Source organism: Lissotriton helveticus, chromosome 8 (assembly GCF_964261635.1).
Source record: "Lissotriton helveticus chromosome 8, aLisHel1.1, whole genome shotgun sequence".
Classification (NCBI taxonomy): Eukaryota; Metazoa; Chordata; class Amphibia; order Caudata; family Salamandridae; genus Lissotriton; species Lissotriton helveticus.
In genome coordinates this window covers 129,017,976-129,306,333 of record NC_136069.1, presented here as the reverse complement: position 1 = coordinate 129,306,333, position 288,358 = coordinate 129,017,976, and positions in this window count along the sequence as shown.

Genomic DNA, 288,358 nt, shown 5'->3' with positions numbered 1-288,358 from the left:
GAAATTCACTGAAAAAAACATTGGTGACAGTAACGTTATAGTTAGGCTCCGCTGTCACTTCTACAAAACCAGTGAAATTCCACGGTTATAGTTTATAATTTATGCCCCCACAATGCACTGCCTATGACATCACATATTAGGTCACTCATGACATGGTCAGTGACATCACTCATGACAATACTGATGATATCTCAACTTACATCACTTATGACATCATCCAGTGATAGTTAGTGTTTTCTAAATGTTTATGAGTTTTGAACTTATATACTGAGATACTACAAAAGTACCACATACGCTCAGATATACAACTTTTGTTTTCCTAGAATATCTCGAAAATTACTGAATGGATTTACACTAAATAAGAAAAAGTGTGATCACCGGAACAGAATCTACCTTTCTCCCGAATTTTGTGGAAATCTGTCTAGCAGTTCTTGCTGTAGGAGTGTCTAAATACTCTCAGTAATTAACGAGGGATACACAATTTTTTTACCTCTGCCTTTTTCTCTGCCTCCAAATTTTTTCATGCACAGCTAGAATCACCGACACCCTTTTTAGGGAATATGTTGTGAAGATTTGTCAACCGGCGCAAAAGATATAGGCAAGTCAAAAAACACACAACATTCCCTTGCCTTTCAATAACCCATACCCACCCTAAATCCTAAAAATTCCCTTGCCATCCTAAACCCTAGCAAATCCCTTGCCACTCAAAGACCCATACCCACTCTAAACCCTAAAAAATCCCATTGCCACCCAAAATCCATACCCATGCTAAACCCTTAAAATTATTTTGCCACCCTAACCCCAAACAAATCCCTTGCTACCAAAAAAACCTATACCCACCCTAACCTTAAAAAATACATTACCACCCAAAGCCCATACCCAACCTAAAGCCATAAAAATTCACTTGCCACCCAAAACACCATTCCCACTCAAAAAATACCCTACCATCCAAAAAACCATAACCACCAAAAACCCTACGAAATACCTTACCAACCAAAAACACATTCCTACCCTAAACCCAAAAAAGTCCTTTGCCTCCCAAAAACCCATACAAATGCTAAACCCCCAAAAATTAATTACCACCCAAAAACGCCTGCCCACCCTACACCGTAAAGGTTCCTTTGCCACCCAATACCCATACCCACCCTAAACCCTAAAAAATCCTTTACCACCCAAAAACCCATACCCACCCTAAACCCTAAAAATTCCCTTGCCAACCAAAAACCCATACCCACCTGAACCCTACTGAAGCTCTTATCAAAACCCATTCCCACCCTAAACCCTAAAAAATAACCGGCGACCAAAAATTCCATACCCACCCTAAATATTAAAAACTACCTTGCCACCTATAAATCCCATACCCACCCTAACACCTAAAAAATCCCTTACGATCCAAAAACCCATACCCACCCTAAACCCTAAAGGGTCCCTTGGCACCCAAAACCCATACCCACTCTAAACCCTAAAATATACTGTACCACCCAAAATCTCTAACCCATCCAAACCCCCACTAATTCCCTTGCCACGTAAAACCCCATACCCACCCTATAACCTAAAAAGATCTCTTACCACCCAAAAACCTATACCCACCCAAACCCTAAAAATTCCCATGACCCCAAAACCTCATACCCACCCTAAACCTAAAACAAATCCCTTACCACCCAAAAACCCATACACACCTTAAACACTACAAATTCCCTTGCCACCCAAAACCCACACACACCATAAACCCTTAAAAATACTTTAGCAGCCAAAAACTCATAGCCACCCTAAACCCTAAATGGTCCGTTGGCATCCAAAACCAATGACCACCCTAAACCCTAAAAAGGCCTGTACCTCCCAAATACCCATACCCACCCTATACCCTAAAATTTCCCTTGCTACACAATAACGCATACCCACCCTAAACCCTAAACAATCCCTTACAACGCAAAAATCTATACACACCCTAAAACATGTTTGCCACCTGCAAACGCATTTCAACATTAAAACTCAAAAATCCCTTGCCAATCAAAAACCTACACACACCCTAAAATAAACCATACCACCCGAAAACTCTTACCCACCCAAAACCTTAAAAATTCCCTTGCCAGCCAAAAATCCATACCCACCCTACAACCAAAAAAAATCCCTTACCACCCAAAAACTCATACCCACCCTAAACCCTAACAGTTCCCTTGCCAACCAAAAACCCATACCCAATCTAAAACCTAAAATAATCCCCAACCATCCAAAAACCCATACCCACCCTAACCCATAAAAATTCCCCTGCCACCCAAAATCCCATACCCGCTTTAAACCCTACAAAATACAGTACCATCCAAAAATCCTTACCCACCCTAAACCCTAAAAAATGGAATACCACTCAATAACCTATTCCCACCCAAACCCCTAAAAAATGCCTTACCACCCAAAAACCCATTCCCAACCTAAACCCTAATATCTTTATCTATTTCTATATATATTTGTATTTATATTCACTGAAAAAACAAATTTTACAGGAACAGAGAAATGCAGCAGTTATAGTTAACTGAGCTACCTACAAGTCATGCCCTGCAATGCACTGCTTATGACCTCACATTTTACATCACTCATGCCATGATCAGTGACATCACTGATGACATCTCAAATGACATCACAGATGACATCATCTGGTGACTATGAGTGTTTCTAAAAAGTTTATGAATGTTAACTATATATACACAGGTGTATTGATGAATCAGTGGGTGTATTAGTGCGTGTATGTATGATTTTGTGGGTGCGTGCCTGTATAATAAGTGACATGGTGTCTCAGTGAATGTATGGTGATTGACTTGTGTAAATCTCTGTATTAGTCTGTCAGTTGGTGTCTAAGTGGTTGTATGGGTGTGTGAGTGGGTTTGTGAGTTTCTGTACAGGAGAGTGATTGGTTGTCTGAGTACATGCATAGGTGTCTCAATGTCTTTGTGGGTGGGTGAGGGGGGTGTAACTGCCTGTATGGATGAGTGCATGGGTGAGTCAGTGGCTCTATGGTTAGTGAGTGTGTGTGTAGGGGGCTTTATGGGTAAGTGAGTGTGTGTTTGCCTGTGTTGGTGGGTGAATGGATGTGTCAGTGGTACATGGATATGTAACTGCATATGTGAAAGGCAGAATAGGTAAGTATTGGAGTATATGAGTGACTGTATGTGTGACTGTGTGATTGCAAAAGTGGCCATATGGGTGAGCGTATGCTTGTGTCAGTACCAGTATAGATGAGTGAATATGTGTTAGTATCTGTATGAATAAATGAGTGGATGTGTGTATATCTGTATAGGTGAGTAAATTGCTGTGTGATTGACTTTATAGGTGAGTGAGTAGGTGTGTGAGTAGCTCTATGAGAGATTGTGTGTGAGTGGCTGTGTGGGTGTATGAGTCAATATATAAGTGGCTGTATTAGTGAGTGAGTTGGTGTATGAGTGGCTGTATGGGTAACTTAGTGCATGTGTGTGTCTATAAATCAGTGAGTGGGTGGGTAAGTACTGGTATGGGTGTGTCAATGGTTTTGAGAATGCTAGTGTAGATGTTTGAGTGGGTGTATGAAATGTTATATTGGTGTGTGAGAGGGTACATCTGTGATTCTGTCAATGATGTCATCAGTGATGTCATGTATCTATTTTATTGACTTGTAAAGCACCCGAATTACCCCCGCGCTATGGAGTTGCTACAGTTAGGGGGAAAATTGGAGTAAGGGTTTCAAAAAAAGCTTGTTTTTAAGGAACTTTTGAAATTGCAGGTATTATGGGCTGTTGTGTAGTTCCTAGTACCCCCCAGGACCTGTGCATTTTGGATGACCTAAACTGAGGGCTTGGTGTGCTGACAGACTCTGGACACCCCCACAGGATGAGTCAGCCGTTAGACCAGCTAGCTCTTCGGTGTCACTAGCACCACCCTGTATTCTATAGTGGTGTATGTAGTTTCTGGCAACCACTGTACAATACAACCCTGATTCCTCAGGTATCGTGGAGACAATACGGTATCTTTCGCTCAGTCATGCATGTTTTTTCTTTTCAGAATACACATAGAATAACAATTGGAATGGTTTCAATAATTATTTATTGGTCAAGCGTCAGTCTATTGTGAAACATGCTACCTGCGACAATCAAAAGACAGGACCAGACAAATTAATAGTACCAATATCGCAAAAAGTAGATACATTTCTACCATAGTGCTAATGAAATGAATAAAAGCATATTATATAAAACAATATCATTGGCAAACTCCTACTATGCGTAGCCTACCTATGTGTACGTAACCTAGACATGCAGGTGAATCATGTGCATGTAAATGTCAGGATACATCCTAATGGAGCAAAGAATCCCCCGGGGAAGTGCTAACCCCTAACCTGATGGCTCTGAATGAAGGACCCTGTCCCTGCACCGAGGATGGCACACCGCAAGGGATGTCATATCTCCGCCTGTCAAAGGATCAGCCTGAAGTGCCTCGGTCCAGCCTGGAAGGAATTCTCCGCTCTGTCTCTAAGGGGAGTGAGGGTGTTTTATAATAAAGTGGTAACTCCAGGGTTTCTTCTAGAATTGATATGTTTTTAAAACATTCACTAATCCTTTGTTCATCCTTTTCTAAACAAAAACACTCTTGCACAGCTGGCTGTTGGCCATGGATGAAAAAAGTGATGACCCTTATACAGAATAAATCTACCATGCCTGAGGACAGTTTACATGAGTACAGGGATTAAGATAGAAATACGGAGAGCCTGGTTGTTGATGAGACAGAAGTATATACTAGGGAAAAGGTCACCTGTGTATGATCGTTATGTCGTGTGGACGGGACAGAATGTAAGTGATGGGTATGTACATGATGGGACGAACCTAAATGACATGACAGGGCATTCCCGGAGGTGGGTGGGGAGCTGGTTCCAGTAGAAGGGGCCTACGTAATAGAATGCTTCCCACCCATGCAAGATTTCTTAAAGCGTGAAACAGGGAGCAAGACAGAGTGGTTTGGATGGCGGGTACTGGCTACATTTTCCTGCTAAGTAACTAGGGCCATTTCCATTTAGTGCTTTGTGCACAATACATCAAATCTCAAAACGAATCCGCTGGCGTATTGGTAGCCAGTCGAGACCTTGTATTAGCGGAAGAGAGGCAGTTCTGACAGGAGACAAGATGAGCAGTCTGTTTAGTGATGACTCACTAGCGAAATCAGAAGGGCATTACAGTAATCTAGGTGGCTTATCACTAATGCTTGAAGGAGTGATTTACGGACAGTCAGGGGAAGAAAAGGAAATATCCTGTGTAGGAGGCTTAGCATGTGAAAGCATGAGCCCACGGTAGTTGTGACTTGCACTTTCATTTTGGGTTTCTGGTCTAGATGTATGCCTAAGTTCTTTACCTCGTCCTTAGGGACCGGGGCGACACCCAATTTGGGAGGCAACCACTCTGGGGACCAGAGAAAATAGGTTACTCCAAATAGTATGATCTCTGTTTTCCAGAATTTAGCTGCAGGAAGTTGTTCCTCATCCAGGTAGCAGTAGCGGTCATGCCTTCCACACTGGGTGTTGTCGGAGTTTTTATCAAATGACAGTAAAAGCTGGGTATCATCAGCATATGAGATCAGAGTAAAGCCCAGCTCTCTGAGTAAGTCCGCTAAAGCAGCAACATAAATGTTGAACAAAGTAGGACTAAGGCAGGATCCCTGAGGTACTCCTTTGGTAAGTTCCATGGTCTGTGATGAGAAGGAGACAAGGTTAATAGTCTGGGTACCATGAGTTAGGAAACACAAGATCCACTGAAAGGCGTGTCCTCAGATTCCAATATCTCTAAGTCTATGAAGTAAGATGGTGTTGGATATCGTGTCAAAAGCCACTGACAAATACAGCAGCGCAAGTAGTACTGCTTGTCCGTTGTCAAGGTAATGTATTACATTATCATTAACAGCAATCAAAGCTGACTATGTGCAGAACTTAGGTCTAAACCCAGAATGGAAGGAGTCAAGGCATCCAGTTGCTTCAATTCACTCAGAGAGATGTTTATTAATGTGTTTTTTCAGTAGTTTTCTCAAAAGAGATAGAAGAGAAATCAGGCGGTAGTTGGACAGGTCCTCCCATGGGGTATTAGCTTTCTTCCAGATGGGAATTATTTGAGCGGCCTTCCATTCAAATGGTACTTGGCCCTTACTCAAGGAGAGATTGAGGATTGAGCAGATAGGAGGTGACAGGTGATTATAGAGTAAAGAAGATATTTTGGCTGGAATAATGTCCTGAGGCGAGCCTGATTGGACTGTTTTCAAACGTGTCTCCACAGTATCTGCGGTCAGAGGAGGAAAACTTTCCAGTGAATGGGTATTGGGTATGGATGTGGGGTAGAGAATTGAAGTGTCATTCAAAGGGTTCCTGTTTTTTGTGATTTTATCGTAGATAAACTCTATTGTCTGTACAAAGTGATTAGCAATCTTATCGCAATGCTCTTGCGATGGAGTCACTTCATTGTGACAAGCCTTGGGATTAGTGAAGGATTTAAGAGTATTCCCTATCTGGTTAAGTTGTGACGCAATATGAGCTCTATGTGCATTCTTTCAATTCTTTTGATAACGAGCGAAAGAAATCTTGTACCTTTCTTTGTCATTTGCATCATGTGAGTGACGCCAACATCTTTCCAGCTTTTTACAGAGGGTTTGTCCCTTCCGTACATCTGGCGAGTACCACGCTACATGTGGCCACCTGGCCAAATTAGGGTGTAGTACTGATGAGGGCAGATGATCTATATTTGTTGTTTACTATGGTGTTGTAGCTGGCCAAGCAGTCTTCGACGTTCCCTAATTCCAGGATAACAGTTGCCGGGAATATGTTCATGAAACGTCTGGCGTGATTTTATACCATTGTCTTCAAAGAACATTGGGGAGCCTTGGAAGGGGCAGAAATTACCCTACGTCCTCCTATTTGAAAACCAAGAAGAGAGTGATCAGACCACATGAGTGTACGAGAGACCTCACAACAGATATTAGCAGAGTTGGTCAGGAAAAGATTTAATGTGGCACTGCAAGATGTGTGGGACCCACATTGATTTTTACTAGTGCTAAGGAAGCCAAGTTGGCGAGAATATTGGAGGTATCCAAGTTGGATGTAATCTCGTCATGTACGTTGAAGTCCCCTAATAATAAAAAGTGTTTAGTAGGAATGATTTGGGGGCAAATAGTTCCATTAGTTGCGGGGAAATCATGGAGGGGACCTGGGGGCCGGTATACAAGGGCACCTTTCCAGCAGTAATGTGATTGAAAATTGATTATAAAGACAGAAATTTCTATTTTATCATTGCTACGTTGTTCGAGTGTAGATACCTTAATAGTGTCTTTATGAACAATGGCTATACCTCCACTAACCTTAGACTGCCTATCCAGCCATTGAATACAGTAGCCATCAGGGATCGCCACTGTAAGAGCGGGGGGAGCTACGTTTGAGCAGGTTTACGTCAAACATCCAATATCGAGGTACCCAGAAGAAAGCAAATCCCAAATTTCAATAAAATGCTTGGGCATTGATCTAACATTGGCCAGAAAGCAGTTCCAGTCCAAACTAGTTTTATTGGTAGAGAGGTCTGGGGGGGAGAGAGATTATCTGAGTTAGAATTAGGATTGCTCCTTTCTAGATTGGGTAGCAGTGGACCTGCATTCTTCTGCTTCAGCTCTAGGCTATGGAATTGGCAGTCCCTACAGGCAAAAGGTCCCTCCATGTCTGGAATGCCCCAGATGTACGTTTAGATGTGCCTATTACCTCCAGTAAGTCCCATACAACAGGATAGCTGAGCTCTAATAACAGGCCACGCCCCGTTCTCTACCACTCTGCAAATGCACCTCCTGGTGCATTATTAGTAGGGTAATGATGTCCCCTTGGCTATTGAGGGTCCTTGGGGGCAAACTACCTCTCCTATTACCTCCAGTAAGTCCCATACAGCATGATTGTGGAGACCTGCTGGAAGCCAAGCCCCCTTTCTTCACCACTCTGCAACCATGCCCCCTGGTGCACTACTAGTGGGGGGATGAAGTCCCCTTGGCTCTTGAGGGTCGATAGGGGCCAACTAGCCCTCCTGTTACGTCCATTAAGGCTCCCACAGCTGGATTGCTGTGAGGTGTTCAAAGGCCACACCCCTTTCTACACCACTCTGCAAGCGCATCTCCTGGTGTACTGCCTTAGGAGGGGGCCTGTGCTACCCCTCCTATAATTAGTATTTGCGCCCGGGAACTAGCCTACCTGGGGGTTATTTTAAAGCAAGCACGATTATCGCAAATTCACTGCAACTTTTTTTAATGGTTTTATGCCTTTGCAGGGTCCCAGCGGGACCCCAAGATCATGACTTGGTGGTCAGGGTATTCCTATCCTGCCCCCTTTTCTTTATTTTCACTTTTTGGGGAGGGCTCGGCCTTCAGATGAGTCCCAAGATGGCTGCGAATACTTCCTTGTTGAAGTGTTGGTAGCCAATCAGAGAAGTGCATTTACCTGCATGAGCTCTCTTTGTTCACGAAGGCTCTGTGGCCAGAGATATCACTATAATTTTAAACTTACATTTCTCAAAAACTACTGAACAGATTTACACCAAAGAGGCAAAAGACACTTCCTTCAACCAACATCTAACTCCCTACCAAATTTGGAGTAAGTCTGTTCAGCAGTTTGGGCTGTAGCTGTGGCTAAAGGTTCTTATGGGATTAACATTGCAAACGGAACCTTATTTGGCGGCCCAACTTCTCGGTCCCCACTTCACGGATCACCCTCAAACTTTGCATAACACAGTTTTGGGACAATTTAATGCACATTTGTAAAACAACACCAAAGTTATAGCCAAGTCAAAAAATTATTTTCCTTAGAAACAAGGTCCTAACTATAACTACCTACTGGCAGTTGATAGTTAGTATATAAGAGAAGCCTTTTTTGTTTTGCCAATAACGTTGGCACCGCTTGACGAACATTCAAAACATTTCTAAAAAATTTCCTGCTTTTAGTTCAGCTCTGTGTTGAAAGTCACTGGGTGATCAGTCACGTGGTGGCTGATAAAAAAGGGGGTCGCTAAACACATGTTACCCATGTTAAGTCTATCGGGAATTTTCATTTTTTTAAGACGACTATAGCCCAAACCAATGACCGGAATTACACGAATCACACCAAGTTTAGCAGAAGGCTAGATGTTTCTCCAAAAATCGTGCTTCGTGATTTGGTGTAAATACATTCTGTAGTTGCATATATATTTAAGTTTAAAAACTGTGGGCCAGATTCACAGAACTAACTTAAGACAAAATCCTAAACTTACTACCATTTTGGTATTCACAGAAGGCACTTACTAATTTTGGTATTCACAGAAGACACTTACTCATTTCGGTATTCACAGAAGTTAGGACTCCTAACTTTAGGACTCCTAAATGCCTTCTGTGAATACCGAAAGTCTTAAAATTAAGATTTTCTCAGTTTAGTAGTAGTAAAGTTAGGACTCCTAACTTTGGGACTCCTAAATGCCTTCTGTGAATAACAAAAGTCTTCAAATTAGGATTTTTCTAAATTTAGTGGTAGTAAAGTTAGGACTCCTAACTTTAGGACTCCTAAATGCCTTCTGTGAATAACAAAAGTCTTAAAATTAGGATTTTTCTAAATTTAGTAGTAGTAAAGGTGAGAAAAATCCTAATTTTAAGACTTTCGTTATTCACAGAAGGCATTTAGGAGTCCGAAAATTAGGAGTCCTAACTTTACTACTACTAAATTGAGAAAAATCCTAATTTTAAGACTTTCGGTATTCACACAAGGCATTTAGGAGTTCTAAAGTTAGGAGTCCTAACTTTACTACTACAAACTGGGAAAAATCCTATTTTTAAGACTTTTGGTATTCACAGAAGGCATTTAAGAGTCTGAAAGTTAGGAGTCCTAACTTTACTACTACTAAATTGAGAATAATCCTAACTTTAAGACTTTCGGTATTCACAGAGGGCATTTAGGAGTCCTAAAGTTAGGACTCCTAACTTCTGTGAATACCGAAATGAGTAAGTGCCTTCTGTGAATACCAAAATGAGTAAGTGCCTTCTGTGAATACCAAAATGGTAGTAAGTTTAGGATTTTGTCTTAAGTTAGTTCTGTGAATCGGGCCCATAGATATCTAGTAGCCCAAAAACCTACTGAAATGGTACTACAATTGGATTCGCAGCCAACACGTCAACCTGGACATGTTGACTGTCATCTTGGGACTTGATTGAACTGAGAACCACAAAAAAAAGAAAAGAAGAAAAGGGGGCAGGGAAGAAACACCCCGACACCCTAGATCTCTTGGAGTGGTCCCACTGGACTCATCTGCCTCCTGGGCTCAAAACAGGGCTTTTTTAAAACTTTTCAGCGGGGTCCATGGATCTGACAAAATATATATGTTTTTTTTAATGAAGTACGGGCACTTCATTCATTATCCACCCTGGGTGGTCCAGGTCCTGGGGGCATATTTTTTTATTATAAATAGGGCTCCCGGTTTTATGGTATTTATTTTTTCTACATTTCCGTCTGTATTTATCCATATTTATTTTTTGCTACTTGTGTCTGTATTTATCCATTTCTATTCTGTGTTTTCTGTATAAATGTATCTGCCATAGGTATTTTTCCACATTTATTTGACTGATAAATATACGTTTGCATTTGAATGCCCAAAAGGCTTCAGCAGTATATAGTGCAATAGTGTTATCAGAAAACACTCGCATTGCAGAATAGCATAAATAACTGTATATCTGCACTTAATTAAGCTCAATTTGGAAATGTATTGTTTTTTTCCACCTCCCCTACCTCTCAATCTGTACACCTACTGACCTGGCACTCATGATTGACAGTAGAAAAAAACATTCAAAGAAGACATATTTTCCGTATTTTTCTGTATTTAAAAATAAATACAGAAAGGAAAAAAAATGTTTTCTGTCTGTATTTATCTGTAAAAATCAGTAAAAACGGAAAACTGGGAGCCCTAATTATAAAGGAGGGGGGCACCCAGCCCCCTCCTCTTGGGGCTCAATATTGCCCCATAGATCACCACCTCCCTGAGGCTTTGTTAAAAGAAAAGGAAAGCCGTACAGGCCTCCCCCGCTAACCCGAGGACCACAATCTCCCCAAGTCTTATAGTTTTATAAATGGAGGCTCTTAGACCCCCGTAAGCCCCGGGGACTGCCACCTTCATCTATAAACAAAGCTGCGGACCGATTAGATCCTCTCATCATCCCCGGGACGCCACTGCCCTGGGGCTTTCAATTTACATAATGTGGGAGTGCATGGACCTCTCAAACCCCAGGGGACCCCCTACCTCCCCGGGGCTTTAACCAAAAACAATGTGGGGGGCAATGTGGCCGCCTCGCAGTCCTGGGGACCACCACCTCCCCGGGGCTAAATCACACAATGGCGAAGCATTGCCTCAGAAGACCTTTAAGCAGTCGTGCTGTCTGGGTCTTACTGGAGGTAGTAGGGGGAGTCGTTGGCCCCAAAAGACGTCCTTGTGGGCCAACTACTCCTCTTGTTACCTTCACTAAGTCCCACACTGAGGGATTGCTGAGAGGTCTTCTTGGGCCGCCTCCTTTCTCTACTACTCTGAAAACACACCTCTCCTCGTCGACTACTAGTTGAGGAATGAATTCATCTTGCATGCTGAGGGACCTTGGGGGCCAAGAAGCCCTCCTGGTACTTTCTGTAAGTTTTATACAGCAGGATTCCTGAGAGCTGGTCCCCCCTTCTCCACCACTCTGTAAACTCCATTACTACTTAAAAAACCATAGAAATTCACTTGAAAAAATGAAGATTACAGGGATGTTATAGTTAGGAATTAGCATTTAAAAAACCTTAGAAATTCACTGAAAAAAAACAATGGTTAAAAGGACTTTATAGTTAAGATATGGAATTTTAAAAACTTAGAAATTCACTGAAAAAAACAAAGATTATAGGGATGTTATAGTTAGGCTCAGGTACCACTCGTACAAAACCAGTGGAATTCATCACAGTTAACTATAACTTGCACCCCACAATGCACAGCTTATGGCCTCGCTTATTACACTCATGACATAGTCAGTGCCATCACTGATGACATCATCCACAAAACCACTAACACATCCACTCATACCCCCATAGAACCTTTCATTCACCCCTACAACCATTCACAGACCCATACCAGTACTTACCCACTGATTCATAGATCTACACACTCACACACACACACAGAGTCACCCCCTCACCCATACAGCCACTCTTACACCCACTCACTCACTAATACAGCTACTAATATATGCACTCATACACCCATAAAGACACTCACACACTGAGTCAGTCAGCCATAGAGCTACTAACACACCTACTCACTCACCCATACAGTCAATCAACAGCCACTTACTCACCCATACAGTTATAAACACACCAACGTACTTACTCATACAGATACTAACACATACTCACTCAGCTATAGAGTGACTGACATGAGCCCACACTCACCCACACAGTCCCTCTCAAATCCACTCCCTCACACATTCAATTACTCATATACCCCATCATTGACCTATACTGTCCTTCACATACCCAATTACTCACCCATATACCACTGACACATCCAGTCACCTATGCAGCCACACACTCACTCGCCCGTACCACCCCTCACACACACACACACACACACATACATATATATTTATATTTAAAAAAGCAGGATTGGAGGAGTATGTTAAGGTGGAGGTCGGCTCTGCCTCATCTGACACGCCCCTCGGTCTGGAGCTCCGCATAATAACCGACAAACTTTCCTGGCTTGGAGTGCTTAGAAGGCACATATGCGGCGCCCCCCCAAACCCGGAGTGTCTCTAAGGTAATGGGGAGAGGGAGCAGACATTGCGTTTGCTTAAAGGTTTGCCCAGTGGTGACGAAGGCCGACCTGTGTTTCCCGCAACTAAAGGACCCAGAAAGAGCAACAAAAGCATTATCGTGTGCGAGGATGGGTCACTGTACCTTAATCTGACTTTGTTTGTTCGTAGGTTCCTCATTGCGGGAGTGGTGCACTGTGACCGTGGTTTCCTGGCAGGGAGCACAGCGGTATTCAACAACGGAGGAACTTTCCCTGTCCGCTGTCTGTGAGAACGACTCCCAGCCAATGAAAACACTTGGACTGTATTTTAAACAGCAGCTACGTGGTAAAACTCACCTTGGCACATTCAGCTACTTGATAAATGTGCACTGGTGGAAATAAATCACTTTTGGGAAACCTGAGCATGTGTCAGACCTGTCTTTTTAAAAAAGCAGGATTGGAGGAGTATATATATATATATATATATATGTGACGCTCAAATTTCCTCTCGTTTTTTAGCAGGAAAACAGAACTCAGGAGGTGGCAGATTTTCAACGGTCTTTATTCTTATAACAACAAACGCGTTTCGGCGTTTAGCCTTCGTCAGTGTCTATATATATATATATATATATCTGAGTTTGCATAGTAAGCGCGTTCTTTGCTTGCTAATAACTTTGGCACTGTTTGAAGAATCGTCTCATAACGTTTAAAAAAAGTCAACCTCATCTCCTTCCTATATGTGCATATATTTGAATTCTTATCAACTTCACTTGCAACTGTCATTTGTTTCAGATTTTCCATGTTTTACATATTTTTGCAAAATATATTTGTGACATTGATCATTGGAAAAACACTTCCCTGAATTTATCAACATGGAGTTTTAGTGAAGGATAATATGTATGTTATAAAGTAGATATTTTCGTTTCTGAACCTGCTTTGTGTTATGAAAACATCCACACACATCTGATACTGAGAACACAAACGAAAAAGCTGTGAATTGCATTTGTTCTTCCTGCTGTGTGCTTGCTTTAAGTGGTATATATAGGAAAGTACAAGTGTTTGAAAATAACTGAAGAGTAGAGGGCAAAACTACTCAAGCAATGCCCACTATTTTATTGTAATCTCCAAGGAACTTGTAAATGGAACAGTGTTATCCTAAGTGTTCATAGAGGCAAAATAAAAGATGCATGATCAGATTGCCCTGCTTCAAGGCAGCAGGATGGAGCAGCTGATCCCAGCAAACATCATCATATAAAAGACACACATATGGATTCTTATGCCATGCACAACAGCTGTGGCTGTGAAATAAAGGAATGGCAGAATGTTTTCTAACATAAATTGATGAAGGGTTTTCCATGTTCGGGGAAATACACCTCATCATTAGAAAAATATCACAGGCCATATTATACACTGTGCCCCGGGGGCGCAACGGGCATGTGCACCCGATGTGTGCGCCCCCAGGGCAAAATGGTATTACAGAATGGACCACAGAGGCTTGTGCATCCTCTTCTGTAATATGCGTTATTATGAGAGCGCATCATGCAAATGAGGGAATCAGTTTGCCTTTCTGCTTGAACCATATTATGGACACGGGTGCACTCTAGAGGCAAACATGACTTTAAGGGGCTGTAAAATGTGGCATACTTTCAGTGTGCCTCATAAAGGCAGCCCTCTGGAGGTGTGAACCCAGACATCCATTTGCAGGTGGGTGCAGTCACTCACTGCACCAGCCTGCAAGGAGATCTCTCTCCCCTCTTGAAATTGAAGCAAATATGCCGTCTGCACTGTGAAACACTCAGCAGCTTTAAACAGCTGCTCTATATTTCACCTTAAAGCGCACCCCTGAGGGTATCTCGAGTTTACAGCTGTCCTGGGGACAGCACATTTTTTAATTTTTTTATTTCTGTAATTTTTTATCATAGAAAAAAAATATATTTACATGGAGCATAACATATACATGGGAGGAAAAGAAAGAGAGAGAGGAGAAAGGAAGAAAGAGAGAACGCCCGCGGGGGGTGGGGGGGGCGGGCTGTTCGACTTGTTCATTTTCTGCTTCCAGTCTTATTGACGTTAGTCCAAAACTCGTCGTGCGTGCGCGGTTTGTCCCTTGGTTCCCCGTCCCGGGGTTGCGTTGATTGTCTTTCTCTGTCACGCCCCCCGACCACAAGCGATAGATAGAGTAGATAGACGAGGAGGAATGGCGGCATCGCGCTTCCCTGGTGTGTGTCTTATTTGGAGGTCTGCTGCCTGGCTACTGTTAGTGGGTGGTTGGCCTTGCTGCCTATGGCAGCTTGTGTGATGAGAGGTACTTGTCTAGGGATTCCCACATGTTTGACTGCCTATGTGCTTTGGGTGAGTGTTGCGCTGTGATGGTGTCTGCCTCCCTTAAGAAAGTGACCCAGATGAGCCATGTCTTAGGTGTGGCTTTCCCTGTGTCTTTCCAATTATACAGAACCGTTTTGACTGCTGCTGTCAGCAGAAGATCTGTGAGGTCTCTGTCTTCTTTGGTTGCTATTGAGGGGGATGTGAACCCCAGTGCCAGGCTGTGGAAGTCTAGTTGCAGGGTGGCCCCCGTGATCTCGTTTATCAGTGTTTCTATTGTGTTCCAGAACGTTCTGACTTTGGAACAGTGGAAGAGTAGGTGAGCCAGGTCACCTTTTTCTTTGTTGCAGTTCCAGCAGCGATCACTGTCGCGGATTCCCATAACTGATAGGTGGGCGGGGGTCCAGTATGCCTTGTGTATGAGCCAGAATTTTGTCTGGTTTAGAGTTGTGGTAACCTTTCCCCTGGATGTGGACCTCCATAGTTCCGCCCTTTCCTTCTCGCTCAGTGCTCTGCCCACTAGTGTGCCCCAGTAGGTGTTAACCTTGTCATTCAGTTTTGTGGATTTTGGGCCTAGGGCTTTGTAGAGGTGTGCGACTTGGTGTCCTAATTTGTTGAGGTTGATGGCATATTGAATGAGAGAGGGTGTTAGTCCGTTCAGGTTTGCCCTTCTTATAGCTACCTTAATCTTCAGGAAGTTGTACAGCTCTATGTTTCCTAGATTGTGTTCGGCCTTGAGTGTGTCGAATGTTGCATTTGTGCCTTGTTTCAGTAAGTCGCTAGTCGTTGTGATGCCGTGTTTATACCATGTGTGCATGTTTAAGGTCTTGTCTCTGTATTTTATTGTGGGGTTGTGCCATATGGATTCAAACCGTGTTCTTTTTATGCTTGTGATCATTATCTTGTCTATGCCCAGGAGCGCTTTCCTTGTGCTGTTTAGGATGGCGTTTTCTTTTATTGCTGGGTGACGGGTGGCTGTGAGTAAGGCGATGGGGTTCATACCTTTCAGTAGTTTTCTCTCTAGTGTTAACCACGCCGGAGTGTATTCTGTGCTGGGAGTGAGCCAGTATAATCCCTGTCTTGCTATGCATGCTGTCTGAAATCTTCTGAAGTTAGTTATGTTTAGGCCTCCCAGGTCTTTTGTCAGCCTGAGTTTGTTTAGGCTTATTCTGGGCTTTTTCCCCCTCCACAGAAAGCTGTTCAGCATTTTGTCTAGTCTCTTGTGGAAATCTTCTGTATTTATCAATGGTAGCATGTTCAGCATGTAGTTCACCATAGGTGTGAGCATCATTTTAATCGTCTCTACTCTACCCCACCACGTGGTAAATTTGGGAGACCAGCTCTCCGCTCTCTCCTTTATTTTGTGTAGTACGGCTTGCTCATTGTGTTCTAGTGTTGCTCTGAGGTCTCTTTCGAAGAGGAGGCCCAGGTATTTAATGGGTTTCTGCTGCCAGGTTAGGCCGGATTGGCCTAGTACCGTCTTAGTGGTGTGGATGTTAAAGGGTTTGCACTCCGATTTGTCCCTGTTTAGTTTATATCCCGAGACCTGGGCGTACTTCTCTATCGTGTCCATCAGTGCTTCGATTGATCTCTCTGGGTCCTCTGTAATTATTAGCACATCGTCTGCATATGCCGCTAGCTTGAAGGTTTCTCCCTCTACTGGTATGCCCTTTATGTCTGTGTTGGTTCTGATCATGTTTAGGAGGGGCTCTATAGCTAACAGGAACAGGGCTGGCGATAGTGGGCATCCTTGCCTGGTGCCCCTTCCTAGATGCAGTACTTGTGAAGTCCCTCCATTTAGTACAACTCGTGCTTTGGGGGCACTGTAGAGGGCCAGCACCATCTTCCTATATTGCGGGCCGAACCCGAATTTCAGCATGCACTGGTCTAGGAAGGGCCAGGATATTCTGTCAAACGCGTTCTCGGCGTCCAGGGCTATCATGACCGCTGCATTGGTGCTCTTGGAGGAGTGATTTATTATATGGCATAGCAGTCTTGTGTTATCGTGGGACATTCTGTTCCTGAGGTACCCTACCTGTGAGCAGTGTATGAGCTTGGGTAGGTAGGCGTTCAGCCTGGTGGCTAGAATTTTGGCGCAGATTTTACAGTCTACGTTGATAAGTGATAATGGTCTGAAATTCTTTGCCTCAGTTGTGTCTTTACCCTCTTTCGGTATCACTATTATATTTGCTTCTGCCATAGTCGGAGTCATGCGTCCTTGCTGGACACATTTCGTGTAGACCTCCTTCATTGTGGGTCTTAGAATGTGTAGGTAGTGCTTATAGAAGCCGGCCGTGAAGCCATCTGGTCCTGGTGCCTTGTTGTCCTTGAGGCTCGCTGTGGCTCTCCCTATCTCATCCTCTGTTATGTTCATTTCTAAGGTGTCTCTCTCCTTATCTGATAGCATTGGTGTGGCAAGGCTTGCTAGGAGTTTTTCCCCCCCGTCCCTCTGAAGGGTGTCATCCCTTGTATAGAGTTCCTCGTAGAAGTTTTTGAACACTTCCAGGATCTCTTTGTTTGCAGTCTGGGATTTGTTGTTTTTGTCTTTAATGGCCCCTATTGAATGCTGTTTCTGTTTCCCTTTGAGGTATGATGCCAGGTTTTCCCCCACTTTGTTAGCTGTACATAGGTTGATGCCTTTGTATTTATTAATCCAGGTGCCCGCCCTTTCGCTCAGGATTCTGTTTAGTTCGTACTTGCGTTTGGTTAGGGTTGTGAGGGTGTTCCTATCTTCCAGATTAGCTATGTGGCCCATCTCTAGACTTTTAATTTCTGTTTCCAGTTCAGCGATTTTTTTTTCCTGTCTTTGTTTATCCTCCCTTTTATGCTCATTACTGTCCCTGATGGTGGCCTGTAAAGCATCCCATAACAGGTCTCTGTCTGTCTCGGGGGTGTCATAATCCTCAGGTATTCTTTGATCGCTATTTCGATCTCTGCCCTGGTTGAGGTGTCGCTAAGCAGACTGTCGTCAAAGCGCCATCTGCAGGTCGGCCTCTCATTATGTTTCCCTGATAGGGTGGTGCTTATGTGTGAGTGATCTGAGATACTCCGAGGACCAATTTCCGTGTGGTCTATGAGGTGGGTGTGCGTGTCAGATATGAGGATGTGGTCTATCCTGCTGTAGAAGTTGTGAGGGTTTGAGTAGAAAGTGCACTCTCTGGTGTCTGGGTTTTGGAGACGCCATGGGTCCCTGAGGTTGAGTTTGACGCAGAGGTTTTTCAGGATGTTTCCCTTGTTTGACTTATGGCCCTGTCTGTGTGGGTGCTTGTCAATGGCTGGGTCTAGGACCTGGTTCATATCTCCCGCAACCACTAGGAGTTCTCCTAGCGGGAGGGTGTGTAGCTGCGTTTCTACCTTGTCCCAGAAGTCCCTGTCATCAGTGTTGGGGCCGTATATGTTGGCCACGTGTATCGTTTCTCCCGCTCTACCAAGACTCGTTACCAAAAATATTCCTTCTGTGTTTGCCTGCGTGTTCACTAGTGTTAGTTTTTACTTCTTACTTGTGAAAGTGACCACCCCGTTCTTTTTGTTCTGTGCGGCTGATCCCCATATGTCGCCTATCCAGCTAGTCTTGAGGCGTGCAATATCCTCAGATTCTAGTCTAGTTTCTTGCAGTACGTAGATATCGCCTTTGAGTTTCCTTAGGTACTCTAGTACTTTCCTTCTTTTCACTGGGCTGTTGAGGCCTTTGACGTTTAAGGATACTATCTTGACATCAGTTGAGAGGTTGGTGTGCGCATTGTGTGTCATCTGTGATGTCTCGTGCTTGGCAATCTATGTGGCTTTGGACGCCGCGAGGCCCAGTGGCTGCCCCTCCTTAGTCCCTGGCTGGCTTTTGTGTCGTTTTGCTTATGCCTGTGCTTGTTGCTCCTCGTTGAAGGTGTGGAAGAGTGAAAGATAGAGTGGTGGAGATAGGAAAGAAGAGTGGCCCCATGTGTGTGCTCCCAGCCCCCCTGCCCTTCGTGTACCCCGTCCCCTCCCTCCCCCCTCCCCCCTTACTTGCTGAGTGGGAGTGCGACGACAAAGTTCCTTTTGCTCCACATCCTCCCTGAGGTAGAGTTTGTGTGTTGTCCATGGTAAAGTTCTCATTTGGTTCCGCGCTGTTGAGGTAGATTCTTGCGGGCGTGTAAACGTATCTTGAGGTATTCGTTTCTTCCTTTTTGTCCCCGGTGGTCTTACTCCGACAGGGCTGCAGCATCCGGTGAAGCACTTCTTTTGGCTGCTCCTGGGGGTTTTGTATCCATCTCCTACGTCGGTGGCTTTTGCATGTAGCGTCTCAGGTCTTCCGAGTTCTCAAATGTCATTGTTCTCATTTTGTCTGTGATCCTGAAGCGGGCCGGGCCAGCAAAACTGAAGCTGATGCTTTTTTTGCGCAGTGCATCCCTGAGCGCTAGGAAGCTCTTCCTAGTCTCGACCATTTGTTTCGAATACTCTTGGGTCAGTACTATCTTGCTGCCTTCCCATGACAGGTTTTGATTATTTCTGGCAAAGGCAAAGATGGCCTCGGTGTGGGATGTTCGCAGTGGGTTGCATATTATTGGTCTGGGGCCCCTCCCTGTTGTTGGCTTTCCTGCCGGCACTCTGTACGCCTTCTGCACCTCGAACCTCCTGTCGAAACTCATGCCTGTTAGCTTGGGGATCATGTCTTCAAGCATATTTGCACACGAGCCTGCCTTATCCTCCATTCCTTCTGGCACTCCTAGGATCCTCACATTTCCTCTTCTTGCCCTGTCATCCTGCTCCGCAAGTTGTTTTTGTATGGCTTTTGTTGCTTTTTGACATTCCGCTATTACTTTAGAGTTCTCTGTATTAGTGTCCTCCACGGAGCTGATGCGGCCTTCTACTGCTTCCATTCTCATGTTGGTGCTGTGCAGGTCGGCCCTGATTGCTGCCAGTTCGAGCTGCATGTTGTCTATCTTTAGTTTAGTTTCCTTAGCCACTGCGTTGCCTTCGTTAATCTTCCTGCGGATTGTCTCTAGGGTTGCCGTTTCGCCTTTTGTCTTCAGAGGAGATTCCGGAGTCTCTTTCTTTGCTTTTTTGGGTCCCCTGCTATTTTCCCATCAATGTTGGCCATTGCTCCGATCCCTCTCCTTGACAGGATACTGCCCAGGCACCCTTCTTTTTGAGCGTAGGTAGGGTTGATCGTGGGGGGCGCCCTGGGTGGGTGGTCTCCTGCGTAGGTGCTATACCTACTCGGTTCCCTTACTTGCCTTGTTCGTGTCTTGGCCTTAGGTCCTGCCAGAGTGTGCTATGTCTCGTCCGCAGCCGGGTTCGGCTGCCCTTGCTAAGACTGGCCTAGTTGCACGTGGCTCTGCGGGCTATTGCGGCTCTTGGCTGCTTGACCGCTGCATCACGGGGGGTCCGTTGCTAGTGTGTAGGGGTGGTGTGTGCCTGCAGGCACATGTTCAAGAGTTCGCTTGTCTTGGTCTCCTCCTTTCGGCGTGTCTGCTCCTGCCCGTTCCCCCCTTCCTTCGCTGTCCGGCCTGGCTTGCTTGGCGTGCCTGTGCGGCGCCCCCTTCGCTCTGTCCCTTCTCGCCTCTGGCTTTTGGCTCACCTTCGGGGTCGGCTGCTGTGTTGCTTGGCGCTGAGTGGCTGGGCGCGGAGGTGGCGCTGGGATCTTCCTCTCCGCTGCCTTTGTGCCAGTTCGGCATGCTTGTGCAGCGGCAGCACTTCGCTCTGCCTCCCCCTGCCTTTAGCGTTTCACCTTTAGCTTGTCTGGGGTCCCTTTGGGCGTCCTCCAATTCCGGCGCAGTCAGTTGCTCGCTTTCTCTTTCCCGGTTATGACGCCGCCCATGCACGGGTCTGTTTCGCTTCCTCTTTTCTCTGCACCGTCTTACCTACTTCTCCCACCAAGCTTGGCCTGCTTTTCGGCCTGGGCTATTGGGCACAGAGGTGGTGGAGGGAGCTTCTTTTCTGCGCTTCCTTGGGCGTTTCCTTTGGGCGTTCACCGCATCCGGCGCTCGTTGTTTACACGGCACCTATTTCCGGTGATGGCGGCTCCCATGCAGCGCTGGTTTCGCTTTCGCCAGACTTCTGCTTGCTGCGCCAGTGGAGCTAAGCCAGCTGCTTGTTCCGCTATTTCTCCGTAGCAGGCCGCCCCCGAGTCCTCCAGTGAGCTCTCCGCTCGTGCGCCGACCCTTGCCGCTCCCCTGCTCCCAGTCGCGCTCTTTTCTCTCGGCTTTCTCTCGTCCCTCACGCTTGCGCCTGCTGTTTTTTTTGTGTTGTGGGAGCTTGCTGAGGGGTAGGTACTGCAGTGGTGGCCTTCTGCTCCTCTCTCCTCTCGCCGCCGCTCGGCGTCCGCGGTGGAGTTCCTTTGTTTACTCACTGGTCGCCATTTTGTTTGATCGTCTTGCGGGGCCTCGGGACTTCAGGGTCAAAACTCTTCGTTAGCGCCGTTCCTTTCCTTGCAATTCCTTGATCCGCTTGTGGGCATACTCTTCCCATGCGTGAAACTTGTTCTTTTGGTCAGAACAAACTTGTTTGGCTGGTCGTTTTGGCCTTAGTTCACCTCAGGGCTGCGGAGCGAGTGGACTCAGACAACCGTACACATTGCCGTCCAAGCCACGCCCCTCGACAGCACATTTTTTGTAAAACGGCAAACTATCCCTGTTTTCAACCAGCGCACTTTTTGAAAGATGCGCCATGGCTCAAACAGGGAAAGTGTACCGTATTGATAATATGGCCCCTGATGTTCATTATTAATCAAGCTGCCCTCTGAACATGAGACTATGATACATACAGAAGGAAATAGAAGAATATACAGAGCAATTCATAATGCAGTGTAAAAATATAGGCGCCAGATACTGAAAAGTATAGTTAGTACATGTAGTCTTATGTACTGTGACCTAAATATGAGATGCATAACTCCAGTAGCACGATCTCATGTGCAATCGCCATTGTGTACTCCATTATAACACCACCCCAATATATTACCAGCGCAGACAATGGGAAAATCCTTTCAGGAAACAATTTGAGACATTATATTTTGGCAATCACTCAGGACTTAGCTATTTATTAACTTAAAGCAGAATGAAAACTTTTGTCACTGAGAGTGCAAACATGTTAAATGCACAAACATCGCTAGAGAAGTATCAACCAAAATCATAAATGCTAATCTTCAGGAGAGACTAAATCACCAGCAGGTCAGCCCCTCTCCAACCATCCCTGTGTTTAGCCTCAGTTAGAGGGTTTAGGCCAAAAACAGGTCAGATCCTCTCCAACCATCCCTCTGTCCAGGCTCAGCTGGAGGGTCTGAGCCACCAGCAGTTAAGACCCCATACAATCAGTGCTGTGCCCAGCCTCAGCTGGAGAGTCTGGACTGTCAGCAGGTCAGACCCCCTTAAACCAGCACTCTGCCCAGCCTTGGGGAATCTGGGCCTCTGCCAGGTCCAACCCCCTCCAAATGGCACTGTGCCCAACCTCAGCGGGAGGATCTGGACCACCAGGCGTTTAGACCACCTGCAACCAGTTCTCAGCCCAGCCTCAGCTGGGCAGTCTGGACCATCAGCAGTTCAGAACCCTTCCAACCAGTCCTTTCCCTGTTTTTTGTTCAGAAACACATTTTATTGAGTCAGAAAGAAACAAACACACATAACCAGCCACAAATTACAGCACATAAATTGTCATCATGGTTGTAAATATCAATCCATTTGGAGGCTGGTAATGTGTGGCAGTGAAGTATAACTCCCCTCCGTCCCAACCCCCTTCGCGCAACAGAAGTGATGGTTCAGGCTTGAGTGTGTGAGACAGAGAAGTGAAGCGTACAGTGGACTTCTTCTCCAGTGCAGGATCATAATACTTTATCAATGGGGGTGGGGTCGCACACTACTCACACACCGGCGGTGTCGCCCCTAAGGACTCTGGTCAATGTAGTAAAGTGTTTGCGATGCATCATCTTTCCATCTTCTGCTATCTTCGCTGTCTTCACCATCCCGGTTCATAATACTTTATCAGCTATGTAGCCACCTTGGAGCCTATGTTGTTACCAGTTTCTCAAAGTGACATATTATCTAGGGGTATCTGATGCCGAATCAGGCAGGGGGTAAAGTGGGTGCTCGATGTTTCTCCACTCCACTAGTGTCTCCAAGAACCTGGCCATCTCGGACCCCCTAACCCGCCAGGCTTCACAGAACAGGACTGCACCCTCAAAGTCAACCCACTTCACCAATTCTCGCCTCCACGCTGCCACTCCATTTCCCATGCTACTTTCCAATGTCTATTAATTTCTCTCTTAGCAAGAATGAAGGCCAAGTCCTGAAATGTACTGGTCACTTTCGTTTTAGTTGTGTTTCAGAAATGACTCAGTAGGCAATGGCCCGGCTCGCAGGGGACCACCCTGGCGATCAGCTCTGCCAGGGTGTCAGTAATATAGAACAAGTAGGATCCCAAGTGCGGGCAGGACCAAAACATATGGAGAAACTCTGCTTCCTCCTCTCCACATCTTGTGCATTTAGCTGATGTCATATGGAAAAACCTATTAAGTCTTGCGGGGGTACGGGATGCTCTATGCAATATGTACAAATTAATGAGCTTAAACCTGGATCCCTGTTAATCTTATGGACTCTCTCTCTAAAATGTATGCCCAGTTTTTCTCAACTATGGGATCCCCAAGTCCTCTTCCCAGCATGTGCGTAGTGTAACCACCCGTGGCGAACGCGGAGTAGGCAAAAACTATGCCTCCATGGTGGAGCGGAGTTAGCTGCTCCCTTCCCCCTGCCAAAGTTCTTTAAAAATTATTTTAAAAGGCACTTACCTGTTGTTTGCCACCTTTGCGTTCCCCATCCTGCTCCACTCGTCTTCAATAAAAGACAAAAGCTATGTTGTACGTCTAAAGGGCAACATCGTTTTTTTCTATTATTGAAGATGCGAGGAGCAGGACGGGGAGCGCAAAGACAGGTGAGGCGGCAGACAACAGGTAAGTACCTTTTAAAATAATTTTTGAAGGACTTTGGGAGGTGGGAGGGGGCGTAGCGGAGCGTATTTCCATTGAGTTTTTTTTTAAGATTAGCTTGAGGTAACTAGATATAGAAACAGGCGCACAGCTTATGTGTAGGCTAAAGTAGAAACGTAAATAACAGTGAGTGCTACTAAGCAAGATGGGAAAGGTCACCCCACTTTCCCACACACCCAAAAAGAACTCTGGGTAAAAAAAGATAACAATTTCTTACTGAGCATTCATAATGTTCTAACTAGTTGTATCATAATAACAGTCCCTAAGTCCAATAAATTCTCAAAACAGTTCATCACGTGAAAGATTCTGGCCGAGGTTAGGTCCACTCTTTATAAATAGTGTAGTATAAAGACACCGGGGCTCAGTGTTCAATTCTGTATTGTTCCAAATTTTATTAATGTATCTCCCATCAGATAGATTATTCCTTATTCCCAGCAGCCACACGTGTTTCGTCAGGCATTATTGTCATGCCTCAATGACTTCCTCAGGGCTGCCACCCAAGAAGAAGAAAATAGCAATATAAATGTTCTTACAAGGTAACACACATTTTTTCTTTCAGTTATTGGGTAGAATAAGGGGAAAGATATACACCCTAATAAAAGCAAAGTGATAGTCCCAAAGTGAGAGTATTGGGAAATTGTCACCAAAACTTAACGTGCAACCCACAATGTCTGTGAGGGGACCAAAGAGCCCAGAAACAAATAAAGGAATATATAAAAAATTCACCTATGAAGTTTTTCCTCCTACCATAAAATATTATTGTCCTTGAATCAATCGTAAATGCAAATTCTGAAATAAGAAGAATGCCGCCCTCAGTTCTGTCCTTGCATGGGTCTAATATAAAGGGGTGGAATCCTATATCAAGACATAGGTATGATACTCACTCAACCAATTATCCTCAAGTGGTTTCCTTAGTATCCAGATTAATGTTCATTGATCGGTACTGGCGATCCTAATTTCCAAAATAAAATTTGATTCCAAACCGTCAAATTATTTATGAAATGTAAAGTATGTCATAGAACATATCTGAAATTCAAAACAAGCAAAGAAATGCGACTGTGATAATATCCAAACTTCCCATTTAGGAAACAAAATATATCGCCACCTATCGCACCACTCACCTCCTATTGTCATAAGAGATATCTGTATCAAGATCCACAACGGGGGTAAAAACAATCCTTAACAGGCCATCCCGTTACCAAACTTATATTATTCCAAATCGTCAAAGTTATAGTGAGGTATTGAACATCTCTGAGACCATATCGGAAATTCAAACAGGCAAAGATGCGACTGTAATAATGTCCGAAACATCCATGTAGAGACCTGAATATATCACCACCAATCGCACCACTCACCTCCTGTTGTCATGCAAGGTCCACAAATCCCGTCGTGGGTAATAACAATCCTTACCATTCCATCCCAGGCATTATCCATAAGCAGAAATAGCACGAGTACGTGTTATTCTGCCAAATAAAAAAACGGTCACAAATAAGTACAATGTTTCAGTCACAAAAATAAATCTCCTAAGGGAACACACTACCTAAGCTCACTAACAAGTTGTGCTTACCAGTATCGGGTACGTCTACTCCTATCTCTACGCGGTATCTGGCGTGCACCATGAGCGCCATATTTGCTGAAGAAATACTTTACGCGGGACATGAGAATGGCCGCCATCTTGTAATGGCAAAATGTTCCGTATTTAGTTTAAAGTAGTTGTAATGAAACGCAGTAACATGGTAAATATTTATTTAGATAGACTACCATACCACTTCACCAGTAAGTTACAGTGGTAATCCTAAGTAGCATTAAGACTACCATACGTGGTAGGGTCAATTATTAAAGAAAATTCACGTGAAAGATTCTGGCCGAGGTTAGGTCCACTCTTTATAAATCGTGTAGTATAAAGACACCGGGGCTCAGTGTTCAATTCTGTATTGTTCCAAATTTTATTAATGTATCTCCCATCAGATAGATTATTCCTTATTCTCAGCAGCCACACGTGTTTCGTCAGGCATTATTGTCATGCCTCAATGACTTCCTCAGGGCTGCAACCCAAGAGGAAGAAAATAGCAATATAAATGTTCTTACAAGGTAACACACATTTTTTCTTTCAGTTATCGGGTAGAATAAGGGGGAAGATATACACCCTGATAAAAGCAAAGTGATAGTCCCAAAGTGACGGAGTATTGGGAAATTGTCACCAAAACTTAACGTGCAACCCACAATGTCTGTGAGGGGACCAAAGAGCCCAGAAACAAATAAATGAATAGATATATATTTCACCAATGAAGTTTTTCCTCCTGCCATAAAATATTATGGTCCTTGAATCAAACGTAAACGCAAATTCTTAAATAAAAAGAAAGCCGCCCTCAGTTCTGTCCTTGCATGGGTCTAATATAAAGGGGTGGAATCCTATATCAAGACATAGGTATGATACTCACTCAACCAATAATCCTCAAGTGGTTTCCTTAGTATCCAGAATAATGTTCATTGATCGGTACTGGCGATCCTAATTTCCAAAATAATATTTGATTCCAACCCGTCAAATTATTTATGAAATGTAAAGTATCTCATAGAACATATCTGAAATTCAAAAACAAGCAAAAAAATTTGACTGTGATAATATCCAAACTTCCCTTTTAGGAAACAAAATATATTGCCACCTATCGCACCACTCACCTCCTATTGTCATAAGAGATATCTGTATCAAGATCCACAACCCCCGACGGGGGTAATAACAATCCTTAACATGCCATCCCGTTACCAAACTTATATTATTCCAAATCGTCAGTTATAGTGCAGTATAGAACATCTCTGAGACCATATCTGAAATTCAAACAGGCAAAGATGTGACTGTAATAATGTCCGAAACATCCATGTAGAGACCTGAATATATCACCACCAATCGTACCACTCACCTCCTGTTGTCATGCAAGGTCCACAAATCCCGTTGTGGGTAATAACAATCCTTAACATGCCATCCCAGGCATTATCCATAAACAGAAACAGCACAAGTACGTGTTAATCTGCCAAATAAAAAAACGGTCACGAAAAAGTACAATTTTTCAGTTATAAAAATAAATCTCCTAAGGAAACACACTACCTAAGCTCACTAACGAGTTGTGCTTACCAGTATCGGGTATGTCTACTCCTATCCCTACGCGGTATCTGGCGTGCACCATGAGCGCCATATTTGCTGAAGAAATACTTTACGCGGGACATGAGAATGGCCGCCATCTTGTAATGGCTAAATGTTCCGTATTTAGTTTAAAGTAGTTGTAATGAAACGCAGTAACATGGTAAATATTTATTTAGATAGACTACCATACCACTTCACCAGTAAGTTACAGTGGTAATCCTAAGTAGCATTAAGACTACCATACGTGGTAGGGTCAATTATTAAAGAAAATTCACATTGTCAATAATATGTCTCCTTAAACGTAGCTGAGTAGGTAATAACCGTGTCCAATAAACGAAAAAGAAATATCATAAGAGAATAATAAAACATAATTATATGTTGTACCTAACAAAAAGTAGACACATCTATATCAGCCCCTAAAAACAGATCAAGAGAGTCTCAAACCCGCGTCCTTCCACATCGTAACCCAAATTTAACTGTGTCATGCACCCAATACTACGAGTACTTATCCTCCGTATCTCAATCTATTAACTAAAGGTTAGTCAGTCTATAATGTCAGAAGAACGGATGTATCAGTCCAACTAGATATACCATAAGACTGCAAGCTCATATGCAAACTAATCAGAATATAAACATCGTCTTATGACAAAAAAGTCAAAAAATTCCCATTATAGAACAGAAACGAGTAGACGGCCTCCCTATATTTCAGAGCCCTTCCAATAAAAACAATAGGTAGAGACAATATCTATATACAAGGGGAAGGCAAGGAGAGTAGGAAAGAAGACGAATGCATAAAGTACACTGTAGATTCTGGTTTCATATAAAAATGTTGGTCATGAGTCTTAAAAATAGAAGTCTGTAACAATTCTGAAATGATTCATGTGTTAGAGCCCCTATACAGTATAAATTCAACATATTTCCAATTAGTAATACAAAATTAGCAAATAAACAACATAATTCGCATCAATCTCCCAAGAAGAATTGAAGTTCTGAATCCAAATTCAAACCTTCCTTAACTGCGCGTAAGACCATTATCCATCTCGCCTCTCTGCGTCATAGTTTAAAGATTGTGTTACCTCCTCTGCGGTCCATAGTTACATGTTCTATCCCATGATAGGTAAATCTATGGTTCACAGAATCATTACAATTTCTGATTGCATGAGAAGCAATAGGGTACCTGGTATCTCTGTTTTTTTTTATTTTTATTTTTTTATATATCTTTTTATTAAATGCAAAGAACAAAAAACATAGAAAGAAAAAACAGAAAACAAGGCAATACATTACAGTTGTGTCATATCGGCGCTGGGGGGGATACATATACAAATCAGATGTTAGAAGTAAGCGATGAGATTGGGGAGGGGGGGAGGAGTTCAGGAAGAAGCAAGATATCTAAATTCCCGTGGAGGAAACATCAGGTTGGGAGGATGTCAGGTCAGTATCCAATTCTGAAGGGGGGAGTACAGATGTCACCACGGTATGCGTTCCATTGATTCCAAATTTTCCCCCATTTGCGGGGCGTGCCACGGGAAACATACACTGTCTTTTCCCTAAACATGCACCAGTCCATGTTCTGTTGCCACACCAGAACTGACGGTGGCCTCTGGGCACCCCACAACTGAGCAATGTCTCTCTTAGCAATCATATTACCCAAGGTCACCCATCGAAGCTGCGCCAGGTCATAATCGTTCGGCTCCCAGACATTCAACAGACACCGCCTCGCCTCAGGCATTGATTGCACACCTGTGAACTCACTTATGACTTCATGCACGCGAGTCCAATAGCTCATCACCGCAGGGCATTCCCAAATAATATGGAGAAACGTACCCACCAGACCACAACCACGCCTGCACAGTCCATCCACAGAGAACCCCATTCGCACCAAACGGGGACCAGTCACGTAGACCCTATGAAGAATTTTGAGCTGGACAAACTGGAGGCGCGCCGGGATAGCCACTTCCTTCGGGGAAGAGATCGCAGCCTGCCAGTCCTCGTCGTCGAGTTCCAGACCGTCACTAGTCCACGACTCCCGAAGGTTACTCAGTAGGTCGGTTCTGGCATTGATCAACTTTTTGTATATGAGGGAGATCGTGCCGTCAGGGACATGTCCGTCTAGCACCCGATCTTCAAGCGGGGACACCTCCGGAATATCCGAGCCCAGGGGAAATACAGACAAAACCGCATGTCGGATTTGCACATAACGAAAGGATTCTCTATCATTCAAGTCATACTCAACTTTCAGTTCCTCAAACGTCTTGACTCTACCCTTAAACCACACATCATTCACCCTGCTGATACCGATCACATCCCACTTATCGAAACCCTTCGACTTTCAGAGGGAGCCGAGTCTTTCCGACGCATAAAGCGGGGTAGCACGGGTAGGCTTATCAGCCCAGCCCAGGGCTGCTGTAGCGCAATGCCAGACCTGCACCGCTGTCCTAGTGGGACCCGTGAGAGATCCGCCTGCAGATGTCGCATACAGAGCCCTGTTGTAGTCTTCACCAGGCAGCAGCCATCTATCCATCTCAAACGCCGGGCTCGGCAAAGGACCGTAAATGCAGTGGTTGATGGCCCCCAGCTGAGAGGCCCAATAGTAGCGCCGGATGTCCGGCAGCGCGATACCCCCGTCGTACCACGGGAGCGTCAGTTTCGCAAGAGCAAAACGAGGACGGCCCCCCCCATACCAATTGTCTCTGTAGACTTTCAATCTCCCGGAAGTAGCGGGCGGGCACAATATCAAGTGTATTTTGCAACGCATAAAGGAACCGAGGGAGCGACATCATCTTAAATAACGCCGCCCGTCCCAGAGGAGAGAGAGGGAGCCTGCCCCATGCAGTCACATCGGCATGGAGGCGCTGGAGAGGGGGCAACAAATTGCGTTCATAACGAAGTACAGGGTCCAAGGTGATAAAAATCCCCAAGTACTTGAATCCCTCCCGCACCACCGAAATAGGACATCCACGAGGCAGGAGAGGGGCCTCGCCGCATAGAACATAGATGGAAGACTTCGACCAGTTGATGACCAGACCGGAGTTTTTACGGAAAGAAGTCAAAACGTCAAAAAGGACGATCAACGATTTCCGAGGCGACGTAAGATATAGGATTATATCGTCTGCATATAAGGATATTCGGTCTTCAAACTCTGGAGTCCATCTAATGCCCTTCAAGGACGGTTCCCATCGCAGCCATGCCGCCAATGGCTCCAAAGCAAGGGCAAACAAGAGAGGGGACAAAGGACAGCCCTGGCGCGTTCCCCTACCAAGAACAAAGGAGGCCGAGACACGACCGTTCACCACCACTTGGGCTAAGGGCTCGGTGTAGAGCAATTTCACCCAGTCGATGAAGGTGGGGCTAAAGCCAAATTTAGAAAGAACCACCCATAAATATGGCCACTCCAGCGTATCGAACGCCATGGTGGCGTCCAAAGACGCCAAGATGGCCGGTTCACGCAGAGTCGCCGCTCGCGCGAGGACTCCATGCAGGCGCCGGAGATTAGGTGCCGTGTTACGATGGGGTATGAATCCGGATTGGTCCGGGTGAACCAGATCACCTATGACAGTGACCAAGCGGTTTGCAAGCATTTTGGCCAGAATCTTCGGTTCGGCGTTAATCAATGATATGGGCCTAAAGGAGGCGCAGCGGTCACGTGGCTTGCCATCCTTGTGGATCACCACTATGGAAGCCAATCTTTGGTCAGGAGGGAGGGAGCCTACCTCCAGTGAGGCCAAGAACATCGACCGCAGATACGGTGCTATCACATCCGGACGGAGCTTGTAAAGCTCTATAGGGAGCCCATTAGGACCCGAGGCCTTCCCCGAGCGAACCGAGCGGATGGCCGTAACAACCTCATCAACTGTAGGCGGAGCCTCTAGAAGACCCCTTTCAGGGTCGGACAAACGTGGCAGCGAGATATCTCGCAGGAGCAAGTGGGAGTCCTGTTCAGTTCTATCAGAGACGGGGAAATACACTTCCGGAAATAGTCAGCGAAACATTCAACAATATCAGCAGGGTCGGTGATACTCACGTCATTCACATCAACAATCACAGGGACAACACGACTCGCACGTTCCCACTTATCCAGCCAAGCAAGCAATTTCCCCGCCTTATCCCCCACATCATACAGTCGTCCCTGTTGTTCCCTGCTCATCTCCTTCGCCGCATCAGTCACCAGCGCTCTATACTCAAGTTGTTTGAGACCCAAAAGGTGCAGCCTCTCCGGGGTGACCTCGGATTCCAACTCCCCTTCAAGAACAGTGATGTCATTTTCAACACGGACAACCTCCTCCCGCCTACGTCTCTTGACATTGCCAATCAAAGAGAGGGCCTGTCCCCGAATAACAGTTTTGTACGCTTCCCACAACGTGACAGAGGAGGACACAGAACCCACATTTTCAGCAAAGTATTGGTCAATCGTTTTAATTAGTTCCGCCCTAACCTTGGGGTCGCGGAGATACCAGGAGTGTATCGAGCCACCCTACCCTCCGACCCCAAGTGGGCGTCTACTACCAACCACAGTGGGGAATGATCCGAGATACCCCTAGCTAGATGTTTCACCTCCCGTATGGAGGAGGCCTGGGAGGAGGGCATCAGCACATAATCCAGTCTCGAAAGACTGCCATGGGCACCAGAATGGAAAGTATACTGCAATTGCCCTGGATGAAGCAGGCGCCAGCAGTCAGTGAGCCCCAAAGCCTCCAGGAAATCCCCCAACCAGGATTGTGACTTCGCAATGTCTCGGGGAGGGTAGCGATCACACTTCCCCGACACTACAGAGTTGAAATCCCCACCCACTATAAGCAGACCCTCGGGGACTCCCAAAATCACCCTTCCCAGATCCGCATAAGTGGTAGTGTGGAGACCCGGCGGCACGTAGACGGAGAGGAGGGTAACAACCCTTCCCTCCCAGCGCCCCACAATGGCAGCGTACCGTCCCCTGTCGTCAAGGATGATGTCATCAACAGCAAGAGGGAGGGAGTTCCGAACCAGAATGCCCACCCCCCTGGAGCCAGAAGTGAAACCTGAGTGCGCGACAAGACGATAGCCACGCCTATTCATTGCATGGCACGTATTGCCAAGCAAATGCGTCTCCTGAAGCAAGACCACATCAGGGGACAACCGTCGCAAGAGCTGCAACACCACGCCCCGTTTGATCCTATCCCCCAACCCGTTCACGTTCCAACACAGTACCTTAAGTCCCCTAACCCCCATCCCAGAGATCAACCCCATCCCCACCCCGCACCGGGTGCGACACTGTACAACAGGAGATCATCAATAATACTCCTTGAAGAAAACAATGAAATGGAAACTGTAACCCCCCAATCCCCCAAACACCCCGTACATCATACCCCCACCCCGCACCCCTGCGTAAGACTCAAAAGCCACCCCAACTTGCAGTGTGCCTGTCTCCCTAACATACAACTATTCTACGAAAATTACCCCAGGGGAGGAAGACTCACCCACCCCCCAATAAGACAGCATGATAGCAAGCAATAGTGGCATAGCACCAAACCACAGCCGAAAGTCAACACGATGGACCGGGAGCTGATTCCGCCCCCTATTCCTGCTCCACCGGGCCTCCCTCCGCACCACCGGAGTGTCCAGAGTGTTCAGAACGATCTGATCCCGGGGGCAGCGTGTCCAACCAGTCACTCGCCTCCCCTGGATGATCAAAGAAAAATGTTCGTTCGTTGTACATCACACGTAACCGGGCCGGGAAAAGCATGGCATACTTCATGTCTCTAGTCCTCAGTCTCTTTTTCACCCCCTGTAAGCCAAGTCGCTGTTTCTGAACCTGCTGGGTAAAGTCCGGGTAGAAGCTGACTGCAGTGTTCTCATAAGCCGTTGGACCAGATAGGCGTGACACTTGTAGGATCGCATCCCTGTCCCGAAAGTTAAAGATCCGAGCAATGATGGGACGCAGAGTGGCTCCCTGCTTAGGCGGACCACCCGGGATCCTGTGTGCACCTTCAACAGCAAAAAACTTGCTGAGGCCCTTGGGCGCTAGATGATTCAGGACCAGATCCTCCACCAGCAGGTCCACCGAGGACGCTTCCGAAGTTTCCGGGACACCAACCAGACGGACATTGTTTCGTCTTGCACGGCCATCAAAGTCGTCCAGGCGTCGACTGAGAAAGTCACGGGCGGCTCGCAAGTTACCGACCTCTGCCTGTAAATCGGAGACGTCAGTAACAAGACTAGATGTCTTTAGATCGAGGGATTTGACCTTTTCGTTGGTTTTCGCAAGGTCAGCCCTGATCAAGGTAACATCGATGGCGACCGTATCCAACTTGTGGGCCAGGGCCTCATATTGTTGACCCAGCGTGGCCTTCATCCCGGCAATGGCGCCCATGACGTCCCTCAACGACAGTTCCTCATCCATCGGGGAGTCGTCTCCCACAGTGGCCGGGGACTTAGTCGATCCACCCGGAGAGCCCTTGACGAGGGTATATCTGTCCATGACATTTGATTGCACGGAGTCCCCTCGCGTTGCCGGTCTGGTCTTGCGTTTCTCTCCCTCTGGCTTGGCGGCCATCTTAGTTCGTGCGCCCCGAAGGGTAGTCTGAGACCTAGTAAAAATGGCTAAAGTCGATGCGCCCGCAACAATATAGAAATGAAGATGCAAACCAATCACCAAGTGATAAATGGCAGGGGGCCGAGTCACCAGTCGGTGAAGAGTGGTGAGGTTGAAAGCAGCAAGCCAGGGCGATCGAAACAAAGTCAAGTAGGTCTAAGCGCGAGAAACTAAACTGAAATTAGACAACCGGGCAAAGGAGGCTCGCATGGTCCGTTGTTGTTCAATTACTGTCCGGCTGGCAGAGAAACCGAGCCCGGGGGCAGTACCATGGAGCAGGCCGAAATCGAAGTCCGAAAACGGATAAACGATCAGCAGGGCCATGCCAGTAATAACCCGTCGTCCAAATCAGGATAGGGTTCAGGATAGTCGGTGGAGGTGGCGAAGGTCCGGGAGCCCTAAGCTCACGCGACCATCTTGGGTGCGCGCTAAGCTCCTCCTCGGTATCCCTGTTTTTAAGTGAACGGAAGTGCTCAACCATGCGATCTTTTAATCGTCTTACAGTACTTCCGACATAAATTTTACCATATGTACAAGCAATTATATACACGACAAATCTTGTGTCACAGTTAATAAACGTATTGATTTTAAATACACCTGTATCATTGTACTCACAGGTTTGAATTTTATTGGTAGCCCATCAGCAAGAGCTGCATTTGCCACAATTAAAAAAGCCAGATGGGCGTGTACTCAACCAGTTCCTCTTCTGAGCAGGTTTGGTATAACTTGGACTCACAATATTCGCTATTGTAGTACCCTTCCTGAATGTTAAACTTGGTCTGTCTGTTAAATATGGGGTAATATCACTGTCAGTTTTCAATAAGTGCCAGTATTTGTTGAGAATTGCATAAAGTTTATGACTACCAATACCAAAGTTTGTGACTATTCTGACTGTCTGTAAGCTCTTTGCTGTAACATCTTTCTTCTTGGGTCTAAGAGTCTCTTCTCTTTTAAGTTTGCACGCTCTTTTGTAGGCCTTACCAATAATACTATCTTCATAGCCTCTTTTTTTGAATCTACTGGTCATATCCTGTAGGTTCATATTGAAGTCAAATTCAGTAGAGCAATTCCTCCGAGCTCTTAACATCTCTCCGAAAGGAATTGAATTGATTTGGCTCTTGGGGTGGCAACTGTCAACACGTAACAGTGCATTACAGCTAGTTTCTTTACGAAACATACGACTCCTTGCCTCCTCCTTGTATATAAATATTGTCTCTACCTATTGTTTTTATTGGAAGGGCTCTGAAATATTGGGAGGCCGTCTACTCGTTTCTGTTCTATAATGGGAATTTTTTGACTTTTTTGTCATAAGTTGATGTTTATATTCTGATTAGTTTGCATATGAGCTTGCAGTCTTATGGTATATCTAGTTGGACTGATACGTCAGTTCTTCTGACATTATAGACTGACTAACCTTTAGTTAATAGATTGAGATACGGAAGATTAGTACTCGTAGTATTGGTGGCATGACTCAGTTAAATTTGGGTTACGATGTGGAAGCATGCGGTTATGAAACTCTCTTGATCTGTTTTTAGGGGCTGATATAGATGTGTCTACTTTTTGTTAGGTAGAGCATATAATTATTTTTTATTATTCTTTTATGATATTTCTTTTTCGTTTATTGGACACGGTTATTACGTACTCATCTACGTTTTAGGAGACATATTATTGACAATGTGAATTTTCTGCTATAATTGACCCTACCACGTATGGTGGTCTTAATGCTACTTAGGATTACCACTGTAACTTACTGGTGAAGTGGTATGTTAGTCTATTTAAATAAATATTAACCATGTTACTACATTTCATTACAACTACTTTAAACTAAATACGGAACATTTTGCCATTACAAGATGGCGGCCATTCTCATGTCCCGCATAAAGTATTTCTTCAGCAAATATGGCGCTCATGGTGCACGCCAGATACCGCGTAGGGATAGGAGTAGACATACCCGATACTGGTAAGCACAACTCGTTAGTGAGCTTAGGTAGTGTGTTTCCTTAGGAGATTTATTTTTATAACTGAAAAATTGTACTTTTTCGTGACCGTTTTTTTATTTGGCAGATTAACACGTACTTGTGCTGTTTCTGTTTATGGATAATGCCTGGGATGGCATGTTAAGGATTGTTATTACCCACAACGGGATTTGTGGACCTTGCATGACAACAGGAGGTGAGTGGTACGATTGGTGGTGATATATTCAGGTCTCTACATGGATGTTTCGGACATTATTACAGTCACATCTTTGCCTGTTTGAATTTCAGATATGGTCTCAGAGATGTTCTATACTGCACTATAACTGACGATTTGGAATAATATAAGTTTGGTAACGGGATGGCATGTTAAGGATTGTTATTACCCCCGTCGGGGGTTGTGGATCTTGATACAGATATCTCTTATGACAATAGGAGGTGAGTGGTGCGATAGGTGGCAATATATTTTGTTTCCTAAAAGGGAAGTTTGGATATTATCACAGTCAAATTTTTTTGCTTGTTTTTGAATTTCAGATATGTTCTATGAGATACTTTACATTTCATAAATAATTTGACGGGTTGGAATCAAATATTATTTTGGAAATTAGGATCGCCAGTACCGATCAATGAACATTATTCTGGATACTAAGGAAACCACTTGAGGATTATTGGTTGAGTGAGTATCATACCTATGTCTTGATATAGGATTCCACCCCTTTATATTAGACCCATGCAAGGACAGAACTGAGGGCGGCTTTCTTTTTATTTAAGAATTTGCGTTTACGTTTGATTCAAGGACCATAATATTTTATGGCAGGAGGAAAAACTTCATTGGTGAAATATATATCTATTCATTTATTTGTTTCTGGGCTCTTTGGTCCCCTCACAGACATTGTGGGTTGCACGTTAAGTTTTGGTGACAATTTCCCAATACTCCGTCACTTTGGGACTATCACTTTGCTTTTATCAGGGTGTATATCTTCCCCCTTATTCTACCCGATAACTGAAAGAAAAAATGTGTGTTACCTTGTAAGAACATTTATATTGCTATTTTCTTCCTCTTGGGTTGCAGCCCTGAGGAAGTCATTGAGGCATGACAATAATGCCTGACGAAACACGTGTGGCTGCTGAGAATAAGGAATAATCTATCTGATGGGAGATACATTAATAAAATTTGGAACAATACAGAATTGAACACTGAGCCCCGGTGTCTTTATACTACACGATTTATAAAGAGTGGACCTAACCTCGGCCAGAATCTTTCACGTGATGAACTGTTTTGAGAATTGATTGGACTTACTGACTGTTATTATGATACAACTAGTGAGAACATTATGAGTGCTCAGTAAGAAATTGTTATCTTGTTTTACCCAGAGTTTTTTTTAAACTCCGTGGAAATACGCGTACAGGCACTACGCCTGCTATACCCAACCTTAGTAATTTCCCTGCCAGCTGAACCACACTTGCCTTAACTACACATAAGCCTTAACATGCATATGCATGGTTAAGGCAGGGCATGGTCTGTATGCTGGACTAGGTGGTCAGTAAGAGAAAGGATCGAGAGAGGATTCAGTCTGGTAAGTGGGGTTGGGGCTGTGTTTTGGGGGGTGGTGGTAGTTTGTAGGGCTTGGGGGGTGGGGTTCTTTTTAGGGCAGAGGCCTGGGTTTTAGGGCTCAGGGTAGGGGGCTGGGTAGTTGTCAGGGGTAAGGGTCAGTTTTTAGGGGCTCAGAGTAGGGAGCTGGAGTTGGGGTAATTTTTAGTGCTTGCCGTAATTGTTTAGGGCTCAGGGTCGGTGGAAGGGACAGTTTAGGGCTGCGGGCAGTTTTAGGCCTCAGCGCGATAGTTTACAGGTGTAGGGGACCGTTGTTAGGGCTCGGGGCTCGGGGGCTGGGGTCGGGGGTTTTTTTAGGGCATGGGGTAAATTTTCAGGGCTCAGGGTGGGGCAGGGTAAAAGAGACATTTGTCAGGGCTGAGTGCAGGGGTGTGATCTTTACCACAAAATTGCTTGGTAAAGCCATGCGTGGTAAAGATGTGGTCGTGGTTGAGACTGCATGGTTCTGGCATGCGTTGTTGAGGCATGAGTTGTACCATCAAATAACCCTTCAAATGTGCCAAAAGGCAGACACAGAACACGCATACTAAATAAAAAAGGGTATAAATGTAGATCACAACGCAGTGCATGTGTATCATGATAAACTAGATGCTTGGTGTTGTGGGTTTTTAATTCTGTCAGATAATATGTTTCTATTTTGTCTGAAGCCAGTACTTATATCCAATTTCCTATTAGTGCTATTGTCGTATGTAGCATGGCTTTTCTAGTAATAGATACATATTACAAACAAACCAGTTTTGATTATATACCCACATAGGGGGACTAAATCTTCGGAGTCCATGATTGTCAGGATTAGGGCCTAGAATATTCCGAATGGTAATATTAACAGTGTGTCTGCTAAGTGGCCATATTATTTTAAAACATTATTTTCAGAGTTGCAAGTTGAAATTAATTGCACTAACAATATAGAGAACCAAAAAACTCTTAAAGCTGCAGGACAACATAAAATGGTTAGCGCTGCAAGGCCATCTGCTACTCCCCAATTCAGTATGGGAAGGAAATACAAATGGCAACATTTGCCTGTCTTTCATATGTCTCTGTACCAGAATGACTGCTGGTGTTCCGGAGCAATGCTATGAGGATCTTCTCAGAAGTTCCCCCTCCCCTTGCCATAAAGAATCATTGGGGGGGGGGTATAAAGGTTATCCACTATTTGGGCGGGACAGACACAAGAACTGATTGCTAAGGGGGCATGCCAAAATGCTAGTTCGACTGCAGACCAAATGGCTTTCTTATTTGGCCGTGCATACCAATAGGATATTCTAAAAAACATTAGCCAATGCAATACCCATGAGGCTGATAATATATACGTAGATATTAGGAAAAAAACATGACTAATTTATTGAGAAAAAAGGAATGTGTCATGTAAAATGTTTGAGGTTTTCTACTGTTCACCTTGTTTTATATTATGACAACTGTAATTACCGTAGTGTTCAATATGATACGTAAGATGTATGTATTGAATACTGTTTAATAAATAGCCTTATATTGTAAACCATCAATAACTGTATGTGTTCGGTGCTTCTAGGGTCCAGTATGGTGATCTGTATCTATGTAAAATACTCCTTCTGCAGATGAGAGAAACTCTGACGTTGTCTAGTCCTGACGCTCCTTACCTGAGTCAGCACACCTCATTTTAGTGTGGAGTAAGAGACACCTGCACGTTCTACTTCTCTTCAAAAAGGGTATGGTTCATATACATCATCTTGGGGCTTAGGAGATCTGTCCTGGTGTGTCCCTTTGGTAAGTTTGGGCTCACAACAATGTCATGTCAGCACTCACAGAGATTCACAATGAAGTGCATCCTTGGTGTCTTTGAAATAAAGTGCAGTGAAATGGTTTATTGTTCTTGTGATCTAGTGCAGTGCTGTGGGTTAGTGAATGTGCAAAGAAACAAACCTTAAATATAGGTTGGAGAAAGCAAACACGTAGTAAGTTTGTTCTTGGAGGTGAATTGGTTGGATTCAAGTTGAAGAGGAAGCAGCTACCTGTAGGAAATTCCACTTTTTACATGTTCCTCCAGGATTTTCCTTTTTATAAACCAACACTGCTGACCACTGGGCAATGAGAGGCTACTAACTAACCTTCTACTGCACATGTTTTGTCCATCAATCATATGAAATGGTTGGAAAACAGGAGTTGTCTATTTGACATTTATGCATCTTCATGACAGACAAGGACATTTAAATAAAATAATGTCAAATAGAGTTATCTGGAAGTGCCAGATCGGGACCAGGTCACAGGTTCAAGCGGACCATGATGGAACCCAGGTCGTTTACAGGACTGAGTTTGGCTCCTTGGACCATGTACCTGGTTGTAGTTGGACTGAGATGTGAGGTTGCATCTATTTGCGTTTGTTCCAATGAGGCCGCCGATCAGGAGCTGTGAGGTGCTGCATCTACTTGCGCCATGCTGTACCGGTTCTGATAAGGTGGCTGGACAGGGGCTGCATGATGCTGTGATGCAAGGTCCTGCAGCAAGAGACATCGCGCTGCGTCGGTTCAAATGAGACCATCAATCAGGAGCTGTGAGGTGCTGCGATGCAAGGCCCTATGTCACACTGCGCCGGGTTGCATCGCGCTGTGCTCGTTGAGGGAAACTCCAGTTTAGGCTACAGAAAACAAATGGTTATGACAAAAAAATTACAACTTTCTAAAAGTGGAATTTTAGCATTGTGATTTAAAATCTGACTTTAGCATCAAGGAGGATTTTAAATTACACTTCCTTAGACACCAAACATGCCATTCCTCCCTGCTCCAAAACAAAAGTTATCACTTATTAAATGTATTAAATGTAGTAAGGAAGAGGTAGGCCTCACACCAGTGAAAAAATAATTGAGGAGTTTTCACTACAAGGACATGTAAAACTTAAAAGTACATGCCCAACTTTTTAAATACAATGCATCCTGTGTGACGGTTCAATTTGCCAAGTTGAATTGGCAGTTCAAAACCACACACAGGCTACAATGGCAAGCATAATACATGTTTAGAAATGTTACTTAAGTGGGTGGCACAATAAGTGCTGCAGACTCACTTGCAGCATTTAATGTACAGGCCCTGGGCACATGTACATATTGGTGTGTCAAGTAGCGTTTTACAATAGAATGTAGAAGAAAGCGTGCTTACTAGAAGCACTAGAAGTGCATCCAGCAGTATTAAAGTTGAATCTGACAAAATCAGTACCATGATTTAAAGATGTATATGGAATGGGACTATAAATAACAGTTGAATCAACACAGGACACAGAAGCAAAAGATAAGCACATAGTCATCATGCAGAACAGTGGAAGAGAATACAAGGGTTTCAAGTTTCAACATTGCTGCTTTCCATATATTCCTATCTATGTTGTAATGTGCATAATAAAGTACATGTCCCTTCAAAGAAGAATTAGATCTAAGTCTGTTTCGACAACTTTTTTTGTATAGTAGTTGCCATTGGTGACTGTGTGCTTGTGGAGAGTTGAGTTGATAATGTTGGAGAGTCAGTCCTGGATCTAGACATTTTTGGTACAGCTAGAGATAAATATGACTTTAATCTTTCTTATGTTCACTTTGATGAGACAGTCCTCTGATGAGGAATGTCCTTGCATATTGATACTTTCAGCTAGAGATGCCTATCATTGACATATTGTTGAGCTTTGATTCCGCGAATGCCTCACTGCTGCAGTGTGGCCTCAAACTCACTTTGTAGTCTCTTTTTATAAACAATTTATGATGCTTTAAAAATCACTTCTGTCACTTCTAAGCTCAAAATAACAATTAAGTTGGTCTTTCAGTTGGGTGGCAAATGCTTTCTCTGTTATATTTACGAGGATTGCTTGCCATTGATGCTACCTAGCAATGCATTATTTATTTATTATGCCTTTTTAAATAGCGCATACTTTACCCAGAGGTGTCAGAGCGTTTTACAATAGAACGAAGTACATTACATAAGGAATTCAGAGTAACATGGTAGAAGTGACACTATGCATATCTACTTCAGTTACTTGTGGTGAGAAATTTAAGAAAAGGTGGAGCGATCAGGATTAGACAAATATATATTACATATCTCCAGAGCATTTCGAAGGAGGGTCATAGTAGCTCTCTCGAGTGTCATGGAGCAATCAGGGACATGACATGGGATGGAGGAACGCATGCCTAGTAGGGAGCTTGGAGAGAAGGATTATTGATAGAAGTGTCTTTGAAAAAGAAGTCTTTTAAGGTCTGTTTTGAAAATCCAGAAAGCAAGTTCTAAATTCTACTCGCTTTACCAGACAAAGATTACGCCATAAGTATTTCCCCTTTAAAAGTTGGAGGTTCGAGTAGCATATTTTCAGTAAGGGTGGGTGGAGCTTGTGGAGTAGCACTATGCGGAATTAGGCGGAGGTGCCTAAAAACTCTGTGTAATTCTGCAGAGTTCCACAAGCTGGCGGAGTCGCTCCAATCGCCCACCCCTAAAAAGTGCAGGTGCTGGCCACCTGCACTGAACGTCACAATTTAAGCACTGCATGATTGCACTTACCCTGTAAGGGAGTTTTACATGTTAAAATATGTGCTTTGTTTCATGCTTTGATGTTGATTTTGAAGTAGGGGCAAGTGTCTCGCTCGCCCCATGTGCTCTTCCACTCTTAGATTCCACAGAGGTGTGTGACGTGGTGGAGGTTCTGTGTGTGAGGTTCTAAGATTTCCATGAGAGACTGCTCTAGAAGGGAGTTTAGAAGTTGAAGGCAGCCGTTTTAGAATTGTCACCAGAGTCACCACAGGGTTATTGGTACATGGAATAAATAATCAGCTGTCAGTCTACATTAAGTGGTGACTTTTATCTGCCTTCAAGTGTCTTATATCTAAAGTAACGAGCAGTGGAGGGCGCTGCTCAGCCAAACAGATTAACGACTCAGGTGTGGTGGGTTCAAACCCCACCGGTAACAGATGTCAGTGACTGACTAACTCAGAACCCTTCTCACACTACACTTATGGTGCTCAGTGAATGCCTGCACTGCACTACTTTCAGAACGGTGTGTACTGTAGTGATGATTATGCTGCCAGCTAGCATGCCACTCCTGGGCTGTGTTTATCCCCCTCACTGCCTCGCCTCACTGTACGTGAACTGCTGCAAATGCACATACCATGGTCTAGCCTGCCGGAAGTCTTTATCCTTCCTTCTTTCCTAATACCAGGGCTCGAGTCCGTGTACCACGCGGGTGGACGGCGTCCCCCCACTTATTTTACTGAGGGGACGCCATCCCCCCTGCCAAACAGCTGGACCTCACTCTTTGGCCTCTCTGGGACGAGGAGCTCGGCACCTTTCGTGACATCACTTCCTGTCGTGACGTCACTTCCGGTGACAGCGTCCCCCCATTTATTTTTTTACGACTTGTGCCCTGCCTAATACCGTCATCCACTTTAGCCCTCTGTCCTTCTTTCCGTCGCCCTCCTTTACTACCACAGATGACCCCTCACTCCATCGCTCTCTTCTGTCGCATCCCTAAATTAATTATATGAAAATCCATGAGCAGCAGCAGCGAGCACCACAATGGAGGAAACAAGGGCTAAAATCACACTGAAAAATATTTCAAATTAAATTAATGTTCAGCGAAGCTCTTACCTGTGATGCGACGTGGCAGCGGAGTGATGAGTGTGTGCAGGGAGAGGAGACCCCTTGGCCCCACACCGGGATCCATTGCGGTCTCTGCCCTCTCCTTGATGCTCTCCATTCTCCTTCCTGCTCCTTGAAGCCTCACCCGCTGAGAGTCCATGGTGGCGGACAATGTGTACATGTGTACACTGCGTAGTTCAGAGAGTGATTCTATCTTTATAGATGTCTCTGCAGACCACAGCGTGCAAAAGAGCCTGCAACTCCATCTAATCTGCAGTTGAACGTACAACGTCCGGAACACATTTGGGGCCGGATGTACGACACTTTTTACTGTGTGCAAATGGGTCTGAAACCCATTTGCTCACGCTAAAAAGCATGGGCCCATGTACAAACTGGATTTTGCGACTCTCAAAATACTGTTTTGCGACACGCTATTAGGAAGGGTCGCTCCCTTCCTAATAGCGACCCCAAAGCTATGTACTAAGGTTTTGCGACCGCAGTTGTGGTCGCAAAACACCTGCAAATGATCACCTATTTCAAGTAGGTAGTAATGCATGCGCAAATGGAAAGGGGTCCCCAGGGGACCGTTTCCCCCTTGCAAATACATGCAATAATATTTTTTAAGGGCAGGCAGTGGTCCCAGGGACCACTGCCTGTCCTTAAAAAATTTAACAAAATGTTTTCACTTTTTTTTTTAAATGCATTCTATTTTCCTCCAGCTGGCCACCATCCTTTGGAGTGTCGGTCATTCCCAATGGATTCACAAATTGCGAGAGGCTCATTAATATTCATGAGCCTCTCAATTTGAGACCCCATTGGGAATTGCAAACAGTGTTAAACACACTGTTGTAGATGCCAAATAGTGCCTCAAGAATTGCGAGTCACAAATGCGATGCAATTTGCGAGGCGCTATTTGGTACATTGTACATCTGGCCCCAAATCTTTTCTGGTATCACAGCAGGGCATTTTCTTTAGGGGGGACGTGGTTTTCAGTTTGTGATTGGATCTCATTACTAACCAAGAGCAGAATTAACGGTGAAGTGCAGCCATAGAGACCCTCTGAGTAACGCCCATTACCCAACAACTTAAATTATTTATGGTAGTGTTAAATTCTAACGGTAGACTCCCCTAAGCAGCATAGGTGGAGTTTTTGCTAAACTCCACCCTCCAAGCAGATTACGAAGTGGCAAATCTCTGTGAACTCCGCCGGCAGAGCAAAGTTTACCACCCACCCCTGATTTTCAACATTGAGTGAAGGTCTGGAGCCACCTGATATTTTGAGTGTGTTAGCTAGGTAGCAAGCGGTGGAGAAGTGCATGGCTTTATGGGTGATAAAAGCAGTCTTATATATTGACCTAGCTTCAATGGGAAGCCAGTCTAGTGAAATCAGTATGGGTGTGATATGGTTGCTTCTTTTGGCCCTGTAGATTAAACGTGCCACCGAATCGAGGATGGCTTTTAGAGTAGATAGGGTAGGTTTGGGGAGGCCTGCTAGGGGAGAGTTACAGTAGTCAAGTCTGGAGAGTACTAAAGATTTAACAAGTTTTCAGGTCTTGCTCAGGAATGAAACGCCGGATCCCCCAGAGAGGGTGCAGTTGGAACTGTGCATTTGTGGCCATGGTGTTGATTTGGGATTATAGGTTAAGGTTTTTGTCCAGGATGACACCCAGGGTATTGGCACTGTCAACTATGATAGGTTTGCTATTTAGAATGTTCAGATTATCAATACATGCTTGAACAGAAGGTGGAGAGTTTGAGGTTGAGATAAGAAGGAGTTCAATTTTAGAGAATTCCGATTTAGGTGAAGAGATGTCATTCATTCAAGGATGGAGTCGAGGGTGGTGGCGAGGATTGAAATGCCATCAGTGGAGGACACCTTAAGGAAGAGTTGGGTGTCATCAGCATAGAAGTGATAAAGTATCTCTTTTTTTAGTTGGCCACCTAGTGGGTCCATATAAAGATTAAATAGCGTGGGAGCAAGGATAGAGCCTAGAGGGACGCCTTGATCCACAGCCTTCGGTGTAGAGAGACAGTAAAATTTCTTTAACCTGCAGTAGGTTCATGGTTCACTCACTAATTATTTTTTGCCCATAAGCGAAGGCAGCCTTTACCCTCCTGCTTGAGGCCATATCCCAATCAATGGGACTTATGGCAATCGGGAAATAGTTGGTAAGCAGTGGATTAAGCACTCCCCCATTGACAATTGTGGCTACGAAGTACTGATTGGTAGCTGCCTGATGTCCTGTCCTTTGAGGATATCAATTTAAGAGCATCAATTCCATACCAGAGAAGCTACGCTTCCCCTCCAACAGAATCAGGTAAAGTCAGAAGACTTTACTCACCCTGTGAAAGGCTCAGTTTATTCAGTATCCTATAGAAGTTTAAACTTGCCACAGCCCTAATTCCACAGTGAAATTGTAGAAAAAAGAGAAACTTTAAGGAAAATTTGTATCATCAAATAAAAAAAAATATACAGTTAGAAAAATATTTTTCAAATTTCCTAACTCTAAAAATACAAAATGTGAAATACATATAATTTTTAACTGAAGGGTTTAGAGAACATGCTATAACAAACGTGTATGATCATTTCAGAAGAGCGCTACAATCAATTACTTCACAACTGTATTCCACTAATGTACAGGGTTCTGACAGGCTTTTTTTTTTTGCACAAAAGTCTATCAGAGAAAAATTGAGGTTGAAACATTTATGAGTACGGACTTGATGAGTACTCTTTCACATACTGTTACACACCTTTTTGAGTTGGACCCAAAACGTCCAACTCCCGATTAGTAAAAGTGCAAGAAGGTACAGTTCTTTTAAACTCATTGCATAAGAATGTTCCTTGAAAAAGTCAATTTTATTTTCATGTAGTTATTTGGGGGTCAATTTATAAAGGAACTAGCAGCCCGTCCCAACGTTGTCCAGGTATGAATTGCTGCCGCCCAGTAGAATATTGTTTTGTAGGATTTTGTTTTGATAGCCTTTCTTATCTGTGACAGGCCTGTGAAACGCTCCGGTTCACAGTGCACTGCTGATGCACTTAAGAGTGCGCGTTCAGTAGTGTGTGAACTTGAGTTTCCCTACTTTATTTTTCCTTGTAACATTATATAGCGCGAACTCGACAACATGGCATGAGCACAATTTACATTACAGAAGAACACATTAATTTGTGGTAGGCACGGGGAGACAAAGCGATTTGCCTGGAATCACAGGATGTTGAGCTGATGCCAAGATTCGAATGTAGCTCCCCAGCTCTAAAGTTCGCAATTCTAGAACTTGTGGCGGGAGGTGTGTCTAAAAGTGTATGTCTGTCGGTGCTGGCCATCAATGAGAGAGACCTGTGCATTTTTCAAATTGGTGGTGAAAAAATATGAGTATGTTGCTGGAGATGTGGGCTGCTGTGCCACCAATCTACTTACTGGGGGAGGGTAAACACCCATTATTTCGCAACTTTCTTTCCGCATACCATCACTCCGCATACTTTCATTACGAAAGTACCATGACTCCGCAATGCCATTATAACACATGGCATTACATTTGATATGCTTTTACCATGCATACATTTACACATTTACAACGAAGGGGCATATTAGCGGAGATGAAATTATCTCCCTATCAGCAACACGGTGCTAACACGTACATTTGCATGTTAGCACCCTTTTTCTCTACGCTTCCCCTTGCATCTCTAATGAGATGCAAAGGGGGCGTTCCAGAGAAAAATAATAGGAGAAATGTTGTTAAGCGACATTTCTCCTATTATCAAGGATTTCGCTTACCCTGTTAGTGATAAAAAAAGCAGCGCTAACCGCGGTTAGCACTGCTTTTTTTACACCTGGTATTTTCCTGACTTAGCCATGATATCCTATGGAAGGTGGATATCATGGCTAAGTTTGTGAGCCCCTATCATCAAGCTAACGCCAAACTTCGAGAGATTATCATTGGTTTTCCAGCGATAATCTCTCATTTGGCAGTTAGCGCGAGGATTTTTATCACTTCTGAGATAAACCTTGCTAATAGCAAGTTATCTCTGCGATAATTTCCGGCGATGCTTAGCGTTAAAATATTAGTTGCTCACTCGCGCCACCGGGTTTATGAATTCGGAGATACTGCTGGAAAAATGCTCGCTTGGCTTGAGCGCCGAGATCAGGGCTCCAGATGGGTACCCTCCATGCTTAGACCGGATGGGATCACAGTTAATGACCCGCAAGATATTGCGGAGGCTTTTGCGAACCACTTGGAGAATGTGTATACTGCGGGTCCCTCCTACACGTCAGAAGAATCTAGACAACTCCTGGCGGAGATGCGTCTTCCGCTTATATCTGTGGAAGATAGGGCAGCATTGGACGCTGACATTACAGTGGAAGAACTTACTTCGGCACTATTCGCCGTAAATTACGGCAAAGCTATGGGCCCAGATGGAGTCCCTATCGAATTCCTCAAAGGCATGGCTGGAGAGATTATCCCACATCTAAGAAATATGTTTCTACGAAGTCGAGACGATGGTGTCCTCCCGATGGCTCAGCGGCTGGCCTCTATTGTTGTACTCCTCAAACCGAATAAACCGCCTGATAGTTGCGGATCTTATCGACCTATCTCCTTGATTAGCGCAGAGGCGAAGGTCCTGGCTAAGCTGTTGGCTACTCGACGACTTCTCGTGCTCCCCTCCCTCATCCATGATGATCAATCCGGTTTTCTTCCAGGCCGCAATACAGCTTTGAACCTGCGTAGAGTCAATAATGTCATGAGTCGTCAATCAGTTATCCAACAGGATGCGGCCATTTTATCCCTTGACGCTACAATGGCGTTTGATTCGATCGAATGGCCCTACCTCTTCAAGGTCCTAACCCGATTTGGCTTTGGGCCCCAATTTATCAGCTGGGTACAGCTTTTGTACGCTGACCTCTTTGCCCAGGTTAGGGTCAACGACCACACTTTGCGCCAGTTTCGTCTCCACAGGGGCACCAGATCGGGCTGCCCTCTATCCCCGTTACTCTTCGCTCTTACCCTCGAGCCCCTCGCGCACTGGGTCCGCACAGACGTCTCCATCAGGGGTCTCCAGTGGAAGGATGAAGTGATAGACAAAATCTCCCTTTATGCCGACGACATCTTGATTTATGTGTCCTCTCCTCGGTCTTCCATCAACAGCCTGTTTCATGTCCTCACCAATTTTGGTAAATATTCGGGTTATTCCATTAACTGGACTAAATCCATGCTATATATGTTGCATGGCCCCGCTCCTCGGCTGCCCCGGGGGTTCTCCATCGCGATAGCCACTGATGGCTTTCTATATCTTGGTGTTTATATCACACCTGACCCGAAGGTATTTCATGACCAAAATTTACTAGGCCCCCTACGCAGACTCCGCAGCAAAGTTGCACATTGGCGATCCCTCCCGCTGTCTCTTCCGGGCAGAGCGGCTCTGTTTAAAATTCTAGCTCTTCCGCGCTTTCTCTATGCCCTGCAAAACTGTCCCTTCTTGATCCCAGACTCTTATTTTCGCATGGTGGAGGGAGAGCTTTGTCTTCTACTGTGAGACGGTGGTGCCGCTCGGATTGCCCTGTCTAAGCTTTTTCAAGGCTGGTACGACGGAGGCATTGCCTTGCCCAACCTCCGCCTCTACTATTGGGCGTCACAGTTGGTGGCCGTTAACCACTGGGTACACGGCTCACCCCTTAATCCGGCCTTCCTCCTTGATAGAATCCAAACTGGTCAGGAGGGCTACCTAGGAGCCCTCTACAGCAAGCCCGCCAAACATAGATACGTCGGCCCTATGGCCCACACAATTGCACTGTGGCACAAAGCCAACAAGAGTCTGGGATGGGCTGACACGCTCTCTAAAGCTACCCCCTTGTGGTCGTCACAACGCTTGGGATCCCTCTGCTTCTCCAAGGGATTCGGCAACTGGGACATGATAGGGATTTCTGAGGTGGGGATCTGGTTCACAAAGGTTCTATTCTGTCTTTTAAGGCTCTCCAGGCCAAGTACTCCCTGGCCTCCACTGAATTTTTTCGTTATCTGCAAATTTTTCATGCCATTCGGTCCGCCATTCCAGACCTCTCTTCGATTCCTCCTATTTCTCCCCTAGAAGACAGGTTGTTATCAGACCCGCTCCCTGAGAAGGCTATCTCCTACACTTATCGAAAACTGTGTAATAACCTTCCCAACTCTTTCCCGTCACTGCGAGTCAAATGGGAAGCTGACCTGGGCCCCTTCGATGAGGAAGATTGGCTTACGGCCCTCATGTGCCCTAGACAAGCGGCTATCTGCCATAGGTTTCGCCTGATACAGCTGAAGGTATTGCATAGGGCTTACATGTCCGCTCTTACTTTGGCGAAAATTGGGCGGCGCCCTGACCCCTTGTGTCTGCGAGGCTGTAACTTACCTGGCACCTTCTTTCACATACTGTGGGACTGTCCAAGAATACAGGAGTTCTGGGGCCGCGTTCTTACGAAAATGAGCGACTCTTTGGGAAAACCATTGCCGCAACTGCCGAGACCATGTGTCCTTTCTGTCTGGGGTGCCAACGACCTTAATGTACAAGAACTACAATGGGCAACTCTGGGTTTTTTGCTAGCCAAACGCTCCATTGCAATGAAGTGGGGTTCCCGGGATAGACCCTTAGTGGTGGGTTGGGTGGCTGAAATGGATCGATGCATGATTGCAGAAAAGACGGTATACAAGATACGGGGTTGCCCTAAGGTGTGGGACAGGAAGTGGGGGCACTGGAATGTATACAGAGGCGAACTGTGTGACTCTCCATCTGCTGAATTGATTATGTCACGTGCTGGACCGGTGGGAAGGATTCGGCGTTAATTATTGATGTGTCCTTACTGTGATGTCTCTTCCTATTTGATACTCCTAGTGTGACTATTATTTGACTCTGCTTTTTTCTTATTTTAATTTTTAATTTTTATTTTTCATGTTTCAATTATGTGGTTGCCGTTGATTTTATAATAGAAAAATACTAAACAGTTGATTATACTGCCCTACGATCGCATTCCTGGTCTTATCATCACGCCTTGACCTGTTATTGCCGCCGAGCCTCCGGTATGTCGGCATGCAGGCTGTGTATTATTCAGTTTTTCCGTGGCTATTGTACGCTGCCGGCCCCAGGGTTGTAGGCAATCACCAGCTGTGTATGCCATGCCTTTTGCAATAAAAACTGTTTAAGGAAAACAAAAAATCGTTGCTAAGCATCGTTAGCGATAAATATCGCTAATCGTTGGTAATATGCCCCGAAATTCGTTGTAAATGCATGAATGGTAAAAGCATGTTTTTTAAAAATGTTTGGATAAGGTAAGTATGGGTATAGGGGTATATGTTTTGGGGTACTGTGGTATATGTTTTGGGGTGTTTGGGTATTTTAAGGGTTCAGATATAGTTTTGGGTTATGGGGTACAGGGGTAGTTTTAGGGTTTAGGGATAGGTATGGGTTTTGGGGTACAGGGGTATTTTTAGGGTTCAGGGCTAGGTTTGGGTTTTGGGGTATAGGGGTATTTTTAGCGTTCAGGGGTAGGTTTGGGTTTTGGGGTACAGGGGGGTTTTAAGGGTTCAGGGCTAGGCTTGGGGGTACAGGGGTATTTTTAGGGTTCAGGGCTAGGTTTGGGTTTTGGGGTAAAGGGGTATTTTAGGGTTCAGGGGTAGGTTTGGGTTTTGGGGTACAGGGGTATTTTAGGGTTCAGGGCTAGGTTTGGGTTTTGAGGTACAGGGGTATTTATAGGGTTCAGGGCTAGTTTGGGTTTTGGGGTACAGGGGTATTTTTAGGGTTTAGGGAAAGGTTTGGGTTTTGGGGTACAGGGTATATTTATAGGGTTAAGATGGGTTAGTGCTTAAGGGGGTTGGAGTATTTTAAGGAGTAAGGGTGGGTTATGATTATGAGGTGTAGGGGTATTTAAAGGTAGCAGGGTGGACACCCGGAGCTGGAATGTACAGAACCTGGGAAGAAAAAATAATGAAATATTGGGCACAACGCTCGCTTTTTTTTCCGTAATCCCGCGCCCCGCTCACGCCCACGCCCCCAGCACACGCCCACAGCACACAATATGAGACATGGCATGAAGGGCGGAACGTACCACACGCCCCCAGCGTTTGTCACGCCCCCAATAAACGCCCACAGCACAACGCAGACACGCCCACAAGGGACTACTTTGCTGGCATGGTTCTTTTACCTTTTAAATGTATATGGTGGGCGTCTGCATAGCCTATGTCCTTCTGCTGCATCTGCCCTTTCCAACGCTGTATTGGTTGTAGTGATTGGTGCTGTGGTTCCTGAGATTACCCGCCTCAAAGGTTTGGGCTCTCTCTTTATTATATTAGTATAGATATAGATGTAAGAGTAGGTAGGAGTCCTAATGAAGAATCTGTGTCCTCCAAAATGCCTCTGTGAATAGACCCAAAATTCCCTGCAGGTGACTAATGAAAAGATTGCGTATTTACTATTCCGTCAAGGCATACATACTGACTTTCCAGATAACATTTTAAAATGGTCCTATTTTGCATGTTGCTATTTCTTTAAATATGCTGCTTGCTCGATGCCCTGCCTCCCACCCTATGTGCAGTTCTAGTCTATTAATTCATAGTTGGAAAATTCATGGCCTATCAGAGATCATTCTGCACAGCTGTTTGTTACATTGTAGCAATGAATGGGCAAAGCAAGTGATCGCATTAGTCACAAGGACACTTTCAGACATGTCCCTAATTCTCAATCGGACGTTCTTTTCTGCTTATTCCTCACGCCAAATTAGTTCGTTTTTGTTCGTTTGTTAAGCAATTATTGTCGTGATTTTTCTCTTGGCTTCTTCCCCTCTGTCTTCTGTACACATTTATTTCTCTCTGCAGAACCCACAGTGTGTCTCTATTTTGTCTGGAGGCTCTCTTCAAAGTTCTGCAACTTTGGGGACCTGAGAGGGGGAGCGGCCCTCTGGTGCCTCTTTGTCTTGACAAACATTTGTTTGAAGCTGGCCTCGGAGAGCTTCGAGGCATCGGCATTTGTGTACCAGATAAAAAGCAACAATAAAGAAATAAATTGCCAGGGAAAAAAAAATGTCAACTGCTACAATTCACTGCATATTAGAAATTGGAAACAACGCAATCCGTCACAGAGTATAATTAGTTACAGCAACAGTTTGGCACAGCTTTGAAATTAGTAACCGTGGCAATTTATCATGAGTTAGTAATTAGTAACAGTGACAATTTGTCACATATTAGAAATTAGAAAATGCAACACTTCATCGGGCACTCCAAAAACAGTAGTTGGGGAAAGATGGTGAGAGAACGCAGAGGTCAGGCGCAGTCTGTAAGACAGGCTCCTCATCTTTTCATAATTTATTTAGGCCGCCTCGAATGAAGAGAGCTTTCACTGAAAAAACAACACACGTTATACAGGTTTTTTTTATCGATCATTGGAAGTGCAGGCTGTAATGCACAGAGGACGCTATTTTCAAAGGCAAATTCGATGGGACCGAATTTTACTTTTATATGCATAGCAAGAATCCATAAAAGGGATTCCTAGGGGCATGAATCCATTCCTACTGCATAGTGGGCAGCGGTATGGATCATCCTCACACGTGCCTGGGGTATAGGGAAAGGCATTCCATACAGGACAAATGTCTACCTTGTAGAGAATTGCTTTTTTTGGGCTGTTTTTTTTGTAAGTGCATTTGCACAGAAACTTCTTTTCCCCTGTGTGTAAGAATCCACTATGAAAAATTCCACAGAGAGTAAAAAGGAACCTTCAGGAAAAGTGATATGACCTTCCCAGAATTCCGGGTACAACCCTGAACCTGGCATACGTTTCTCAGTGTACTTATTTATTCTGGCCTCTACCTGAAAGATAGTGAGGCTTAGAGAAAAACACCTATTATATCCTGGTTGGAATCAGCAAGCACTTTAACCTTTTAAAGTGCAGAGATCCAGCCCAACTTTACAACAGTAGGGGTTGCTACCAAACAGGGGTGATGGGGGCCAGAGGGAGGGAATAAAAAAAAAGTTACTTACCTTAATCCCGTCACCCGCCGCCTTTCCTCCTACCTCCTCGCTGCAGGAAGCACACAGCATCCCAGAATCACCTGACCAATCAGCGTTGTGGTTGGTCTAAGCACTATGGTTCGGCGCTCAGACAGGGGCTGGGAGGCTGTACATGTTCTCTACTCAGGCTGTTATGCAACCTGGACGGACAACATAAAAAGTGTACATGATGGTTTGGCTGGCTGGAGACAGCTGGTCAAACAGTCATGTGCACTTAAGTTGACGCGGGGAGCACAACCCCGCCCCGCCCGCCCTCACCTAACCTGCCTTCAACTGCAAACTGAATACAAAAAACTAAATGATAAATCTACACCACACTTTATGGCTAAAAAGGCTCTGTCAGCACCCTAATCTTTCTGATTTTCTGTCCCAGTCCAGCTAGAGACTACTTGTACCAAGGTAGGGCTCCAAGGTAGGCCACGAGGAAAGGCAGCATGCCCTTGTGCAATGCAGACAAGCATTATATGCTCCCTACATGACTGCACATTCCATTTGAAGCCTCTGCTGAGCTGGTGCAATCACAGCATAGTACCAACTAACTCAGAATCCCTTTTCCATGCAAAGCAGGTACTAGAGTGCATTGAATAAAATTGCACCCACCATACACAGGGCTAAACTGGCCATAGCGGGCACCGGGTAATCCCCCGGTGCGCCGCACAGGTGGGGGCCGGTTTTGGGCCCCTTGGGACCGTATTTGTTGCAGGGCCGTTTTCGCAGCATAGCTGCAAAATCGGCCCGTACAAAAATCGTCCGAAAACCGGCCCCAGCAAAGAGCTCGGCGGCACCTCCACCCCCCCCGAGTGGGGAGGTGGGGGGGGCGGCCGAGCACTTTGCCAGGGCCGGTTGTGGTTCCCAGTCCGGCCCTGACCATACATAAAGGCCCAAAAGATGAAACACCAGTCCACTGCCTCACATGCATCGAGCTTGTTCGAGTCACCAGTGTCTGTGTGTCTCTGGTGCTGGCTAGCTAGAGATAAACTGTTTGTTGCAGAGTTGTGCCTAAATATAGGTGGGCCAAGGAAGAGCGTTTTCAACAATCGCACCATACTTGCCGAGTTGAGGTTCTATGTATGAGCCCAAAATGTATAGTGAACTCAGAGATTTTCCAAGCAGGGGGCCCCAAACTCTTTTTGGCCCAGGGCTCTCAAAATTCTTTAGACATGTCTGTATGTGGGGCATAGGACAGCCAGACTTTCCATTGTTGGACACACATTGTGAGGTGAGGTGGCGTGATAAGAAGACATAAGTAAATGTGAACATGACAAGATGGTAGACAGTTGTAGGAGAGAACTCTGGAAAGCAGAAATGAAAAAGTGCCTGAGGTCACCAGGAGTGGAGCACTGACTATCATAACGGAGCTGATGGATGGTCAAAAACTGAACAAGGCTTGTGCAAAAACAGACTGGATTGAAAGGGAAGGGTAAAAACCAAAGTGTGTAATGCTTGTGATTGTTTTAATGTGTAACTATGTAGCACATTTTTGGTTTGTCTCAGTTCCTGTATTTGAGGTAGTATTTTTAAAGGTTCTGGTTCTCCGTACAGCACATAGTTTTGTCTTGTAGGAGGATTATTTTAGGGACCTTTGGGAGTATAATCCATGGGAGGATAGGCTCATCCTCACTTTCTTACTTTTTTGAGGTTTTAATTAATGTTATTAGTGTATTTATGTACAAAATGTATATATATATATGTGTGTGTGTGTGTGTGTGCATGAATACATCTGAATTTGTGAAGCACTAACATATCTAAAACAAGAGAGCACTGTGGAGAGAGAGAAGGATACAATATTGCAGTTTTAGGAGTGGTTATGGGGGTGGATGGTGCTGGTAATGGGCTATATGAAGGGATGGAAAGGAGGAGGGGGCAGGAGGATGTAGATAAGGGGGAGCATCATTGAGGAGATAGAGGTCGAGCAGACGATCAGGGAATACAGATGGTACAATGGCAAGTGGAAGCTCTTCAGTGGCGCAAGTGGTGCAGGATCAGATGTTGTGCTTGTTTCCAAAGAGATCGATGGGCACTTTTCTGAGAAATCAAGTCATAAAGAGATGGGGGGGCGTGGCTAGCGCCTGGAGGAGATGGCGGTGCTGGCGTGATCGCTCTGTCGCGGCTGGGGATTCTCTACGGACTGCGTTTACCTTCAGCCCAACAGACAGCGGATTTCGCTGTCGGAAGACTTCTGCACTATGCTGTAATACCCTGCAGTAGATTTTGAGGCCGTTTGCCTTTATTTACGGACGGCGCTCTCCTGATTGCGTCTGTATGACGGCCGCGGCCGCCATTTTGCGCAGCTTCTCAGCATAACGCTCCACACGGGCGAAGACTCGTCGGATTTACCGGATCACCAGTGGACTTCCGAACTGGCTGACACCCTCTCCCTTTTTCATGGTGGGCATTTTTATTTCTGATACCTGACTTTCTTATCTTCAACAGCATATTGCTTATGCTTTCAGCGCTGCCTTCTCTCACATTTCCTACTAGCGGCCATTTTGTGATCACGAATCTTTCGATCATTTTTTGCCTGCGCTGCCTCAACTAATTACATTTCACCCAATGTTACTACTTCTTCCTTTGTGGCTTTTGCTTCTTTTTTTAGCACCAAAGACTATTTATGGCTTGGCTAAATGGACTATTTGACCGTTTTTCATTCTGGCAGCTATTGTCTTCATGTTTATTTCAAGCATAATATATGAAATTGTGGTCTTTAGGTCTCCATCAAAGGATCTCACCTTGTTGCTGTTTTTTCTTTTTTTTGCCTCAACTCTCAGCAGCCTTTGCTTTTACTACTGACCATGTAATTTCTTTTTTTTTTTGCTCTATATATGATGATCACTCGTTCTGGAAGCTAAAGGGTCCTTCTTTTTCCCTTTTGTATATCAATTACGATGTGCACCTGGTAAAGACTGTCCTTCATATGGGAAGACTCATAACTAGTTGTGCCAACAAATCCTCAAAGCGCACCTTCATCAAAAACTCAAAGCTCTTTTCAGCGCTGGCTCAGTTGGAAGACTCACAGATTCCTCTTGCTCTCATGTCGAAGTCGGCCATGGAACCCCCTACTCAACCACTGTTAAACGACTAAAAAAGGACCCCCCCTCACCATCTGCTTCCGCTCCATCTGCATTTTTTGAGCTGTTATTGGAGGAAATTAGGGCACTCCGCCCTTTTATGGAAGAGACTAATGCTAAACTGCAGGTTCTGACTGACAATTGGACGCAAATGGAAGCAAGAGTCACGTACGTGGAACGCAGTGTTTCTTCTCTTCAGGAGTCCTCCGCCAAGGTTTCCAATATGCACTCTCAGATTTCTTCTCTCCAGAAACAGGTCGAGGACCTTGAGAACAGAAATAGACGGTATAATCTACGCATCTACGGCCTGGTGGAGGGCTGCGAGGGGAGTGATCCCATTGCTTTCTTTCAATCCTTTCTTCCTAAGCTCTTGCATCTTCCAGAGGATACCATGCTCAACATTCAAAGAGCCCACAGGCTTGGTCGTGCCCCCTTGTCTACTTCTACCTCGACAAGACCCAGGGGTGTGATCATGTATTTTTTGCAGGATACTGATCTTCTAAAGGTCCTTTCGGCAGCTAGAGCCTCTCCACGACCTACATGGTCTGGATTATGCTAAAGCCACTGGCAGTCGACGCAAAGCTTTTTTGAATATGAGACCTGAACTTCGTTCCATTGGTGCTCGATATGGACTTTTTCATCCTTGTCTTTTCAGAGTCACATATAACAATAAGACGACAACTTATGAAGATCCTGTGCGTCTCCAGAGCTTTCTGAATTCCTGTCGAGGAGCTAATATGGACACTTCTGGTCCCTCGTCTTCTTTCCCTCCTTGATTCTTCTGCCTAATGTTGTCTTTTTCACTTCTGTATCTCGTGTTACACATTTGAGTCTACTTTCACCTCCAAAGTTTCACATACTTTCTTTAACAGTTTTCTTTTCCAGGTTGATCTTGTTGTTTATAATGTTCATTGTTTACTCTTCCTTTTGTTTGTTGCTTCCGATGAATTGATCTCCTCGTGGTTTTTTAAGTCTTTTCATGTTCTTCTTTTTCCTAACGCTTTCCTCTTGTTTCCACAGATCATATACCATGTTCCGTGTTTCCCCGGTTGGGCGGTTCGCTGGCCCTGACCGTCCTGTCTCCTCTAGTTGGTTCTACCCCCCCCTCCTCATGAGTATGGTTTCCCTTCCTGGTTGTATTCCCTTACCTCCCCTACCTTTAAGTAAGTTTCCTTACTTTATTGACATGCTAATTTCTATCTCTGTTCTTACCTCCTCTTCCCTGTGTCTCTTTCTTATTATTCTATTCTTAAAGGTGTCACTTATTCCTTCCAGTTTTCAATTTCTCTCTTTTCATCCAATTTCTCCTATCTCTTCTCTTTTGTTTCTTTACCATTCCTCTTTCCTTGTTTTTCTCTGTTTTGAGGCTTTCTCTCATTATAGTTGCTGTTTTAATTTAATTTCTTTTTAATGCCAGTATGTATTGTTTCATGGAACGTTAAAGGTCTTAACTCTCCCATTAAGAGACAGGGAATTCTTTTTCACCTTGCCAAATTGAATGTAGATTTTGCCTTCCTGCAAGAGACTCACTTATCTGAAGCAGAGTCTATCAAGCTTAAAAGAGGTTGGGTGGGAGAGGTTTGTTTCGCTCCTGGAGATGGTAAGCGTAATGGTGTTGTTATCCTTATCCGTAAATCGCTTACTTACTCCATTTTGGCTAATGAATCGGATTCTGATGGCAGATGGTTGTATGTCAAGCTTTCCTTGAGAGGTGTTGCACTCTCCCTTCTCAATGTCTATGCCCCTACAGGCGGTGCTCCAACTTTTTGGCATGAGATGGCCACTCGCATCACTGGCTTCATTGACGATAATTTCATTTTGGCAGGGGACTGTAACCAGCCTCTTGATCCGTTCTTGGATCGGAACTCCAAAGTTTCCTTCGTCCCAAATAAACCTCACAAACTCTTTACTCATGCAGTGTCACAGCATAAACTTATTGATGCTTGGCGTCTTTGTAATCCGACGGCTAAAGAGTTTACCTTTTACTCTCCCTCTCACCATTCCCAATCACGCATTGATTATATTTTTGTCTCACATCACCTCGCACAATCTCTTACTCATGCAGAGATTGGCCCCATTCTATTGTCCGATCACGCCCCAGTTTCTATCAATATTGATATTCTTCCCAAAGTCACTGGACCAAAGAGATGGCGTTTCAATAATTCCTTACTTTTAGATCCCAAATTTACCATCTCCTTTACTGAATTTGCTAATGAATACTTTGCCTTTAATGACACCCCTTCTATTCCTACTCACACCATTTGGGATGCTTTCAAGGCCACTGCTAGGGATTTTATTATCCAATTTGTGGCTAAGAAGCGGAAAACCGCACGTAAATTCACTAGTGACCTTCTTCACAAAATTAAGAATTTGGAGCACACCTATTATACCTCTCACTCAAAGGAAAGCTTGACTGCACTTATTGACGCCAAGTTGAAATTTAATAAGAAATCCACAGAAGACGCCTCTCTCTATCTATTGAAGTCTAGTTCGAAATTTTACGGTGGGAAAAACAAGGCAGGGAAAATTCTAGCCAACTATTTGAAAATTAAACACAACAAATTAAATGTTGAATCTGTACTTGATGATAATGCTGTTCCCAGACACAAAGATACCGAAATCCTTGATGAATTCTCCCGCTTCTATTCTACCCTTTATTCCTCTGAAACTCATTCTACTCCTCAATCTCTCTCTGATTTTTTCTCTACCATTCAACAACCAGACCATTTTCCAATTGACTTAACCTCTTTGGAATTGGATATTTCCCAACAAGAATTACTTTCCGCCCTTAATTCTCTCAAAAAAGATATAGCTCCAGGACCGGATGGTTTCACTGTTGAGTTTTATCTTCATTTCTCCAGAATGCTTATGCCCAAATTTCACTCTCTTATTGATTCTTTTGTTACCCTTGGCAGTTCCTCAGGTACCTTTTCTGATGCTCACATTTGTATAATCCCTAAGGAAGGGAAAGATTCTCGATATTGCAAAAACAATAGACCAATTTCCCTTGTCAACATTGATTATAAGATTTTTGCCAAATCCCTTGCAGCTCGATTAGACCCATTCCTACCTGACTTACTTGGCCCTGAGCAATCTGGTTTTGTTAAGGGACGTTTTATTACTGATAATACTAGACTACTTTTTAATGTTTTGTCTAAATCTTCACGCTTTCGAGACTCTCTAGCTGCCATTGCCCTGGACGCAGAGAAGGCATTTGATAGGGTAGAATGGACTTATCTTTTCTATGACCTCAAATGGTTTGGTTTTGGCCCCAAATTTGTGTCCTTAATTTCCTTTCTTTATTCCAATCCCAGAGCAGCGGTTTGTGCAAATGGTCTGGTTTCCTCATTTTTTGAGTTGGGTAGAGGTGTCTGACAAGGTTGTCCCTTATCCCCTTTTCTTTTTAACTTAGCTTTGGAACCCTTTCTCTCCAAACTCAGGCAAAACCCTGACATACACGGCTTTCAGACATCACACTCTCACATTAAACTTGCTGCTTACGCAGACGACATTTTGCTTTTTATCTCCAATCCTAATGTTTCTATTCCTGCCTTCCTTGCTGAAGTTCGGGAGTACTCGCAGATTTCTGGATATAAGTTGAACAATGACAAATGCGAAATTTTGCCCCTTACGAAATATACTTTCCAACCTGATTTTGTTGCTTCTAATTTCACTTGGAATTCCTCTCACATCAAATACTTAGGTTTACATGTCACTCCCTCCATTACAGACACGGTCTCACTCTGTCTCAACAAATGTATCCAGAAACTCTCCGATCTTACCACAAAATGGCATCCATTATATCTCTCATGGTGGGGACGCCTTGACACTATTAAAATGATGTTATCCCCTATTGTTTTATATACGATTTCTAACATTCCTGTTCCTATTTCCATGAAGTTTTTCAAGAAAATCAACACTATTCTTTCCTCTTTTCTCTGGTCAGGCAAAAAATCTCGTAAGTCTCTATTTAGACTCACACGTCCTAAGTCTGAGGGTGGTGTTAACTTCCCTGACTTTCCAACCTATCACAAGGCTTTTCTTTTACGCCAAGCCTCCTTTTGGCTACGAGACCCTGATGAACCTTGTCCTTTATGGGTTACTGTAGAACATCTTTCTCTCTCTCCCTTTACTTTTGCTGAGTTTCTATCTTTTTCCCGTAAACAACAGCTACCATCCATCCCCATACATAAATTCACAGTTAAACTACTCCTAGCCTTTTCCCCGGCCCCTCCCTCCTCTGTAGCCGATTTCTTATCCACTACCATTTGGCATAATAAAAATCTCCTTATCAATAATAAACCTTTCTTTTGGAAATCTTGGAGGCAAAAAGGTTTAATTTGGGTTTCTCAACTTTTTTCTCACTCCACTTTTTTACCCTTCTCAACATTATGCCAATCTTTTGATTTTCCTGTCTCCTTTGCTCGCAAATATCTTATACTTAAGGAAGCGGTCATGTCTGCCTACTCCCAGATCCAGCCCTCTCACGATCATTCTTTGTCTCCCAGTCCCACTTCACAACTTCATTCCTGTTTGGCTGTTTATTCTAAAGCTTCTCTCATTTACGCATTTCTTCGCTCTACTCCTTCTCCTCGTCTCAAATCTAAGGTGGAACAGCAGTGGGAATGCGACTTTGCTACATCTTGGCCTATTTCCCTGTGGGATAGGTTGTAGGTCAAGATCCGCAAATCCTCTAGATCTGCTACTTTAACACAAACATTATTTTTCGTTTATAATAGACTTCTTTTTACACCATATTTGCTCAACAAGAGTTTCTCCTCTACCCCTGATTTATGTTGGTCTTGCTCTACACCCCATGCAACCTTATTACACATGCTCTTCTCCTGCAAAATCGTACACAGTTTCTGGAAACAAATTTAGACCCAAATTAATGATATTTTTCATACTCAAATTCCCTTTTCTTTTACTCATATTTTCTTAGGTAGTCTTTCCCCTTGTTGGGATCATGTTACTTTTGATGTACGAATTATTGATTTACTTATAGCAGTTGCATTCCAACAAATTACTGTTAACTGGAAAAATGTTGCTAATATAACGGTTAAAGCGTGGTGGTACAATGTTTGTCATAACCATGGATTGGATACTGCCTTTGTTTTTCCTCTTCATATGGCAACGGAGCGCACCAATTTGTGGCTCCACATAACGTTGTACCTTGATGCTTGTGCTAAAAATTCATTTCATTTGTCACCTACTCAGCAAGAAGTCTCCAAGCCTCCTTGATTGACCTTATTGTTCCTCAGTATTTCCTTGCTTAACAGATTTCACTACTGTCTTCTTTTTCTTTTTTCCTTCTATTGTATAGCCTCATCCTATCTTAATAACCATTGTACACTTTATTATGTATGCAATGTTTCCCTAGATTGTTTTACTTTTTTCCTGTATCTTTTATGTATATTGTATTGACATCTCTTATTGCTTAATAAACACTTTTTGAACTCAAAAAGTCATCAAGAGATTACTTAGCAATGAGGTGGTGTGTGAACTATAGTTACTTTTCTTTCATACAAAAGTTCAACTCAACACTTAGAACATTTTTAGGAACAAAACATCACACCATTGGATCCTACGGGGAAAATAAGTTTTTTGGTTCGCAGGTAAGTGTACGACCTGCAAAAATAGTTTTGGGGGGTTAGAACTAAGGTTCTACAAGGTTCAGTTTGGCACCCAAATTGCACCTCCAGAGGCACTGGAGCGGCCGGGTGCAGAGTGTAGGGGCCCAATGTTAGCCAATGTGGCTAAGGGGGTCTTCGGTCAGGTACTGCTTACAAGCAGGTCACTTGGCTTTGGGAACAAACCTCCTGGGGTGAGGATCATCTCGACAGGGGCCAACAATCAGCACAGGACTTGCACCACCAGCAGCACAGGGGCGGCAGGTTGCAGAGTGCCAAGGCGACGTCGGTGACCCTATGGATTCCAATGGAGATCTCCGGTTCGGTAAAGTGCTTTAGGTCCTTTGGTGCCTTTTGCCCTAAAACGGTTTAAATTCATTGCTTTTATCTGATATTGATAATTTTGGTGTCTTTTCCTTATAAAATATTTCTTAATTTTTGTTCTAAATTTGTCTTGAAATTATATTTTGGCTTAACTATAAAGCTGATTGGCACGTGTGAAATTAACACATTTCTCTTAAAAATTGCATGCTGCTTATGCCAATGCTACCATGTGTTGAGCAGAGGTTTTCTTAAAACTGTGCTGTGACCTAACCAGAGTGTGTTTATTACATTTGTAGGGTACCCATTACCAAAATAATAGACCACGTTCTGAAAGACACCATACATATATTCGCTAAATATGAGATGATAATATTTGTGCATCTCTTTTTGTTAAAACTAAAAGCTTTTGTTTGGTGGAAATGATATAACTCCATAACTGTAAAACCAGTTGCATAAGATAATGAACACAGAGCAGTAGTTGCTATTTTGTGTTTCTAAGCTGTCTTTTCTGCAGTTCAACCACTGACTGGTAGTGTAATTAAGTATGAAAGCTATATATCACATAAAAAGGGTGCGTGATCACCTTCTGCACCTGTGCATGGGCGAAAATGGCACCTGTTGGAAGTGAAGGTCCCTGTCGTTTACTGCCGCTTCCAAATGCTGGAGGTGTGTGTCCCGACCCCTCGCTTCAACGTTATGCGTTAAGGACACCGTCTGAGATAGCCCTGCTCACCGCCTTAGTAGCTTTGTACGAGCAGCCAGGCTTATCTCCAAGGCATCAGTGTTCAGTATGTGCAACCACGCTCACAGTAACCCCATGATATCATCACAAATAGACTCCACACGAGTATAATTTTTATATAAGCAAATATACGATACAACCATACGATACTAAATCAACATATAAGAATGGGTAGAATTCTATCCGGTGGGTTGGTAGGTTCTAATCCCAACCACCACATCTAACCAACAGTTAAGCTCACTTCTAACCGTCTCCAAAAGGTTCCGCAAGTCGTATTGTTAGAACCACACACTTTGCAAAAAGAAACAATACTGCAATGCCTAATAATATTCTCTTATACTGTGCAACAGAGAAACAATGCCATACATAGTGTCACAGTCATGTACTTGCAATTTTAGGAATAATGCAATGCATATTACCACCAGCATGCCCTGTACCAGGAAGAAACAAAGCAATGCGTCACTATACAATCCTGTACGGTGCAATAAAGAAATAATACACAGTGCCACATTATACTCAGATACTGTGCACTGAAGAAATAATGTAATGCGCAACGTTACAATCAGGTAATATGCAAGGGAGAAATAACATAGTGCATAGCGCACCCAGCATACAGTTTGTCAGGCACAAATGAGGTCAGACATCATACGACAGTTCGATAGTTCGTTAGCAGCAATAATGCAAAGTGTAAGACGTCAGTTTTACGTGCTCCGTTAAGAGTGCCCCTGGTATGGATCACATGATGACACAAAAAGTACTGCTTCCCACTCTAGCCCCAATAGTGCCCCTTCTTGGGTCAGCACGGGCCGGGATATGAGCCGAAGCAATGGCTTACGCAGCTGACTTTAGAGTGAGGCCGAGAAAGTGTCCCTCCGGGCCCACGCCCAACCCCAGGTGTTGATCCACTTTACCTGGGGAGGCGCAAACCCACTCTCCTCCCCGTCGTCAGCGACTTGGGCCTTGATCCAGAACTCCGTCATGGGTTGCGGCAGACTCGTGCCAGCAGCTCAGTTCTTCTGTGGCTGCCAGGCCGGACTGCTGCTGATTGATTCTGAGGGCCCGATGAGATGACCCTCACTCCGGCGGTCTCAGTCCACACCAAGGCCTGCCCTCAGCACTGTGGAGACTTTACTTCAATCCGGTGCACACCCAAACCCGGCACTCCTCACCGGCACCTTCAAGTTGCACTTCGACATGCACACTGCGCGTCCAAGACTCGTCTCTTCTTTGGTGCTCACGACGATCCGGCGCTCTTCACCAACGCTCTGCTTGCACCTCAACACGCACCCTGCTCGTTCGAGCCTCTCCTCTTCTCCCGGTGCAGACGATGTCCAGGCGCTCTTCACCAATGCCCTGACTGCACCACGACACGCACTCTTGTGCGTCTGAGTCTCACCTCTATTCCCGGTGCACACAACGTCCTAGCGCTCCTCACCAACTCCCTGGCTGCACCAAGACACGCACACTGCGTGTCCGAGTCTCGCTTCTTCCTTTGGTGCACACGAGTTCCAGGGTCTCTTCACCAACACCTGGGCTGCACGACGACACACACCCAGCGCGTCCGAGTTTTAGGTTTCCAGGTGCCCAAGATCACATGGCACAACTTGCGAAGGTCTCAGGCTAGACAGAGCACACACACTCATGGCGTATCTGAGAGTCTTCTCTGGAAACTTTTATATTCCTGTGTTTCCAAAACAAGGAGCAAGCTCATCTTGGGCCTGTGGGGTTTCAAGACAGAGCACAAAGCACAGTCTTCTTCAAGCAGGGGGACCCAGCGCCTCCAAGCACAGTTTCAACAGCCTCTTCCTTAGATAGAACAGAAAACTGCAGACCAGCCCCAGATCACAAAGCTAGGATTGGTCTATCCACAGCAGTGTCTTCAGTTGCTCCTTAGCAGAGGTTCCTCTTGACCACAGAATGGGTCCAGGCCTTTTCCGTCTCAATCTATATCTGTTTCATTCCAACGTTCAGGGGCTTAAGCCTTCATAGTTATACCCCTTAACTGAAGTTTGTATGTGCTCAGGGGTCCCTGACCCTCCCTAAATCAGTTCTGGTTGTCTCCCTCCCAGTGTGGGGAACATCCGCGATGCATTCAGAATGCAGCCCTTACAAGGCAAGTCGTTGCATCAACTTGCACTGGATGGCGCTATAACCTAAGGAATGGCAAGATTTATTATTCAAACACCTTCCCTAATGTAGACTGGTGTTGGAATAGTAAATCTTACTATTCCTAAGTCCAACGCCCTCCAGCGCAAGTAGTTGTAAAAACTGCAATGTTACATACCGCAATAATTTTTATCGCGTTGTAACATCATATATTCCCCAGTGTCACCTCTCTCCCTTTGATACTGGGGGTCAGGATCCTTAATCACTCAGCAGGAGATGGGTCAATTGGTTTACAGCACTAGGCCAGGCCTTTTCACCTCCCGGACTTCTCCTCCCCCTACTCTCCAGATGCAGGGCAGCATGGTGCCATCTCAACCCGTCCCTGGGTCAAGATATCTCCCAGTTCCTCTCACCTTTCAGTTCCAGACAGACAATCCACAATCCAAAGACACACAGAAATGCTCAGAGCCAAAACCTCAGCCACTTTCTAAAAGAATAGGTTATAAACACACAGTTACAAAACCACCTTCACAGAAAGATGCATTATGACACTGTGAGTCCACACATACCAAACTTCACCTCTCCTTTATAAACTGACAGGAAATGAGGATAACAAACACAACACCCAACCTCCCCATTCTGTCCTATGGGCAGAATGGCCTTTCAGCAGTGAAAAACGAAATGGAGATTTTTTCACTGTCAGAACATAACACACACAGTTTATGTTCTGCTTTTTACCTACACTGCACCCTGCCCAGGGGTCACCTGGGACCTACCACAGGAGTGCCCCATTTTTATGTAAAAGGGAAAGTCAGGCCTGACAAGTGGTTGCACTTGTCAGGACTACCTGCAAGGTAGCATTCTGCGTTCAGGCCCTACACTGAAGGCCTGAGTTCCCTTCTCCGCGTGCCCTTGCATTACTAGCCCTTGCGCACACAGTGCACATCACTAGGAACTTTTACTAGTATGGCAACATACCAATCATGGCCAACCAATCACCATTACATTTTACATAGGGAACTCCTGTACTTTGACACTGATCATCAGTGGCAAAGTACCCAAAGCATCTAAATTGGCATCTCTAGGTCAGGAAAACGGTATGGGGGAAAAGCAAAAAGTTTAGGGAACTTTAACCAAAAAGGCCAAGTCCTACAGGACCCATAATTACGGCCCTGCCATATTTTTTTTAAATCACTGATAACATGTGTGTTAGTTCAATTAACCCAACTGAGACAACCTAATACTGCAGCTCCCAGAATGTGCTTATTTGTTAAAAGAATACACAGGGCTAAATCATGGAGCAGACTATGTGGAGAGAGGCCTAGGTTGACCTATTTCCTATGAATGTATTAACTGGGTGAACATTTGCACACAAAACAAGCCTTTATAAAATATTGTTTTTATGTTTTTCAAAATTGTTTCATATTGTATCAGCTATCTAATACATGTGTTTCCTTTCCTTACTAGTTTTGATTTTGAAACTTCGTTTACATTTCGGCAGAGACTTGAAGCCTCTCTTGCACTTTATTAATTTAATTTTCAAAATTGTTCCTGAACTTTGAATGGGTTAGGCAGGCCTTGTCTTAGTCCCGAAATGCATAAGGGATGTGTCACATGTTATCTGTTCAAATGCTCTTACATGAGTGAAATGTCTCTACCAAACCCATTAAAGAAAAGTATAGGTGCAAAATTGGTTGATGAAAGGCTTCATTCCATCATAAAGCAGGGTGGTTAGTCGCCTATTTCATTTAGCCAAGTGCAAACACTACTCTTATTATAAAGTCAAAAGGATTTGGATATTCACTGTTTATTTGAGTGTTTTCTCTAGTGCTCAGTCACTTAAGAGCACCTGGACGCAGTATATATAGAACAAAAGATTACATGTAACACTATCAGTAATAACAATAGTAATTAAAATAGGGAACACAACTCAAATGAATATCAGAAGGGTGGGATGAATACTCAATGAAAAAGCTGTCTTCATCTGCATAGAAAAAGAAAGGAACAAATAGTGTATAGTATATAGGGATAGCATTAGAGATATGTACTTCTTAGGAAGGTATATTCTGAAAGGGGAACTTTGTACTTGTTTGGGGAAGGACAGAAGCTTGGAGTTCAGTCTTAGTTTGCTTGATATTGCCATTCAGTCAATCAAAATCACTTTATTTGGTTAATTTAAAACTATAAGAGGACACTACAGAAAATCTGGTAAAAACATTAAAACATACATATTTCTTTGCTTGATAGTGAGTTCCTGAAGAAGTAGCCACACCGGAGAATGAATCATGTTGTGCATCTGATGTTCAGATACTAGGGCATTCCCGGAGTAGTGTATGCTTAGTATGCAGACTTCTTTTACAAGATGAGATTTTGAGCAAGTCAACGAGGTACAATGGAGAGTTAGGATGCAGTGCTTTGTACTTGAGGCAGCCCAGCTTGAACCTACTTCTTACCTTAAGTGGGAGGCATTGGAAAAGGGAAAGGTTGGGTGCAATGGGATCATGCTTTCTTAAGGACAAAAAGAGTCTGCTTGTGGCATGTAATGCGGCTTTCGGGGGGTTTAATCGATAATTGAGGCTGACTGTCCAGACTGCATACCAAAGTCTACAGCAGACTTCCACAATTCTCATTGGTAAAGCCAAATTTTAATATTGCAATAATTCATATTATTGCAACCCTATCACGATAACATTTCCACAAACCATTTTCTGAAAGACAATCTCTTGAGCATTGTAAAGAGGTACTTCTGAATGAGATGCATTTTGAGTTTGTATTAATGCAGTTAACCATTATGTTTCAATTAAAGTTCCACATGCTTTTGTTGTCAATTTAGGACCCCCTGATCGTAAGGGAGCCCTCAAACTACAAACTTGTTCTCGGTAGGCACACCACTTTGATGTACCCTGAAAGGGGAGACCTTCTATTGGTTCCCCTCCTGTAATCTCAAGGGGATATAACCTTTGGACCTTGCAACACAAGCTGTGGCTAGTGATTGGGTGATATAGTTTTTAGATTGCTTCACCTACAGCCAGGCGTTCTATCTATAGGTCAAACCATTTAGATTAAGAATAGAGTTTAAGCCACTACAGGATTAATGCTTGTTTCAGATCTTTTCCGCGCTTTAAGCTGAACAATCATCGGAAGGTGTGCCCCCAGATAATGTGTTGTGAACACTGGCAGCACTCCTATACGGGTTATCCAAAGCCGTTTTTTTGTAGGATGCATGCTGTTCCATGCCCTACTCACATCTGCTGTTCCTTATTTCCATGGTTGTCTTGGAAGAATTCACAGGAATTAAAGCCAGAGAAGCATCCTAAAAAGGCTACCAAGGCTTCCACAGTTGGCGAAGCATTTTGGAGAGAGTGTCTTGCACATGTTCTTAATAGCCTTCAATCCAATTCTTGAATTTTACTAAATCTTCACTTAAAAGCACTAGGATGACAATGAGCTTGAGCTTGGCATGCAAATTGCAGAATGGAAGCAATATTAGGAATAGATTACACAAATTGAAAATGCAGCTTTATTGTACATTTCTGATGCCATGAGGTTGATTTACTCCTCCCATATTAATTGATAGGTTTAAATAAAATGAGTCCTAGGTAAAATTTACTTGGCATAACCTGAAGTGACTGGGCATCTGGAAGTTGTACAAGAATATATGTGGGGCTACTATAGAGGGATATGTGTTCAGTGACATGTCATTGACATCTCACACTTCATAGATCTTTCAAATGAGGTGGAGGGTGTCTGAGTGGAGCTATGCGAGACGTCCAGATTCAGCACGCTACCTTCACGTAGGCTCTTGCAGGCTAGATCTGGCCTGTTTTATCAAGACAGACACACAATTTATTTTGTAATCAAACCAAAAACAAAAATGTTTGTTAAATTATACAGAACTATCTACAGTGCTAAGAAGCGTCCACGAAAATGCACTAAAGAACTAAAAGTAAACATAAACCACAAAACATTTACAAGTTGTGCATTTAAGTTATACAGATTTGCATAGGAAGTGGTTATCTTGAAAATCTGGCATGGATCCAGCCGTGCAATGGCTACTCCGCATTATAGCCACCAGAACAAAAAGGTTGCCCAAACACTAATTTGCTTCAAGTTGCCGATACCTTTTTTATTAGAATGATTGTCTCCTCCCCGGGACAAACATTTCTTCTATAAAAGGTCCAGGGAAGGTCTGATTGCAGGGACAGTATCATCATGCAGAAATTAATATGGAACTGTCCCTTTAAAAGCAAGGGCTTTCTTCTCCTTGGCAAATAAACGTCACAAATTCCAGGCTTTGTGTCCTGTCAGTTTCCAACATGCAACACAGACCTGCCTACCTTGTCGAAAGGCTAACAGTGTCTGTTTTGGTCCCACTCTGATGATTATTGACTGGTAAAGCAGGGATGTTTTCAGCCTCTGATGCTGCAGGGCTTTGTTTTTGTTTGCAGCAGAGCAAGAGGCCTAAAGAGGCGGAGGGAGCGGGGGGAGGCATGTTAAAGCTCCTTTTAACAGCGCACTGTCATATTCTTCAGAGCAGGCCTGTCATGTTTAGTGAAGTCTTTGCCCATAACGCCCCTCCCGCTGGGAGGTTAATTGGTGTTTTCTCAGCCAACTGGAAAAACACTTGATGTCAGAAGAGATGGGAAGTGAGGGGGCGGAAGGAAGAGTAGACGAGGGACTTCGTTTGATTTTTTTTCTTTCTGAGCTTCAATTTCAGCTCTGATCAGACAACATGCTTAATGCAACCGAGAGAGGAAGGGGGGGACCTGGAATGATGTTGGTGCACTGATTCTGTGTCACGCGGAGATGGCGTCTCGAGCCATTGAACGCGGGGACTTGTTGATGCTGTGTCAAGAGGAGTTCAACATGCACGGTAACTAATTCATCCTGTTCCCCAGTAGAGTGGAAGGAACCATGGGGCATATTAGCAAGTGCACTATCACCGCTTTAGCCGGACTTTTTCCTGCTAAGGCGGCGATATTTTTATCGCCCTATTAGCAAGCTGTCACTAACAGCAGTTAGTGACAGCTTGTAGGTGATGCCTACAGGTTTGGGGCCCGCTTTGCATGTCAGCGATATTTATCGCTAATGACATGCAAAGTGGGCGTACCCAACCTGTTAGTGACTGAAAGCAGTCGCTAACACAGCTATCGCCTAATAGCAAGGCAGGCGAAGCGATAAAAAAAATTCACGCTAAGCGCGATTATCTCTAGAACCTAACGCCTGCTCACACCATGACTTAACCAGAATATCCAATAGGAGGTGGATATTCAGGTTAAGTCCCCATCGGCGTTAATACCTGAATATCGCTGGATTTCCAGCGATATTCACGCATTGCGCCGCTATCGCTGGATATTTTATCGCATTAGAGATAAACGTTGCTAATCGCACGTTATCTCTGCGATAATATCCGGCGATAAAAAAAATGTGCTAAGCACATTTAGCGATAATTATATGCCCCCTTGAGTTTTGTTTTGGATGAAAGGGACGCCAGGCAGTCAAGTACTGCACAAATAATCCTTCACGAAATAAAAATATCTTCAAAAACCAGAAACTTCCTTGTATGACAGAATAGGTGCCTTACTGGGCTCTCCGATGCACAGAGGTGCAACCACTGCACGTTACCTTTTTCTCTTTCATTTCCAAATTGATCCTCTCTTTTTGTCACTTTGTGGAATTTTGATGCCTGTTGAGGGGTCAGTTTCTCTATTCACTAGAACTAGGACGGAGGCAGCAGTGCTGCTGTCATGATGCCTCGTCAAACCAAGGTACTCTGGAAGTCACATTTTCGTATTCTTCTGCCAGTTCATACTTAGCATGAATTTGAGTACTTTACATTTTTTTTCTGTTGAACATTGTATCCTGTGTCTTCTTTCATGCACCTTTTCTTCGTTCAATTATGTCTATGAATTATTGTAAGCCGTCAATGGGCTCTGCAAAGACTTTAACACTGAATTGTAACAAATGAAGAGCGTCAGAATAAGAAAAAAGTGAATAGATCCGAACCAGCCCAATTTTTGTTATTTATTTATTTATTTTTAGTATTTACACAGCGCATTATACCCAAAAATGTCAATGCGCTAGCACTGGTGAACAGACAATTGCAATGAGAAGAGCCCTGAGCAGGACCATCACAGGAGGGAGAAAAGACATGTTTTCAGTTCGCAATGTAGATGGGCAAAGTATTACAAAGCTTGGCAGCTGCGGCTGAAAAAGAGCGACCACCCCATCTGGTCTTCTGAAATCTAGGTATTATAATGTTTCTAAGAGAAGCTGACCTCAGCTGTGTCGTAGGGATGTACCAGTGAGAAGCAGTTCTCTGGGGCATCGGCCCCTGAAGATGGAGAGCCCAATGAACCAAACAAAGGGCTGTAAAGATCACTTGCTTCCTGATTGGCAGCCAATGAAAGGAACGGATATCCTCCCTGACTGATTTACATTTGGGTACATCCAAAACCAATCGAGCTGCTGCATTCTGAGTGACCTGAAGGTCATTCAGTGCGGACTTAATAAAGTTTTGATACAGGATATTGCAAAGTCAAGGTGCAATGTAATTAATGTTATGTTATGTTATGTTAAATTAAATGTTATGTTAAATTAAAGCAATAACCACTGCCACTCCAAGTTCAAATGGTAAGAAGGAAAATACCTTTTTCAAAATTTAAATAATGAAGAAGCAAGAATTCACAGTCCTCTTAACCTCAGAGTCTTGTCAAATATGAGGGTATTGTCAAATATCACCCTTAGGTTTCTTGCCGCAACAACAGGAAGAGGTAGGGGGCCACATGTCTTGGGCTAACAAAGTTCTGATCATACGGAAATCCGGTCCCCAAAGATCAAAATCTCTGTTTTTTCAGCATTAAGTTTCAGCCAATTCTTCTTCATCTAGATGTTGATTTCAGTCATACAACATTTGAACTTTTTGCAAACATCAGCATGTCAGCTGCTATGGAAACGATGATTTGGATGTTGTCTGAAAACCAAATGACCTCACCAGCTTGACCAATGAGCCAACTTATATATTTAACAGGATGGAATTAAGAGAAGATCCCTGAGGAACTCTGCAGGGAAGCTGGAATGATTCTGCCCTAAAATTCCCACAGATGACAGAATGGGTCCTGTTAGTAAGAAAGGGCTCAAAAAAGAGTGAACACGATATCTCTCAACCGCGCCTGTCTCAGTTCTAGCACCAAACAGGAAGGAGACACCATATCAAATGCTGCTGGCAGGTCCAACATTACCAGAATGGCTGAACCCTCTTGATCCACTGGGCACCAAATGGAATCTGCAACAGCCAGCAAAGCTGATTCAGTACTATGACCACTCCTGAAAACATTCTGAGAGGGGACTAGAAGGTCCTGGGTGGTAACGAACTTGGCTTATTCCTGGTTGATGTATATTTAAAAAATCGTAGCTGATACAGGTAAGAGAAAAATAGGATGTAGATTTAAGTCCTCAGTATCCCCATTGAGTTTCTTTTTGAGGGGGATAGCTATTGCCTAATTAGGGCTTGAAACAGGTAAAATATGTGAACTTTCAGGGGCTTCAAGAAATACCCGCTTTTCCAAACTTTGTCAGGTTTCAGCTACTTCCCATGATAGCAGAAGGTTGGCAGAGGCAGTGAGTCAATGAATATCTCCAAATGCTAAGAGGGGAAGAAGATTTCAACATACAGCACTAGACTTCAAAAGAGGCCTGTTAGGGCATTTGTTGTGTCTTGGATAGAAAAGGAATATGTGAGGCCCCTCTATTTTGCATATGATGCCACATCACAGGAAGTGACGCCAATTGACCATGGATTCTCTGGTGTCTTTAAAGCAACTTTGCAAAAAGCTACTTACCCAGAGAGGTATCAATAAAATGGTTAACAAAATAAATAGGAATGGGGTGTGATCAGGATGGGTATTGAATGAGATGCATTTCGTCTTGGCTCTGGACACCCGTTGGCCTTCTCAGCTACATTCTGTGCACTGGGGTGTTCCTTCCTCAGCTTTGGCTCCCGGGAGACGTTCATGACCCCCACCTGCAACTGGGTCCGAGTGTGCAGCACAATAGCACTAGCATAATCAGAGGCATTGCAAAGCATTCGGCCCTTACTGATTTGCTCCGCTGGCCTGTCACCTTAGTGAGCGGCAAGTCGGATGTCAGGTTGGCACTGCGCGAGGCGGATTGGCGTTTGGCCTATCATCTGAGGCCATCCTTCGATGGGGTGCGGTGAGGAGTCCTGGACGGCTGGCAGTAACTAGCATCTGGAACAAACCCCGAGGAGGAGCAACCGGGACCCTGACACTGGCGGAGAAGAGTGTTTAGTGGAAGTAGTGAAGGCCCCCCCCAATATGAATCTTGCCCACCGTTGTCATATAGCTCCTGTATATCCTTATATCGTGTTAAGTTAGCGTAGGTACATTTGAGGTTTAAACGCCATTTTTCTTTCTTGCAACTTCTGCACACGACACTTAATTGTTGACTTAGCTTTCAACCTAGTAGTTTGCCGTGGTGTATGTGAGAATAATATGTTATTGCTCTGATATCAGCTTTGCTTAATAAACTATGTCTGCACGAAGAGTGCTGAAGTTTCAGGAACAACACGATATGGAATTGTTATGAGGTCTGATCTCCACGCCTTCATAGTCATAACACAAGTGGAGCCTTTGCCAACTCTGGCTTCAGGCGGGATTGATATTGCTTTGCACGAGGCACATAGAACACACTTGATGCGGTGCACATGCAGAGAGAGCTGGTGTATGCTGATGTGATTCCTTTCATGCTAGGACACTAAGGTATGGGCCCGCCCTAAAACAACCCAAAGAGACCTTCTTAGCTAATAATATAATATATGTGTTAGGGTGGGTGAGATATAAGTGTTGTTAACTCTTATTCATTACAGTATGTTAACATGCTGTCACCATTCGCTTTTTATGTCTTAGTAACTATGCTGGTAATTTTGCTACTGATAATAAGTATACTTGTATTATCTAAGATACTGCGCCTGAGAAGACGGCATTAGTAAATAAACATTTCAAATGCACATGTGTCTTCTTTACTCCATGTTCTGGTTTGTAATGATAACATAACGAAAGAGTGTTCATGAGTCCCACGTACCCTGAGGTACAGTAAGTTCATGTTCTGGTTTGTCTAAACATTGGGAGTTTGATATGTCCAATGAGACACTGTAGCTAGCTCGGTAAGGGGTGAGTTGGGTACTAAGGTGTGTTTTGGGTCACCCTAATTCGCCGAGGTTCCACTCCTCTGTGCACAGTTCTGTGTGAGAACAGAAACCCTGCGACATGGCGCCCAACGGTTTCGGTGGTCTTATATCATGACACTCGAGTAGTATATCATTCAAACCTTAACCCCTTCACATCCGTTTCCGGAAAGCGGGGTGTCGGTGAAACCTACCTATTTTTTGAAATAGGTCTTATTCAAGCTTGATTCTTTCTTAAACGGTTTCTTTGAATTACTACCCAGTTGTGCTACAAAGTATTCTTTGTATTTTCTTGTTTCCAGTGTTGTCATGGCGGCGGTAGCCATTGCGCAGCATAGTCGCGTGGCGGTGCGCAACCATCTTCAGACGTACCAAGTACCGGTAGATGGGATGGCTGTGATTTTCGTGGTGTGTGCAGATCCGGCGTTCCCTTTCGAGTTGTTTTACTCTTGGGTTACGTTTCCGGCTGTGGACGCAACTTCTGGTTTGTTCCACTCCTACACCGCCTCAGCTGTCCCGGCTGAGTATACACCGTACAGGGCATTGGAAATACCTATTGATCATTGGCAGCATCGAGTTTGGTTTGATGGCGCCCTCCCCCACTCTTTGTCCGCTGCGAGGTTAGGTCCACTCTCAATTCCAGGTACAAATTGGCCTGCGTTGTGTGGTTTTACCCCGCACCCGAATCACGGCGCTTGTACCCTGCAGGAAATTCGTAGGCTACATGTTGTTTCCATTTCCGTGATTCGAGCATTAGTGCAATACATCGGTCGCCACCTGCCTGGTGGCCCCCAGGGGGGTGCGGCCGTTCACATGGATCGAGGCGGAATGCGTCTCAATCCAGTGATGGTAAATTCGGTTTTTGGTGCACGATGACTTCCCGTTCTGGCTAGCAGAGAAGTTTGATCAACTGGAGGCGGTTTTTCCGAATTCTACTCCTGCTGATAAGCATAGAATGTTGACGATTACTTTACCGAAGGATTTAACTCCTGAACTTGTTAACTGTGAAAGCTGGGGAAAAACATTTGCGGCCGTTTATACGAGGTGCTTCGGCACCCCGTCTATGAATGCCCTGCCTGACATCATTAAACGTGTTCAGAATGATCACGGTCCAGAGGCGGCGGTTGAATTGGGTATGCGCCTGTGTGGTTCTTTTGAGATTGTAAGTGATCTCATACTCTCCAATGTTAAAGGGGATGCTGTGAACTTTCAGGTGTCGAACGCTTTGGCTGCTCTGCCCGATGCCGATAAACCCCGTCAGTTAGCAAAGATTGTTGTGGCCGCTTATAAGACGATTGGCCGCACAAGTAGAGGTCTGAAATATTTTACAGTAAAGGAGAAAAAACAACCTCAGGGACAATCTGCAGTTGCAGATGTCCAGCCTAAGTCCAAAAAACAGAATTGGCCTAAAAAACAGACACAGGGGAAGCAATATAAGCAGACTCAGGATTCTTTTCCTGCACTACAGACTCCTGCGCCGACAAAGAAAGTTTATGATTTGCGCGATCGCGCGATGATTAAATCACCTGATCGATTTCAGGGTTCTGATCAACGCTCTCCTCGTTCCTTTCAGGAAACATCGGCCCCGAAGACCGGTGGAGGAGGGGGTGGACGTGGACGTGGTGGCCAACAGGGACGTGGTCAGTCCCGCCAAACGGACGGCGCAGTGAAGCAGGAGGATTCTACGCCTAAGAGACCGCAGTTTGCGAAAAAGAAAGTCGCAGCCTTAACAGCGCATCGATATGCCACAGATAGTGAGAACGCGGCTTCGGAATCTGACGTGGGCTCTGACCTTGCTGGACAGCGCGGTGGAGATAACCATAGTCAGAGAGGCGCTGCGTCCACTACTGAGGGTGACAGCGACTGATGTCTACGTTGTGATAGAAACAGCGGATACGAGACTTGCTCCCCCAGAAAGACTTTATGAAATTGTCCTGTTAATTGAAGGTGACATACAGCGTACCGTTAAAGGTGTATTTTGGGAAAATCTGTCTTCTACGTATGATATTTTACTTTCGGAGGCTGACTGGCCCCCACCTTTTGTGCTCGCGGCGCCGCAAGGGGAGGAGGTGATCCTCCCCAGTTTCGCGAACACTGTCTCGAAAGAGCATGCACAGCATTTTGCAGAAGAGTGGGCTCGAGCTCTCGCGCCGGCTCTGTACCGTAACCAATGTGGTTGGGATAAATTGTCGCCTTGCCACGAAATTCCGTTGCGGTCTCAGCCGCAGCCTCAACCTCAATATCCCATTAGGCGTGAAGCAAAATCTTCCGTCGCGGAAATCCTTGAACAATTGGAATATCAGGGAGTTATTGAAACGTGTGTGTCACCGATGAATAATCCCCTTTTTACTGTGAACAAACCTGACGGATCATATCGTTTGGTTTTGGATTACCGGCATTTAAACTCGCATTGCCGTAACTGTGCAGTACAGAATACTCACGGCTCTGCCCTTGTGGATAGTCTCGTGCGTAAGCGTTTCAAGACAACGCTTGACATATCCAACGGTTTTTATGCCCACAGATTGGACAGCTTTAGCTCCCAATGGACCAGTTTTACGAGCGCTGGAGTCCAAAAACAATTCCGGCGTCTTCCAATGGGCTATAAGAATAGTCCTGGTATATTTACCGCTCGCATTGTCTCTATTCTGGAGGCACTCGACCCTGATGCTTTTTCGTATGTGGATGACATATATCTCACAGACGACGATATTTGGGAGCATCTGTGTCGTGTAAATTCTGTTATTTGCAACTTCGCTGACATGGGTTACAAATTTAACTTTGCAAAATCGCACATTGCTGAACACACAGTGTTGTTTTTGGGCTATGAGCTCAACAATGAAGGTAGAGGTTTGGCTCCTCACTTCTTAGAGAAGTGCGCACAATTGCGCGCTCCTACAACACTGAAAAAATTACAATCTTTACTGGGCTTTTTGAATTTCGGAAGGACATACATTCCGGAATATGCCCAGCGTATCGAGCCGTTGTATGCATTAATACAACCTACTTTCTCAAAATCATGCTGGCTGCCTGAGCATTCAGCCATTTTGCAATCCTTGCAGGCTGATCTGCTCGCTTCTAAATACTTACTGACTCGTGATAACCACACCAACCTGGTGATAAGAATAATCCCAGGGGCGGTGGGTTTCACGTACCTGACTTTTAATGAAGGAGACACAGTGCCTATTGCTTACAAGTCACACTTGTACACTTCGGCTGAATTGCGGTTTCCCACTGTGGAGAAAGTTCTAACTGCTTTACAGATGGCGATTCTTAAAGAACGAGCTCTGTCACAGGGGAAGCGCATGTTAGTGGTAACACCCTGTCCTCATTTGGAGGCAGTCACGAAAGCCAGTGTACCAAATTCTAAAGCTTTGCACCCACGGTGGATTCAATGGGCAGCGTCATTGACGTCCACGGATGTCACGTTTATTTTTGACGCCTCTTTACGGTCGCAAGAGTACTTGCAGTATGAGTTCGTTCATCCTGCTCCTCTGGCTATGCGACCTTTGGAGGACTTCCATTGCATCATTTACACTGATGGGTCGGCGCAGGTTGCGCATGGCTCTAAACATGCCTACGTGTCCGCATGCGCTATTGTGGTTGGTGCTATGTTGAACGATGAATTCATTTCCAGGGAGGTACACACGTTGCCCCTGGGCGATTGCACTGCACAATTGGCTGAGCTTCGTGCTCTTTTACTAGCGTTGGAGTACGCAGATCCAAGTGTTACTACTCTGATTGTAAGTGATTCTTACTACTGTGTCCAGTCTTACAATGAAAACTTGTTCTTTTGGATTCAAAATGATTTTCATGATTCCAAGGGTAGCACAATAAAACACAAAATGATCTGGGTTCAAGTGGCAGAGCTTAAGGCTATGTTGCCTCTCGTTTATGTGATTCATACTCTCGGTCATCAGCGCGTAGGAGTTCACGCTGTTGGCAACTCGCTTGCTGATGAAGCAGCGAAATCAGCAGTATCTACATACTTAGTTGCAGCAGGTTACTAGGTCAAAAACCAAGATTGATAGCGACATCTTGGCGGCAGTTGCTGCCTCTGAGAAGGGAAGTAAGCATCCTGCGGGATTCCCTTCGAAGTACAAATACCACTTAAGTCCCGAAAAGGTTCCTTTTGTGACAATTCCTGACGTTGGGGAACGGCTGATTCCCAACTCGGATCGCAGAGCAGACTTGATTACAGCGGCACATGAAGGTGTGGCGTCTGCGCATGCGGGCGTCTCGGCCACTGTAACTCAATTACAACAACATTTCTGGTGGCGGGGACTGTACAAACAGACGCGTGATTATGTCCTTCTTTGTGACATATGCCAGCAGATTAAACCTACAACTGCTACGCGTCCGCCACAGACTCAGTTGTACATTTCTAATAAACCGCTAGGTTGTGTTTATTTAGATCACTGCGGTCCTTTTTCATCTGATACTGCGTATAAGTACATCTTAGTAGCAGTTGACTCATGCACACGCTTTGTGTGGGTATGGCCACATCGCAGCGCTGATTCACGGACTGTCATTAGAGATTTGCGTGTCTTTATAGGGATTTTTGCCTGTGGTACCTTCCATTCGGATCAGGGTCCGGCTTTCGCCTCTAAGGCGTATAAGGATGCCATGACTTCGTTGGGGGTCCAAGTCAAGTTTTCGTCTCCCTACAGACCTGAGGGTAACAGTGTAGTTGAGCGAATGAACCGTGATTTAAAGCAATCTTTGACAGCCCGAGTTATAGGCACTGGCAGAAACTGGCTGGCTCACCTCTATGGCGTGCAGCGTGCTCTTAATAATCTCCCTAGAAGGTCTCTGGGTGGGCGGACCCCATACGAAATGCTCTTTGGCATCAAGATGTTCGTCCCTGACCTTGACGGTCTAGACTGTGTGGTTCGCGCCACTAGCTTTGACGCAGATGAACATTGCACTGTTTTACAGAATCTACAAAAGGCCAGAGACAGTCTTGCAAAGGAACATTTGCCCTCCACGTCGGATGATGCGTTGCAGATCCCGATAGTTGGCTGGCTACCCCAAGTTGGCGAACTGGTTCGAGAGAAGATCGATAACAAGAAAGAATTTGGTCCTTCCTATCGAGCTCCGGTTCCTGTCCTTGGAGTGAAGAGCACAAGAACAGTCATTTTACCACCACTTCCTGGTCGTAAGGAAAACAGGTTTATTTCAATTGACAATGTCAAGGTACACAGAGTGGCCGATTCTTCTTAGCATGACACCGGCTGTTTCCTGTCCTTCCATTGTGAGAAATTCAGTTATGCCCACTGCTTCTAATATTGAACCTGAAGTGGCCATCGAATTACCTGCTGTTTCCAGTCCGTTATTAAATAATTTACCCGGAACTAACATTGATGAGATAGACTATACCTACCCCACTGATTTGTCCATGCCTGACCTGCAAGCTCGTTTAGCCACGGAATCCAGATTTTCATTTGACTCTGCTTCCCTTGCCTCGAAGAAACCCTCTCGAATTGCAGTTTATGCTAGCCTGTTTAAAAAACATTTTTTGATACCCCCTTGGACATACATTTGGCTGGTCCTTTTTTCAGTTTACCTTTTTATGTCAATTGGTTTTGTGTTTTATTTTTTTCGAATTATGAATGGACACTATGTCGAGGAGAGAACTTGCATTACTCATCTGAATGGAACTTTGGCCCCGCTTTCCTCGTCCCATTCTACACACAGATTTAAAAGAGACTTGACTTTGGTTAACATCACAGCATGGCCTGTCCTTGATGGAATCGTGTGGGATGCAGTTCGGTTTCAGATTCATGGCCCAATGGAAGTCGTTAATGTCCCTAATGTACTTAGAGTGAATATGGGGGATGTGGTGAAACAAAACATTCGTTCTGATGACTGGGATGTCAATGCTGTAGAAAGTTTATTTTCTGATTTGCAATACTATGCTGCATTTGATGCTGAGGATTTATATTTAGAATCTGCTAATTATGGTGAATTATTCTGTTACCAACATTATGGCAATCACTTCTTACACAAAACATCATCCAGAAGGGATACTGTTAACTTTACTCAGTGGGAACATTGGCCAGCGCCTCATCAGGGGAGTTCTGAAACATTTCTGTGAAAGTATACTTACTTCACTGACTTTAATCAGTCCAATCCCGAGTCCTTTTATTTTAAGTTTCGAAAAATGCCAATGTCCAAGGTTAGACTTACCGATACTAAATTGTTGTATTCCAAGTCCTTCCTTGATCAATTAGTTACTGGAGGCTATGAGTTATGGAAGGATACGATAGACCTTAAATCAGTTTGGGGTTCAAAGGCCTGGCAGGTACAAGGCACTGAGGCTTTGCACCGTGCATGTCTCATCCCGAATCATATGCTGTTTCTGAATGAAACAATTTCCCAGACCACATGCTTTGGATTGGCTACTTCTAAAAAATTAAACGCTCCTTCTTTCCCGGAGTTGGAGGAATATGATGGTTGGAGTAATTTTACTCAGTTGTCCATTAGAGAATTACAGACTCTACTTCTTAATTCCTCCTTTAACATTTCCAGTGTGAATCCTAAGGGTTGGCTGCTTTGGCACCGTAGTGCTGATTCTTGCCAACATAGATTTTTGAATTTAACTGACGGTTTTAAAACTGTTAGATCTGATCCCCGTTTTGACTTAGGTCATACTGTCACCTCGTATTCTGTAGGCAAATTGTGTCAAAACTGGCTGAAACATTCAACTTTACCTGCGGTTAAGAATCACCTTTCTAAACTAAATGCAGACGTGGACTTGAATGATTTCATTAAAGGCCCGGCTAGTGGCAGGTCGAAAAGGTGGTTATATGGGGTTTACAATGAAATTTGGAAGCTATCACAGATTGAGGCTGCTACACGCCTTAGGGCTATTGATCAAGCAAATCTTGAGAAAGTGCTTGCAGTTGTTGACAATAGCATTAATGTGCTTTCCTCTAGAATTTACACATTGGATAATATTGTGTCGTCAGTCGTCGATATTGTACATGATGAAGTGTCAGTATTATACCATGGTCAAAATCAATTACGATCAATCATGCAGTTTGCATGGACCCTTCAAACACTAAAAATGGGTAAAGTTCCCTGGGGGTACATGAACGTTTCTTCTTTATTTGCACCGTTTACTATGACTGACAAACAACGCTTACTTTCAATGCGTGATGCTTCCTTTTCTATGTTACATATTGAAAGGGTAGAATCTTTACCTTTTTCCGTGGCTGAAGCCACTGCTGCAACGTGGCTTATCCACGGTTTAATAACGCTGCCTTTTGCTTTATATAAGTTTTCAAATTGCGTGAAATATGTACCCATAGGTCGTTATGAACCTTTAGCTAGCGGTTTCCTTCATGAAGTCTGGTCACTCCCATACACATACAGATGTTTTAAGGATGACCAGGAAGTTTATCTGACAGGGGAGGAGTGCACTGAGACGCCAGATCATTCTTTAATGTGTAGACACATACAGTTACACGGTTCATGCAACAAGGACCGACCGAATATGGCTTGCGTTTTACAGGGCACGCCAGTTCCTGCTATCATCCCCACGTTTAAATTATTAGAGAATGGTAGTTATTTAATGCTCAATAATGAAAACTGTTGTGGGTTACTTAAAGGTATAGCTTTCATAGTAACAGTAAGTGAGCGGGTTATTTGCTGCAGAAATGTGCTTTATCCTCCCACACGTGAACATAGGGAGTCTTCCATCTGGCCACAGATACCAACCTTGGGAGCAGAATTCAGCGGCATGGCAAGAATAAGGGCTCTTTTGTCCCAGAAAGAGGTGGCCTTGAGCTCGGCCTGTGAAACTTTCGTGCTTCACATTGCAAACACCCGTACAGAGGTTCAGGCTCTTTTGAATACTGATTTGCCTTTGCATTTCGGAGCGATGGTTCGAACTATCTTTAACGCATCCTCCACAAAAGGCCTTGCACATTTTTTTTAAAGTTGTTAGCAGTGGTCTCGTGACTTCCTTTGAAAAGATTTTTGGAGTCATCCCTGCTTTCTTCCATTCTATTTTTTCATCCTTGTTTGGAGGGTTCCCATTTTTACTTGCATTAGCAGCTGGCGCGCTAGTGGTTTTTTGTCTCTTTAAATATGGATGTCCTTCCTGTGCAAGACCCCGCGCAACAGCTACTGACGCGGTTTCGCAACCGCATGCTTGAATATTATGGCACACTGCCGTTGGCGACATTGAGCACGGCATATGGATTATCTTTTCGATTCTCCTACTTCACCTGTGTCCAGCCTGTATTTCACTGCCTGACCTGTGATTTCCATTGGGCCATTGATTTGTGTCTCTGCGGACCGGTTTCTCATGACGTCGATTTTAATCAGCTGATGAGTCCTATCATTGCTCACGAGTTGGTTTGTTCTGACGAGAGGATTATGGCCTTAGCAGTGGCGCATGGACTAATGGGTCCCTGGGATATATTGTCGGCAGCACAGACTTTCTTGGAACTAAGTTTTCTTGAAAACCCACCGAGCTGTCCTCTGATGGTTATAGAGGATCCGGTGCTGGGAGAACACGTATGTTCCTTTCATCTTTTAAATTGGATGGCTGAACTATTTTCGGATGAGGCCAGTGAATTCCTGTTAGAGGCAGTTGCTGCTTACTTTTCATATACAGTTTTATCATAGACACTGCCTCGGATTGACGCGCTGATTAATAGCATTTCATTGATTTTATTGACTTATTTGTCAAGAAATTTTTATTTTACTTGCCTATTGGCTTGAGCCACGTTATATTTTTGGGCTATTTTTTAGCATTACTTTTTAAAGTTTAGTTTCGATTCATGCTCGTTTACTGTTGAGTTCTGCTCTCATGTGATGGCACTTCTGTTGTGATATTTAGTCCGTTCTCGGATCATGGGGGGGTGTCATATAGCTCCTGTATATCCTTATATCGTGTTAAGTTAGCGTAGGTACATTTGAGGTTTAAACGCCATTTTTCTTTCTTGCAACTTCTGCACACGACACTTAATTGTTGACTTAGCTTTCAACCTAGTAGTTTGCCGTGGTGTATGTGAGAATAATATGTTATTGCTCTGATATCAGCTTTGCTTAATAAACTATGTCTGCACGAAGAGTGCTGAAGTTTCAGGAACAACACGATATGGAATTGTTATGAGGTCTGATCTCCACGCCTTCATAGTCATAACACAAGTGCAGCCTTTGCCAACTCTGGCTTCAGGCGGGATTGGTATTGCTTTGCACGAGGCACATAGAACACACTTGATGCGGTGCACATGCAGAGAGAGCTGATGTATGCTGATGTGATTCCTTTCATGCTAGGACACTAAGGTATGGGCCCGCCCTAAAACAACCCAAAGAGACCTTCTTAGCTAATAATATAATATATGTGTTAGGGTGGGTGAGATATAGGTGTTGTTAACTCTTATTCATTACAGTATGTTAACATGCTGTCACCATTCGCTTTTTATGTCTTAGTAACTATGCTGGTAATTTTGCTACTGATAATAAGTATACTTGTATTATCTAAGATACTGCGCCTGAGAAGACGGCATTAGTAAATAAACATTTCAAATGCACATGTGTCTTCTTTACTCCATGTTCTGGTTTGTAATGATAACATAACGAAAGAGTGTTCATGAGTCCCACGTACCCTGAGGTACAGTAAGTTCATGTTCTGGTTTGTCTAAACATTGGGAGTTTGATATGTCCAATGAGACACTGTAGCTAGCTCGGTAAGGGGTGAGTTGGGTACTAAGGTGTGTTTTGGGTCACCCTAATTCGCCGAGGTTCCACTCCTCTGTGCACAGTTCTGTGTGAGAACAGAAACCCTGCGACACCGTGAATAATCTTCTGATCTTCTGGCACTGGGGGAAAAATGCAGACTGGGGCCTGCTGATGAACACCCCCTACCTCATTTGGAAGCACTGCACATAGCGACGCAGCAGGCACGGCAATTAAAGTCATTGGGGCTCATGGTGCTTCAGGGGATAAGTGGCCTACATTGAGCTCCCCACCAGGGATTGCAAAGGTCTCTCTGCACTTGCCAACAATATAACACACTCACGGGTGGCCATGCATTGAACTTTTGTTGGTTGCCCCAGGGGAGCATGCCAAGGCGCTGGGAGCCTTGAAGCCGTTGGGCTACTGTGTGGACTACATCTAGCAGCAAAGCCTTGGGCCTGTTCAGCGGACTGTGACACTCGCAACACCCACCAAGGGAATTGTCCTGCACTTTGGAAACTCTGATGCTTCTCTGGGATGTCATTCAGGCCACCCCTCCCTGCATTACTGTTGCTCCCCAAAGGACAAATTGAGAGGTGCTCCATGGGCAGTCAGTTGGAGGCCTATCTGTACTAATTGACCTCCTTCCTTGGCCTTGCAGGAGCTGAGGGACCTTCTCCACAGTGGTGCACCCGCCCCCTTATCATTCATTTGTGACTCTGAAACCAGGACTCTGAACCTGTGAGGCTAGCGGCCCACTCACCGATGACTAGTGGGGAGCTTTCAGGGGGCACAAAGAGGAGCCTGCTGCAGGTCGGATTGGGGCCCCTGATCAACGCATCGGTGCCAAAACAGCATGCCACACCTAAAGTCCGCCAAGGAAAACTCATTGACTGCCTTGTGGAACAACCCCATGGCCAGCAGGCCCATCACCAGTGGTGGCTTCTCTGCTAAGATGGAGGAGCGTCACCCCACTGCTCACGAAGCAGTGTAAAAGAGAAAAGAAAATGATAACATCTGAAGTTATCATTTTATTTTTAGTATCATCAGGTTAGGACAGGGCGTTGGCTTGCCTCCCCGGACACCAGGGAGTAGAGTGGTTGCTGCACTCTAAAGTGCGCATGACACTTTGGCCGGCCATCTTGGCTGGACCAAACCGGTATGCACACTCGGCATGTTCTCCCCGCAGGCTGCATTACAGCCTGGGTGGAGAACATGCCCAGGCACCATGTCCCCATCTGAGCACTGATCCATGGTGCTCATACCAATCACAACGCTGCAGCGCAGCATTGTGGTTGGCTCAGGGGAGCCTGGGTGCTTCCTGAAACACTTTTGGAGAAGATACGTTGTGGGAGAGACAGAGGAGAGACTCAGCGATCAGGTAAGTGAATTTATTTTTGTGGAGCACCTCCCCGCCACCCCTGTGCCGTACCGACCGTCACTGCCCATCACACAATTAAAACCCCATCCAATAATTATATGACTGGGTTATCTGAGAGCTGCACTAAATCCTGCAATGTTGGGGTGTAGATGGATAAGAGGGTGAATAGAGTACCATTCTTCTACTGTGGTTAACTATCAAAACGGTTTATCTGCTTTAACCTTCTTATCTACAAATTTATGTTTGTAATCAATAGTGAAACTCTAGCCTTTTTCATTGAGGTGGTTACATAGAAGGAGTGAATGGGAAATAATTTAGAGCGCAGTCCGAATCAGTCTTTAACAAATCGATTCGCAGAGGAGTCATACATCAGGAGTCATACATCAGACCCAGATGTCTTGAGTTCCTCAAACACACTGGCCATTTTGTGGGACAATTTAAACCCTGAATATTATACAAAACAATTTTCAATAATGTTTTTTCATAATTGTGGTGTAAACAGGGATGACGAAGGGATGACAGCCGTAGCCGAGTGGATGATGAACAGTCGCCTGAAACTGAACTCAGACAAGACGGAAGTCCTCATCCTGGGCTCCTCGCCCTCCGCCTGGGACGACTCCTGGTGGCCCCCCGCCCTGGGCAGCGCACCCAAACCAACGGACCACACACGCAACCTGGGCTTCATCCTGGACTCCTCCCTCTCCATGACCAGACAAGTCAACGCCGTCTCCTCGTCGTGCTTCAACATCCTGCGCATGCTACGTAAGATCTTCCGGTGGATCCCCACCGAGACCAGGAAGACGGTCACCCAGGCCCTCGTCACCAGCCGACTGGACTACGGCAACACCCTCTACGCCGGAACCACCGCGAAACTCCAGAAGAGAGTCCAGCGGATCCAGAATGCCTCAGCAAGACTCATCCTCGACATCCCCCGACACTGCCACATCGCCAGACACCTGAGAGACCTGCACTGGCTCCCGGTCAACAAAAGAATCACCTTCCGGCTCCTCACCCACGCACACAAAGCCCTGCACAATCAAGGCCCAAGATACCTCAACAGCCGCCTCAACTTCTACATTCCCACACGCCAGCTCCGATCGACCAGCCACGCCCTCGCCACCGTCCCCCCCCGCATCCAAAGAGCCACCACAGGAGGAAGGTCCTTCTCCTACCTGGCCGCCAAGACTTGGAACTCCCTCCCGACTCATCTCCGCCTGACCCAAGACCACCTCGCATTCAGGAAGCAGCTCAAGACCTGGCTGTTCGAGCAGTAGCGGACCCCCCCTCCCCAAGCGCCTTGAGACCCTCCAGGTGAGTAGTGCGCTATAGAAATGCACTGATTGATTGATTGACAGTGAGAGCAGGTAGCAGGCCCGGTCAAGCACTATCACGATTCAAGTCCATGGGTTCTGTTGTGGTAATACCTCCTATACTCCATTCCCCTTACAACACCAGTATCCACCATAAAGTTAGTATTTCATCCCAAACCAACATTCGGAGAGGCTCTATCAGGATTAGCATCCCAAGCACACTATTGGGGATATACTGAAGAACATGTGATAATTATCTCAAAATTAGCTTAACGCAACTCTTCACATCAGTGGTACCATGCGATAGTCTCACGATAAAGCGTAAAATGTCCGCGATAAAGTCACCGGGACGGCGACAAAAATGTAAACTCCATTGTGAAAAAAGTTGCGATGGGCCCAACCGCGATAAAAAAATCTGCGATAAGCTGCACCAGGCGTGCAATTCACATACGTCAGGTGGAAAAAAACACTATAAAAGTAGAAATAAAACATACAAACAAAAGGCAAACAACAGCGAAGCAAAATGGAGGTTGCTGGAGCAAGTACAGAGGACAGCTAGACCCCCACAAGCCCCCCGGAGGACCAGCCTGGGACCTCGGGGTCAGGGAAGGGCAAGGAAAAGAAGAGTAGGAAGAAGCGGTGCACTCCGCAGGAAAACATGATCCTGATAACAGAGGTGGGAGAACACCATCAACTACTGTTCGTCACCTCCACTGTGTCATTGGCAACAACAAATTGAATATGGAATCCATCGTGGACAAGGTGAATGCAGTCGGAGTGCTGAAGAGGACAATTGAAGAGGTCAAGTGGCGCTGGAATGATGTGAAGCGCTAAACCAAGCAGAAACTCGCAAACAACCGGAAGGCAGCAATGCAGACTGGAGGTGGGAGTCCAGCGCCACAGGAGGAGCTGGATGATATGGAGGAAATGGTGTCCACAGTCATCAGTGGGGTGATGGTGGCAGGAGTTGGGGGACCGGACACTGCTAAACATGACCTGACACAAAAGCACCAGGGTGAGTAACGACCAGGGACTGGGGTTACGGGGGGAGGTGGGCACAATGGCACACATGCACAATTAAGTAGAACATATCTGTGGATAAACAATGCCCCAGACCCCCACCTCCCACCAAGAGACCAATGTACCCAAGTCTGCAGCAGCTGTACTGTATAAGCACAGAATTTAAAGCCACACCGCATGAAAGGGAGAAGGGGCAGTAGGGACAAATTCCCCAAAAATGCAGCACACACACATAACATGCAGAGCACATCAACATTGACAATGAAGTGGTACAAATTGCAATATGTCCACAATAGAACAGAGGACACAACTGGTGCTGCTAGTGTATCGAAACTGGCCAATCACATTTGGCATTGCAGGGAAATGTGAATTGATAATGTACAAGTACAAACACACATCCGTGATACTGTCGAAATGTCCACTGTCCTGCATCAAATAGGCAGCTCCTCCCAAACAATCACAATGTACACGGTCATGTAGTTTGTATGTAAACATGTACAATGCAACAGCATACATGTGAACAGAATGCTAAACTGCATCTCCCGTTCACATTACAGAGGGAAAATGAAAACCTCCTGCAGAGCAGGCCGAACCTCTCTTGTCTGATGATGAAGAGGACCACCACACCTACGACAATGACGCCCTCCAAGAGTTCATGGACAGCCTCCGCACCCTACCTCCAGGAGCAGGGCAGTCCAGTTGCATCAATGAGACCCCACCCCTGTACAGACCACACAGCAGGCAGCACCCACGACCACGGCTGCCTTCCAGGACCCCCACGAAGAACACATGGCCTTCCAATGCCGTGCGTTGGGGTGCCAGGAGCAGCTGGCTGAACAGGTGCGGGTGGGGTTCAACTGCATGGGAGCCAAACTAGATGCCATATGTGGGTGTCTAAGTCCCATCAGGGACCACTCACAGTCCCTAACGGACAGCCACAGTCCGCTCCATGCTCTCCAATGATCCATGGCTGACTTCGCTGGAGTCCTGACTCAGAGACAAGAACAACTCTCCAGTCAGAGTGGCTCTAGCGATGTCACCTGGGAATTGGGACACATGCGGAGGATAATGAAGACCATGGAGCGGACGCAGGTGGAAAGAGTGGCTGCCACGGCTGCACACCAGCGAGAGGTAGCTGGGTTCCTCAATGCCCTAAATTCCCTCCTCATGGAATTGCTGCCACAATGCCTGGCGCTGATGACTGCTGCTGCTACCACTACATCCTCATCTCTGCCCCCTGAAGTGTCAGTGCCACACAATGCAGCAGAGGTTTCACCTCAGGCCCCTGAGGTATCACTGCCACACAGTGCTGGAGACAGAACACCCCCACCCACACGTGAGGCACATGAAACAGCAGAGGACAAAGATGCAGATGAATCTGCCTTCATTGTAAGAAGGACACAGTAGCATTCATCTCCATCATATGGACGGTTTATGCTTGGTTCTGCCCTCTGCACCATCACCTTCCACTGTCCCTGATACACTCTGCAACACTCACCTTGGACCTCAACATGAACTGCCATATTCGGTTTGTTTACCAATGACACAGCATTCAGATTGCGAACAGAACTCTTCCTCTTCTGTTGGACTTGTCTTTCCCTGAAGGACTCTGGCTGGCCCTCCACGGGCCAACAATGTAATGATGGGTTTCCATTGCCTTATACTGCTCCAGCTGCAACACTCCACTTAATGTGCATTAAACATTTATATTCACACAGATGTGTCATGCCTATGATCTTTCAAGTGTAGAAGTATGGATCAATGTAGGGTCAGTGATTCCCCCTTATGTCCATGTTGGTCATATTGAGGAACTTGGGTCACAGTGTGACACATTGCCGATTGCGGTCCAGGTGGCGCCAACACTACAACAGAGACACACTCATTAGTTACTTCCTTGTCCAGCCCAGTACGGAACCACGACCAGAGCCCCGGGGTCATTGTTCACACCCTTATGCTGAACTGGCATACGCCAGGCCAGCCCACTACACCTACGCTCTCAGTGGGGTACAACTCTACGTGTCTCAGGTCTTCCCTGTAGTGATCTGCTGATCACAGGTCTAGTTGTCAGCATGCCACAGCTACTCCCTCACGGCTGGTTTACACCCACACCCCACCCATCCAGCACACGTGTCACAGGACATGTAAACCTGCGAATAAAAAAGGCCCGGCGCAAGTGCTCGATGCCATTTCCACTCTCTATCTGAGTATATCAGTGTGGTAACTATTCATGCATGAGGGCCTAGGGCCCTGCCACTTCACATTCCCCAGTGCCAGAGGTGACACAATGGTGTCCGCACCACGAGACTCAATCAGAGAGGGTCCATGACTTGCGAGTCACAGACTTGGTGGCACAGGATACAAAGCAGCCAAAACAGGTACACCGCCACGCGACGGTGACTCTGGATGCACTGAGGTAGGGGCACCTTAAGTGCTGAGCGTGTGTGCAGCCTGTGATGATGCCCTGTCCTGGCGGTCCAGACGGGTGAGGATTAGTGTGAGCCCTGCTGGAACGCAGTGTAGGCCTGAGCCAGCGGGCAGTGCTGGCCTACCACCATGTGGTGTTGCCTTGCAGGTTACAGAGTTAGTGGCACCTAAAGGGTTGAGCGGGTGTGCAGCCTCTGTTGATGCCATGTGCACTGATATGATCTGTGCCATAGCGAAATCAAGACCCAGAATCAAATGTGTGACCTGGTGGCCCACGGTGCGGGGCTGCATGATGTGGCGGGTGCCATGTTTGCAGGCCCCAGGCTTTGGGCTTGCACCGGCACGTGGTGGGACCTCTTGGAGACACGCCGGTGGCAGAAGGTGAGAAGTGAGGCATGGGTGTGCAGGGGCGGGCAATCACCGCTGGTCGGTGGGTGGTGCTGGGGTCCTTGGAGTGGTGGCAGAGGCTGTTGTGGTCCTCTGGGGTGTCCGAACTGCATGATCAGTTGCTCCATGGCATCTGTTGTTCTTCAGGTTTGACTCTGGGCTGGGCTCCCTTTTGTGGTGCAGGTTGTCGTCCGACTGTACAACAGGTAAGAGCAGGTGTTAAATTCCTGCTGTTAACGCGCCTAATTGCCTGTTTTGGGGACTTGTCGCCAATCTGGCTGGTCGTTAAGAATTTTGTGGAGTGGTTTTGAAGCAGCTTTTTGCACGGGAACGCCTACTTTGCATCTCATTAGCGATAGTTGCTGGGCTCATCTGTGATGATGTTTTTTGCAGATGCTATCGCAGGCAAACTGGTGATATGGGCTGTTAGTACCAGCTTGTGAATGGGGTGATAATTGTATCGCCCTTATGACTGCGATAAAGTGCCGATAACTCGGCAATAAGTCCTTGAGAATATGCCCCTACCTCTCTTACTTTTCCCTCTCCCCCGGAACTACTAACTGGTATTGCCCAAAGGGTTGTGTAAGGGGTACAGCCACAACCGCAACGACGCCACCATCCACCACCCTCCGCACCTGGACCCCGATCAGCACCGAAGACACCATCCGCACCATGAACTCCATCCACTCCGGATCCCCGACTGACCCCTGCCCTCACCACGTCTTCAACAAGGCCGACGCTGTCCTCGCACCCCACCTGCGGGACATCATCAACACCTCCTTCGACTCCGCCACCTTCCCTGAGAGCTGGAAGCACGCCGAACTCAGCGCTCTCCTCAAGAAACCCACAGCAGACCCCACCGACCTCAAGAACTACCGTCCCATCTCGCTCCTCCCGTTCCCGGCCAAAGTCATCGAGAAGACCGTCAACAAACAGCTGGCCGCCTTCCTCGAGACGAATGGATCCCTCGACCCCTCACAGTCCGGCTTCCGAGCGAACCACAGCACCGAGACCGCCCTCATCGCCGCCACCGACGACCTTCGAACTCTGATGGACAACGGAGAAACAGCGGCCCTCATCCTCCTGGACCTCTCCGCGGCTTTCGACACTGTCTGCCACCGCACCCTAGTACAGCGCCTCAGCAACATCGGAATCCAGGAGAAGGCGCTGGAATGGATCACCTCCTTCCTCGACGGAAGAACACAAAGAGTCCGCCTACCACCGTACAAGTCAGAGGCCACCAAAGTCATCTGCGGCGTACCCCAAGGATCCTCGCTGAGCCCAACCCTCTTCAACGTATACATGAGCCCCCTCGCGGCCATCGCACGCCAACACAACCTGAACATCATCTCCTACGCCGACGACACCCAGCTGATCCTCTCCCTGACCAACGACCCCGCCACCGCCAGAGCCAACCTGCACGAAGGGATGAGAGACGTAGCCGAATGGATGACGACCAGCCGCCTGAAACTGAACTCAGACAAGACGGAGGTCCTCATCCTGGGCTCCACGCCCTCCGCCTGGGACGACTCCTGGTGGCCCCCCGCCCTGGGCACCGCACCCAAACCGACGGACCACGCACGCAACCTGGGCTTCATCCTGGACTCCTCCCTCTCCATGACCAGACAAGTCAACGCCGTCTCCTCGTCATGCTTCAACATCCTGCGCATGCTACGTAAGATCTTCCGGTGGATCCCCACCGAGACGAGGAAGACGGTCACCCAAGCCCTCGTCACCAGCCGACTGGACTACGGCAACGCCCTCTACGCCGGAACCACTGCCAAACTCCAGAAGAGACTCCAGCGGATCCAGAACGCCTCGGCGAGACTCATCCTCGACATCCCCCGACGCAGCCACATCTCCGGACACCTGAGAGATCTGCACTGGCTCCCGGTCAACAAGAGAATCACCTTCCGGCTCCTCACCCACGCACACAAAGCCCTACACGACCAAGGCCCGAGCTACCTCAACAACCGGATCAACTTCTACACTCCCAAGCGCCTCCTCAGATCAACCAACCACGCCCTCGCCACCGTCCCCCGCATCCGAAGAGCGACAACAGGAGGAAGATCCTTCTCCCACCTGGCCGCCAAGACCTGGAACTCACTGCCGACCAATCTGCGCCTGACCCAAGACCACCTCTCCTTCAGGAAGAAGCTCAAGACCTGGCTGTTCGAGAAGTAGCGGCACCCCCCCCCTCCCAGCGCCTTGAGACCCTACGGGTGAGTAGTGCGCTATACAAATGACCTGATTGATAGACTGTTGCCATCCCAGCTAGCACATCCTTTTCAGTATCACATTTACATATCACACCACAGGAGAGACATTAACAGTCCTGAGACCCTTCACAATGGAAGAAAGGCACATTTGGTTTAGGTGGAAAAATGTCAAATTCTAAAAGTGCTATTTGTAAAATCGTAATTAAAAATCTGACGTTATCATTAAAGAAGATTTAATATTACAGAGAGAGCCTTGTCACATTGAAAAACTCCTATTTAGAGATTTTCACTGCCAGGACATGTAATATCTAAGTACACATGTCCTACTTTTTAAATACCATGCACCTTGCCATATGAGCTATTAGGGCCTGCTTTAGAGGAGACCTTTTTGAAAACTAAAAGGGAAGGTTTAGGCCTGGCAAGAGGTTTCGTTTGTTAGGTCGAAATGGAATTTTAAAACTGCACTACAGTGCAGGCCTGAGAAGTATTCTACAGTGCTACTTTAGTCCGTGACACAATGAGTGCTGCTGCCCCCAGAAGCATTTAATTCACAGGCTTTGGGTATGTGTTGTACAATTTACTAGAGATGTGTTAGTAAATTAAATGTGCCCAATAGGTGTTAACAATGTTATTATGTTTGGAAGGGAGAGTGCAAGCACTTTACCACTGGTTAGAAGGAGTAAAGTGTGCAGACAAAAACAGATTCAGCAAAAAGAAGGTTGCGAAGGCAAAAATGTTTGCGGGAATGCTATGAAATAGATTGCAATTTTCAACAATGTTCATAATTGATTTGGCAAACAATGTGCATACTATCCCAACAGTCCCTGTAGTAATCCGATTTGCAAGCAAATCCATATCCAGGCTTTCAAAATATCCCTTTCTGTATTACAAGACATTTGTTTGTCTACGCCTCAGTGCAGTGAAAAACAGCGGAGCACTTAAACACATGCTACAATTTATTCCTTTAGTAAAGGTACAAAACCACTTGTATCAATTTGTGTCAATCTCACCTGTCCTCAGCCACTCATCAGGCTATGAAACATTCAGTTCCTACAAAGACACCTCACCGTACTCCACTTCTCCCCTTCCTTACCTCTTATTCCCATGCCAATCAAATCTTTTATTAGGCTAGCACCCTCTGTCAAACTGTTTCAGTTACAGGGAGGATTCATTTATGTCAACTATGCAGCTGTGAGTTTATCAGGGTGACATATAGACCATAATGTGTACAGGGAGACATGTATAGCCCACTGTATCCACAGTGCATATGTGTGGGGCTTGTGGGGACATTTGTATGTGTGTGTGTGAGAATGTATACCCCCTGTGTGTGTTGGAGTGTGCGTGTGTGGGTGGGTGTGTGTGTGTATGTGTGTGTGTGTATTTTTGTGTCAGTGTGGTTCATTTCTGTGAGTGTGCGATTGGCCTGATTAAGAGTTCTCCATTAAATTGCAATCCCTGTGTGAGAAAAGATCATAATTATAAATGGTGCATTTATCACACCTAGTAATTTCTGGATGAAGCAAAGTTCGCTACTTCTGTTAGATTTCATAAGATCACACATGCTGGAATTTAACAGGTGTTAAATGCCCAGTGAATATCAGGATCTATGGATTTTGGTGGAGAAAGATTCTCATTATGCCCCATTCTCAGGTCAAACCACAGAGTTGGTGAGAATGATTGTACCGTTCATACTACTAAATATCAACCCTCTGACTATTGTGGTACTAGAACATCAAGGACAGAATATCCAGGGACAAAACATGAAAAGGTAAGTGCATATGAGGAAGTATAGATGTACTATTCCTAACTCCAAATTTACACACCTCGATGATATATATATTGAGAGCAGGGGCTGTGAAGAGAGAGGGAGCAGAGCCGAGCGCTCCACCGGCCCAGATCCAGTAGGGGATGCCGTCCGAGATGGTAAGCGTGTAACACCCTGCTCGTCCCTCTAGCTCTAGCCTGGGAAGCCTGGACATTTCCCCGGCATGGTACAATCTTCCCCCCACCCTCAAGGCTCGCTCTCCCGCTCCCTGACTCATCACGTACCATATCACGAAGGATCTCTAGACACGGTATGGAAAACTCAAGCAGACCGCTCATAATGGAGTCAGATGCCACGTCCCTCCTGTAAACCACGAGAGGGAGTCACGGATTAGGATTACGATCTAATAGAAAGAGCAGCAGGCCAACATTCCTGCTCCATTTGATCTCCAGACCTCAACCAAGCAATTTTATTGGTAGCAGAAAGTCAGGACAGCAGCTTCTGCATATGTACTGTGCACTGCTCAAATTACTGAATTTGCATTTGCATTTCCATCTTCCGTATGCTTGTTTAAAGTTCTGTTGAGACAAAGAAACTCCTGCATATGGCCTTGAAAACATTTTGATTAGTTTGTAGTGTTTGGGCTGAATAAGGACAACATCTTCTTGCTGGGAGGAATCCGAGAGAATGCTTGGACATATCTACCCGACTTTAGGTAGTACACTATACACAAAGGCTTTATCAGATTTTACGTTAGCCAACTCGGGGGGACAACCTCTACCTCAGCGGTGCAGCATGGGTCTAGCCAGCTTGGGGGGACAAACAAACTCCCTGCCGCCAAACACCCTTATGGGACTCTTGATTCCAGGGTGTACCGTTGCACCAGGCTGCTTATGCATTTGCAGCAGCTGCAGGGGGGGGGGCGTGGCCAATGCGCCCCAAATCTCTGCCTCTACCTCCGCGGTGTGGGTCACCAGCCAACCTGACTCCCTGCCTCTAAACATCCTTGTGGGACTTTTGGTCCAGGGTGCTCTGGTCTACCTTTGCATTTGCCGCAGATGCCACCTGGTGACTGAACTATTAATGGACTCAACTCTGCTCGACCAAGTACTGTGTCTCCAAAGGCTTATTGGGACCTTTTTTTGTTTGTTATTTCTTTGGCAGAGGCACAGGGTTGGTGAGATGGGAAAAGGCAAGGCCACAGAAGGAGCTCCTAGGGCCCTGAAGGGGAAAAAAATCTGAATAAGGAAGGGGATAGTGGTGTAATAGATAGGATAGACTCATTATTATTAGAGTGCACAGGCATTATTTCCTCCAACCCTGGGTTAACTAAACCCAGTGTAATGGCCCTTTCCCATGACTCAGTAAAGCGGGTCCACAAAATGTTTGAGAAGCCACTTTTGAACTCCCAATAGTCTGTGCCAAGGGAGATTGAGGATCCGTTGCACCCTGTCGACCCTAAGAGACTGCTAGTAACTCAAGAGGTACCAGGGATTGAATATAGCAACAGATATTCTATCCTGAGCACTGATGATACTGAAGCCAAGAGATGTGCGACTACAAGGAGGAATTCTAGGAATGTCGAGACCATCACAATGCTCCAGAGTTTGATGGAGGCTATTGAAGAATAAGATACCAGGTCAAAATTCTCCTCACCACTATAGAAAAGCTTGGAGAGGGTAATACTAAAAGCCATACGTGTTGCTGTATGGGTGGGGGAGGAAGGGGGAGATCCAACCCCAGTTGTTGCGATGTTAACGCACCCAGTTTAATGGATTTGCGCCATCCTTCCCTAAACATGGTTGCCCAGCCCCCTCCAGATCTACCAGTGATGCAAAACAGTCTGAGAACAAGTGAGGACAGGATGTCATCACAGCTGTCATGTAGAGGGAGATGGCATGAGACACCCTGGATTGAAAGCAAAGAGCAGTGGAGGTGGATACAGGTGCTTTGTACAAACTCCCTTGGTAGACCCTGGAAGCACAGAGGGGCGACCGAAAAAGGATTAATGCCTTGAGGGAGTGAGGTGCCAGTGCAGCTGTGTTATACCTTTTTCATGTCCCCAAGTTGCATTCCGATGCATGGTGAGTAAGGCGTCTTTGACAAATAAAATCACTCACTGGTTTCCCGAAACCAGACACTGTTATTCAATCATTAGGAGTGATATCTTAAGTGTAGATAGGTTTGTAATAGATGGCTTGCAAGATAAAGTATGGGTCTGTTTTGCAAGTGTTGACCTAGTGGAGGGTCTAATGGCAATTGAAGCCCGTACAATCTCTAATGCAAGCACTACCATCCAACTCAAATGTTTTGACCCGGTCGAAAGTTTGATATCCCAGTGTGCCAATGTAGATAGGGGGGCAGGTGAAGAGACTATTGGAACTAGCAGAGCTTCTTCTGAGTGGAGCCGAAGACACCAAACTGTTTGCATAGAGGGGCAGATAGGGGGGAAGAGAGCCTGTTGATACACTTGTCACAAGCAGAGAAACATCCCCAGGTCAGGGAGGTGCACTGGGGGGGCTTAAAGCAACTGCTCGAAAATGCAGGAATTGTCATTGGCAACTAAATTCTATGATGTGAATAATGATAGAAATATTAATGTTATTTATACTCCATTGGTTGCTGAACAGATGCTGGAAGTTCAGACAAGAATTGCTTCATGAAACGTGACAGGAATAACTAAATTACTGCCTGATGCGGAGTTGGGTGAATTCATTGACACTTTTGATACGTGCCTATTTCAGAAAACATGGTGCTTCACACCTTTTTATAGATGTGGGTGTACAATCTCTTGTGTAGAGGCAATCAAAACTGCAAAGGGTAGGCCGTCTGGGGGGCTGGGCATCTGGATCAAACTGCACTTCGGTGCAGAATTATCATCTTGCCTTGTGATTCTAAAGATATTCTAGCACTTAGGTCGCTGTTCCCTTCTGGCCTATCCCTAAAAATATACAATAGAAATGAAGCTAGAAATTAAGAAATAATACCCATTAACCAACTAGAGCAAATGCTATTGTATCATGTGGGGAAGGATCTTACCTTGGTGGCAGGAAATTTTAATTCAACTTTTGAACCAGTGTCTGCTTCTCCATATGATCTAACCTGCGAGATTGACAATCAATGTGGCATACCATACTTAGAACTCCCCAAAGTAAGATGGAGTCCAAAAGCGTACCAGTTGCTGTCATAAACATAAAAAATGTATCTTAGAGCAACAAACGGTAGATGTCCCTCGGATCATCAAGGTAGATCCAATTTTAACAGGCCGGGCCATTGCAGCAGAATTGATTATTTTCTGGTACATGTTGAGCTCTGGCTTGCTATCAAGGACATGGAAGTGATAGATCGAGTAGATAGAGATCACAACGCCCTTAGTATGACATTATGTCTCAAAACAACTTCACATTAGGGGCAAGAGAAACAGTGAGATAGGAGAACATCCTGCCCACCAACAACCTAAGATCAATAAGGTGGCTCTGGGTAGTAAAGAAACCTTTCGCCCTTGATATTATAAAGTGTACTGTCAATACAGACTATGAACATCTGTCCAAACTCCCCAGAGAGCTGAGAAACGAAGAGCTGACAAATAGCCACAACAAGCTATTGGGTAAAAAAAAGGATGTACTGGGAAAGGATAGATGAATAGGGAAATCTCGCCCAAAGTTTGATTCTTGGTATGATAGTACTTGCAGAGTGGCTAAAGTTGAGCTCCTTGCCTCCATCAAAACTAGATCCCAAGTAGAAAAAGTTAAATCTAAGGCACACCATGGGAAAGAATGTATAAATGTAAAGAGGGAGTGGGAGGATTCGTTATGGATGAAACTGCACGAATCTCTGGTTAACAAGAACACTAAAGCATTTTGGAGAACAGCTGTTTTGTCCTCAAGTGGATACAAACCAATGTTTGATTTTTGCATACAACCAGATGAGTGGGTAACACACTCTAATCATTTGTACTCAATAAAGGTCTAGGGCAGTGAATGATAGTGGTGTTTCACTATATAGTGGTGTCCCTTTTGAGTCCAGCAATTAGCACACTTTATTATATCAATTATATTTCGAACACCTCAATGTTGTATTTTATCAGGTAAAATAATGATCACATTGGACACCTAGGCACTCATCATCAAGCTTCGAATAGTGCAAATGTGTGTGTATGTGGTGTATCAGTGTGTGAGAGAAAGTATACATGTGTGTGAGCATGTGTTGCCCACAGGGAATGTGTGCAGGAGCACATATGGTCTTCAAGAGCGTGTATGAATTGTGTGGATGTGATGTGTGTGGGGCATGTGTGTGGCGTGCATACATATCCCATTGTGTTTGTATGGGTGTGTGACGGGCAGAAAATGTGAATGTGTGTGTGCATGTATAGTTCATTGAGTTCATTTGTGTGAGTCTGTGTGTGTATGTATAGAAGAATATGTGTGTGCGCGTGTGTGTGTGTGGGTGGGTGGTGTGTGAGTGAGTGCACTTTGGTGGCGGTGGAAGTAAATGAGAACGGAAGAAGGACATATATAATTAAACGAACATCAGGGAACATTGAAAAGAAAAGAGGGAAATGAAAAGGATGCGTTAGAGCGTTGAATATAAATGTGTGTACAGAATGGCAACATGGAAGATAGATGAACGAGGCAAAGGCAAACTGATATAACAGAAAAACAAGGAAGCACACAGGAAAAAACAAAGATGGACAGAGATAATACCCAGAAACAGAGAAAAGTAAAACGACTGGGCATTAAAAGAGCAACAAAGTAATTGATAGCAGGGGGCGTGGGGCATTTCCAGGACACAGGCTCGAGATGGAGATAGAGACAGCAATGAAGCACGGACATGAATCCCAGGAATTGAGGGGAAGAGAAAGAGAGATAGGAACAAGTGTGAGACAGAGAGGAGGAGGGAAGCCCACACAATCCAAGACAGAGAGATTTATTACGCCCTCTCTTGCTTGCCTTTTTCATACAGTGAATCACACAAGCATGAAAGCAGATGCATTGAATCTCAAAGGAAATAAAAGAAGTGGAAAATTAACTGCAGACTAAAAAGCTAACAGAAGCCGGAGCATCCTGCTTACCGTCATAGGGCCTTATCAAGCATCCAGATGCATGGCGTGCAGGGGCTGAAATGCAAGATGGAGAGGCCTGTCCCCTGCTCTCCTATTCATCACTAGGTGCCTGTGTCTGCCACTCTTTATTTATCTGCACATTTGTATATTTTATGTGTATATCACATTTGTTCCCTTATGTGGTTCTGATTGAGGCAGTTTGGCAGCACCAGAAATGCGTATAGCAACCTTGACTGTGCAGAACTGACAGATGTGCCCTATAAAAATGCTGTATTTTGATTGTCTTCTTGTTGGTTGATGTTTACTCCATTAGGTAGTACCTCAGACAAGCCTCATTACAGTATCAGCAAACATAGCACTGCACCTTCCTTTAACAGTGGCCTGTGAAGTTTATAGATTTTCTAATAAAGAACTAGAATGTTCACCTAGGTCAAGGAACGAGCTTGCACTGGGAGGGAGACCGCAGGAGCCAACGGAAAGCAAACCCACGTGTGATAGCAGAACACACTTTATGTGGTTTTGCCTGCCATGAGCAAAAACATGTTTCCTGTTTTCCAATGCTGTGTGTTTTCATATTTGGCACTTCAATATTTATGTGTGTGAGTGCTATGTGTATCTGTGCCTCGGACCCACACACAGGGTTGGACTGGCAGTAAGTTCAATTAGGCAGTGCCCAACTACACTGTCTGAAAAGTCATTGTGTGGGCTGGAATTTTGACTATTTAAGGGACTCTTATTTATGGTTTTCTGACCTGATTTTTAGGTTTCATCTGCATTCACTGTAAAGGATAGGTGGCCAGACGTAGGTAGCTAAATACCGGTCGGTAACAGCCGAAAAACGGTGAATTTCCCATTACAGACCGGTATTTAGCCCTTTCCAATGTAGGAGGCTGTAAATAAGGACTCGGTAATTTACTGATTCCTTATTTTAAGGAATCAGTAAAATACTGAGGGGCGTATTACCAAGGGCAAGTATCGCTGCTTTTTCGGTGAATTGTGCCGAGAAAGCAACGATACTGCTAGAGCCCTATTAAGAAGGGCATTTTAAAGCTGGCACAAGCCCACTTTGCATGTCGGCTATAAACATCGCTAATGACATGCAAAGTGGGCGTTCCCACGTCCAACCACATGTAAAATGTGGTTGGAGGTGGGAACACCCTATCACCTAGGCAGGCGTTGGGAGAGGGAGACCTGCGATAAACTCGTTTATCGCAGGTCTCCCAACGCCTGCTCTGACCAGGTGTTAGGGCATTGATAACATGGGGCAGTGGATCATAAAGCTGAATCCACCCCCCCATATTATTAATGCACACATTAGCGCATGAAAATAACGTTTGTTTTCATGCGCTAATGTACCATATCGCCGACTATCGCCGGATTTCAATTCGCATACGTGATGCGCATTGATAATTGCGCGCTAAAACAGCGATGAAATCCGGCGATAGCCGGCGATATGGGGATGTGCGTTGTGCGTTTACTTTTTTTTTGTGTTCAAATCTTTTTTATTGAAAAAACAGAAATGAGAGCGGCAATATATCATCAGTATCCATATGAGCGTATTGGTACAGTGCCGAGACAAAGATGGATCAACACATAGGAAATGATACATGAAGTAAAATAAGAAAATGAAACAATACAATAAACATCGTTCCGGGTCCATAAAAAGGTGATCGCCAGTAACCAAACAATAACAAGTCATCATCTCATTATTCCTTCAGCTCACAGTTCCGTAGAAGCATTTCGATTAGGAATAGCCCAGGTAATACCATGTGATATCTTGTCAGACCTGTAGAGTAAGTCCATAGTTATTTTGCCCATTGTTGCCCATGCGTTGTGCGTTTACTAATGCACTTATTGGTAATATGCCCCTGAATCCTTATTTTAAGGAATCGGTAAATTACCGAATCCTTGAAACCTATGTAGGTAGCACTTAAGTGAGTGCATTTTTGTCTTAAGGATTCGTTATTTACCAAAAACTACAAGTTGGTGGTAAATACCGAATACCTTTAAAAAAGCAATTATTTGCTTTTTTCAAAGTGCCATGTGGCTTGTATGTGTGCCACATGTGCACACATGCATGATTCAGAGGTGCAACAGTGTGTCAATGTGACACCCTCCCACCCTTGAATATGCTCCCGCTATTACCGATTCGGTATTTACCGAATCAGTAATAGTGAATGGCTTCCTATTCAATCCTATGGGCCTCCAGGCCCATAGGAATGAATGGGAAGGTATTCCTTATTACTGAATCAATATTACCAAATCGATAATAAGGAATATTACCGAATCTGTAAATTCTACCGATTTTTACCTACATCATATTTACCGATTCCTAATTACCGAATCGGTAAAATTCGGTATTTAAGAATCAGGCAATTGAAATTACCTACATTGGGCCCAAGATCTCTTCCCATTGAAAAGGCGGAAAGCTTCTAAAGGTGTGCTGAAATGCTTGCTTTTTATTACTTAGTTGTGTAAAGCTCTCCTGAGGCGGAAGCCGGGAGCCACATTCTGATATATTTTAAACTTTGCCATTTTGCACTATTGTGATTTTAAACTTTGTGTGCTTACTGCTGTTTGTTTTCATTGCTGCTCCTGGGTCTTGGGGTCACTTCACACAGCGGTCCCAGCGCTGTTGCGGGGAGGGCCACTACAGCGCCGCCATCACCCTCGAGACGATCGGCCACGCCCCCATAACAAGCCACGCCCCTTCCTCTTCTTCTTCCAATAAGAATGCTCACTACCCGGAAGCGCAGCGGGCGCGCCGGCAGCGCGCCGAAGGCGCGCCTAAGGCAAGCCCGTCTGCGCCCGTCCGCGACCAGACCGCGACGAGCGCGGGCCACTCTGCTCAATGTACCACAAGCCATGGGGCTTCCCCTTCACTATACTCTCGGGAGACTCTGCTTAACCTGAGTGAGTATGCGTATGAAGGACACCTTTCTTTTGCTGACACTGCTTTCCCACTTAATGACTTTGCGATCAGGGGTCTGCTATCGGGCGGACTTCTTAACGTTAGATCACTGCCGAAGCATGCTGCTGAAATCCAACTACTAGTAGAAACCCATCACTTAGATGCCCTTTTTCTAACCGAGACGTGGACCCACCCTGACTGCGAAATTGAACTTGACTGGGCTTGTCCGCAGGATTATAAAATCTTGCATCTACCCAGACCCAAAGGCCGTGGTGGTGGGGTGGGAATTATCTATAGAGCCTCCTGGCACATTAACATCCTAGATATGGACCCGGTTGTTGGGAACGAGGTCCTCGGCCTCTCAATTAATAGCCACATTGGAGCTACCTTCACGGTAATTATCTGTTACCGCCCTCCGGGGGCCTTCAGCTCCCAGCAACAACAATCGCTACTTATTTCTCTCTCCAACATGGCGACTTCCCACAACAAGCTAATCATCTTAGGGGATTTTAACTTATGGCCGAATGGTACTTTAGATACTGGACTGCACAATCTTCTACTCTCTTGTGAGAGCATGGGGCTCCAACAACTAGTCAGGAACCCACTCATAGAGCAGGGCATCGACTTGATCTTATCTTCTCCACCCCTCAGCTAGTACATTTGAATGATATCCTGCCCATGGGCTGGACTGATCATTCTCTCCTTAAATTCTACATCAACTGTAAGGGGGCTAGAATGCCAGCACGCAGCACCACCTCTGAATTAATGTACAGAGACTGGAAAGCTCTGGAAAGGCTGAGAACTACTGGTGCCGTGTTCCAAGTGGATGACAGTTTCTCTCCGAACTGTCCAGTTGAGGACAACTACCAGGCCTTTTGTCTCAGGATATCTACAAATGTTGACTCCCTTGTTCCACGAAAAAAATGCAAGCACAAGGGTAGAGTATCAGCTCCTTGGTTTGATGATTCTTTAAAGGCCCTTAAACTGGCCTGTAAACAGGCTGAGAGGAAATGGAGGCAAGGTTACTTCGATGCTAATAAGCAACTCTGGAAAACCAAACTTTTGGAATATAAAACTGCGATTAAGAAATCTAAATCTGCTTACTTTTGCTCCACAATATGTACAGCCGCCAACAGTTCAAAAAGTATTTTCCAGATTTTGAACAGCCTCACCCACCCTGACTGCGCTAAAAAGTCGATCCCTCCCACACAAGCCCTTTGCGACACTCTTGCGCTGTTTTTCAAAGAAATAATTGAGACTATTATTCGTAACCTGAGCATCTCCCCTACACTGGTCTGCCCCACCGGCCCTGGGGTCGACATCACTGATTATGGATTGGCGAGCCCAGGGTGTCAGCCTATGGACTGCTTGTGGGAGTTCCCCCCTATTACTGATGTGGAATTCGACAGACTGGCTCGCGGGATCTCTTCGGGTACTCCTCTTGACCCCATTCCGCCTAAAATCTGGAAGGCCTCCGGAGAGGAACTCTTTCCAACTCTCTGCAGGATCTGCAATCAATCCCTGTGCAGTGGCTTAGTTCCTGCTCCCTGGAAGCAGGCTCTTATTAGGCCACTGTTGAAGAAACCCTCCTTGAATCCTGAGTGTCTACAGAATTATCGGCCCATCTCCTTGCTACCATTCCCGGCAAAAATTGCCGAGCGCTGGGTGAGCTCTTGTCTCTCCAAACATCTGGAGCAGAATCATTTCCTGGTCGAAATACAATTCGGCTTTCGTCCAGCCCATGGCACCGAAACAGCTTTACTCACTGCCATGGAGTACCTTCGTATGCGTGCAGACAGGGGCCAGGCCGTAGCCTTGATCCTGCTGGACCTGTCTGCCACATTCGATACGGTCAATCACGTGATTCTATTGGAGAGACTAAGGGAAGCCGGGGTGGGCGGCATTGCCCTGCACTGGTTTTACTCCTTCCTGCGGGATAGGAAGCAGGCTGTGTCTCTCCCCCCGTTTCAATCGGCCTTCTCCCCGGTACTCCACGGGGTGCCTCAAGGCTCTTCCATCAGCCCGATTTTATTTAACGTTTACCTTAAACCACTGATTACGTTAATAAAATCCCACCGGCTAAAAGCAATTAACTACGCCGACGACACTCAGCTCATCCTCTCTTGGGAGGGTGAGGAATCGATCCCCTTGGAATCGTTTCATGACTGTCTGCGAGATACGGCTGGTTGGCTACACAATAATTCCCTACAGTTCAACGCCTCCAAAACCGAGGTTCTGTTCTGTGCCGGAAGTCGGATTCCCCGCCCGTTCCCGGCGGAGTTTTGGCCCCCTGAAACCCTGGAAAAACCTCAGCCGGTCACCACTGTTCGCAATCTGGGTGTTATGATGGATAACAAACTCAGTATGGAGGCCCAGGCTGCGAAAACAGTGTCCACCTGCTCGGCCCTCATTCGCTCTCTTCGTAAGATCTTGCCACTTCTTCCCTCACAGGCCCGGGCCTTAATAGTCAAGTATACCATTCTCAGTCGCCTTGACTATTGTAATGCGCTGCTGCTCGAGGCCCCGTCCGTGTTGTTAGACAGACTCCAAAGAGTTCAAACTGCCGCTGCCAAACTGGCCCTTGGCTGGCCTAGGAGATCTTCGGCCACCGCGGCAATGGCCGAGCTTCACTGGCTCCCTATGAAACAGCGAGTGGCCTTCAAATCACTCTGTCTTGTTTTTAAAGCCCTGCATGGAGTCGGGCCCGGCTCCCTGCAATCTATGTTTGACTGGTACATTCCAACCAGAGCCCTCCGATCTACAACGGCCTGTCTTGTCAAAGTACCGAGATTCAAAAAGGTCAGGACCGGAGGGAGATCTTTCAAAGTTGCAGCGGCCAAACTTTGGAATAGCTTGCCTTTGGACATCCGCCAAATAAGGGAACTTCTCCCTTTCAGGAAACGGGTCAAAACTTGGCTGTTTCCTAAATGTTAACTTCTGGCTATTCTATTGCTGTCTCCCAGTACATCTATCTTAGGAGTTATCTCAGCACCAGGATACCTGTAAGGTGATAGCTGCGCTATATAAATGTTTTAAATAAATAATAATAAAAAAGCAGATGCTTTAGCCTCAGAATGTTTGTGGCATTTCCTATTCATGCCTCAGTAGCATTCTTTGCACGTTGCATGTATTATCAGATAGATTTTTTCAACTTAATCTATTTAGTCACTATGATAACATTCTAAATGTTGTAATAAACATTGCACTTTAAAAATAATGGGGCATATTAACAAGCTGAAGTATCGCCGCTTTCTCAGCAGAATTCGCAGAGAAAGCGGCGATACTTCCAGCGCCCTATTAACAAGGGCATTGCAACGCCTGCCTCAAGCCCACTTTGCAGGTCAGCGAGAAACAGCGCTAATGACATGCAAAGTGGACGTTCCCACGTCCAACCACATGTAAAATGTGGTTGGAGGTGGGAACACCCTATCACCAAGGCAGGCGTTGCGTGGAAAAGACCTGCGATAAACTAGTTTATCGCAGGTCTCCCAATGCCTGCTCTGACCAGGCGTTAGGCATTGTTAACATGGGGGTGTGGATCATAAAGCTTAATCCACCCCACCATATTATCAAGGCACACATTAGCGCGTGAAAACAATGCTTGTTTTCACGCGCTAATGTTCACTATCGCCGGCTATCGCAGGATTTACTAACGCCTACGTGTTGCGCGTTGATAATAACGCGCTAACACGGCGAAAAAATCCGGCGATAGCCAGCGATAGTGAAATGTGCGATGTGCGTTTTTTAACGCACATCTTGTTAATATGCCCCAATGTTAATATAAAAGAGCTTTGCTATATTTTACTACTAAACAGGCTGCTCAAAGTGCAGTTACCTAGCAGACAACAGGGTTATAATCGGAATAGTGCAGCAGGTGCAGTGGCATTAGGGCCGAAAGTTGTCATAACTCCACTAAACACCGAGGGGCAGATTTATGTTAACTGGCGCATCCCCAGGGATGCGCCAGTTAATGTGCGCCACAGTGCGCCACAGCTCCGCCACCCATGGTGCGCCGCATTTACAATGCGGCGCACCATGGGCCAAAAACGGCACAGATGCGTGACGCATCTGTGCCGTAAAGGCGGCGCATTGCTGGAGTTGCATCGCAAGCGCGACGCAGCTCCAGCAAGGCTCGGGGGGTGCCCTATCTGACCAATGCTGCATCAAGACCTACGCCTGCTTCAAGCAGGCGCAGGCTTTTGACGCAGCATTGGCCTGAAAGTGACTGAGTGAAATCTTATAGATTTCACTCAGCCACTTTTGCGAGGCGCACCTGCCCCGGAACGCCCACCCTGCGCTGGAACTCCCACAAGCGGCGCAGAGCTTTACAACGTGACACATCTGCCTAGATGCGTCACGTTGTAAATCGTTCGTAGGGATGCGCCACGTTTACGCCGCCTTGCGTGACGCAACAGCGGCGTAAACGTGGCGCAAGGGCCTCATAAATCTGCCCCCAAATATTGCTATATTTTACTACTATATTGGCAGTCACAAGTGCAATTAACTTGTAAGCGCTAGGGTCATAATTTCAATAGTGCAGCAGGTGCATTGATACTGGGGCCAAAAGTTGTCATAACTCCACTAAACACCAAATATTGCTATATTTTACTACTATATAGGCAGTCACAAGTGCAATTAACTTGCAAGCGCTAGGGTCATAATTTCAATAGTGCAGCAGGTGCATTGATACTGGGGCCAAAAGTTGTCAATACTCCACTAAACACCAAATATTGCTATATTTTACTACTAAACAGGCAGTTACAAGTGCAGTTATCTTGTAGGCAACAGGTTCATTATTTGAATGGAGCAGCAGATGCAGTGGCACTGGGCCCAGAAGTTATCAGAACTCCTCTAAACACCTAATATTGCTTTATTTTACAACAAGACAGACAGTCACGAGTTGAGTTATCTAGTATGCGCTAGGTTCATGATTTCAATAATACAGGAGGTGCAGTGGCACCCGGACCAAAAGTTCCAAACACCCCACTAAATACTGATTATTTCTATATTTTACAACTAAACAGGCCATCACAAGTGCAGCTACCTTTCAGACACTAGGGTCATGATTTGAATGGTGCAGCAGGTGTAGTGGCAACGGGCCAAAAAGTTGTCAGAACTCCTTTAAACACCTAATATTGCTATATTTGACTACTAAACAGGGATTCACAATTGCAGTTACCTTGCAGTTAAAATGGGCTTGATTTAAATGGTGCATCAGGTACAGTGGCCTCAGGGCCAAAAGCTATAGGGATCCCACTAAACCCAGATTATTACGAAATATTACTACTAAACTAGTGCATATATCTAGCAGGCAATAGGGCCATGATTTGAATGGTGCAGCCTGTGCAGTAGCTCTAGAACCAAAAGCTCTAGGCAGGCCACTAAACACCTAATTCTGCTATATTTTACTGCTAAACAGGAAGTCACAAGTGCAGTTACCTTGAAGACAAAAGGGCCATGGTTTGAATGGGGCAGCAGGTGCAGTGGCACCAGGTCCAAAAGTTGTCAAAACCCCTCTAAACACCTAATATTGCTATATTTTACTCCTATACCGGCAGACACATTTGCAGTTATCTTCCAGTTAAAAGGGGCTTAATTTGAATGGTGTAGGAGGCACAGTGGCACCGTGGCCACAATCTCTAGGGACCCCCTAAATGCAGAATGGTACTAAATTTTACTACTATACAGTCACATGTACAGTTATCTGGCAAGTACTATGATCATGATTTCAATGGTGCAGCAGGTGCAGTGACACCAGGGCCCAAAGCTCTTGGAACCCCTCTAAACACCACAAATTGCAATGTATTACTACTAAACAGGCAGTCACATATGCAGTTACCTTACAGGCAATATGGTCATGAATTGAATGGTATAGCAGATGCAGTGACACCAGGGCCAAAGTTGTCATAACTCCTCTAAACACCAACTATTGCTAATGTACTACTAAACAGGCAGTCACAAATGCAGTTATCGTGCAGGCCCTAGGGGCATGATTTGAATGGTGCAGCAGGTGCAATGACTCCGGGCCCAAAAGTTATCAGAACTCCTCAAAACACATAATATTGCTATTGCATCAATTAATTCTATTATGTCCCTCTTTCATTTCAGTTTTCAAAATGTTGCTATTACTTATCTGTAGTATACCACTAGTAACAGGTCAATACATTGCCTTTTGGTCCATAAAAAAGTTATAACACTTTAACAGACTTTCTGTAACTTATATAGTACAACTACTCAGCAAGCTACAACTCACAACAAAAAACTGCTTACTATTATTATTAATCACGTGGGCGAAACCTAATGCACTTACCAATGCTTGTTACTGTTGCTTTCCCTTCTATTAAAACACGCTCAAATCCATGCAGTCTTCCATACATCCCAAAGCACATATGCAGTGTCTTTACAGTTCAAAACTGCCCAAATTTACTAATGGGGGCCGCCTTTATTTTGGAGTGCGGGACAACTTTCAGTCCCAGTCCGACTGCCCGCCCACATATGTATCTTTCTACTTGGAGAAAATTACAGAAGACAGCATGTTAGGATATATATCAGCCCAGACTGTGGTTTCTTGCCAATTTGTTTTCCAGGTGAAACATACAGGTGCCTATTCATTCATTTTTCTACCCAATCATGTTTTACCTGATTGATCCTTAACTGTGCGAGGATTGAATAGTGGCTTTAATATTTCTATTAACACAGAACAGTAGGTCATTTTTAATAGCCAAAAAACTTTGGTTCATACCTTCCTGTTCCTGCAATACCTCTCACTTTGTTCTCAAATAAGCAGTTGCTTTTATTTGTTTTTTCATCCTTAGCCGTCTTGATTACTGTGATTCTCTCTAGTTAGGCTCTCCATGCCTGATCCAACTTCTTGAATGCATTAAAAAGTGGCTTTCAGATTGATTTTGAATCTTCCCAGCATATGCACTCCTCTCCCAACCTCGTGTCACTAAATTAGTCACCTACCTTCCAAAGAATGATTTTCATGAACTTATGTTTGGCTGTAATAAATCAGGTTGTTGGTTGACTATGGGGTGAGCCTGGTCAAGCAGCAACCACAATCCTTGTCAGGGTGCGGCATAAACCAACACTATATTTACCGGTGATAAACCCTCTGTTAGCTTGACACAGAACAGTCAGGCTTAACCTAGAGGCAATGTGTAAAGTATACGTGCAACAATTCTGAAGGTTATAGTTAATAAATAACACAAGACGAAAACAACAATAATCCTATCAATAGAACCGGAGATATGCAGGTTTTAATGCTTCAGTGAAAATAGCACCAGAAAGTACAAAGTGCCAACTGTGGTTATCAAGGCACAACAGACATAGACAAAGACAGGTGTTCAGGCCAACCATGATCGAGTGCAGGTTGGCTACAGGGACCCAGTTAGAGGACTCAACAAAGTATCTTAAGTCCTGGTTTGCGGAGTGTTGCAAGGATATGTTACAAAGATGCATTGCTCAGACGAAGCGATATATCGGTTCCAAGATGCAGCGAGACTACGGTGCGAGGTCCTGCCTCATCAGCAAGGATCCTTTTGATGAGAGCTTGCGATATGAAGTTCGGTGTCAAAGATGCATTTCTCAGTAGGGTCGATGCGTCAGTTCCAAGGAGCTGCAATGTGGAGTCCAGCGTAAATGTCAAGGCTGCTATCTACGAAGGAAGCAAGGGCCTGCACTGAGGATGCGTTGCACAGAGGTAGTTTAGATGGGTCAATGGACTAAAATGCGATGTGTGTCTTTGCAGCAGTACCGGTCCACACAGCAGCGGCAATGCGGCGGTTCTGTTAGGGGTTGCACCGCACAGGAGGCTATCCAACTAGCCCTTGAGGTTACTCTGGTGGGTCTGGGTTTAACAGATGCAGGTCCAGTCCTTCTTTCCCAGGCAAGAGGGAATCAGGTCTGCACAGCAGGGTATCAGTCCTTCAAAGTAGCACTTCAGCTGGGTGGCAGGCCTTTCAGCAGCACAGCAGTCCTTTTTTTCTGGCAAAGTATCCACAGGTTCCGAAATGTACTTAAGAGTTGGTGTCTGAGGTCCAGTATTTATACCCATTTGTGCCTTTGAAGTGGAAAGAAGCTGGTAGAGACTTGTCTTTGAATTGCCCATGTGTCCTGCCTTACTTTCCCTGGCTCCAGACTAACTACAGGGGGTATTCAGCCCTTTGTGTGTAAGCTAAACACAGCCTATTCAAACATAAGTGGGGTTCTGCTCCTCCCTTCCATCCTACCAATGATGGCCCATCCAGGCACACCTAAACTCCCTATTGTGTGTGGCTGTTTCGGAGGAATACACAAAGTTGAACTGTCAATGACACCCAGGCACATGGACCAGAAACAGCATGCTGGCACCAATGGAAAATGCCAACTTACTAAAAGTGACATTTTCAAAATTGCAATTTAAAATCCGGCTTTACCATAAGTTGTGATTTTTCATTACAATTTCAAAGAAACCAAAACAGTTTCCATTTGGGAGTTACAGCTTATTAAATGTGATACGGTAACTCCAGTGTTATCCTATGGGAGCGGTAGGCCTTGCTGTAGTGAAAAAAGAATTTAAGAGTTTTTTACTACCAGGACATGCAAACCATAATGGTACATGTCTTACTTTTTAAATACATTGCAGCCTGTCCTCTAGGCTGCCCAGCGCCTATGCTAGGGGTGGCATATGTATTGAAAAGTAAAGTTGCCCCTGGAAAAAGGTTTGTTTTTCAAGATCAAAGTGGCAGTTTAAAAACTGCACATACAGGCTGCAATGACAGAACCAATACATTTTTAAGTGCTACTTAACTGAGTGGCACAAGCAGTGATGCAGGCCCATTAGTAGCATTTAATTTACAGACCTTGGGTACCACTTTGTTAGGGACTTTGGAGTAAATTAAATATGCCAATTGGGTAAAAGTCAATTCTACCATGTTTTAAGGAATGAGCACAAGCATTTTAGCACTAGTTAGCAGTGGTAAAATGTGCAGCGTCCTAAAGCCAGCAAAAACAAAGTCAGCAAACAAGAGGTCTGAGAGCAAAAAGTTAGAGGGGAACCATGCTAAGGATACCTGGTCTAACACTGGCCCACCAGGCATGTCATGAAGCGTCACCTCTTTACTTTGAAAACAAGCCTTTCACTATACCAGCCACCTTCTGAAGTCCTCTTTTGCAAACATGGTTCTTGTTTCACATCACTACCACACATGCCTCTTCTGTACTCACAACTAAGCAATGGAACAACCTGTCATCTCATCGTCTTGCGTTTGATCAGCTGCTCCCATTTCAAAAAGCATTAAAAGCCTGGATTTTTTCAGCTTAATTTCTCTATGTATGCACACAAATCCCCATATAAATAAACAAATAAATATTCATGTGCACTTTGCAGTGAAATCCAAAGTGCTCTCAGTTCCTCTCACCCTAGATATTTTGTTTTGCAACCATCACAAAGGTTTATGGAAAACTTGCAAAGTTTTTCACTGTGCTACTGCAGAGTGAAATTTGTGACTTATAAGATATTTTCGGTACTATGCACAAATAAATCTGTTTTGCATAACTTAGAGAAGACTGTATTTTCTGTGAATGCCAGTGTGCATATAAAAACTCAGCAAAGGATATAGCTGCTGAATTCTACGACAGGAAAAATGATCTGTCTATGCTGTGCAAATGATCTCGTAATGCCCAAACATTTTTGATCATGTGAACTTCAAAATCTTGCACACTTACCAAAGGTCAGAAACTAGGAACTATGGAAAACTTCACAGTCCCAAAAATATCATTGCCTCTTTCTGTTTGTCAGGGAGGGTTTACGATTGGGACGTTCTTGTTGGAATCATCAATCGAACTCCCAATGAAGGGGCTCATTCGGGATGGCGGACGGAAACGGGTACCGTCCGCCATGGTCGCGGCAAAATCACTCCCGACCGCACCGCGGAGAATCCGCGGTTGCAATTAGGATATTCAAGTCAAGAAACTCCGACCGCGGCGGATGGATCACATCAAACACCGTCCGCGGCGGATGGATCACATCAAACACCGTCCGCGGCGGACGGAACACATCAAACACCGTCCGTGGCGGACGGAACCAAAAGAACACCCACTGCCGCAGACGAACATGACCGCGGGAACTGGCCCAACCACCGCCATACCTGCGGAGGGTCCGGCCGCGTGATTAGGATAACTCCGCCATTCCAACGGAACTCACCGCTGTCCTCCACCGCCACGGAAACAATACTTCAGAAAACGGACCATGACTGCGGAAGGACCACACAAACACCATCCATGCCATCAAACCAATTACAAAATGGCAGACGGAAGTAAAGAGAAATCACACCAAACAGAACACCCAACCACCTGAAACACCCACCCCCAGGAACCACACGCCCCAATGACACCCCCAAGCACCGACAAATGCACCAAAATCACCACACCCACAAAACACCTGATTGCCAACATTCATTGGGACACCACCACCACACAGTATAAAAAGAATCCCTCCCACTACCACAGTCCTTTGCATCACAGCATAGCTGCAAGCAAGAGCCACAATACCACGAACAGCAGACACACACAAACACACATACAACCTGCCCACAAACACATCCACCACACAAACCCACACAACACCATCCCTACATACCACACACCTGCACAACCCACCCCACCCCACCAACACCTTGCACATTACACACCATGGCACCAAAGAAAAACCCCAAATTCACAGACAGTGAGTTGAAGGTCATGGTGGATGAAATCATCCGTGTCGAACCACATCTCTTCGGCAACCTAGTCCAGCAAACCACCTTGGCAACCAAAAACCACATGTGGGACAGGATGGTGACCAAAGTCAATGCGTCAGGGACCGTGCCACGCACCAAACACGAGATCCAGAGGTGGTGGCACGACCTCAAGGCAAGGGTGAAAGGCATCAGGGCGAAGAGCCACCTGCGGGCACACGATACTGGCGGCGGCACTCCCCCGGAGCCCATACCATATGCAGAATGGGAGGAGAAGGTGCTGGGCATACTGCACCCTGAGAGCCTGGAAGGAATCGAGGAGGGACAAGAGGCTGGTAAGTACAAACCAATCACCACTATCACACTGCCATGCTCTGCCATGCACAACTGCCAACACACATCTCCCTGGCCCCAATCCATGCATGTGGACCACACAGTCACCCAAATGTGAAGTCCTGGCCTCAAATGCACACACCATGACCAAACACAAATGTTGCCTCCTACCTTCCCAACCTTGCATGTTGTCAAAGCAGCCAGCACTACAACTCCCAACAGGTCCCCATGTCCACAGGGACGGTGGTGGTGGGTGGGGGGTGTGAGAGACCAGCACTACAACTCCCAACAGGCCCCCATGTCCACAGGGAGGGTGGTGGGGGGTAGGGGGTGTGAGAGAGGTTGGTGGGGTGTTTGGGAGAGGTGGGTGGGGTGTGTGAGAGACTAGCACTACAACTCCCAACAGACCCCCATGTCCACAGGGAGGGTGGTGGGGCGTGGGGGGTGTGAGAGAGGTGGGTGGGGTGTTTGCGAGAGGTGGGTGGGGTGTGTGAGAGACCAGCACTACAACTCCCAACAGGCCCCCATGTCCACAGGGAGGGTGGTGGAGAGTGGGGTGTGTGAGAGATGTGTGTGGGGTGTGTGAGAGACCAGCACTACAACTCACAACAGGCCCCCAAGTCCACAGGGAGGGTGGTGGGGGGTGGGGTGTTTGCGAGAGGTGGGTGGGGTGTGTGAGATACTAGCACTACAACTCCCAACAGGCCCCCATGTCCACAGGGAGGGTGGTAGGGGTGGGGGGTGTGAGAGAGGTGGGTGGGGTGTTTGCGAGAGGTGGGTGGGGTGTGTGAGACCAGCACTACAACTCCCAACAGGCCCCCATGTCCACAGGGAGGGTGGTGGGGGGTGGGGGTGTGAGAGAGGTGGGTGGGGTGTGTGAGAGACCAGCACTACAACTCCCAACAGGCCCCCATGTACACAGGGAGGGTGGTGGGGAGTGGGGGGAAGGGTGTGAGAGAGGTGGGTGGGGTGTTTGCGAGAGGTGGGTGGGGTGTGTGAGAGACTAGCACTACAACTCCCAACAGGCCCTAGTCCACAGGGAGGGTGGTGGGGGGTGGAGGGGTGAGAGAGGTGGGTGGGGTGTTTGCGAGAGGTGGGTGGGGTGTGTGAGAGACTAGCACTACAACTCCTAACAGGCTCCCATGTCCACAGGAAGGGTGCTGGGGGGTGGGGGGTGTGAGAGAGGTGGGTGGTGTGTTTGCGAGAGGTGAGTGGGGTGTGTGAGAGACTAGCACTACAACTCCCAACAGGCCCCCATGTCCACAGGGAGGGTGGTGGGGGGTGGGGTGTGTGAGAGAGGTTATTGATGTGTTATGTTGGTACCAAAAACATGTCATGTCAAAAGCATTGATCATGATAATCTTGTCCCTCAGGTGATCGCAACTTGACTGGCGAAAGCAGCAACCGCCAGCACCAGTCGCCCCCCTCACAGCACGGACTCTCTGGGACGAGCCCATTGCCAGCTCAGGCGCAGAGGACGACACGGGGCTAAGCAGACTTCCAGGGCCATCAGGCTCCCATGACATCACTGCCTCCACCACCTCGGCCTGTGTCACCACACCAACAGCTGCCATTTTGAGCTGTGCAGCCACCACCACCACCACCACCACCACCACCACTCCTGCCTGTGCCACCCTGCCTGACCCATCGGCCGATGATGAACCATCAACATCCCAGGCAAGCAGGGAGAGTAGACGTGAGAGGACACAGGTGAGGACACAGCTCACAACCAGGAGTGCAGTTGTCCGGCGAGGTGGGGAAGGACACCCACCCCATCCTGGCACCTAAACCCTGGAAGCCATCGCCAGAGTCAATGCCTCCTATGAGCGGTCGCAGGCACAGTCTGATCGGGCCCACCAAGACTCTCAAGAGAGCAGTAATCTGTTGCGGTCTATTGATACCCGCATAGGCCAAATTGTGGACCTCATGGGCCAGCAAACTGCTCTGTGGAGGGACTGGCTATCGTGCACCACACCACCACCCCCTCACCCAAGTGCCCAGCGGGACCGCTCACCAACACCACCGCCAACCACACCTGAGCCCACGGACAGGGAGGTGGCCCCTGACCAACCTGCCCCCACAGCTGTCTCCACTGTGGCTCCAAGACGGAGTGGCCGTCCGAGTCTGGATCCTGGTGAGAGCAGTGGTGTTGCCCCATCTACCCGCTCTAAGAGGGGGCGCCAATGACTTCACCCTTGTCTGAGCCTGCCATTCACCCTGCAAACTATCCTGTCCCACAATGCCAAGCCTTGCCACACGTCTGTTGGACTAGCTGGACATCACACATTGTGGTGTCCCCACGGTGTTTCATCTGCCATGACCTTCAACTCTCACTCCCCCACCAACACTTCTTTGTAAATATGCACCAACATCAAACCTCAACCTGTAAATAAACATCACGTAAACATTCAATGATGTGTGGCCTCCATGTTTTAATCACATGATTGTTTTAGAATGTAACGTTACCAGGTGCAGGGATCAATGTTGTTGAGAATCATGCGTCTGTGGGAGTGACCTAGGGATAATGAGAGAACAACAAACACAGGTCAGGAAAGAGATTCACACCCATCACAGCACACTGTACTGCAACATCCCACAAACCACACTCATCACCAATTAAGTGGATCACAGGACACACATCAGGGAGCATTGCATGTACACCATCTTCCACACACTTGCAAACAGAACATACCAGAACAGGCATCATAGACACACCACATCCACACTCCACCACCAAAGATACATCACGCATTGCCTGGCTGCACAAGCGGTAGTTACTCACATTCAAGGGAAATAGCGATCAATGAGCTGACGCCTCTGGTCCACACCTACTTCCTCACCACTATCCTCATCAGTCGACATGGGTGGGATGGGAGGCCGAGCAACCTGTTGGTCTTCAGGGTCCATGATCAGTTCAATGTTATTGCGCAAGGCCAGGTTGTGGAGCATGCAGCAGGCAATCACGATTTTGCATACTTTGCTTGGTGAGTATGGCAGGGCCCCTCCGGTTTTATCCAGGCAGCAAAACCTAGACTTCAGCAGTCCAAACGTACGTTCAATCACTCGACGTGTCCTCCCATGGGCATCATTGTAACGCAATTCACCAGGGGTAGTAGGATTCCTGATGGGGCTCAGCAGCCACGGCCGGTTTGGGTACGCAGAGTCGTCTAGGTGGGGGGATGACAGACACAAATTTAATTACCAGGATTTGTGGGAACACCATGCCACACATATAACACAATTGTCCTCACAACACACTGACAACACAATTGTCCTTTCAGCACCCTCACCTACAAGCCACGCACTCTCCGGACGCAGATTAGCCATCAGTTGGGGGACAAGGCTGCTCTGCATGATGTGGGAGTCATGGGCGGAACCGGGAAATCTGGCACACACATGCGAGATGATGTTGTCAGCCAGGCACACCACTTGCACGTTGATCGAATGGTAGTGCTTTCGATTCCTATATACAGCTTCACGTGCCTGGGGTGGTATGAGACTAATATGTGTCCCATCAATGGAACCCACTACGTGTGGTAACTGGGCCAGGGCATAGAAGTCCCCTTTGACTGCTTCCAACTCTGCCGGACGTGGAAAATGGATGTAATCATCCTTTTAAAGCATCATGGCATTCAGAACATCCCTCAGTACCATGCTGATTGTCCCTCCGGCATGACCAACTGTGTACTGGAAAGTACCAGTCGCAAAGAAATGAAGTGCTGCCATCACCTTTGCTGTGGGTATGAAAGCTCCGGGATATGTCCTGCGTGGCTGCAGATGAGGTGACAATTGTGTGACAAGCTCCTGCAATCTCAGTCGGTCAAGCCGGTATTTGCGGATCACCTCCTCGTCAACAATGTCTTCCAGCACAGTGTATGGTCGATGCACATTTAGAGCCCTCCTGTGTGGGTGTAGATGGCAGCAGATGTCAAATGACCAACAACGCATAGCTGTGCAACACTATCACATCTTGACCAACACAATGCTAATAGTACATGTTTCAGACAGTGATAATATGTGTGACCAGACCAATATATAAGGCAATACAGCTGACTACACACACAATGTACAACCACAACGAACATCCGGTGGGCTAACATGTACAATGTAACGTGCACACGTGTTCAAACATCTTGCAAGAACACATGACTGAGGGCCAATATGTGGACAAGCGTCCCCATAGACACACATGTACGTGCACACACAACATGAAATTGGAACACACCCTCCTTGTCTTCATGCACCCATGAACACACCTACAATGCCCCCTCAGCTGACATGCATGGGCACACAACAACAGACACGCATACACAGAATGCATGTGCACACACATCATTGTTACTTGCACACACAAACCACACACTCACAACAGCTAATGAATGTGTGTACACACCCTTGCGGTACTGTGTAGATGTGTAGAAATGAAAACGTGTGTCCCCAAAACCAAAACGTCAATACGTCGCCATGCACATCTGACGCAACTTTGGCACACATCACTAGCCTTTGTTAACCACTGGCAAGGTCAACAGTATGAGCACACATGCAACAAATGGACATGAATGTCGCACATGGACACGGGCCATAGACTTCACATCAATATTCTTCCAGCATTCCGGACATGTCCTGACACACACGTACAACTAAGAAGATTACATGTGTGCGGAGACATGCAGTGTGTGTACATACGCCATCTGGGTACGCCTTCCACCAACACAGAGGATGACCGTTTACACAGCAATTAAGCATGACATATGCTATATGGTCAAGGACCATCCCGGTTACACCCCACAAAAAGCATGTGCGCACTACTGCGACGGTGCATCATTTGAAATCAATCCCTCACTGGCGCCGCTATGGCGGTGCACACATTCCGCGGGGACATTTGATGATGCAATCTGAAATGGCAGTTGAGAAACCCGCTTACAGTGTTATTGCGGCACCCACCGCCAGTACTGGCCGGTCACCCACCGCCAGTCCAGGCCAGTCACCCCCCGCCAGTACTCGGCGGTCACCCACCGCCAGTCCAGGCCAGTCACCCCCCACCAGGACTGGGCGGTCACCCACCACCAGGACTGGGTGGTCACCCACCGCCAGTCCAGGCCAGTCACCCCCCGCCAGGACTGGCTGGTCACCCACTGCCAGGACTGGGCGGTCACCCACCGCCAGTCCAGGCCAGTCACCCCCTGCCAGGACTGGGCGGTCACCCACCACCAGGACTGGCCGCTCACCCACCGCCAGGACTGGTAGTGGGTGACCGCCCAGTCCTGGCAGGGGGTGACTGGCCTGGACTGGCGGTGGGTGACCGCCCAGTCCTGGCGGTGGGTGACTGGCCTGGACTGGTGGTGGGTGACCGCCCAGTCCTGGCGGTGGGTGCCGCAATAACACTGTAAGGGGGTTTATCAACTGCCATTTCAGATTGAATCATCAAATGTATGTGTTGGCCTGCACCGCCCCCGCGGAATGCGTGCACTGCCATAGCGGCGCCAGTGACTGATTGATTTAAAATGATGCACCATCGCGGTAGCGCGCACATGCGGTTGCCGGTGTGTGAACGTGACGGTCCGTGCACATGTAGCCAATGGGAACAGGTTACGCGTTGCGCATAAGCGCATTAAAAAATTGCGGAACACGTGCACCGCCACACCAGTGCGAGTCATTGGCTCTTTTTGAATGATGCATCCAGGGAAAACCAATTGCAGCAGACGTGTGCCACTGATATGAGCTCTGGGCCCTATATATGTGTGAGGATTTTCTGCACACATTCAATGCTTCCAGCCACTGCTGCCTGCGACCGTCACCTCCACCTGCTGCTCCTGAGCTATCCAACAACTGCTGCCTGCGACTGTCACCTCCACCTGCTGCTCCTGAGCTATCCAACAACTGCTGCCTGCGACCGTCACCTCCACCTGCTGCTCCTGAGCTATCCAACAACTGCTGCCTGCGACCGTCACCTCCACCTGCTGCTCCTGAGCTATCCAACAACTGCTGCTGTAGTGCCACAGTCTAGGACCTTGCCATGTCGAGAGTGCAAGAGATCCGGTCTCGTCCCTTTACCGCAGCAGAGCTGGATGTCCTTGTGGACGTGTGCTCAGCCACTATGAACGGCTCTACGGTGCCCCCGGACAGGTGGTAAGTGAAGTGGGTAACATGTTGGTGGGCATGAGGTGGTCACTGACTCATTGCTTCTGCAAGGTTGGCGGTGTGCTGTGGGACCTTCACATGTGTTGTACTGCACATGGCTGCATGAAGATACGTGTTTCTGCAATGTTAATGGATGTCAAACAGTCCACTGACGTTCCCCTCTTGTCTCCCATCCTGGTAGGTGAAGCTGCACCTTCGCAAGGCCGTGTGGAGGACCATAGCACGTGATGTACAGGCAGTGGGGGTGTGCAATAGACAACACACACACTGCCACAAGTGCTGGGATGACATATCCAGGCTGAGCAAGAATGTTGCGGAGATGACACTGGGGGTAATTACAAGAACAGTCCGCCTTGCACGATGCACCATGACTCCTCTAATGCACCGCATAATTGCTGTGACGCATCCTGAGCTGTCCGCCCGGCTGAGAGGGGATCAACAGCAAATTGGCGGTAAGCAGGCTGTAGGTGTCTGTAACTTGTGAGTGCATGCATGTATTCGTGCTCAGACACAGTGTTGACATCCGTGGTGCGTATCTTTTGCATATATTGCATGTTGGTGGCATTAGCGGAGTGAGAGGTAGCACCCATGTCCGCCAGGTGGACATACCAGGTGATTTGTATTTGAGGGTTCCAGGACATGCCGCTGAGGTCTCGTGTCCCATGGCATGACATGTGTGGTGGCCTGCATGCCCTTGCCCTGTTTGTATGATGTACATGTTTCAGAGACACCCACGGATCTATGATGTGAGGATGTGTGGTAGGGGTGGTTCGTGTCCAGGATGGGTGCTACATGTCAATTGACTGTAAGGAACGGTGTGACTTTGTAACCTTCAGTACGTGAGTGTGACACTTAGGTTCACATCTCTTCCCTCTCTCTTCCAGCTTTGGCCGAGGGCACTGACACACAGACGACGGAGATGAGTGGTGGCAATGCATCTGGATCAGAGATGACACACACGCAGACTGACACTGAAGAGGGCAGCCACGGAGAGGGGGACAGCACCGTCCCTGAGGACTTACATGTGAGACACCATCGTCCTCATCCTCAGAAAGTGTTGGTGAGTCAGCACTGTTGTCACAGACAGGGAGTGGACAATCGACACCTTCAGTCGGGACACAGCACACAGGGCCCACACTGCCACCCACTGCAACATGTACTGCTCATGCTCGCCAGAGGAGGGGGAGCAGAGTTGCCTTCGGTGCAGGCACCGCGGAGCCTGACCCTGTGACACAAAGTGCGACAGCTGTGTGTAGGGCAGACCAACATGATCAATGCATTCCAAGACCACGATAGGAAGTTGGGGCAGGTGGTGGCATTCATGGAGGGGATGCATGGCGATGTTGCTGGTCTCCACAGAACAGTTCAGTCATTGGCAAACACTGTGTCTTCAGCCATTGTACAGTCGCATAGACAGGGTGCTACTTCTGTACCACCATCCACACCACTTGATTTTTCAGGGGAGAGTGATTTATCAGACCCAGCCTCTTATTCAGGTTATTTCACTAGGAGCAGCCACATGGAGGGCACAGACACCATCCCCTAGGACTGGGATATCTTTCTCCGAAGACGACGTGAGCTACACTGGAGTTGACACACAGGATCATCAAGGGGTGTTGGGGGAAATAGCTTCACATGCTACACAGGCGTCCCCCACAAAAGGAACTCCCAAGGCAAGGGCACCTCCAAAGAGCAGGGACACTCCCAAGGACAAGGACACTACAAAGGATAGGGCACCTCCAAAAAGCAGGGACACTTCCAATGACAAGGACACTACAAAGGAAAGGGCACCTCCAAAGAGCAGGGACACTCCCAAGGACAAGGACACTACAAAGGAAAGGGCACCACCAAAGAGCAGGGACACTCCCAAGGACAAGGATACTACAAAGGATAGGGCACCTCCAAAGAGCAGGGACACTCCCAAGGACAAGGACACTAGAAAGGAAAGGTCACCTCCAAAGAGCAGGGACACTCCCAAGGACAAAGACACTACAAAGGAAAGGGCACCTCCAAAGAGCAGGGACACTCCCAAGGACAAGGACACTACAAAGGAAAGGGCACCTCCAAAGAGCAGGGACACTCCCAAGGACAAGGACACTACAAAGGAAAGGGCACCTCCAAAGAGCAGGGACACTCCCAAGGGCAAGGTAGCTTCAAAGGAGAGGGACACCACAATGGACAAGTCTGCACTCATGGACAGGGCACCGCCCAGGGATCAGGGACATTCCAGAGACAGGACACCTCCCACGTCCAAGGCACATCCCATGGACAAGGGTTCTCCCATGGACATGAGCTCCATCAAGGACAGGCATATATCACCCCTGGCTGCACTCAGGCTGATGTTTCAGGAACGTACAACACATGTGTCAGCGGTGGAGTCCCCCCATACCTCTACTCCCATCCACGCCCCGCAGAAGCACAGGAAGGAGTACACTGTTGTTGCATTCCACATTACACATGATGCAGAGGGCAGAAGGCAGGCCCACAGCAAATGACAGGCAGGGTCCAGCACGTCCCCAGAGAGCAGACCACCACAAGCACATGATCCACCTTTGATGTCTGATGATGCCACTCCACTTACCAGTCCAGTCATGTCCGGGGTGCCCCAACATTTCACAAAGAAACGGAGGCACACACCAGTGACACCTGACCACCTCAATGTCGCTCCAGCACAGCTTTTCCCAGCTCCCAGGGCCACCCTGCCTCCTGGCCCATACAGCCCTGTGGCTCATCATTTCAGTGGTCCTAGTGGGTCAGCTGCAGTTCACTCTCATGTGTCAGATAGTGGCACTGTGTCTATTGTACGCTGTCATGCATCATGTAGTAGCACTGTGTCAGTTGTGCCCTCTCCTGTTGCAGGCACTGGCACTGTGTGTGTCCGCCACTCTCATGTGTCAGATGCAGGCATGGTATTTGTTGGTCAGTGTACAGGGACATGTCCTGGCAGTGTGTCTGGGTCTATGGCTCATGTGTCAGTCAGTAGATCCATGGCTGTGTATCTCACTCCTGTTGCTGGTGCTGGCAGTGTATCGGGGTCTATGGCTCATGTGTCAGTCAGTAGATCGGTGGCTGTGTCTCACACTCCTGTTGCTGGTGCTGGCAGTGTATCTGGGTCTATGGCTCATGTGTCAGTCAGTAGATCGGTGGCTGTGTCTCACACTCCTGTTTCTGGTGCTGGTGGTGTGTCTGGGTCTATGGCTCATGTGTCAGTCACAACAGCTGTGGCTGTGTCTCAAACTCCTGGTGCTGGTGCTGGCAGTGTGTCTGGGTCTATGGCTCATGTGTCAGTCAGTAGATCGGTGGCTGTGTCTCACACTCCTGTTTCTGGTGCTGGCGGTGTGTCTGGGTCTATGGCTCATGTGTCAGTCAGTAGATCGGTGGCTGTGTCTCACACTCCTGGTGCTGGTGCTGGCGGTGTATCTGGGTCTATGGCTCATGTGTCAGTCACTACAGCTGTGGCTGTGTCTCAAACTCCTGGTGCTGGTGCTGGCGGTGTGTCTGGGTCTATGGCTCATGTGTCAGTCAGTAGATCGGTGGCTGTGTCTCACACTCCTGGTGCTGGTGCTGGCGGTGTATCTGGGTCTATGGCTCATGTGTCAGTCACTACAGCTGTGTGTCAAGCTATCCACGTCGTCCCTTACCTTGCTTGAACAGATGCCCTCCAGGATGACGCAGATGATTCCGCAGAGACGCAAGGGACCAACTTCCCTGATTACTAACTAAAACTTACTGGTTCTAAAATCACAGCAAGAAATTAACTAGAAATTAGGGAGGAGGGCCGGTACTGGACGTTGAAGTGAAGACTCTTGATTCTTGCTGTCGACCTGCGAGGCAACAAGTACAGAAGACTTTACTATTCAGGTCCTATAGTTTCCTCCTATTCTACTCTAGATCTTTTAACTAATCTAGTTAAGGCACTTAAGACTCTATCTGGATGTCTTGACGTTCCCCTACCTGCGATCAGTAAGGAGTTGGCCTTCGTCCAGTATTTCTTTATGGTAGGTGAAGACGATGTCGTCAAGTGTCCTCTAGGATAAGTGGTCAGCTTGTAGGCTTGTATGCTCTAGTTGAATTAGGCTGGAAATGAAAGAGAAGGATTACTTAACATTCTTTAAAAGACTTTCGCAAAACCTTCCTAACAATTCTACCACTTACTTGCAATAAACTTCTTGCTTTCTAGACTTGGGGTTCTTAATAATCTTCCTCTAATTTCGGAAAGATAAGCAAAGATACACAATATCCTATACCTTAACAACAAGAGAAGACTAAATTCGCAATCTAAGAATTGCTCTAAATTAACACTCATGAAATCCTAAACAAAGTTCTTCTTTAGTAAACTGAGATTCAAGTAACAGAATAGTCCAAAGTCTTTTCCTTGCATTTTCTTCTGTGAAGCAAAGTTCCAAAAATTGTTATTGACCTTTCTTGCGAAGGGCGCCTTTTAACCAAAAAATGAAAGTACTTAGCTTTCTGCCTCTTTGTCTTCTAGGGTCATCATCGCTGTTGCAGAGAAAGATTCGCCATTATGAAGAGCAACGAAGATGTCCTGCCGGTATGGAGAATCCTTCCAGGTAAGTCCCAAGTCCAGACGCGACCTTCTTCTAAGGAAGTCTGAAGGCAAAGCGCCTTCCAGAAGGCTGGGTGCGGTTTAAATACTGGGCCGCACCCAGCTCCACCCGGTTACGCACACAGAAAGTGCGCGAGATCGAAGTTTCCCGATCCCTTCAGAAGCGCACCAAAAAGGCGCGTGCGAGGGATGCGAGGAGAACGCCTCTCAGAGCAAAGGTTTGGTTTCCGATAGCGCTCAAAGCAAAGGCTTGGTTTCTGATAGCGCTGGCTCCAAATCCTGAAATAAAACACATGGGAACACAGAAACCTGCACAAAACATTTGAAATATCCACAATAAGTTTACAAGGCATGAAATACTGTACACCTAAACACACTGACTTGAAGCGTGCGGGCGCACGGGACAGGGGTGGGTTTCAAAAAGGGAAGTACTACAGATGCCAAAAGGGGATATGTAGTATTTAAGGAAGGGCAGGTGTGGAATCATGACAGTACTCCCTCCTCAAGATCCCCCCAAGAACGGTGGAAATGGGTTTTGGTTTATCAGGGTGTCTTAAATGAAAGTTCCGAATCAATCTGAGAGCATTTTTAAGATGTTCTAGGGGCTCCCATGATCTTTCCTCAGGACCATAACCCTTCCAGTCGATGAGGTAAAATAACCTTCCCCTAACTCTCTTGGAATCCAAGATTGATCTTACTTCAAATTCTGAGTTGCCTTCAACAATGATAGGAGGTGTAGACTTGGAAATACGAGTTTGAGGATGAAAAGGCTTGATTAGAGAGACATGGAAGACTGGATGTATCAAGTACTTACTAGGGAGGGTCAATCTAACACAAACTGGATTTAGTATTTTTTCAATGGAAAAGGGGCCAATAAATCTTGGATTGAATTTTCTGTTCCCTTTTAATTTCAAATTTTTTGTACTCAACCATACTTTGTCACCTATTTCATAAAGAGGTTGTTCGGATCGATGTTTATCCTTGGCTTCTTTTTGAGATTCTTTCGCTTTGGCCAAGTTGAATTTAGCATCCTCCTGAATGGTGAATATCTGGGACACATAGTCATAAACTGTGGGTACGGAATCATTGATGTTATTGTTGGAGTTTTCAGGAATGCTTTTTGGATGAAAACCGAAATTACAAAAGAATGGGGACATTTTAATAGAAGAATGCTCAGAGTTGTTGTAGGCGAACTCCAAAGGACATAACAGATCGGACCACTCTTCGGAAACATTAGGTAACATACAACGAAAATATTGTTCAATAGTTTGGTTAGTTCTTTCAGTTAAACCATCGGTTTGAGGATGGTAACTAGAGGATAAACGAACCTCCATATGTAACAAAGAACTCAGTTTTTGCCAAACCTTAGAAACAAACTGTGATCACCTATCCGAAATGACAACCGAAGGAATTCCGTGTAATATTATCACATGGATCATGAGCAAATGAGCAAGCTCCAATGCAGTGGGAAGCTTTTTTAAAGGAACAAAATGGGCAATTCGGGTAAACTGGTCTACAACAGTCAAAATTGTATTGAATCCCTTCTTGGTTTCAGGTAGTTCAACAATGAAGTCTAATGATATAGTATGCCATGGTTGAGGAGGAATAGGTAAAGGCATCAACAAACCACTAGGAGCCTGATGAGAGGACTTGTGCTGGATACAGATGCTACAAGTTTCCACAAATTGTTTAATGTCTTTAGACATAGAAGGCCACCAAAACTTCCTCTTGATGAGTTCCATAGTCTTTACAACGCTTGGGTGGGCTGACAGAACCGTATCATGATGAAGGTGAATAATGGATCTTTGAATTTTCTCATTTGGAACAAAGATCAAGTCGTGGACCATCAGCAAACTGTCTTTCTCAAAAAGAAAAGGATGATCTTTTCTCCAAAGCTCCAATGCCTTTTCTTTCAGAGCTTCTTTAATGTCGTTAATGATGTCATAAACAGTTAAACTTCCCTGAAAACAAGAAGTTGGGATTACAGGGTGAACGACCTCAGGTTGATCTGACATCTTTTCTCCTAGTCTGGATAAAGCATCTGCTTTTAAATTTTCCTTTCCTGGGCGATATGTGATTACAAAATTGTAGTCATTGAAAAACATGGACCAACGCAGTTGCCTAGCAGATAAAGCCTTTACAGATCTTAAAGCTTGGAGATTCCTGTGATCAGTATAAATCGTTACAGGATGACGAGCTCCTAATAGGTAATGACGCCATTCTTCAAACACTGCTTTGATTGCTAACAACTCCTTGTCGGCAATTGCATAATTTTGTTCGGCTTCTGATAATTTTCTTGAGAAATAGGCTATAGGGTGCATTTGGCCAGTATCTGAATCTCGTTGTGAAAGAATGCCACCCAATGCAAATTGAGAGGCATCTGCTTCCACAATAAAAGGTAGATTGGGGTCTGGATGACTTAAAATTGGAGCCATGGTAAATAACTTTTTTAGGTTTTGAAACGCTTCATCAGCGGCTGGGGACCCTAAAAACTTGGCTCCTTTTCTCAACAGCTTGGTAATAGGTGTTATAACCTGAGAAAAGTTCTGAATGAACCTGCGGTAAAAATTTGCAAACCCTAGAAAACTTTGGATTTGTTTCACAGAAGTGGGACTTGGCCAGGTTGTTACAGCTTCTACCTTTTTAGGGTCCATTTCTATTCCCTCTGGGCTAATAATATAGCCCAGAAAATCCACTTCGGAAACGTGAAATAGACTCTTTTGCAATTTTACGAAGAGTGAGTTTGAAAGTAGTTTTTGAAGAATGGCGCGAACCTGTTTTACATGTTCTTCCTCAGAATCAGAATATATGAGAATATCATCTATGTAGACTACACAGCAGATGTCAATGAACTCATGTAATACCTCATTTATAAAAAACTGGAAGGCTGCAGGAGCGTTACACAAACCAAATGGCATGACTTGGTATTCAAAGAGACCGAATTTAGTACGGAATGCTGTCTTCCATTCGTCTCCTTTTCTTACTCTAACTAAATGGTACGCTCCGCGTAAGTCCAATTTTGTATACATTTTAGCCTTCTTAATTTGGTCTAATAGTGTAGGGATCAAAGGCAAGGGGTACCGGTTCTTAATGGTTACGTTGTTTAAGGCTCTATAGTCTATGCACGTGCGCAGCTCCCCTCCCTTTTTTGGAATAAAAAAAGAGCTGATGAAACTGGAGACCTAGGGCCCGATGTAGGTAAATCCCATTTACCGATTTTGAAATACCGAATCCTACCGATTCGGTATTCCAAAATCGGTAAATGGGATGTAGGTCCCAACATCTGGATTCGTTACCGAATCCTTAACAATTCCTAAATTACCGATTCGGTAAATACCGAATCGGTAATGCCCATTCATTCCTATGGGCTTTGAAGCCCATAGGAATGATTAGGCATTACCGATTCGGTATTTACCGAATCGGTAAATTAAGAATTCACAAGGGTCCAGGGGGTGTCACTTTGACACCCTCTAGCACCCCCAAAACGGGCATGTGTGCAATGTGGCACACAGACATGCCCTAAGGGCACGTCTGTCTGTCACATGGCACATGTGTACATGCACAGATGTGCATGTACACAGGAATCGGTTTTTTACCATGGATTTGTATTCCATGGTAAAATACCGATTCTGTAGGCCATGTGCTGATGGAACATTGGCTACCTACATTGCATTTTCGGTAGTTCTACCGAATCGTCATCATTACCGAATCGGTAAATATTACCGATCGGGTAACTTTACCGATTCGGAAATGATAACGATTCGGTAAAATTACCGAAAATGTGCCCCTACATCTCGATAGCCCTTTACCGATCGGAAACGGCCGAAAATCGGTATTTTCGTCCGATTCCGATCGGTAAAGGGCTACCTACATCGGGCCCTTAGAGTGCCTTATGAAGCCATTAGCAAGATACTCATCAAGATATTCTCTGAGATGAGCGTTTTCTGCCTCCGTAAGAGCATATATTCGACTGCAAGGTAAGGTAGCTCCAGGCATCAAATCTATTCTACAGTCGAAATCTCTATGTGGTGGAAGGGTGTTGGCCTTCCTTTTGTCAAAAACATCAGACAGGTCATTATATTCTGATGGCACCCCTTCCAGAATTAGTATATTGGGTGATTCCATTCCAAAGTCAAAACCTTGAACCACATCCTTAGATCTCTTAGTAAGGAAACAATGATCTGTGCAAGCAGGAGATTGAAAAGTGATTGTCTTGGTTACCCAATCTATGGATGGGTTATGTTTTACTAACCAAGGGATTCCTAAAATCATTTTGAATTGAGGGGCATCAATAATGTCTAATTGTATTCTCTCCCTATGTATAGGAGAACAATCCATTTCTAATACCTCAGACTGTCTATTTACTGGACCCGAAGTCAATTCTTTGCCATCCACAGCTCTGACGATTTCTGGATGGTCCTTTGACAAAGATCTGAAGCCTAACTGAAGGAAGAAATGAGAGTCTATAAAATTACCGGTAGCACCAGAATCTATGATGGCTTCCACCTGTCTAGAGTAAGAGTCTGGAAGCAGACCTCGAAGTTCTACAAGAATTGAAAAGTGTCTACAACCAATGGGAGGAAGAGTTGAGGCCAAACTAGAGAACAAACTCGATAAACCGACCTCTCCCTTTACCGAGTTTTCTAGTTTTCCGACTTTTCTTGTGTGACTGCTAAATCGGATGATCTAACTTTAAATTTGTTTGGTCGTGTGGGACATTCCTTCACAAAGTGTCCTGTCTTCCCACAATAGAGACATTGATTTAATCGCCGCCTCTTTTCTTTCTCCTCCTTAGACAAGGGACCTCGGATAGAACCTATCTGCATAGGTTCTGCAGTATCAGATTTGGAACTAGGTTCTCGGTTAGGTGCTGATGCGGATCTTTCCTTAAAGAAAACTAGTTTGTGTTCTGACTTCCCTCTTTCTCCCTTTCTTTCGGAAATACGATGATTTAATTTCACCACTAAGTCAATGAAGGCACTTATCTCTTCAGGGGGGTCTAAAATCTGGGTGATCATGTCTTTCAATTCGTCCTTCAATCCCCTATAGAAGATTGAGATTCTTTTGTCATGAGGCCAATCAGCTTCTAACACCAAACGATTGAAGGTAGATATATAATGTAACAAATCAGATGAGCCTTGTTTTAAACCTAACAGCTCATTGTCTGCTGACTGAACAAATAGATGTTTAGCAAACATCTTCTTTAAAGCCCTCTCAAAATCCCTGAAGTTATACAAGATCCGATCATCACTTTCCACTAAGGGGACTGACCAAAGGGCAGCGTCTCCACCCATGTAGGATAACATGAATGCAACTCTGGAAGAATCATCAGGAAAAGCTGTGGTTTTTGCTATAAAGTGTAAATGACATTGTCTGTCACATGGCACATGTGTACATGCACAGATGTGCATGTACACAGGAATCGGTTTTTTACCATGGATTTGTATTCCATGGTAAAATACCGATTCTGTAGGCCATGTGCTGATGGAACATTGGCTACCTACATTGCATTTTCGGTAGTTCTACCGAATCGTCATCATTACCGAATCGGTAAATATTACCGATCGGGTAACTTTACCGATTCGGAAATGATAACGATTCGGTAAAATTACCGAAAATGTGCCCCTACATCTCGATAGCCCTTTACCGATCGGAAACGGCCGAAAATCGGTATTTTCGTCCGATTCCGATCGGTAAAGGGCTACCTACATCGGGCCCTTAGAGTGCCTTATGAAGCCATTAGCAAGATACTCATCAAGATATTCTCTGAGATGAGCGTTTTCTGCCTCCGTAAGAGCATATATTCGACTGCAAGGTAAGGTAGCTCCAGGCATCAAATCTATTCTACAGTCGAAATCTCTATGTGGTGGAAGGGTGTTGGCCTTCCTTTTGTCAAAAACATCAGACAGGTCATTATATTCTGATGGCACCCCTTCCAGAATTAGTATATTGGGTGATTCCATTCCAAAGTCAAAACCTTGAACCACATCCTTAGATCTCTTAGTAAGGAAACAATGATCTGTGCAAGCAGGAGATTGAAAAGTGATTGTCTTGGTTACCCAATCTATGGATGGGTTATGTTTTACTAACCAAGGGATTCCTAAAATCATTTTGAATTGAGGGGCATCAATAATGTCTAATTGTATTCTCTCCCTATGTATAGGAGAACAATCCATTTCTAATACCTCAGACTGTCTATTTACTGGACCCGAAGTCAATTCTTTGCCATCCACAGCTCTGACGATTTCTGGATGGTCCTTTGACAAAGATCTGAAGCCTAACTGAAGGAAGAAATGAGAGTCTATAAAATTACCGGTAGCACCAGAATCTATGATGGCTTCCACCTGTCTAGAGTAAGAGTCTGGAAGCAGACCTCGAAGTTCTACAAGAATTGAAAAGTGTCTACAACCAATGGGAGGAAGAGTTGAGGCCAAACTAGAGAACAAACTCGATAAACCGACCTCTCCCTTTACCGAGTTTTCTAGTTTTCCGACTTTTCTTGTGTGACTGCTAAATCGGATGATCTAACTTTAAATTTGTTTGGTCGTGTGGGACATTCCTTCACAAAGTGTCCTGTCTTCCCACAATAGAGACATTGATTTAATCGCCGCCTCTTTTCTTTCTCCTCCTTAGACAAGGGACCTCGGATAGAACCTATCTGCATAGGTTCTGCAGTATCAGATTTGGAACTAGGTTCTCGGTTAGGTGCTGATGCGGATCTTTCCTTAAAGAAAACTAGTTTGTGTTCTGACTTCCCTCTTTCTCCCTTTCTTTCGGAAATACGATGATTTAATTTCACCACTAAGTCAATGAAGGCACTTATCTCTTCAGGGGGGTCTAAAATCTGGGTGATCATGTCTTTCAATTCGTCCTTCAATCCCCTATAGAAGATTGAGATTCTTTTGTCATGAGGCCAATCAGCTTCTAACACCAAACGATTGAAGGTAGATATATAATGTAACAAATCAGATGAGCCTTGTTTTAAACCTAACAGCTCATTGTCTGCTGACTGAACAAATAGATGTTTAGCAAACATCTTCTTTAAAGCCCTCTCAAAATCCCTGAAGTTATACAAGATCCGATCATCACTTTCCACTAAGGGGACTGACCAAAGGGCAGCGTCTCCACCCATGTAGGATAACATGAATGCAACTCTGGAAGAATCATCAGGAAAAGCTGTGGTTTTTGCTATAAAGTGTAAATGACATTGTTGCAAAAACACTGAGAACTTATTGCAATCCCCATAAAACCTCTCTGGGGGGGCTAAAGGGGTGGGTACCGGAGTCACAACATGGACTTGTGTTGGAGAACTAGAACTGGAGGACCCCTGAAAAGTGGCTGATTTCTGCTGCACCGAGTCCTGGAGAGAGGATAAATCCCTACGTAAAGCAGCGTTATCCTGCCTAATTGCTTCTAACACTGCGGCCAAATCCTGCATAGATACCTGATCCATTGCGTCTGGGCGGAATTATCAACGTGGGCTTTGCCTTCTGTCAAGCTATCCACGTCGTCCCTTACCTTGCTTGAACAGATGCCCTCTAGGATGACGCAGATGATTCCGCAGAGACGCAAGGGACCAACTTCCCTGATTACTAACTAAAACTTACTGGTTCTAAAATCACAGCAAGAAATTAACTAGAAATTAGGGAGGAGGGCCGGTACTGGACGTTGAAGTGAAGACTCTTGATTCTTGCTGTCGACCTGCGAGGCAACAAGTACAGAAGACTTTACTATTCAGGTCCTATAGTTTCCTCCTATTCTACTCTAGATCTTTTAACTAATCTAGTTAAGGCACTTAAGACTCTATCTGGATGTCTTGACGTTCCCCTACCTGCGATCAGTAAGGAGTTGGCCTTCGTCCAGTATTTCTTTATGGTAGGTGAAGACGATGTCGTCAAGTGTCCTCTAGGATAAGTGGTCAGCTTGTAGGCTTGTATGCTCTAGTTGAATTAGGCTGGAAATGAAAGAGAAGGATTACTTAACATTCTTTAAAAGACTTTCGCAAAACCTTCCTAACAATTCTACCACTTACTTGCAATAAACTTCTTGCTTTCTAGACTTGGGGTTCTTAATAATCTTCCTCTAATTTCGGAAAGATAAGCAAAGATACACAATATCCTATACCTTAACAACAAGAGAAGACTAAATTTGCAATCTAAGAATTGCTCTAAATTAACACTCATGAAATCCTAAACAAAGTTCTTCTTTAGTAAACTGAGATTCAAGTAACAGAATAGTCCAAAGTCTTTTCCTTGCATTTTCTTCTGTGAAGCAAAGTTCCAAAAATTGTTATTGACCTTTCTTGCGAAGGGCGCCTTTTAACCAAAAAATGAAAGTACTTAGCTTTCTGCCTCTTTGTCTTCTAGGGTCATCATCGCTGTTGCAGAGAAAGATTCGCCATTATGAAGAGCAACGAAGATGTCCTGCCGGTATGGAGAATCCTTCCAGGTAAGTCCCAAGTCCAGACGCGACCTTCTTCTAAGGAAGTCTGAAGGCAAAGCGCCTTCCAGAAGGCTGGGTGCGGTTTAAATACTGGGCCGCACCCAGCTCCACCCGGTTACGCACACAGAAAGTGCGCGAGATCGAAGTTTCCCGATCCCTTCAGAAGCGCACCAAAAAGGCGCGTGCGAGGGATGCGAGGAGAACACCTCTCAGAGCGAAGGTTTGGTTTCCGATAGCGCTCAAAGCGAAGGCTTGGTTTCTGATAGCGCTGGCTCCAAATCCTGAAATAAAACACATGGGAACACAGAAACCTGCACAAAACATTTGAAATAACCACAATAAGTTTACAAGGCATGAAATACTGTACACCTAAACACACTGACTTGAAGCGTGCGGGCGCACGGGACAGGGGTGGGTTTCAAAAAGGGAAGTACTACAGATGCCAAAAGGGGATATGTAGTATTTAAGGAAGGGCAGGTGTGGAATCATGACACTGTGGCTGTGTCTCAAACTCCTGGTGCTGGTGCTGGCGGTGTGTCTGGGTCTATGGCTCATGTGTCAGTCAGTAGATCGGTGGCTGTGTCTCACACTCCAGTTTCTAGTGCTGGAAGTGTGTCCGAGGCGAGTAGTTCAAGCACTTCACCAGATTCTGTGGTGTGAGGTTTAGTTGCCATCACTCACATGTCATTTTACTTTGTGTGTAGATTGACGAATGTAACCGCCCTGACATTATTATTGTCCTTGTGAGGGGTCGCTTGACACACGTACTTGGGTAGCCAGTGATGTACCTGCTCTGTTGGCCACAATGCCCTGTTGCTGTTCTGATACTGCATTGTGCCCTCTCAAGTGCTCGCTCTGATGTACCTGCTCTGTTGCAAACACTGCCCTGTTGCTGTTGTGATACTGCATTGTGCCCTCTCAAGTGCTGGCTCTGATGTACTTGCTCTGTTGCAAGCACTGCCCTGTTGCTGTTGTGATACTGCATTGTGCCCTCATGTTCTGCCTCTGATGTACCTGCTCTGTTGGCCACAATGCCCTGTTGCTGTTCTGATACTGCATTGTGCCCTCTCAAGTGCTGGCTCTGATGTACCTGCTCTGTTGCAAACACTGCCCTGTTGCTGTTCTGATACTGCATTGTGACCTCTCACATGCTGCCTCTGATGTACCTGTTCAGTGCAATGGACTGTTGATGCACTTAGCCCCTCTCACGTGCTGCCTCTGATGTACCTGTTCAGTGCAATGGACTGTTGATGCACTTAGCCCCTTTCATGTGCTGCCTCTGATGTACCTGTTCAGTGCAATGGGCTGTTGATGCACTTAGCCCCTCTCACGTGCTGCCTCTGATGTACCTGTTTAGTGCAATGGACTGTTGATGCACTTAGCCCCTCTCACGTGTTGCCTCTGATGTACCTGCTATGGTGTAAACACTGCCCTGTTGCTGTTCTGATACTGCCATGTGCCCTCTCAAGTGCTGGCTCAGTTGTACCTGCTCTGTGGCAAACACTGCCCTGTTGCTGTTGTGATACTGCATTGTGCCCTCATGTTCTGCCTCTGATGTACCTGCTCTGTTGCAAACACTGCCCTGTTGCTGTTGTGATACTGCATTGTGCCCTCATGTTCTGCCTCTGATGTACCTGCTCTGTTGTACCCAGTGCCCATGCTCTTGGGTAGTGTACGATTATAGCAATATTATGTTTAATAAAGCAAGTCAATCATGTGTCGTTGTTTGTCGCTGTCATTCCTGGTTGTGTACTTGAATTGTTGATATGTTGGTACGATCGTAAAGGCAGTTTCACAAACATGACACTCCCCCTCCCTACGCCACAGCCCTGGAAGGTATTCCCCTTCCGACGTCAATTGGTGTGTTGGCGTACCTGCGTCGTCGTTGGTGATGGGCCATGACTTGCTGGTGGTGGAGCACGAAGAGTATCGGAAATGCGTGTAGCGCTGGGTCCATAACGGCGATCTGCTTGTGGTGTGTATCTCCGCTGTGGTGAGTCCGCCGTGTTCAGGCAGGTTGTTTTTCCGCAGCGATTTTATATGTGTTTTCCGCCATCGTGATTTGGAGGACGGTCGGAGACGTCATTCCGTACGGCGGTGTCTCTGGATTGGGTGCGGCCGCCGCGGGGTCGGGTGTACTTCCGCGGCGGTGCGTGCTCTTCCGCGGCGTACGGAAATTTGACAGTGTTTCCCATACTAATATGGCGGACGGAGTGTGCGCGGCAGGCGGACAGAAAAAAAGCCTTTTTCCGCCTACTCCAGGACGGAGGTCATCCTTCCGTCCGCCATCGTAATCGACCCCTTAGTTCAGCATTTCAGCATGTAGATTTAAAGCAAAAATATGCTAGCACTCTGTGGGTAGGGAATTGACGGAGAGAAGTTTTTCAGTTGTGAACATTGTCCAACTTTTATTGAATTGAGAGTTTGCAAATATGGGAAGTGTTGTGACTTCAAACTTTGGGAATTTTCGAAACTTCCAGAAGCTGATACAGGTTTTTAAAAATGTAGAAAATATTCCTGCAAAAGTTGGTTAATCATAAAAAAGGACCTGCAAAACATTGTAATGGTAGATTACTCTTGCAGAAAATGATTGCAGTAATATTCTCCTCCAAATTTTTTAATATTTTCTTTATGCAAAACATTTAAAAATTTGCGAACTTTTGGAAAGTCGATGAACTTAGCAAATTTCACAAAGTACAACTTGTTTAATCTTCACAAATCTCTGTGTTTGATATTTAAAGTTCACTCCGACTCCGGTCCCAGGATCACACTCTCCCCGGCAGCTCCGCAGTGCTGTGCATTGCCTGCCAGCCCCTGGGGTTCGATTCCACCCTGTTGCTGGTGTCGGTTGTTCTGCTTTGTGCCTGATTGCGTTTCACTTCGCTGTTTTGCCACTATTCTCTGCCTCTCTGTATTTTGGTTCTTTTCTCAGCTTTTGCCTGCCTCGCTGTGTTGTCATTTTCCTCTGCTTTGATCTGCCTCATGGTGTTGCATTTCTGCCGCATTGCCTTGTCTTATTGTGTTGATTTCCTTTGTCTGTCTCTGTTTTGCCCCGTGAGTCTCTTGCAGTGACCCGCCTCAGTTGCCCTTTTCGCCCCTCTTCCCGCTGTTTTACCACCATTTCCTGCTGCAGTGTCCACCCATGACTCTTCCCCCTGACCTCCCGCCTCTCAGCTACTCCCCCCTCCCCCACATAATGGTGGCCACTGCGCGTCGCCCGGCTGGCTCACCGAAGGCGTGCCTAAGGCAAGCCCATCTCCACCCGTCCGCGTTCTGTGCCAGGACCCCTGGTTCTCTCAGGCCTCACCACTACGACGCAATCACCCTCCATGCACTCACCCCCGGAAGACACGCCGACTGCACAAGATCCTCGCCGAAGAACACCTACGAGCAGTTCTCGCGCGGACTCTGCCGCAAACCCTTTACCATCGACAGAGCTCCCGCAACCTCCGAAGGAATTCCCGATGCACACACCACCGGAACCCTGACTGGCATCCTGCTCAATGTGCGCTCCCTGCACTGACACACTATCGAGATATAGGATCTACTCGACACCCACTCGCGTGACGTCGCCTTCTTCACGGAAACCTGGACCAATGCCCCCTCCGGTCCTGACATCGCCACTGCCATCCCTGACCAATCAATCATTTGTAAAGCGACACTACGTACACGCAAGAGTCTGAAGGCGCTGGGGGGGGGGCGCTACTGATCGAACAGCCAGTTCTTGAGTATCCTCCTGAAGGTCAGCAGGTCTTGGGTCTGTCGTAGGCTCAGTGGGAGGCTGTTCCATGTCTTGACCGTGAGGCAGGAGAAGGATCTCCCACTGGTGGTTGTTCTTCGGATACGCAGGACGGTGGCGAGTGAGAGGTCGGCAGAGTGTAGCTGGCGGTTGGGAATGTAGAAAGAGAGCCGTCTGTTAAGGTAGGCTGGGCCCTGCGGCGTGGAGGCGAGCACGTAGTTTGCGGTGGCAGACTGTGTCGAAGCCGGCAGAGAGGTCTTGGAGGATGAGTGCTGAAGTCTCGCCATTGTCCAGCAGTGTCCTGAAGTCATCGGTGGCGGCGATGAGGGCAGTCTCGGTGCTGTGGTTGCTGTGTAACCCTGACTGGGAAGGGTCCAGGATTCTGTTTTCTTAGAGGTATCGGGTTAGCTGTCTGTTGATGGTTTTCTCGATGACCTTGGCCGGGAAGGGGAGCAGAGAGATGGGCCAGAAATTCTTGAGGTCTTTTGGGTCTGCCTTAGGTTTTTTGAGTAGAGCGTTGATCTTGGTGTATTTCCAGATCTCTGGGATGGTCGCGGTCTCGATGGAGAGATTGATGACGTTGCGCAGGTGGGGTGCGATGGAGCTGCTTGCTATGTTGAAGAAGTGGTGCGGGAATGGGTCTGACGGAGAGCCGGAGTGGATTGTGCGCATGGTCTTGATGGTGTCATTGATGCTCACGCTGACCCAGGCTAGCAGGGGGTCGTGGTCGATGGTGTACGGTCTGTTGTGTTGCTGTCTGTTGGGGCTGTCTAGGTGTTGAAGCTGTTGTGAATGTCTGCTATTTTGCGCTGGAAGAAGGTGGCGAGGAAGTCGCACAGGGCTTGCGATGGCCGTATGTCGTTGGTGTTGGAGCTGGGGTTGGAGAGTTCCTTCACGATGTTGAAGAGCCCCTTGCTATTGTGTGCATTTTTATTGAGGCGGTCTTTGAAGGAGGTCCTCTTGGCCGCCCTGGTGAGGTGGTGGTGGTTGCGGATGGCGTCCTTGTGTGCTGCGTGGCTGTCCGGAGTTTGTTCACTGTGCCATTTCGTCTCTAGTTTCCGGAAGGCTTGCTTGGAGGCTAGGAGTTCTGGGTGCTGGTGTCTCTGTGGGAGGGTTTCTTCAGCGGGGCAAGGGTGTTGGCGCAGTCCTCGAACCAGCGTCTGAGGCTGTGGGCAGCGTCGTTGGTGTTGGAGGGTTTGGTGGGTGGGCTAAGAGCGAGGTTTGCATGTAGTTGATCTTCGGTGATTTTGCTCCAGCAGCGGCGGGGGATCTATTGGCTGCGGTGGTGTTTGGTGGGCTTCTGGAAGGTGAAGTGATGGCTACAAGATCCAAAGAAAGGACCGCCCACACTGCCCAGGAGGAGGACTCGCCATCGTAGACAAGGCCCTACTCCGCCTCTCCACATCCAGCACGAGCAACCCCCACTCCAATACGGAACACCTCCACTCCCAGCTTCAGACAAGCCCCAGGACCACGCTACCCTCATCTACAGACCGCCAGGACCGTGCACTCACAACGGGACTACCATCACCGATCTCGCTGCACCCCACGCCACCACCTCCATGGAATACATGATAGTCTGCGACTTGAACTTCCACCTCGACAACTGCAATGACCCCGGCTTACCTGCTCTCCTCACCAACCTAGGGCTGAAACAGATTGTCAACTGGCCAACACACAGAGCAGCCACACCCTCGACCCCATCTACGTGGGAGGAACCAACATCCGCTTCTGCCACACCACCCTCTGGACCGACCACCACTGTGACCATTTCACCTTCAATGCCACCACCACACCCAAACACTCCATATGCCTGCCACAAAGGAACTGGAGCATGGTAATAGAGGAACCCCAAAACACCACCCTCCTCCAAGACCCCCCCCAGCGCAGCCACTGACACCAACTCCAGAGCCAATCAATTCCACCACTGCATTGATAGCTGCACAGACAAGCTCGCACCCCTGCGCCACCCCACCAAACGAAAGCCACCTGGTTCACCACAGAACTTCAAGAAGCCAGAGGCTCCGGCAGGCACCTAGGGAAAACCTGGCGAAACATGAAAACCACGGAAGCTCACAACGACCACAAGAGCACCCTGAAGGAATACCACCAACTCATAAAAGACACCAAACGGACCTTCATAAGAGACAAGTTCCAGACCAATGCGACCAACGCCCAGGAACTGTTCAACCTCATACATCAGCTAGCAAAATCCACCTGTGAAACCACCGACATCACACTTTCCCAGGAACTCTGCGACAAGCTCAGAACCTACTTCCATCGAAAGATAAAGGCCTGTTACGACAATTTCAACAAATCACCCCCCTTCCCACTACCGCAGATACGCCGACCATCACGTCCTGGGATTCCGCGACCGTCAAACACATCACAGCGACCACGAAGAAAACCTACTCTGGAGCCCCTATTGACCCCTGCTCACTGCACATCTTCCACAGGGCCGCCATCATCATCGCACCCGAATTAGGGCGCATCATCCATGCCTCCCGCAAATCCAGCATCTGCCAAGACATCTGGGAACAAGGGGAAGTAAAACCCCTCCTCAAGAAACCCTCAGCCAACCCAACGGACCTGAAAAACTACCGGCCTATCTTTCTCCTCCCCTTTGCAGCCAAAGTCACCGAAAGACTCGAAAACAACTAGGTGACCACCTTCATAGAAGAGAACTCCATCCTTGACGCCTCCCAGTCAGGATTCCACAGCAACCACAGCACCAAGACCGCCTTCCTTGCCTCCACTGATGACATCCGCATGCTAATCACCAAGGGACACGCCGTGTCCCTCATCCTTCTAGACCCCTCCGCAGCCTTTGACACCATTTCACACCGCACTCTCGCAGCCATCCCGCACAACGCAGGAATTCAAGGAGACACCCTCGACTGGATCCAATCCTTCCTCTCTGAAAGAACCCAGAGGATCCGACTCCCGCCCTTTCTCTCCGAATCCACGGAAATCAACTGCGGAGCGCCTCCGGGATCTTCATTCATCCACACGCTTTTAGACATCTACATGGCCCCCCTTGCACGGGCTCAGCATCGTATCCTACGCCGACGACACACAGCTCATCCTCTCACTCACAAAGAATCCCAAAGACACCAGAATCTGTTTCCAGGAAGGGATGAAGGACTGCTGCCTGAAGCTAAACTCTGAGAAGACAGAGATCCTCATCCTGGGTCCCTGCACCACCGCCTGGGAAAATACCTGGTGGCCCTCAGCGTTTGGGAGCACACCCACCCCTACAGACCACGCTTGGAACCTCAGCATCATCCTCGACTCCTCCTTCTCCATGAACCGCCAGATCTACGCCGTCACCTCCACTGGTTTCAACTGCCCCCGCATCCCCCCAAGACCTTCAAGTGGATCCCCTCCGACAGTAGAAAGACCGTCACCCATGCACTCATCACCAGCAGACTAGACTAGGGCAAAGCCCTCTATGCCAGAATCAACAAACCTCTCCTACACAGACTCCAGACCATCCAGAACGCCGCAGCCAGACTCGTCCTCAAGACATCGCGTCATGAGAACATGACCCATCACCTACGAGGCCTCCACTGCCTCCCCATCGAGAAGAATGTCACCTTCAAACTCCTTACCCACGCCTAGAAATCCCTCCACAACCGCTGACCCAAAAATACCTCAATGAGAGAGTATCCTTCCGTGTACCCAAGAGGAACCTCCGCTCAGCCGACCTCGCCCTGGCAGAGGACCCCTGCATCAGCAGACACAGAACGGGCGAGAGTGCCTTCTCCTACATCGCAGCCAAAACCTGGAACGAGCTCCCTGTGAACTTCAGACACTCCCCGACCCTGCACACGTTCAGGAAGGACCTCAAGCCCTGGCTCTTCAACTGATCCAGAGCTGCCCTCCCCCCGCCAGCACCTTGAGACCCTCACGGGAGAGTAGTGCGCTTTACAAACCCCTAATGGATTGACTGATGACTTACACCCAATTTAAACTATTGTTGGATCAGGTATGGAAATGTATTCAGGAGGTCAGGTTCGCAATTCTTTTCACTCGCATTGTAAAGTGAGTAGGTTACATATTCTACAGCATCTCCATGTTCATAATATTATTCAAAAATTTGGGATGAACTAAAATATACACAAATTGCTCTGAAAAGGTACAAACATTTATCAAGTAAAACAATATATAAGCAGATAAACAATATAAATTATAAATAAGCATCAAGAATATTTAATAAAGTACCTATAACACTAAATATATATCACTGTAAAAGAAATGAAAAGGAAAAAGTCATAATTCTATATCTGTAAATGTATAAAGCTATAAAGTTGTGTTAAGCCTAACCATAGAAAGTTTATGCTATACTAACACTAACTAACAATTCAAACCTAAATAATTATCACATGGTTTCCAAAAATGTTGATAATTCAGAGTATTAGGAATGATACCAGATAACGTCCAATTAGCACCGCTTTTAGTCAAAATTATCTAAGTCCACCACGCATAAACTGATAATAATGAGATATCTGTCCAATTAGTAGTAATTGATTTTAAAGCAGCGGATATTAAGAAATCACAAAGATTGTTGGTCAGGAGAGACATTTTAGTGGAAAGGGAAGAGGATTTACAAATAAATATAGTATATGACAAAGTATCTGTGACATTCAATATATCAGTAATTATCTGCCAAATTTCATCCCAGAACTTCTTCACAATATGACAATCATATAACATATGTCTTAATGAACCTATTTTTAAAGACCAGTTCCAACAAGTAGAAGAATTTAAAAGTTTTGCATCACATAACTTTAAGGGAGTCCATAGACAAATAAAAAGAATAAAGGAATTAGTTTGATATGAAGTTAAAGGCAACCAACCCAAGACAGAATCCAGCCAAATCTTCCTCCATATAGCCTAAGATAATGACAAATCAAATTATTTTTTCCAAAACGTAGAAATAAAATTGATATTACCCTATCAGAATTATTTATTTTTTTACATACCAATGTCACTACATGGGCTTAAGATGCTATTGTTTGGAGATACAATTCGAAATCAGAAGAAGCGATTGAAGGAAAGTCATTCGGGAATGAAACACAAATAGAGTTACATAGCAATTCATATTTTTAAATATCTGACTGTTGCAAATTAAATCTTTGCTGCAGTTCATCATAACTTAAAAAAACATTATTATAGTAAATATATGTTTAAATAAAAAATACATGCACTTATCCATGAAAGCCAAAAATGCATGTGGCAAGTTTATTTTAATGACGGATTATGCCACAATATTAATTTTAATATATGTGAAATAGAGCACTGGAAAATAGAATCCAAATCATGTAATATCAACTTTGTGGATTTTAACATTACTGATTTATTTAACAAACCAGAAGAGTGGGACATTGTTAAGCTGGTAAAGAAAACAGTGACATAAAATTTCGTTCAATTCGAAACATGAAGTAAATCCGGTAAACCAAACCCTTCATTGTTTTTAGACAATTTCATTTTTTTAATAATTTAACAGAGGAGATTTGTTTTTCCATATAAATTTAGAGAAGTAATTGTCAAGGGTCTTATAACATTTAAGAGGGAGTTCAATAGGTATCATTGAAGAAAGATAAAAAAGTTTTGGAGCCATAATCATTTTCATAGCACCTAATCCTCCCCACCAAGGAAAACACAAGGAGGATCATTTTTGAAATGTATCCCTAATATAATCCAAAATAGAATCAAAATTCAATGACAGAGACAATATCTTTATTAATAAGCATATCAGACGAACAATAAATATTGAAGGGAAACAATTCCGTTTGGTTAGTGTTAAGCTATAACCTGAAATATTAGAATACATATCAATTAAACTCAATAATGGAGGGATGGAATATTCTCGATTAGCAATATGTAAGAGAATATCATCAGCATATGCTGATGTTTTATTAGGGACTTTTTTTTTATATATGAAGGCCTTCAATTTCAATGCATTTTCTAATAGCAATTAAAATGGGTTCAACAGCAAGAAGAAAAAAAAGTAAAGGAGATGATGGGCACCCTTGCCAAGTTCCCATAAAGTGGAAAAATGTATGGTAAGTTGACCATTAATAAGATGTTTGGCAGACGTGCTAAAGTACAGAGCTGAAATCATACGAACAAACGATGTACCAATATTGAAAGCAGACAAGGCGCGAAAAAGGTATTGTCGAAGAATTTATCAAAAGCCTTTTCCACATCTAATGCTACAACTCCTGCTGGAAATGGCAGTAATGATCCAGCATCATTTGCATGAAATATTAATCTAGTATTATTTTTCAAATGCCTATTTTTCATGAAGCCTGACTGGTCCACATGTATAATATGAGGAAGTAAAATAGCTAATTTAGTCATAATAATTGTTGTATAACGTTTACAATTTTGATTTATTAAAGAAATAGGGTGATAATTTGTAACCAGAGAAGGGTCTTTATCCGGTTTCCGGAGGACTATGATCAACGCTTCAGAGAACGACCCCAAAGTAGATGCAGTATTACTAAAATAAGAAAACAACTAAAGTTAATGCGAAGAAAGGTGAGGTGAGAATACCTTATCAAATTCCACAGGAATACCATCTGGACCTGAAGATTTGTTTAACTTCAGCGATTTAGTTGCTGAAAGTATTTCATCTAAAGTAATAAGAATATCCAATTTAGTTCTATCTGCTTGTGAAATTTTAGGTAAACCACAACATTAATTTTTTTATCAATATGCAATATATCATTAGGAGGTGGTTTATTATATAAATCAGAATAATATTTCATGAAGTCATTAATTATGTATTTGTGAGATACAGCAATTGAACCATTTGGAGTGTGACTAGCATTAATTAGATATTTATCTTTATTATTACAGAGATAGTTAGCCAGAAGTCTACCAGATCTATTGGCACGAAAAAGATTTTTTGCTTTTTTATTAGAGATTTGTATGCCTGCTCTATTGCTTAAAATAGAGTTCCATTCATAACAAAGTTTCTGCAGCTGTACCTTATATTTGATGTGATTAGAAGTAATATATGGACATTCATATTTAGCTATTTGTTTATCCAAATCTTTAATTATAGTATTACAGGAATTATTTTCATGTGCCATATTGGAAATAGTTTCTCCTCTAATACATGCTCTAAATGCATCCCATCGATTAGTGATAGACGTAGAACCTTCAGGATTGAATTAAAAATACTCATGAATTGCAGACAAAAGCTTTCGCTTATTTTTGTCATTAAGATCAATATTGGTATTCATGCGCCAACAACCTTGACCATGCTGATGGGAGTTGAAGCATAAAAGGCATGATATGAGATCATGGTCAGAAAAATCTATATTCTGAATAGTGGTTTTAAAAATTGAGTATATTAGACTACAACATACTAAAAAATCGAGAATAATGATTATCCAGATTAGAAAAAAAAGTAAACTGTTTGTCTGTAGGGTTATGTAGATGCCAAACATCTACAATTTTGGTAGTTCTAAAGAAGGATTTGAAAGTGAAAAAAGCTTTTGGAGGATGGTATTTGGTTTGGGAGAATTTATCCAGCAATTGATCAGAAATAAGATTAAAATCCCCTCAAATAATCAGAGGAACATTACCCAATTTCAGTGCTTCTGAAATAAATCAGGATCATCATTTGTGAACCCATATACATTAAGTAGGTAAAAAACCTTATTGTCAATGTTAATGTTGGCTATAATGAAACACGACCATCAGGATCAGAACATTTATGCGAAAGATAAACATGTAATTTGTTTGTGCAAAGAATAGAAAATCCATTTTTCCTAATAATATCTGGAAACAAAATAATAGAACCCACCCATGTTTTATTCATGTAAGATAAAACTGTGTCATCTACATGGGAATCTTGAAGAAAAATATATATCTGCTTTGTGCCTAGCTACATAATCTAAACCCTTAGTAAATTTATCAGGGTGCCATAAACCTTTAACATTAAATGAAACAATGTTAATACCGTTAATATTTGACATTATGAGAGAAAAAAAAAGATTGATACATGGATTGATGATTCAGATATAATGAAAAAAGAAATACAGCTCTAAAAAACATTAAAGAGAGGAAAACTGACACAAGAAATAAAGACTAGACCACAGAAAAACAAAAATAGTACTCTTGAATTGCACATATGCATGCCAAGAATGACCTTTCTCTACATGCCCTTATAAAATACTCTAATCTAAAGGCTAGGAAAACAGAAATTCAGATATCATTGAGATTGGATATCTGTGTCATTTGTTTCCATGGAGGACTGTGACTGCTAATCCAAAAAGCAACGAAGATCATCTGGTTTCTGAAAAGACTTAAAGGACCCATCTTTATATGTTTGCATAGTGGATGGATCAAATAAACCATATTTATAACCAGCATTTCTCAGTTTGGATCGAATATCTTAGAACTCCTTGCGAATGTTGCCAGTTTCCTTAGCGAAGTCTTAATGAATACAAATTTTATTCCCATTGACCCTTAAAGAAGGAATGTCTCTGACTGCCTTTCGTATCAAAACTAAATGGTGATGATGCAAGACTTTGAATATCATTTGACGAGGCTTATCCTGTCTTGGATTGCAATGAGAAGGAATTATATGCTCCTTATCAATCTCAAATTTTTCAGGTAACCTTTTACGTGAAAGACCAGGTAATACGTTTATAATCTGCAGTCATTACCTTCCACATCCTCAGGTAAATTAAAAATGTGCAGATTTTATTGCCGATTGCAGTTTTCTAAGTCCATAATACCTTAATAATTGTTACTGTTGTAGCTGCAGTAGGTATAAAATAGGCAATTTTAGATTGAATTTGAATAGCATTGTCAGAAATTTTCATGGAAAGACCAGCCGTATCCTCTCACAAATGTGTAATTTTAGTCACAGTGTTATCTGTATTGGAGTGCACAGCTTGTAATTCCTCCAGTAAAGTGGATAATGAAGGCTCATTAATATCCACTAATTTGGACTTAACTGGTGGAGAAGAAATATTTTTTGTTGCTAAGGTAACATACCTTGAGAATTCTTGCCATCTATATCCAAAAAATAAAAATAACAGAAAAAGCTGGTAACAATATTAACTGAGTAGCAAGGAAGCAGGAATAAACATTCTACCTAAAAAAGGGCAGTGCAGCAGCTAAACCTAACTGTGGGAATAGCCTAGGCCACTGCCCTACCCTTTGCTGGGAGTCACTCCACCCTCACAACAGGAAGATTCAGCAGCTCTAACTCCATAGACACTGGAGAGTAGCTCACCTCAAGTTGCTCCACCCCGCCGACAGGGAAAGGCACAATAAGGGCACAGCCAAAAGTGCTGGATAAAATAATCCTCCTTGTTTCTTCAAAAATGGTAAAACTAGCCTTATTATGCAATTTATTCATTGATTACGGGCACACTCCACTGCAGCACAGCGGGAGCCAGCAATCTGGATTGGCACGTTGACGTGACCCCAATATTCTAAAGCACTTTATGTGTGGCAGAGACTGAACCATCAAGCATCAGCTGGAGATGGCTATGGGTCATTCTCACATTTAAAGTCATAAACTTTTCTCCGCATGCCAGTGCTTTGGTACTGAACTAGCGTGGGACAAAAGGCCTCTGGCTTAGAAATAGCATTTAGGGTCCCTTTGTGGCTGATTACGAACATATAAGAGGAAGGGGTGTGAAAACAGCATCTCTTACCTCCTAACACATTTCAATGGAATGTGCATATTGCAGTCACAGACTTCTGACCTGATGAAGAAATCCTAACTCCCTGCAGTAAAAGGTGTCCCAATCGTGAATTGGAAGCTGTCTCTGTGGAACAGCTACCACCTTGTGAATGTGTGTGTTGGGCAGGAAGGGCTGGAGTGGGGAAGAAGTAGACAAGGCTCTAGGGGACAGTTTCATGCGGTATTCATTCACTAAAAGACAACTTGTATTTTTTTAAAACAACCCCAGTCCCTATAAAAAAAATATATTTTCCCAAAAAAACATTTTATTAGTAGGGTTGCTCTGCCCTTGCATCACGCTATGTGATACACACATGATGCAAGCCCTAAATGCGATTTGGGAAACGACGCGATGTCCCATTGCGTAACTACGCAATGTGACATTGCGTAACCACGCAATGTCCCATTGCGTAGACCTGAGTGGCTTCATAAATCTAGAGTAACACAACACAGTGCAAATCGCTGCGTTGCATTACTTTGCTCCAGGGAGGCATTTCATGGGTGTTGCTTGGGTATTCCCACGCAACATCCATGGATTTTGTCCCATTCCTAGATTTTCCAAAAGTGGTAGACCTGGGAATTTGCCAATAAGCTACGCCTTCTAGGTTGAGGCATAACGAAGAGAAATATCTTATTTCTCCTTTTTACTTTCTCTTTCTATGAGTATTACATTCTGCAGCACACATAGAAAGAGGAAAATGCCTCAGCAGATAGGTTTTGTGCAGGAGGGTGCCCCCTCCAGCACAAAACCAATTCTCCTTACAATGCAGACACCCTTCCAACATGATGCAAGTGTTCCTGTGTTGGCGCTAGGCAACCAAAGCGGCACAGGTGCAAAGGCAGGAATGCACCATGTTCTTTTAAATGCGGCACATTCCTGCCATTTCCCTGTCACACAACGCAGAAAGGTGACATGCTTCCCTGCTCTATATGACTTTTACATAAATATGGCCCTCATTGCGTAGACCGTAACTTGTGTGCAGCCAGAAGTAAATCCACATGCATGAATGCAATGGGGGGAGCAACAGAGGAAACACCCCGAAAATTGGTTGAAATGTGAGAACATGGAAAGAGATCATTTTTTAAACAAACCTATTTATTAAAATGATTCTATATCGTATATACTTCACAGAAAAGATGGTGCATGATCTGCCGAGCTATATCATCGTATCTGGAAAAGCTCTGCTATGTAGAGAAGCATTCTGCTTTCATTTTCCTACATGAGTGGGTTTGATTGCAGTAAAAAAAAATATCTGGCTAAGCTGGGAAAATCTTAGTGTTATGTATAAAAAAACTACTGGATAAAGGCACACTGCAAAACGTTGTGAAATGGGAAGATTGTTGTAATGGGGTAATCAGCAGTCTAGTAGTTGGAGGGTGGAGACGTGGGAGGGACAGGAAAGGGAGGAGTAGAGAACAGGATAGGGGCAGAATAGAGTAGGGACTAATAAGGAAGGGTCACGCTAATAAAGGCTCTGAAACGGTGCTACCAAGTCTGTGTCCGTTATTGCAGGGACGATGTGACAACTGGCAACGAGGATGGGATTCAGTGCTCTGCTTGAATGCACTGATCTCTGAAGCTGGTCACCCTGTCCCTGTGGTGGCGCGTGTCCAGTGTCGTAGTCGCGACGAGCAAGCCCCTCTGAGTGCGTGCCACGGCAGAGTCTAGGCCGACGGCATTGGGTCACTCGGACCCGAGCTCCACGGCCTGGAAGCTGTGTGGAGTGGAGTTTACTAGCGCCGTTGTGCGCTGAAGATTGGGTGCCCACCACAGCTGCGTGTGCTGCCCACGTGAAAGTGCTGACGCCGGGAGCTCACCCCAGCTATACCTGATTGCCTGGAAGTTTGCTGATCGAAGCCGGGAGGCCACCCCGATTTTCCACGTCGTGCCAGGTCCAGCGTGGTGACTGCATGCCCGGTGAGTGCTCGCCTGCATGAGTTGGAGCTGGGAGAATGTGAACTGGAGCCAAATCTCGAAGAGAACGAGATTTCGAGGACGGCGGCCATCTTAGAGTCAGGCTCTTCAACCTATCCCCTGTTAGGGATAGCAGGCGGCCATTTTGAGGTCAGGCAACCGGGGTGTTTCCAACAAACCCAAGCCAATTCAAGCTCCAAATCTGCTGTTCAGTGCTGCACACCTGCCCAGAGATGGCTGGAGTATAGTGGGAAGAAAGAAAACAGTGAATACATGCAGGGAGAGCCCTCTGCCACCAATAAAGTGATTGTTCGTAAGCACAAATTGTTAAGAGAACAGGAGAAAGATGTCGGGATCACCATCAAGAAGAGCCCAAGTCCCAGCTGCGATCAACAGACCAGGCATGATGTGTGTCTCTTTTTTACGTCCTCCTGAACCACTCGCACTTGTGGCTGGAGGAGGAATAGGCCTCAGATGGCAACAATTGCTTGAGGACGTTGAAGATTTTATGCAAGGAGCTTAGGTGACGGAAGAAGATCAGAAATTAATCGCTCTGCTCAACCTTGTAGGAAAGGAGGTTAGTCAACTCATCAAAGAACTGCCTACTGATGATACTGGGTCATACACCAAAGTACGTGACGCCCTGAATAAAAAGTTTCCACACAAAAAAATGTACACTACCAAAGGTACACCTTCAATCTAGTATCGCAGGAGAAGGAAGAACCAATGAGCATGTTCATCACAAGGCTACGACGGCTCGCCCGCTACTGTGAATTCGACAACTTCTCCACTGAAGATGCTCTCAGATTGCGCATCATAGAGGGATGCCAGTCAGAATCCCTCAGAAGTAACTTCTGAAGAAAAGCTACACCTTAGATGAGATCGAAGAAATGACCAGAGTTCATGACCAGGCAGAGGAACATTGCAGGAAGATGGAGGCGAGACGCACTAGGAAACGTGAACAGGCATTCCGAATTCAATCGCGCACCACTCGCGAACACTCTCATGACAGACAGAGGACGTCACGACCCAAAACCCACCACCTGCACACGGGTCGCAGACGTCATAACTCAAGCAGAAGGGACAGGATACGGGAACGGCTGCTCAAATGCTAATGGTGCGGATACGATTTTCCTCACACTGATGCATGTCCCGCACTTGGACAACAATGCCGGAAATGTGGGAGAGACAATCATTTTGAGAATGTCTGTGTAGAATATCGGAAAGACAAACAAAAAGATCCGTCAAGGCCGTCTCGCCCAACACCTGCGCGACATCATGCCAAAGCAGTCCGGGACTGCCGAGGATCGTCCACCGGATCCTCGCGATCGAGCAGAGAGTCTCAAAAATCGCAGTGGTCGAGAAGGTCACCATCACAAGAGTCAAGGTCACCATTACCTGTGTCACAAGACAGTGATGAGTACATCTGCATGGTGGCTGACCTGGACCAACTTAAGAAGTACCCGCGACTGGACATCAGCGTAGGAAATCACGCGACAAAATTTGTGCTCAACAGTGGGCCCTCTCTAAACTACATCCCAGTGACCGAATACCGGAGAATGAAGCCGACTCCTCCATTAAGCCCAGCACACGTAAGAGTGTATACGTGGATGTCTAAAAAGCCACTTCCGTGCCTAGGAAAGTTTGCAACCACTCTCAACCACAAGGACCACACTGTGCCCGCTCATATACATGTGATCGAAGGAACAGAAGCGGACTGTCTCCTCAGTCTCCCCACCGCTGAACGGCTCCGGCTAGTAGAGATTCTCTATTGAGTAAATGATGGCCCAGACATCATCCACAAGTTTCCCAAGTTGTTCACTGGACTCGGGAAGATGGCACGATGTCAAGTACGCTTACACATTAATGAGCAGGTGACTCCTGTCGCTCAGCATCACAGGAGAGTCCTGTTTCACCTCCAGAGAGCCGTGGAGAACGAATTGCAATCGAATTGAGTTGTTACAAGCTGACATCATTGAGAGAACAGATGGACCCACCCCTTGGGTTTCACCAGTAGTGATCGTGCCAAAAAAGAGTACCCCAGACAAAGTGCGCCTTTGCGTCGACATGAGGGTACCAAATACTGCCATTAAGTGGGAGCGTCATCCTGGTCCTCATCTGAGTGATATGATCGCGTCCCTTAACGGAGTCCAAGTCTTCTCCAACGTGGACCTTAATAAAGGATACCACCATCTTGAGCTACATGAAAAGTCAGGTTACATCACTACATTTGCTACGCATCTTGGACTTTTCAGATGTAAGCAGCTCAGTTTCGGAGTTTCCTCTGCCGCGGAGATATTTCAAGAAACCATAAGAAAGACAATTCACCACATTCCAAATGCACTAAATTATAGGGACAATATCTTGGTGTATGGTGCGACAGTGCAAGATCATGACACGGCTCTAGACAGAGTCTGTCACGCCCTCCTAGATGCGAATCTCACTTTGAACAAAGAGAAATGCGAGTTTCACAAGTCCACGTTGAAATTCTTTGGGCATATATTTTCAGGAGCAGGGATGAAACCAGACCCTGAGAAAGTAGCAGCGCTGAATGACACGAAAAGCCCACAGGATGTTGGTGATGTAAGGTCTTTTCTAGGAATGGTGAGCTATTGGGCCCGATAAATAAAAGACTATGCCACAATTAGCTATCCATTGCGTAATCTCACAAAGCAAGGGCACCCATTCCAGTGGACTCCACAATGTGAACAAGCCTTTCAAGAGATCAAAAAAGCAGTTGAATCTGAAGACAACTTAGCCTACTTTAATCCCAAGAGGAAAACAGAAATTAGAGTTGACGCCAGCCCTGTTGGCCTAGGGGCCATTCTTGCAGAGTTTGTTCATGACACTGATCAGAGGCACGTTGTTGCGTATGCCAGCAGGAGTCTGACCGACACGGAAAGGGCATACTCTCAGCCTGAGAAGGAGAGCCTTGCCGTTGTATGGGTTTGCGAACATTTCCACATTTTCGTGTATGGCAAGCATTTCACGTTGGTCACAGATCACCAGGCACTAGTAACCATCTTCGGCAACCCATGAGCCATGATGCCTTCCCGGATAGAACGATGGGGCCTACTTCTTCAGGAGTACACATACACCATCATACACAAACCTGGGAAGTCTGCCAACCCGGCTGACTATATGTCGAGACATCCCAAAATCTCATGTGCATCCGGGTCGTCGCTAGCGCAGGAATATATCCATTTTGTTGTCGACCAAGCCAGACCACCGGCTGTCCCACTGGAAGCCATCTGCGAAGCCACCGCTCAAGATGCCGTCCTGCAACAAGTGAAACTTCGGCTGCAAACAAATACCTGGCGACACTCCAATGATGATGAAAACAGAGATCCGGGTGAAGGGCAAGAACTGAGTGCATTCAAACTTGTAGGAGACGAGCTATCTGTCACAGCGGATGGACTTGTGCTTCGAGATCAAAGGATAGCCATCCCTAAGCAACTCCGCCAAGGTGTAATCAATCTAGCCCATGAAGGACATCGTGGAGTGGTGGCAACTAAAAGAGCGCTCCGAGAGAGAGTGTGGTTCCCGCTATTGGATCAGATGGTCGAACTGACTCTCAAGGACTGCCCTCAATGTCAACTGGTGAGCCAGGGAGAACCCCCAGCTCCCCTTCGAATGTCCACATTACCCACTGGCGTCTGGCAAGATATCGCTCTGGATTTCTTTGGGCCTCTTCAATCGGGGAAATACGTTCTATTCATCATGGATGAATATTCAAGGTTTCCTATTGCACAGTTTAGTTTCGTCCACCAAAGCCGCCTTTACCATCGCTGTCCTGGACGAAGTATTTGCTGCCTGGGGCATACCGAAAAAATTTAAAACAGACAATGGACCACTGTTCAACGGTCAAGAGTTCGGAGAATTTGCTAAACACCTTAACTTTAAGCATCGTAAGATCACCCCTCTGTGGCCGCAAGCTAACGGTTGAACGATTTATGGCCACTCGGAAAAAGACACTTCAATAAGCGGCCCTCGACAAGAAAGATCGGCAAGTCGCCTTGAATGAAGTCTTACGGGCATATCGCACAACTCCACATGCGACCACTGGCAAATGCCCTGCCACTCTCATGCTGGGGCGACCCATACGGACCAGAATACCCACTTTGGAGGACGCTCTACAGTCTCACACGCCTGACTGGGAACATGATGACATTGCTGACACCGATCGCAAGAACAAGGAAAGGATGAAGTCCTATGCCGATGCCCGGAGGAGAGCCAAAGCCCAGTCCATTCAGGAAGGAGACTCGGTGCTAGTCAAACAAGAGCAACAGAGGAAAACGGACTGTCGCTATCGGGCTGAGCCCTTGTTAGTCACTCAACAAAAAGGAACTATGATAACGGCGGAATCTGAAAACAAAAGGATCACACGAAATGTGTCACATTTCCAAAGGTGCACATCCGCAGTCAAAGATGCCCTTGACAAGCCATCAGGAGTCCCAGCTAATGAGACGGCAATCTCCAGTAATCTTCTGCCAAGGCCCGAGAATCAACCTGAGTCTGAAAACGAGAATGTAGAGGCGCATCTCAGACCTCGACGAACCATCCGCAGACCTGTGCAGCTGATTGAAAAACTATTAACATTTCATAATCTAAGTTTGCATTTGTTTAAGAAGAGGGGAGATGTAATCGGTTAATCAGCAGTCTAGTAGTTGGAGGGTGGAGACGTGAGAGGGACAGGAAAGGGAGGAGTAAAGAACAGGATAGGGGCAGAATAGAGTAGGGACTAATAAGGAAGGGTCACACTAATAAAGGCTCTGAAACGGCGCTACTGAGTCCGTGTCCGTTATTGCAGGGACGACATGACAATTGTGAACTTAGCCTGCCAAAAAAGAAAAACAATTTGCACAACCTCGCCTAGAGCGCCTTGAAGACAGATATGTCTTGTCTGTCATGGCCCAGCTTGCCTCGGAAGTGAGGGAGACAGTTTTCGTTGTGTTCACAGTAAGTGCCGAGCATCTTTGTTGAGTCTGCCCCGATGGGGGTGTTGGCGTCCATCGGCACTGTCCATAGCGCCATGAGTGGTGGTGAGCAGGTAGCTAAAACTGTTTGTGGAAGTGATGGGAGCACTTTGAGAGTGCACTGATGACTCGGAAGATGAACAAGCGATGGATGGATGCATGCATGTATGAATTAATCTCAGCCACTGTTAATCACTCGTGGCAGCCCTCTAATCCACCCTTTTTGCCCACCATGCCAGCTCCGTTTGGACCCAGGCATATGCAAATCAAGCTGGACCCTGCTCCAGTCGGAACAGTCCATCCCAAAATGCCAGGCCAGGTACCCACTAAACCGGAACACAAGCAACCCAGGGCCCCATTATCAGCAGTACTCTAGTGAGGGGCCTAGTTGTACACAAACCTCCCCTCCCGAAAACCAAAGCAGCGCTGGGTCTGCCTCAGGCGCTGAGAGGTACAAAACACTGCAAACTTTGCAGCTTAGCAGCAAAAAACTTTCAGACCGTATCGAAATTCTGGGGACTATGGGGCCGATTATGATGGTGGACAGACCTGAGTCCGTTCGCCACCATAGAGTAGGAGGGACCGTCCGCAGGGGCAGCAGCGGTCCCTCCGTGCAAATTAGGATGTGACCGCCACCCTGGCGGTCACATCCTCTATTTTTATCATTGCGGCGGGTGCTGCTTGAAGCAGCACCCGCCGCAATGATAAAAATGTAAGTTGTGCATTTGCATGCACAAAGCGGCAGGCACCACGCGGTGCCTGCCGCTTTGCGCAGGCAAATGCAGGGGGGTACCATAGGTACCCCCCATGTGCACCCCCCACCCCTCTTCACCCCTGGGGGCCCGCAACGGGCCCCCAAACATAAATCCGTATGCCTTTGCACGGCGGAAATGCCGCCGTGTAAAGGCATGTTCCTCCAGACATCCTAATATGACTGGCGGTGTCTGATAGACACCGCCAGCCATGTTAGTGCTTTTCCGCCGCGGACGGGAGGCGACCGCGGCGGAAAAGCTGCAGACTGAAAAACAATCCCCCAGCCATCATAATCTGACGGGGGGTCTTTTTCAGTTCGCTGCGGTTTTCCCGCATCCTCTGGGCCGGCGGTGGCTTCCGCCGGCCCGGAGGATGCGGGAAAACCGCCATCGTAATCGGGCCCTATGTTTGGTGAAATCATGTGGTAAAAAAGGCCGCAAGGCTTGTGCTTAGGATCACAATGTTACTCCCTGCCACGAGGTACATCATATTCTGGTCCATGTTTGCCCCTACTAACCATTGTAATCCATAACTTTAGTCCCAGTAAAAACCCAAGTCCTCAATCTTCCTGTGATTAGGGTCCCATGTCACGGGATGGACAGACATTGGACTGATAGTGTCTCTCACACAGAAGGGTCTCTTAAGGGAAAAGGACTGGCTTCTCTGACCTTGGGGCACCCCACCGCAACCCTTACTCCAAGAGGAGGCTGGTAAGTAAAAATACAAGGCTATCAGTACCAAGCATAATGCGATTTATTGATCTTTCAAGGTCACCCATGAGAAGGACCGAGGTTTCTGACCATTATCCACTCAGATATTATTTGAAAACATTCTGGTCGGTGTGTGGGTAGTGTCTCCGAATCAGGGCTGTATGCTCCTGCAAACAAAATAACAAACAAGTAATGTGCGCACCATAAAATACATTTTAAAAAAAGTGGGCGCCGTGCTCAGCGGACAAATGTACTAAAAGTACTTTCTAATCTAGGGCCAAAGCTTCTGGCTTTTGGAAGTCATGTGTGCTTAACTGCAGGGCAAGGTCGGGATGCAACTGGCCTTAACGCCTTGGCCGCGGTGGTAATTCTGCTGCGGCGCTAGTGGGGAGGGGGGCCGCGTGGCGCCGCCATGCTCGTGACGGAACCACTCCGTCACGAGCCACTGGCGCGCTGTGCTTGTGACGGAGTGGTTCCGTCACGGCCCCACCCGCTCAATAGAACGCGCCACGCAGACGTGGAATTCCATCAGCGTGGGCGCAGCGGCCGCGCCGTGACGGAACCATTCCGTCACCAGCACAGCGCGTCCGTGGCTCGTGACGGAGTGGTTCCGTCACGAGCACGGAAAGCGTTAAATTAATCTCCCCTCTGACCCTCTATGAAAGCAGACGCTGTGCTTATACAAGTTATGTGCGCACCATAAAAAAAATCTTGAAATCAGAGCTGTTTGCTCCTGCATACAAAATAACAAACAAGTTATGTGTGCACGGTAAAATAACTTTTTTAGAAAGTGGGCGCCGTGCTCATGTGGCATATGCACTGCAAGCAATTCCTAATACATACATCTTATGTGTGCACCATAAAATAAATTTCAAAAAAAGCAGGCGCTTTGCTCATACAATTTATGTGCATGTCATGGAATGAAAACTGGGCGGAAGCAGCCAAGGGCCAAAAGCATAAAAGCAATAAAGGTAAAAAGTTCTTAGAAAGGGGAGATAACAAAGGCAAGCGTAAGTGTAGTTTACAGGTGCTCCTGAGCCTGGAAAGGAAGTGATCTATCAGGTGCAGGAACGAGACAGGAGGAAACAAAGAAGAGCAACGCTGGAATGGACCAATCCTAAAGAAGAGGCGGGAATAACATAGTTTCGTCAATTACAGTAGGTCTTGCTGACAGCACATGCACGCTGATGCTCGACCTAACAAAAAGGTGAGCAAGAAACAAAACACTTTTGATCAGCATTTGTACAAGAGAAAATGTATGTAATGTATATTTACACATGTGTAATTACTTCCAGTTTTAAATACTCCTGGATAACCGGGTGTCATATCTTTTCAGTAGTACACCTGTAGTATTTTTAGACTTCTAAAAACGTTGTACATTTACTCTCCATGTAAGTTTACATCTACATGTGTGAATTTATGATTTAATTTAATTTGGCCATCAGAATTCTTTTGGTTTAGGAGGAGTTGTGACCCCAGACGTCCAGTGCAGTTTTTTAGATTCTTCAATAATCCTTATAATTCATGTTTATGTGTATATTTTTTTGACCAAGAGAGAACACATTTGCTCCTGAAAAACATGCGCGCGCTGTCTATTTTTGCCAAATGGAAGCTCGGGGGTTTGTAGTAACATTCACATCACTTGTCTCTGCAGGACTATACTTTTATGACTCCCGTTTAAATCTTAGGATTTTTAAACAGCGAATTGGATGTGTGAGGATGGGTTTTTAGATGTTAGGTTTTTATGTATTTTCACTACCGTTTTGGTAATCTGGGGAGGACTTTTTCAATAGATCAATAGTTACAACTGCAGCCCAGAGTTTGACTAAGTTTCTGGGGATGTGCTGTTGAATTTTTCAGACTTAGGCACTCATTGGGAGTGGCCTGGAAAATGGGAAAGTAGTTCCTCATCCCTATCCCTAGAGTTACCCATACAGAGGAGCTGGTAACTCCAAAGGTGGAAAAATCCTACGCATTAGGAGTTGAACCTCAAAGGTACACAATGATGAATTACCATGGCAAAAGGGATGTTGGCTGTTTTCAGTGTGAAAGTAAAAAGATCAGCAGTGTTTCTGTGGATCTAATTAATGCAGAATTAAAAAGCATTTGTTATTGAGGACCTTATAATGATGAGGATTTGAAGGGTGAAGTCAAAGGACAGTAAAGGATGGTTCCATATCTTCTCACTCAGGACGTATCCATTGTCCGGCAGATGTATGTGATATGGTAAAAATTCTGTCTTCATTTGTTTGGTTTGACTGCATTAATATATGTGGACTGCGGTAGTCAACTACATATTTGTGCTACTTTGTGCAGGTGTTTAGTATTATGTTAAATGCACATACTGGCATGATGTCCTATAAGGTGTTTGTCTATGGATGTGTTCTTGTTTGAGCATGTCGGTACCTAAGTGACCCATCTCCTCTGTGCTGGATGTGTATGATTTGGCATACTTAGGGGCATATTTATGAGTTCTGGCGCATCTCTGCAAATCAGCAGGGATGGGCCAGAACTGATGCGTCACGCAATTCCCTCCTTGCGGCACCACAGATGCACCGCATTTACAATGCGGCGCACCATGGTACAAGGAAGGGCAGATGCGTGACGCATCTTGTGGTGTACGGGCGGCGCATTGCTGGAGTAGCGTCGTAAGTGCGACGCAACTCCCGCAATGTACAGAGGCCACCCATACATAACGTGGTGCGTCACTCCTTACGCCTGCTTCAAGCAGGCGTAGGGATTTGACGCAGCAGCTTCGTAAAACTGACTCAGTGAAATCTTGTAGATTTCACTGCGTCCGTTTTACGGGGCTTTCCTACGAGGGAACGCCCACCCTGCGACAGAACGCCCACATGAAACCTGACGCAGGTTTCATGTGGCGCAGGGCTTTACAACGTGATGCATCTGCCTAGATGCGTCACGTTGTAAATAGGTCGCAGGGATGCGCCACGTTTCCGTGCCGTTGCGTCATGCAACGGAGGCGTAAACGTGGCGCAACCCCAACATAAATCTGCCCCTGTATGTTTACTTTTGTGTGTGACAGTTATGGTGCTGTGAGAGAAGCTCTCTATTGTGGAATACTGGAATACTGTGGAAGAGGTGTGGCGCACTGGCTAGGGTGCCTGACTCCATACCACAGGGTTCACGGTTCGATCTGCGGTGCCAGCGGCAAATTAGCCTAGCACCATGTTACTCTGGGCAATAGCTTGCTTAATCTTCCTGAGGTCCCCCAGCGCTGGGACATCTCTCCGGAGGTAGCTGTGCGCTTTACAAATGTTGGTACTTCAATTCATTTTATTGTCAGCACATTGAGATCCACAAACAGTATATTCATGCAGTGCTGGAGGTATAAGCAGAGTGCTGTTTAATTTGCAATATTTGGATTGATGCAAGCCAATAAATGCCTCTCTTTGGGAGTTCATTCTTAGGAGTTGAAGACTCTTGCACAAACATATTCATTCTACTGCCCCTTTCTACTCGTTCTGACCACACACTTCAGGCTCTCTGATTGTAGTGTCAGTAATGGTCGACCTCCCAGGGTACCTTGAAAGATGTTGGTGTCTGTGTTGGAGTACAGGTGTTGCTAGGTGTATAAGCTACCTCTAGTCATCTCTGACCATGTCGAGGTGACATGAGCAATGTTTTGAAGTATTTCTCACCACAAATATCCAAAATATGAACATCAGAATGTATTTGTCAGATCCAGGTAGGACCACCTCTGGAGATACGTTTACATCATTTAGTTATGGTGCCACCAGTGATTAGACAGGAAGTTATGGCTCATTGAGAGCTGATGTTACCTTTATTTCAACTCCTGGCAGAACCAACTTAGCCTTCCATCCTTCTTAGGCTGGTAAACCGAGTAACAATAAAGTAAAGAAGAGCACCATCTTTTCTGCAGCACTTCGACATGGCAGACGTGCAGTATTAAGGATGTTATTAATAGATGATGTCAGATCAGAGGGGGAGGGAGGGAGAAGCAAAGATCCATTCTGCTTCCTTATAGTATTCAATAATCACAAGAGAATGGATCACTTGTACCTGTGTGAAGCCATGTGTAGAGCAAGCATAAGTTGAGACAGCAGCTCCCACAGGTCTGGAGAGCTTGCCGGTCCCTCAAGGAGGTCCGCAATAGGGAATCAAAAGTTATAGGTACGAAAGACCTGATAACGACATATCCAAAGTGGTAGGTTAATGACCCACTTATTATTGTCACCCAATTCAGCGACTATATTCACTCACAGGTCCTGAAGAAATCCCCCCGACCCAGCTGGGCACAAAGGGGGATGAAACATGTTGACCGCTCATGTGGACTAACCAGTGCGTATGATCATTAATGTGGTCTATACACGCACCACTTGGTTTTTACCTTTCCACATCTCCATAAAATGAAAGACTATTCTTAAATGGCGATGTAGGGAATTTTTATACACCTCACATTGGCACCCCCACTTTTTTATCTCTGGTCGCTACTGTACTACCAGTTGGTCGACCTCCAGGTGGAGGTCAGCATACGCAAAATAAGAACCCAATGATGATGCTGCCAAGTTACAAATAGGCGGAGAACCAAGATATAGTGCCCAACCACGTGTGTATGTGAATGAGGCTTTTCTTAGAACGAACCAACAACTCTTGACCCTGGTAACACAGGTAGAAGTGATCCATTCTCTTGTGAATATTGATTAATAGATGATGGTCAACACATTCTGCAACCGTTCACCACAATGGATTGCTTGTACTAATTTGCACACAATACTGTCCTCTTTCTGTGATTATATGTAGATTGGACAAGAACAATGCCCATGTAATAATACTGTGAAGTACATCTCCATAGGTGTATGTGAAATAGCTTCTGAAGATATTGTCAGTGACACATCGATGCTAGTGGGAGACTTCTACCAACACAACGATGTGCTGATGACATTTGGCTCCAGAAGTTATTTTAAGAAGCGGAAAGGAAAGGCTGTAGAGTTTGAAATATTTCCTACCTCAGAAAAACCTGATTGTAAATGCGGCGCATCTGTGGTGGCGCATGGGTTAACTTGCGTCACGCATCTTTCCTGGCGCATCCCTGCAGATTTGCAGGGATGCGCCAGGAAACATAAATCTGCCCCTTTGTTGCATGGATTACTACTGATGTAGAATGCTTCAGCAGGTATAGTCAGAAGGTTCTGGAAATGTGGCACTACCTTGGCAGCGCTTAGAGACCTACATTGCTTTGCAAATAACAAAATGCCAAGTCTGTGTAACTTTTATATTTAGCTTTATCCCGCATGGATAGATGTCTTAGTTATGTGTCCAATTATATGGCAGTTACCGAAGTATAAGGCAGGTTGTGGTCTACGTTAAAACTAAATATATTTTGTTTGAATTTACACTGTTTGCTTTTCAACACTTTAGTTTCTTGGCAGCATTCAAACAGCTTGGTTACTTTAATGAGCTCTTTTCAGCAGGTTCAGGACTATTTGATTTTATGTGCAGCTTGTGTCCTGGTTTGAGAAGACTTTAATTCCGTCTCAGAGGGCCTATTGTACAAACGTACAGTTTTGCAATTGAGTATTTTTTTTAAGAAATAATGACTTATATAGATCGACATCCAAGAAATGGAGTGGGTAACTGAAGTGGACCATAAATACTGAATTGTGATTCTCAGTTGCAAATTGAGAAAAGTCAGTTTCCGAATCACAAGCATTGAAACTGCAATCACCACATTGGCAGCTGGTGATGACATCACAGAACCAGGAAGTGAGTCTGGAGCAAATCTGTAGGAGAGAGCAGGAGTATGTCTAGGGCTGTATTAAACTGCCTGAACTGACAGGCAAGCCCTGAGCAAAAGGAGGATGTAGGAAAGGAAGAGAAAGTTCAGCATCATGGAACTGGAGATCCAGTTGGAGTACATTGCTGAAAATGACAAACTCTTTGGAAATGACTCCCTCACTGTATCTAAAGGAGCAAGAAAGATGATCCGGAAAGACTCTTTCAAAGAAGTAAAACTTCTGCAGGTCAGCAGATGAAATAAGGATGAATGAGATCAAGAAGCAGTTGTGTGATCGCCGGTCCCATATCAGAAATGGGCTGCCGAGCTGAAATCATCTGAAACAGGTGGGGGACCCCGACACACAACCCATATGGAAGAGTTAATCGAGGGTACCTTACAGCCAGAGGTAGTAACTAGAGTCAGCTCTAGTGACATATCAGACCAGACAAGCCTCCTCATAATTCTAGCAGGGAAAGATTAACCCCTAGATGCATCAACAACCCATTTTGCGATTCCCTAATAGCAAAAAATACCGATTCGCTATTAAGGAATAGCAAAATGGAATGCATCAAGAAATCACAAAAAAAATAGCGATTTACTAGAATTCCTTTATTGCGACTCGCAATTAAGGAATACCTTCCCATTCATTCCTATGGGCCTAGAGGCCCATAGGAATGAATAGGAAGACAATCTCAATTTGCGAATCGCAATTAGTGATTCGCAAATTGAGATTGCGATTTCAGGGGTGCAGGGGTGTCCTAAGGACACCCTGTTGCACCCCTGAAATTGATCTGTGCACATATGTTGCGCACACACATGTGCTTAGGGCATGTGTGTGCGCAACATGAAACTTTGAAAAATGCACTTTAGTGCATTTTTCAAAGTTTTTGCAAATTACCATGAAGTTGTACTTCATGGCAATTTGCGTGCCCTATTAGCGAATTAGCTATTTTTAAAACTTTCATGCATTGCATTTAAGGAATCTCAATTTCCTTAAATGCAATAGCAATTTAAGAAATCGCAATTTTGATCCAAATGCAAAAATACCGGTTGCAAAGGGGCAGATTCTGAGAATCTGGCCCTTTGCGAGCGGATTTAAGCTTGATGCATCTGGGCCTAAGTGAATATAGACCAGCCGCAATCATTCGTCATGCTTCATTTAATGCATGCCTGAAGTCATGATAGCTACACACAATGTGCCATGCCAACTGTATTTCATGTTGTGTTCCCCTGAGAGCATGCCTTTAGTTGGCAAATACATACACCCCTGACGAATCGATAAAGTTTAAAATACCACTATCCACTAAACATGCTTTGGCATTGTATACTGCTTTGTACCGGAACATGTATGACATCATGTAATAATGATGCTTCTAAATTGCACACGTGGAAAACCTTTTTCAGTGCAGGGATAAGTAGAGTAGTGAGAGCTCCTGCATCAACAGACCCATCGAGATTGCCATTGTCATGCCTTGTCCAACAACCTGCTGCTGAAATCAAGGGCACAGGCACCCCCGCTAGGACTGCTCTTTTGCTGTGCCACCTAATACAACAATCAGCTGATAACAACACATGCAAGCTAATGAAGTGAGGTTGTACGGTCATCCCACTACAATGAAACAGTGCCACACCAAGAAATGAACTGTTCCATACATTTGAATAATGGTTGCTACTTAGCACAGAGAAACAGAGCAAGACCATCTCTGAGTTGAGAAGGAAGGTTGGACAGTGAAATACCACAGTGGCACCGGGCTTTCCCAGCATGACAGAAGGTATTAGTGAGATGTTTCAGGTAGTTACTTTCGGCAGTGTATTCTGGACAACACTGCAACCAGGAGGTTCCTAAATTCCCTTGACATGCTGCCACTAGAGCGGTGCCATAGGAACAGTGCTGATGCATAACCATTGTTGAGGACTTCTAAGCACACAGGTGAAGTCATTGTCATATTAATTGCCACCATGCAGTCCTTCAGCTGACAAACTGACCTCTGCAACTTCCACCATCTGAAAGGACATAATAGCAGCACTGCACTACTAACAGTAGAAAGTGAAAAGGGCTCCAGCATAAGTAGGTATTTCAATGGATGAGGCAGACACTGCTGGCAGCACAAAGAACCATAGTGGGGAAGTGCATCATTATTTATCAATTACATATGTAATACCTTTCCTGTTTTGTTGTGCGACATGATGAGTGTGCATAGTGATTTAATTTCTTGTTTCATGTCTTCTTGTGACCTGAGATCACAGAGGTCAATGCTTTTTCAAGTTGATTCAATTGCTATTCACTTCTTTTTAAGTTCAGAAAAATTGTATTGAAAGAATATGACATAACCTGACAAAGTAAGACAAAGAAAATAACAAGCAAACATATACATCAAGAAAATTAAAAATATTAATATAAGCTACAAAGAGAAACATCAAAAATTAAGAATAAATATAAGCAAAATTGGCAACTGGTATGATACAAGGCAATATAAGACGTACTAAATATACATGGTAATTACAAGAAAAGCGAAAATAATATTAATATGTTTAACAAAGTACAGGAATTCATGGAGGTTTAGGAACTTCTTGTTGTAACGGGGACAAAGGCAGAGAACTCTGAGCACTTAAATAAAAAAATAGTGTAACTGTACTCCACAATTCTTTTCGCTTGGCAGCTAAAACCAAGGGGTATACAAAAGTCATATCTAACCTGTGATTATAGCAAACAGCATACCACCAAGCCTGATACGATATTTTGGTAAAATCCTTCCATTTTTTTGTTATTTGCTGGAAAGCTACTGCCAACAATAAGTCAATTATTCTAACACTAAAAGTGCAATGATCCCAGATGGGGGAAACACTCCCTAAGAAAATGTGAGATAAAGAGAAAGAGTGATTAGAGGAAAAGTTCTTGTTAATTTGAGACCAAACTTGCCGCCAAAAATTATGAACATGAGGACAACTGAAAAGCATGTGGAAAAGATCTGCACATGGTAAGGAGCAGGACCAACACTTATCAGAAGCATCTCGGTATTGTTTACTAAGAACTAGTGGTGAAAATAATAAACGATTATAAATAAAAAATAGTGTTTGAGTAGTATTAGCAGCTCTGGAAGATCTACGAATCTTAAGCCATAATTTGTCCCATAGCCCAATAGGCCAAGAGACTTCTAGGTCTTTTTCCCAATTGCTATTCACCTCTAAAGTAACCATTCGACAGGCCTGTCTGCCAATCCTGTATCGACTCTTAGAACTGCTAGCCATAGGGCTTGTGGATGAGAAGGGGGTCTCCTTTTTATCATCTAAGGCATCACTGTCAAGTTCCAATGGCAGACACTTCATCGCGTCAATGTGAAACAACCCACATATTTATGGGTTGCTGTCCAGTGCTCGTCAACGCTTATGTAGACAGTGCTTTTTGCTGATTAATAATCCAAATGTGCTTTTGTTGATAGGATCCTGCTCATGCACTATGCTTGTGACCATAGAACATCGCTGTGTAAGGACTAGGTCATCCTACTTCCTCAGTATCTATGAGCCAGGGTCAGTATAGCTACAGTGGCTCACTTGGCCTCCTAACCCTCCTAGCGAACCAAGTGAGTTGTAAAACATATGCAGTTTCCGTGTGAAAATACTTTGTGGCACAACATGTTTATATGGTAATGTGTGCAAAAGAAAATGCAGCCTTCAACGTGCACAATTAGGCTAACATAGGGAAAACTACTATGGGCCACGTAGAAAACACACAACACCCTCCATTTGGTCAGGATAATAGCACTAAAGAGGATTCTAATTGTAACAAATGTCAACAGAAAGTAAACAAATTCAGAGCATAGTTCAGAAATTGAATATATTGAAAATGAATAGTAGAAATAGTAGGAACAGCAGTCTTAATTTAGAAAAAAAAAATCAAATTATGGTGTCTTGGAGGAGTCCATTGTGCTACTCACCATCTCAAAAGCTAAGAACTCTATGCAGAAGTCCGACTCTGCATACGATGATTGGCAAACAGCCCAAGTCATGAGCTCCAAGAAACAAACAGGATCTCCAGTAGCAGCCAATGCTGAGACAGTTACAGATGCAAAAAAAGAACAATTGATGGACAGAATGCAGAACAATGTAATACATTCACCCGAGTACAGAGATCTGGGCCTAAAGTCATCGTTTTTTTGCTCACCATGCCATTCCAGTTTGGACCCAGCCATATGCAAATCAGTCTTGACCCTGCACCCAATGGGAACAGTTCAGCCCGAACTGCCAGGCCAGGTCCTCCCTGGACTGGAAACAAGCATCCTATGACCGGTTTTGGGCTTTCAGCCCTCATCAGCCAGGATAGCTTGACTCCAGTGGCATGGAGAGCACCGGACTCACGTCTGAGCATACCTGTCCCACTCGGGGTGACAAATGCAAAATAAACAATTGATGGACAGAATGCAGAACAATGTCATACATTCACCCCAGGACAGAGATCTGGGCCTAAACCCATTGTCTTTTTGCTCACCAAGCCATTGCTGTTTGGACCCAGCCATATGTAAATCAGTCTTGACCCTGTGCCCAATGGGAACAGTCCAGCCCGAACTGCCAGGCCAGGTCCTCCCTGGACTCGAAACAAGCATCCTAGGAGTTGGAAACAAGACATTGTTGCAACAAGTGACTAAATGGGAAACGTATAAAATATACAGAACCTGAGCTCATATCCCCCATCAATCTTGATCACAAAACATTAAATTACTCCCGTTAGAGAGTGTCATAATAAGGGACAGAATTGTGGTAACCGGTATAACTTTTAAATAGCATAGTGAGTTATGTACGAAATTCAAAATTCGCAGCAGGGCTGAAATTTTTTAAGCATGTTGAGGGCTGCAATTGTGCACTTTCCTCACAAAAAAGGTGCTAAGACTGCTAGTCAAGTTCATCAAATCCCAATACTATGTGATCCACTCTCGCTACGTGGGGTTTACTTCGTCATCCGTCAGGTAGATATCATCCACATATAACAGAGCATCAGGGTCTATTTCATAAAGAATTGACACAATTCATGCTTCAAATACTCCAGGGCTGTTCTTTTAGCCCATGGGGATTCATGCATAATGCATTTGAAAGCCTACCCCATTTATCCCTCTTCGATTTGACCTAGGATTAAAAAGAATTGATCACATGATTTTATTAAAACCCTTAATGTTCTGGGTCAGAGTTTGGAATGGAATGTATTCGCAAATTAAAGGAGATTATTAGCCCAGATAAGGGACTTCATATTCCTTGGTTAAAAAAAAGATAAGAGTGTTGTGTGATTCACTAAAGGTGGAAGAAGTATGGTTACAAGATTCCAAAGAATATTAAAGTAGAACTAAAACAGTCTTACTTGGAAGAAACCTGGTAACTTGTATGGGAAGACAAAAAAGTGAAGTGGGGAGCATAACTGAGAAATTCTTGCAACACAAATGTGGCCCATCTTTTGAGCCCTTCTTGGATAGAATTCAGCCAGTCCAAGCAAAACCTTTGTACATAAAATTCAGGCTTGGTATGTTACCTTTAAAATCTTTTAATACCACATGGGATAAAATTAACCCTGCATCCGCCAAATGTCCATTTTGTCAGTACCCAGAGGAAACTATGAACCACGTTTTATTCTTTTGGTCTATGTATACTATGCCTCGTAGGAAATGGATTCTTCTTGCTTGCAAGTTGATGGATGTTGTCCATTTCTGGGAAGTATCAAGACTTTTTAGATGTGATACCATGGAGGTCATTGTGTTCAGTGTGTCCAGATATCTATTATGGGCTTGGAGACTATGAATAGATAAGTTAAAAGTGATAAACTAGGGGATGATTTGCCTCTTAAGTCCCTGAATAATTATTTTAGTATTTGACACACATGCACTTTAGATGGGGTCTAAGTCTGTTAAAATGTTCTATCATCCAATTTTTATGACTTATTATTGTTATGTTATGTTAAAAGTACTTATTGAGCGCACGTACACCAATCGGTTTCATGGCGCTAAGAAGAAGGGGGATGCTGCATCGACGAGACAATTGGCTTATTGATATGCCTGGGAAAACAGGCAGGTCTTAAGCATTTTCCTGAACTGTGTATAAAGACTTGCCGACCTCACTTCCGCAGGAAACGAGTGCCAAAATTGCGGGGCCAAGTCCGCAAATCTGAGCCCCCCCATGTTTTTTGCATTTAAATGAGGGAATGGTCAACAGATTTAGATTGGAGGAACACAATTCCCGAGAAGGGATATAGCGCTGGATTCTTGAGGAAATAAAAGCTGGGCCATTCCTAGCGAGGGCAATTGACGTAATCAATACATGAGATTACCAAGGCTAGAACAACCAAAGTCAAGTCCTCAGTGGTCAAGAATCTGATAATCTTCCGGATTCTTCGCAGGTGGAAAAAGCAGGCGGAGACCACTGAGCCAATCTGGGCCTTCATGGATAGATCATTACTAATCACAGTCCCCAAGCTCTTAACAGAGCTTGCTGGAAGTGGGGGGCTACCCAGCATAGGAGGCCAAAAATGTGAGTTCCACGGGTTTTCTGGTCCGCATGAGCTCAATTTCATCAGATTTAATTTCAGTTGATTGTCATTCATCCAATCACTAATAAAGCTCAAGGTAGACTGGAAATTGGACACTGAGGAAGTGGATGAATTGATGTCCAACCCCAGCAGTAGGTCGTCGGCAGAATGAAAGGTTTTGACCATTCTTTCGCGCAGAGACGGTATCAAGGGTAATAGGTACAAGTTAAACAGGAGGGGCGAAAGGAAAGACCCCTGGGGTACCCCACACGTTAGTTTCATTTTTTTGGAAGGAGAAATTGGCACAGCAAACTGCTTGGAATAGGGTACTGAGATAGGAGGAAAACAACTTCAATGCCAAACCCTGGATCCCGGCATTGCTGACACAATTTCGATCGGGAGACTATGATCAACCGTGTCAAAAGTAGCTGACAAATCCAGGAGTATTAAGGCCTGGCTGAGGCCCTTGTCAGCACCCCTTCTGAGCTCATCCATGACTGCAAGGATAACTGACTCTGTTGAGTGTGCAGGTCTAAATCCTGCCTGATGAGGGTTACGGAAATGAGATTGTTCGATGAAGGAACTAAGGCAGTTTGCTACATGAGCTTCTAGAATTTTACCTAGGTAAGGCAAAAGGGATATGGGGCAATAATTGCTGAGAACCCGGGGATCAGAGTTAGGTTTCTTCAAAATCAGGATCATTTCAGCACTTTCTGAAGGTGTTAGGGACAATACCAAATTCAAGGGAATTATTAAGAAATGATTGGGCGGCCGGGCCTCGCACTCCTTGGCGGCGCCCGGGCTGGACGAGGCGCAGTGGCCGGCCCTTGGTGGTGGTGTGGAGTCGGTCGGAGGGGCCGATGTGCTAATAGACCGATTGCGGCCTCCTGGGCCTGGTCCGGCGGTCCTGCGGCCTGGTGTTGGGGAGCTGACTTCCATGGACGGGGTTAACCGTACATCTGGCTCGTCTCCCCTTTGTTCTCCGGCCCGGCCATTTTGAGTTCCTCCGCCCGGACTCGGAGAACGGTGCCGGCGGCGTGTGGGGTGCTGGCGCATCGCCTTCTTCTGGTGGCTCCCCTTCCTGCCCTGGTGGCACTTCCGCTGGTGGTTACCGGTGTCCTGGTTTGCCCCGCTGATACCCGGGCGGGGGTCGGTGTTCGCAGCGGCCCCGCCGGGCTCCTAAGATGGCAGCCGGCCCCATGATTTTCGGCCTTGCGGGGACCGACGATGCGGGTCCGCCGCGCGGCACGTTTGCTGAATACTGTAAAGGTGAGCCTACGCTTCGCGACATCCTCGCCGCCCTGCGCTCCTGGGGGGCACCCATGACCGCACCGACCGCTATCCTGGAGGGGGGTCCCTTTGTTGGGCCTGCCGGACCCCCCTCGGTTTGTGCGGCTTCATCTTTGTTGTGTGCTGCTGGAACTTTCCTTGGGGTCGTGGACCTGGAGGCTGCTGTTGGTGTGGATGTACGGGGGTCCGCTGCCCTTCTTCGTCCTGTGCCTCCTTCTGCTCCGGAGGTTCCCCGGCTGGATCCCGTCTGGACCGACCTCGATGGGTCTCCTTTGCCTCTTTTGCCTCACATGGCCGTACGAAGATCCTGTGACGGTGCCGCTGGACCGGCTTTCTCCGTATTCTCGTCGGAACTTTGCCTGCTTTGCCTGAAGTGGTTACTGTACTTTCTGGATCATCCGGGTCACGATCGCTACAACTTGAGTGTATTTTTGATTCGACTCCCTGTTATTCACCTCCTGTTTTATGTGATCTGGTTCCTGGTGCGCTGGACGATTACAGTTTGCGAAAAACGAGGACAGGGTTGAGCTGATCTTGCCTCTGAGGACTGTTATTTTGTGGTATGGTTGGGTGATCCGTTCATAATTGTATGATTATGTTTGATACGTCTTTACGTTCCTGGAGCTTATCCGTGTGTTTATTATCTTCCCGTGGGCTCTGAGTATTTTTGGGCGGGGGGTTGGAACTGAAGGTGTTTTGATGATGTGGCTCCTCTCCCGCTGTTTTTCCCTGTTTTCCCTTCCCCCCCTTTTTAATCTAAGTGATTCTTTCTTTCTTATATTTCTCTATATTTCGGGTTCTAATTAGGGCGACAGGCACGCTGCTGGGGGGTAGGCCATAGCCTTCTGCAGGGGTGCAGGGTGGGCTGTGCGGGGTGGTGGGGGGGTCTCTTTATTGTATCTTTCCCTGTTCCTCTTTTTGGTTCTATGGCTCTTATGTATCCCCTAATTTCGTGGCGCGGTGTCGGCACGTAGCCCCCCGGGGTGTTTGTGCTGGCATGGCCCTTTTGATATGTCTGCTTTCCCGGTTTACTACGCACTTATTTCTCCTTTTGCCACTAGTTCCATGTGCCGAATTAGTATTGGGTGCTTTGCTAGCCGTGGGGGGCGTGCACTGACGCTGCGCCCTCACTTTCCCCCTCCCCTTTTTTGATGTCCTCTTCCTCCCCTTTTTTCCCTTTCCCCACCCCATTTTTTTTTCCGCCCTTGGGTTGTTGTGACGGAGGGCTTTTAGTTTTGTAAGCGTATTTTTCGCTGTTTTAATATTATGTGCCCTGGTAGTGGTGGGTGGGTGCTGAGCAGCGATTGCGATTGTTCTTGATGTGGGACTCACGTTCTGCCTTTGCCAAAATGTATTGCTCTGTTGGTTTTTTCCTGTATTCGAGACTTCGGCTTGCTCACGGCCCGCCACGGCCCTCCGGACTTTACAAATTGTCATTATCCTGTGACACCCTTATTTCTATTATAAAATTAACCTACTTTTATCCTGTCCGTGATGGCGACTTAGAGACTTGTTGCCTTTGCCTTTCATATGAGCTACTTAGAAATCCTGTTGTCTCTTCTGTATTCTAATTTTTTGGAATGGTAAATTGAGCCTTAGGATCAACTCTTGATCTAATCTCTCTACCCCTTCTTTGTTACATATCTTGCACGGCTAACCACCGTGGGTTATATATATCGTTCAGTGGGTAAGTGTTCTTCTATCCCCCTCCTCTTTCTGAGTCCCTGACCAATGTATCTTGGACCGGGTTGATATACTTATAGTATTATCCCCTTTTGACTTTTTCTTTCATTCTTCACCAGAGAACCCTGTACCGTCCCAAGATGGACGGACAAGGACTCAGTTTTGGTGACGATGATGCAGCAGCTATTCACAGGCTTCCATCTATGCTAGGCATGGATCTTGAAATTGCAACAGGGAGTAACTCCACAGACTGGAAAGCACTTTCTGATATGAAAAGAGAGTGGGTCAGAATCACATTACATGGAGCATTAATGGCAGAATACTTCAAGGCTAAAATAGCACCTAACGGCCTCATCGTCAAGAATTTCCCCAGAATTTTCTGGGAGGACGGCCAATTTAAAATAGAATGGTCTCTCATTTCTTGGAAATGTACTCATGACTTACTGATTCTTCTGGTAAATACAGCCAAACGGTTGGCTGATGAGCTCCTGACTAAAATCCAGGCAGCAGAAAGCGCCTTAAAAAACTCTGGACAGAACACCGGTTTTAAGACCAAGTTGACAGAGCTCAATAAAGAAATCACTGAACATAAAGACTTCTTGATGAAACAAAAAGTGGCAAAATTACAAAAGGATATTGACCGATTCTCCAAAGAGAAAGTCTATCCTTATCTCAAGGACGACTTTGTCCCCACGGGGACAGGGTATCTCTCCGACTCAAGTGCCTCCTCTTCTAAGCGAGGGTCTAACAACGACGACAACTCCAGTGGAGATGAGTGGCAACCTAGACCCCGGAGAGGTAACAGAGGAGGGAGAAGGGGACAACCCTTCTATCAACCGCCTCCCTACCAAGGTCCTCCAATGTGGCATTTTCCACAGTTTCAACATCCCATGAACCCCTTTGGACCTCCATACCCCCCGCAGTTTGCCCCGCAAAATGCGAACCAACAGCCTTTTTTAGACAGAGGTTGGGGCAGAGGGCGCGGGCGCAGGCGAGGAAACGCTCCGGACAAAAGGGTCCAGTGGGAGGAAACACAGACCACAGGGGTGGAAACGAGGAGCAAGACAGGGAGAAAGTAAGTCTTGTGGTGAACCTTTCATCACGCCAGCTCACAATACCAGAAGAAACAGTACTCCAAAAAGGATTGGGATTTGTGCCCACCCCTAAGGTAGACAATTTTGAACTGACTTGTGAGATCCAGAAATTCTTCAGAAAAGTCAGATTGAGAGCCTTCTTTGATGGTAAACCCGTCGAGACTCGCACAGACTCGGGTCTCCACAATCCATCGATCTTTACACCACACAGTGGGATGATACCAAACGAAGTCCTAACATATGAGCAGGCTGTGCTCAAGGACATCGGGGCCCTGAGACCGTGTAACAAATACCAGAATCTGTCCAATATGGAGAAACAAATACTCAACTCATTGGGCAATGACGAAACCATCACGATCAAACAGGCTGACAAGGGTGGGGCCACAGTCTTGATGGACACTAAAGATTATGAAACAGAGTGCCTAAGACAACTAGGAGATAGACGCTACTATACTCCTATCCCGACTGACCCCACCGCACGGCTCAAAACCACCATTACAGGATTGGTGGAATCTGCGGAGTGCCAGGAATGGATTTCCAAGAAAGAGGCAGAATTTCTTGTGAAACAGAATCCGAAAGTACCATACTTCTACACCCTCCCCAAAATTCATAAGGGCACAACACCGGTACCTGGACGCCCGATTGTGTCAGGGATAGGTTCTATTTTGGAGCCTTTATCACAATTTTGTGATTACTTCCTGCAACCGCTGGTGAAGAGAATCCCCTCCTACGTGCAGGACACCAAAGATGTCTTATGCCTCCTTAACAATCTGCAGGAGGACATCCATATAGACTTCCTCATTACCCTAGATGTGGAGGCCCTCTACACTAACATCCCACAGAGGGCCACGCTCGGGGTGATAGAGAGGACTCTTAACATGGAAGTATGGACATCGGCAACACCACCTTCCTTCATCATGGAATGCGCGGAACCTGCCCTGACTAAGAACTTCTTTGAATTCAAAGGACAATATTACCAACAGACCCAGGGTACATCTATGGGCAGTACCTTTGCCCCTTCGGTGGCATGCCTGTATATGGCAGACTTTGAGGAACAATACATCAATGGACCGACGAACCCCTACCATTCTAACATCATACTATGGAGGAGGTTCATTGATGACATCCTCATACTCTGGACAGGGACAACACCCCAGTACCTGGAGTTTTTTACGTGGTTGAACACCCTGAACAACTTCCTTACCTTCACAATCACTGCTTCAGACTCCAGGATTGCATTCCTGGACCTTACTATCAGATTGGAAGGGGGAAAGATCAATACCACGATGTATCGGAAGCCCACTGACGGAAACAGTTTGTTACTCTTCACCAGCCACCATCCTAGAGCTTTGAGATTGAACCTTCCCTTTGGTCAATTTTTGCGGGTAAGGCGTAACTGCACCAACCTCACTGATTACAGGAGTGAGTCCATGATCCTTTCACGAAATCTGAAGGAAAGAGGCTACCCCACCAGGGAGATTTACAAAGCTCGGAAGCGAGCACAGAACAACAACAGAGAGGCACTCCTGGAGGGTAACATCAGAGCCTCGCAAGAGACCATACCCTTGACGTGTGTTACAACCTTCACACCAATCTCTAATGATATTAAGAGAATTGTCAAGAAACACTGGCAAATTCTCAATACAGGAGAGCTGACTCTGGAGATCCCTAGGTTTGCCTTTAAAAGGTCCAGTAACATCAAAGACGTCCTGGTACACACCAGACCAAAACAAAATAGAGGCCGCAGACAGAACACACTCTGGCAACTCCCGCCAGTGATGGGACATTACCCGTGCGGTTCCTGCAGTGTTTGCCCCTTTACCAATGTTACCAAGTCCATCAACTTGACAGAGACATTCACTTGGGAAATCCGCAATCATACCAATTGCAACTCCACCAATTGTATCTACCTCATTAGGTGCCCTTGTGAATTACAATATGTTGGCATGACCACCAGATCGGTCAAGACTCGTATATCGGAACATCGCAGTAATATACGATGCAAAAAGACCAACACAAAGATGTGCCGTCACTTCCTGGAAAACAATCACACTGCTGACTCTATTTGGTGGGTCATCCTTGAAACACCCAACAGCAGATCCAAACAGGACCTGTTCCACAAAGAGCAGCGTTGGATACACAGGTTATCCTCAGATAAGCGGGGATTGAACGAAGATATCCCGTGGAGCTGTCTATAAATACATTGTTGGATTGTGTCCTACGCTTGATACACACTAAGCGTCTGTATCTAGCTTATGCCTTAGGTGGACCATTGGATAGCTGGACCCATACAGCACAGGTCCTTCCAGGGAATTCCAATAGCTTAAGACAACAATTATTGTATTGCACAGATGGCGCCGCATAGAGCTAACTATTAGAAGGGGTCCGTTTTTTACCCTTCCAAGATGGCGCCCGTATTAGCGTCATCTATCATCTTACTAAAGAGATGTGCTGTGCCTAACGTAATCTTGAAATATATGAGGACTGACCTACTCTTGTGTGTATATCCACACTCACCAATAATGATTATTAAGAGTGTTACGAAGAAAACATCTTTTATTAGTGTCATCCAGGCTTTCTTCGTAATGTAGGCGCCTGGAATTGCCTATTCCAAGATGGCGCCCACGTTTACATTACTCATCACGTGACCTACTAGTCACTGGGGTGACGCCCCAAACCAGCAACATAAACAACAGTGTACCGGGGACCTGGTACTATCCGGATCCCGGTAGTGATGGGTAGGCGCAAGAGCACTGACCGAGGCTCTGAGAAGTAAGTAGGCGGCGCGCTTTGCTTCAGTGACCCGCGTTAGCGCAGCAGGTGTGGTGTACTGACCTGGACACCTCGAACGTGATGTGCGCGCCGGGCGCTTCCTTAGTAATGGCGGGCGCTGCACGGCCGGCTGCAAACGAGTACCTTCGGCCTCTGATTGTGTGTGTGTACTGGGCACATTGTAGGACGCAATGTAAGTCTCTGCTATACTTTAATATTCAGCACGCAGACAGTGGCACGTGTTTGGATGCGCTTATGTCTCTTTATACAATTGACCTGGACACCCCGCACGTGATGTGCGCGCCGGGCGCTTCCTTAGTAACGGCGGGCGCTGCACGGCCGGCTGCAAACGAGTACCTTTGGCCTCTGATTGTGTGTGTGTACTGGGCACATTGTAGGGCGCAATGTAAGTCTCTGCTATACTTTAATATTCAGCACGCAGACAGTGGCACGTGTTTGGATGCGCTTATGTCTCTTTATATAATTGATTGCTTCGCTGCTCAGCCGACTACGAAGGAGTACTGCTGGCATCTGGTTTTGAAATAGCGGGAGCACCAAGCTTAATATAAGAGGGGTGTGTATGCGCCTATATCTCTGATCATTTCGCTGCTCAGGCAACCACATATGACCGCCCCTGGCCTCTGATTTGGAGGTCGCAGTTGTACCAAGGTGAGATTGGGCAGGGCCACAACATCTAACACGAGAGACAGTGGCACGTGTAACTAAAACCGGTTGTGCCCACGTTGGATGAATGACATATGCGCTATAATCTCTTAGAGCTTTCGAGTGCGACTGGCCTCTGGTCTCATTATTTTGAACCGAGCACAATGTAAGGTTAAGCATCCCTACGAGAATCAATACGCAGACACTGGCATTGGTAATCAGAACGTAATATGCCCACACTATATGACGGACATATGTACTTATGTCTCTGATACTTGATTAAGAATATGGCAATCTTTCTACAGAAGCAGTTGATAATATACAATTGCTTACCCACCTGCATATCAGTATTCCACCTAAGAAACGTTATGACATTGGGGGTTCTCTGATAACTCTGGAAATTGGTGCCTTTGTCTCCCCTATAGCCATTAAACCCCTATTGGCTCTCTCCCTTGAAGTCACACCTACCGGGTACTGTTGACACCTGTACTCCTTGACCTATAGGTGAGTATCTAATGAATCCCAGAGGGGTTAATAATTAGACACCTTTAATAATTAGACACCTTGAACAATAACTGCTGCTATCATGTTTTAAGTTAAGTTTATTTATTTATTTTATTTTATTATTATTTTTATATTATTTTTCTACTGTGATAGAGATGACTTGTGATATATGTGAATCAAGTGGATACTTACAGGTCACTGCTCACAGAATGCCACAGACACTGAGTCACTTCTCTTCACGCAATCACAGTGTGCTCACGGTCAAGAATGGTTAATTGTTGTCCTTGTATTTTGGTAACTCTTCCTTTTGTCTCCTCTAGGCAAGAGCGGTTACACCCAGGTAGTACAACAGTTACAAATTGATGTTTATAGGTTGACACTCTCAGGTCTTTCCTTTGTGATAGATGTAAAAATTAAATAAGGTCCTGAAGAATCGCAGCATAATCGCAGAAGCGAGAAACATGTTGACCTCACGTAACGCTGTGTAGTCCTAGATCGTGATACAGAACTTAATTTCTGGCGATCATAGGCCACCCACTGGTTTTACTTATAGTAGGGGAACCACCAGAATAAATTGCTCTCCGGTATCCCTTGCTATATTTTAACACACCCACCTACACTATCCACTTCTTACCTGGCCCCTCACTTGCACTTCACCCACAGGCTGTTGGAAAAAAGATCTCCGATAAAGAGCCCCTCCTAGAGGTGAGCCCGTTGGACATTGCACCGCCTGCCCAACGAGGAGCAACGGCCGATGATGAAGCATGACACTCGCAAGAGTGTGTGAGGCCATTCATTCCAACTAATGGGATGCCCAGGGGAGCACTCCACTGAGCACTACCCCCTCATCAATTTTTCTCCCCTCTTGACCGTATTACTATTACTCTTCGTCTAGGAACAACTGAGTCCCCTTCTTGTTAATCATTGCTACTTGGGGCTCCGACTCATGTTGGACCTTCCATTCTAATTTTTTGGAATGGTAAATTGAGCCTTAGGATCAACTCTTGATCTAATCTCTCTACCCCTTCTTTGTTACATATCTTGCACGGCTAACCACCGTGGGGTATATATATCGTTCGGTGGGTAAGTGTTCTTCTATCCCCCTCCTCTTTCTGAGTCCCTGACCAATGTATCTTGGACCGGGTTGATATACTTATAGTATTATCCCCTTTTGACTTTTTCTTTCATTCTTCACCAGAGAACCCTGTACCGTCCCAAGATGGACGGACAAGGACTCAGTTTTGGTGACGATGATGCAGCAGCTATTCACAGGCTTCCATCTATGCTAGGCATGGATCTTGAAATTGCAACAGGGAGTAACTCCACAGACTGGAAAGCACTTTCTGATATGAAAAGAGAGTGGGTCAGAATCACATTACATGGAGCATTAATGGCAGAATACTTCAAGGCTAAAATAGCACCTAACGGCCTCATCGTCAAGAATTTCCCCAGAATTTTCTGGGAGGACGGCCAATTTAAAATAGAATGGTCTCTCATTTCTTGGAAATGTACTCATGACTTACTGATTCTTCTGGTAAATACAGCCAAACGGTTGGCTGATGAGCTCCTGACTAAAATCCAGGCAGCAGAAAGCGCCTTAAAAAACTCTGGACAGAACACCGGTTTTAAGACCAAGTTGACAGAGCTCAATAAAGAAATCACTGAACATAAAGACTTCTTGATGAAACAAAAAGTGGCAAAATTACAAAAGGATATTGACCGATTCTCCAAAGAGAAAGTCTATCCTTATCTCAAGGACGACTTTGTCCCCACGGGGACAGGGTATCTCTCCGACTCAAGTGCCTCCTCTTCTAAGCGAGGGTCTAACAACGACGACAACTCCAGTGGAGATGAGTGGCAACCTAGACCCCGGAGAGGTAACAGAGGAGGGAGAAGGGGACAACCCTTCTATCAACCGCCTCCCTACCAAGGTCCTCCAATGTGGCATTTTCCACAGTTTCAACATCCCATGAACCCCTTTGGACCTCCATACCCCCCGCAGTTTGCCCCGCAAAATGCGAACCAACAGCCTTTTTTAGACAGAGGTTGGGGCAGAGGCCGCGGGCGCAGGCGAGGAAACGCTCCGGACAAAAGGGTCCAGTGGGAGGAAACACAGACCACAGGGGTGGAAACGAGGAGCAAGACAGGGAGAAAGTAAGTCTTGTGGTGAACCTTTCATCACGCCAGCTCACAATACCAGAAGAAACAGTCCTCCAAAAAGGATTGGGATTTGTGCCCACCCCTAAAGTAGACAATTTTGAACTGACTTGTGAGATCCAGAAATTCTTCAGAAAAGTCAGATTGAGAGCCTTCTTTGATGGTAAACCCATCGAGACTCGCACAGACTCGGGTCTCCACAATCCATCAATCTTTACACCACACAGTGGGATGATACCAAACGAAGTCCTAACATATGAGCAGGCTGTGCTCAAGGACATCGGGGCCCTGAGACCGTGTAACAAATACCAGAATCTGTCCAATATGGAGAAAGAAATACTCAACTCCTTGGGCAATGACGAAACCATCACGATCAAACAGGCTGACAAGGGTGGGGCCACAGTCTTGATGGACACTAAAGATTATGAAACAGAGTGCCTAAGACAACTAGGAGACAGACGCTACTATACTCCTATCCCGACTGACCCCACCGCACGGCTCAAAACCACCATTACAGGATTGGTGGAATCTGCGGAGTGCCAGGAATGGATTTCCAAGAAAGAGGCAGAATTTCTTGTGAAACAGAATCCGAAAGTACCATACTTCTACACCCTCCCCAAAATTCATAAGGGCACAACACCGGTACCTGGACGCCCGATTGTGTCAGGGATAGGTTCTATTTTGGAGCCTTTATCACAATTTTGTGATTACTTCCTGCAACCGCTGGTGAAGAGAATCCCCTCCTACGTGCAGGACACCAAAGATGTCTTATGCCTCCTTAACAATCTGCAGGAGGACATCCATATAGACTTCCTCATTACCCTAGATGTGGAGGCCCTCTACACTAACATCCCACAGAGGGCCACACTCGGGGTGATAGAGAGGACTCTTAACATGGAAGTATGGACATCGGCAACACCACCTTCCTTCATCATGGAATGCGCGGAACTTGCCCTGACTAAGAACTTCTTTGAATTCAAAGGACAATATTACCAACAGACCCAGGGTACATCTATGGGCAGTACCTTTGCCCCTTCGGTGGCATGCCTGTATATGGCAGACTTTGAGGAACAATACATCAATGGACCGACGAACCCCTACCATTCTAACATCATACTATGGAGGAGGTTCATTGATGACATCCTCATACTCTGGACAGGGACAACACCCCAGTACCTGGAGTTTTTTACGTGGTTGAACACCCTGAACAACTTCCTTACCTTCACAATCACTGCTTCAGACTCCAGGATTGCATTCCTGGACCTTACTATCAGATTGGAAGGGGGAAAGATCAATACCACGATGTATCGGAAGCCCACTGACCGAAACAGTTTGTTACTCTTCACCAGCCACCATCCTAGAGCTTTGAGATTGAACCTTCCCTTTGGTCAATTTTTGCGGGTAAGGCGTAACTGCACCAACCTCACTGATTACAGGAGTGAGTCCATGATCCTTTCACGAAATCTGAAGGAAAGAGGCTACCCCACCAGGGAGATTTACAAAGCTCGGAAGCGAGCACAGAACAACAACAGAGAGGCACTCCTGGAGGGTAACATCAGAGCCTCGCAAGAGACCATACCCTTGACGTGTGTTACAACCTTCACACCAATCTCTAATGATATTAAGAGAATTGTCAAGAAACACTGGCAAATTCTCAATACAGGAGAGCTGACTCTGGAGATCCCTAGGTTTGCCTTTAAAAGGTCCAGTAACATCAAAGACGTTCTGGTACACACCAGACCAAAACAAAATAGAGGCCGCAGACAGAACACACTCTGGCAACTCCCGCCAGTGATGGGACATTACCCGTGCGGTTCCTGCAGTGTTTGCCCCTTTACCAATGTTACCAAGTCCATCAACTTGACAGAGACATTCACTTGGGAAATCCGCAATCATACCAATTGCAACTCCACCAATTGTATCTACCTCATTAGGTGCCCTTGTGAATTACAATATGTTGGCATGACCACCAGATCGGTCAAGACTCGTATATCGGAACATCGCAGTAATATACGATGCAAAAAGACCAACACAAAGATGTGCCGTCACTTCCTGGAAAACAATCACACTGCTGACTCTATTTGGTGGGTCATCCTTGAAACACCCAACAGCAGATCCAAACAGGACCTGTTCCACAAAGAGCAGCGTTGGATACACAGGTTATCCTCAGATAAGCGGGGATTGAACGAAGATATCCCGTGGAGCTGTCTATAAATACATTGTTGGATTGTGTCCTACGCTTGATACACACTAAGCGTCTGTATCTAGCTTATGCCTTAGGTGGACCATTGGATAGCTGGACCCATACAGCACAGGTCCTTCCAGGGAATTCCAATAGCTTAAGACAACAATTATTGTATTGCACAGATGGCGCCGCATAGAGCTAACTATTAGAAGGGGTCCGTTTTTTACCCTTCCAAGATGGCGCCCGTATTAGCGTCTTCTTACTAAAGAGATGTGCTGTGCCTAACGTAATCTTGAAATATATGAGGACTGACCTACTCTTGTGTGTATATCCACACTCACCAATAATGATTATTAAGAGTGTTACGAAGAAAACATCTTTTATTAGTGTCATCCAGGCTTTCTTCGTAATGTAGGCGCCTGGAATTGCCTATTCCAAGATGGCGCCCACGTTTACATTACTCATCACGTGACCTACTAGTCACTGGGGTGACGCCCCAAACCAGCAACATAAACAACAGTGTACCGGGGACCCGGTACTATCCGGATCCCGGTAGTGATGGGTAGGCGCAAGAGCACTGACCGAGGCTCTGAGAAGTAAGTAGGCGGCGCGCTTTGCTTCAGTGACCCGCGTTAGCGCAGCAGGTGTGGTGTACTGACCTGGACACCTCGAACGTGATGTGCGCGCCGGGCGCTTCCTTAGTAATGGCAGGCGCTGCACGGCCGGCTGCAAACGAGTACCTTCGGCCTCTGATTGTGTGTGTGTACTGGGCACATTGTAGGACGCAATGTAAGTCTCTGCTATACTTCAATATTCAGCATGCAGACAGTGGCACGTGTTTGGATGCGCTTATGTCTCTTTATACAATTGACCTGGACACCCCGCACGTGATGTGCGCGCCGGGCGCTTCCTTAGTAACGGCGGGCGCTGCACGGCCGGCTGCAAACGAGTACCTTTGGCCTCTGATTGTGTGTGTGTACTGGGCACATTGTAGGGCGCAATGTAAGTCTCTGCTATACTTTAATATTCAGCACGCAGACAGTGGCACGTGTTTGGATGCGCTTATGTCTCTTTATATAATTGATTGCTTCGCTGCTCAGCCGACTACGAAGGAGTACTGCTGGCATCTGGTTTTGAAATAGCGGGAGCACCAAGCTTAATATAAGAGGGGTGTGTATGCGCCTATATCTCTGATCATTTCGCTGCTCAGGCAACCACATATGACCGCCCCTGGCCTCTGATTTGGAGGTCGCAGTTGTACCAAGGTGAGATTGGGCAGGGCCACAACATCTAACACGAGAGACAGTGGCACGTGTAACTAAAACCGGTTGTGCCCACGTTGGATGAATGACATATGCGCTATAATCTCTTAGAGCTTTCGAGTGCGACTGGCCTCTGGTCTCATTATTTTGAACCGAGCACAATGTAAGGTTAAGCATCCCTACGAGAATCAATACGCAGACACTGGCATTGGTAATCAGAACGTAATATGCCCACGCTATATGACGGACATATGTACTTATGTCTCTGATACTTGATTAAGAATATGGCAATCTTTCTACAGAAGCAGTTGATAATATACAATTGCTTACCCACCTGCATATCAGTATTCCACCTAAGAAACGTTATGACATTGGGGGTTCTCTGATAACTCGGGAAATTGGTGCCTTTGTCTCCCCTATAGCCATTAAACCCCTATTGGCTCTCTCCCTTGAAGTCACACCTACCGGGTACTGTTGACACCTGTACTCCTTGACCTATAGGTGAGTATCTAATGAATCCCAGAGGGGTTAATAATTAGACACCTTTAATAATTAGACACCTTGAACAATAACTGCTGCTATCATGTTTTAAGTTAAGTTTATTTATTTATTTTATTTTATTATTATTTTTATATTATTTTTCTACTGTGATAGAGATGACTTGTGATATATGTGAATCAAGTGGATACTTACAGGTCACTGCTCACAGAATGCCACAGACACTGAGTCACTTCTCTTCACGCAATCACAGTGTGCTCACGGTCAAGAATGGTTAATTGTTGTCCTTGTATTTTGGTAACTCTTCCTTTTGTCTCCTCTAGGCAAGAGCGGTTACACCCAGGTAGTACAACAGTTACAAATTGATGTTTATAGGTTGACACTCTCAGGTCTTTCCTTTGTGATAGATGTAAAAATTAAATAAGGTCCTGAAGAATCGCAGCATAATCGCAGAAGCGAGAAACATGTTGACCTCACGTAACGCTGTGTAGTCCTAGATCGTGATACAGAACTTAATTTCTGGCGATCATAGGCCACCCACTGGTTTTACTTATAGTAGGGGAACCACCAGAATAAATTGCTCTCCGGTATCCCTTGCTATATTTTAACACACCCACCTACACTATCCACTTCTTACCTGGCCCCTCACTTGCACTTCACCCACAGGCTGTTGGAAAAAAGATCTCCGATAAAGAGCCCCTCCTAGAGGTGAGCCCGTTGGACATTGCACCGCCTGCCCAACGAGGAGCAACGGCCGATGATGAAGCATGACACTCGCAAGAGTGTGTGAGGCCATTCATTCCAACTAATGGGATGCCCAGGGGAGCACTCCACTGAGCACTACCCCCTCATCAATTTTTCTCCCCTCTTGACCGTATTACTATTACTCTTTGTCTAGGAACAACTGAGTCCCCTTCTTGTTAATCATTGCTACTTGGGGCTCCGACTCATGTTGGACCTTCCATTCTAATTTTTTGGAATGGTAAATTGAGCCTTAGGATCAACTCTTGATCTAATCTCTCTACCCCTTCTTTGTTACACGTCTCTTCTGTATTGCCTCGTATGTCTCTTAATTGTGGTGGCCGGCCCGGTGGGTTGTAGGCCCGTATCTGTGCGCGCCTTCTGTACAATAAAGGTTTTAAAAAAAAAAAAAAAAAAAAAAGAAATGATTGGGGAGGATACGGACAGATAAGGAAAGCTTCACGTAAAATGTGAGGCAGGCAGCAATCGGTGGGGGAGCCAGAACTAACTTTTTTAAGTAGAACAAAAAGGTTTTCTTTTAAAATTGGGGAAATTTGATCAAATAAAAGTGAGATTTTACATAAATTTGGGGATGCCATAGTGGGGATGGGAGGAGAAATACTGTCCTTTATTGTATCAATTTTCTCAATGAAGTAGGAATTGAGAGAGTCACATTAGGTTTCGCTACGACCCTATCTGGATTGGTGACTTAATCAACTATGGATAAGATTTCCTTGGACTTATTAGCCGAATTTACGATTTTTGAGGAAAAATATTCTGCCTTAGTCTGACGGATTTACAACAAGGGGTGGTGATGGACAGAGTCTCTGAATTAAGCAGAGTACTCTCACCCAGTCAAGAGATCAGGGCTAGATCCAACACCGTTTTTTAGCTCATTGCACCATCCCAGTTTCAGAACCTGGCTGTATGCAAATTAGTCTGTCCCTGGCCCAGTGCATCATGGGAACAGGGCAGACCAGACTACAAAAGCCAATTCTTACACTGGGAAGGAAACAAGCTTCCGGGGACCGGTTTCTGGCATTTCAGCCGTCTTCGGCCCGGCTTGCTTGAATCCTGATGGTGCAATGAGCAAGGGACTCACATCTGAGTATACCCTTCCACGCTTAGGGTGGACAAAATAATTTACAACAAGGGGTGGTGATGGACAGAGTCTCTGAATTAAGCAGAGTACTCTCACCCAGTCAAGAGATCAGGGCTAGATCCAACACCGTTTTTTAGCTCATTGCACCATCCCAGTTTCAGAACCTGGCTGTATGCAAATTAGTCTGTCCCTGGCCCAGTGCATCATGGGAACAGGGCAGACCAGACTACAAAAGCCAATTCTTACACTGGGAAGGAAACAAGCTTCCGGGGACCGGTTTCTGGCATTTCAGCCGTCTTCGGCCCGGCTTGCTTGAATCCTGATGGTGCAATGAGCAAGGGACTCACATCTGAGTATACCCTTCCACGCTTAGGGTGGACAAAATAATTTACAACAAGGGGTGGTGATGGACAGAGTCTCTGAATTAAGCAGAGTACTCTCACCCAGTCAAGAGATCAGGGCTAGATCCAACACCGTTTTTTAGCTCATTGCACCATCCCAGTTTCAGAACCTGGCTGTATGCAAATTAGTCTGTCCCTGGCCCAGTGCATCATGGGAACAGGGCAGACCAGACTACAAAAGCCAATTCTTACACTGGGAAGGAAACAAGCTTCCGGGGACCGGTTTCTGGCATTTCAGCCGTCTTCGGCCCGGCTTGCTTGAATCCTGATGGTGCAATGAGCAAGGGACTCACATCTGAGTATACCCTTCCACGCTTAGGGTGGACAAAATAATTTACAACAAGGGGTGGTGATGGACAGAGTCTCTGAATTAAGCAGAGTACTCTCACCCAGTCAAGAGATCAGGGCTAGATCCAACACCGTTTTTTAGCTCATTGCACCATCCCAGTTTCAGAACCTGGCTGTATGCAAATTAGTCTGTCCCTGGCCCAGTGCATCATGGGAACAGGGCAGACCAGACTACAAAAGCCAATTCTTACACTGGGAAGGAAACAAGCTTCCGGGGACCGGTTTCTGGCATTTCAGCCGTCTTCGGCCCGGCTTGCTTGAATCCTGATGGTGCAATGAGCAAGGGACTCACATCTGAGTATACCCTTCCACGCTTAGGGTGGACAAAATAATTTACAACAAGGGGTGGTGATGGACAGAGTCTCTGAATTAAGCAGAGTACTCTCACCCAGTCAAGAGATCAGGGCTAGATCCAACACCGTTTTTTAGCTCATTGCACCATCCCAGTTTCAGAACCTGGCTGTATGCAAATTAGTCTGTCCCTGGCCCAGTGCATCATGGGAACAGGGCAGACCAGACTACAAAAGCCAATTCTTACACTGGGAAGGAAACAAGCTTCCGGGGACCGGTTTCTGGCATTTCAGCCGTCTTCTGCCCGGCTTGCTTGAATCCTGATGGTGCAATGAGCAAGGGACTCACATCTGAGTATACCCTTCCACGCTTAGGGTGGACAAAATAATTTACAACAAGGGGTGGTGATGGACAGAGTCTCTGAATTAAGCAGAGTACTCTCACCCAGTCAAGAGATCAGGGCTAGATCCAACACCGTTTTTTAGCTCATTGCACCATCCCAGTTTCAGAACCTGGCTGTATGCAAATTAGTCTGTCCCTGGCCCAGTGCATCATGGGAACAGGGCAGACCAGACTACAAAAGCCAATTCTTACACTGGGAAGGAAACAAGCTTCCGGGGACCGGTTTCTGGCATTTCAGCCGTCTTCGGCCCGGCTTGCTTGAATCCTGATGGTGCAATGAGCAAGGGACTCACATCTGAGTATACCCTTCCACGCTTAGGGTGGACAAAATAATTTACAACAAGGGATGGTGATGGACAGAGTCTCTGAATTAAGCAGAGTACTCTCACCCAGTCAAGAGATCAGGGCTAGATCCAACACGTTTTTTTAGCTCATTGCACCATCCCAGTTTCAGAACCTGGCTGTATTCAAATTAATCTGTCCCTGGCCCAGTGCATCATGGGAACAGGGCAGACCAGACTACAAAAGCCAATTCTTACACTGGGAAGGAAACAAGCTTCCGGGGACCGGTTTCTGGCATTTCAGCCGTCTTCGGCCCGGCTTGCTTGAATCCTGATGGTGCAATGAGCAAGGGACTCACATCTGAGTATACCCTGGAAGCTTGTTTCCTTTCCAGTGAAGAATTGGCTTGGTAGTTTGGTCTGCCCTGTTCCCATGATGCACTGGGCCAGGGACAGACTAGTTTGCATATAGCCAGGTTCTGAACTGGGATGGTGCAGTGAGCTAAAAAACGGTGATGGATCAAGCCCTGATCTGTTGACTGGGTAGGAGTGTTCTGATTAACTCAGATACTCTGTCCATCACCACCCCCTTTTTGAAATTATTTTGGCCACCATGAGTGTGGAAGGGTATGCTCAGACATGAGTCCCTTGCTCACTGCACCATCAGGATTCAAGCAAGCCGGGCCGAAGACGGCTGTAATGCCAGAAACCGGTCCCCGGAAGCTTGTTTCCTTTCCAGTGAAGAATTGGCTTGGTAGTTTGGTCTGCCCTGTTCCCATGATGCACTGGGCCAGGGACAGACTAGTTTGCATATAGCCAGGTTCTGAACTGGGATGGTGCAGTGAGCTAAAAAACGGTGATGGATCAAGCCCTGATCTGTTGACTGGGTAGGAGTGTTCTGATTAACTCAGATACTCTGTCCATCACCACCCCCTTTTTGAAATTATTTTGGCCACCATGAGTGTGGAAGGGTATGCTCAGACATGAGTCCCTTGCTCACTGCACCATCAGGATTCAAGCAAGCCGGGCCGAAGACGGCTGTAATGCCAGAAACCGGTCCCCGGAAGCTTGTTTCCTTTCCAGTGAAGAATTGGCTTGGTAGTTTGGTCTGCCCTGTTCCCATGATGCACTGGGCCAGGGACAGACTAGTTTGCATATAGCCAGGTTCTGAACTGGGATGGTGCAGTGAGCTAAAAAACGGTGATGGATCAAGCCCTGATCTGTTGACTGGGTAGGAGTGTTCTGATTAACTCAGATACTCTGTCTATCACCACCCCCTTTTTGAAATGAGTCTGACGGATAGCATTTTTATATTCTTTGAGCAGTGTTACATAGGAGGCTTTTTTGTCCAAGGAATAATCGTGTCTCCACCTACGTTCAGCTTGCCTTAATGCTGTTTTTTTAAAATTTTAAGCCGCTAGAGAACCAACATTGGGCGTCGTGAGGTCGCATAATCTTGATTTTCTTAAAGGGGGCAATGCGATCACTGGCAGATTCAAGCCGCATCTTGATTCTTTTTGCCTGACTGTGGAGGGACTCCTGTGCAGTAGGGGCTGTGGCATTTAATAATGAACAAAAATCATCAAAGTTAGCCCAGTTCCAGTTTCTGGCCAGATGGTTTCTTGTCTCTGAATTTTTAGTAGGGAACATACTAGATATCACAAATATGATAAGATGGCGACCCGACCAAGTACATGGGGAAACTATGAACTTAGAAATTTCCAGATTAGATGTCCAAACTTCGTCTAAAATATGCCCCTTTATGTGAGTAGCAGCCTTCACATGCTGGGTACAATTCATTCCAGAAAGAAGATCAGTAAATTCTGTAGAGTTAACACTTACCCATGCATCATTAGGCCAATAATTAAAATCTCCAATTATTAGAATTCTGGCATGATTAATAGCTAAATGTGAAATCGTTTCGCCTAGCAGTTGAGGGAATGTGGGCATATGATGAGGGGTCTATAAAATAAAGCACAAATAAAAGAAGACTGGGAAGATTCACATTTCAATATTAGGCTGTCAACTGAGGGAAGCCTGTTATCCCCAATCAAGTGAACTGAAGTTTCTGGTGAATGATGGCTGCGACCCCTACCCTGGCTTTACCCAAGGGCCTGTTAGCCTGAAGAATATAATAGTTATCAGATACTGCTGCCAGGATATCGGGTATAAACTCAGCAGTAAGTCACGTTTCAGAAAGGAGGATGATATCCGGTTTATCAGAGTCAACAAGCTGGAAAACTTCAAGCTGCTGTTTTACCATTGAGCGGGTTTTCAGATAGCTAATTGTAATTCCCTTCGCCTCCTGGTGATCGGGGATAGCACTAACTGTTGGGGCCTTATTGTTGACGGGAGACTCCCCACTGCTAGATATGTGGGAGATTTCTGAAAGGAAATCCCTATGTGTCAGGATCCCTACCTCGTTGAGAATGGCCAGGGTCTCAGAATCTATAATCCAATTTCCCTGCAGCTGTCATAAGTCTGGTTCTTAACTTGATTTTTAAATGGATCGGCTTACACATTTAATGTATTTTTAGATTGTGTGTTTGAACTTTTATGGTTATATAAGATGAAACAAAGTATTGACAGTTTTTTTAAATTGAAAGCCTATGGTGCTAAATGTGGGCCATTCAGGAGCAAAATTGGGACTGAAAAAACCTTTGGAAATATCCAAAGTGGTTTTGTATTTTTGACCAACTACATTATTATACACAGGGTTTAATTACTCCCTGGTACACCAACTGAGTAAGATTTTCCCTAATGGATGCTTTATCATCCCTTTTAATAGGATACTGTGGTTGGACTGTAGGTGTGATATGGAAAGGGAAATCTTTATCCCAACCAATATGGTTATGTTAAAGTACAGGGGCCAATGGAAGGGCCCATTCAGATGCATACGCTTGTTTAACTTCGTCTGGGACAAGTGTCTGAAAAAGTAGGGAGAATGACATCTTCTCCTTGGGGGGATGTAAGAACAAAAGATGGAGGCCACTCAACCTCCGCCAATATTATATCATAAGACATGGTTATGGTGTCCCAAAATATCGCTTTAACGGTGCGTTTAACGTCATCTTCAATTTGAATATCCAAGTGATATAGCCTGTCTGGAGGTGCTATCTCGGTGTTAGTAGTTTCAACCGTAATAAATGTTTCAGTTGCTTCAGCTTCCAGGAATTGGTCAAGAGACCAGCATACTATGGTGACTTCTGCCTTGCTGCCAAGGAGAGTCACCGTACAACTCTTGTTCAGGAGCAAGGTTCTTACTGTCTGTTGAATAATTATCAGTTAGAACTGTAACTTTTTTATCTGAAAAGACAGTTTATATGGAGGAGGCCTGCCTCCTTCTTTATCTTTACGTCAGATGAGGGTAGTGACTCCCTTTTTAGTTTCACATACTCTTCTTGTCTGAGGTCAGAGCACCCTCCTCTGTCATACTGTTGATCAGACGATTCCTGAAAGGGATGAGGAGAACATGTATCAGGATCCTGGTATTCGTCTGGAGTCTTTCGTTTTGTGTGATTACAAAAATGATGTAATCTTTCAGAGGACTCCAGGCGTGGAGTGCCTCAACGCTGTCTACCTTTCTGTTGCTTTTGTTTACGTTTATATCATGGTTTTTTAGCAAAGTGATAAGCTGGTCAGGTATCTTTTTCTGTGCTAGGCTTACCAAACGGTGGTACTGACGGTCTGGTTCCCAAACTTTTGCCTCCTAGAGACATATACATTAGCAATGGTAACTGGCAACTCACATTCGTGGTTGGCTACTGCCACCGAGGCAATAGCTGGCATATCGCCAAAGACGCTGCTGCATCTTTAACATTAAAATAAATAATTTCAGAGACAATGGGAAAATTACCAATGAGCTTCATCCCCATATCTGAGCCCCTTGCTCATTCTGTATTTTTTTTAGGACATTCAATAGAATGGCCATCGAGGGAGTGCCATGACAAAGAGTGTATATTTTGGCAAAAATAGTCCGACAGGTGTTGCAGACAGCTAGAGTGGGAAAAAGTCTAGTGGGTAAGCACATAGTTAATATTTCGTGCTTATTCTGTAGTCCCATAGGGGAAAACATAGCCTCAAGCTGGTCAATTGTTTTGGGCAATCCCAAATGATATATCCTCATGATTAGTGGTCCATTTGCCCATAACTGAATTAACAATTACAGGACTTATTGCAGGCGCTGCAAGCAACTGGGCTTGCACTTGCAGGTCAAGTCTAGCTGGAGCAGCCCGTAATATATGTTAAATAAATTGAAATTAGCCGTCGAAATCGGACGACAAGACATTGTTCAAAGTTTGGGTTTGTATTAGATCCAGGTTACCTAAATCTGGATATGGTGTATAACTCTGGATATGGTGTTTATCCAGCCAAATATATGCCGGCCATGGGGCCCCTTCATTTTTTAACCCCTTCCACGCTCATGACGAGCTGGGCTCGTCATGAAGTAGCCTCCTCGCACGCTCATGACGAGCCCAGCTCGTCATGTTGTGTGGGATTTCCGATTTCTCAGCACAGCAGGGGAATATGCTGAGCATCCATGGGGTTAAAGGACCTATTCGAACTGACCCCGGCACATTGGGAAGGGTGCCATTAAACCAAGTCTGGTGTTCACAGACTGTAAAAGGAATTTCAACAAGGGCATAAGGTCAAAATGCTGCAGGTGCCTGTGGTATTATATATTCATGGAAAGTATTCGTTTTAGCCCACACAGCCGGAAATGTGACCTAGGAATAAAAAAACTCAAAGTGAACTGCAGCATCCGCTTCTACTATAAACATCACAAGAGATCCCGCAATAGGGACTCTATATTTTTATAAATGGCCATATACTGCTGGTCCGCAGTTGTCGCAATCGCAATAGGTTGCACCATAATTAACTTATATTGGATTCAAAGTGTTGCACAAACAGGGTATAAAATAAGGGTGGGCGGCCAGCTACGCTCCGTGCACGGAGTGCGCGTAGTGCCGTCTCCTACGCATTTTGCGTAGCGGGCGTAGCCAGGCGGCACTACGCGCGCTCCGCAGATGGTGCGTAGCCGGCCGCCACCCGCCTCCCTCCCGCCCTCCCTAAATACTTAAATAAAAGGGATAGAAAGCTTTTAAAAACACTTACCTTGTCCGCCGCGTCCCCGGGGCTCCCTCTCGCCATCCCTGGATTTGCGGCGCCATTTCGGATACTAATGCGCATGCGCGGGCGCCCGCCCATGCGCATTTCTCATGAGTATCTGAATCGGTGGCGGCGCGAATCCAGGGACGGCGAGAGGGAGCCCCGGGGATGCGGCGGACAAGGTAAGTGTTTTTAAAAGCTTTCTATCCTTTTATTTAAGTATTTAGGGAGGGCGGGAGGGAGGCGGGCGGCGCGTAGTGGGGCTACGCGGAGTGCGCGGGTGGGCGTAGTTTTGCGCCCACTTCGCGTAGCTCCGCGGAGCCCCACTCCGCACACTACGCCCAGGGTTAGTATAAAACCTTTTAATATTCAAGCTTGAAAAACCAACAAAACTAGGTGCAACCTTAAAACTTGCGGTAAAAGCGCACACCCTTTCTCTCTGTCACTCACACTTATCCACAATAAGATAAACAAGGGACACAAAGGAAGTTTAGAATATTTATTTAAACAATTGTGCTCAAAGAAGCAGCATTTGCGCCACAATTAGAAAAAAAATGGATAGAAAAAATATCGCTACCATAGTTAACCAACCATATACCATAAAAAGCCCTGTCATGTTATAAGACATATCAGCTTCTACTAAAGCTAATGATTGCATATGAAAGATATATCGGATGAGTGTTAAACCCCGTACCCTAGTATACATAGATGGATGTTCTACATCTCAGCTAGTGTGGCAATCTTGCCTCAGGACATTCACTCAGTGTGTATTTTTTAAAATTTGTGTCCTTAGTTATATGACTAAGAGGTGTGTGACCACAAACAGCAGCTGCATTCTTATGTTGTGTCTAGGTGCTTGTGTCCAACAAGAGAGAATAACAAGGGGCATTACTCTTTGACCTTGTCTATGGTGTTCAGATTAAATCCCAGGAAAAGAACAGAACACAAAAACATATGCAGGTCCTGTGTGAAAATACAATGTGGCACAAAATTAAACATGATTGTATAGTAATGTGTGCAAAGGAAAATGCGGCCTATAAAGTGCACAATGAGGCTAACATAGGGAAAACTACAATGGACCATGCAGGAAACACACAACATTTTCATTGATGGTTCTGTTCTTCTTGTGTGTAGTGCTATACCTCTGTTCCCTCTGTGCCCATGGTTCGAAGTAAGCTGGTATATGAATTATCACCTGAAACAGAGCACTGATGGCTTGAGTGTTGTGCTTTCCATGCCCTAGCTAAAGTGTCATGAGTTTCCCATATAGACATACGTAGCAGACACTTATCTCCCAGGTCTCCTCTTGCATGTTTGTCACAGGAGAGAAAGATATAGAAAAATTATGAATCATGTATGTCACTAGCTAAGTGACCTGGCATTGTACATTACTTGTGTGTTGAGGGAGTGCTGTTTTTTGTTGCTTCTGCACATGTACTCACTCTTTAAGTGATGGGCATATGAAGATCTGAATATCAGCTCTTCATGTGCAAATTTTTGTGTCCTGTACAATTGCACCTAGGTTCTCTGAACTTCACCATGGTACTCAGGAGTGTTTATTTTTCCCTGCGTATCCTAGACAACACCACAACCAGGAGGATCTTAAATACTCTTGACATCCCACCAGACACTAGTGCATTGCCATAGTAGCTTCCTCATACTAACAGATGTAGAACACAGGACATGTACATATGTCGACATGTACATGTGTAGAACATGTCGAAATGCAACGTGTGTGCTTTCAACGCATGGGCTGTAGATCATCTATTATGTGTAGGAAAACTTGCCCATTAATCCTGTATGTTGCTTGCACCTCCTCCTCCGTTTGATTCTCCATCTGAACTAATACTCCTCCTCTGCTGTTTTTTTAGTATACTGAGCCTCCTTACCGTTGCTTAGAGAGCTGTCTTTGTCAAAATTTGCATTGCATTTTGTGTCTCTTTTTCAGTTTCCATTTGGTTACCATCCACTTTCAATTGCTGATCATCTGCTAATGTAATTTCATGTTTTTGCGATTGTTCAAAAAATTTGTGAATGACTTGTGTAGAAAATTTTACTTTTCTACACGGTCAACCCAAATTTTCCCCTGCTGGACTCTACATTTTTTATGGCTGGAGAACTCTGTGCTCTGTACCCTTGATAACCAATGATAAATTGCCTCTGCTACCCCTTTCAACATGGTGAAATAGGCATACACCTAATTGGTATGTTTAACTCACTTGTAAGTCCGTAATATATGATACAAAAGGTACACTTAACCTATAAGTTTAATGTCACTAGTAGACAGCAGTACCCGTTGTGCTATCCACACAGTGACAGCGCAAACATGACTGTCTGCCATTTGTAGCCTGACTTTTGAAGTTTTAAACTGCAAATTTGGCTGTCAAAATAACCCATTTTGGCAAGTCAAAACCTCCCTTTTGAATATTTATAAGTGGCCTCCATTAAAGCCTTATTGCAAATAAGGTATGGTGTATGGTATTCAAAAGGAGAACATTTAGGGATATAATGTTAAAGTTGTCCTTACCGTGAACAAGCCCCAAAAGCTATTTTCACTCTAGCCAGGCTGGCTGTTCAATAGGAAGCACTGTCATACATTATTACATTAAATAATGCTCATTTCAGCTTGGAAACAGCTAGAAAAATGGTTAAACTACTCTGTTTAATAGGTATTAAAAAGCAATTTACAAATTGACGTTGGATTTTGATAAATATTTAGGAAAGATACTTTTAGAAAGACACATTTTCCATGTCTGAAGTCTATAGAGGTCCATCTGTATTTGTTCTCCCACTTCTGCCAGCCAGTAATTATCATTTCAAGAGGTGTGAAAACTGCTTCCAGATCAGAGAACAAAGGCTTGGGTGTGGGGAGGAGTGTGTGTTAACAGGAGGAGCAGTGTGTTTGGACCCAGGAACTGGATTAACTTCAATGAGGCCTCCCCTGCAACAGGCTTCTGTTAGCTGCTACCTGAGCAGGGCCCTTCCTTCCCCCTCTCCCCAGCCAGACAGAATCCTATCATAGAGAGCCTCTTTTTGACATTACAGTGTAAAATCTTGTTGAAGTGACACATTCTGCTTGACAGATGTGCTGGGGTTTAAATAAAACACTGGGTGCACAACTTAAAACAAGAGAAATAGAAGGCCTAAACTTTTCTTATTTATCAACGTTCTGGTTGCTGGAAACCATGCTTTGTTCGTCCATACTTCTGGGTCTGGGTTTATTGGTATACAGTCACTGCCCAGACTGGATTTTTGTGTTAAATGTGGGAGGACACTAGTATTACAATAGTGCACTCCCTCATCCCTCCGAGCTCAAGCCCTACTGTGGCTGGATGCTCTACCATCTTGGAAATGTAAAAAATGGATGGCATTGGCCCTGGGAACTCAGTAGTTAGGGAATACCCAGCAGTCATTTCCACCCAGCAGCTTGTGCCAGGAATAAATGTGATATCTCCATGCACCCACTTCAGATTACTCCTCGAACTGTGTAAGATCAGAAGTGGCCTTAACCTGCTGTATGAGACCTGAGAGGAGCCTAGAAGACTAGACCTACTCTCCCTGTACCCGGGACAAAGACGTGGAGTCCAATGGTCATAAGGCTGATCTACCATTAAAGCTGCAGGGACACATCAAGCTACAGGAGGCCTTTTCCTGTAACTGCCCACTTGGCCAGTGGAAACTGGATTTAGACTGGTCCCTGCCCTTTGGCCTTTGCCTGATATCCTGTGAGTCTCTATGTGGCTCCCCTGATGTCTGGGGAACGTTAGAAGTGTAGTGTACTCCTGTGTGGATTAGGGCTTAACGCCTTCCATGCGCATGACGGCCGTTAGCCATCAGTGCTTGTGTGCAAAGGACGGCTCCCGGCCATCCTCACACATGGCACCGTAAATCCCTCTGGTGAAGGCACCTGAGGGATTTCCTTTTCTCGCCAACAGCCTCGGGAGCTGGGGAAGAGCTTCCCCAGCTCCTGAGGCTCTCTCCCTAGTTTTCCTGAAATTGAGATCAGCGTGCACGTCTCGCTGTCGTCATTTAATAGAAACCAAAAGGCTCATTTAAATTTCACTTTCTATTTGCTCAGGGGGCTATCTCAGCCCCCAAGCACATAGAAAGACGGGAGAGGTATCATTGGAAATGGCAGGATTTCCCCGCCTAGTGGATTCCTCCTGGGGGGGCGATCCCTAAGCAGCTAAACACCAGGCAGGGGGAAGCAGCCCCTTGGTCTAGGGCCTTTGCTCCCCCTATGTATTTTGGGCACTACAGTCTTTCTTCCCCCCCATCTGCCCCCTGAGGGGGCATAAAGCCCTCTAGAAACCAGGTTTTTTTTGGTATTCATTTTGGGGTGGGGGCTGCCCAAAATGGGCATGACAATGGCCCCTCACAGAGAAATTCCAGTCTTTCTGCCGCCAGTGGGCAGATGGGGACAGTAGCTCCCAACTAGAAACCAGGGATTTTATTTTTAGTAAGTTAGGGGCTGCCCAAACTGGGCATGACGATGCCTCCACCCCCCCAGAGAAATTCCAATCTTTCTATCCCCTGGGGGCATATGGAGCCAGTAACCCCTATCCAGACCCTCCAGCTTATCGCGATTTCGCCATTTGCAAAAAAATCGCGAAATTGGCCGATCCGTGCAAATGCCGCGATATTTACACAAACGCCCGCGAAATCCGCCGTTTCCCGTTTCCGTGAGCCGCCAATCAATCCCATTCACAAGATCCAGCATCCAGCAGCGGCGAGGGGCGACGAGAGGAGGAGAGCGGAGAGCAGGAAGGAGACCAGGGGGAGAGAGAAGCGGCAGCGGACACGAGGAGATATTATATATTGAAATATTGAAAGCACACACGCACTATCCCTGAATATTAGATAAAACACGTTTAGAATGTAGACAAATGTGAGCGACCAGGCCAAAGGAGGTATAAAAGAACTGAAACCAGATCATAATTTTAAGTTCATCCGAACAGGGCCCACAAATCCTTAAAATTGTCCCTGACCATAACATCTAGGTTATTGAATTCACAAGCATAAGATGTGACATGGGGTTCCACTATACTAGTTGCGCCGTGATTTCACATTACTATCAAGTGCACGATACAACACTATGGATACTGCCGTTCACCCTTGATGTACTCGGGTCTCGGATACAGTTTCTTTCAAATGAATATTATAGTATTACCGCATCTGCCCTGGGGCAATTGTCTTCTATAAACCACTAAATAGTGAACTGGCAGCTGTTTTCGTTCTTTGGCCAGTAAAGTTATTGATGCATTGGTCAAGTGCAGGATTCCATACCACATGCTGGGGCACATGTCACACCGGACCTCACAGGCGTGGGGCACACGTCACATGCGTGGGCTACACTGAAACCATCTCGGGTGGACACTGCGATGGGGGAATCATGCATCAGTATGAACCCCTTTAATCCCCGTTCATGCCTCATGCTAAGGGGCACCCAGAGGTAAACATCTGGCTGAACTGGGTGTAGCGCTGCATATGTACCACAGGCCACAAGTTCTCACCAGCGACAGTCTCACAACAGGTTGACACTCATAAACGTGGGAGCGAGAGGGCAAGCTGTGCATCCAATGTGACAGCGGACTAAAAGAAAAATTGTGTCTCTCTGAAGGGTGTCACTCAGCAAGCGCATGCTGTTTCTAAGCGCTATAATTATCAGGTGCTATTACCCAGTTGCCCTGCTGAGACTCAACCCTGCGCCGTACTGATAACTGGAGATGTCAAAGTGCGAGCATTTAGCTGTCATCTTGTGCTTGGCCTGAGAGTTCACGTGTGGAAAGTTATGAGTTGTTGCTGATGCATTCAGTTTCCCATCAGTAAAGTCCACATTTGTAAAGCGCACAATCACCCGTAAGGGTCTCTAGGCGCTGGGGGCCGTCGGGGAGATTAAGCGAGCTATTGCCCAGAGTCACATGGTGCTGGGCTAACCTGCCGCCGGAGCCGGGGATCGAACCGTGGTCCCCAGATTCCAGCGTCAGTCGCCCTGGCCGCGGCGCCACACCTCTCCTCTCCATCAGTCCATTGAGTTTACAAGGTCTCGGTTATGGCAACAATATAACCTGACCAGCTCTGACCCCTTGACCCCCGCTGGTGAAAGATGAGCAGATGTTGTAACTCAAAGCATTTGGTTTCAAAGTCAGCCCATCAAGGACTGTGCGGTGCACATTATTCTGTTGCATATGGCTTTCACAGATGCCACCTTAGAAGATAAAGGCTTATGCCTGATGACAATGTGACACAAGTTGTCTAATAAGTTGGTAATGCCCTGGCTTGATGCCACAGCGCCTTCATCGCCACCTCTGGCTCTAAGAGCCAACAGCATGTGTGAGAAAGACAGCACTGCTGCCAGAACCTGCAGCCAGGCCCAGGAACCTGTTTAGGGAAGGGAGGAGGGCCAATACAGAACATCACAGACCGATCCTACATCCCCAAAAAACAGCATTAGTGGGAGAGATGGATAATGGAGACACCAGATATGCGATTTTATTTCTGGCAGGCCCATAAAAATTCTTCAAGGAGGGGGCGAGACTGGGATTTTTTTTTGGGGGGAGGGGGGAGAAGGGAAATACAGAGCACACAGCATTATAGCTGGGTCGTTGCCATTAAGGGGTTTTAGCATGGCCATCACTGATAGCCACTGGCGTGAATAACAGATTCCAAATCAAGTTAGTCGCTGCCTTGACATAGCAATAGAGGTAAACAAAGGCTGCTTCCCACTGTTGCTTTGTCAAAGGAATTCCAGGCTGCTCAGATAGGACTCTCTGAGAGCCTGTCAGTGCAGCATTGACCCTCTGCCCCGAAGAGAGCAGAGAGCACAGCTTTGGGAAGGAAGGAGGACATGAGACACAGAGGGTGTTGACGGTGGGTGGCAGAAGGCCAAGATTTTCTTTTAGGTTGACCCTGAGTTATGTTTGTTTTGAACGAGCATAAGAGGAGGTGACCTGTATGAATGAGGGTCAGTGAAAATGGGGTGGTTGTTGGATCATTCTGTATTTATGATCGCAGTTGTTTTCTCTAAATGAACCAGTTTTGGGGTGTATAGATAAGTAAAGTTGGATTGTTTTTAAAGCACAATGTATAAAAAATAAAACTATAAAATTTTAGATTTATTAACAAGCAATTAAAATGCTTTAGTTGGGTCAGTGCTCGTTGTGGATTGACTACCTTCATTAAATAGATAGGTTAAGCATGAATGTATATATTTGTTTGATGGTTTGTTTTTCCCCTATTCACAAACCTAACATTATACTGAGAGAGGGCCCTTTTCTGCGGCGGGCCATGGGCGGATTGCTTTTGGGGCATTTATTCATTAGTTTATGTCCTATATGCAGCCTTGAAGCCAAACAAAGTGTCTACATTGTAAATAAACCAAAAATACATAGCTTCATGTTGTTAAACAACTAGAAAAACGAAGAAATCTGTGTTTGTTGTAGGAAAAACTGCCAAATAAAATGCCGCTAAATTGCCGCTAAATTTCCATATTTGTGCCTCTAAATTTCCATTTTTGTGTCGCTAAATTTGCTAATCCATGCCGCTATATCCTGGGGGGTCTGCCTATCTGACCCGGGGGGGGGGGCAGAGAGCCCACTAGAAGCCAGGGATTTTTTTACATTTGATTTAGGGGTGGGGACGGTCCTAGATGGGCAGGCCAATGCCCCCGCCCCACAAAAAAATACAACACCCTTTCTCCCCCACTCAGGGGCAGATGGGGCAGTTGCCCCATATCGGCCCCCAGGAGGCTGAAAGCCCACTAGGCACCAGGGATTGTTTTTATGATGTAGGGATTGAGGCTGCCCAGAATTGGCATGCCAGTGGCCCCACCCCAAAAATAATTACCCCAGTGTCCACTAGGCATTAGGAAATATATATTTTTTAATTCAGGGGTGAGGTCAGCTCAGAATGGGCATGCCAATGCCCACAACCCCCCAAAAAATGCTACAGTTTATCTCCCCCCCAGGGGGCAGATGGGTGCAGTGGCCCCTGATCTGCCCCCTGGGATGGCAGAAAGTCCACTCGGCATTAGGAAATATACATTTTCTTAATTCAGGGGCGAGGTCAGACCAAAATCGGCATACCAATGCCCAACCTCCAAAAATTCCACAGTCTATCTGCCCCGTGTGGGGTAGATAGGAGCAGTGGCCCCTGATCTGCCACCCAGGGAGGCTGAAAGCCCCCTAGGCGCCTGCGATTACACAGGCATTTTTTTATGCATGGGCTGGGGGCTGCCCAGAATGGGCATACCAATACCTCCACCCCCCCAAAAAATTGCCACAGTCTTTCCGCCCCCTTGGGGGAATATCGGGGCAAACTCCCCCCACCCTCGACTTCCCCCCAGGGCAGCAGAGAGCCCTCTATGCACAGACTTCTTTTTAGCAATATGCCTAACTGTAGGTTTTGGGTCCTAGCGCATCCGGCATATAGGGAAACCAGCAAAACTGTACAATTTTTAAACCTAGTCAACAAGTGGAATCCAGGATGGGGTGACTTGCGTGCCTCTCACCAGGTTCTGTTACCCAGAATCCCTTGCAAACCTCAAACCTAGTTAAAAAAAACACATTTTGGAAAGTTCAGGAATCTGTGTGGATCCACAAAAATCCACCCACCCTGCATTCCCCAAACTCTTCTAAGACAAATGGACCTCACTTGTGAGATTAGGCCTAGTGCCTGCGTCAGGAAATGGCCCAAAAGGCAATGTCGAAGCTCCACATTTTCATAGTGAAAACTGACCTTTTTTTTTTGCAAAGTGCCTAGCTGTAGATTTTGAACCCTAGCTCCACCGGCACCTAGTGAAATTTAGCAAACCTATACATTTCTGAAAACTAGACACCCGGGGAAATCCAGGATGAAATGACTTGTCTGGCTCTCACCAGGTTCTATTACCCAGAATCCCTCGCAAACCTCAAACTTTGCAATAATAATATATTTTCCTCACATTTCTGTGGTGGAATGTTCTGGAATATGGATCCACAAATTTCCTACCACCCACCCAGTGGGTGGGAAAACATTGGGGGATCCAGGCAAGCCATACCTCGCTGGACTCCCTCGGGTGTCTAGTTTTCAGAAATGTGTGGGTTCGGAATGTTTCCCAAGTTGGCTGCCTGGGCCAAAAACCCAGTTGACCCCCCCCTTGCAAAACCAGGATGTTTGGTGTTAGGTCATTTTGTTGTCTCCTCAATACGTTTTGGGCCCTTGCCTGTCACGGGTACTTGACCCACTCATCCGAGTGAGGAACCATTTTCACGGCGTCGGGGATGCGATGCTTTGTTGGTGCCGTGCGGCCCCGGTTCCTTACGATCCCTGGGGAGGTGAAGTCTCTGTTTCTTACTGTAGCGCGGGGGAGGAGAGACGACTGTTCCTTACTGTGTTGGGGAGGTGACGTCACGATGGGGCCGAAGCCTCTGTTCCTTACGATTGAGCGATGTGGATGGATTCGGGAGTCATCAACGTCGAGGATCGGCACCACGATGATGAAGTAGGTTTTGGAGTCGATGCGGCACGGCAGCAGGCGCCGAGCCTACGTCGCAAGTCGGAGCAGCGCTCACGGCTTCGGTGCAGGTTACGGCGTCGCTCGTCGGTGTTGCAATTTCCTTCTGTAGCAACTGAAACAGCAGTTCCCGATGCAGAGAGACAGAAGGGGTGAAGTCTTTGTGTTCCTGAGACTCAGAACAAGAGGCAAACTCAGTTTCAAGCAGTTGGAGATCTTTTCCACAAGCAGGTGAAAAAGCAAAACAGAAAAGTCCTTTTCTCCTTTCCTTGGCAGCAAGCAGCCACTGCAGGCCAACCCCAGACAACAACCAGTACAGGGGCAGTATTCCTCCTCATCTTTTCTGGCTCTTTCTTCAAAAAAAGGTTTTATGTTATTTTAGGAGCAAGATGTTGGTTTAATAAGGGATAAGGGTTGGGATTGTTTAAAATATTTATAATATTTTTTCAATATTATGTAAAAATAAAAAATAATAATTATATGCAAAATTTACATTTAAAATTTACATTTATTGAAAAAATAATAATAATATCAAATCACATCAAATCAAATTTGGCTTTATTCGATTTACATGAGAAATCATAAAAGCATACAGGTACAGTTAATAACATACATTTTAAAAGATTTCCACGTTAAAAGATTTGAAAAAGTTTGTAAAGAATCTGTAAAACATTTTCCATGTATAAGAAGTCAGCGATAAACATATAATCGAAAAGTCTCAAGTTAGAAGTTCTAGCGAATCTAAACATGTTAGGCTTACACCATAGAGTTTCTGTATTTTATCACTGACATTAAAAAGCGAGAAACAACAAAGATTACATGCACCTCATCTAGCAAAAGTAACTTCAGAAAAGCAGTTTTACAAGTTCTTATGCCCCAGGATTTAAGAAGAGGTAAGAGGAATGATTTCCTCGGAGCAGAATAGAAATTACAAAAGAACATAATATGAATGTTACTTTGCGAAGAATGGTCATCACATGGGCAAAGTAAATTCGCCGAAGTCCAATCATTGTGTTTTGGGAGGGTGACCATTCGGAAGAAGGTACCTAAACGCAGCCTTGTAAGAAGCATACGAGGATACGGTACAGATTCGATCCTGAGATACATTTGTAAACCTTCAATAGGGGTAATTTTTTGATAACTCAGGGTAGAGCTCTTGTGTTTCTCGATGTTCCATCTGGCACTTTCCAGTTGTGTGATTAAAAGTTTTTTGAGAGCTGGCCTAGACAAATTTTCTAGGGACTCTGGAGTATCATAAAATTCGGGGTGTCCAATTTCAGAGAACATCAGCTGGATGTATCGTAACCACTTGATTTTGGATGCACCATCCAAATTTTTACAGTCCGTGATGAGTTCTCTATTAAATTGGCATTCCATAGTGGTCCAGATTTTGTGCCACAGCAAACACGATGATAACTTTATAGTGTCGCTAAGGTATTTGAGGCCAGTCTCAATGTGGGTGGTAAAAGTCGAAGTGGATTTGCTCACACCTAGTAAATAACGGATAAAAAGGTTTTCACAGGTTTGTAGCGAGGACACGTTCTCGAAGCCCCATAGGCCTGCTCCATAAGTGACTGTCGCTATACACTTAGCTTGATAGATCTGCAACATCTCAGCAGTCGGTTTGCCCCCGATTTTTGCTGCGAAAGTTCGCAGGGCCCCAATGGCGCGACTAAAGGCAAGTTTCCTAGCAGATAATGCGTGTTTTCCAACCTCCTTTCCTTTCAAAAACGACACCTAGGTAGCAAAAGGTGTCCGTGCACTCAATTCTTTGCTCGTCAAGATATATCGAGCATTGTGGCCTTTTGTTTTTTTGGGTGCATGACATGGAGAAGGTTTTGGAGATGTTCACTTTCAGATTTCGTTTCCTCATGTAGGATGAAAATTCAGTTACTGCTCTCTGCAGCCCTACCTTAGTCCTAGACATAATTGCCGCGTCATTGGCATATAAAAGAATGGGTAAATAATAATAATTTAAGGGGATAATTGTGTTTAATGGTGATTATTGACCTTCAGAATAATGTTTTCATAGCAAATTTTAATTTTTTTTAGAAATTTTGCTACATTTTAAAATTTAAAATTAATTTTTGGATTGTGCTGAAAAAAATTACTAATTTAAAAAAAATGTATGTTCAATTAAAAAAAAAAATTAAATGTTAGAAATGTAAATAACATATTAAGAAATATTAATTATTTAATTCAAAATTGAAATTAAAATTAAAATGTTATAATAATATTGAAAAAATCTTTGGAAAATTAAATAATTAAATGACATTTATAAATAAAATAATACAATATATCAATGAGAGGTTTGTTTAATATGGGTTATTAGATATAGGTTGAGACGTAAAAAGTTTATTTTTAAACTACATTTATGGTATTAGGATTAGTAACGTTGATATGATTATGATTATGCACCTCTCAGCATTTAATCTGACTGGAGTGGGGATAGTAATTTATAATGTGTTTGTGTTCAGCACATTACTTGATTTTTATAATATTGGAGTGTGAATATTACATTAAATAGGGTTAGTGCACATCAACTTCCCTGACATTTATCAGACTGGAGTTTGAATAGTAAATTATATATGGTCAGTGTCCAGAACCTTCCCTGTTTTTCATGTAATTGAATTTGGAATAGCAAATTGTATATGGTCAGTGTCCAGCACCCTCCCTGTTTTTCACCTGGCTGGAGTTGGAATAGTAAATTGTATATGGTTAGTGTCCAGCACCTTCCCTGTTTTTCACCTGACTGGATTTGGAATAGTAAATTGTATATGGTTAGTGTCCAGCACCTTCCCTGTTTTTCACCTGACTGGAGTTGGAATAGTAAATTGTATATGGTTAGTGTCCAGCACCTTCCCTGTTTTTCACCTGACTGGAGTTGGAATAGTAAATTGTATATGGTTAGTGTCCAGCACCTTCCCTGTTTTTCACCTGACTGGAGTTGGAATAGTAAATTATATAGGATCACTGTCTAGCACCTTCCCTGTTTTTCACATGAGTGGAGTTGGAATGGTAAGTGTCCAGCACCTTCCCTGATTTTAACTTTACTGGAGTTGAAATAGTAAATTGTATATGGTTAGTGTCCAGCACCTTACCTGTATTTCACTAAACTGGAGTTGGAATAGTAAATTATATTGGGTCACTGTCCAGCACCTTTCCTGAGTTTCACCTGACTGGAGTTGGAATACTAAATTGTATATGGTCAGTGTCCACCACCTTCTCTGTTTTTCACCTGACTGGAGTTGGAATAGTAAATTATATTGGATCACTGTCCAGCACCTTCCCTGTTTTTCACTTGACTGGAGTTGGAATAGTAAATTATATATGGTCAGTGTCCAGCACCTTTCCTGTTTTTCACCTGACTGGAGTTGGAAGAGTAAATTATATCGGATCACTGTCCAGCACCTTCCCTGTTTTTCACATGAGTGGAGTTGGAATATTAAATTATATATGGTCAGTGCCCAGCACCTTCACTGTTTTTCACCTGACTGGAGCTGGAATAGTAAATTATATATGGTCAGTGTCCAGCACCTTCCCAGTTTTTCACCTAACTGGAGTTGGAATAGTAAATTATATATGGTAAGTGTCCAGCACCTTGCCTGATTTTAACTTTACTGGAGTTGAAATAGTAAATTGTATATGGTTAGTGTCCAGCACCTTACCTGTATTTCACTAAACTGGAGTTGGAATAGTAAATTATATTGGGTCACTGTCCAGCACCTTTCCTGAGTTTCACCTGACTGGAGTTGGAATACTACATTGTATATGGTCAGTGTACACCACCTTCTCTGTTTTTCACCTGACTGGAATTGGAATAGTAAATTATATTTGAACACTGTCCAGCACCTTCCCTGTTTTTCACTTGACTGGAGTTGGAATAGTAAATTATATATGGTCATTGTGCAGCACCTTTCCTGTTTTTCACCTGACTGGAGTTGGAATAGTACATTTTATTGGATCGCTGTCCAGCACCTTCCCTGTTTTTCACATGAGTGTAGTTGGAATAGTAAATTATATATGGTCAGTGCCCAGCACCTTCACTGTTTTTCACCTGACTGGAGTTGGAATAGTAAATTATATATGGTCAGTGTCCAGCATCTTCCCTGTTTTTCACCTGACTGGAGTTGGAATAGTAAATTATATTTGGTCAGTGTCCAGCATCTTCCCTGAGTTTCACCTGACTGGAGTTGGAATAGTAAATTATATTGGGTCACTGTCCAGCACCTTCCCTGAGTTTCACCTGACTGGAGTTGGAATAGTACATTATATATGGTGAGTGTCCAGCACCTTCCATGTTTTTCACCTGACTGGAGTTGGAATAGTAAATTATATTTGGTCAGTGTCCAGCACCTTCCCTGTTTTTAACTTTACTGGAGTTGGAATAGTAAATTGTATATGGTTAGTGTCCAGCACCTTCCCTGTATTTCACCAAACTGGAGTTGGAATAGTACATTATATTGGGTCACTGTCCAGCACCTTCCCTGACTTTCACCTGACTGGAGTTGGAATAGTAAATTATATTGGGTCACTTTCCAGCACCTTCCCTGAGTTTCATCTGACTGGAGTTGGAATAGTAAATTGTATATGGTCAGTGTCCACCGCCTTCCCTGTTTTTCACCTGACTGGAGTTTGAATATTAAATTATATTGGGTCAGTGTACAGCACCTTACATAACTGTTATTTGAATGGAGTGGGAATATTAAGTTATATATGTTTTAAACATTTTTCTCAAAAGTAATGTAAATAACATATGAGGTAGTATTATAATTGTAGAATAAATATTTGTAATGGAAAAAGGTAGATATAAATATAAAAATATTATTAGAATAATAACAATTTAAAAATAACATTTTATTCTTATAATTAAAATAAGTAGATATGCAGTTTTTGAAATTTTTTATTGACAGATTGTATTTATAATATGTACAGTACAGTATACAAATGATGTAAGGTTAGATACATTGAATGTATTACATTATATTTATTTTTAGTCATAAATGTTTTACATTTCAAAAAAATATTCTTTGTAACAGTATTTTTCAAACAATATATACAGTCTTGTTTATGAATTTTTATAAGCTTTGTCAAAATTTATTACCTTTTTATTCCATTTTTGTAAACTTTTTTAATAAATGTCCATTCAATAGTTAATTAATAATGGTAATATTTAATATATTCATTTTATTAATTAAATATTTAGAATATTTACAGGAACAGAAAATAATAAACAGGTAAGTATATATTTGCTACATTTACATGCTAAATATAGTTTGAATATTATTTATAGATATTAAATACAATGTTCTTAATAATAATTAATATTTGTAATTAATTATTTTTAAGTATATACTCAGCTTTTCAAAATAAAAATAATCTTAATACAATATAAAATAGTAAATAATGTATACAGTTGCATACAATGTTTGGTATGTATTTTTAAATTATTTACATGCATACATTCTATTATTAATCATAATAATTAATATATTAGATTAATTATTATTTATTATTTACACATGTAAATTAATTATTACATATTTTAACTAATATAAACATATTTTGGAAATATTCACGTATGTGTAAATTCGGATTAGTATTTATTTACAATATATATACATAAATAGGATTATTAATAATAATAATAATAAATAATATTTATTATTTATTATTATTATTAATTTACAAATGTAACATATTTGTATAGTACATTTAAAAATAAAACATAAATGTCAATAATATATCAACTCAAGTATTATTTGTTATATGTATTTATTACAATGGTAATATATTAAATTAAGTATTAATAATAATAATAATATGTTATTATTATTTATTATTAATTTGCAAAGGAGATTTAATGTAAGATTATTTTTATAAGTGTTAGAAAGAAATGTATAACATTTTAAGTCTAGTAGTATATTTTATTTTTACTTAGAACTTTGTATTTATTATGTTTAAGTTTCTATTATTGTTTAAATGGGACTACTTTTTTAACCACGTAAGGTTATTTTGCTTCATTCAGGACTGGAGAAGCTCGCGGTTGGATGCTGCGTCGCGTTGCAAAAGGTAAGGTGAATTTTTATATTATATTTTATAGAGTAGTAGTGTTTGAGTGTATTTTGGAGCAGTGCAGTGTTACTGTGTGTGTTTAGTTGTGGCTTTGGTATGTTTTAGGTGTTACTTGGCTTTTACGGAGGTGTCGTGAGTTTTTGAGGCCTAGTGTATTTTCAGAGTTTGATGTTAAAATATGTGTTTTTTAATGTTGTATAGTAATGTTTATGTATATTTGGAAATGTTTGGGGGCTTTGTGTGGGTGGTTTTGTTTTCGATATTTTTTACAGGTTCCAGGATTTGGCCATTTAGTTCCGGAGAAGGATGCGTTTTTTTTTTTTGGAGAAGAGATTGTATTACTTTATTAAAGTATTGTTTTTATACTCTCTCTCCTTTTCTCGTGGGTTCATGGAGCGATTTGTACTCTTTTTTACTATTTTTCGGGTTTTTAAGGGTATCGATTTGGATTGGGAGAAGACCATGCGTTTTTTTTTTAAGAAAAGTGTGTGTATGTTATTTATATGAATAAACTTACCACACTTTGTTTTTTCTGGATTTACTGGAGCAATTTAAACAATTTTAAAATAATTTTCAGGATTACATCGATTTGGATTTGGAGAAGATCATGCGTTTTATTTTTTATAAAAGTGTGTGTATGTAACTTAAATTAATAAAGTTACCATACTTTCTTTTTTCGGGATTTCCTGGAGCGTTTTTCTATTTTCATTTGTTTTCGGGTTTTTGAGGGTTTCACAAATTGGATTTGTAAAGGATTACCAGCGGAGTACACGAATTGCAAGTGGTTGGATTACGTATTCTTCTGCAACATGAATTGTACGTTTTTAAATTTTATGTTATTTGGGTGGGAAATGTGATTGTTATTATTATTGTTATATTTTATATTATATTAAATATTGCTTATTGTCTACAATTCTTTTTTTGGTACATAAATATGTTTGACAATTATGAAATATTTATTATGATATAAAAATGTTATGCTACTTATCACAATTTCAGTATATAAATGAGAGTATTGTTATTTGTCTGTAGATAATTTATAGTAGGCTTTTAGCTATTAAGGATATATAGTCTAGGCCTCTTGTAGAAGGATATAGGGTGACTTGGCTTTGGAGTAATCTAAACATTTGTTTTGTTTGTTTAGTTAGTTTTGGTCCTATTTGGGTTACTGATTGTTGTATATGTAGCTCTTGGTAGCTCTGTTCTTTTTGTAAAGCTTCTATTAGTTTTTGGACAGTGGGTTTTCCTCTGCTAGTGGTAGCTTGAAATGCATTGTGCCATCCTTAGACACTGTTGTTAGTTTTAGCTTCTTGATTCAGTGTACTTAAATATACATTCCACCAAGCTATGTGAAATTTAGGTTGGCGTCGGTGTCCCAATCTATGTAGCCTTCCCACCCATGTATCTTCGAAATAGTCTAGGGGGCCGATTCCGATCCTGGAAAAACGCTGTACAAATCGTGGTATGGAGAGTTTTCCCCCATACAACTCGTACTTGTAAGGAGGCCCCTACAACCTAGGAAGTACGATCTGTACAAATAGACGCACTCCATACAAATTGTAAAAAAGATCATACAACTCGTATATACAAGCGATTCCGATTCGGATTGCTCTGTACGCGACGTTCCCATGTATTCCGGGCAGCAGTTTACAACCCGGCAAGTACGATTCGTACAAACGGCACTCCGTACGGCTCTTTTTTTACAAGAGCCAAAAAGTGCCGGAAAAACCATGTACGCCCCGAAATCAGTACGAGACAGACCCCCCCATGTACGCGTCGTACACCCCATGAATACAGGGGTACGGTGCATATGTACGGTGCATTCGGATGACACGAAAAGTGGGGTGCGGCGCGTACATACACGATGAAGGGGTACTGGTTGTGTACGCACCGTACAAGCACCGTACCCCAAAATCGCCTGTGTACGCACCGTACCCCAAAATCGCGTATGTAGGCACCGTACCCCAAAATCACGTATGTACGCACCGTACCCCAAAATCGTGTACCCCAAAATTGCATATGTACGCACCGTACCCCAAAATCGCGTATGTACGCACCGTACCCCAAAATCGCCTGTGTACACACCGTACCCCAAAATCGCGTATGTAGGCACCGTACCCCAAAATCGCGTATGTACGCACCGTACCCCAAAATCGTGTACCCCAAAATCGCGTATGTACGCACCGTACCCCAAAATCGCGTATGTACGCACCGTACCCCAAAATCGCCTGTGTACGCACCGTACCCCAAAATCGCATATGTACGCACCGTACCCCAAAATCGCGTATGTACGCACCGTACCCCAAAATCGCGTACGTACGCACTGTACCCCAAAATCACCTGTGTACGCACCGTACCCCAAAATCGCGTATGTACGCACCATACCCCAAAATCGCATATGTACGCACCGTACCCCAAAATCGCCTACGTACGCACCGTACCCCAAAATCGCGTACGTACGGTGCGGACATGCGCGATGTTGGGGTACGCACCATACACACGCCTCGCATGTGGGGGGACCGCTGTATGCCTCATACCCCTATACGACCCGTACCCCGGTATGAGTCGTACCCCCAGAACGAGTCATACCAGGGTACGAGGCGTATAGGGGTACGCTTCGTTGCCCGGTACGAGTCATTCCCAATACACAGGCCATTTTCCACACAAATCATATGCTGACAACCCGGTACGAATCGTACTTGACGGGTTGGACATCCTTTTTACAAATTGTATGGTCTTTTTTACAAGTCCGTGTCGTACAGCTTTTCCCGATCCGATTTGTAAGGATCGGCCCGATCTGTATGTATGTTTCCCGTACGAATCGCACTACACGGGTTGGAAGGGACTTTTACAATTTGTATGGAAAAAAATACAAATCCTATTTGTATGGAAAATAAAAATCCAGGATCAGAATCGGCCCCTAGGAGTGGTGCTAGTTTTTCCTCATATTTTTTGTAATATGGGCTATCGATTAGGATGTTATAATGTTCTGCTACGTCTGTAACAGGGACATATGATAGGGCAATTAATTTTTTTATTTGGTATGCAAAGGTGCTGTCTGTAGCATATTGTATGCTTAATGTAGATTTTTGGAGATGTCTCCAAATGCTTTGATTAAAATGATAATAGCAACCTTGTACTGCTGTGTGAGGAAAAGTTTTTAATATACTATTGATCATAGCTAGTTCGAAATCAATAATTATTTTTTGTGGAAAATAATTATTTGTTTCCTGTTTTATTGTGTTTAGGACTTCTGTGTAAGTATTTTGTTGTTTGTTGGGCAACACGCAGTAAATAAATGTGATGTTAGAATGATGGTACAATCCATGTATGCTGTAGAGTTGGTAAAATGGTTTAGGACATGTTTTAAAAGTCCCATCCATCATCCAATGTTGGCACTCTTGTAATTTTCTTAGATTGTTAGCAGTACCAAACATTGTAATTCGGTTGGTAGGGCATTTGTTGTGAAATAGTAAGAGAGGTTCCTTATTGTGTGTTATACTCAGTTCTGGTGGAATAACAACTTCTTCTAACGTTTTGGGGTTAGGTTGCATAGTTGTTGTGACTCTTTTTTGTCTTGCAATTGTGTGTTTTAGGGAGTCAATTGAGGGGAGTTGGCCAGAAGCATGTTGAGGAACTTTTAAGAGTTCCTCTTTTAATATTTGGGTTGATGGTTTGTCAGTCCCTGTACTTGCTTCTTTTATACTTTCAAGGGCATCCCTGACCTCAATTTCAGTTATATTAGGGGGGTGATTGTGTTCCTCGGTAGATTGTACATTAGCTTCTTCTGTTGTAGCCCTACCATAACATTTATTAGAGTAGTATTTACTAGATTTCCAAAAAACTTTGCGTCCTGACTGTTTTTCTTGGGTATAAACAGACCCCATATAACATAGTAAAAGCTTGTTTTTCTGTGACATAACAAACTCTGCACCTTCAGTCATATTTCTATTTGTAGTGCTAGGAAAGGTTAGAAAGAAATATATACTAAGTTTAAATACTGCTATACATGTTTTTAATGCATTCTTTTTTTATGATTATACTTACATTTGTTCTTTGTTGTAATTCGAAATGTTGGGAAGGTGTTTTCAAGCTTTTTCTTGTATTTCCTTGTAATATTTCTGTTGGTAGTAAAATAAAATAATTAGATAATCTATCATTTAATTACTTTTTGAGCGGTTTCTAGGGGGAAGCTGTCTTGTAGTTAGCATTTTATGGTTTTTAAATAATGCACAAAATATACTAACATTTTTAATTTTTGTAGTCTTCAGCTTTAATGGAGTAATTTTTTGGATGTCTTCGAAATTTCTGTTAAGAAGGTAGAATAAAGATAAAATGTGTATTAGAAAATTGGGTTTAATAAATGCAGTTGGTGTGTTACAGAACAGTTACAAATACTTACAATAAGGATTTTGTAGGAAGTAATCAGTTCAACTTGTATAGCTGTGTTTTGGAGATGTCTGTAGAAGAAACGTAAAAGGTAAAAATAAAATGTTATTTAAACTGTTTAGAGAGATTGTAACACTTTTAGCCCAGTACTTTTGTTTTATGTAAAAATTAGTTTAACTTACTTTAATTATTTCTGTAGGAGTCTTGTCTGGAAAAGTAGTCTGCTCAGGAAACAGTTGGTCAGAGTGTTACCTTCTTCTTTCTTTAGAGTTAGAAGCAGGAAATAGCAGTAGCAAAATAATCCTTTTATAGTGTGTATTTGATTAGTTACTTCATTTGATTGGTTTATTTACGAATGGGGCCTTTTCATTGGTTGGTTTGATTTTTTTTTTATTTAATTGCTATGTTTGGTGCTGTGGTAATGCAATTTACTTAATACTTTTGCAGTAAACCAGGTTTGTTTTTTTCTATTTTAAATGTATGTAATAATATTTTTATCACATTTATGTTAAAAGTATCCTATTTATTGATACATTCACTGAAATGTTTGTATGATATATGTTAAAAAGTTTAATTTTTATTGTATGTGTTGTAAAAAAATGTTTATTCTTTGTATTATATATATTGTGGAGTGTATTATATATTTAAAATATATATTTGTATTGTATTTAAAACGTTTTAGGTATTTTTGATTGAGTCGATATTCCTTTTTTTTCGATATTAGTGTCATCGATATATTTTGTTTCGATATTTTTGTTGTGTACTGTATAATTTTTTAATAGACGACATTTGTTTAATCGATATTTTGTCTTTCGATATTAGTGATGTCGATAATTATTATATTCGATAATTAGTAGTCGATATTTTTGTAGTTTCTTAAATAAGTATTGGATGTCGATATAATGGTAATCGATATTATGTTGCCGATATTTTTGCAACTCGATATTGTGGTCGTCGATATTATGTCAGTGATCCCTTGAAAGATCTACAGAAATGACCTCTTGCTGAGTTCAGAATGTTGTCTTATTTCCTAATATGTATAATTTCCCAGATTCCATTATTGCTTTCATACCCATTTCTACCATTAACTGGAAGAAGGTTGAAAGCACAAAAAATAGCACAAATAGGCTATGTCATAGTAAAACTGGGTAAAAAATGTCTGTCAGTCGCTGAAAGCTGGGGAAATGGTGATTTCAGCCCCACAAACCCTTTTTTGATACCATTTGCAGGGGAAAAACCTGAAAATGTAGTTGTATTTTGGCTAATTTCTGGGTCCTCTCCAGGGAATCCACAAACCCTAGGTACTTTTAGAATCCCCATGCTGTTGGAAGAAAAGGACACAAATTTGGCATGGATACCTTATGTGGTCAAAATGTTACAGGAGCCTCAGTGCAAACTACCCCAAATAGCCCAAAAAGTCTTAGCAAGGGGGGGAAGGCCTAGCAGCAAAGGGGTTAAAGGAGGACTTAAAGTCAGAAGGTAAAATCTTCAGGAGGACCAACCAGGGCCCATATTATACATGAGGCACATTGTCCCTGTTTGCCCCATGTTGCATCTTTCAAAAGAAATAGGAGGCACAGACTGGGTTAATGCACCATATTATGATGAATGTGCTTTCCCTGGGGCATCCACAAACTTCTGCTGACTGAGCGGGCTGGGGGGTGGGCAGGGCAGCACTTTCAGTGAAATAAAGCAGCTGCTTTGTGTTTTAGAGTGCAGGTATCAATCTGCCTGCTCTTTAGGGTGGGGGCAGAGATCCTCCAGCAGGCAGGTGTAGTGAGTAACTGCACACACCTCCAGGGGGATGTCTGGAGGGCTCCATGGTACTCCCCATAACCCTCTTCAGAAGGCTGCCCTCAGTGCGCCTTCTAAGAATGTGTTTTGCATCTGCACCAGCATTTGTAGTACTCCCCTTATCGGATTTTTTACATTTTGGTGTAATTTTGTTCACACATTTTTACTCTAATTGTCCAATTCAGTTTGGGATTTTTATTGTGCTCCAGTTTGACTTTTAGTACTGCGTGGTACTGCATAAATACTTTACATACTGCTCTAAATTAAGACTGTCTGCTCTGTGCCGTTGTTACCAGGGGGTTAAACTGAGGTTAATATAGTGACTTTAAGGGTTCACCCCAACTAAGGATGTAGTTATTACTTGAAGTGGATATTCACCCCCCTGCTCCTAATTAATAATCTAATTTCCTACATTTTGCCCATTCAATTTGTGACTGTTTTGATAGTTACAATTCGTTGTCACAGTTTCTTGATTCTGTATTCATTCAGATTATTTAGATTATTTTTTTTTAATCCTATCATATGGAACTCTTGAATTTTGAAATACATTTTGCTTGGACTTCATTTATAGGCTTTGTCTGTCTTTCTACCTTTTCATTCTTTCCATTCTTTGTTTGTCTTTTTGATATTTCTTTTTTCTTTCTTCAATCATATTTTCAATTTTGTAACCTCATTGATCAGTTTTTCCATTCATTCTTTAAACTTTTTTAGTTTTCTTTCTGTGATTCGTCGATTTCTGTATAAATCTAGGTGTAGTTTTTTACTCGAAACTCTCTTTCGAAGACAAAATCAGGAAAGTAGCAGGAAAGTGTTTTGGCACCCTCAAGCTGTTGAGGAAAATTCTTGACCTAATTCCAACTAAGTCTTGGAAAACCATAGTTCATGCACTCATCACTTCCCAACTGGACGACGGGAAAGTACTTTATCTGGGTGCTTCTAAAGGTAATATCATCAGGCTGCAATGTGTCCCAAACGAGGTAGCAAGACTGATTCTGAATCTCCCCAAACAATTATCAGCGTCAGGTGCTCTGACCAACTACACTAGCTTCCGGCATCCAAAAGAATCGGTTTCAAAGCATTTTGCATACTAAATAAACAAGACCCAGCAATCTCCACTCCCTGATCCAAGCTTACATACCTAGCCAAAACCTTAGATCCTCTGATGCGAAAATGGCAACTATCCCCAAGATTATGAAATCGAGAATGGGAGCAAGATCGTTTGCCTATGTAGCTGCTAAATTATGGAAGTCTCTTCCATTTGCCCTCAGGGATTCCCCCTCTGAAACTGACTTTAGGAAGAAACTGAAAACCTGGTTGTTCAGTAATGAAATGTAATTCTAAGCAGGTCCTGACGTCCTTTGCTCCTCGGTTCCTTCTCTTGGTGATCTTTGGTCCAGTGTGGGGACACACCGAGTAGGTGTAACCAAGCGCTATACAAGTTATCTTATTATTATTATTCCCATTCCAATCCCTGCTTACCTACTAACCTCCATGTTTTCTTCAAGTTGTTTCTGCCAGTTATTACATTTTATATTTCTGGGTGCTTATATGTATGTTTGTTTACGCCTTAAAACACAATAAAGTCTTTCAAGTACAGAAAGAGCCTACAACAGGAGAAACTGAGTGAAAATATTTGCCCATGCCTCATATGGGAAAGATCATTGAAAAGATCAGGTGTGCTGTTGCCAGTTTCATAAATATTAGATGAAGCTCTGTATTTCACTTCAGTCTGTGTTTTCTCTATTAAATTATAAAAAGGATGGAGAAAGGATTTGATGGAATTAATAGAAGTGTGGGGTATCAACAACTGCCCAGTCTTATCACCAGGTGAGTTTTTGATCTTTTCTGAGTGATTGTAGGATGAATCCAACACTGTAAAATGATGAGTTTCCATATGGATCAATTGCATCAGGTATTCATTATCTCCACCAGGTCAATGTATGAAGCAATTCCACTTTTATAGACTACAGAAGCAACTGTGCAAATGTGTTTTATTTATTTCACTAAGGAATTGAAATGCAAACATTGATAGGTAAATGCAGGTTGCACAATGTTCAGTATAATATTATACAATTACATTAAAAAATTGTTGAATGGCACCCTCATGCATGTATGTTTTGTCGATTTCGTCGCTAAATTGGTTAATTAACTACACCTTTCTAGTGACTGTACTGTATAGTTAATCAAGAATTGGCAATAATATGTTGAATCACAATAGACCTTTTACGGATCAATAAATGCTTTGATTGTTTTTATGGCATAGTCAAGCTAAAGCATATAAGAGAAGTTCAAAAACGAAACTTAAAGTTTGTTATTTAGAATTTAGAGTCAATCATGCCAAATACATATTTTATGTTAAACATCTTTAAGTGTGTTGCGTGGTGGCACACTGATTCAGGGTGCAGCTTCAGATGGTCTGTACTATGCTAGACTAATGTTAGGAATAAAAGTATGCTTGCAGAACTTTTAGTATGACTTTTAACGTGCTCATTCATGATAAATCTTCTGCTCATAGAAGCGGGCTGTTCGGGAATGATTATTCTTAGGTTTTGTGATTGATGGTTGACAAGGAGGGATTATATAGTGCGCGTACTTTAGCTTCTCAACATTATTATGGGATTTCTTGGTGTCATTATTGCATTACCTTCGATAAGTGCCCGTCAGTACGCGGTGTCCTTTCCTCACCATGCCTTGCTGAAAGAAGAGAAATGAATGGCTTTGTTTACACAAGGCCAGTTGCGTTCTCCTAATGAACAAGCCTGCACACAACATTCATTAGGCATCTCCAGTTCCTCATCACTAATGGACTACTGCCTCAGACCGGTCGAGGTTAAAAGGACACATCACACATCAGTACTACGTGATCCACAACTTCCAAAATGACACCCAGCGCGAGACGTGGAACAGACAGAGCCAGAAGTGTCCCCTCTGTGGATAAAATGCGCGGCACAAATGACGAATTCAAACTTCATAGACAAGGGAGATCAAGAGAAACATGCTGGTGAATCAAGGCTAAAAAATGATCTTTAAAATTTAGAAACTGCGGGGCATATTATCAAGGGGGTTTATCTCCGCTTTTTTGGCTTTAAAAGCCAAGAAAGCGGAGATAAAATTATCTCCGTATTACTTAGCTGTCGCTAACACCAGTTAGCGACAGCTAGTAGGAGATAGCGACCATCTTGGGCCCCACTTTGCATGTCAGTGATATTTATCACTAATGACATGCAAAGTGGGCGTGCCAAGATGTTAGCGACTGGAAACAGTCGCTAACATCGCTATCTCCTATTACCAACTTTTGGAGATATTCGCGCTAAGCGCGAATATCTCCAAAAGCTAACACTTGCCCTGAGCAGTTCTTAGCCATGTTATCCAATGGGAGGTGGATAACATGGCTAAGAGCATTAGCTCGGTAATGCATGAATATCGCTGACTTTTCAGCGATATTCATGCATTGCGGCCGATTTTTATCGCATTTGCAATAAACCTTGGTAATACCAAGGTTTATCTGCGATAAAAATCGCCGCAGCTCAGCGGTAACATTTTGTCTCTAACCAAGCAATAGCGATAATTATCGCTATTGCTTGGTAATATGCCCCTGCATGTTCTGTTATCTTTTTCGAACACGAAACATAAAGTTAGGGGAAGGGATTGACCCATGATCTTCCAGAGAAGTGTCTTTTGGTATAACCCCTTAGGGGCATATTTACAATAAGTGGCGCATCCCTCCATATCAGCAGGGATGCGCCACTTATTGTGCGCTATGCCTCCGCCACCCATGATGCGCCGCATTTACAATGCGGCGCACCATGAGGCAAAAACGGCACAGATGCGCCACGCATCTGTGCTGTAAAAGTGGCGCATTGCTGGAGTTGCGTTGCAAGTGCGACGCAGCTCCAGCAAGGCTCTAGGGTGCCCTATCCTTCAAATGCTGCGTCAATGCTTACGCCTGCTTCAAGCAGACGCAGGGTTTTGGCGCAGCATTGGCCTAAAAGTGACTGAGTGAAATCTTGTAGATTTCACTCAGCCACTTTTAGGAGGCGTTCCTGCGCAGGAACGCCCCCCCTGCGCAGGAACGCCTCCTTATGGCACAGGGCTTTACAACGTGACGCATCTCCCAGATGCGTCACGTTGGTAATACCCCGCACCATGGTGCATCTTTTGCGCTGCCGCTGCGTCACAAAAGTGACGCAACGGCGGCGCAAAAGAGGCGCAAGGGCTTGTAAATCTGCCCCTTAGTGTTTTATGGTTTCCTGAACCGTAGCTAAGTGGCGGCTCCTCCTCTAAGGCGGAGGAGTGTCGCCCTACTGTCTCGGAGCAGGAAAAGAATGGAAAAAAATAAAATGATATTAACTAATGTTATTATGATTTTTTTTGTCCTCCTGCTGCGGCAGCTTGTGTGACGGGTGGGGGGGCTGAAGAGCAGGGGAGGAGTGGTGAAACCCTCCGAAGTGCGCAATGACTGTTTGGTCGACCCTCTCAGGCCGCCCATACCAGTCATACACACTTTCCTTCTTCACCATGCAGGCTGCATTACAGTCTGCTTGGAGAACATGCCCACCCCTACAGCCCCTGGCTGAGCACCGTGTAATGGCACTCAGACCAATCACAACGCTGCATTGCGTGTGATTGGATGAGGGAGCCCTGGCGCTGCCTGTTTCTCACAAGATGCCAGGAAGAGGACTCAGGAGAGTCGACAGCGGCCGATAGGAAAGTGATTTTTTTTATAGTGATCCCCGACCTTCCCACTCCCCACCCTGTGCCCGACTGCTTCTACCTGTCAGCAGTCATGCCTGCTGTAGCTGTCTGTACCTGCATCACTATGCAGAAAGAGTCAGGCACATAATCGGCTGATTTCCGCACCTTGCCAGAAATGGTTTGGACAAAAAAGAACCGAAAATTCTAGAAGTATTTATGAAGCAACATTGTGGAAGCACAGCATTGGCAACCCAGTTTTTAAAAGGCTAAATTAAGTCATCCCTGAGATATCCAGAACTATAAGCCATACATATGTACCACACACCCCTAGGTGGGCGATGCTCCGAAGCTGCATCATACAGTTCTAAGGGTCATGGGCTCTGTGTGTGGTTCTCATAAATGGTTGTTGAGTGGCAGCTCCAGAAGCAGTACCACCAGTCGGCTCTGCTCTTTTCTAATAGATGAGGCGGGCAGACAAATAGTGAGGGACAGGATACTATAACGAAGGTTTGGGAGGTGCTCATGAATGTGGTACACCTCCACATCCGGGTGGGTTCTTGAAATGTAATTTGTAGTTTGCAGTGGTGGCCGACACAAAATAGGGTGGTTGGGCTGGTGGAGGGGGCATGGAGGGGAGCGCAGGAGGGGTAATAATAATTTGTAAAAAAGACTTACCTTAAGCTGCAGGCTGCCTCATTCCTTGGGGTTTCTGTGCTTCCTGGTCCCATCAGACACTTGGACAACAGCAGAGACTCCCTGCGCAATCCCCGCGCTGTTCTCATGCTATGAGAGCAGCTCAGGTATTAGCCTGAAAGGACTGGGTTAATGCTCAGCGCGGCACAGGGAGTCTGTGCTGTTTCACCAATCTGGCTGTTCAATACAACTGGTTTGGGGAAACTTAACTGCGCATGTCTATTTGGTTGGCTTAAGATGGCAAGCCAGACAGACATTTGCACTTAGAAGTGCACATGTACTCCATACCTCCTCCCTCCCATGGACTGGCCCTGCCCTCCCTACACATGTTGGCTCAACCAGAAGCTGGGGAAAAAAACAATACTGAAATATCATTTTGTTTTTCAGCTGCTGGCTCTGAGCCAGTGGGGTGACGCTACTCCCCCATTGCGGAGGAGCAGCTGCTGGTAGAATGTACAGCAGTGCTGAGCTGCCAGGTAATGTCTAGGGATGATCTATAGCCGCTTTCTCTGGATTCAGTACAGGGAGGACATATTCACTGCTCAATCAATAGTAAAGTCTAAGGTTTACTATGTGTATTACGAGCCATTCTCTGCACAGATGCACAGAGCTTCTTCAAAGTGAAAAGGTGAATGCTTAACTTATCAGCTTTCTATTCAGAAACAGTAGCACTTGGGCCAACACCAACTGACCATTCACATTTAAAATCTCCCCACATGCTTGGGGCAAACCAAGCAGTCCAAAGTGTTTCATTCTTCTTGGCCTTGTCCAGTTCCATAGCAAACATCATCAAAAAATACTGTCAATCTGGCTTCTGTGGGAATTGCAAGAGATATAAGCAAAAAAAATACTGACATTCTGGCTTCTGTGGAAATTACAGAGATCATCAACAAAAAATCCACTGGCTTCCGTGGGAATTGCAGAGAAGCCGCTATGTCCACTAGGTTGTGTAGATTACCTCTAACCAATCAACTGTTGCTGCTTGGATCTTGTTTCCCCATCAGCTTAAGTGTCGGTGGTGGGCTGGCAGCCCCTTCATCTTGTGAAGCTGTGCAGCCACGGCCATCCTCTTGGCTTCTTCTTACTGCACCTCACAGAGCACAGTCAAATCTTCTGGAACTGGCCTCATCCAGGCAAGGCGAATAAAAGGAATGCTTCCTTCAGTAGTCAAAGATACGTGGATCTAAACCAATTACAAATACTGGTCTGTACAATGGCTTCAGAGGGAGGACGCAGAGCTTCATGGGGGGACTTGCAGGAATGGAAGGAAGCAACTTTTGACTACCCTACTATTACTAAGTTGTATTAAGAATCATATGACCTAGGTACTACATATGTGCAGAGGGACCCCACCCTTATACATTCAAGTGCTGCATACACAAACACCTTTTCGTCAGAGGAATGTGGAGGGACAGACATGACACACTGCACATAAAGACAAGCTAGTGTATCAGCTGCCATTAGTCAAGGTCTGGTTATGGAGGCAATAGTCACCCTTGATCAAAGGAGTACCACTTTGGCCCTTACCCTGTCTCCAAATAATTTTTCAAATGTAAGCAACATTCAGGAACACATACAGCACCTATCACAGGACTTATGAGAAACGAGTCTTGCACAGGATGGTATCCCATGTCAGCCAGAACGAGAAAATACGAATCAGGATGGTGCATGGCTTTTATCCCTTGGACATTCACACCGAAGGTCTCCATTCCCATACATCCATTGATTGTTCCACCCATACAGTCAGGCATCCCTCCTGGGTGAATGTGTCCCTTTTGTGTGTTGTCTGTAATTATTTGCCTGTCTATATATATGTCTCATTGTATTTTATGTTTACATTGATGTTTGTGTATGTGTTAAATGTGAGTGCATGTGTGCCTGTGCACTATTTCAGGGTAACCATACTTGTATCTAAGGGCCTTAATATGAGTTTTGCGGTCCACCAGACTGCCAAACTCATGGTAGTTGTGTGGCTACTGCTGCACCATTGGTCAGAAATGCCTATACTAAGTATGGCGGTCGGCCCGCCATGGGACCGCTGCTGCCACCAGGGATCTGCGATCCCTGGTGGAGTTGCGGCGGTCTTGAGCAATTTGCTTGGGGGCTGCCACTGTGGCCCCGCCAAACATTTGACGAGTTTCATCTCCGCCTCGGTTTTCATGGCGATGAGCTCACCATGAAAACTGGCAGAGAGGAAACAAAGGGGTCCTTCCAGGATCCCTTCTTGCCTCTACACAAGTGGAAGCATGCAGGGGGCACAAGGTGTGTCCTCCTGTCTGCATACAACCCCAGTTTCTGCAGGGCATGGACTTGATAGTCCATGCCCTGCAGGAACTTGCTTTGGCATTCTCATTGCAGTGCCTTTTTATAGGCACCACCAAAGAACCTTGTGCCAGTGCTAAAAAAAGTTATGATCTGTTGTGTGGTGTGCACATGCGCTTGGTGGTGTGGCACTGCCAGAGAACCTCCAGCCAGTGACAAAAAAAGTTATGATCTGGCATGCGGTGCACACCGGGGCCTGGTGGTGTGGGAGAGGGGTCTTCCGCTCCCACACTGCCAAACTCAAAATAAGAACCTATGTTTGAAATGCAATACATTTTCATACAACGAGGTAGGTTGTGTATACATGAGTGAACAGCATACGAGTCGACCCCCTCAGAGCTGACAAAAAAGCAATTAACTTATTGAAAAATAATATAAATGAACCTTGAAGGGCAGTGATTTTGCAAGTGTGGAGACAGGGATTTTTTTCAAAGAAATGTAGGGCATCAGGTAAAAATAGCTTGATCATCTTCGCTAATGATACAGTGGTACAGTGAGTGAAGGAGAATAGGGCTGCTGGTCAGAAAACCAACTCAGGATAAGATGGGAACTATCATCGGTGACTCAAAGTAAATAGAACATCCTTTATAATTAGAAGAAGAACAATACAGATAAATACCTCATATTCTCGAGGTCCAGGTTAACATAACAATTCAATATGCATTCTCCTCAGTGGGATACAATTAAATTAAAGAATCAATTCTAATTAAAGCGAGGTAGCATTGCCAGTGTTCTGGCACAGCAATAATACCAATTAAAAATGAAACTGAAGAGGAGGGAAGGCAAAGACATTCATTAAGTGAAAACCCTATCTAAGGACTATGAGTAATTTGCATTACATATAACTAGCCCAACTTCTTAGGTTCCTTTTGTTAACATTGCCATACTTTTAGTAAGCTTGTAAGTTATATGTTAGTGCCTTAGGTGTGACTCTTTAAGTAACATGTTACAGCGGGTTGAAACATAGCAGCTATGTTCATGTAAAAAGATTACTATCAGCCATTACCCCTGTTCTACAAGATAAAGGTCTAGAAACTAGACTGCAGCTCTCCAGACCTCCTTAGGCAAGGGCTCTAATTTATCTCCTAAATAAAATAACAGGGGTCACCTCACCAGAAAAATGACAATGTTCTTCTCACTGTGTACCTCTGGTTCCTTTACTTCTGGGATGTATGGGCCAGCACAGATGGCGAGTGATCTGAGATTGCCTGCTGTAGAGGACATCAACATATGAAGATGTGGACTGTTCTGACTTTCAATGGATTACTGTTGTGCTGTTCCAAATACCTTGAGCTCCACACACATCCTTCTGTTTCTAGAGGTAGTGCTAAAGCCAGGGGAGAATTATCACCCAACTCCAAATCAGTCCCCTAGGCTGCAGAACTGCCCAGAACTTAAGATAGTGCATATGAGGCACTATAAATCCTGTTGTGATTCTATCTAGGTCCCTAATTCGATATTCTCGATGTATGCCCTTATGTGGTTATAACAAATAATATCCTTATAAAGACATAAGAATCATATCCATATTTAGTAATAGCCAATGCGGTCCAAATACGGCAAGGCTACTCCCATAGACTCCTAGAAAGTACAATGCGTTCTTTAAACAAACCAAGCCTCCAGCAGCCCGGGAAATCCCCCTGCTTTTGTTTTGATTTGCACAAGAACTCCTGGAGTCCAGAAAGAACTGTTAGTTCTTAGTGACGTCTTATGTCCAACCTTACGTCAAACCCGGCACCTTTCAGGTATAAATATACCAACGTTGCCTTAAGCAAACACACGGTGGTTTGGAGCAGAGCGGCTATCTACTTGCCGGAAGCCCAGCTGATGCGAGAGCCGAAGGAAGCCGACCCTCCCCTTTGACGCGCTGAGAAAGAAGCTGTCTTTTTCTCCAGCCGAGAAAATCCAGCTCCAGTGTTTCCAGTCACCCTTGCGGGTTGCTGAGAGATCGAGTCCTGAGAAAGAGATACAAGACCTCCTACATTCTATAACCAAGGTACGGAGCTGACTAAACCCTCAAGAGAATTCTTGATTCAGATTCCTTGGCAAAAACCAACTTAACTTAAACTGCAACTTACTTACTCCTTCCCAAGTATTAGGCTTAGGTCAGGTACACCGGGGTAGGTGTATCTTAGAAGCACCAGTTGAGTACGTTACTCAATGTTTTTATGTATGTATATATTTTATCCGTTTTAAAGTATCATATGGCTAGGAAACCATATCAATGTTTTTACAGTATTATTTTATAATACTGCTTTTACTGTGTGCACTGTACTTCATGATAAGTATTGCAATTGTGGCAATTCATTTCTCTTACATGAGAAAGAAGACTCTCAATAAATAACCCCTTTTATTGAAAACGCCCGTCTCTCTATTTCTCTGCACTCTGGTGAAACTAAGTATGCACGATTGACTGAGTGAAATAGCTGTCTATTGTTTTCACACGACTCTAGAGATATACTCTTTATTCTGAGGGAGCAAAATTGTCATGTTTATGTGGTTGTCAGAAACTAATCCCTTCTTGTCTAAATCAGGAGAGTTAACTCCTTCCTGAACATTCAAGAAAGTTTCTAGAGACCTATGAGCTAGCTGGCAAAACTAATTAAGTCTAATATAGTCAGTAGAGACCTAGATGACCTCAGTCCCATGTCTAAACTGCTGTTTATATTATTCCAATGCGCAGAGCCTATTGGGAATATAGGAACTACACTACAATCCATCACATTAGATGAGGAAACTTCAGACACCATCTCTACTACTTTTACCCTTCACTTTACCATTTACACCTCCCTATAGCCTTTTATCTCTTCCTTTTCCAATTTCAGTAACCACACTTCTCTCTTCACTTTAATTTCCATCTTCTCTGTCTTCCTCATTCTCATCCTTTGTTCTATTGACTCACTTTTCTCTCTTATCCAACTTGTAATCATTCTATCCTCCCATCTATCTCATTTCCTTTTACCCTACATATTTTGGAATCACTGCCTCTCATTAGTCTCCTCCTCTATTACATTTTGTCTCTTTTTTGTCTACTATTGCCTAGCTCTATGCCCTTGTTCTTTTCTTTTTACCTCTTTCTTTTACACTCCCTGGCACCCCTCTTCTTTTTACTGTCACTCTTCCCAATGCACCCATCTATCAACTTATTTTGTTTGCTTTTACTATTCCTCCTCCTCTCACTCTTGCCATTCGCTTTCCCTTTCCTTTCTTTCCATACTTTTTTTGACTTCCCTTTCTCTACTTCAATCTTTCATTATCCCTTCTGCTTTGGTTCCTCTTCTCCACTGAGCTCCCTTCTTCTTCATTTTGGCACATTATTTCTTGCACTTGTTCCTCATATGTTTGTCTCTGTATGTTTCATATCCTATTCAACTTCACTCACTCCAAATTTACAACTTCCCCCTCCCTCTGTCTCTCCCACTCTCCCCCCTCAATTTATTCTGTATTGTCTATTTACATAACAAAACTATTGCTAATTCAAAACAATGTTTTACTTATTTGGATTAATGCGATCATTCCTTTGGATCAAGAGTGCACCTTATTGTTGCCAAGTATTGCAAAGGACGACAAAAGTGACCACTTTGAGTCAGTGTTGCTGGAGTATACTGAGAATACAGCTAGTTTGAAAAAGAATGTAATTCAATTTAAAATTATATAATTTGAACAAACAACTTCTGGTTACAATTCTTCATTAGGACCAGGAATATCACTGAAAAGACAAAGCAATGCCCTCTGCTGGTCAAAACATTTCCTGTTTGTTTAAGGACTAATTATGTCCAAATCAGTCTGTTATTTAGACCCAAAATATCAGCGATTACCCCTGCTAATGCTTCTGATAGGGCTAAGTCAGCCTTACTTTTTTGCGATATGCAGACTGTGGCTAGGAGAGGAGAGAGTAAGGAGTAGAGGCACTCGCTCACTACATCATCTACGTTCGGCAGCAGGCAGTAGGAGTCGGACATTATTTTTTCTGAAAGTGGATGTAATGAACAGGTTGGGGGCTGCAGGGGAATCCCCGAGGCTCCTGCTGCCCCTTTCGGCTCCCCAGATGGTCCCCATTGTGAGAGTGGTGTGAGTCAGCCAGTTCACCATTGTGGCACCATTATCTGTTCCCAATGTTAGCGGTTGTGGGAGGAGCCCCATGGTCCCTGCTACCCCAACTGGCTCCCAAGCCAGCCTCAATAGTAGTGCTGACAGGAGCACACTCACTTTGCTCCCATTTTCACTGTTCCCGCCAGGTGGGAGCAAAGTTGTGTGTTCTGTCCAGTAGAGCGCGGGCAAGGTATCCCTATAATATCCCGGACAGGAAACCGCAATATTCCGGAGGATGGCCTCTGTATTGTGAGCAAGGCCGTGGAGAACTGTACAGTGAAAAAACCTACTTGTGGGGGCAACTTGAGAGCATCGGTGCCTTCCCTAAAGGAGTGAGGGATTGGTTTTGATACGTTTGTGGAGTAGCACACTACTCGCAAGCTGACATTCCCTTTCAGCCTGGAGCAGGGGGACATTTATGCCATTACAGAGAAAGTGGTGTGTGTGTTTGTGTGTGTGTGCATGTGCGTATGTGTGCATGTGCATGTGCGTGTGTGTGCGTGTGTGTGTATATATATATTCACTGAAAAAAGCAAAGTTAAAAGGTGGCCGCCGAGTAGGAGCTCCCCATCGAAGCTCCAGGGCTAGGGATCACTTGTCTGTGAAAATCCCTGTATATGCTCTCAACTTCACCATTCCGCTCGACGCCCAGGCTCAGACGACTATCTCTGCTTCATCTTCTAGTGTTGGAACACCTATTCTTTGGAACCGGACTCAAGACTATTGCAGTTACCAAATTGATTCAGGAGATCAGCCTTACCTGATTCCAGTTGGTGTTTTCTTTCTCGGACATCGCCAATCTGTGCTGCAGCGGCTGCTTTGCTTGCATGGGTGCAGGGTGCAGGGTCCCGCTGTGGCAGCCGTTGGATGAGCCCACTAGATCTATGTGCCCGAACCAGTAAGTCGCTGACTCGCCGGGGCTCCGGTCTCGACTGAACAATGAGAGTGAGCCCCTTTGCTGAAGTCGAGCTTTTCCGAAGTTGCTGGTCTATGCTACGGTAGCAGATGAATGACCCCCCACACCAGGAGCGTTCCCTGCTCGACTGAGCCCCGTTCTTCCATTCCGGGAAAGTTATTTTGCAGGATCTGCTACTGGTAGGTTGTACCTGTCCCGAGGCTCCGGCAGTATATGGGACATGGGTGATCTCCGGACTCCCTCCCTCCGCTCTCTTTTTGCTCCGAAGACTGGCCTGAATCAGGAGCGTTTCCGGCTCAACGAGGCGCCAGTCTCTTAATTCAGGAAGGACGACTTCAGCCCCTGAGTTTGTCCGGGCTGCTCCTGAATGGTCCCCTGTCCCTGGCGCTCTAATCCTGTCCCAGTTAACATGTCCAGGTGCCTCTGACTGGAGCGGGTCCCTCGCTCTATTTGGTGACGGGCAGGGGTCACCCACCCACCACCATACCCCCCGCCCCCAGGGCTGCAATCAATCCTGAATCATGCTGATAGGCTGGAAAGTTAAATGCCTCTGATGGAGCGGTCCCGAATAAAGTGAGCTGAGAGGGAAGTCCTCCGTCCGCTCTGACTACCAACAGGCTATCTCACAGCAGCAGCCTGCAACAATTTACTCAGTTTATGATACGGCCCTGTTTTGTTTTGTTTGATGAGCCCACCACTTGCGCTGACTTATTTTTTATTTATTCATTTTTGTTTCTGTCTCTTAAAGTTTTACATCCACTCCCTCTGTCACCCATTTTGTATACTATCTCGGTCATTTATGTTGCCATCTTAACCTCACCCTCCTGTCCGTGGTTTGTTTATCTTGGCGAAGAGTAGAAATAATTGAGGGACACCATCCTCCTCGCCTCTACGGCGGCCATTTCTAAAAGGAGCCCTCTCCTGTAGACTTTAAGCAAAGCCCCCTGTCCGTGGTCTGTTGCTCTTGGCTTAGAATAGAAATAACAAAAGGACTACAACCTCTTTGCCGCCACGGTGGCCATCTTTAAAAGGAGCCCTCTTGTGTGGAAGATTATCACCATTGCAGCCTTATATCCTCTACTATAACTAACTCCTGCCCGCTGTCTCTACACTGTACATTTACTAACCCTAGTATATCCACTTGCTCCCATATCTCGTATTTAATTTCACTCCTAGCTACCTTTCTCCTCACTTATCTTTCATCTATCCCTCCCTTAAATCTATTACTCACCCTAATGATACTCTATTCTACTTTATCATCCAACTATACCCACCCTCTTCACCAACCATCGTCACTTTATACCACATGTTATCCCTCCCCCATCCTTAATTGACCTTTGACCTATCCTCTGCAATTCATAATACCTTTATATGCAATTTATCAATCTTTGCTTGGATATGTTATTTTATTGCTGTGTTTGTTTTTACCTGTTGATCCCAATGATACTTGCATTTTAGTAATTATTCATCTAGATATCTCATTTTATCATTGTGTTTGTCTAATCTGCTTTACATATTCTCCTATTTTTAACTCTTTAATCCCTGGATTGTTTACTATGATATATCCTTCTTATGCTATGTAATTTGTTTGATGTTTATTTTGTTTTATGTGTATCTTGTAGCTGTCCGCTCCTCCTTATGTGAAGCTTCTATTTTGCTCTCCCTCATCTATTATCATTGTAATTTCTACAAATTGAATGCAACCCTTTCCCCACTCACTTAGATCTGTCTCCTATTCTCTTGGTCATCCACCTTATATTATTATATTTATTTTACTTGAATTCAACTTCACGTAGACTTCTCTCTGTTTGAATCCGCTCTGACCATTCCTAACTTGACCCCTATTTACCCTATCTCCACCTACTATCCTCACTTCAAGGATTATTGCGCTGTACCCTGTCCTGAATCCTCTTTCTATCCATACTCTCCGTATCATGCCCCCCTCTTTATTCCCCCCCGGCATCTAACCCACCCATCTCTAAACTCGGCCCTAACTCTTGGTACATCCTCTACCCCTCCCATCTCTCCAAACATGGCAAGAAAAACTTCAAACATAAACTTCTCTGTCTCCACCCAGAAACTCTATTTGCTGACCATCACAACAGCCTCAACTCCTCACTTATCACTAACTTCATCTTCTTCACCAAACGCCCTTCTAAATGGAAAAGCCTATTTCTTAATCACCTCCCTATTTCGAATTCACGCAAAATCCCCTATGGCCTGAAACTCTCCACCACTCCTTCTCCCTCCTTCCCGGGTGAAATAGATATCTCCTTCTTCAAATAGGGAACCATTCTCATCCAAGCGTCTGAAAACAACCTTGATATCTTTGAACAACCCTTTAGCGCTGTATCCCAATCCCTCACACAGTCCTCAAACCCTGCCCTCTCACCCCCCAACCCCCTGACGCATCACCCCCCAACATATCCCCTTCACCCTCATCTCATCTCTCTGAACTACCCCAAGTTTTAATACCTTCTTCTCCCTTCATTTCTCCTACCCCCATCACCTCTTCCATACGTACCCACCTCCTCTCCTACTTCCAACTCCACTACCCCCTCCCAACCACAATTGACCTCCACAGCCTATATCACTAGTACTAGTACGGAATCCCCTCACCCCCTCCCACTTCATCCCCTATCTCGATCTCCCCCTCCCCCTCCCCAACCAATCCTACTGACTATACCCAAACTCTACTTACCTCCCTCGCTCTCAACATTATAACCTGTTACGACTCCCTTATCTCCCAGCCTCCTAGTCGACGTACCTCCCTTCTATACGCCTCCACCAATGACCCCCCCTAAACACTCATGAATCCTCCACTTTGTACGCTTCCCCTGTCACCCTCATGCCTACTCTTGCTTCCCCTCTAACCCTGAACTCTCTATACGCTACCACACACTCCTCTCCCTTCCATCTCCTCTTCAGCATTCCCCCATCTTCCCCCACACTATTCAACTCCTCAATGTTACCTCCAGCCCACCCCACTTACCCCCTTGTCTCCCCAGATTCAAATAAGACACTCTCCTCTATGTTCATCCCTCCCCTAGATGCCCACACCACTTCTCCCTCTACCACCTTCCCCCCTGATATCCCCCCTTTCCAATTATACCCTCTCCTCTATGCTCCTCCCTCCCCTTGACTCTCTCATCACTTCTCCCTCAACCACTTACCCCCTGGAATCCCCGCTTTCCAATAATACACTCTCTGTTACGCACCTCCCTTCCTCTGACTCACATTCCACCTCTCCATCGGAGCCACTTCATCCCCTCCCCCCTTGCTCATGCATCCCCCAAACTCCCTTAACAGCTCCCACACTTCCTCTAGCACTACCCCACGCTCACACTCCCCTGCTTTCTACTAGAATCCACAATCTTCCAGTTACGCCAACTCCCACTGCCCCTACGCTGCTTCCACCTATCTGTCAGCCCAAAAAGAATGCCTCTCCTACATTTACCTCCTTTACACACCCACTATTCAAAAACGATCCTCCCCCACACTATAATTACCCCTCCCCCTCCTGGTTTTCCCCCCTATACTCCTCACTTTATCCCCCCCGAGACAACCCTAACCCGACCTACTACCCAATAAATACAGACCCGCCTCATTCAATCCACACATTGTCACCCCCTAACATTGAACTTCTCCTTTCGTCCCTCATTTCAGAACTCTCCTCACTCAGAAGTGATATCTCTCTACTTACTAAAGCCATCTCCTCAACTCATACCCACTCTCCGATCCCCTCACAATACACCTTACCGTCGCACTTCAACACCAATCTCAACACATCAACTTACTGCCCCCAAACGATATTACCTACATCAACACTCCTCCCCTCACCAACAACCCCACAACCAGTTCCACTCACGCTCAACCTTCCTCAATCGCCCCACCCTACAATGCCAACTCGCCCTCCCGACCACAACTTGATACTTGCCCAATAACCTCGCAAACTAATTCTTCCACGATCTTACCTAGCTCTCCCTGTTCATCCTCATCTACGATCCCCCCTACTCATCAGTCTATTATCCCAGTTCTCCTAGGAACTAGCAGACACCTCCTTCTTCCAGCATCCTCTAGACCTCCCCAACAACTGAGACCTATCACCCCCTGTCCCTCCATCCAACGACCTCCCCCTCTCCCCTCTGTTGCATGTTGATCAACTGCCGATCCGCCTCCTACCACGCCACTGAGATTGCAGAAACCATTCTCAGTGAAAACATTTACATCGCATTTCTAACTGAAACCTGGCTCACCGCCCACTCCACCCCTATCCTCAACCTGTTTATTCCCCCAGGTTATTCTATCATCAAGAAAGATAGAATTGAGCAAACAGGAGGAGGCCTTGCACTAATTTTTAAAGATGAACTTAACATCTCTCTTGTCCATTCTCAAGACCCTTCATCCTTTGAATACCTTTGCACCAACCTCTTTACTCACGACTCCCCCACCATTCGACTGCACACTATCTACCACCCCCCTGGAAATTGTCTCTCCTTTACTGAAGAGATGTCTGATTTTATTATCCAAGCATCTCTCTCACACTCTAAGAATATCTTCCTTGGTGACTACAACATCCACTGGAACAAAAGTGACGACCCTGCTGTCATCCTATTTAAGAATTTCATGGACATCTCCAACATGACCCAACTCTGCCATGCCCCCTCTCACAACAAAGGTTCCACCCTCGATGCTATCATAACTGGCAACGATCTGGCCTCCCTCTCTAATATACTTCCTGTTGACTGGTCTGATCACTTCCTCATCCTCTTCACCTTGAACCTACACGCAACCTTCACCTTATTCCACCACCGGGCGAACTGGAATCCACATTTAAAGCCCACTTACTTCTCCCCCCTCTATCTGACAGCACAAATGATTTAACTAACCATTATAATAACTCTATTCTTGAAGCCCTTGATCAAATTGCTCCAATTAAACTCAAGCAACAAAAAAACAACCCTCCCAAGTCCTGGTTCAATTCCGAACTCAATAATGAAAGACGGTCCCTCAGACAATCTGAACGTGTTTGGAGAACTCATCCCACCACAGATAATTTGATTCTCCTCAGAACTGCTAGAGCCCATACACAATATTTTATACCGTACAACTACTGTGAAGGGTCGACGTTTCGATCCCCCGCTCTAAGATACATTGGGATCATCATCAGGACTTAATAATTGTGTTGCCTGTGGGAAAAATATATACGCCGAGATTGCCAGACAGCTGTTTTGCCGTTTTTCGTCGCGCACAAAGTTGGCGGGCGACGCTACTGGCCGTGGTCACTGTCCGCGTGGAGGAACTCGTATGGATATGTACTTAGTAGTTCCGCACGGTTGCCGGGATTGCAATATGGCGGTACCGGGTCAATGTTCGGATCCGCTGGTTTCAGGAACGATGTCCTCATGTGCCACGATGCTGCAGTTAGTCCGGACTAACTTCACAGTAGTTGTACGGTATAAAATATTGTGTATCATTCGCTGTACATACTACTCTGGCAAAACACTTGTATTTTTGATTACTAAAAAAGTGTCCAGTTTGCTCTTTCTCTTGCCTGAAAACCCTTTTCTTATCTCTTACCTCTAACTCTCTCTAAACTTTACTGTTTTTGTGGTAAAGCACAGGATTGTGCTCTTGTATCTTTTGTAAATGATTCCTACATTGTGTAAATAAATTCCTTGTCCGGCTGGACTTGGATAAACACAGGCAGCTTATTACGGCTTGGCTTAGTTATATTTTCTCTTATATTCATGCACTGCTTTGGACCACTGTTTCCTTAAAAACCTCCTAAAATACTAGCCTCTATTGACAAATGCGAAGAAATTGACAGCTTCTTTACTAATAAAGTCAATAAGATCGAACTATCGTTCTCTTCCCTCCCCCTCTCACTCCAACCTCCCTACATCCAACACACCCTCCCTAACACTCCTAATTCACTTTTGTCCACCCCTCCCGCACCTCTCGATCCATCGCTAACACCTACTGCTCTCGCACAACCAGACCCCTCTCCTAAAGGCTTGGATCCTAAATGCTTCTTAGCTAAAAACAATGCTTCATGGTGCAAATTTAGTCCAGTCTCTGAGTCCTCGATCATTAATATCATTGCCAAACTCAAACCTTCCTCCCACTCCAAAGATCCTCTTCCCGCCCACTTGGTCCAATATCTCAAATTTACCATCGCTCCTATATGGACTAATATCATCAACCCCTCCCTTTCTACTGGGTGTGTCCCGGCCTCCCTTCAGCTTGGTCAAATCTCTCCCATCTTGAAAAACACCTCCGACGACCCTAATGACCTTAACAACCTACGCCCTATCTCTAACATTCCCTTCCTCTCTAAAGCCCTGGAAAAATGTGTCCTATCCCAACTAGAGAACCACATCCACACCTTCAATCTCCTTGATGTTTTCCAGGATTTAGAAAAGGATGTAGCACAGAAACTGCAATGTTAAGTATTACAGATGACATTCATCGCTCCCTAGACAAAGGTGAATCTTCACTACTAATTCTCCTTGACCTCTCGGCGGCATTTGATACTGTCCACCAACCCACCCTTCTCAACACTCTCAAAGATCGATTTGGCGTGGAAGGCACTGTATACAAATGGTTCTGCTCATTCTTTCATAACAGATCACAGCAAATCAAGCTTAGCCACTTCCTCTCTAAACCTCAACCTGTCTCTCTCGGTGTCCCTCAAGGATCTATCCTATCCCCAACCCTTTTCAATCTTTTCATGGAACCACTCACCCTCATTCTCAAACAAGCTAAAATAAGTTACCACCTCTATGCCGACGATACCCAATTATACTACAAAATCAAATCCCACAAAGACATCCTTCACCTCAACGACACTTTGACTAGAATACAAGCCTGGTTCCATCTCAACCATCTCAAATTGAACCCGAAAAAAACTGAAATCATCCTTTTCACCCCCAAAAACAATACCCTTCCAATTAAACTCTGGATCGATGATATCAAAGATCTTAATTGCTCCCTCTCCACCTCTAATTCTGTTAAATCCCTAGGCATCAGCATCGACCAGAATCTCAATCTCATCCCCCACATTAAAAATGCAGCCAAAAGTGCTCTTTTCACCCTTCTTCACCTCAAGAAACTCAAACCTTTCATACCAGCTGATGATTTTAAAACCGTTGTACAATCGCTTGTCCTCTCCAGGATTGACTATGGCAACACCACACTTGCCGGCACCCCTAAAACCCATCTTGCACCGATTAAATCTGTTCTCAATCTAGCTGCTCGACTTATCTCTGATTGTAAAAGATTTGACCACATTTCCCCCGTCCTCAAAAATCTTAATTGGCTCCCAATTGAAGGAAGATCCACTTACAAGATTGCCTGTATCACTCACAAAGCTCTTCACCTAAACACCCCCTTTTACCTTGCAATGAAACAAAAAAAAGCAGGTTTCTCCCGGTCCCTTAGAAGCACCAACTCCCTTCTCCTTATCCCACCCAGACTAAAATATCCAAAGACCCAATTCCATGCATTCTCTGGTAATGCTCCTACTATTTGGAACTCTCTCCCCAAAGACCTTCGCTGCAACCCCTCTTACTCTCTTTTCAAAAAAGAACTCAAAGTACTTCTTCTCAACAAGTATTGGGGTATCTAATATTACTGACTCTGAACATGCCCACTCTGTTCTCTTCTCTGGTCCCCCACTGGCCCTTCTGAATGCTACACTACATCCCCTGTGAATTTTTCGCCTATTGTTAATTTTATTTAAATTTGTTCCCTCCTTGTAAAGTATTCTGAATGCAATATTTTATCCCCCTGTGAATTTTATACATATTGTTTATTCTATCGTATTATGTGTATCTTCCTTGTAAAGCGCTCTGATACTCTTGGGTCCAGCAGTGCTATATAAAACCTTTGAAATAAATACATAAATAAAATGTTAAAGCTAGGTAAAAATTGCAGTTAAAACATAATGTTTTAACCCAACAAAACTATGTAAATACACCAGTTATATTTATCTCACGCAACCATAAGTTCCCAAATTCTCAGTGTTGTTATTAATTAGGTCATTTCAGATACCAATTATGTAATTGAACATGTAATGAGTGATGTATTATGTGAAGTAATTAGCAGTGAATGGCAAGGGTGCATGTTATAGTTACTTTAGGGTAAGATTTATAGTTACTTGAGGTAACTATAACTGTTGACTTTCAGTCATTTTGGGGAAAACACATTTTGGGACACCCCTTTTTCTCAGCCCCCACTAAATGAATCAAGCAGAAACTTCTAGGAAGATGCTGAGTTCTCTTAATCTTTTAGAGGATAGTTTTGTCAAACAGCACAAAGTTATTTGCGAGCCAAAATATCCATTTCCAATGGAAACAGGGTCCCAACAATAACTAAACAGTGGTAATCACCACTGTGTAATATAAATATTATAAGAATGTAATAAATCATGAGATCTAGGATCTCAGACTCCTCTTTATTATTTGTCTGCATTTGAGCAACTGAACACATAAACACATGAGAAAGTATCATTTGGAATGTCCAGGGCAGTAATAGGAAGCATTAGTATTTGCAAATGGAAAAACAATATCTCACTATGTGAAATGATGTGGTGCAACCTATATACAGTCCTTTGTGATATCTCAATTTATTATATTTTGACAAAATTGAATTAAAAGGTTAGTAAAATGGTAATAATGAAGATTCTGATCACAGAGCTATATTGGGAGTCATGACAGAAAAAATGTAACAGCATTTAATCAAGGTGGCAATTTAGATCTGGGGATGCACTAACCTTCAGAGTGTGGGTAGACATCATTTAATCTGTCTTGTGTTACAAAAGAAATGACAAGTTGGCGCAGGAGACTTTGATTTTGTAAGACTACTTGATGTGTTAGCTGTGGCTTTATCTGCACAACATAATTAGGAAGTGAGTTATTTTAACTTTTGATGTAAGATTTATAATACCATTCTGCGAAAGAGGTAGAAAGAAGTAGGCTAATGAGTGCTTAACATGACTAGTTATGAATAGATGTTGGCTTAAACATCTGTTTTCTATTCAAGGACCTTGATTACACTCCAGGAATACATATTAGGTGCCTTCTGCTTGTTTGTAGAGTGAAGGGGACTGTGCAGATCCAGTGAGGAAAAGTGATGTATATCCTTGCTCTCCTGCTATTGATTACATAGGGCATGTAAATAAAGTGAACAATTTGAGCACTTATTTGTATTTATATTGGCTTGACTCTTCTGCGAGGAGTACTGTACATTGTTATCTCTAAGGTGCATTGTTACCTCAAACGGAATAGCCATTAAACACCATGAGAAGGGGTGGGTGTAACCTGTGTAATTTTGTGTAGAGTAATCACTTGAAATTACCTAAGAATTCTGCAAGATCATGCTTGAATTATGCAAGAATAGTAATTCTTATGTTACCGCTATATTCTAAGCACAAAATTGACCCTTGTGTCCAAAATGGACTCAAGGGTGTATTTTTGTGCTAAGCAACAGCTTTAAATGCAGCAGAGCACCAATAGCTAGCACAAGCAGCCGCTAGGGCTCGCTAAATGTGCTCCTGCAGTGGGATTTTATTTTCCCCAAAAAATCTTCTTAATTACACAAGCAGGATTAATCACACACTTATCAATAATTCCACATCAAAGAGTAATGATGCATTATCGAAATTACCCCGATTACTCTGATTACTCCAGTGTAATCGGAATTCTGCCTATTGCTAACCATGAGTAGACAGTAAGGACCAAGTGGTGACAGGGGGCCCAATTCACAGAACTAACTTAAGACAAAATCCTAAACTTACTACCAATTTGGTATTCACAGAAGGCACTTAATCATTTTGGTATTCACAGAAGGCACTTACTCATTTCGGTATTCACAGAAGTTAGGAGTCCTAACTTTAGGACTCCTAAATGCCTTCTGTGAATTCCGAAAGTCTTAAAATTAGGATTTTTCTCAATTTAGTAGTAGTAAAGTTAGGAGTCCTAACTTCTGTGAATACCAAAATGAGTAAGAGCCTTCTGTGAATACCAAAATGAGTAAGTGCCTTCTGTGAATACGAAAATGGTAGTAAGTTTAGGATTTTGTCTTAAGTTAGTTCTGTTAATCGGGCCCAGGAAGACTAAAGTGGTCAGTACAAGAATGCATTTTTTTGTTTGTTTATGTTTTAAGGTAACACCATATATAGGATAAGATGCCCAGATATGGGGCCTGTCCTAAATGTGCATGGGAATACAACCTGCTTTACAGATGAGGCTAGATTATTAACAGAGGGAAACTGAGTGAAGATACCATTGGGGAAAAGGATCAGTGGAATGAAAGGACGTGATGATGAGCTAGGTGAATACGGACAGAGATAAGGAAGAGGAAGATGTAGGTGATGTTTGTTAAGAGTTGATCTGAGAAGTCCAGCACTGAATTTGTAACAGCTAGTATTTGCCAAATCTCAGCACATAAACTTATTTTATAGGGCAGAGAGTTGAGTTGCTTGCAGGTCCTGACTGAGTGGCGGCAAGAATTCTAGGGCCAGCAGCACTGTGATTTCAGAGCACTGAGCCTATCTTCTATGAGACACTTACGCCCATTTACCACCCTTACCAGCTATCAACAGGTAAGAGAGCTCTACTTCAAGCACCTAAGGCAACATTAAGGAGTGCACCAACCTCAAACAGCACAACAGGATTCTGCACATTGAAAGACACTCAGCGCTGCCTCTTAAGAACCCCAAAGGACAGCCAGGTGAACTTAAATAGTCCTCTCTTCCTCAGAACTCTCTGCCCCTTACACCATCCTCCTTCTGTCTGTGCCACCTCCTTCTCCTGCCTCTAACAGCTGCCACAATCAGGACTCATGCCACAGGAAAGTCGCAGAGCCAACTTCTTGCCGCATAATTTGTGTCCTTTGACCTTGCACCTTTTATTCCCCTATCCAGAGAAAGGTGTGTGAGTGTGAATGCGGTTAAATGTGCATGTTTAAATAGGGTACGCATATGTAGTGGTGGCTTTCCTTTCACAGACCTTCATCTCCCAGCACTTTAGCTTAATTAGTTGTAAAAAAAAAAAGCAAAGTAACACAAGTCCCAAAAGGCATTAGGTTGTAAAAGGAAATCCAACAATATAAAAATTGCACACCCTGTCACATGGAGTCATCTGTTAAACAGTAAAGAGGCTGTAAACAACGAGCAACCTGCAAATGTCGTTCTGTTCCACTTTCGCTCTTTACTCTCAGTTTCAGAATGAGCACTGTATTCACAAAAATGCAGCTCTGACCCAGGAGCCCTTTCACGGCAGATATTGCTTTTAATTATGGAAGCAGCTGAGTCATGGATAATGCGAAAGGAGTTGTTCTTTTGTCTCACATTTCATTTAGACTGCACATCTCATCAACAAGTACTCAAATTCCCAAGACCTGAGAGTGAAGTAACTTGCTGCTGCGCTTGTATATTCTAGTGAATGTGTTTAGTTATTAGCATTATTACAGTTACCAACACAGGAAATATATTTAATATTATATTAAGGAATGCTTTGAGTAAAATCCATCTTTCATATCTCACATTGATGTCACTGGTTTTAACGGACAAACACTCCATATTTAATTTTCTAAATATAGGTGATAGGGATTCTAAACAGCATTGCAGCATAATAAATGCCCATTTTAGTTCTTCTCTCGAAAACACCAGTTCTTCTTTAAGACCATTTCTGGGACTTCTTTGTAGCACTGCTTGTGTATAATTGAAACAGGGCTGGCACTTTGCGGTAATACCACGGTTCATCTAGCGACACAAGATTGATGCTGTGGTGCAAGCCAATTTTATTGGAAATGGCATTCAACAAAAGCTGAAGGGAGGAGTACTTGCAATGTGTCTAACCATTGGCAATCACTCCGGGTAACATTCCAACCCAGCATTCTTTTGCCCACGTTGCCACCTCAGTTAGGTCCCAGCCATATGCAAACCCGCCTTGACCTTGCTCTAATAGGAACTGTTCAGCCTGCACTGCCAGACCAGGTCCTCCCTGAACTAAACCCCAGCAACCAAAATATTGTGTTCACCCTAATTGGGTCTCGTCATTCGCGTTTAGCTTGAGTCTAGTGGCACCGTGAACACTGGATTCACAAATACACAAAAGGTGATGGGAGGATGCTTGCAATACGTTTAACCACAAGCAATTGCTCTGAGTAGCAATCGAATCCATTGTGCTTTTTGCCTCTTCAGTTTCAACAACCATAAACAATCTTGTTTTTCACAATGCGGTCTGGTATTTGCTGTTTGTTCTGCTATAAATTCAAGACTTCCAAAACCAGAAAGAAAGCAAAAACATGGCTAGATAGGCTATCCACACCAGACATGGAACAACTCAAGAATAAGCTAGCTCTGCCTAAGTGGGGAACAGGATCACCCAAAAGACACTGCGATACTACCTTGGTTTTCTTTGTTACAGCCTCTTTTTCCATGTCATACGGACCTAATAACCTGTTGTAAGACATTGGGTTGTTTGTTGGCTAGGGTGTGAGCCCTTGTCAAGTAGCCACCACAATCCTTGTCAGGGTGAGGCAAAAGCCTACCCTAAATTGACCTGTGCTTAACCCTCTGCTATCTTGCACAGAGCAGCCAGGCTTAACTCAAAGGATATGTGTAAAGTATTTGTGCAACTTTTTAAATGGTAATAAAGTAAAAAATACCACCAAAACAATCCCACATCAAGTTAGAAAAATAGAGTAAAACAAGACCAATACAACATAAATCTATGCAATACAACAGGAGATATGCCGTTTTTTCAGATTTTACTGAAAATAGCGCCACAAAGCACAAAGCAAAAAATGTGGATATCTAATCATGCCAGACCAGGACAAAGTCAGAAGTTTAGGTCAACCTTGATGGAGTGTGGGCCAGCTGGAGGGACCCAGGTAAAAAATAAAAAAATAATATCCACATTTGTAAAGCGCACAATCACCCGTAAGGGTCTCTAGGCGCTGGGGGCCGTCGGGAAGATTAAGCAAGCTATTGCCCAGAGTCACATGGTGCTGGGCTAACCTGCCGCCGGAGCCGGGGATCGAACCCTGATCCCCAGATTCCGAAGTCAGTCGCCCTGGCCGCGGCGCCACACCGGCCAATTGAACAAGCCACCTTAAATCCTGGTTTGCAGAGCAGTACGAGGATCTGTGTTTAAGATGTTTTGCGCTCAGCGTTGCTTCTGAGATGCGGCGAGGCTGCGGTGCGAGGTTCTGTATCGTCATCTAGGATCCCATTGATGAGGGCGTGTGATGCGAAGTCCGGTGTTGAAAATGCATTGCTCAGTTGGAGTGATGTGTCACTTCAGAGGAGCTGAGAGACTGTGATGTGGAGTCCTTCATCATCGTTGAGGCTGCTGTTAATGGGGGATGCGAGGGCCTGTGCCAAGAATGCATCGTGCTGCAGCGGTTCCAATGGGACAAAGGTCTGCAATGCCATGTCTTTGCCGCAGTACCGATCCACGAATCAGCGGTGATGCATCAGTTCTGCTCAGTGTTGCACCACACAGCAGAGAAGATGTGTCAGTTCCGCTGGATCCACAGAAGCGGGTAGAGTACTTTAGGCCCACTTCCAAAGTTCAAGGACTAGGCTGGCACCACTTGGTAGGGAAGACTCCTCACAGATGGCAGAGTCCAGGTGCTGGGTCGAGGTAGTTGGAGCCTTCTATCGCTGAGGCTCAAACCAGGAGGCCAGCCACTTAGCCCTGGAAGTCACTCTGGTGGTCCTGGGCAACAGATAGAGGTCTAGTCTGTCTCACCCAGGCAAGAGGGTAGCAGGCAGCAGGTCAGCACAGCATGGCAGCAATTGTTCAGAGTAGCAATCCAGCAGAGTGGCAGTCCATTCAGCAGCACAGCAGTCCTTGTTCTTGGCAGAGTATCAGCATGCCCATAAGTGTACTGATTATTTGGTGTCCGAGTTCCTTTATTTATACTCAGTTGTGCCTTTGAAATGGGGTAGCGCTTTTAGAGGCATGCCTTTGAAGTGCACATGTGCCCTGACTTCCCTGCCCTGACTCCAGACTAACCACGGAGGACATGCAGCTCTTTGTGAGGAGTCAGGATGCAGCCTATTCAAGTGTAAATATGGCTGTGTCCAGATTCACCCTCGTGCCACTGATATCCCTGGTTGGTGAGAGAGAGGTAAAGAGTAACATGTAGAAGGTTGTGCTATGAGCAAGTAGGCAAAGGTAGTACTGCGCTTTAAAATGTTTGGACTTGAAGCAGTGATCAATTAAGTCAGCCAAGGTGGGTAAGTCATAGGAGTGAAATGAGGGAAGGGGCTTTAACTTGTAATGGATGGTTAAAGCTATCTATTTATAAAGAGGTTTTATTGAAAATATCAAATCTGGTGGCAGTTAGGTTGGGCGGCATTAAGAACTGATGTAATGGTGATAAGGTTTTTGGGTTTCACATCAATGGGGCTCCTTGGTTTCCACCCAATATGACCTGGATGGATATAATAGGCTGATATTATTATTTTCTAGGATGTCTATGGAGAGGCCTGTGAAGGTGTATAATGTCACTTTTTCTCTGTTTAGTCCACCTTGGTGTAATAGAGTGGAGTGGCGGACAGGGAAGGACATGGTGACATGCTCCTTCCAGTTCCAAGGCCACCAAGCCTCACAGTAGATTAAGGTTGGGGCATCAGGGCCCCAGAGTGGATTGGGGTAATGCTAAGAGGATGAGTGTATAGAACAGAGAGGATTAGTGATGTGTTTCTTGATGCCCGCAGTATCGAGGAGCATGTTGAGCTGGACAAACTGAGAAGTGTACATTTCTAAGGAATGTAGGGTGGATCATGGGGTGGGTGTGAGATTTCTTCCATCAACTTTTTGTGAGATCATGTTGTGTTTGTACATCAGATTGAAGGAAGCAGACTGAAATACTTGGAGGCAGATTTACGTTGCCTGACGCATCTCTGCAAATCGGCAGAGATGCGCCAGGAAAGATACGGCACGCAAGTTCATCCTTGCGCCACCCATGATGCGCCGCATTTACAATGCGGCGCACCATGGCGCAGGAATGAACAGATGCGTGTCGCATCTTGGGTGTAAAGTTGGCGCAGTGCGGAAGTTATGTTGGGTGCGGCACGCAACTCCAGCACTTTTCCAACTTGCCCTATCTTTAACGTGGTGCGTCAAGCCTTACACCTGCTTCAAGCAGGCACAGGGTTTTGACGCATCAGCGTTGGGAAAGTGACTCAGTGAAATCTTGTAGATTTCATTGAGTCACTTTTCAGGGGCGTTCCTGCGACGGAACGCCCCCCCTGCACCGGAACCGGAACGCCCACATGAAACCTGACGCAGGTTTCATGTGGCGCAGGGCCTTACACCGTGACGCATCTCCATAGATGCGTCACGTTGTAAATGCCTTGTAGGGATGTGCCATGTTTACGCCGCCTTGCGTGACACAACAGCGGCGTAAACGTGGCGCAAGGGGCTTGTAAATCTGCCCCTTGGCGTTAAGTACAGCAGGTGTGTAGCTTGCCACCTGGATGTTTCATTGTCACTGATGGTGTAAGTCTAAGACCTGGAGGACTTGAGTATGACTCGTTCCCTCTGTTTGTGCAGTCTATGTGACAACTGATATTGATTGCAGGAATGAGGAAATCTAGGGCGTGTGTGTAGGAATGACTGAGCCACGACTCTGTGATAGAGGCTGCATCCGCCATCTGTTCGGTGATGATACCATCTATGTCAACAGTATGGGTGACCACAGATGGTGCATTGATGAGCATGCACTTGATGATTTGTGCTGTTGGGCGTGAGTGTTAGGTAGTGGTATCTAGATGAGATTGTTCATTCTGTGCAGTTATAACCTGTGCTAGTTTGTGTGATCTGATGAGAAAATATGGGTATGGTTTGTTCTTCTTTTTGTGTGGCAATTGATGCTTGTGACTTACCTGATGGATGAAGTATCTACACACACAGGCCCTACTATTATTTCATGTATGGTGATTGAATTCAGTACATCGCAAAAAAATACAGGAAATTAATTGAAAAGTTAAAAGTTTATTTTGTAGATTTATATAGCGTGGCTCATCACCTGTGAAGGTATCCAGGTGCTGTCCCTGGGCATGGGGGGCCTCATTTATGAGGCTGTGCGTCACTTTTACGCCACCGGTGCGTCACTTTTTGTGACGCACCAGTGGCGTAAAAAATGCGCCTTGTTGCACCATATTTACAAAGTGACGCTTCTAGGTAGATGCGTCACTTTGTAAAATCCCTGCGTCACATTATACCTGCGCCAGGTATAATGTATGCAAGGGGGGCTAATGCGTCAAAATCTTACGCCTGCTTCATGGCAGGCGTAAGACTGACGCAGGCACTAACAACATGGGACTTGCCCATGTGAAAGTATACATTGCTGGAGTTGCGTCACTTTTGTGACACACTCCAGCAATGCGTCACTTTTGCGCCTACAGATACGTCAGAAATACTGACGTATCTGTAACTCCTTGCGACAAGATGCATCATATAATAAATATGACGCATCAATCATGTCGCAAGGAGGGCGCAGTGAAAAGTGACGCATCGCTGCTTTCACGCAGCAATGCGTCACTTCTCATAAATGAGGCCCGGGGAGATGAAGTGATTTGTCCAGAATCACAGGTTGTTACGCTGACGCCAAGCCTCAACCCCGGCTCCATAGCTCCCGGGTCTGCAGCGCTGGCCGCTGCACCACATTGTTCTGGTTCAGCAATTACAAAACAGAAAGACGTCCTTGTCTACGCTTCTGCAGCACTTCACACAGGAAGTCCAGGTTACAGGATGCCCAAAGAGTAGGTCAAAATAGAATTTGGGGACATGGGTGGTTGTGTAGGCAAATGGGTCAAAGCCAGTATGATGTTTCTGGGCCTGGTGGTCGATGGTTGGCATTTATAGAGTGAAGGAAAGGTGGGAAACTCATTATGGGCCCTTCAGTGGTTTAGGGTGCAGTGATGTGGGCAAGCTCATAGATTTGGGGCAGGGGTTGCTGGTCGCTGTTTGGCATTTTCATAATGCAGGGAAGGCAGGAACTCCTGTCATTAATCCACATCAGTTTTTTTGTTCACAAGAGCTACTAACTTCATATTTTGAAAAACAGTTTTTGGGGTAGAGAAACACTTTAAACATTTAACTAAGGAAGCTGGTTTTGTGATACATACAAAGACTGTCACCAAGTAACAAGAAGACATTAAGCGCTTAACTATAGTACGGCATATCTGAGTTGCCCTACTAATGATGTATCAATTAGCACAATCTTGATAAATACAAAAGAAAATGTTAATTCAACTATGCACAAAGGCTTACACTTCGCCGCGACCGACCCTTAATTGCCATCAATATTGATTATGACTACTGCACAAATAAAGTTATATATGTGTAGCTCTGCATACTTTGGTACGGCGCAGTTCCAATTTAAATAACTTGAGTTAATCAAAAGTGAAATTGTTTACATGACTATATGTAAGTCGAAGTTATAAGGTGTGCATAGAATAATACGTAAATTATTGCACATGCAACAATTAAAAATCCTTGCCTATTTACTCGATATTAACCAGAGACAATTTGGAGGCACTGGGAAAAGATGTATTGACAAGATCGTACATTTAGTTTGAGACTTGTCAGATATTGCATATTTTCTGCAAGCATGAAACAAGTCTTCAGGGTCCTAGGATCTATGCGCTTAACGATTTACACTGGAAGCATGACTATCTTGTTCTTTTCAGTAGGTCATCACTATATCTCAATCTAAACTAAAAAGCCAAATTCAGGATTAGGAAGGAAAGATGTTCCAGACTCCAAAAACAGTGCTTATTCCATTTGTAGCCACACTTTACTTTTCTTATAATCAGGCATTCATTTCCTCCCTAGTGCACACGGGCATGAAATGATTCAGATTGGATTAAAATAAAGAGTCACTAATCAGCTCCCATCACCCCAATGGAAAGCCTGGACACCTGATGATTCATACATGTATTTGGCTTCAAATATGAGAATCAATAGAACATCACCCCCCTCCTGAGGAACCTGCACTGGCGCCCTGTCGACAAAAGAACCTCCTTCAAGCTCCTGCTCCACGCACACAAGGCACTCCACAGCCGACTCTCCTTCTACGTACGCAACAAGAAACTCCGCTCCGCAGACCTCTCCCTGGCTACCGTCCCACGCCTCCGTAAAACCACAGCCGAAGGCAAATCTTTCTCCCACCGCGCCGCCAAGACCTGGAACCCCCTCATCCTACGACAAACCGAGACCTTCTATCCTTCAGGAGACAACTCAAGACCTGGCTGTTCCACCAGTAGCAAAAGCACCCCCTCCTTCCCTCCCTTCAGCGCCTTGAAACCCATGCGGGTATGTAGTGCGCTTTACACATTTTTTGATTGATTGATTGAGTATGCAGAGAACCGCCATCGTATAGCGCTGGGCGGCTTAGTGAATGAGCAAAAGTAGTAGAGGGTTAAAAGTAGATAATGTATGTGTAGTATCAAAGAAATAGAATTCGGAATGACCAATTTTAGAGAAACTTGAGGAATGTGTTCCCCTTCATCTGATCGTATGTAGAGAAGAAGGTGATAACCTATAGCTCTATTTACACGGCACGTCTCTTGCGACCTTGATGTCTGGTCTCTACAGAGCGGCTGCCAAAAATAGTGGTTATTCTTCGTTTTGACTTTTACCAAAATGAACATCTAAGCTGGCGAGATTCTTTCAGCTACCTTGTTAGAGACTGCAGCCTCTTCCTTTAAATCACGTCTGCTTGAATCTCAATACATAATAGGAATTCTGAGATAAGGAGGTTGTTTTCTTCAGAACAAAAGAACAATTATTTCACGAATACAGTTTCTTGAGTAAAGTGTCTGACTGCACTTTTGGCAGACACGTTCTTCCAGTGTCATCAGACAGTGAGATAAATATGGCCACTTTTCCTGTCACAGTGACAAATCCCACGGTGAAATCCCTAAAACAAAAAAGCAATAACAACAAGGCGGTGCATGTACCAGCATTACTGTGTCAGGCGGAGGCATCAAGATCCCAAGAAACAGAGAGTTCTCTTTCGAGTGAGACTTGTTGTGGTCTACAGAGAAATACGCCTGTGTGGAAAACAACAGGGAAGAACCTGGGAAAATGGAGTTCGGACCAAAATCCAGATATGTCACCCAACGCCCCAATACAGAATCGGGCTCTTTAAAACTATTGTGGTTACATTTGCTTAAACCCCCTCCCAAACTCAATCATAAAAAATGCAAGTCTCTTTTTGGCCGCAAGTAACCTGTTTCTATTTCTCATTGTCAAGGCCTCCCTATCATGTAAGAGCTACAATAAACAGTAGAGCCCTGTCCCCTGACAAAGTGTGTGGGGGGGGGGGGTGCGGAGGAAGGTGGGGAGGGTTGGGGTACAAACAATTACAATAAAATAAACTTACCTTAACGCTGCTGCACCGCCCCTGTCTCCCACACATCTGCTCTTCCTGTTTCTGGCTCTGGGCACAGGCTTCCAGCCTGCCCTGCAGCCAATTCTGAAGCTGCCCTCGGATGAGAGCAGCTACAGGATTGGCCTGAGCATCGGCAACTTGCGCTCCCTGGGAGACTGGGAGCCTGCTTTCTTCAACCCCAGCAGCTGAGGCTGGTGAGAGCTTCACTGCACATGAGGGGTTTGTTCGGCCTCATTCGCTGTGAAGGGATTGCCCACCACTCCCCCATCAGCAGTGTCATCCCCTTGACCCGCCCCTAAGATTCGTCAGAGTCCTGGGACAGGTTCAGGGGATTCAAATAAAAAAATTAAAAAATGGGTTTAAAACCTGTTTTGTTATTGTTTTATTTACTGCTGGTGGCAGGGGCGGAGGCGCTCCTCTGGTATAATGGAGTAGCCACCACTGACAATAATCCCCAGATTAGCAGGGCAAGCATAAACTAAAATTGAATTTCCCACATGAGCCATGTTTTATGGTTTCTTGAATATGGTGCAAGTCACAATACCAAGTGAAATCATATCATCTGGCAATTACATTTTTTCTAGAATATTGACTATCACAACAGCTTTAAGGTGAGCATAGATTTAGTATACTTAACTTCATTCCTATGTACCTTTAATCTATATATGTCACCAAGATACATAGATGTGGAATTAAAACAGTAACCCTATAGATACCAATCTACTTACCTTCATAGCCTTGTGGTATTCAAAATTCTGGATGCAATATTTTGGTAAAAACCTATTTAAAACTCAATATTGTGTTAAAACACCTCGAGGGTGCTGGGCTCCAACAATAATTCAAGCAATGTGATTTAATGTTGTTTTCTTCGCCTCACCTGCCTGCCAGTGATGTCCCTGTCTGAGACAAGGAGGAGGAGACAGGACAGCTGTATGGCACCTGAAAACCCTTTCATCTTCGGCTTTCTGAAACAACATCTGTTGGTTCTAAGTAGAGCACTTTGCAAGACTAATAATCCTGCCCCCCCCCAATATACCTCCGTAAATACATTTTTGTCCAAAGATTTTCATTTTTGATTTGTGTTTTTTGATCATTAGAGAAGTAATTTACCTGGGGTAGACATTGCTTATCTGGGCCAAATTTTTCTGGACGGCATTTTTAAAAATGGCAGATGTGTTGCAGTGATGATGTAATTTTTCAGAATCCATGAAACCTATATACTTTATTTTGGTATAAATACATAGGTTTTTGGGGTCAAGTAGTCTTATAGAGGCATAAAAAACCTCAAAGCAACACTTCCGCCATTTTCTAAAATGGCGGATATAATAGAGGAAGATGAGACATATATAGAAATGAAACAAATAATAATGTTTTTTATTCCTTTTATGTACACACCAAACAATGGTTAGAATCTGAATATGAAAAAAAATTGTTTATCACTTCCTTTTAGACACATTTTCATAGCACTTTATTTGTTTCGGCAATCGCTTGTGGTATATTTCAGAATGTTGAACATTTGAGAACAGCATATCGATAGACATCATTTTTGTAGCAGAGGTTTTGCAAGCACAAAAACATTTACACATCTACTGATCAAGTAGAATGTTCTTTTAATGTGTCAATGCATAGAATATGATGGTAGAAGTTTACTTAGCGGGACTGATCTCTTGAACCCGCTGTACCGAAGATTGTCAAATGTGTGACAGTCAGAGCTCGTTTTCCACACAGGCACAAAGTATTTTTCTATGTCTTTAAAGTCACATTCTTCTTCTTTCTCAGCACATCCTTTTAGAAACTTCACAGGTTCAGCAGGGAAAAGCTCCAAGCTTTGTTCCAATTTTGCTCTTGTGTCATCACGCATGAGAATATGTGCAGTGATAAGAACAGGGGGTATCTCTGGGTCAAATTTCTTGTACAGAATATGAAGCAGGATTAAGTGCCTTTTCTCACCTGTTCCATAACGCATCCATACCTCTTGACAATCCTTGACAAATGGACATTGCAAGAAATCTAAGTAGCACAATAATACCATCTGTATCATTTGACTGTAAAATGACTCCTTTTGGAACCATTTTGGACAGCCCACTCAACATGTGGCACAACATGAAAGTCAGCTTCCTCCAATTTGCTGTTAAGTTCTTGAACAACATGGCCTGTACCTTGTGAATATATATATATATATATATATATATATATATATATATATATATTCACTGAAAAAACCATAGGTTATAGACCATATATAGTTAGGAATTAGCATTTACAAAACCTTGAAAATTCACTGAAAAAACCATAGGTTATAGACCATATATAGTTAGGAATTAGCATTTAAAAAACCTTATTTTACTCACACAAAACCATTGAAATTCCATATATAGTTAGTTGCACTAACTATATATCGCGCACCCGCAATCCACTGCTGATCATGTCACATATTACATCATTCATGACATGGTCAGTGACATCACTGATGACATCACTGATGACATCTCAAATGACATCACTGATGACATCACTGATGACATCTCATTTGACATCATTCTTGTGCTAATACGATAAACCTCTTCAGACTCTAATATAACCTTAGATACACTCAGTGTATACAGACACTCACACACTGTCACTCATCCATGGAGTTACTCACGCACCTAGTCAGTCATGCAAAGAAACAATCTCACCTCCATTTCCTTAACTATACAGTTATACACACCTTACTTATTCAAGCATATACTAACACATATTTACTCTCTTACACAATCCCTGATACAAGTTCACAATGATCCATACAGCCACTCACACATTCAGTGGCTCTCATGCACAGTTAATTATATATGCCAACTCTCACATGTACTGTGTTTTACATATGTACTTACTATGACATGTAGCATTGAGATATCCATTCACTCATCAATACACTCATGCACACAGTCAACTGCCCATGTAGCTGTTTCCACATGCACTCTTGAACTCATACACCTAGTGAATCAACTGCTGACACATCTATGCACAGAGTCACACACCTCCCAGCCACCCCCACACAAACTCAATCTCCCATACAAATACTTGGGCAACCAATCAATAACACATATAGCCTCTCGTATAGCTAATGATCAACACATGCAGCAGTTTACATCACAACAGACATACTGATGCACACATTCAGACTGTTTAGTCACTAACCCATGCATTTAGTACGACACATTTATTCACTCACTCACAGTCAGTCACGCACCTACTAAATCCTTCATCCAGACACTTATACATCCACTCATTCTTCAATATATCAAACATATTTAAACTTTACAGAAACACACAGTCACTGGATGATGTCATCAGTGATGTCATCAGTGATGTCATTTGAGATGTCATCAGTGATGTCATCAGTGATGTCATTTGAGATGTCATCAGTGATGTCATCAGTGATGTCATTTGAGATGTCATCAGTGATGTCATCAGTGATGTCACTGACCATGTCATGAATGATGTAATATGTGACATGATCAGCAGTGGATTGCGGGTGCGCGATATATAGTTAGTGCAACTAACTATATATGGAATTTCAATGGTTTTGTGTGAGTAAAATAAGGTTTTTTAAATGCTAATTCCTAACTATATATGGTCTATAACCTATGGTTTTTTCAGTGAATTTTCAAGGTTTTGTAAATGCTAATTCCTAACTATATATGGTCTATAACCCATGGTTTTTTCAGTGAATTTCAATGGTTTTTTAATAGCAAATATCATAAGCTGTCGAATGTCAAGTACGTGGTAAGTGAAAACATTTTCGTGTTTATGCACACTGATCTGCTTTGAATGGTGCCCCCCGCCCCCTCATTTCTATTAGGAGTACTCTCTCTTTGCAGATAGTGAAAGGTAGTTAACGCAGGCCTTTGCCCCCATTGTAATCCGTCGTGCCTGCTTCTCTCTCCATTTGATTGATTGTTATCCAAGTATTTACTGTTTTAGAATTAGTTCTCTTTGGTTCATTCTCTATTTACAAACAAACACAGAGTCGCAATACTCTGTTTAGTCTTTGCAGATAACGAAAAATCGTGTAAAAAAAAAGAAAAGGAATCGAGCAAAATCAGTAGGCCACTAATGGGATTTCTTTTTGACCTCGCTAAAATAGAAACATTAGGAACAACCCCTCATGACAAATACAAAACTAGTGAGATGAACTGAACTCCACACAATGATGGCTGCAAAACAGCTCGGCTCCGCCACCCACCCCGCCCAAAATAACGATAAAGAACGGCTGCCATGATTGGTTGCGGAATGACCACGACGGAGCTACGAAATGGTGCTGCTCTCATGCTAACCCCAGCTTCAGTCTGAAACATCCAGAAACACTGTAGACTACCAATTCGATCAGTTCCGGTAGCGCCCCAATGTAACCCGGTAGAGAAGAACTAGCCCTCCCCTCTTTGACTGATGGTTCTTGTTGCCTGTCCCTTCTGTTGTCATTTAACAGAACTATTTAGCCTGCTGAAAGGGGTTGTGTTCCGACCGCTGGTTGGTGGAGACATTTTGACTATATTCTGTACCTGCGTTGTCGCGTAATGCGTCATATGACGCGCCGCGTTAGCGCATCCGGAAGTCATCCGGGGCGCGCATCGCGTAACGTAAGCATAACAAGTCATGTGACTTGTTAATAAAACTTTTCATTGGTTCATTTTACTTTTCTTATTGTAATGATGAAAGGCTTGGTCATATGACCTAAAAATTACGCTTTTCATTACTTCCGAACATTATTTTTTCTTAAATATATGTTATAATGTTCCAGGCTAATGTACTTTCCCGGAAATTTTACAACTGTCCTGCAAGTAAAATATATTCTTTTTTCGAGAAAAAGAGCGTTTCTTCGTCCCATGACGGAGCCGTTGAGCAAAAGAGGGTCGACCTGCTGTCTTAGTCGCCGATAAGCCTGAATATGAGATTTTTATCGATCACTTTATGTTGCAGGAATAGAAAACACAACAGCCCTTGACCATTTATCTTTACTGCGTTCCTTCGTATTATACCTTTTACCCTTCATGTAATTGGTCTGCTTTATTTCACTTGCCTTTTAATGATTCTAAAACAGTCACTATTATTAAAAACTTTACCAATGTATATACTACTACCATGTTTTCTTTTAAAAACCTTTATTGTGAAAATTTCATTATACAAATACGAGCCTATAACCACGTGGGCCTGCCACAGAGCAAACTGTAATCGTATATGATGAATAGACATTTACACTGTAGAGGAACGTAACGGGCGAGCCATTAGGTTGCAAGAACTAAGGTGTCTAACAGTTACGGAATCGGTGGACGTACATTTTATAATTAAAATACGACAGGGCCAGTTACAATAAAATTATCTAGATATACATTTGCGGGCAAGTACCATGGGTGACGTTAATTCGAACTTTCAACAGTACAGTAATCAATAACACATCAGAACTTAATATCAATAGGGATGTCGAAATATTCAATCAATTCTCGTCCCCGCCCGCCATGTGCTTCAAAACTGCATACGTATCTCGTGATTTCAAGGTTCTGCAACCAGTACACAACAAGGAGTTACGAGTCCCATTTATTCCGGCGCCATTTTGGGCGAGGACGGGCAGGTCCAGGATATAGTCAAAATGTCTCTACCAACCATCGACTATGATGATGTTCATATGCTGTATTTATTAGAGTAACACTCATCTGTCCACATGAAATTAATTTGCCACAATCTAAACATGTCATTTTAATCTTTCCAAAGTTCTTCTAAATATTTGGGACCGTTTCCCTTGCCTCTGAAGCTCTCAGTGCCACTTCTTTGATGAATGTACTAGCAGGTCAGGGGTTCTCCTCCAAATCTCTCTTTTATGCAGCACTATAATTAATTGGTGCCACCTCTCCATATGACGATGCATGGTATAGTTACCACAACTATATTTTTTTTCGGTTCCTCTGGAGAGTTCATCGTGGCAGATGAAGCGTGTAACGTACCGGGCATTTACCTTTTTTTGCATGTACAGGAAAGGAAAAAAAAATCGAGCGTCCGAGTTCTAAGGTGTCCCAGGGCCATTTTAGTGGACCAGGCCCAAATCCAAAGAACAGGCCGCCATTTTGAGAGTCCTCTTGCAGCCGCCTGTCGCTGTAGCATCAAGAGCAGCCGAAACTCAGCTGAATGGCAACTGAAACGGTAAAGGGGCGCCCCACTACAGCAGACGAGCCTCCACCTAGGAAGGCCCATTCACGCCGGCTCCCCCCCCCTTCGGGCACCCCACGCCGTTATTCGGAGCAGTATTGTAGGATGGCCACACCAGTGCGGCAACTTGCTAGACATCACCTCGGTGGTAACCGAATCTCAACGCCTTGTGGTGTCTCCTATTCAGAAAACATTGTTATGCTGCCTTCGACCTATTCGCCGCAAGTGCGCACACAACTCAACTGCATAGCTTGCTAGACACCACCTCGGTGCCATCCGGATCTTGGAATGTCAGCACCTTTTGGTGTCTTCTCTTCAGAAAATATTATTGCGCTGCCTTTGGCCCCATTCGCACATCAGTCCGCTACTGACGCCATCTCACAGGCTAATGGGGCGCCCCACGCCGACTTTCAGCATTGTAGAATAACCACACCAGTACAGCAACTTGCTAGACATCACCTCGGTGCCATCCGGATCTCGGCGCCCCACTGCAGATGAAGTGCCTCTCAACTATGAAACCACCACGGTGACATCCGGATCTTGGCGCGTTGTGCTGCCTTCGGCCTATTCGCACATCGGTCCGCTACTGACGCCATCTCACAGGCTAATGGGGCGACCCACGCCGAGTTTCAGCATTGTAGGATGACCACACCAGTACAGCAACTTGCTAGACATCACCTCGGTGCCATCCGGATCTCGGCGCCCCACTGCAGATGAAGTGCCTCTCAACTATGAAACCACCACGGTGACATCCGGATCTTGGCGCGTTGTGCTGCCTTCGGCCTATTCGCACATCGGTCCGCTACTGACGCCATCTCACAGGCTAATGGGGCGACCCACGCCGAGTTTCAGCATTGTAGGATGACCACACCAGTACAGCAACTTGCTAGACATCACCTCAGTGCCATCCGAATCTTGGCATCTCAACGCCTAGTGGTATCTTCCATACAAAAAATATTGGTACGCTGCCTTTGGCCCCATTCGCACATCAGTCCGCAACTTAGACACCACCTCGGTGCCATCCGGATCTTGGAATGTCAGCACCTTTTGGTGTCTTCTCTTCAGAAAATATTATTGCGCTGCCTTTGGCCCCATTCGCACATCAGTCCGCTACTGACGCCATCTCACAGGCTAATGGGGCGCCCCACGCCGACTTTCAGCATTGTAGAATAACCACACCAGTACAGCAACTTGCTAGACATCACCTCGGTGCCATCCGGATCTCGGCGCCCCACTGCAGATGAAGTGCCTCTCAACTATGAAACCACCACGGTGACATCCAGATCTTGGCGCGTTGTGCTGCCTTCGGCCTATTCGCACATCGGTCCGCTACTGACGCCATCTCACAGGCTAATGGGGCGACCCACGCCGAGTTTCAGCATTGTAGGATGACCACACCAGTACAGCAACTTGCTAGACATCACCTCGGTGCCATCCGGATCTCGGCGCCCCACTGCAGATGAAGTGCCTCTCAACTATGAAACCACCACGGTGACATCCGGATCTTGGCGCGTTGTGCTGCCTTCGGCCTATTCGCACATCGGTCCGCTACTGACGCCATCTCACAGGCTAATGGGGCGACCCACGCCGAGTTTCAGCATTGTAGGATGACCACACCAGTACAGCAACTTGCTAGACATCACCTCAGTGCCATCCGAATCTTGGCATCTCAACGCCTAGTGGTATCTTCCATACAAAAAATATTGTTACGCTGCCTTTGGCCCCATTCGCACATCAGTCCGCAACTTAGACATCACCTCGGTGCCATCCGGATCTTGGCATCTCAGCGCCTTGTGGTGTCAGTCAGAAAATATTGTTGCGCTGCCTTTGGCCCCATTCGCACATCGGTCCGCTACTGACGCCATCTCACAGGCCAACGGGGCGCCCCACGCCGACTTTCAACATTGTAGGATGGCCACAGAAGTGCGACAACTTACTAGACACCACCTCGGTGCCATCCGGATCTTGGCGCGTTGTGCTGCCTTCGGCCTATTCGCACATCGGTCCACTACTGACGCAAACTCACAGGCCAACGGGGCGCCCCACGCCGACTTTCAGCATTGTAGGATGGCCTCACCAGTGCTGCAACTTGCTGGACACCACCTCGGTGCCATCCGGATCTTGGCGCGTTGTATTGCCTTCGGCCTATTCGCACATCAGTCCGCTACTGACGCCGCCTCACGTGCCAACGTATTTTCTCCGCATTTTATACCCTATGCCGCATAACAGGTCATGTGACTTGTTTATAAAACTTTTCATTGGTTCATTTTACTTTTGGTTTCCTAATGATGGAAGACTTGATCATATGACCTAAAAACAACACTTTTCATTGGATGAAAACTTTTTTTTCCCCCCAAACGATGAAAGCCCCACCTTGTTTCTGGATGTTTCAGACTAAACTGGCGTCAGCATGAGAGCACCACCATCTCGTAGCTCCGTCGTGGTCATTCCGCGAGCAATCATGGCAGCCGCTCCCCACCAGAAGCCTGCAGGAGTCGGGGCCCCCAAAACTTTTGATGAATTCTCAAGGCGGAGGGGACGCTTTCGAGAATGGGGTCCAAGACCTAGCAGACAAGCGTCCGATTTCCAAGGTGTCCCAGGGCCATTTCAGTGGACCACGCCCAAAAAGGAAAGAGCCTGCCGCCATTTTGAGAGTCCTGTGGCAGCCGCCTATCGCTGCACCGCAAGAGTGGGCGCAACTCAGCTGAATGGCGGATTTTGACACAGTGGACCAAAAGCGGACGGAATGGCAACTGAAACGGTAAAGGGGCGCCCCACTAAAACAGATGAGACTCCACCTGGAGAGGCCCGTTCACGCCGCCTCCCCCGGGGCGCCCCACGCCGTTATTCGGAGCAGCATTGTAGGATACCAAAACCAGTGCGGCAACTTACTGGACATCACCTTGGTGCCATCGTTCTGCTGCCTTGGAACTATTTGCACAACAGTTTGCTACTGATGACCCACCCCCCGTGACGCCCCACGCCGTTATTTGCTGGGTGGCAACTTACTAGACATCACTTTCGTGTCATCTAGATTTCGGCGCGTTCTGCTGCCTTGGAACTATTCGCACAACAGTTTGCTACTGATGACCCACCCCCCGCCGGAAATCTGGACGTTGTGCTGCGTTGGGACTATTCGCACAGCCGACCGCTACTTCGTTGTTTTTCCCTAAAAATGTTTATATGTTATTACTATTTTTGTTTTCTTGTATATATTTATAAATTATTAAAGTTTTATAATCTTACTACTTTGTCGGAGTGCTATATATTTTTAATGTGACACATAATTGTAAAAACTTTGATGTACAAAGAGTCATCCCTGGAATCTTCCGCTTCACGCTCGGTCCCCTCCCCAATCACAATACAGGATGGTTTTCAGATAATAGCAACGCTTCTGCTGTGACGGATCTCATCGAGTGTGTGCCTTGATCTACTATAACTCCTTTGAAGAGGGGTGATTCTTTACAGCTGTGGCCATAAACTACATCTGCAGGGCTAGCTGATAGCCTAGGACCGGCCTGGACAATCGGACACAGAGGAAAAGGAGTGTCAGAGGGTGCGGTAGTGAATAGGGCGAAAGGGAGGTGTCGGGCGGGCACAGGGTGTGATTCTCAGGGAAGAGCAGCGCAGATGGGGGGAGGTTTATTACCCATGCATAAGACAGAGAGCGGGGGTGACCACTGCCTGGGTGAGATGCTTGCGAGGGTGGGGAGCCATGCTAAGGATCGACAGCGTGCACAGAGTGGGTCTGGTCAAGGCATCTAAAATGGCTGCCGTGCACGACAAAAGTGTGGCATTTGAAAAAAGACAAGATGGCGCAGACAATGTTTTTCAACACTTCCTGATTTCCTTCGAATCGAACGTTAACAGACGTTGGGGCATATTACCAAAGTTAAGCGATATTTATCCCTAACGATGCATTGCAAAGATTTTTTTACCGTCAGAAATTATCGCAGATAAACCTTGCTATTATCAAGGTTTATCGCAAATACGATAAAAAACGACCGCAATGCATTAATATCGCTGAAAACTCAGCGATATTCATGCATTACCGAGCTAATGCTCTTAGCCATGTTATCCACCTCCCATTGGATAACATGGCTAAGAACTGCTCAGGGCAGCTGTTACTTTTTGGAGATATTCGCGCTTATCTCGAATATTTCCAAAAGTTGATAATAGGAGATAGCGATGTTAGCGACTGTTTCCAGTCGCTAACATCTTGGCATGCCCACTTTGCATGTCATTAGTGATAAATATCACTCACATGCAAAGTGGGACCCAAGATGGTCGCTATCTCCTACTAGCCGTCGCTAACTGGTGTTAGCAACAGCTAGGTAATACAGATATAATTTTATCTCCGCGAAGCGGAGCGCTGTTACAGATATATATCTTGTTTTTGAACGTTAATTTCTCAAAATGCACTGAAGCACATATATTGAGACATAGCAAAGGCACATCGGGCTACCAGTCCCTAATATTTTACCAAGTTTCGTGCAAATCCATTCAGCCGTTCGATTATTATTATTATTATTTTTTTTTGCCCCGCGGGGCCCTTTTAAAACCTCCACATCAAACCTAGGGGGTCAGCGAGGATCTACTATGCCCCCTTATGGTCATTTGCCCCTTCGCTTTGGCCTCCTCTTGTCTCTCGATCCTACCGAGAGACAAGATGGCAGCCGCTACGTACTGTTTGGAATGTTTACAGACACCGGAGAGCCAATCAGCTTCGCTTCGCAAAGCTCCGTAACGCGAAAAGTACGCGAAGCGGTGCGCTGTTACAGATATATATCTTTTTTTTAACGTTAATTTCTCAAAATCCACTGGAGCACATATATTGAGACCTAGCAAAGGCACATCGGGCTACCAGTCCCTAATATTTTGCCAAGTTTCGTGCAAATCCATTCAGCCGTTCGATTATTATTATTTTGGTTTTTTTTTGCCCCGCGGGGCCCTTTTAAAACCTCCACATCAAACGTAGGGGGTCAGCGAGGATCTACTATTCCCCCTTATGGTCATTTGCCCCTTCGCTTTGGCCTCCTCTTGTCTCTCGATCCTACCGAGAGACAAGATGGCGGCCGCTACGGACTTTTTGGAATGTTGACAGACGCCAGAGAACCAATCAGCTTCGCTTCACAAAGCTCCGTTGCGCGAAAAGTACGCGTCCTGGGACGCTGCCCGGTCCGCTGTTACAGATATATATCTTTTTTTAAACGTTAATTTCTCAAAATCCACTGGAGCACATATATTGAGACCTACAAAAGGCACATCGGGCTACCAGTCCCTACAATTTTGCCAAGTTTCGTGCAAATCCATTCAGCCGTTCGGGCTAAAAGTGAGGCCAACCGCCCTATGGAAAACTCAATGTTAAAAACACGTTTTGGGAACCCCCTTTTTTCTCGGCCCCCCCTTGACGAACCCCCCCCCAAATTTTCAAAGGCTGCTCAGAAACAAAATGTGCCATTTTCCTGAAAATTTCAGCCAATTCCGTCCACAAACGGCAAAGTTATTAGACATAGAATTTTCAAAAAACCCATAGAGAAAAAATCCTAACTATATATACCTACTGGCGAAGCGCCAGTAGGTAATATATATATATATATATATATATATGTATATATATATATATATATATATATATATATATATATATATATATATATATAAGAGGTTTCACCTTTCTGTGCTAAGATCTGACTTGTATTTTGGTTTTGTTTAGGGCTTACAGACTTGAGTCCACTTCAGATCTCATTATCTGACCTTAATGAAGCTCCTCACACAACTGGGATTGGCCTTTGCATTCATTCTGTGAGCCTGGCTCCAATGCATTAACAAACATTATGTTATAAACTGCAATCTATGCAATCTATGTGCCAAATGGCTAAGCTTATCATAGGGCGGCAGCCATAGTGAGATTCACATAAAATACTTTGTTCAATCCTGTATCTCCCTTGTTAGAAATTTGGGAACCAAAGCTGTGGCTGCCGCTCTCTACGGGGCTGCACTTTGGGGCTATTGTAACACTGATGCTCTAGGAGCTGCTGAAAACAAATATTTGAAAATCGCTTTTTGGGAGAATGAAGTGAGATCCATGAATCAAATACAAATTTCTAGTTCCCTAATGAACAGATTTCTTGGAATAAAACCACTAAATCAGTTTGAGCCTTACATGGATGAGATTGATCCATGCTTCACTAACACCCTACATATAGGATGCAGGCTAGGTGCTCTCCCACTCGCAACATTCACGTTCAAGTGGTAGGGCTCTATTAAAGGAGCCAAACTATGCCCAGCGTGCAACAAGCAGGAGGAGAATGATGAACATCTTTTGTTCTTTTGCCCAAAGTACACTAGGCAACGTAAACACTGGATTGTTCCTCTCTGCTGTACCTTGGGAGATCGCCAATTCTGGGCTGCACTGATAATCTGTAGATCAGACACCACACCCCACACAGTGTTATCTATTGCTAAATACTTAAAATGTATTTGGAAAATTCAGTCCAAGACATTACTCTGCCAGCTTGAACGCAGTCCATCTGATTAACACATGCTTTTCTGCTAGGGGCTATGTTTACGCATGTTTTTATGTTTAGCTATCTCCTTAATGCACTTTATTAATAAACACACGCGATACTGGATTTTAAAATTTGGGGCTAGAAGGATATGAACTTCCCTTCTTATTAGATAATTAAAAAAAAGCTTTTATTTGTAGTATTTGTATCAGTGGCGGCTCGGAGAGGGAGTCATGCGGAGCTGTGAGGCGGGGTGGGGAGGGGCGGGGGAGGGGTAGGGTGGGGGGTAGTGGAGTCCGACATACGACGGACAGGAGTAAGGTAAGTAAATAAATAAATAAAGCAATTTACCTTGCGCCTCATCGTCGAGTTGGCGACACAGCGCGCGCAAGGTAAAATGTTTATTTATTTAATTACTTACCTTACTCCTGTCTGTCGTATGTCGGACTCCACTACCCTCCCCTTCCCGGCCCCTCCCCCACCCCACCACAGCACTCCCTCAGGGAGCTGTCACTGATTTTTATCTGTGCAGGTTGTAACTTACCAAATAGGAGCACTTTAGAGGTTGAGCATAATCTTTGTTTGTCTTTGTAAGCTTTTATTGCTTATGTATTAATGTAACCCTGCAAGTATTTTCCGCTCTTATCACCTGTAAGTTTTTATCCACTTATTAAAGAATTTGGTTTCTGTGAATTTTAAGTGTTGGATGTGTTTTATTATGCGTCATTTCGTGACAGTAACTTAATATGTTGCTTTTAAAGTCTTTGACAGAAAAAAATGCTTGAAATCGAAATCGAACTAAGCTTATCCATTTTCTGCCAAAAGTCTGGTATAGCAGTTATATGGGATCCTCAAGGTATGCAGATGTGGTCCCCCTAACGTACCACATAAGGTTTCCTATTCTGTACCTGCTTTTAAGAAGGGAGTGGGGTCTCCACTCCTGCCCCTTTTTCAAGTACAACCTTATAAAAGTCTGTGGGGATACAAAGGTTCTTGAAACTGAAAACAAACTGAATCATGTTGATATACTTCTATTTAATGCGAAGTTAGTAGATATATGTGTAATCCTGAATGTATCAACCATTTAATCTAATATGGATGCTTGAAGCTTTCTGTGACACTGAATATGTTTGCAAACATTCATGCCTCTGGTAGGCCCAGAAGCCACAAGGCACAGGGTTGTATCTTGCACATTTTCTAACATCGCAACCTAGTTTTGAACCAGGCAAGGGAAGTGGGACTTTGAAAGAATATTAAGGCTAGTACTGTCTATATGACTTACATCTTCTCCTCAGGGCAGTTTTGTGCTTCCTTGAGGGGAAGATCCTGCCATCTGCATATTAGACAGGTTTTCACTGAAACAAGCACGTTTCTGTCATGTGATTATTCTTAACTAGCTAACCTGTCGCGCGTTGCTGCGATCTCCGAAGAAAGGAAATTCAAGGAAACTCGTTAGGCTAACATTCAATTTACATTGTGTCATTTTTATTGAAACTTATTCATTTTAATTTGGAAAACATTTCAAAGTGTCATTTTAATTCTATTTATTTATTCGAGTGCTTGTGGATACACGATTTTTTGTTTTTCTGTCTGGTGCGTACCTCAGTATTCGAAAGATTATGAGGACCCTGGGGGACCGATATTTTAAAAAAATGTTATCCCAGAAACCTTTGCAGGAGTGTACTCAACAACTTCCCAAAGTTTCCTGGCGATCGGATGAATGCTGTTTTAATTCTATTTATTTATTCTAGTGCTTGTGGATACACAATTCTTTGTTTTTCCATCTTCTGCGTACATCAGTATTCGAAAGATTATGAGGGCCCTGGGGTGCCGATATTTAAAGCAAATTATGCCAGAAACCTTCGCGGGAGTGTACTCAACAACTTCCCAAAGTTTCCTGGCGATCGGATGAATGCTGTTTTAATTCTATTTATTTATTGAGTGGTTCTGGATAAACAATTTGTTGTTTTTCCGTCTGGTGCGTACATCAGTATTCGAAAGATTATGAGGGCCCTGGGGTGCCGTTATTTAAAACAAATTATGCCAGAAACCTTCGCGGGAGTGTACTCAACAACTTTCCAAAGTTTCATGGCGATCGGATGAATGGTGTAGTAATTCATAGAGGACAAACAGACAGACAGACATACATTTGTTTTTATATATATAGATTGACTTATATTAAGAAAAATATACGCATAGTGGTGTAGTTTTGGTGTTTTTAGGTTTTTGGCTTAAACTGACCAATTTCTAGTGAGAGCCATGGACAGGTGAAATTACAAATTTGTATTATCTTTTGCTAGGCTACTTGCTATTTGGCATTAAACACTTATTGGACTTTAGGGTTCCCGATGTGCTGTGTTTTACTTTTAACAGATGGAGCATGCAGTGGTGGGTCCTGCCTGGGGGAAATGGGGTGCAGAAAATCTCAGCGACTGCCCTGGAAATTCCATAACATATTATCACGGATCGAACAGAAATGTTAGTTAGGTATACGTTTAACAGTGTCTACCTTTTTTTGTCTTACTCAAATGGTTTATACAGTTTTTTGCTAAAGTGTTGTATGTGCACAACTTTCATCAAAGAGATGATGGGTAGAATTTAAAAAAAATGTTTGCTAGGAAGGATTGAGAGGAGTTCAGAAGAAGGGAAAATTTGTATTAGTGTGATTACATGGTATAGGGAGAGCAGGTTCTAGCAATAGTTTAGCAACTGGAAAGACAGGTGGAAGTGCCAGGACCTGCAGCACAGACCTCTGAAGGATGAATGTATGGCCGACCTTCCAGGTGTAAACTGAAAGTTTGTAGAACGCAAGGGGATCTTTGGGTGTGAATATGTGATACCCTCCCATTCCCCACGCCACAAGATCAGTTAGAAGAATGTATAACTGAAGGGAACCCTGTCCCGTTGTCTGTTTTCTTCCCTACCTCCCTCCACAAGAGTTGCTGTGAGTACAAGGCCTCTTTATCCAAGAATGAGTGGAGTAGGGGGCGCTGAGGAATCTGCCTGTATTGCTGCAACTTGCGGTGGAGCTGCTTCCTGAGCCGCTGGGAACTCGCTGTCCCACAACACCCTGCACTCGAGAAAGCGCTATAAAAGCACTGACTTTGGGGTACTTAGGAATCTACCTTGCTCTCCATGCCACTGAATTCAAAATATCCTGGCTGATATGGGGTGAAAGCTCGAAACCGGTCCTAGGATGTTTCGGGCTGGGCTGTTCCCATTGGGCGCAGGGTCAAGACTGATTTTTATATGGCTGGGTACAAACTGGAATGGCATGGTGAGAAAAAAACCGATGGATTTAGGCCCAGATCTCTGTACTGGGGTGAATGTATTACATAGTTCTGCATTCTGTCCATCAATTGTTCTTTTTGCACTTAGGAATCTGCCTGTATTGCTGCAACTTGCGGAGGAGCCGCTTTCTGAGCTGCTGGAGACTCATTGTCTCACAACACCTTGCAATCGAGAAAGTGTTATAAAAGCGCCAACATCATCCTGCTGCGCGGGATGCCCGTCAGTGCCCAGAAGAAGCTGGGCTGGGCCAACCCTCTTGGCAACGATGATCCCCTATCTGAAAACCGACCTGTCATCTGGAAGAATGGGTAAAAGTGCAACGCCAATACTGTTGTTACTATTCACAAGGACAAACGGGGGACTGGTACAGTCACTAACTATGTAACCACTGCTATGACCATGATTAACCTTGAGATTGAATCTGTGGAAGATTGATTGGGGGCCACAAGAACATTCCTATCTTTATAAGCCATCACTGAGCAGACTGTGCCCCTGGAGAAACCTGTTCAAGAAGGGAATCGTGTTAAATTGAATGATGGGGAATCTGCCTAAGTGAATGGCAACTCTCAGGTACCAGGGAACTGCTGTGTTGTCACAGGGGAGCTAGACATCTCTGTAGTGTCAACGGACTAACAGCCATTACAAGCAAAAGCCCCCAACTCAGATCTACTAAGTTCTCCCCCATATAAAAAGAAAAAGATGGGTTCCTGTCAGGAGGGTGCAGTTAAGTAAAGCAGTAGGAAATACCCCAGCGTTCCAATCTTATGGGACAGACAACAAAGGTATTTATTTATAAAGTTTTATATAGCGCGAACGTGACCCACGAGGGTATCAGAGTGGTTTACAATAAAAGAACATAAATGGTTGAGGTGGTATACACACATTCAAATTTGTCAATTTGTACAATAGCAATATAAAATATATACATAACAAACAAAGAGGACCGAGATTCTGCAGGACATTGAACAATGGGCAGTTAATGAACGTTAGGAGATTGTGCTACAAAACATACATATTATAACTTCTAACGATTCAAAGTTGATATATAAAATTTATAGATGACCAGGCGGACCCACAGCCAACTAAGCATTAAACAAAATACAATTATAGAGCAGAAAAGACTGTGATATAAGTCTTACATTGGCAGCTGTGTCAATTGTAACCACCCCCACGAAGATCTCCGCACTTTAGAAGGAGTTCTTGCGAGGCTACTGACCCCTGTGGCTCTCATATTTCAGAGTATTGACAGGACCCTGAATGAGCTGACTACATATGCCCAATCTACAGTGGGCCAACTTGTAATGACCAAAGGGGAGCGTCACTTACATCTGAAAGTATTCCTATAGAGTCAACTACAAGAATGATTTCGGAAAAACAGGGTGCCTAAATGGATGCAATAATTCCAGGCGTAGCGCTAGTAGATCAGCCTAACACAACAGGGGCAATGCCCAGATTCTTTATCACCACCCTGGAGTGTATCTGTTCTAAAGAATGTTCCTCCTCTGGCCCCTGCTGAAATGGAGACAGACCTACAACCAAAGAACAAGGTGATCCACAGGATGAACACTAACTTTAGGCAAATAAGCTATGATGTTTTTGCTGATGGAATAATTGGTGTTTGCAGGATGCAATGGCTGGGTTAATCCCCTAAAGTGGAATCATGTGACTCTATTGTAGTCAATATTTGTGACTCTAAGCTCGTGAAGTATATCTTGGAGGGGCCTGTCAATTTACGAGGGTTTGCGGAAAGAATCTGCTTGGTCCCTTTGGGCTACTTCTATAAACCCGTATAGGGCTTACTCTGTCTTAACCCAGAAGCGCTACTCAGTTTTGGAGGACATTGATTGACTTGCTAAGGAGAAGGAAATCTGGTTCTGCCAGGTTGTTAGTGAGGATAACAGGGCATTGGAGGCGCCCTTAAGTGAGAATTACGATTACACCATTCCTAGATCACCGAATGCTATCTCACCGCATATATAGAAAATTCTGCTAATTAAAATTGAAAACCAGGGCAAGACTTTTATCAATTTTGACTTTCCCAAGCTGAAACAATGACAGGGCCTGCTGTGATGGACTTCATTGACTCCTTTTATTCAAGATCGAATGGTCAGGATCATTTTACCTGCTCACTTAAGAGGGTTGGGAGACTTGAGCTTAACCCCTTCGACGCTCATGACGAGCTCAGCTCGTCATGAGGTACGCCTGTCGTACGCTCATGACGAGCTGAGCTCGTCATGTAACGCGGTTTTTAAAAAAAGTCAGAGTACGGCGGAAAAATGCGCCGCAAGCATGAGGTTAAATCAAGTAGTGGGTATTGCAATTTGCAACCCAACATCTCAGTACTTTACTGGAATGCCAGAGGGATGCAGAACTTACTAATTGATAGTAGTTGGATAGAATTAATATCGACGCACTATATTGTATGTCTCCAGGAGACTTGGCCTCGGTCCATAATACATGTTAATAGCTTTCAATCAGTATTCTCTCATAGTACTCCATCTCCCTTAGGACATCACAGGGCAGGTTTACTTACCCTCATAGGCACTACTTTGGCAGCAATGGGTAGTGAAGTCCTGGATAAACTCTCTTTTTTCCAAATTATTTGTCTCTCCTTGTCTGGGGCATCTTTGGTCATATGCATACATTTTTATCATATTAATTTCAACTGTAGTAACACTCAAATTATTGTTTCTATAGCACATGATTTAGCGACTGTCACCTCAGTATTAACGGAGGATTATGTAATTATCTGGCCGGAGATTTTAATTTCTTTTACTGACTATAACGTTTGTGATAATTTTGGTGATGGCCATTCTAATCTTTTGCATTTTACTCATAATCCTTTAGGAGGAGAGCTGAACAGGATTTTGGGTGTGTATGATCTTTTTGTTTAACCATGAACTGGTGGCATCTGAAGTTTCTCAGCAGATGGAATTATGGGTAGAGGCAAGTGTTCACTAATTGACTTGGGCTAGTATGGTATGTATTTTTTATCTAAAGCTGTACTCTAAGTGATCACAACCCTTTAATTCTTAGTTAAACCCTCGGGATGAATCAAACTCCTTTTGATAAAAGGATTTGTCCCATTAAGTATTCCAGAAATGGGGGGACTCAGCAGATGTAGAAGGATATTGAGCCCAGCGAGTACCTGGTTCAGCTGGTGGGCTAATGCAAGGCCCAGTTTTATATTCCTGAACCTGAGGTAGTATTGTGGGCTTTTTCTGAAATCTGCTTTCAGGCCTGGGACCAAAATACCTGTTCAAAATCGTATTATTTATTTATAAAGTTTTATATAGCGCGAACATGATCCCAAAGGATATCAGAGCGCTTTACAAAGGAAGGAAAGAAGGACATGAATCCAATAATCCAACCGGAAATGATTACACAACAGGAATGTATGCATAAGTACAGACATATAACCGCAAAAATCCCAAGCAGATGAATCTAGACGGGAACGTAACAGACTACAAAGGCGGTACATACTGCGGAAAGGAAGAGCATAGATCGAATAGCGACATTCAGTAGGAATACACAATAGGAACACCAGCTTGTTTCCTAACCCAGAGAGTCAAGGAGAGTGATACGATAAGCATGAATATAACAGGCTACGAAAGGGAACACACAATGCTTTAAAGAAGGGCAGCATCACGTGAGAGGACAATGGTTGTAGTAATAATGAGTTCGAGCAAATATTCCTGGGCCAAGTTAAGATAGTAATTTGTTCATTAAGAATCTTTTGGCTTCCAGTTTGAAAGCAGTCGTTGGGGAGATTCTGCCTACTTCCGGTGGAAGAGAGTTCCAAATCCTTGGGGCAGGCCCGGAGAAGGCTCAGCGATCGGTTCTCTTTTTGCTAAGGATGGGTGATTTCAGGAGGAGAGTGGTTGCGCTTCTTGCACCTCTGCCACCGCAGGATAATTCAAGTTTTTGCGCTAGGTACCTGGGAGTTTTGAAATGCAGGACTTTGTGCGCTAGAATGGCAATCTTTAAATGAATTTGAGCTTCATAGGGCAACCATTTAAGAGATTTTAGGATTGGGGATATGTGCTCACTTTGTTTGGTACCAGTGACCAGTCTGGCGGCAGCGTTCAGTGATGCCTTAGGGGAGCCAGAGTGTATTTGTGAAGGCCACAGAGAGTAGCACTGCACAGTCCAGCCTCAGCAGGATCAGTGCTTGTTCCACCTGCTTGAAGTCCTTTTGTGGAAGGAATGGCTTGATGTTTCTGAGTGTCCTGATCAAGAGATTAGCACCCTTACACACATTGCTAATATGATTTTTCATATTCAGGTGTTTGTCTAGGGTGCTTCCGAGAGATTTGGCTGAGTCTATGATTAGAGGGGTGCAATTGAAGGCAGTGAAGTGATTCAGCCAAGGGTCGAGCTTGGGAATGTGGCTATGGGTAGAGATGAAAAGGAATTCAGTTTGGGAGGTGTTGAGCAGTAGATGGTTCTCCGTTAACTAACCAATTTTGCGTAGTGATTAGGTTCATGTTGAGTGAAATGCTGTTGTCCGGGGATGAGACTTTCAAATAGAGTTGGGTGTCATCCGCCTACATATGAAAGAGAATGTTCATAGAATTTAGAGAGTAAGCTAGTGGTTCCATGAAAAGGTTGAAGAGGATAGAAGATAGGGCAGACCCTTGAGGGTCTCCCATGATTACTGGAAAGGGCTGGTAGAGGGAGTGGTTTGCCTTTATTCTTTATGATCTATGGTGAAGGAAGGATGAGAGCCATTGTAACACCCGACCCGAGAAACCTATCCTGATCTTCAAAATGGATCGAAGGTTGTCGTGATTAGCCGTGTTGAAAGCAGAAGAAAGGACAAGGAGTATTAGGAGGCAGGAATCATTTTGGTCCAACTTTTTTGAGATGTCATCCATAACTTGCGTGAGATCCGATTCAGTACTGTGACCCTTCCGGAAGCCGGATTGATGTTGGTCTATTAACTCACAGAAGCAAACTAAGTGGTTTAATAAGCTCTGTTCAAGAGCCCACATAATCCTATTTAAATGCCCTGAATGCTACCTGAAGGGTTTCATCAGATATTAGGAATTATAGGGTGATTTTTAAAGTGGCTTTCAGGCATAGGTAAAGTGAAATCAGAGCAAAAGCGTAACAGTAGCTGGTCAGTGCTTCTTTCAGAAATGATGTTAAGCAATTCTGGAAGATAGTTAATGCTCCCTATTTCTCAAACTGTCCTAAAGTCGGTATTGATGTTACCATTCCTGAACATGAATGGGTTTCGCATTTCAAAAAGCTTTATGATTCTAATGAGCAAGCACTTAGAGGAGGCTGCACACAGAATGATAAAGGGACCTAGCTAGCTCGGAAGATCTTAACATTTCCTTTGCAGATGTTATTTCTGCAATAAATAGATCTCAAAATCACAAAGCACCAGGACCGACAGAGTCCCCATTGATCTTTTTAAGGGCAATTCGGTACTGTGGCCTCCAGTCCTGATGAATGCGCTTAGGAGTGCCATTAAGGATGCTCCTCCTATATCCTGATCACTTGCAACAAAAGTCCCTATCTTTAAAAATGGGAATAGGACTGATCTTAATTGCTATTGCCCTACATCATTGTTAGACTTGACTGCGAAGATATTTGCTAGATCATTTGAAACTTGGGCAACTGAAAATCAGATGCAATAATCAGTACAATATGGTTTTAGACACGCATTAGGGGCAGTTGATCAGTGCCTGAATCTTCACTTGGTCCTTAGTAAATACGTGACTGCTGGGAATGGTTGTCTCTACCTGGCATTCCTATATTTAAGCGCAGTGTTTGACAATGTCTTGAGGGGAAAACTGTGGTCCATGCTTTAGAGTAAAGGGGCTAATCCAAAGACTGTTCATCTCCTTTACCAACTTCACACTGATGGGGAAGGTAGAATTAGGTTTGGGCCACATGGGGAATGTACTCCTTTCATTAAGATTTAAAAAGGGGTTAGGCAAGGTTGTATACTGGCTCCTTTTCTTTTCAGCTTGTAAATTAATGAGCTGGAAAAACATATTGATCGCCCTAGGTTAGGGGCCCGTCACCTACCTTTCTTAATGTATGCAGATGGTTGAGTACTTATACCTCACACAGGAATGGGAACCCAGAAACTAATGGATCATTTTGTGGGATTCTTGTCTGATCAACAAATTAAATCTAAATCCTACGCAATAATATGTGGGCCACCACGTAGTAGAATAGCTACATTTCATATTGCTCTTAAAACGTTTGCCACCTTTACATATTTAGGGATCCATTTTGATTCTCAGAGCACCTGTGTGCACCTGAAATGGGTAAAGGTTACCCATCTGGAACTGGCAATTGTGGCTCTTTTCAAATTTGGCTCTATGCTAGGGTCCTTGACGTTGGATGCTGCATTCACCATTTATGAAGCAAAACTCATCGCAAAAGCCACCTATGGTGCTGGTGTATGAAGGTACACAGATCATACAGCATTACAAAATGGTGAAAATACGTTTCTGCATAGATTATTGTCACTCCCCTGCAGTACCCCTTTGTCAGTAGCGCATATATAAGTAGTTTTGCAGTACACTGTAGACATCATAAAAATTGCACCTACCCTACACTGGCTTTAAATTTCGTCAAGATCTGAGGCAGCACCAACACAGTCTATAATTAATGACTGTCTAAAACTTTCAAACGACTATAAGATTAGGTGGTTGGCCCATGTAAAGAATGAACTTCACGCGGTGGGTAAGAGAGAGATGTTTAGCAACCCAATGTCTATTGAGGGTCAGACCAGGTTATTGGTAAAAAATGAATTATTGGATCGTATAGTGGAACAGAGGTGGGAGGGTGAGTGAAGAAAGGTAAGGCGATGAAGTATCTCCCACTGTGTACTAAGCCATATCTGTTCAGGATGCCTTGTCCTCAGAGATGTATTTTGTTAAAGTTTAGATTTTTGGGTGCCCTACCCTTCTAACGTTTTCTCTGAGCGGAATTTTGATTTATGTCTTTGTAATGCGGTTACCCCTGCAATCCCAATTGCATATGTTTATGGATTACTGTCTTAAATTTGTATTGAAGCATTTTACTTAAGATATGTATAATGTAATGAATTTTTGGTACATATTCTACTGCAATTATCGGATTTTTTTAATGTTCCTACTGTATGATTTATGGTTATTTTTCACTGAATAAAGTATTAATAAATGAATGAATAAGAAAATCACAATGGGGCCTGGACAATCTAAGGGTTCTATTTACTAAACTCTCAAGCACCGCAGCAGCCCAAAATACTGCACTGCTTTGCATCAAATGGAGAGAGCAGGACAGCATCATATCTACAGAAATACGGCACTCTCTTCCTCTGTCCCTAACACCAGCGCACAAACAGGCTACTGAGTGCCACACACACTCCTTTGCACCATTGGGCAAAGGTGTCTGCGTGAGCCTTCCACAGGTTTTGTATTGGATGGGCACCATTTTGACAAATCTTTCACAAAACGTTTACCTCAGCTCTTTCAGTGAAAGTTTTGGTCTAATCTTTTACGCAGGGGACATGAAAAATGGGCGGTACCAAAAAAACTTTTCCTCCATTCATTTCCCATAGGAGAAATTATAAAACAATGCAGGAAAAATGGTTGAACAGAATGACATTGAATCTGATGGAAAGCTAGATGCTTACTCAGAATGTGTGCTATTTGTGATTGAATGTAATTCTGTTGAGCTATTTAATTATTAAGGCTCAAACCTCTATAGCTATATGTTGCCACAGGAGTCTCACAGGGCTTGGTGGGACTCCTGTTTAAAAAATGTGTATATGTGAATTCTGGTTGGTGAAAAATTTGGTCCTAAAAATGTGTTTTACACATAGAGAAGGGGGGGGGTAGGGGTACCCTTCTCTCATTAACCCTTGTAGGAGAGAACTCAAAGGGACCCCACATGTCCCCAGGGGTCAAAAATAAAAAAAAACGTTTGCCCCGTCACGGTCCTACAGAAGTCCAGTGGGACCCAGCATAGTCCCCCTGTGGTCCCAAAACCTTAAAAAATGAAATGTTGGCCAATCAAAAAGCCATCCACATCGCACATAACCAAAGGTCATGCACAACAATGGGTTGGAGCAGGGCCTGTCTGAAGGCAGGGCTCTGTGGCTAACCACTTGCCAAAGGCTGAGCAGGGTGATAGATTCGACACCGGGCCTGGCCGAAGGCCGTGCTGAGCGAAGAATTGGTGGCAAACCCATTGTGATAAGATATTACTGTACAATAAATAAATTGAAATTCACTTAAAAAAAGAAAGGTCTAAGTGAAGCTGTAGGTGAGGTAGTTAGTATGATTTTTACTTACACCGAAGAAACCTTAGAATTTCACTGAAAAAACACTACCATTTCAAAATTCTATAACCAGGGAAATTCAACAGTTATATGACACTGATATAAGTATAACTTGGAGTGTAATATCAACAAGATCAAAATCACAAATTGTAAGCAAAGAAAGGGAGATTCCACAAAAAGTTATACAGGTGGCAAGAGGGATGGGTTTGAAAGGTATCCTGGTGTCACTATCAATTAGACTGTAGAACAAGCTCAAGAGGCAGTAGGTGCTGCTGTTGGTCAGGGACTGCTACTGAAGACCCAGTAACAATTGTGCACCATTTGTATTTGTTGATAGACAACTTTGAATCAGTTATTGTCACCAATCACTGTGTAGTGGTGCAGAAGAGGAAAAAGGAATCAAAGTAATTTAAATTGCTGTCTTTGCAAATTCGAAAATTTCAGCAGAAGATAAAAGGGAGTGCAAGGAAGAGATGAAACACACTGGAGACAGGTGGTAAAGGAGGAGGGTTTGTGGGTCAAAACAAAAGCAGGAATGGAATGAGGGAAATCTAGGACATTGGAAACAGAGTAGACCCTACTTGACTGTGCAAAAAGTCCAAAAAGAATTCCAGGCAGTTGAAGTCATCTATTCTGAGCTCCAAATTAGGATAAGGACAGTTTTAAGCATGAGTCTTCAAAGAATCAGGAGCATGACAGAAAGGTTTGGAAGGTTAGGAACATGTCCACATTGCAGAAAACGTGCATAGAAGTTTCTCAAAACGAGTGTTAGCATAAAGCCACAGTCAGGAAAGACTAAGGAGTGCAGAGAGGTCTGTACCACTCAAAGCCCAAAGGGAATCTGTTCTGGTCTGAACTGTGAGAACGAAATTATATAGGAAAAACGTGAGATTCAGATGTTGTTATCTTGATCACACCACCAACATCAAATGAAAAAACAATGTTTAGGAGCTTTGTAACATGGCTCCTCATTCCCAGCGTCTCAGCCACGACAACCGTTCTCATCCTTGAACAACTTGGCACTCCTGGTAGAGGCTTATAGAAGGCCCTCTCGCAACATGTTACACCATCGTGTCTTTGCCAAGATTTCTTTCCCAGCCTTGCTATTGCTAATAAATTGTCCTCTTAACTCTTACTGATAAAGTCACAAGAAGGCACCTACAAAGGAAAAGTTACTGCAAGCGCAATGAGAAAAGACAACTTCACGTTAAGAAATGCATGCCTAATCAGGCTCACATTAATTTGAAATACTAAATGTGCATGTTATAATACGAGCCTAGAAGTGCACATACAGCTACAAATAAATGAAAGCATTATTACAAAACCCATATTACACTTATATTATATATTCAATAGATGCAATTGAATTCAGAATATTCAAATGTGAAAGTGAATTAGAACTACATGTTACATATTATTTATGAAAACATTAGAGCACACATATTTGATTGAAACTCTAGTTTTTACAGGTGATACATTCCTAATGTGAAGAAGGTTTTAATAGTATGTATTATATTTCTCAATAGTTCTCTTAAAATAGTCAATCTACATAGTATGAAGTATGTGCAACTACTGATATTTAGGGGCGGAGCCAAAATGCTGCTGCTCCAATTCCACTCTCTGGTGGCTAATCTAGCCATCACATCAATATCTCTTATCATATAGACCAGTCACAATTTCGTGGGCTTCATAAACTTTTGTCTGGACTCCTCCAGACAAATGATGTCATCATAACATCTGCACTGTCTGTCTTCTAATTCTATGTCTGTTCTCGCTCTGGTCACCCCCTCTTAGCCTTTGATCTTTTGTATCACTTGTAGGTCACAAACGGAAGTATTCCACAATGAGCAATTATCACTAGGGGTCTCGTGATGCTTCCTACAATTCCACTCCGTAAGTTTCCAAACCATCTGCCTACAGCATTAAATACATTCCATATTGCTTCCCATGCACCTGTTGCTATTACCCCGTCCACATCTTTCTTCAGATCAGCAATGTTCCTAATATACTTCTTCAAGTCCATACTCTTGTTAGGACTATAGGTACAGCACTGCTGGACCTTTAACATCCTGCAGACTCCGTCCTCTTTGCTTGAAGAATGTCTAACACAACTCTGGTTCTGGAAAACCATAGACCTTATCACTACCATCTCAGTTTCTGCAACTAAAGATGCTTCAGTTGTATTAGTAGACAGCTTGTAAACCCCAGTGCACAATTTTCTAATTGTTGCAGGGATTCTGTTTTGGAACAGAACTATGCCTGGGATCAAGGAACGTCAATATGTAGGGAATGAGTCACCATCCCAAGTCAGTGCCCATGAGCCCCAATCCAGACTTGCTCATAGTGACTAATCTGCTCTCAAAGCATTCCTGGAGTAACAGGTAATTTGGCACTCCAGAACACATGATAAAGATCAATTCAAAATGATCAGGCGATTTCAGTTGATGTTTCCTAAGTTAAATTTGCCCGGCGTAAAAACGCCTCTAATACCATACGAAGTTATTCAATAAAGAGGCAGGCGCTGGAGACAGGAAGACAGGAAACAAGTTTTATTCCGACGGAGTAGAACACATCAGATCGGACAACAAGGTATCGTCTCGAGGTGCTCTCTCAGCCTCTTTGAGACCTGCTCTTTTATACACTGGTTTAAGACATGTGAACGTTCTTTATTACAACAAGGACATTGTGAAGTATGAGAACGACATCCCCGGCACCCCCCAGTTCCGGCCCCTTCCAACACATGACAACAGTAGAGGCCCTTTCCCCTCATATGATTGGGAGGGGGCTATCACGCAGCTGAGTGTTCTGCCGATTCCTTTGGAATGTGTGCGCCTGATCGAATCTCAGGGGGTGGGGAGGTCATGATCAATAGTGGCTCCTTTCAGGAAAAGCGAGTGCATACAGTAGTGGGCAATAAACTATATCCTCGGGCTAAAGGCTGACCAGCGGTTCGTACAGGCAGTCGGGCTCAGAGGAAGGGGTCATCAAAGGAGGGGTATTCATGGACGGAAAGGAGGTGTTGGTCAGGCGCGGGGTGTGATTCCCTGAGACAGAGTCATGGGAGGGGAGGGTTCATGACTTGTGCATGTGAGTGCGGGGGTAGCCAGGGTGCGCGGGGAAGGCTTGCAAGGTTCAGGGAAGTGTGCTGACGGGCGATCGTGAACAGGGAGACCATGGTACCTAAAATGGCTGTCGTGTATGCTCATACGTGAGTCTGCAAGATGGCGTAGATGATGTTCAGCACACAAACTAAAATTCCACAGTCCTCCCTTTAACATGTCTCGCCAGCTTGTCAGTTCGGATCGATCCCCATGAGACCACGCACCTCTATCTCATATAGGGGACTCATGTGCTCAGTTTTAAAGTTCAAAGTCTTTGGGCACATACAGTTGGAAATGAGTGCACATAAAGGTGGTAAACATTGAATACCTAAACAACACCCACATAGTATCATGATTGGTATCAATAAAAACGTGAACAATCTCCATCCCCAGTTCTTCAAAGTGTCCCAGAACCAGCCTCCAAGCGACCATCCTTCCTGCTCCTGGTGAACCTCCGAGGACAGTCTGTGGAGGTGTTCGATTGCTTTGTAGACTGAAGGTGAGTTATCTGGCACGTAGGTGCAACAGCTGGAGCCGATGATGCGGCATGCACCTCCACGGTCAGCCAGAACCACATCTAGAACAAGACGGTTTTGAAGAGCCACCAGGCGGACTGCCTGAAGCTCAGCCGTGTTGTTAGCAAGGATGCCAGCGGTGATGTTAATGGTTGTTTCTACTCCCTGAGTCAGGTGTCGGATAGCGCGGCTATTTGCCATTGGTCCCCACAGAGGAACAAGTCCCTTTGCTGCATCCAGGAACTGTGCTCCGGTGGAGTCGGCTTGTTCAACATCTCCTGCGCGCTTTTGCCGGTGGTGGTAGGCTGAAGCCACATACGTGGGAGGAAGAATGAAGGCGATGTAGCACGTACCCCTCCAGCCTTTTGGGAGCCAAGTGTAAGCTTTGGTGCCACAAACAAAGTACATATTCGGAGAAGCAACAAAGGAGGGGGGGTCAGCTGAGACCAATGTTTTGGTGATGCGACAAGAACTGTGACCCACCAGCTGCGTTCCTTGTCCTTCGAGGCATACGAGTCCTGTGACATTGATGACAGACAGGGCCACGGTCAGGGTGGCAGCCGTTTGTTTCCGCAGGTGGGAGAAGGTGGGTCTGGCTGGATTGTGGAGCACTTGCATTTCGATCCTTTCTTTGGCAGGGATGTTCGTAAGGAAGGTTGAACCTGAAATTGCAGGACAAAAGGGAGCAGACATCTTTCCTGTTTTGTTCAGCCAGAACCCATAGTAGAAGTGTGACACTGTTTGACCAGAAGCGGCGTTGTCCTTGTGGCTTTCCTGCATGAGGATCAACCAGGCGAGGCAGGAGCCGTGAACTGAGAAAGGAGAAGGGATGAAGGGGATGGAGTGTCCGGTAGCATGTGGGAGCAACCCACAGATCCAGCAGTTCGTGGCATTTGCAGCAAGGTTGTGCTGGTGCAACAGTTGTACGAAGGAATTGTTCCAGAACTCCTTACGCCTTTCTCGGAGCTGAGGTGAAAGGGTGATCAGGTGGTGCTCTTTCATGGTGGTTGGCTGGACAGTGGTTGGCAACATCTGGTGAGCGGGTGTGCTTTCCTCCAAGATCCAGAAGGAAGTCATGAGGAGGAGGCAAAAGAGGAAGACGATGAAGAAAGCGATTGTCTTTGATTTGTGCACATTATCAGTCTTTGGGTTTCTGTAGCGGGTATTTCCTGTTGCTTCCGACGTCTTCCTATCTGGCGCTTCCATCATCTTCTTATCTTCAAGGTGCTCGGTAGTGGGCAGAACCACAGACTTTGTTTAGCTTCTCTCCGGGTAACCCTTGGTTGCTTTGGGTCACCGTTCTGAGATTTTTAACTTAGTCAGTGGCCTACTTAGCCGAAGCTCCCTCCTTTCGACGCAGGAAATACCCTTCTCGGGAAGGCACAGTGGGATCAGAGTGTTTTGCAAGTTCAAGTGCCTCGGTATCAGGATAGCAGTTCAGTGATGGTCGGTCTTTGTTCAGGAGCTCTTCTTGGGTGCTGACGTTGTCTGTCGTGGCCAGGGTCGAGGAAACCTTCTTGCAGTGGTGTGCGTGCAGCCAGTTCTTCTTCCCCTCCACTCGAAGAGCCGTCCGAGTGGTGATCAGTACTTGCCAGGGGCCCGTCCACCGGGGTTCCAGACTGTTCGCTCGTTGAAAGTTCCGGATTAGGACGTAGTCCCCCGGTTGGATATCGTGACTGGGACCCCTGGAAGCATCGGGGATGGCCTGCTGCACCTGTTGATGAATGACAGACAACGTTTTAGTTAATTTGTACAAATAATCCGACAGCAGGACGTCGGGACGTCGTGAATGGAGGTCGGTTTGGGGGCAGTCCAGAGGTTCATAGGCCGCCCAAACACAACTTCGTAGGGGGTCAAGTGGTGCTTAGTGGGAGTGGAGCGCATCGATAGTAATGCCAGTGGAAGGGCATCTGGCCACTTAAGTCCTGTGGTGGCCACTATTTTTGACAGTTTCAGTTTCAGTGTAGCGTTGTGTCGTTCAACCAGGCCAGCGGATTGGGGGTGGAAGACTGCATGGAACCTCTGTTTTACCCCCAACCCCTTCAGGATTAGTTGGATAACTTCAGCTATGAAGTGGGGGCCATTGTCGCTCCATAAAATTCGACAAAGGCCGTAGCGAGGGAAAAACTCTTTCAGTAGTACTTTGGCAGTAGTCATGGCAGTGTTATCACGGGTCGGATAGGCTTCCACCCATTTGCTGAAGGCACATACAATGACTAATACGTACTTCAAGCCTTGGCACCTCTCTAATTGGATGTAATCCATCTGGAGGACCTTAAAGGGGTGGTCGGGGATCCCAAACCCTCCCCGGGGTACCACAGTTCCTTTCCCGGGGTTGTGTTGTAGGCAGATAAGGCACTGCTGGACTAGGCGTTTGGCCGAGTCGGGGATCTTGTTGTTGTGCCAGACTTTGGAAATGAGTTCAATCATGGGGGCAGAGCCTATGTGTGCAGGGGAGTGTGCCATTGTCAGTATGGGGATCAAATATGCATCAGGCAGCAACCATTTGTTCGTGTCCTTTGTCCGCCAGCAGCTTTCATCGTCCCTTAGACCCACCCGTGCCCATTCAGTCAGTTCGAGAGGTGTGCTGGCCGATTGGATGTCCCTGATCGTTTCCCTAGCGTCGGTCCATTTTTCTGCTTGTGACCTGGTCACATACATGCGTGTTGTTGTCCTATTCTCAGCTGTGGTTCGGGCAGTAATGTCGGCTAGTGCGTTTCCCTGTCCAACTAAATCTGTCACCTTCTTGTGTGCCTGGCATTTGATCACTGCTAATTGTTTGGGGAGAAGAACTGCTTCAATCAGGGCGGAGACTAAATCTCCGTGAAGGATGGGCGTAACGTGGGACGTCAGGAATCCCCTTTCCCTCCACAGGAGCCCAAAATGATGCACCACCCCGAAGGCGTACTGGCTGTCCGTGTAAATGTTTGCCGTGGTTCCTGCTGCTATGATACATGCTCGTGTGAGGGCAATTAGTTCTGCTGCCTGTGCGGATCGTTGTGTGATGCGAGCTGTTTCAACTACTGTTCGAGCTGTCGTCACCGCATAGGCAGCAGAAGTGGTGCCGTCTGGGAGTTTGATACAGGAGCCATCTACCTATAGTTCTCCATCAGGATCTGTAAAAGCAATGTCTCGGAGGTCAATTCTACTCCTAGTCTGTTCGTCCGTGAGGGTCACACAGTCATGTATAGGGGGCACATCGGGGTCATTTTCGGGCAAGGGTAACAGTGTAGCAGGATTCAATGTCGTGCATCTCTTCAGGGTGATGTGGGGTGCAAGTAGAGTCAATTCGTACCCTGTCAGTTGTGCACTAGTCAGGTGTTGAGTCTTGGTCTGGTTCAAAAGGGTGTCAACTGCATGGGGCACTAATACCGTGAGAGAGTTCGAAAGCACAATTCCCTCACTCTGGCGGATAGAGACAGCAGCAGCGGCTACTGCCCGAAGGCAGGCAGGTAAGGCTCTGGCGACTGGATCAAGAGTGGCAGAGAAGTAGGCACAAGGGCGTTGTTTGGCGCTGATGGGCTGAGTTAGAACAGACAATGCGCATCCCTCCCTTTCGTGAGTGAAGAGGGAGAAGGGCTTGGAGTAATCTGGCGTTCCTAGAACGGGCGCCGAGCAAAGGGCATCCCGCAACTCCTTAAAGGATGCTTGGCATTCGGGGGTCCAAGGGAGTGGGAACGGAACATCTTTGGCCAACAGGGAAAGTAGGGGTTTTATAATGAGACTGAAATTTGGTAACCATTGTCGGCAGAAAGAAGTAAGGCCCACTAATGAATGGACTTGCTTCTGTGTTTTTGGAATGGGGGTGTCTAGGATGGTTTGGATTCGGTCGGGCGTAAGTTTCCTCCCTTCTTTGGACAGGAGATGGCCTAGGTATGTCACTTGGGGCTGGCAGAACTGCAGTTTCTTTTTGGAGACTTTGTGGCCATTCTCCGCAAGAAAGTGCAAGAGTTGGATAGTGGCTGTGATTGCAAGTGGAGTGGTGTCGGCCGCCAAAAGGATGTCATCGACATATTGGATCAACACTACTCCATCTGGTAGCTGGACGGCGTCCAGCTGTCTTTTGAGGGCCTGGCTGTAAATGCTGGGACTTTCAGTGTAGCCCTGGGGAGCTCTACAAAATCGGTATGAACGTTTTTTTAAAGTGAAGCCGAAGAGATAACGGCTGTCTGGATGGATGGTGATAGAGAAAAATGCATTTTTAAGATCAGTAACGGTGAAGGTGGTGGCAGTGGACGGGATGAGAGTCAGAATGGTGGCGATGTCTGAGACTACTGGGTACTGTGGCACCACCACTTTGTTGACTTCTCGCAGGTCGATGATGAAGCGGTACGCTTTCTCATCTCCCTCACCTTGCTTCTTAACAATGGGTAGGATAGGGCTATTGCAGACATTACTAACCACTTCCTCTACCACTCCTGCATCTACCAAGGACTGAATAATCGCTACCAATGCCTTCTCGCCTTCGGGCGATATCCGGTACTGTGGGAGTTTCGGGAGTATTGCATCTGGTCGAACAGTTATGTGTACAGGATCGATCATCATTCGTCCTACATCCGAGTCGTTTCTGGCCCATAGGTACAGGGGTAGGGTATCGAGCAAGGATAGGTCAGCATCTGTTATGGCGTACATATGTCGTGCGGGGTAGGGTCTGGACATGCTCGGGTTGTCGTACAGGATGACTCGGACTCCATCCGGGGAACACCTAATAGTAGCTCGGAAATGTTTCAGTAAATCAATACCCATAATGGCGTCAGGGGAGTTGGAGGAGAGCAGAAACGTGGTGTCAGTGGGATTGTTTCCTAGGTCAAAGGAGATAGGTACAGACAGGGGATTAGTGGAGGGCGTTCCATCGAAACCTATCGAGGTAATGTGTGAGCCAGACAAGGGTGCCCTTGGAATCAGTCGTTTTGATAATACACTACGTGTCGCTCCAGTGTCTACCAAAAATGGAGACTTTGTACCCAGGACCTTAGCAGTGACGTAAGGACCTTGCTGGTCAACACAGAGCTCGACTGGATCCCTCCCTTGCCCCTGGCAGTCCTATGCAGAGTCGTGAGCATTGTTGCAGTCGGACTGTTGGCACTGATTCTGTCGGGGGCGGTCAAATGTGTTTGGTCTGCCAGGTCTGTCATTGGTGGTGTCGTAGGTCTGCCCTCGTCCCTGCCCTCCAGTTTTTGGGCCATTTGTCATGTCCCTTGTCTCTTTATTTTTATTCATTTCCCGAAGGGCCGGGCATTGGGACTTCCAATGTCCAAATTCTTTGCAAAATGCACACTGGTTCTCATCGAGGTCGGTTCGTGGAGCACCAGGTGTGGGGTTGCGGCCTCTAGGGGGCGAATTCCTAGGGGCATTCGACTGGTAGTTTCCCCTATACCGTTCCCTTCCTGTAGTCACTTCATGCAATTGAGCAATCATCACTCGTTCCTTTAAGTCCTTTTTCTTTTTCTCATTCGCCCTCTCGTTCTCGTTCTTTTGGTGCTCATAATACTGAGCCTTCTGGAGGATAGCTGCAGGTTTGGAGGCTCCCCAACTACTCTCGCTCGTCTGTAACTTTTGGGAGACCTCTTGTGATAGCCCTTTTACGTAGTTTTGCACGAATAGGTGTTGTCCGGTTGCGGTGGTCATGTCTTGGCCACTGTAGTCGGAGAAAACCGTCTCAAATCGGGAGAAGTATTCTGATACGTCCTCCTGAGGTTTCTGGCGGCAAGCCGTGACTACCGACCAGTCTACCTTCTTTTCTGGGATCAACGTCTTTAGCTTCTGCACTATTTTGTCGGGGAGTTCCAGTATGTCTTTTACAGGTTTCTTTCCGGGCTCTCGCTGCCTATCTAGTTCATCGAGTTGTTTCCAGGTGTGTCCGAACAGATCTGTGTGGTCGGCTTTCCGGATTTGCTTCCACACATCAGCCGGCAGACACAACCCGAAAAACAAATCAATGTCCGATAGAGTCATTATGGTTGAGCCCAAGGCTGTGCCTAGTTCGTTATAAAATGCTGTAGGGTTCTTTCTTAAATCGGGCAGGGTTTGCCTAAAAGTTAAAATATCTTGCCGATCCCATGGTTGGTAAACCCAGTTGTACACAACCCTCCCTTTTGCATCTGCGTGGTTGATATCATCGTTTGTTCCCTGACCTCTTGGGGGAACCCAGTAGGGGGCGGCTTCTCTGATAGGCATCATAGTGTTGGCTGCTTCTAATGAGGGCTCAATCGTCTCAGGGACTGTGACCTTGACCTCTGGTTTCTGTTCCGCGAGGTGGCGGAAAACCTCAAGCGTTTGCATGAAGAGGTCCGTCACATCGCTCTCAGTCCCATCTCCAACATTGACCCTTCTATATAGAGTTGTCAGTTTTGCAGGACCCTTATTCTGGTACCTATCTTCATATGCGTTCAGGGTGTGGTAGCTGAACCGTAAAATGAAATGCCGTCTGTGACTGCCGGCATGTGAATTATGCATATTCATCGTATATTCTTCGCTCTCCTTCCGTTCTACCAGGGTCTTTGCTATCTGGTCGATTCCATCCCGCTCATCTTTGCTCAACCTATTTGGTCTGGCTGTTAGCTGTTTGCCAGTCTCGAGTTCATCTGGTGTTGTTACCAATGCGGCTGGTGCGAAGGCCGTAAGAGCCGGGGCACTAGCGCTAGAGTCACCCACGCCTGCACTTTGAACTGGTGAGTGTTGTGCTAGAGGTGGGCAGGGAGCATATGGAGGAGGCATGTAGATAATTGGAGGACCAAGCAGTAACTCGTCATTTGCCCGCTGTTTGGAGGGCATCTCCGGGTAGAGCGCAGGGGTGGTCCTGACAGGGCATTGGCCTGCCAGTCCTGATTCTTGTGTTTGTTTAACTTCCTCTCTTCTTCTTATTTCTTCATCTAGTTCTTTTGCGGCCAGATGGGATGTTTTTCGTAATTCTTTCACTATTTTTGCTTCTTCTCTTTTCCTTCGCTGTTCTGCTTCTTTGCGCCACATGCCAATACTATCGAGCATAGTGGGCGTTGCCTTATTTATTTTTACAGCTGCTTCTAGTGTTTTTATTTTATTTTCATCAAAAGAACCTATCAGTGGCCACTGACTTTCAGGATCCTTTTTGGTATATTTATGCCATAACTTACTATAAGCTATGGCGACTAGTCCTTGCTTAGTAAACATGTCCTTATTAGGGGTGCCTTCCAGTGGAGCTGGATGGTTCATCTCTGATAAGCGGTCCGGGTTGACCCAACTACTAACCAATGGGGAGAAGATAGGCATGACGGATTACAATGGGGGGCAAAAGCCTGCACTACCTATCTTTTCACTACTTGCAAAGACTGGACAGAATATTCTATTCTACGCTGTTTGCAAATAGAGAATACCTCCAGAAAGAACCAATTCCAAACAGTCAATGTTTGGACAAACAATCAATCAATGAGGAACGAAATAGGCACGACGTGTTAAAGGTTTGCGTTACCTACCCTTCACTATCTGCAAAGGGAGAGAGAATATTCCTATTCTTCCCCGTTTGCAGGCAGAGAAGATCCTTTAAGAGAACCAACTTCGAACAATTCAATGCTCGATTCAATCAATCAATGGGGAGAAAAATAGGCACGGCAGATTACAATGGGGGACAAAAGTCCGCGTTACCTATCCTTCACTATCTGCAAAGACTAAACAGAGTATGGCGATTCTGTGCTTGTTTGCAAATAGAGAATCTCTCAGAAACAGTCAATAAGTAATACTAGTATTTTCAAACAATCAATCAATCAATTTCGCAATTTGTCGTGTGTCACGACCTTACCCGGACCGCATGGACAGTTTCTCGTCTTCCGCTTCCAGCGCCCGATCGTCCTCTACTCTCTGTTGCTATCGCGGCACTCCTGGTGGTTCCCAGTCAGGACCGTAGATCACTCGGGAGAGGTCTGCTCGGAATCAGTGAAGTTCAGATGATCGGCTGTCAGACGAGGGTCTATCGGACAGGAGCTCTCCCGATCGTTGCAGTCGTTCACTCTGTCGTCGGGACCTCTCCCACTGGATCCACGTGTCGCTGATGGGCCCCGCGTTTGGGACGCCAATTGATAAAGATCAATTCAAAATGGTCAGGCGATTTCAGTTGATGTTTCCTAAGTTAAATTTGCCCGGCGTAAAAACGCCTCTAATACCATACGAAGTTATTCAATAAAGAGGCAGGCGCTGGAGACAGGAAGACAGGAAACAAGTTTTATTCCGACGGAGTAGAACACATCAGATCGGACAACAAGGTATCGTCTCGAGGTGCTCTCTCAGCCTCTTTGAGACCTGCTCTTTTATACACTGGTTTAAGACATGTGAACGTTCTTTATTACAACAAGGACATTGTGAAGTATGAGAACGACATCCCCGGCACCCCTCAGTTCCGGCCCCTTCCTACACATGACAACAGTAGAGGCCCTTTCCCCTCATATGATTGGGAGGGGGCTATCACGCAGCTGAGTGTTCTGCCGATTCCTTTGGAATGTGTGTGCCTGATCGAATCTCAGGGGGTGGGGAGGTCATGATCAATAGTGGCTCCTTTCAGGAAAAGCGAGTGCATACAGTAGTGGGCAATAAACTATATCCTCGGGCTAAAGGCTGACCAGCGGTTCGTACAGGCAGTCGGGCTCAGAGGAAGGGGTCATCAAAGGAGGGGTATTCATGGACGGAAAGGAGGAGTTGGTCAGGCGCGGGGTGTGATTCCCTGAGACAGAGTCATGGGAGGGGAGGGTTCATGACTTGTGCATGTGAGTGCAGGGGTAGCCAGGGTGCGCGGAGAAGGCTTGCAAGGTTCAGGGAAGTGTGCTGACGGGCGATCGTGAACAGGGAGACCATGGTACCTAAAATGGCTGTCGTGTATGCTCATACGTGAGTCTGCAAGATGGCGTAGATGATGTTCAGCACATGAACTAAAATTCCACACACAACACTCTAGTCCTCGCAGGGAACCGTAGAAACAGGTACTATCACTAACACAGTTCCAAAATGAACAGAAATGAGACACAAAAACAGTTTACAATATTTATTGAAACTATTGTTCTATATTATGAAGCACTTGTGCTGCAACTAGAAAATATACACAACTTAATAATGTGAGTAACATCACCAATTAGCAGTACACAATGAAAAGCCCTATCATGGTTATTGGTATATCTGCCTAAGCCTAGCCTCACAAAAATATGCTAAAGATCTCTGGGATGGCGATCCAGATACCTGGCATTTGCCATTAGCTGGTCTGCATCTCAGATTGCGTAAAGCTGGCGCTCTTGTTCCTGGACCTCTTCTCTGCTAAAAATCCTCTTCTCTATGTTCAAAACAGCAAGTCCAAATGTATATGATAAGAAATGCCCTACTCATAAACAGCAGCTGGGTCTCTTCTATTGTGTCTAGTTATTAGTGTCCTACCACAGAAAATGCCAGTGTACAATGTTGTTTGACCTTGTACTAAACGTTCATACTGAATCTCAGCAAAAAGCAGAGCAAGAAAACGTGCAGCCTATTTCTAAAATATTAGTGTGGCACAAAAATAAGCATGTTATTTCATTACATGTGGAAAGCAAACACAGCCTACAACTTGTGCAGTGTGCACATTTGGGCTTATATAAAGGAAAACTACAGTAGGTGTTACAGGGTAATCACAATATAATCTTATGATAATTCAGTATCACTCCTACAGATGGAATACATGTGCCAAAAATGTCCCCAACAATTTCATTAGCACTGGCACCTCCTATGGATCAATTTTCTCCTCTTACTGAATCATCAAGATGTCCCACATGATAGATTTACAGAAATACTATCCTCATAAAACATATTGGGTAACCTATAGTAAGCATGTTTCCCACAGATGTAGTAAACTCCAGAAACAATTGGAACCTCTCCATCTAAATGCAATCCCAAATTTCCACGGGTTTCAAACGTATGATCCTATCCACTGTTCCCCACAAAATTTGTGTCTAACTTGGATCTTTTAGTGTAAACTCACAATTTCCTAGGTGTCGTCAGTCAAATGCTAATGCTGCTATATTTCCTGCTACTTTATGCTCAATCTCTTCTTTGACCCAATTAGGTGAATTTGCATGATTTGCTGCACTATCCATTATATTTCTCCCCCCTGTCCTCTAATGAATCCACAAATTTCTTCTCAACGTCTGTTATTATACAAGTCAAATATTGTCTGTGACCATAAGCAGTGTCTTATGTCATGGTTGGTTTAAAGAAATGTCCAACAATCTCCAGTGTTTTAGTATCAGGCTGATGATTCTAATACTTCAACAAAGGAACTTCTGAAAAAACTAAATCATAACTCGAAAAATAATATTGGAAATTACCCTTGCCATAGAAAGGACTCATCAGCAAACTATAGGCCCACCATAAGTTAGAGGAAGATGATGAAACATATTACCATCTACAGTAGAGGCAGACAATTGCATACATACATACACAACAATCCCTAGTATTCAAAGTGTCAACATACTCATACAACAACTTAGAGAAAGCATTCAGTGAATAATTTCCTGTAGATGTATCTACATGCAAGTCTTTCTCATCAAATGCAGGCAAGATATTGTCAGTAGGTAGTGGTGCTTTAGGAACAATTGTGGATCTAATCTCTCCTGTAATTGAAGGTCTATACAGGCTCAATCCTACAAGCAAAGCAATTAATACAATGGTATCAACAACGAACACTCCTGTCAGTATAAACCTATGTCTAAAACTATTGTTAGGCTCCATGACTTCTCAAAAGTGTGTAACGGAGCAGCTGCAGAGTCTTCTCTGTCGGGCTCCACCTGTGCAAACTTGCTAAATCAAAGTTCATGCAATGGAATGCAGTCTCTTTCTTTATTTACAAGGTCTTTGTGAGTCTTTCTTAGCCCTACTACGTGTTCTTCTAAATGCAACCTTACACTCCTTCAGCAGATTTGGGCCTACGTGCCCTTCTTTCTTCCCTACAAAACCTATTTAAATGTCTCTAATAGTTCGCAGTTCAATGTTCAGAAAATAGTAAATCAATCAAAAACTGGACCCACTGATTCACTGGCAAAGTAAATCTGAAATGTAGTTCAATCACAAAGTTCCGTTTAAGGAGGCTCAGACGAAACTGGACTGTTCTAGGAAACGTTCCTGCACTCTCTCTTACAGTCATTGGCAGCAAAGTATATCCATTCAGGTGAGGAGTACCTTCGACAGGGTACTTTAGCTCTTTTTTTTCAAAATTCATTTGATTGCATTTTCCAAAAAAGCACAGAACAGACAATTATACAACTTGTGAGGCTCAACATAGTCTTGACACAAGCCTCATTAGATAGATGCAGAAATAACACATCTTCCCTACAAGTTCTCGGCGATACCTTTACAAGAATCAGGTGCAACTTCCCCCATTATTAGCTTGCATATGTTGCATATCAATCCCATGTCTCACAAGGCACATTTGCAAAGATGAACAAGATCCAACAAAATGACCCAAAATAAAAAACACTTAAACATTTCAGTGGCACTTATTAGCTGGATTGATCTTGGTAGAGTGTGAAGCGGGCAGAGCCCGACCAAGGAGAAGGTCAGAAGATCCCCCACCCTGAAAAGGGGGGAGCAGGGCCACACAGGCAGGGAGGAGCCAGAGCCCCAAGATCCGCAACCCCCTGGAGGGCCTAACAGGAACTGATTTTGCTAGGCTTGAAAGAGATGCAGGGCCCCCAGTCTGGGACCTTAGGCACAAAGTGGCAAACCTTCTGAGAGATACCCCACCAACAGACTACAAATATATTCAAACCCTTTACGGGAGTTTGTGATAATGTCAGTCATACGGCCAGAGCACGCCATAGCTACGCATGCCAGTGAGTCAGGGAGGGGGCTTCTGGTTTCTTCCAGGCTGCTCTCACTGCCATTTTGGCCTCGCCCAAACATAGCCACATAATAGAACGGTCCCCCACGGTTTGGTGATTCTAGCTGGGGTCACGCAGCCTTAGTAGGACATGCTCCAGGGAAACCGAAATTGTGTAGCCTAAAATCTGTCTGTTTAGAAGAGAATCTCCTTCCAGAAGGGCCGCATTGCAGGACAGGCCCACCATATGTGATGGAAGTCCACCAAAAGCCCACAACCCCGCCAACATTGGTCTGTTGTGCTCGGAAAGAGAGTATGCAGTTTTTGGGGGTAGAGATACCAGTCATACATGATCTTGTAGTGGGATTCCTGTAGAAACATGGAACGATTATATTTAGCAATGTCTTTATATATGGAACGACGGTGTAAGGAACAGAGGTCCGGTAGGGGCCAGGGAAGGTCCTCCGGTAGCCTCAGCTACTAATAATTCAAATAAGTAATACTCAAGAGACAGTCCCACTGTACTGTAGAACTCGATATATGTTTAGGACACAGGGTTTTTGCAATGCCATCTAATTTATTAACATCATAAATAAAGTATCATATACTTCAGTGATAGATCCAGTGCTCACACATAATTGTGAAAGTGCGTGAAGTGGGGGAAGTGATAATGAACATTTAAAAGTACATTGCATTGAAATAAATAATAATAACAGAAAGAATCCAAAATCAATCAAATACAAGAATGAAGTTTTGTTTGGAATGGTCGACGGCGTTTCGATCTCATATACTTGAGATCATCATCAGGACAAAGTGGTATGAGCAGCGTGAATTTTAGGAAAAAGCTTGTCATAGCTTGATTCGTTGCAGGATGATCGCATCTGTGGTAGAAAGGCCTCTCGAAGGGATCAGGTGCCTGTGGTTTGTCAGTATTTTAGTTGGAGTGCATCAATACACTGTTGAAGAATCATCTGCTGACTCTCACTCTGAGTCGTGGGTGATTGCGGGCATCTGAAGGAACAGCATTTTTTATCCGTTATAAGGGTCTGTTATAAGGGTCCTCCCAAAAACCTCCATGACGTTGGGGTTGAGAGGGATCCACAGATAGGTGGAGAGAGTAGAGAAATGAGATGCAGCCTTTTAGATGTGCCTCCTGCCTGCACAAATCTCTCTCTAGGAAGCAGGTCTCTGGTTGCTCCCATTCGCATTCCAGGTTGCTGCGCCCAATGCTTCAACTGGAAATAATGAAATTCCTCTGTGAGTGGAAGACTAAACGTGGAGGCACAGTTCGCAAAGGAGCGCAATTCCCCATGAACCAATATGTCTGACAGCATTAGGCAACCAAGGGGCTCTCCAGCAATGCAGGGGGGAGAGGCAGGATTGAAATGAAGAAGGGTGTAGGGGGATGGGAAAGTCGTCAAAGTCAAGGATTTGGTGACTATATCTCAGGCTTTAAGGGTGGTAGCTGTAGGGATGCTGAGGTAGACATTCTTTGGTCTGTCCTGTTTCAATTACCTAGGCAGGCCCTATATGGTTCTCACCATCACTAGCCCTAGCCTTTCCATATGGAGCCAATGTTTGTCTGAGGCTCTACGGGACCATTCAGATAAGACCCGGAGCTGGGCTGCTCTACAGTAATGGAGGAAATCTGGAAGGGCTAGCCCCCCTGCCAGTCGCGCTCTGGTTAGAAGATGATGGGATAAGCGAGCCCTGCCAGAAACAGTTTGTCAGCATTACCTTTATTTCAACGAATAGCTCCCTGACGCCTGCAATTGGCAGGCCCTGAAAAAAGATAGAGAAGCCGGGGCAGGACATTCATCTTGGCCCAATTTATTTGACCTATCCAGGTAATGTATGCGGAGCCCCATTTTTTTAAGTCTTATTTAAGTTGTTGAACTTTTAATGCCTAAATACGTGATTTGTTTTGTGTACACACCTGAAAGGCAAAGTCGCTGTGATGGCGGACAGAGCTTCCTTTGGCAGACAGATTAAGTAAGAAAGATTTTGAGAGGTTAACCCTGAAACCTGCCACTCCTTCAAAACTACTGAGTTTTACTTGTATGGCTGGCAGGGATGTGATGGTATCTGTAAGGGGCATAAGGACATCATCCACAAAGAGAGAGATTTTATGTTCATCTGGCCCAAACATGATCCAGTGTATGTCTCGGTTAGCCCTGATGCTTGCCGCAACAGATTCTATGCAGAGCGCAAAAAGCTTGGGCGAGAGGGGGCATCCCTGCCTCGTGCTCCTTGATAAGTTAAAGAAATCGAAGGCTACTCCATTAACGAGAACTCAGGACTTGGCTTTCACCTTGCCCAAAAAGGTGTAGCTGAACCCGAAACATTGCATCACACTCATCAGGAAGAGCCAAAAAAACACAGTAAAAGGCCTTCTCTGCATCTAAGGAGACCAAGTCCGCGGTATGTGTTTCTTCTGAAACTTATCAAGGAGATGCACAATCCTGTGCAGGTTATCATGAGCCTGACGACCCTTCATAAAGCCAGATTGGTCTGGGTGGACCAAGTGTGGAAGAATTCCCGCCAACCTGCTGGCCAGGATCTTAGAATATAACTTGGCATCTAGGTTTAAAAGTGCAATAGTCCTATATGAGGCGCACTATTGGGGACACATTCCTGCTTTGGGGATCAGGGTAATTAAAGCCTTCCCCATCAACTGAGATACCTGCTGGGATGATGCAACTTCATTGAAGAGATCTGTTAGGTGGGGAGTCAGCTCGGCTGCGAATGTTCTGTAGAACTGGGCCATGATCCCATCAGGGCCCAGGGCCTTTTGAAGTTTTAGAGCGTCTATAACTCTCAGGACCTCATCTCGCGTTACGGTCTGACTGAGCATTTCATTGGTGGCAGGGGGACCTGAGGGAGCTCCAGCGAATCCAGATATTGAGATTGGGCTCTCTCGTCTAGGGGGTTCAGCTGTGTAGAGAGATTTATAGAATTTACGAAAGGCTCCTGCTTTCCCTTCTTTGCTATGGTGTGTGGTACCACAGTCATCATCTATCTGTCTGATATACTCCTTTTCCTGTTGGCGAGGAGCTGTTGTGCTAATAGCGTGGCAATTTTGTTGCTACTATCATATATCCCAGGTTGTAGGCGTAGGAGGGAGTTTTCTGCCCTAGTAGTGTAAATTGCTCGGAGTTCCCTCTAAATGCTGAAACTTTCCTTTGGGTCTTTACGGATGTAGTGTTCTCATGCAGCCTCTCCGTACCTTGCAAATCCACCTCTAGAAATAAACTCTCCTCATTTCGTTGCTTCTGCAAAGTGGTAGCCAGGGCAATACATTTGCCCCGCATGATTGCTTTAAAAGCATCCCAGTTGTTCAAGAGGGAAGTGCCTTTAAGGTCAATATCAGTGAAGAAGTCCTTGATCGACTTTCTTCGCTCATCACGGAGGAGCCCGTCTCTGCTAAGCATGTTGGGTAAGTACCATCTCTTGAGTTTAGAGCAACGTGCGGTTCAGTTGATTCTTATTTCCAGAGGAGCATGGTCTGACAGGGAAATCGGGTGCAAGTGAGCCACCGAGATCGCCTGGCGGAGAGCCTGACTAATGAATATGTTTTCTATCTTAGAGTATGATCTGTGGGAGTGAGAGAAAAAGGAGCAATCCCGAGTCATAGGATTCAGAGATCGCCAACATCAACCCCAATTGCTGCAAAGCAGATTTGAGCGCCTTAGTAAAGTCTTCAGCTCCAGATCTGTGTGAGTGGGTGGTGTCCACAACAGGGTCCCAAATAGGATTGAAATCTCTGAATAAAATGATGTCCCGCATAGCAAACCCACCCAGCGTTGTGAGAAAGGTGAGGAGATAATCAGACTGTCCCAAATTAGGTGCACAGACCGTGGCAATAGTGCATGGACAACCCATTAGAACCCCCATAACCAAAAGAAATCTCCTGGCTTTCTCAATTGTTGTCTCATGGGGTTGGACGTAAACCGAGTAGTGGAAAAGGAGTACAACCCCATTTTGTTTAGTGGCAGCAGAGAAGCGAAAGATCAGAGGATAAGACTTATGCCAAAGTCAAAAGTCATCACCTTTCTTCAAGTGGGTTTCCTGAAGAACTACCCCCCACACACCATGGTCCCCCAAACATTTTCACAGACATTGTCTCTTGTTGGGGAATTTAAGCCTCCTGACTTTCCAGTACATACAGTTAAATTACATTAGGCTGCATGATGGGGTCTCCCTGTCTGCTGACCATAACACACTTTGGGGCCCAGCTCCACCACCTCCACAGCGACCGCGCCAACCGCCGTCCCCTCACTCCCCCACCCGTGCTGGGCAAACATATCACAAACACCACGGAAAAAACAAACAGAAGAAACAAGAGAAAAAGGAACAACTGCTAATGTCCTATATTGGAAAGGAGCTCCCATTTTGATGACTTCAGGGGTGAGCCCAGGACCTCACCTGGCGCCTGCTTTTATGAATCGCCATACACCAGTCTTCATTTGAATGTCTTCATCCAGCCTGAAGTGGGCTGAGACCCTGGGACCAAAAAACTGGAAAACCCAGCACCCTCCACCCTGACACCAGAACACCCGGTGAGATACCCCTCTAATGATACCTTCCCATATAACCCACTCCAGTACGCAGTCCTAAGTCACCTGGCCATAAGGTTCTTCTTGAGAGGATCAATGGCATTCTGCGTTTTGATGTTTTGACACCGTTATTGGTAGTTTGCCAGCGTCTCAGTGGGCGCTGCCACAGCGATTGATCCAGGCGTTTCTCATCAGAAGCCGTGGTCTCCCGCAATGCGGGCACCTCTAGGCCAATCAGGGCTGCCGTTCCCTCTAATTTGGAAAGGTGAGATTGCTTGCTGCCAAACTGGAAGGCGATGCCAATGGGGTAGGTCCATCTATACTGTATCTGGCGTTCCCACAGTACCACAGTTAATGGTCTTAACTGCTGTTGGCGAGCTAACGTGGCTTGGGCCACATGTTGGTACAGCGAGCACGTCACCCCCTGGAAGGTAATAGAGTCTCTGCTTCTGGCTTTCCGCAGGACAAGTTCCTTAATATTGAATTAACAAAATTTGGCTAGGATGTCTCTTGGATGCTTGCTATCGCACGGTGATCATTGTTCCAGTCTGTGGTCTTGTTCCAAACCAACTTCAGGGTAGTCATTACCCAGCACACTGGAGAAGAGCCCCACCATGAACACCTTCAGGTCTGCCCCTTGCTTCCCTCCTCCAGGCCCCTTACTCTTATGTTGTCTCTGCAGGAGGGATTCCCCAAATCTTCACATTTCAATAGGGTGACATGCAACTGGTCGTCTCAAAATCCAAAGTACTTTGCCCACTGAATCCACATCCGTATGGATTGAAACCAAGTCTGAACCCACCTCAGAGCGGAACGTGTCTGTTGGAAATGGCCCTTTTTGCAGAGTTATCCCCAAACTTTTTGCTTCCTCCTCCTTTGTTTTTCCTGACCTGTGGTTGTTGGCTATAGGACTCGGGCACATTTACCACTGCTGATCCATGCTAAAGTGCATATGCT